The sequence below is a fragment of the Lepidochelys kempii genome, chromosome 1 (assembly GCF_965140265.1).
Source record: "Lepidochelys kempii isolate rLepKem1 chromosome 1, rLepKem1.hap2, whole genome shotgun sequence".
Lineage (NCBI taxonomy): Eukaryota > Metazoa > Chordata > Testudines > Cheloniidae > Lepidochelys > Lepidochelys kempii.
Genome location: NC_133256.1, coordinates 345,544,558 through 345,776,516, shown reverse-complemented (window position 1 = coordinate 345,776,516; position 231,959 = coordinate 345,544,558). Strand labels below are relative to the sequence as shown.

The window sequence follows — 231,959 nt, the reverse complement described above, 5'->3', positions numbered from 1 at the left end:
GAGTTCCATGGGAGTTAAGTGCCTAACAACTTTTGAGGATCTGGGCCTAAGTGAGCTAGCCAAGATTACATAGGAAAGCTGTGGCAGAGGAGGGATTTGAATCCAGATCTCCTAAGTCTTAGGCTACTGTTCTAAACCAATGAACCATCTACCTCAGTTTTCCCATTTCTAAAATGTGTATAAATGTTATCTACTTCACAGGAGGTTTGTGAAGGGTAATTTAGCAATATGGGAAGGGCTGGGTGGTTATGACTTCCAGGCTGAGACACTTGTTCGAAAGTTTTCTCTGTTCTCATTTTATATGGTAACCATCTGTGGCCACCTAGAAACTTCAAAGTTGTCACTATTCTGCACACATTATGGTCATCGTGAACTTCATGATAGCAGTGGAGAGCTAACGGAGATGCTCCTACTCCATACACAGGACCCTCTCTTGGGATAAATGCCAGCACTATAGGGCAGATGACACAATGGAGCAGTTAGGTTCCACTCCATAGTGGGCATACACACACATTCAGTATACTGTAGTCTGGGATGCAAACAGACCTTTAGTATTGGAGAAAAACTGATTAATCTTTTATGCATGTCACAGGATCCAAAGAGTTAATTTTTTCTTCTTCAGATTAATTCCTCAGACAATAAAAATCTCACAGCAGCGTCACCTGACAATACCTCACTCAACACCTGACTGGATTTAAACATGGCCAGTGAAATGCAAGGATTAACAGACAAAGAGACAGACTGCATGGCAGGGTGATATTTACCTCCTTTGAATACAAGTGACTTTTAAATCATGTGTGTTTTTCCATCCAGTTCTTGCTAGACAAGGTTTATTTGTGGATTGTTGTTATAGGAAACAGGTCTGGATATTGGTGTTTTTAAGAACTATTTCAATATCGTTTGAAGGTTTAAATGTCTCCCCCAATATAAAAGACACTATTCAATTGCTGATCTTCCAGTATAACTGACACTGTTATATAACTGATCCTCCAGTGTAACCAACATCACCATACAGTTGATATCTTGTTCCACTATCCTGAGAATCCCCTCATTGGCTGTTGGGTAAATCATAACAAGGCTGCTGCTGTCCTGTGCTGTCACTTCCCCCGGAAATAAAACTGCTTCATACACCAGCAATTTAACTTCCTCAGGGACCCAGCTTCTTTTTCTGTTCTCCGTCTGCCATGGCTGAAGCCCAGATAGAGAAGTCAGCTGCATTTGTAAGCAGAAAGGAAAAAGGGAACCTAACGTTGCTTCCGCAGAGACAGGAGGGGAAGCTGTTTGATATTCTGAAGTCACCATGGGACATAAGGTTAAACACAATTCAGACACTTATGGAATATTGAAGTGTCCTGACATTCTGTGGGAATCAAGATCTCCGCTCTGGTCTCAGGAACCTTTAAGCATGTGAATGGTCTCACTGACTGCAAGGGAATTGTGCCTGTGCCAAAAATGTGGTATTAGCACTGGGAAAACATGCCAATTACTTTTCTTTTTTATTCAAAATTTCCTTCCAAAATGCTTCAGGCAGCTTTTTGGAAGAAGGGGGTGGGGGGAAAAACAACCACCACCACCACCAACAACTCCTCGCCACCCCCGCGCCCCAAACACACACACACTTTCAGTTTCTGAAAGCCATTTTTGGTCAAAGAAAAGTTGGCTTTTGGTTAAAAAACAAAGTTTACGAAACCAGAAACTGAATATTTTTGCGCCCCCCGCCCCCAATTCCGTTTCTTTTTTCATTGAAAAGCCCGAAAAATCCAACCACAATGAAAATTGTCTTTCCAGAAAAGCCATTTTTCATAGCAAAATCGGTTGAACAAAAAATATATTCAACTGGCTCGATCCAGTAAAAGTCTGCTCCTGCTCCCACGCAATTCAATGGGGGAACCTCCACTGACTTCGAAGGGGCAGGACTGACTTCTGTTTTCTTAAGTGCTGGTTAAGGGACTTCAAACAGAAGGCAGACGGGGCTCCTTGGTTCTGTTCGCAGCTCTGCACAGAACTGCTGTGTGACCTCGACTATAAGTAAGGCCATGATTTAGTCACGGGTATTTTTAGTAAAAGTCACAGACAGGTCACAGGCAATAACCAAAAAATCAGGGCCAGTGACCTGTCCGTGACTTTTACTAAAAATACCCGTAACTAAATCTTACCTGCTGGGGGAGGCGGTGGGGGGGCGGTGCTCCAGGGGACGCTGTGTGTGGGGGGGTGGCCTGGGGCCCTGCTGCCGCTGCTGCTTTGGGGGAGGGGGAGCAGCCTGGGGATCCCACCACTGCTGCTCCGGGGGTGGAAGGGTGGCCTGGGGCTCCACCACCGCTGCTCTTCCGGGCAGGGGGTGGCCCCCCTGCCACCACTCCAAGCCGGGGGGGCAGCCCAGGACCCCCCTGCCGCCACTACTCTGGGCGGAGGGCAGCCCGGGGCCCCACTACACCTGCTGCTCCTCCGGGTGGGGGCGGCCTGTGGTGCTGCTTCTTCTCCCAGACTGCTGCTGTGGGGCAGCGCCTGGGACCAGTTGCATGGGGCCGCTGGAGCAGCGGCCGGTGCGGCCGGCCCCAAGGCCGCCCCAGCTGCTCAGGCGGGCAGCCCTGGGGTCAGCTGCACCAGCCGCTGCAGTTGCGGAAGTCACGGAGGCCTGGAAAGTCATGGAGTCCGTGACTTACGTGACGTCCGTGAAAGATTTGCAGCCTTAACTATAAGCATGCAAGTACTCCCATTGACTTAACTGCTATTCACACATGCGTAAAGTTAAGCACGTTTAGGTGCTTTTCTGGATGTTTCAGAGTAACAGCCGTGTTAGTCTGTATTCACAAAAAGAAAAGGAGGACTTGTGGCACCTTAGAGACTAACCAATTTATTTGAGCATAAGCTTTCGTGAGCTACAGCTCACTTCATCGGATGCATACTGTGGAAAGTGTGCATCCGATGAAGTGAGCTGTAGCTCACGAAAGCTTATGCTCAAATAAATTGGTTAGTCTCTAAGGTGCCACAAGTACTCCTTTTCTTTCTGGATGTTGGCCACCATGAGATCATATACTACTAAGAGTTCCCTTTTTTTTTTAACTTTGTTGCAATGCATTTGTTGGGTGAGTGTAGAAATACATATAAGTAAACTAAAGATGTTGTGATGCCATATCCTTGACACTAATTTGCAAATCACTGTAACCTGCAATGAGTTCCCCCAGCGGTCAGTGTCAACTGATGAGGTTCTGTTCCATTATTTTATAGGTGTGTAAATTCCCATAGGAGAACAGAATATGGAAAACAAACGAAGTTGTTGTTTTTTACATATGGGCTTGCTTCGTTTTGCACTTCGGCCCATACCCAGAAATGCAGATCTTTGAAAACTTGGCTTGGAGAGTGTGCGTTGAACCTTGCGTGTCCTTCTCTGAGACCAGTGTTACTGACTGCGTAGAAATAACCTTGTGAACTGGGTGAGCAGGATTAGCCCCATGTTTGATGTTAATGAAGAATAAAGAGGAATGAGTCTTTCTCTGACTCACACTTCCAGCTGCTATACATTTCCTCATGTTTCCTCCTTAATCTCTTGATTCAGTGTCTCTCACCTGTTACTGAATTTTAACTATTCTTACTCGTTTATCCAAACAATACAAGAGGCAGTACAGCAACATCCGATCATAACAGGCTGATACCTGAACATGCAGGAAAAAAGCCAACAAGGCAATGAGACTGGGCTGGGAGTCTGGATCCAGTTCCCACCTCTGTCACGGTCTTCCCATGTGATGCTGGGTATGTCACTTCATGTCTTTGTGCCTTAATTCCCCATCTGCCAAATGTGGTTAGAAATAACAATGCTTCCTTTCTTCTAGCCCTTTATCTGGGTTGGGTATTTAGATTGTAAATTCTTAGAGGCAGAGACTGTCTTTTGTTAAGGCCTGCTCTACACTAGAAAATTAGGTCAGTTTACCTACATAGGACGGGGCTGTGAAAAATCCACAGCCTGGAACAGCATAGTTAAGCCAACCTAAGGGCTTGTCTACACTACAAAATTAAGTTGACTTTATCTCATTCGACTTCGAGCCTCCAAATTAATTGATTCGATTGTGTGTGGCCACTCCATGCTCATTGGATGGTGTGCGTCCTCACTAGCAGTGCCTGCATTGATGCACAAAGCAGTGCATCGTGGGTAGCTATCTCAAAGTGAAGCTTGCCACCGTGTGTTTTGGGAAGTTTGTGCAATGCCTCATGGGACCAAAACATTGTCGCAGGGGAGAATGGGAGCATTGCGTCAGCATCCCATGATGCACTGTGTTCAACGGCAAACAACCCAGTGGTTTTTCTGCTTAAAACTGCTGCGTGTACATAACCCCAGAAGCATGGAGCCTGCTCAGTTGTGCACTCTTGCTGTGAGCATCTCAAACACCTCGCGTCTTCTCCTGCAGTATTTCCAGAGCCGAAGTAGGGCCCGCCGCGAGGAACACAGTGATGTCCTGCAAGCAGCCTGGCTGCAAGCCATTGAAAAAAACAATTCACAGTTGCTGCTGGCAGTCACAGAGCAGCTGCACTCTGTTGAGCGCTGTTTCTGGTCCCGGGAAACAAGCACTGACTGGTGGGACTGCATCGTTTTGCAGGTGTGGGATGACGAGCAGTGGCTGCAGAACCTTTGAATGCGGAAGCCACCTTCCGGGAACGTTGTGCAGTGCTTTCCCCTGCACTGCAGTTCAGCAACGCAAAAAGAAGAGCTGCTCTGACAGCGGAGAAGCGAGTGGCGATCGCTATTTGGAAGCTTGCAATGCCAGACAGTTACCGGTCAGTGGGAAATCAATTTGGAGTAGGTAAATAAACCGCTGGAGCTGCTGTGCTCTGAGTGTGCAGGGCCATTAATCGACTTCCGCTATGAAGGGAAGTGAGTCTGGGAAATGTGCAGGACATAGTGGATGGTTTTGCCGCAATAGGGGTTCCTAATTGCAGTAAGGCAATAGATGGCATGCATATCCCCATCTTGGCACCAGACCACCTTGCCAAAGAGTACATAACCAAAAGGGATACTTTTCAATGGTGTTGCAAGTGCTGGTGGATCACAGGGGGCGTTTCACCGACATCAATGTAGGATGGCTGGGAAAGGTTCATGACACGCGCATCTTTAGGAACTCAGGTCTGTTCAAAAAGCTGCAATACAGGACTTTCTTTCCAAACCACAGAATGAACATTGAGGACATTAAGAGGCCTATCGTTATCCTGGGGGACTCAGCCTACCCCTTGCTCCCATAGCTCATGAAGCCATATACCGACCATCTGGATAGCAGTATGGAACAGTTCAACTATAGGCTCAGCAAGTGCAGAATGGTGGTTGAATGTGCCTTTGGCTGTTTGAAAGGGCGCTGGAGAAGTTTACTAACAAGGTTGGACCTTAGTGAAGAGAACATCCCCATGGTTATAGCAGCCTGCTGTGTGCTCCATAATATCTGTGAAAAAAGGGGGGAAATTTTCCGCAAGGCTGGGCAGTTGAGACAGATCACATGGCAGCCATTTTTGAGCAGCCAGAACCAGGGCAATAAGAAGAGCACAGCCAGGGGTGCTGCTTATCTGTGAGGCTTTGAAAAGCTGTTTCAATATTGAGTCACAGTAATGTGAGCTGCTTGTCTACTTTGTGTTTTCCCAAACCTTCACCTGCCCTGTATCACTGTCCCTGTAAAGCCAAGCCCACTGCTTCTACTCAATAAAGAACATTTATTTCTCAAATCCATTTACTTTATTTAACAAACATAAGTAAAGAGGGAGAACAGAAAAAAAAGGTAACCTTAGGGAAAAGGGGCTGTAAAGTTGGAACAGGAGAAACATTTTCAGCTCTGTAACATAATACCGCACTCCAGACCATCAAAGGTCCATGAATAGGCTCCTTCTGTTCCTTATACCCTCCCCCCAAGTTAAGTGAAAGGGATAATGGACTTCTTACCCATGCCTCAGGGAATGCTTGGGGGAGGGTGATTCTGTGCCAGCGATGCTAGATGTCTGTCCTCCAGGGTTTGCATAGGGATTCTACCCTCCTGCTTCTGTTCCTGCAGTTCAACCAGACGCCTCAACATGTCTGTTTGGTCCCTCATAATCTGAAGCATCTCATCCTGCACTGCATGCTCTTGCTCATTGGAAGCTTTCCTGCTCTCCATGTCCATGTCTAACTTCTTGGACAGTAAAATCCTCCACACTCTCCGCTCTGTGTCAGCTGTCCTGGAGCCGTTCATTCTCTCGGTGAACATGTCCTCCCATATTCTCTTTCTCTTCCTTCTAATCAGCGAAAGTCTGCTTTCAGGTGTTGATGACCCACCGAAGGACACATTTCCCGCTGTCAGTCATGGGAAAAAATAAAGGAGCCATTTTACATGAATAAAATGTTTCCATAGCAAGGCCATTTTCATTAAAAAAAAAAACCCTTATTACACTAGGTGCAGCCATAACATCATCAGAATCCATAACTGTTCACTGTGCCATTTTGTTGCTCCAGCCATAGTGAGTAGGCCCCTCCGGGTCACGGGTGACTACACTTCTAATGAAGTTTATGGCCCATGTCAGAAGCAGAGGTAGCTAGTTGAACAATGGCCCTTCCCCATAGCACCATGGGAAGTTGAATTACACAACACTGCACCTGCACTTCCTCACAGCCGACCCATGAAAATCGAATTAAGCGCTATGCCTCTCGCAGAGGTGGATTACAGAAGTCGACATTAGTGGTGACTTAGGTTGGCGTAAAGGACCCGGTAGCGTAGACACGTACATTAACAGGTTGACTTAAGGCGGCTTCCTTCGACCTAACTTTTTAGTGTAGACCAGGCCTAAGTCCCTGTGTAAACTGTGCTAGGTCAATGGAAGAATTCTTCCATCACCCTAGCTGCCGTCTCTTGGGGAGGTGGATTACCTATGCCAATGGGAGAATCCCTCCCGTTGATGTCAGCAGTGTCTATGCTGAAGCATACAGTAGCACAGCGGAGCCGCTGCAGCATGTTAAGTGCAGAAAAGCCCTAAGAGGTTGGAGGGAGAGAGAGTATAGCCTAGTGGTTAAAGTACGTTGGTGAAAATCAAGCGATCTGGATTCTATTTCCAGCTTGCCTCAGCCTCCCTACGTGACTTTAGGCAAATCACTTAGCACCAATTTTTCTAGAGTTTAGGGTCTAATTGTCAGTTTTGCTGAGCAGCTGCATCTCCCGTTGATTTCTACAGGAGTCGGTGGTATGTGGCAGTTGTGAAAAATCAAGCCTTGTCTCGTATTGGACACCCAAAAGGAGTGGGCACTTTGGAAAATGTGGCCATTAACCTCTCCGCGTCTGAGTTCCCCATTGGTCAAATGGGGATAACAACACTTATTAAATACCAGGGACGTTGTGCAGATAAGAGTCACCATTCAACAAAGCCCTGGCACACATGCTGAGCTTTAACTTTTAATTCAGTGGGTCTTCCGCACATGCTTAAAATTAAGCACATGCCACAGTGCTCAAGGAATCCTAGCAAGTGGCTCACAGAAATAGTCTTTTGGGAACAAAGCTTCTTGTAGATCTGTTGGTTTCCAGGCATGGGTATTTTCCATAAATAGCCTTAGCAGATACTTCAGGTTGTTTCATTAGCATAATAACACTAATAGTGGGGTTTTAAAAAACACTCAGCTTTGGCCTCACTCTGTTCCCGTTGAAGTCAGTAAGGCCCGTTGACTTCGGGGGGAGGAGAGTCAGGCCGAAAGCTGAGCACTTTTGAAAAATCCCACCCGTGGCTCTTGTTTATTGCTTTGCATCCACTCTGAAAAAGGATTCCAAAGTGGTTTGCAAAAGCGGGTAAGTGTCATTATCTCCCATTGAGCAGAATGAGAAATTGAGGCACTTGGGAGGAATTAAACTAATAACACAAAGCCAGCCTGTTGCAGAGCCAGAAGTAGAAGTCAGGTCTCCTGCCATATGCTCCTATACTCTATGCATGGGACTTTGTCATTGCATCTAAAGCTGAAAGGTTCTGGTGCTTTTATATAAAGGTAAAACTGTCCGCAAGCCTCTTTAATGGCGGGGAAAGGCTGGGCTTGCCATGGAGGCTACATGCCTAACCCCTAGGGATGTCGGGGGAGACCACGCATTCCCTTGGATGACTGTGGGTATCAGAGGGACTCTGATCTAATCTCTCAGCTGGAAGAATAGCATCTATGACTTGGGGGACCAGTCAGGCTAGGGGAAGGGTTCTTAGAGGTCTGACAGGGATGTGAAAGACTCTTGCTGGGGAAAAGAATTTGAGGCAGTTGCTAAAAGTGGGAATAAAATGTGTACTGGGATGTGCATAGGGACCATTTCCTGATCAGGGCTACCATGCACATATATATGCACTACGTACCCTTTATCTATGGGCCATACCCTGTTATACCCCATCCGTGACTCATGTGGCTTGGAGGTGTAGGCTCCCCACAACTTGTCTAGGAAGCCTGGAGAGGGGTATCTTGCTTCCATCATGCAACTGAATAGTTATCCCGTGGGTTTCCTGGTCCTCTCATCCAAAACGGCTCCAGGAAAATACAAATCTTACAGGGTGTGCAGTTTATCCTCCTCCTCCTCCTTTTTCTTCTATTGTGGTAACACCTAAAGGCCAATTAGGTTAGGCCCCATTATGCTCAGCGTTGTATAAAATATCGAAAATGACAGTCCCTGCCCCAAAGAGCTGACAATCTCAAAGACAAGGTGGATGAGACAAACAAGGGCGTGAGAAGGAGAGCAGGGACAAAAATAATTGAAGGTGCTCAAGTCTTAGCCAGTCAGGAGCTGTAATGGCCACAGAGAGAGAGGTTTAAACTCATTCAATAAAGCAAGGGGGGAGGGAAATTTACATTGCACTATAGTATTATTAGGTAACAATACACCTAGAGGCTCTAACCAAGATCGGACTCCATCATGCTAGGCACTGTACACACATAGTAAGAGACAGCCCCTGCCCTGAAAAGCTTACCAGCTAAATAGACAAAGGAAGCATTTATTACCCCCCTTTAACAGACAGGGAACTCAGAGTGAATAACTTACTGAGAGTCACACTGTGTGATCGACCCTATATCTTCTGAGGGCCAGTCAAGTGCCTTTCACCACAAGACCTTACTGTTGCATGTCTTATAGCAGAAACCTTCTTTTTATTTTAGTGCCAACCTCAACCAATCATCAGAACATTCTCAGAATGATTCCCTAAGAACATATATCACTTTGAAGTGAAAATCCTCTTTGGCTTATTCTGTGGAGAGATCAGTTAATACATCAAACAAAATCCAGGTCCAATATTCCCATTCATTTTCTTTGGTCCAGAATTTGCTTCTCCACTATCCCCGCCTCAGTGAGACATAAAGCAGTGATGAGCCTTGCTGCCATTTTTCATTCTTCTAGGATATTGATTGTTGAATTTATATGGGCTGCCTTTCTGTTGTATTTTCTAGTGTCCGGGTTTGCCACTGTTTATACTGTAAAGTTAAAAAAACGGGGAGTCTTAAATTACAAAAAAACATAAGACTTTCCTGGATCTGCATGGGATGACTCATGATAGTAGAAAGTATTTCTCTAATTTAAGGTCAGTCTTTAGAGGAAACTGTTGCAACAGCTTCTCACAACTGGCTAACTTTTGCAGAACAAAAAGAAAAGAAGGACTTGTGGACCTTACAGACTAACAAATTTATTTGAGCATAAGCTTTTGTAAGCTACAGCTCACTTCATCGGATGCATTCAGTGGAAAATACAGTGGGGAGATTTATAGATAGAGAGACCATGAAACAATGGATGTTACCATACACACTGTAACGAGAGTGATCACTTAAGGTAGATATTACCAGCAGGAGAGCGGGGGGGGCGGGGTGCTGGGTGCTGTCAGGGTGCCAATGCCTGAGATGATGGGGCGTCCAGGATTTCCAGGTTTATGGATCTTGGGTAGCAAAGAATACCCCAGGTCGGGGTTCCAGGGGCGTGTCTGTGCGGATTTGTTCTTGTGCTTTTTCAGGGAGTTTCTTGAGCAAATGGTGTAGTTTCTTTTGGTAACTCTCAGTGGGATCAGAGGGTAATGGCTTGTAGAAAGTGGTGCTGGAGAGCTGGCGAGCAGCCTCTTGTTCATATTCTGACCTATTCACGATGACAACAGCACCTCCTTTGTCAGCCTTTTTGATTATGATATCAGAGTTGTTTCTGAGGCTGTGGATGGCATTGTGTTCCGCACGGCGGAGGTTATGGGGCAAGTGATGCTGCTTTTCCACAATTTCAGCCCGTGCCCGTCGGCAGAACTATAAGCACAATAAACTAACTTTTGCATCATCAATTTTGCAACAGCTAAACCTCTGCTACCTCTGTTTATGCTGCACAGCACAGCCACTCATAACTGCATTGTGACCGTGGGATTGAACCCAGATCCTCTTGCACCAAAGGTTTGAGCCGCTAAAGGAATACCTTTAGCAGGTATTAGTAGTAGAGGGTCTATAACACACACTTAAGTAGATGACTCCATCCAGCAGTGACTAGTGGTGTACACGTACACGACATACTTTCTTTTGAGGACTCCAACATGCTTTACGAACACTAATTAATAAGTTAAGCCCCACAGTACTCCTGTGTGGGAGGTAAGTGTCACTGTTTTCAACCAGGACTTTGTCTACTCTTTTGATCTGAGTATTTTGTATTTCAGAGCTCCCTGTATCTCTGCCATGCCTGATAAATAGTAACCATTATACAGATTAGTATACTGAGGCACCATTGGTAAGACTAACATTTTCTAAAATTGTTAACTGGAGACACCCTGTTTTTTAGCAGTAATGAAAACCCAAAGCTTGTGTTATTGTCATTTGGAGTTGTGAGTGGTCAGCACCCATGACTATCTGGCCCAAGGTGCCTCACTGGACACAGAAACAGAGGCACCAACATTTTGAAAAATTGGGGCTAAGTAACTCCCCCAGAGTCACCCAGAAAGCAGGTAATACAAACAGGGGTCTGGATTCCCAGTCGTGTGCTCTAAACAGTTCTACTCAGTATTAATCACACAGGAAATAAATGTTTGTGCTGTTGACCATGCCAGGAGCTGGAAGCAAGATTTATGATAAGGGAAGTTCTCGGCCAGAGATTTTCATGCCGTGATACAGGCTAGACTTTCTGAGGTGCTGATCTCTTCAACTAAGCACAAGGGGTTGTTTTTTTTGCCTTCTCATACTATAACTTAACACAAGGATAGGCAAATTTGCAAAACTAACTCTCTGACTATTCACCATATGGTTATACTTTTGCCATGTCCTCAGCAGAAATACCCTGACATTGGTCCACCTGCAGCTGCTTCCTGTAGAAAAAAACCCCACTCCACGCAGCACATCTATGTATGCAGAAAACAGACAAAAAAACAAAACCCTGAGCAGATGGGTTCAGACCCAGCAAAACCATGCCGGCTGATAGGAACACAGTCAGATATCAGTCAAGTCTTGCAGTTACCAGTGATGTAAAAATGTGTGAATGGCTAGATAGACTGGTTTGATCTAGATCTGGGCCCTGAATCAGCAAAGGACTTAAGCATGCATTTAATTTTAAGTGCATGCGAAAGTCATATCCAGTTCAATGGAACTTAAGCACATGCTTAAAGTTAAGTATGTGCGAGTGTTTTGTTGATTTGGACCGTAGTTCTGTCTGTCTATCCAACTGTAGAACAAGTGCGAGTAAAACAAAGATGTCAATCACATTGTAATCACTTAACAAATCATAAATAATATCTAGCTAAATAGATCTGTCCGTGTAGCTGTCCGTTTGTGAAATAGAAAATGTGTCTGTCTTTTTAGATCTGTGTGCCTGTCCATCTCAACAAGAGGGATTGTCCCATCTTTTTCTCTTAGAATAGCTGATGGTTGGGGGTATCTCTGAAGCTACAGAAAATATTTTGCAGTATGCACTTAATCTATAATCTGCAGAACTGGTTGACATTTTTTTCTGGTCCAAAATTTCTGAAAATTTCAACCGCTGGTCAAAAACACATATGTTTTTGCAAAAAAATTTCTTTGCAATTTTGAAAAATGTTGACCAACTCTTAAGTATCAGCCTTTACGCTACAGCCAGCGCCGACCATACGCACAAACAAGTGCCTGCATGGGGAGCTGCAGTCAAGAATTGTCTATTATTCCACTTTAATTTCACCAGGTGATGAGTGTTCCTATACTGTACACTCGAAATATACACGTTTTGAGTCCTGATTTCATATTGATTTTAAAAGTCTCAGGATTTAGCTTCCATCATCTCCTTTCGACTTTCAAATACCCAGCCTGTGTTCTTTCAAATACCCAACCCCAGAGGTTGCCCAGTAAAAATTATATAAAGAAAAAATTAAAATGAAATTCTCTGAATTGACTCTTGCACTTTCATTTCCCATTTTTTAAATTTAATTGTATCTGTTTGAGACTTTTTTAAAATGGCTCTTTTCACCATCTTTAGTCTTGATAAAAGAAGCCTGAGGGAAGACCGGATAACAGTCTTCAAATATGTTAAGGGCTGTTATAAAGAGGACTGTGATCGATTGTTCTCCATGTCCACTGAAGGTAGGACCAGAGGTAATGGGCTTAATCTGCAACAAGGGAGATTTAGATTAAATATTAAATAAAACTTTTGAACTATAAGGATAGGTAAGATCTGGAATAGGCTACCAAGGGAGACTGTGGAATCTCCATCACCTGAGGTTTTTAAGAACCGGTTGGACAAACAGGTCAGGGAAGGTCTGAGTTTGCTTGGTTAGGCTTTGTCTACACTATCGCTTTTGTCGGTCAAACTTTTGTCAGTCAGGGGTGTGAAAAAGCCCGCCCCTGTGACCAAGGTAAGTTTCACCAGCAAAAGTGCTGGTGTGGACAGCTACGTCGGCAGGAGAGGCTTTCCTGCCGGCAAAGAGCGGCCACATGGGAGACCTGCCAGCGGCACGGCTGTAGCGGCGCAGCTGCAAGGTCGGCAGAGAGAGCCCCAGCGCAGGGGGCTGGACCGGACGGCTGGACCGGATGGCTGCTTGCGGGTTGCGGTCCCTCCCAGCCCGCCGCCCCAGGCTCTGGCAATGCCAGCCCCTCCGTGGGCCGCGAGCTCCGCGCCCCAGCCGGTATTTCACCCCCATGGAGGGCGTTTGCCGGGCAGGAGATTGCTGCCGCGGGGCCTCGGGAGGGCGACACGCCGTGCAGTGCGTATGCATCGCCAGGCCTCGCTGAAAATGCATTGTGCCCCCCCACCCCCACCATGCCCCCGGTGAGCGCGGCTCTGCCAGGCGGCGGCTCAGCCAGTGCAACCGCCTCCTTGCACCAGCGGCGCCCAGGGCGGCTCGCGCGGCAGCACTCGCGGCGCCCCGGGCTCAGCGCAGCCCCCGCCGCCCTCCGCGCAGGCGCGCCCCCGCCCCAGCACCACGGTGGCATTCCCGTTGGCAAGGCCGGCGTCCCGCCCCTTAGCGACGGGCGGGGGCGGAGCCGCCCGACTGACAGCCGAGCGGCCCAACGGGGGGGAGCCGATCGGGCGCGATTGACAGGGGCTGGTGCTCGGCCCCGCCCCCTCGGTTCGTTGCGGCGGCCCCGCCCACCCCCCTGGCGCGGTCTCTTCACGGCGGCGGCGGCGGCGGCGTCTCCATTTTGCCCTGCTTCTGTCGCCGCGGCCTGCAGCGCCCGACCCGCCCGCGCCCGCGCCCCGGACCCGCCCGCGACCCCGCCGCCATGAACGAGGAGTACGACGTGATCGTGCTGGGCACCGGCCTCACGGTGAGGAGGGGGCGCCCGGCCGGGCCTCGTCCCCGCTTCCCCCGGGGCGGGCAGGGCCGGGCTCCCGCCCCGTCTCCTCTCACCTCCGCAGCCCCGCCCCGCCCCTCACCCCGTTTCCCCCTGCCCCCCCCCCCCCCCTCACCGCTGTCCCCGCCCCTTGCTTCTCCCGTCTCTGCCCCTCCCCCCGCCCCTCGGGCCCCCCCCCCACAGCCCTGCCCCTCGGGCCCCCCCCCCACAGCCCTGCCCCTCGGGCCCCCCCCCCCACAGCCCTGCCCCTCGGCCCCCCCCCCCCAGCCCTGCCCCTCGGCCCCCCCCCCCAGCCCTGCCCCTCGGCCCCCCCCCCCACAGCCCTGCCCCTCGGCCCCCCCCCCCACAGCCCTGCCCCTCGGGCCCCCCCCCCCCAGCCCTGCCCCTCGGGCCCCCCCCCCCCAGCCCTGCCCCTCGGCCCCCCCCCCCAGCCCTGCCCCTCGGCCCCCCCCCCCACAGCCCTGCCCCTCGGGCCCCCCCCCCACAGCCCTGCCCCTCGGGCCCCCCCCCCACAGCCCTGCCCCTCGGGCCCCCCCCCCCACAGCCCTGCCCCTCGGCCCCCCCCCCACAGCCCTGCCCCTCGGCCCCCCCCCCACAGCCCTGCCCTGCCCCCACTCCTGCGCCCGTTCTCCCACCCCAGGCGTCTCCTCCTGCCCCCTGGCTCCCGACCCTGCTCCCCCACTTTGCCCCCTTCCTGTCGCCTCTCTCATCCCCCCCCCCCGGTCTCCGAGGACGGCTGGGTCCCAACGGGGCCTGAGCCGCTCGCTGTTCTCCCGGCTCCGCTTGCGGAAGAGGAGCCCGGCCCGGCCTGTTGGTGCGGGGGGGGGGGATCTCCCGTGTGACTGCGGGGCTAGGGATCGGTAGTGGTGTCTCCCTTCCTTGAGGCGGCTGGAATATTTAGCTGTAAAATCCTGTTTCCTGAAGCTGCCTCTAGGAGGCCTCAGGAAATGCAGTTCTTAGAAAAACAATAAAAACCCTAGTAGGGCTTTTATTGCCTGGTTTGCTGGTGGCTTCTCCTCTTCCCCCCCCACCCCCCCACCCCGAAAAAATGCACGCGCTGGGGTTTAAGGAGTTTCAACTGGGACTCCGATCTTCGTGGGTGGGAGCTGGAAAGGCACAAGCCTAGCTTTAGGGTGGAGGCAGGCCGTCTTTCTCCCCCTCCCTTCCTCAATGCAGCGTTCATGCTCTGTCAATCCCTGACTGCAGTAGGAGGGGGTGGGGAAAAGAACAAGCAATTGCGTGACTGAGTTGTAAACAGGCAGCCAGTCCCTTCAAGGGATTTTCTTCTGCCCACAAATTGTCCCTCTTTTCTCCACTGCTGAAATTTGACCATTAGTAATACTTCTGGTGGTCCAGATGCAACATCCTTTAGTGGTCATCTTATGAACACAAATCTTAAAAAGATCACATTGATCGTAACCTGTTTAAGAGCTACAGGTCCTCAACAGTTTTATTTGAATGGGTATACTTGAGTAAATGGCTGTATTGTTATAAAGTGCTTGCAGTGAAACTTAAAGATAGCTTGTGGTAAAAGGTAGGATTTGACTATTGTTTGTTTGTACTGTAGTGCCTAGGAGCTCCAGTCACGATAGGCATTGGATTTAATTGTGGAAGTTCTTCTAAAAGACTTTCCTCTTCAAAAGAATACTATGAGGAGATAAAATTGAGGTTTTTTTGTAAGGATAGTGGGGAAGTGAATGCATGGGAACAAGAGGAGGAATGGGATAGCTAAGGGATTGGAATCAATAAACATAAACTGCAACTTTGAGAGGGAAATAGGTTACCAGCCAAAAGTAGGGGATAAACGTCAAACCTGGAATCTCATTCAAACTTGACTACAGGATTTCTGCCCCCGCAAATAAATGAGGTGACACACAAGAAGCTTTCAGAGTAACAGCCGTGTTAGTCTGTATTCGCAAAAAGAAAAGGAGGACTTGTGGCACCTTAGAGACTAACCAATTTATATGAGCATAAGCTTTCGTGAGCTACAGCTCACTTCATTGAATACATACTGTGGAAAGTGTAGAAGATCTTTTTATACACACAAAGCATGAAAAAGATCTTTTTATACATGCAAGAAGCTTGAAATTGTTATGCTGTGGTCAATGTGGCAGCATTATCTCTGATAACAGATGCTTTGAGTCCAGTGACGACTATGGGTAGAGGCTTAGGGCCTGTCTACCCTGGCAATTTACAGCACTGCAACTTTCTTGCTCAGGGGTGTGAAAAATACTCCCCTGTGTGCAGCAAGTTTGTGCTGTAAAGCGCCAGTGTAGACAGTGCACAAGCACTGGGAGCCACACTCCTTGTGGAGGTGGGTTTTTTTTAGAGCTCTGCCATGACCACACCTGCCAGGTTAAAGCACTGCTACGGCAGGCTAGCCCTTAGAGAGTAAAGCTACAGCAGAATGACATGAATAACCTCTTTGCCCTGTTGATCCCCAAACCCCTGTTGAAACTTCACATGTCGGCTGGCCACACCCCCTTAGCCTCAAGGAGTCTTCATCTGAGAGAAGCTGGATAGGGTTCCCTTCAGAGGTCCAGGTAGGAAGATGAGTAAGGCATGTTTTCTAAACTTTCTTGAGGGGGGTGCTTTATGGGATGGTTGTGAAGCTCTGTAAGAGTCTCTGGGGGTTCACATTTGGTATGTGTTTTGAGGGGGAATGGAGAGATGTCAAGCTCCTAGAGATGAGGAACCTTAATATATTATACATGGAAATACCCTTAACCTGCTTGTCAGAAGTAAACTGTAGAATAACTTGTATCCCTAGGCACTAGTGAAGAGTGTCAGCATTCAAATGTCTGACTGTACAGTACAGTGTTGCTATGCTGCACCTGTCCTTCGAATTACCATCATATCAGCACAACTTTTGGTGGACATGCCAAATGTTGCTGAACTCTCAACACAGTGATGTCAAGAACTTTGGAATTCCAGTCTATATAAAACACAATATATGAAATCTTCTTCCTTGCGTTAATCCCATCAAATGGGATCTGTGTAATGAGTCCTCCCTCCAAAGTACTCTGTTCAATGTCATATCCTCCATCACGCTACATGCTAGCATGTCTTCCTTTATTACATCCCACCACCTCTTTTTTCTTTTTACTAATTTAAAATAAAAAATTGTTCTAAAAGCACCTGTTGCTTCCCCCTTTTTGTCACTCCCATCAAATGTGAAATAAAATCAATAAGTTGTCAGTGTTAAAATCTCCCAAGCCTTTGTACTGGGGCATAAAAACATGCATTGTCTATTGATCATTCTAGATCCATAGGTTCACTGTTATATAAATGTTGTGGAGAATTAGTAACCTACTGTATTGTCAAATAGTTAGTTTTGATACTTACTCAATTGAGGTCTCATGTCAAATGGGGGAAAACTTGCAGTACAAATTTAAATAAGCCCCTCTCATGAATATCCAAAGGCATCACATCACGAACAACTGAAACATTTAGAAACAGATTAGATCTGCTAGTGAATTAAAACAAGCTAATTCTAGAGTTTGCTTTCCCAAGGAGCCTGGTGGATGTGGTAGCCTACAAAAAGTAAACCAACCCTTATACACTTTTGTAAGTCAAATTGGTAGTTCTTTTATTGTTACTTTGTACCTTTAGTGGGAGATGGATCAATTGCAATGCTAATTAGTCATGGTATCAATTGTTAAAGAGGTGTTGGGATGTTTGTGCAACTTTAAATTACTAGGAAACTTGGTTTTCCTAGAGTTAAAAGTACAGCTGAACACGTGAACTCCTCATTCATGACAGGTTTCACAATCTTTTGTCTGTAGGAATTCAAACTTTGATGCTACTTGTGACCTATCAAATTAAACCTGTATGAGGATGGTGGGGGAGCAATTTTGATCCATCTTAAGAGGTGGTGCCTGTCTGCTTACATGTCTACCAAAAGGACAGTTTGTATTTTCAGAGCTGACTGCTGCAAACTATGATTGCAGTACAACACCAAAGCTAACACAGGCCCTGCAGTTTTCTTACTATGTCCTAGAAATCCTGGGGGTGAATGGCATTTCAAAGTTGCATTTCAGTAGACTCCTAATGAAGTCTTAACCTTCATTGTAGTTAGAAGTTATGTGCTTAAGGTGCATCTTCAGTTGAACCTATGTCTTGGTTACAGCCTGGTGTTGGCTGGCATCAAAGGGACAGATAGCAGTGTCATTCATTCCATGAAATGATTCGGTGATAAATCTTCAGTGTGTGAGAGCATTGGTTGAAGTAGAAGAGAGACTAAAGAATGAGTTTTTGCTGGCCAGGGATCACTGTCAAAAATATTTCCATAGCATGCTTGGTTGAAAAGGCCTAGATAGGCTTACTCTAAACACTGCAAAGAAACATGTGTCAGTAATACCTTTCAAGTATCTGGAAAATATTATTTTAAACAAAATCTCTTGTTACTAATGTGTGTTTCTCATTTTCTTAGTTTAATCAGAAATGAAACTGATTAAAGTAATGGCTTGAGCTCACGTAAGAAAGTGACATGTACTTGTGGCTGGAGGAGTCTGGTTTGACTGCCTGTCAAATCAGTATACATTCAAACAAAGCAATAGTCATAACAGTATCTCTGTAGGAGTCTTCACTTTGTCAAATAGTAATACACTGAATTAGATTTTGTCACCTTGGCAAAAATTATAGAACTAAACTGTATCCACAGATTAAATTGCTATACAAACACATCAGTAGATACTGGTCCTATACAAAACAATTGAGGTAATTCAACTTTTCAGCCTGTCAGCTGATATGCAACTTGGGGTTGATTTGCACTCCATAGGTAACAACTTTGGTTTAGATTCCTTGTCCAACCTAAATCTACCTCTGGGGGAATGTAATTTCCAAAATGGATGGCACGCTGTTTTGTGCACATCATCTCTTCTGGTAGCTGATTATGGAGATGGGATATCCCATTAATCGGAGCTTTAAAATTAGCTGACTAAATTCTCTTCTACCTTGATACCCATTGGTTGGAATATATTAATGATGGTGCTGTGAGTCTCCTAGAGATTTTTTTTGTGGGGGGGGGGGGGAGAGTGGGGGAGCTTTGAATAACATACACTGTATGTAAACTTAAAGATGAGGAGTATTTCCTCTAGTAAGTAAGGATCTCCACCTACTGACATACTACCTGTCAGGTTCTTCTTCGAGTGATTGCTCATGTACATGCTAATAGCCGTATGCACGTATGGGCCACATGCACGATCGCTGGAAGCTTTTCCTTGTGGTACCCATCGGGTCAGCAGTGGTGACCCCTAGAGTGGCACCCTCATGGCGAAGTATATATGACCTGCTGCCCGTTCAGTCCCTTCTTAGCGCCCTTGTTGGAACAGCTTAGTGCTTGCTTGCAAGTTACTTAGCCTAGTGGTTTCCTTTGTCTTCAGTGTAGATAGTTATTCAAGTTGTTAATAGTTGTAGTTATTGTTCTCCCAGGGGGTTCCCCCCCTTAGTTCTACTCTTCCCCAGTGTTGGGGAATGCCTTGGCCGCAGGGGTTTAAACCGTGCAAGAGGTGTGGGAGGCCTATGCCCACAAGTGATCCGCATGCTGATTGTCTCAAGTGTCTCTGCAGGGGCCATCAAACAGATAAGTGCCCTATTTGCAGGGGCTTTAAACCCAGATCAAAGAAAGAGCAGGACTACCTAGGTCCGAAATTCCTTTTGATGGAGTCTGCCCTTCAGCCGCAGATGGAACCAGCGCTGGTCTCCTCTGTACAACATGCGCCGGTCTTGGTACGGGATGTCCCGGTACCGAGGAAGGACCCAGCAAGGAGCCCCTGGCACGCAAGGCCAGTGCCTTGTGTCCACACCGATACCAGTCTCCGGTGCCACATAAGAAAAATAAGCTGGACAGAGGTCGTTCCCCTGTCAGGAAGCCGAAGGGCAATCACAGTGGGGCGCATCCTCCAGTTGGACACCCCTGGCAAGGCCCTCAAGAGCCAATATCATCTTCCTTGGCCCTGGCTGCAGAGCCCTTGAGTCCGGTGGGAACGGAGTCTCCTACCTGTAGGGAATTGGAGGAAGAGCTCAACCTCCCCTCCACTCCAGACACCTCATTGATATGATGTCGCAGTACCCGGCTCCGTACGTGCGAGATCCGGGCCTGCAGTCTCAGCTACCAGCTTAGGTACCGACTGTAGCACCTTGCCTGGCACCGAGGGGCGCCGCTATACCACCAACAACTTCAGCACCAATGATGGGGGGTTCTGATGGCTACGGCACCATTGGGGACAGCAATGCCAGCGCCGATGACGGCATCACCACTAATCCAGCACCGTGCTAAACCCATGATGCTACGGCGCTGGTCTCCGTCCACGCACTACCGTTCTCCGGCACTGTTGGGCTCTGCTCTACCGTGGTCGGCGTCGGAGGCCGAATGTTCATGGTCCCGATGCAGTCATTACCGATCTTGGTCCCGACATTGGTCCCGGCACCAATGGCCGGCGGACCAAGCAGCACCCATAACCACTTGGCCACCCCAGTGGCAGGACCCAGTACAATGGCCCTTTTGGACCCCCGGGCCTACCATCAGGCATAAGGCCAAGGGTGTAGACCTGTGTTGGTGGTATCGGGACCCTGTGCCACTCCATCAGCGTCATTGATGGCAGTCCGTTCCCCTAGGGCACCGGAGGACCCTACACAGGATGTGACTGTTGATCAGCCGCAGTCGGCCACAGCTCCCGCTCCACCGACAGTAGCGGCCACTCAGCTGGTCGTTGTCAGGCCTCCTGAGTTACCATGTCCAGCCTCTAGACAACTGGAGGGGCAGGTTCCGGGAATGTCTTCCTCCTCTTTGCCTGATGAGGCTTTGGCGGGCACATCCACCGCTTTGTCACCAATGGATGTCAAGGGCCACCAGGACCTACTTAGGAGGGTGGCAATTAACCTTAACCTCCAGGCGGAGGAAGTTGCCGAGGATTTAGACCCCACAATAGATATCCTCGCCCTGGAGGGTTCCTCCAGGGTTGCATTGCCCCTCATAAAGTCTTTACAGACCACCACCAATGTGCTTTGGCAGACTCCAGCTTCTATACCACCGACGGCTAAGGGTGTGGAGAGACGCTACTTTGTGCCACAAAAGGGCTGTAAGCACCTTTTCGCACACCCCCAACCGGGTATGTTGGTTGTAGACCATAAGGAAATCATAAGGAGTGGCAGGGTCAACTGGGTTCCGCTCCTAAGTCATGTGACGCAAAGAAGCTGGACCTCTTCGGCCATAAAGTCTGTTCAACTGGGGGTCTCCAGCTTCTAATAGCCAATCAACAGGCAGTGCTAGGCTGATATGCCTTTAATTCCTGGTCAGCATTGGCCAAGTTTCAGGAGTTTATCCCAACTGATTCACTTAGGGAGTTCGGAGTCCTCCTGTAGGAAGGCTGGGTGGTCTCTAGAACTGCTCTTCAAGCAGCCCTTGATGTGACGGATTCAGCAGCTAGAACTGTGGCCACTGCCATCACTGAGACATAGTGCATGGCTCCAGGTCTCTGGTATCTCTCCCGAGGTCCAAAATACAATACAGGACCTTCCCTTTGACCGTGAGGGCCTGTTTGCCCAAAATACGGACTAATGTTTACACAGCCTCAAGGACTGATGGGCTACGCTGAGATCTCTTGGGCTGCACACCCCTGCACCTCAGAGAAGACCTTTCAGGCCTCAGACCCCATCTCGCTTCTACCAAGGACCCCCTAGCTGGGACCCACCTAGAAGGAGGGGCAGAAACAATAGGAGGCACCCACAGTCCTCTTCGGGCCAAGGCCAGGGTTGGACTAAACAGCCCCCTGGCCCTAAGCCTAAGTTTTGAAGTTACGCACGAGTACGGTGCACCAGTTGCCTTACCGGACCCTTCCCGTCCCTTTATGAACTGACTGCAGCTTCTACTGAGCTTGGGCTCAGATCATGTCAGGGTTCTCAGCACAGTAGGGGCAGGATATTCTATCCAATTCTGCTCCCTACCACCTTCTTTCCCTCCCCGCCCCTCTTCAGGGACCCTTCTTATGAGCAACTTCTTTTACAGGAGGTTCAGTCGTTCCTAGCGCTAGGGGCAATAGAGGAAGTCCCTCAGGAATTCAGGGGCAAGGGGTTCTACTCCCGTTCTTTCCTTATCGCCGGGGGTGGGGGGGCCCTTTGGCCTATCCTGGACCTGCGAGACCTCAATTCATACATAAAAAGTGACGTTTTGCATGGTCTCTCTGGCCACCATCATTCCCTCAATGGAACTGGGAGACTGGTATGCTGCCCTCAACTTGAAGGAAGCGTATTGCCATATTTCAATTATCCCTTCCCACAGGCGTTTTCTCAGGTTCGTAGTCGGTGGCCATCACTACCAGTTCAGGGTGCTTCCGTTCAGCCTTTCTGCGGCCCCTCAGGTATTCACCAAGTGTATGGCAGTAGTGGCAGCGTTCCTCCGCAGGTGCCAGGTCCAGGTTTTCCCATACCTGGACGACTGGCTTCAAGGCAGAATCTCAAACAAGGGTAGCGCAGCATGTATCCCTGGTCAGGGACACGTTCCTCAGGCTGGGCCTTATATTGAATGAATCCAAGTCTATCCTGACCCCCACTCAAAGGATAGAGTTCATTGGAGTCCTCCTGGACTCTACGGTCGCGAGGGTGTTCCTCCCAGACCTACGTTCAAAACAATCTCGGACATTATTCATACCCTCCTTTGTTTTCCAACTGCCACAGCCAGAAATTGTATGGGGCTTCTGGGACATGGCGGCCTGCACATACGTGGTGCAACACGCCAGGCTCCGCCTTCGACCTCTACAAGCGTGTCTAGTACAGGTGCACAAGCAGGGCAGGGATCCACTGGACTCAATAGTGACCCTCCCTCCACGAATACTCAGCTCCTCCACTGGTGGCTCTAACCTCAGATGGTCTGTGTGGGAGTACCTTTCGCAAAGCCCCAACTGACTATTGTCCTGGTTACAGACGCTTCGGCACTTGGTTGGGGAGCTCATCTGGGCAGTGTCAGAACCCAAGGACTCTGGTCCCAGGCAGAGCTGTCGCTGCACATCAGTGTCCGAGAGTTGAGAGCAGTTCTCCTGGCATGCCAGACCTTCCAGAGTGGTCTCTGAGATAGATGCGTATCAGTACTCACAGACATTGCAGCAGTGTGTTATATAAACAAACAGGGTGGTGCTCGCTCCTCTTCCCTCTGTTGGGAAACCCTTGCCCTGTGGGATTTTTGCATCATGCACTCCATACACCTGCAGGCGTCCTTAGCTTCCTGGGGTGCAGAATGAGCTGGCAGACCGCCTCAGCCGCTTGTTCCAGGGACACGAGTGGTCCCTCAGATTGGATACCGCCCACTCAATTTTCCAGAAGTGGGGCTTTCCCCACACAGATCTGTTTGTCACACGGGGCAACAGGAAGTGCCAGAGGTTCTGCTCCTTCCTGAACTGCAGCCCGGGCGCTGTTGCGGACGCCTTTCACCTATCTTGGGCAGGGCACCTGATGTATGCATTCCCACCGTTTCCCCCTTATACACAGAGTGCTCCTTAAGGTTTGCCAGGACAGGGCCTCGTTGATCCTGATAGCACCAGTGTGTCCCCACCAGTACCTGATTCACTTAGGGCAGGTCACTTGGTGTCCTTGCTTGTGAAAAGCTGTTACTAGGAAGCTTAACTTAAGCCCCAGTGCCTCTGAGCTATCTTTTTCTGTCCCTGTGTTGATATGGGTTCATATCTTTCCTTACCTGTTACTGTATCAGACTATGCTGAATCACAAACTGGACTCTTGGATGCATCCTTAAGGATGCATCCAAAAGGGAATCTGCTTTCAGCTACCTGACAGCTAGTGAAAGGCCCTCAACCTGTTTTGAAGCCGTGCCCTGGACAAACAGTCTATGCCCTCAAGGAGCTTGTAGTCTAAAAGGACCTATCACTGACTGACTGCATATGCTACAATGGCACATTGTTCACCGTATTGCTGAACCTTTCAGTGATCACATCAATAGCACTGCCCATCCTTAATTTCGTAAGACCACGGCCGGCTGCAGCACCCCAACCTGGAGTCCCTCCACCTCACAGCGTGGAAACTCCATGGTTGAACCCTTTGGAACTTCAGTGCTCAAAGTCGGTCAGGGAAGTCCTGTTGGGATGCAGAGATTCCACGTACCTGGCCAAGTGGAAGCGTTTCTCCGTTTGGTCTCGACAAAGAGGATCTGAACCACAATCGGCCCCAGTTCCCCTTGTCCTAGACTACCTCTTGGACCTCAGTGCCAAGGGTTGGTGATATCCTCCCTAAGGGTACACCTAGCGGCCATTTCGGCCTTCCACCCGGAAACGCTGCAGGGATCAGCATTCAGTAACCCTGTGGTGGGCAGGTTACTTAAGGGCCTTGACAGACTTTACCCACCTGTAAGTTGGCCTGTTCCCCCCGGGACATAAACCTGGTCCTAGCCCCTCTCCCCCGATTTGAGCCTATGGCTACCTGCCCTCTCTCCTATCTGTCCTGGAAGGTGGCCTTTCTTGTAGCTATAACATCTGCGAGGAGGGTGTCCGAGCTCAGAGCCCTGACCTTTGAATCCCTGTACACAGTGTTTTATAAAGACGAGGTGCAGCTACGCCCCCACCCTCCATTTTTTCCCAAAGTGGTCTCCCAGTTTCATGTGAACCAGGATATATTCTTGCCTGTGTCCTTCCCTAAACCCCACGTCACCAGCAGGGAGTGCATGTTTCACACCTTAGATGTTAGGTGGGCCTTAGCCTTTTACATACAAAGCCGTTCCGTAAATTACCACAGCTTTTTATTGCAATTGCAGAAAGGATGGGGGGGGGTTCCTATCATCACAGAGAATGTCATCATGGATCACGTCCCGCATCAGGATGTGCTATGACCCGGCTAAAATTCTAGCTCCACCTATTACAGTGCATTCCACCAGAGTGCAAATGACGTCCGCAGCTTTCCTGGCGCGGGTCCCTATCCTGGACATCTGCAAGGCAGCAACGTGGTCTTCAGTCCACACCTTCACTTCCCATTACCCAGCAGGCGAGAGATGCTGCTGCTTTTGGTTTGGCAGTCCTCCAGTTGACAGTCAGGTGAACTCCAACCCCTCCTCTGGGGTAACCGCTTGGAAGTCACCTATTGGAATGCACATGAGCAATCGCTTGAAGAAGAAAAAAGTTACACACCTCTTGTAACTGTTGTTCTTTGAGATGTGTTGCTCGCGTCCATTCCAAATCCCGCCCACCTCCCCACTGTCGGAGTCTTCCGGCAAGAAGGAACTGAACGGGAGGTGGGTCGGCAGGGTCATATATATGTTGCCATGAGGGCCCCATTCTAGAGGTCTCCACTGCCGACCCGATGGGTACTGCTAGGGAAAAGCTTCCGGCGATCGTGCATGGAGCGTGCGCACACCTCTATTGGAATGGACATGAGCAACAGATCTGGAAGAACAACAGTTACGAGAGGTGAGTAACTGTTTTATCACCTGGGCTTCCAACTTGTTAGGTTAGAACACTTATGCCTCAACGTGTGCTTAGAGGGCCTTAAAATCAATACTTAATCTTCTAAACTAGAGGCTGTGTCACAAGATCACTTGAATACAGAATCTTTTCAGCCAATTGTGTCATTGTGGGGGAGTTTCTAGGATTCTGGCAGTTTGTGGCTGTTTCTGAATTTGTCATACTTGGCATTGAGCTCTAGGAGAAAATCCATACAAACTGAGACTTTTTTTTTCCTCGAAGGTTTTCTGTTTGAGAGTGAGACTTCTGCCATATTGGCACCAGCAGAGAGAAGCAAATCCTGTTCATGTAAACAGGGCAGGTCACTTGGTGTCCTTGCTTGTGAAAAGCTGTTACTAGGAAGCTTAACTTAAGCCCCAGTGCCTCTGAGCTATCTTTTTCTGTCCCTGTGTTGATATGGGTTCATATCTTTCCTTACCTGTTACTGTATCAGACTATGCTGAATCACAAACTGGACTCTTGGATGCATCCTTAAGGATGCATCCAAAAGGGAATCTGCTTTCAGCTACCTGACAGCTAGTGAAAGGCCCTCAACCTGTTTTGAAGCCGTGCCCTGGACAAACAGTCTATGCCCTCAAGGAGCTTGTAGTCTAAAAGGACCTATCACTGACTGACTGCATATGCTACAATGGCACATTGCTGCATGAGTATGGTTAACACGAACTTTCACTTTTCTGATAGTTTGAAAAATCTCTGGGTGTTCATCATGATTTATATGCAAAATGAGCGTGCTAAGCCTCTTATTACTACTTCATTCTTTTCTTACACTTTAAGATTCCCTGGGTTATCTGGGTCCCTTTCCCTTGTAGAAGCTTTGATGCATTTTCAGCAATATTTTGTGTTCCAACAGCCACTCTAACTTATTTTAAAAACTACTTGTGGCAGGCTGAAGGGCCTGATTTGGTTCCACCAATAAAATGGGTGGAGGTCCACAAACTGCTACTGAAAGGGAAGTTTGGCATTAAAAACTATCACTTTCTCCACCTCTTCCTCCCTCCCCAGAGGCTGTTCTTATTCTGTTCTCTGACTAACTTCCCCATCCCAATTTAACATATGGGCATAAAGTTTCAGCAGTGGGGTCCCAGGTGTGAACTGCTGCACCTGGGGCCTGGATGTGACCTCAAAAGCCTGATGAGCCAACAAGTTTGGCTTTGGACAGTCTATATCTGCAACTATCTTATCAGATTTCAGAGTAGCAGTCGTGTTAGTCTGTATTCGCAAAAAGAAAAGGAGGACTTGTGGCACCTTAGAGACTAACAAATTTATTTGAACATAAGCTTTCGTGAGCTACAGCTCACTTCATCGGATGCAACAGACTCCATCAGAGAAAAAGATGACATATCAGCCTGATACAGGACATGACATAAGGCTTGATACGGTTTGTTGCTGCCTCTTTCACATTCTCCATCTGACATAGGCTTGTGGTATTTGGGTACAAACTGCTTAAGTTGAACTCCAGTGCTGTGTGCTAGAACCTGCTTTTGGAGTTCAGTAGCAGGCCATTAGTTGGATGGATTTTAATCTATTACAAATGGATCTTAGATAAAATTGTACTAGTTCTTAAGTCCTGAACTATAAGAAGAACTGAAGGAATGAGGCAACTAGAACACTTCCTATGACTTTTACCAAGCTCCAAATTCATCTTTTGCTGCTTCCTCTTAAGATTGTCCTGATGGAAGTAGCATACACCTGTGAACAGAGAGAGATGAGGCAAAAGATACCCAAAATGTCTGTTTGTGTCACTACTGGGGAGAGGAAGTCCGCTGACATCCGGCTTCAGGAATTTAGTTATTGAAGGCATTAGAGTAACTCAGATATGTTAAGTTGACTTTTTCCTTTTGTTTTGCAATCCTAGTCAGCTTTCTCATGGCTGAACTCAGGCATAGAAGTTATCAGTGCTGTACCACCATCTGCCAGACCTGACAAGCCAGTGTTTTGGCAGATTTTAATTTTTCAAATAAGTCACTGGAGGCACTTGGCTGTTGAAGAGCAGCTGTAAAGACAAGCCATTCAGTTAATGAGGACCTGTCAAGCCAAATCCACAAAACTACAAATGAAGACTTTGCAGGTTAATTTAGTGAACTGAGTCCAGGGTTTCAAATTAGCCAGAGCATTAATTGCACTTGATAAAAATCCTGTTGTTCGCTGTCAGAATACAGCTTAGTGGCACCCTCTCTCAGGTAGGGATCGCTCTAATCTTTGCCAGCTCTGCTTCTCGATCAGTGTGACTTTTTTCTTTCTGGATTGAGCAGTAGGTAGGCTAACCCTCGTTCAGGACAAAGGCAATCTAGACATGTAGTTATGCATTCCATTTGGGCGGTATGTAACCAACAAGCAATAACCTCACTTTACTCGAAAGAGATTCACGTCTTCCTGAATTCTGGCAATGGTAAGGAATGTTGCTGCTGCTGCAGTGTTCCTGCTCTTGGAGCTCTGATGTTAGCCACATTTGCGGATAGCGCGACATATGAATTGAGCAGACCTTGATCTTACTATAAAGAGAGGCCACAGGCTTGGTTCGGTGACGAAGGCACTCAGCTGGGTTTACTGTTGACAAAGCACGGTACTAGTGCCCTGGCTCCATGGTTACAGATGCAGAAACATGTATGGCCACAACAATGGGACCAGCTCAGTGAGCGTACCAAGATGCTGCCCCCTTGGCTGGCCAGAGATGCCCCTTCTATGACTTCTCCTTTTTATACACTAATACAAACAAATTACTTTTACTCCAGATATTGCTAGTTACCACCTTCTCCTTGTACCTGCTAGTTTGAACAGAACATCCTTATCCCGTATCCTGTCATCCCATCCCTATTTTATAAGGCATTGGTGTGTTCCTGTACCATCTCTTAAGAATGTTTATGTAGGTACTTGAGAACTCTGGGTGTTCTTGTACCTTCCTCTCCTGTCAGGAATATGCTTACTTGGTTAGCCAAAAATTAGTGCATTTTGCCAAGGCTGGGGGGGGGGGGAACCCAACCCTGCCCCAAACCAACCAACACAAGCACCACTTAACTTGATCTTGAGACTCTGTATGGGTGGGAGTCAGGTTAGAGGCAACACTCCAGTTACAGCTTGAGCTAAAAATGCAGTGAAGACAAGCCCTTAATGTATTCTTGTTAAACATATCAGTGTTCTGTCTAAAAGGTTTAAGAGCAAACAAGTGTTGACTGTAGCAGAATATTCTAGTTCTGTAACTTATTTTTTTGAGATCCATACATTAAAATGTAGACCCACAAGGGCAGATGTTTGGACTGTTAACCCATATTGGTTAACAGGTTCACTTAGCATTGTGGTAGACCAGACTCTGTGGGGAAAAAAGAGAGAGCAGTGGACAATGCTGAGAATAGCAAACTAACCACAACATGTGGTGAATGTTGGTGAAAGAGCATGGCTAGATATGATGGCTTTTCGCCAACAGCTGCATGCTGCAGATTTTCAGGAAGTTGGTAGAAGAAGCATTAGTTTCACTAAAGAAGTAAACTAAACCCTTGGCCATTCTAGAGGGCAACTTTTGACATCTGAATGTCTTAAGGATGGATGTTAGCATATCCAGCTCCAGGTCAGATAGGGTGGCAGAGGAACGCTAACAGCTGGTAGCTATTAGGCATGGCCAAAAGACTTACCATCACTATTGATGCCTTTGACAGTGGATGTAGAAGTCAAGGACTGAATGTAGAGAACTACCACCTCACTCTGCAAGCTGTCCTGGGATAAGAGGGAAGGTCCTCTCATGGATTGGTAACTGGTTAAAAGATAGGAAACAAAGGGTAGGAATAAATGGTCAGTCTTCACAATGGAGAGAGGTAAATAGTGGTGTCCCCCAGGGATCTGTACTGGGCCCAGTCCTATTTAACATATTCATAAATTAACTGGAAAAATGGGTAAATGGTGAGGTGGCAAAATTTGCAGATGGTACAAAACTAGATAGTTAAGACGCAGCAAGGCTGCAAAGAGCTACAAAAGGATCTCTTAAAACTGGGTGACTGGGAAACAGATGAAATTCAATGTTGATAAATGCAAAGTAGTGCATGTTGGAAAACATAATCCCAACTATACATATAAAATAATGGGGTCTAAATTAGCTCTTACCACTCAAGAATGAGATCTTGGAGTCATTGTGGATAGTTTTTTGAAAACATCCACTCAATGTGCAGTGGCAGTCAAAAAAGCAAAACAATGTTGGGCCTCATTAAGAAAGGGATAGATAATAAGACACAAAGTATCCTATTGCCTCTGCATAAATCCATGGTACGCCCACATCTTGAATACTTCATGCAAATGTCGTCGCCCATCTCAAAGATATATTGGAATTAGAAAAGGTATGGAAAAGGGCAACAAAAATGATTAGGGGTGTGGAACAGCTTCCATATGAGGAGAGTTTAAGAAGACTGGGACTTTTCAGCTTGGAAAAGAATCCAGTTTCATTTATGTGCTCGGGCTATCACTTCAGCTGTTTCTCTACAGGGCCAATGTAAATGTGTTCTAACTTCAAACATGTGAATGGGGAAAAAGGGCCACAACTGGGTCAGTGTTAAATGACTAGTGGATTCCTAGGTCTAATGTTCAATAACATCTCTATTCTTAAAGGGCGCCAGCAGCAGCAGTATAAAAATTGTGTCAAGTCAAATTCAGAAGAACTGTGGTGTGTGTTCATATGCTCTTCTGCACATCACTCCACTTGAACAGAAACATGGCAAAATAAACCTTCAGTTTTAACTTTTCCACAGTATGCATCCGATGAAGTGAGCTGTAGTTCACGAAAGCTTATGCTCAAATAAATTGGTTAGTCTCTAAGGTGCCACAAGTACTCCTTTTCTTTTTGCGAATATAGACTAACACGGCTGTTACTCTGAAACCAGTTTTAACTGAAGCTTACTAAGGAAATATCAAGGCCTTGAGTCCTTCAAGGCTTGGCTAGCACTTCTAGTGCTGATATAACAGCAGCTGCATCTCCCCATAAGATGGGCATCTTTAAACTGGTTGTAACCTGTAGCCCCACAACAGGCAGCTTTCCTGTCTTGACACACATGCACTTCCCAAAGCTTAATGTGAGAGCCACCATAGCTTCCGTTTTGAACAAAGCTCAGCAAAACGGTAACACAGCTTGGGTCTTCTACAGTCCATGCCAACACTGATGCCAGGCACTGCTTTCCTTCTAACTTGATGGGGAGAGTGGAGACGACTACTACTTGTTCTACCTTCAGTGGATATGCTAATCTGCAGCAGGGAAAATTTGTGTTAGATATTAGGAAAAGATTTCTAACTATAAGGATAGCTAAACTCTGGAATAGACTTCACTGCAGATTTTTAGGAGCCAGTTTAACATCTGTCAGGGATGGTCTAGTAACATTACTTAATCCTGCCTCAGTGCAGAGAACTGGACGAGATCTATTGAGCGCCCTTTCAGCGCTACATTTCTGTGTATGCTCCTAGTCTGCCAAAAGTTACTTGTGTATAACAGGCTGACGAGCTTCACTCTGAAAAAGAAATGTTCACAACGTGGGGTGATACCTCAGACAGAATATCTAGAACTGCTGTTTTGAAACACTTGACATCAATGGCTTTTATCACAAACAAAACTGCTAAAGACTAGCAGGCTTGTATTGACTTGTTAAATCAACATTGGATTTTGAGTTGCTTGCATCTATTCAATTTTTGCTGCTTATAAGTTGTCTTGCAATTAAAAAGTAGTAAAATAACTACTTCAAGCATATCCTCTTTGTAACAGCGTCTTAAAAAGATGCCTATTCCTCATGTCTGCCTGGTGGTCACATTGTCAAAAACTACAGCTTCCTGGCATGTAGTGGCTATATACTCCAAGGACTCTTTCCCTGCATTTAAAACCTCTTATTTGTACAGGAATGCATCCTTTCTGGCATCATGTCAGTGAATGGAAAGAAGGTCCTTCACATGGATCGCAACTCGTACTATGGAGGTGAAAGTGCGTCCATAACACCACTGGAGGATGTAAGTACCTAGAATAATGCACTGTATTGTACTCACTCCTGTACCTACATGATCTTGCTTCTAACTCTTTAAGTATCCTCATCCTGAGTGAAGACTGAATCTTGCCCCTGTTCCTAAAGGGAGGATTAACTGCACATCTTACCAGGAGTGCAGCTAGTACAAGCATGGAAGAGACCAAAAATGTAGCTAACACCTAAAACAAAGAAATGCTGTCTTAGAGCCTTTGGTCCTTATTCCTACACCACTTGGGGAGCTTAACAATAAGGACAGCTCATTCAATGTCACGTGTAATCTTTGTGTTCATGCTCATAGCTAGTATTTTTAAACATGTCTCTAGAAACAAGTTGATCCAAAATAGCTTAGTTTCGACTGTCGTGGATATGACATGGCTGTCTTCTGTATTGCTGTCCTGCTCGCTGAGTGACATGACTGTTGTATTTTTATGCCAATGTGTCAAGGCGTCTAGCACTCAAATAGGATCAAAAGTAAAAGCGCTAATGCATTTTAATCCAAAAGTCACTGATTGGAATAGACTTAATTGCTTACCTCACTTACGCATGATGATTGCAAAGCTCTCTGAACATCCTAGCCTCAAAGCTGCAGTTGCTGCAAATCACTTATTAATATTCTAGTAGGAATCGATCTCAGTAATCTCAACGCATAAATCCTACAATACAAGATGGACAAAACACTAATTCACATGGAAACTTTTGCTTTAAAAATCAGTCTCACAAATATGGATATTTGCTTTTCTGCTCAGTGAGGCAACAGACTTGATCAGTGGAGTGAAATTACTCTTGCAGTATTATACAACTGCAACTTCAGTTCGGCAGGTCACAAACCTGACAAGCTTGTCTCCAGTTTAAGAGCTCTGTATTAGAGGAAAATCAGACACTGAGGAAAGCAGGCCTACCTGATGCTATACCTAAAGTAGCAATAGCTTGATGTGATTTGCACATGTCATCAATTAGTCCAGTTTCCACCAAACTAAATTCTGGCTGGCCACAGGCTTGCAGCGGGAGGGCGGGCTATAGACTAATGCACAAGAAGTTTTGGCATGTTGTGGGAGCATAAGCATGTATTGTGATGACATTATTTGTAACCGTGCAGATTCATTAATGTAATGAATAGTGCATGTTTTCTCCACTGTATAAGAGTATTTATCCTTTTCTAAAGCTTTACAAAAGGTTTAACATACCAGGATCTCCACCAGAATCAATGGGCCGAGGAAGAGACTGGAATGTGGACCTAATTCCAAAATTCCTTATGGCTAATGGTAAGTAACTTAACTTAAATCAAACCAAAGATCCCAAGCTAGTAAACTTTCTATGAATCAGTCACTCTAACAGCTACAATTAAGGACTGGTTTATTGCAGTATCTACTCCAAGGCTTGAAATACTGCTCATCCAAACCAGCCAGATACAAGAGCATGCTCTCATTACTTGTAATACACATCTACCCTCCGATGGCAAGTCACACAGGTGCACAGTTCTAGCTGTCTTTCCAAATGAGATCTTGCACATGAAGATCTGTCTCATAGTAGATGCACTGTAGCGTGCTGGGCTACTCTAAAGGAAGCCTAAAAACACAACTGGAAAATTCTTGTCCTACTGTGTAAGAGAGGAAAGTCTGTAGATGACAAATTAACACCTGTTTTGCACACTAATTAATCAGGGAAAGTTGAGCCATGACTTGTGAGGACTTTATGGAAAAACACACTCTAAAACCCCTGTGCTTACTAAAGCAAGGTTTCTGAATTTTTAGCTAGAGTGGATGCCATTTGGCTGCAGTACTCCTCAAAAAATGTAGGAAGAAACAGGGACTGCAATTGTGTTGGGTGGGAAAATTGAGTTCACTGACACAAGCTGTTGGTCTATGGCTTGCATACTTCTCGACTCCAGTGATCCCTTCCTAACTTTTCCAAAAACTAATTTCTTTATAACCACTGGCAACTTCAGTAGTACTGAGGTTTCCTGCTTCTCAGTGCTTATTGGTGCTGATAAGTGTTCTGGGATGGCTTCCTCTCTTTCATTGGCAGCTGCAGAATTTTTAGGGTGCGGTTGCCTTGTTGACTAGTCAACAACTTGTCCTGTGGTGTGTCCCTGAGAACTTATACTTTCAATCTGACAGTGTATTACTTCTGGTGACTTTGTCACTGAAATGTATGTAAGGGATAAGACACTACTAAGCATAAAACTTGTCTTTGCATAGTGACAATAACTACATAAAACTAGCTGAAGCTTGAATGTAATAGCTCTGGAACAGCTCATTATGTTGAGACTACTTCGTGTGCAGAACTCTAAACTCAACTAACCCACATGAAAACAATTAGGGATGTGACTTTTTCTGTCAGTAGGCTAGGTCAGGGGTCGGCAACCTTTCAGAAATGGTGTGCTGAGTCTTTATTTATTCACTCTAATTTAAGGTTTCGTGTGCCAGTAATACATTTTAACATTTTTGGAAGATATCTTTCTAGAGATCTATAATATTTTCTTTAAATACAACAATAGTTTAGTTTTATATAAGGTTTTTAAAATGTTTAAGAAGCTTCTTTTAAAATTAAATTAAAATGCAGATCATATCAGTTTAGTGTGATCCTTGCCCTTGCTTTTCCTTGTTGAGTTTTCCAATGTCTGGCACATGTTTGGATACTTTAAGCTGCACAGGCTTCTGAGTGATCAGTTGTTAACTGGCTCTGAGAGGGACAGATTTTATATGTGAAAATACCTGTTCACACAGGCACGTGGATCCAAATGCTGAAAGCATTGCAAACACAATTTTCTTCAAACTGTTAAATTTCACTGGCAGGGATGTCCAGCAGGTCAGAATAGAGGCCCTGTGATCTCTCTTGGTAGCTTCAAGTGCACTCCGCAGATCTCCAAACTTTGATGCCCACAATTCTGACCTTTTTAACTGAATGAGCTGCATTTCGGAATCTTCAACACCCATCCACTGAAATACAGACAAATCCAAGTCACTTTAATTGAACTTTTCAGGTTTAATTAGAAAAGAAAGCATTGGGCCAAATTGCTGGAAATCTTGAAATCGGTCAGAAAATTCTGATTCCAGTTCTTGCATGTACATTCTAGTCTCAACATCAAACACAGTGCGCTGTTCCATGTGGCACGATAGTGATGTCAAAGCAACAGACCAGGACTTAAAAATATCCCAGTACAATGGTGCTAGAACAATTTTTAAGGGTGGGGGTGCTGAGCTGTGCCCCCTCGTGCCCTTGTCTGCCCCCCTCACTGCCCCAGGCTGGGGCCAGTGGGCCGGGGGCTGGTATGCCAGCCGGCTGGGGTCCAGGATGTGCCACTGAAAATCAGCTTGTGTTCCGCATTCGGCACACGTGCCATAGGCTGCCTACCACTGAGCTAGATAGTAGTATGTTCTTTCCTGCCAGGGATGTATTCATGGGGTCTGAAGCAGGAGGGACAGGGGCAGGGGACCACCCTACAACTGCATACAACAGCTTCTTTGTTTAACTTGTTTGTATACTTGACTAATACTCTGCTCTTATGGACAAGAGCTCCTGTCCCTGCTACTACAGTCTATTCTATGTAACATTATTTACAAAGTTGAAACTTAAGTCTAAATGTTGCTACGTGTAGCAGGCTCCATGATAAATGACAGGGATACTAATACAGTGGGGACAGTGGTTGTAATATTCTTGTATACTTACCAATGCTTTAGTGTGCGTAATTTGTATCCAAGGAAGTTGTTAAACAGCTGTAAGCTGGCTAAAACTAATAGAATGTCAACATTTTCATAAATCTCTATAATTTGTGCAACCTCTACCTTGTGTGTGCTAATCTGTGGGAATGCTATGGCAGAGCAGTGCTCCTAGCATTGCAGGAGCTCATCCTAAACTGCAAAAGCACACTTCAGTCATAATGGGGGCCCTGCAAAAAGACACAGTCATCTGTCCTTCATACACAGAGTAAATGATCACCTGGCTGCAGACTGCAGGCTGACTTTTCTGTTGAAACTTCTTAATTGCAGGTCAGTTGGTAAAGATGCTGCTTTACACAGAAGTCACTCGCTACCTAGACTTCAAAGTGACTGAAGGAAGCTTTGTCTACAGGGGAGGAAAAATCTACAAAGTTCCTTCCACTGAGTCAGAAGCCCTGGCATCCAGTAAGCTGTTATACTTTGCTGTACTATTGCTTGTGTCCTTCTGAGAGGTCATAGCTGTAAGCTTAATTATTTGACATTTCCTGTGACTTGAGTTGTACCAAGGTCATCGTGGGTCTCGGATGAACTGGGACTCGTTCCTGGATGTGTTCATCTGCAACCACACTATAGAAAAGGGTAACAAGATTTGATTAATGTGTCAAGGTAATGATATGCGTTAGTAATGGTGTTTATAATGTGATCTGTTCCAGTAGCGCATTCTATGCCTGAGTACAGTAATCATCCTCAGCTGCTCACTTTGCAGCAAGAAATAGATTTCTCATTTGGAAACACCAGATGTGGTCAGTGTGGCTGACAGATTCTCAACCTTCTTTGAATTGCACCCCACCTTAGTACTCTTTTTTTTTTTTTTTTTTTGCTTGGAGCTCCTCCCCCTTATAGTAGCTATAAGGATGCTGTCTAGTATGTGGGGTTGCAGTGCCATTCAGATTTGATCCACAGCCCCTCCATGATAGGCAAATGCAGGTGTGTGTAGAAGTGCCTTTCAGCCAGAGGTGGCTGCAGGCAGGTGCAGGACCTAAATTTGAGTTTTGTAACTCATTAACTGTTGAGTTGGCAGTAGGGCCTGTTACCCTCCATCAGGGGCTGCATACCCCCATTCTGCCATAACTGGGGTGGGGGAGGCAAAGCCCCTCTGGGGGGCTGGCACTGCCAGGATCACTGTCCTAGCCCTGCTCCCTGCAGAAAGCACAAGACCTGGCCTCACTGAGCCTATCCCTTGGCACAGCTGGGTAGCTATAGAAGGGGCAGCCCTCAGGGTGCACAAGAGCTGCTGCTGCTCAGCAGGCCTGGCTCACATCCTCTGACAGAGGCAGAAATACATCTGGGGTGAAGTGTGAGGCCAGTGTCAGTAGGGCTAAATGCAGGGGGCGATGCTTTGCACAGAACCCGAGCAAGGTGAGCCTCCTGGGGAACTAGGACCCATGCTCATCTTGTTCTGATCCCTTCTCCCCACCTGATCCTGACTGAAGACTCTCTGGAACAAATTTGAGTGGTGGTGTAATGCACCAAGTCATAATGCCACATATTCAGTCTGGGTCTGCCCCCTATTGGGTCTCTGAGGGATGGTCTCTCTAGAAGGTCTCCTGTAGTACAAGACTAGCAGACCAAACTCTGCCATAGACTTATTACCTTGTAGCTGTAATCTTTCCATCTCCAAGTTTCTTCACAGTGAACAAAGATGCTTGCTTATCTTGTATTGTAGGCAAACTGTTAAAATTCTCCTCCTCATATGAATGTGTTAAATAACTTTTCACCTGGCAAACCTGAACTTTCTCATTCCTTTACTACAAACTAGGAATCCGCTAGCAACAGTTAAGGCTAATGACTGCACAGTTTTGTCTCCAAGTAGTATGCTGGTGATTATTCACAGTCCAGTGCAGCTTTTTAGGATGGCCTAAGACAAAGTCAGGCACTCCCAACACTGCTCCAAATATTAAAATTGGGGTACTAGATAATACCTAGAGCCTGGAAAATCCAAAGATATCCACAGACCATTTTTGCTGACCACAGCTCCAATGCAGATACAAATTTTGTATCCGCGCAGGGCTCTGCAGCACACTCACCAGAACAGAGTGACGGTCACCCAGCCCTGGGGCTGCAGCTTCACTCTCTGAATCACACTGCAGCAATTGCCTGCTGGGCATTCTGGGAGTTGTAGTCTCTCCAGTTTGTTCAGATGGAGGTGATAAAATACTACTCCCAGAAGGGAGTGTGACCATGCGCTCCTGTGCAGTGAGTCAAGCACACTATGTGTTAGAGCTGCTGCTGCCGCATGGCGGTGTCCAAACCCCTCATTGGGAGGGTGGCGCTGCATGTGAGGGCCCAGGATGTAGGCTCCCCCCCCCCCCCCAATAGCGGAGAAGGAAGCATGAGTGTGCTGTGGGAGGTCTCTAGGGAGAAGTGGGCGGTGGTTGGGAGTTTGGCAAAGCCCTGTGTCACTGTTGTGTGGTGACCTGTGGAGCTGTCAGTAGAGCCCTGCAAATCTGCAATATCTGTAGACAATTTATGTGGATCGGATGTGGATACAAATTTTTGTATCCATGCAGGGCTCTAGTAATACCCTCTCCAGAGGAACAAGACAGCCCAGAATCTTTCACAGGTGCAGAAATACCCTTCCTGACGACAAGCTGGGGGAGGCTCTGAATGTGCCACGGAGGACGCTGCATGTGCGCTCCAGATGCACATATCATGCATGATACAGGGGAGACCTCTTTGTCAGTAGCAGACCTGGCTGTTGGGAAACCAGAGAGAACAGGTCCAGAGGCAAAACTGTATCCCTTAGTGACCCTGTCAAATCAGCCCTTTGTGGCTAGTCTCTTGTTCTGATTAATTGGCCTTCTATAAGTTTTCTGTGGCATTCCCCTGCTTCAAGTTCCTATTTAACTTTTTCAGGTTCACTGACATGTAAAATCCTGAGACTCCAGGAAATTGGTGTATTTGACTTCTTGCTCATAGCAATGCCATCTCTCGGCACTTTGGAGTCTTTAGGTGTGTGTACACTAGAAATGGCATAGCTGGAGCACTTTAGTGTAGACACTACAACACTGGGAGTGGTCTTGCACTGCTGTAGTACATGCATCTCTCCAAGAGGCAGTAGCTAGGTCCAGGGAAGAACTCTTCTGTTGACCTGACAGAGTGAACACTGGGGCTTAGGTGGCTTAACTTCATCTCTGAGGAGTGTTTTCTCACCCCCAAGCGAGGTAGCTGGGTTGACCTAACTTTGTAATGTAGACCTGCACTCAGACTCTTAAATGACATTAAGCAGGCAAGATGCATAAACTGAGGAAGAGTTATTTAGGTAGCCCTTTTAGTTCCTTTTGTACCCATTGCAAAAAAAGTGACCGTCTAGTAACTTGTAATCATATACAGGGTCCTTGTGCATTTCTGTTGTGGAACATACCTGAATAATATATCATGGGGCAAGACTCTCCCACTTGCTGTCCTATCCATGTAGTTGCTACAGTTGTTTACACGGACCAGCATTACATAGCCAACTCTGGCAAGTATGGGGAACTAAGCCATTAAGTTCCTTAAAGTTGTTGTAAAGAATTCTCAAACGTGAACTGAAAGCAACCAATGAAATGTCTGCCTAAATCTGCAGCTGCTCAGTCTAGTTCAGCATTGCTATCTGTTGACAGTGATTACCTTTTGCTTTTGCTTAGAACAGCAGTGGAATGATCATGTCTGCTTCATGTCTTCAATTTGAGGAAAGCTGGCAATGACATAGGCAGTTGCTAGCCTTTTGGGGAGGAGCCAAATGCTGTGGAAGAGGGTGCCTGGTTCCCAATGAATTGGATAGGGGGGAGAGCTCCTTCTCCCTTAGCTAGAGTGTAATAGAGCTTAACACAGACTTCTGCTAGTCTGAGGCTGATCCAAAAAAGCTCACTGACCATGGTCAGGGTCAGTTCCCTCCCCTCTTCCAGTGACTGGAAGTAGTGGAAGCCAGGCCACATGTAGGTTGTCTCTGAACTCTCTGGGTGTGGCTGTCATTCTACCTGCCTCTGGGTAGTGTCTGGCACATCTTCCAAGCTCTTAATAGTCAGTTACTATGGCAGTTGCCAGTATTAAGCAAACTGGTTTTCCATGCTTAGCTGGATTTTTGGCCTCTGTAGCCTGAATGGTTACTTCATACTCGGGCACAGTTAACTTAGGGGTATCTTAGGGAAAGATTAAAGTGTAAACTTTTGCTGTCTAGGGTTAAACAAAGCCTTTCATCTCTGTTGTAATACTTCATGGTCTTTGCCATGGAACTGGAGGAAAGCTTACTTTGAAAGGACCTTCAAAGTAACTCATTCCTCACTTCTAACCTCTGATCTGACCCATTCTTTTGGTGTTGTAGGTTTAATGGGCTTGTTTGAGAAACGCCGATTCAGGAAATTCTTAGTGTGTGTTGCCAACTTTGATGAAAATGACCCCCGGACTTTTGAAGGTGTTGATCCCAAGAAGACCACCATGAGAGAGGTGTATAAAAAGTTTGACCTGGGCCAAGATGTCATAGACTTCACAGGCCATGCCCTTGCACTCTACAGAACTGATGAGTAAGTGTTTGCTATTCACTGGCTTTTCCCAAAGTAAGCTAGTGGCCAGTGAGTTGGGAGATAATCCTTCAGAGTAATGGACCATGTCCATTAGCCACAAATGTACCTTTCTTGAAGTAAATCTCATGCAGCATCCTTGAGTGCTGCTTGTTGGAATGGAGCCTTTAAACGCTGGGTCTTCAGTACTGATTGGGTTTCTTTCACAAGCAGAAATATCCTCCAGAGGTACTTAGAGCCTAAATGAGTTCTCCAATTGTACACTGAATAAAGTGTTCTCTTCCCTTTCAGCCTGACTGAGAGCTCTTCTGAAGGATAAGCCTTTAAGGGGAAGCAGTGGAGTCGGGGGAAGCATGGGGAGCATATCTTCATGGGGGGGTGAATGTGAATTCTTAAAGCACAACCTAATCCAAGGCCATCTTGGGTCTGAGTAAATCGCAACTCATTTCACCACATGCATTTTACAGTCTTGATTCTCTTTTTGCAGCTACCTAGATCAGCCATGCCAAGAAACAATCAACAGGATTAAACTTTACAGCGAGTCTCTGGCTAGATATGGTAAAAGCCCATATCTTTATCCCCTCTATGGCCTTGGAGAGCTGCCCCAGGGATTTGCAAGGTGAGGACTGGGTTGTGGTGGTGTGAATAACTTGTCTCAAATGCGTCAAGTGTATTTGAGGATTCTGTTAAAATCTAATGCACAGACTCTGCTGAGAACCTTTTAACTATTAAACAGCATTTTCTTTAGCTTCCCTCTTGTCTCTAGGTAAATCCCACTGTGTGGGATGGGCAGCATCAGCGAAGGAGCTGGGAAGGGCAGTGCTTCTGCAGGAGGGCAGGATGGTACTTGAATAAGCAGTGTGGATGGGGGCCAGGTGTTTCTCAGGGGGTGAAGTGTCTAGTGGGTCACATATTAGTTCTCTGGCCCCAGGTTAACTAAACTGACTTGAAAGGGGAAGGTCTTTCAAACTAAACTTTTCTGCAGAGTTGAGCCATGGTCTATGCTAATTGTTTAGTGTCAGAGGTGAGCTAAAGCAGAGGTTGTTGATATTGGCTTAACTTAGCAGTTAGCAGGGCATCTGAAATACTACAGAAACTGACTAAGCTGCCTTTGGGAGGTGTGGGTCTTGTTTTTTTTTTCTTTTTTAAAAAAAACAAACTGGAAACTACAGTAAAATACAGTGACTAGCATTTCTACTTTAAATGTGCCAGTGTTTTATGTGGAATCACACTCCAGCTTCTTCATAACTGAGGCCTGCTGGCTGGTTTTCAGAATTACTAAACCTTTCTCTGACACAGGGAGATCTGTATAAGCCGAGTAGAATTTGTTCAAAGTCCAAATCTTAAAGCTGAAACAGTATCCAGCTTTTTTTAATAGACTTGGCTTTTCCACCACAGAACAGTTGCCTGAATGCTGCAGATCTTGGAGTTATTAGTGGCTTGAAGCCTATTTGAGTTACTTGGCCATCAAGTAACTAATTTACACCAGTCAGCAGATGTAAATAACGGCTTTGACTAGTCCCAAGTATTGGCTGGTGTCTTGATAGTTCACTCCAGCCTCCTCCTTTGGCCTTAAGCTGACAGTCCTTGACTCTTAATCAAAGTAGTAAGTAGTGACTGGATGTGTTGAGTCTCTGCTTTCAGTAATTCCCATGCAATTTCAAAACTTGTTGCTTAAGTTACCACATATTGGCCTCTCCTCTTAATATTTGAAATGAGCAGTTGCTACAATAAGATGCCTGTCTTGGCTAGAACTGCAACTGCTCTTAAAAGTTAATTGTAAAATGGATATTTGGGAGCAAGTATCTAAGTTACTGAACTATATTCTTAGTGGTATCCTAGGCAGTAAAACTATGACCCCAGATTCTTGAGTTACAGGAATAAGACACTTCTGACTCCAAACTGACTCTAAAGGTTCACGGACCATTTAAATGGCCTACTGAGGAATAGTCCAAGTTACCTAGACTTGGGCAGGGCATGTGTTCACTGGGCGAAGTGGGGTGGGGGTGAAGGGGATTTTTCTTCAAACCCTCCTGGCTCTGACTCTTTCCGGAGACCAGGAAACTGTTACCAGAAGCTCAGTCGCCTCCAGTGTATGCAGCTGCCTGCTAAGGCAGAGTAAATGAACAATGTGCTATAAGAAGGCTGTAGCAAACATGAGGCTTCATTATGCTAAAGCGTCCTTACTCTTTGTAGGCTAAGTGCTATTTACGGAGGCACCTACATGCTGAACAAGCCAATTGAAGAGATTGTGATAGAAAATGGCAAAGTCATTGGTGTGAAATCTGAAGGAGAGGTACAGTAATGCTTTGGATTATTTTCTCAGATATTTGCTGTTCAAGACCTCCTCCTCAATCGGCATTAACACAAAAGCAAGTGTAGAGTCTGAGTAACTCAGGCTTGGTTTGGTACATGCACAAACTAGGTTGAGCCATCAGATTGTAAACTCATTGGGATTTTTGATTCAATCTTAAAATTGCTTTTAAGCTCCCAAAACTGTGCCACCAGAGTGATGTGGTAAAAAGACAGTAAGAAAATCTAAACGGGTGAATGGCCTATGTTTCTTGAAGTAGACTTAGAAAATAACTTCAGAGGGATTTTATCCTAAACCTTAACTCTGGATGTATGTCAGGATTGTTGTTTTCCTTGAAAGCTGAGGAGACCGTTCAATCAAAACGAGACACCTTTCCTTGCAGCTGTCAGTGCATCTAACCTAAACATACAATTGACTCTGCCTGTCCTTGACTTGTCCTTAAGATGCATTAGTTGCTTGTATATTTCTGGCACTGAATTTTCTTACTGTTTCACCAGATACACAATTAAATCAGCCTTGCACAACTATCAGAATTTGCCAGCCCAAGCAGAAAATCTACTTGCCCATATCTGATGGAAGCTCTAAATACACTTTACTCATCTGCCGGTTTGCTTGCAGTTTTACAGGGCGAGTTGAATTTCTCACTTGCTAACCAGCTCTATAATACAGATGCCTCTTCATCTTCAAATCATGAAAAAAAGGCACAGTTGTTCATACCAGGATGAATCCAAATAAAACTCTACAAATGATGGATGCTGTATATAGCAAATATCTAACTTGTGCTCACATTCTGTTTCCAAATCTCCAGATGGCCTCACTGACTGGACACATGCATTTATAACCTTAATCCCTCTGATGCTGATGGGGCAATTCTTGTTCAATGTCCCTACATTCTTACTATTGTTACATCCATAAGATTGCACAATATAAATGCAAAGTTACACTTAATAAACGTCTGGATTAAGGAAACCAAACTTTGCAGCATGTATTAACGTCTAACCTTTCAATAGTTCATGCATATAGCTCAAAAGTGTAGAAAAATATAAGTGTCTGCTTGTAAAGTTGCAGATAATGACTTGTATTGATGACGACATGTACAAAACTATGGTCTTGAGCTGATGGTGGAAAATCCAGATCTGCTGAAGGTGGAATACAAACCTATGACACAAGGAAAATAGCTCCTAAATGGAATGTTTCATAATACTGGAGGCTTCATTGCTCTAAGCATTTACTTCTCTGCTGTGAAAATCTGATACTGCACTAAACTGTCAGGCTAATCTACTAGAAACAACCACCTCACGGAACTAAATCTAAAATAGCTTTGTTTTTGTTGCTGGTCAGCAGCAGTGCATCTCATCAATTCTGACTAGAGATGCTAAGAGGCTACTCTGTGCTTGAGAACATCTGGGAAAACTTTTCTTCCAGTTGAGGAATTTAAGTTTGTACTTTGTCCATCCTTGGCAGGTTGCTCGCTGCAAACAACTCATCTGTGATCCCAGTTACGTCCCAGATCGTGTAACAAAAGTTGGCCTAGTGATTCGAGTAATCTGTATGTTAAACCACCCAATCAAGAACACAAATGATGCCAATTCCTGCCAGATCATCATTCCACAGAATCAGGTCAACCGGAAATCAGGTGTGTGGGCAATAGTGGCTGTTAAATGCTTAGCATGTCAGTGCATAAGTGGGTGTTGCTATAGACTGTCTGCACTTAAGTTGGCATGCTCATTAAATCCATACTAAGTGGACTTGCCTCCACTGGGCCAAATGAAAGTCTTAGGCTTCTGTGAAGTAAAGAACTTTATCAATCATCAAGGAAAACATTTAAACAATTCATAATAAAAACCACTTCAGGAAACCAGCCTCCCAAAGAATATGCTCACCTTCCTTTTTAATGGCTTGCACATGTGCTGCTTCTTGGGGTCCTCAGTGTCTTGGTATAGCTCCCTTCCTGATCCCACACTTGTCAAATATGGTATTTTTTACTGGGGGGAAAAGAATACTAACATGGCTGCACATGTTCAGCTTTAATGAAGTGGGTACATTATGCAGTTGAGATCCCTAACTCGTGTTCAGTTCAGCTTACTCTCTAATTTTGCACTGCTTTGCTGTCTGAGGCAATGTGCACTCTCCACGCTTGTTCCGTGTTGTCTCAGCATCATGTGGCAGTAATTCCTGGACTCCTTCTCCCACACACTAGTTTCTAGTCCTTTCCATTGTGGAAGCAGGATTGGTTCCTGAAGAAAACAGCTGTTGGCTGTTTCTGCAGGTAATGGTATCATTTAGGCATGCAAAGCCCATCACTCTCCCCAGCATGCATAAGATGTCGAAGTGCTTTATGGACCCAAGTTTGAGCTGCTTGCTGCCCTCCCATAATCTAGGCAGGGACCTCTGTATCTGAAGCACCAAGTGCCAGTAGAGCTACATGAGAAACTAAAAGGTTTAGGTGAAGTTTGTATTTCAGACTGATTTAGGCCCCAAACCTAGGGGGCCTTTCGTACTCAAATCCCTTGTCTGAATCCAAAGCATCCAAGTGGTTGCAGTCCAATACTGGGCACGGGCATGAGCCAGAATGTGAAACTTGCTGCTTCTAATTCAGCTTGGATCTGGAAACGCTCTTTTATGCCTGACACTTTCTTGAAGGGTTGTGATGTACTGGCTTATAAATAGCTGCCCGGTACTGGAAGTGGTTGGATCTGCCCAGTTTGCAACTCCGTTGATTGGCCTGATGAGAAGGGCCACCTCTTCTCTTACTGCTGTCAGTTACTGTCTGTCTTTACTCAAGCAGTGGAGGCAGAGGGCTGAATTCTGTTCCTAGTGCAATCAGCTGATGGGGGTTTGTGTGGCCAGAGATCTCAATACTGGGTGTGTAAACTCCTTGAAATTAGGGGTTTTCATATAAAATCCCACTGTATGCTGAGGCCAAGGGCTTGATGTACGTAGAGGTCTGAATTACATGTAAATCCTTGTCCCAACAAACTAAAACTAGATCTCAGACAAGGTTCAAATGCAACAAGTTCTAGGAGGAAAAAGAGGGAAACAGAAATGTGAATGCACATCCCCATGGCCCAGTTATGTGTGCAGCTGGAAGGGTGAGTCAGCTCACATCCAAAGTCACTGCCAGCATCTCCCTAGCTCTTCTCAATTGGCATGTGGTGTAGATGAAATCTCATTCCTGTAATGTTTTTCTAGATATCTACGTTTGCATGATCTCTTCTGCACACAACGTGGCAGCGCAAGGGAAGTACATAGCCATTGTTAGCACTACTGTGGAAACAGGAGATCCAGAGAGAGAAATCAAACCTGCCTTAGATCTCTTGGAGCCCATTGAACAGAAGTAAGCTTTCCACCTTGCATCAGCAGTCTAGCGGCTCATATGCATTCGTGATTACTAAACTAGCCCGGGGACTAGTTAACGATTACTTGCCACACACAGAGACAGATCTGGGTGTCTTTTGGTTGTATTCTGATCTTGAGAGGTCATGGGGCAGATGAGGGAGGCTGGAAGGCCCGTAGATACATCCACTCCATCTGTCATTGGAATACCTACTCGGCCTACTCCTTCACCCCCAAGACAACTGCTCCAATGCTCTGTCCTAGCACCAAAACCTCCTCACATGTGCTTCTTGCCCTAGGGCTTTGGCATTTGATCATATTGCAAATTACCTGGCTCCTGTATTCGTTCACCTTTCATTGAGGCGCTGGGGAACATTTAAGCATTCTGAAAAATGTCTTCTCTCATAGGTTTGTTAGCATCAGCGATCTGTTTGCACCAACTGACTTGGGAACCGAAAGCCAGGTTAGTATGAAATGGCAAACAATCAAACTGGTGTGCCCATGTAAGGGGAGAATCTCCAAACACTAAGCCTGAAAACTTATTTTCCAGATCTTTATTTCTCGTACCTACGATGCTACCACTCACTTTGAGACGACGTGTGATGACATCAAAGATATTTATAAGAGGATGATGGGATCAGAGTTCGATTTTGAAGAGATGAAACGCAAGAAAAATGATATCTATGGGGAGCAGGAGCAGCAGTAATGAAGTAATGTCTAATTAGGAGAAATTAAATCGGCTAATATGAATATAAGGAACTTTAATGAACACTGTATGAAACTCAATATTGTACGGCCTGCTTTTGTAATCACATCTCTGAGAGACTGAAGAGTACTGCACTGGTAAATGCTCCCCTTTTGGGTATCATGTGTTAATTTCATTCTAGCAGGGCTGCTGTCCAGAATCTGGCTAATTACTGACACTGATTTAACTGTTCACTAACCTTATAAGCAAACAGCAGACTACTGAACTTTTTTTTGCAGACCTAGACTTTGGTGCAAACTGAAATAACTCATTGACCGGTTACCTTTGTGTTTTTAATCATTTGTAAACCCATTTCCCAATTATGTGCTTCTGGTGCATCCGTGAATTTGACAGATGCCATTCAGACCTGATACCAAGAAAACGCTAAACTGAGCACTCCATTATTGTGGACAGCATCCCTAAAGTCTTTCCCATCAATCTTAACTTTGTGGCAAGTTGTATTATGGACAAAGCCCACATCTATTGTAGCAGCAAATGTTGGCATAGTTTTAGGCACAGAACCTAACCCACCCTTAAGCTTCTAAAACTGTTTACATCAGTTGGGACAACTGTGCCTAAGGTTCCTTTGTGTGTCAATCTAATAAAATTGAGAGAACAAATTACAAAGCAGGCATGATGTGAAAGTATTTTCTGTACCCCATGTGGCTTTTTGGATGGACCAAACTGCACTGCAGTATTGATATGACAGAGCCTCTGCTTCTGATGTCTCTTGAAAAGGCTCAAATGATTTCTGTACTGCAAAGTAAAGCCAAATTCTGGAAACCAGTCCTTTGCTCTGGTCTGATTCACTCCACTTAGTACAAATAGCGTCTGCTTAAGATCTTAAAAGATGCGTGCCTGCCAGAGTGAAGCTTCTGTGCCTTGGAATTCAACCATCCAAATACAAGGAAAAACCATGGATTTAAACATCCTTGGCTTGACTTTCAAAGCAGCTGTGCACTTACTTTCAGAGCAGTTGATGACCATGTAAGCTGTAAGCCCATCTCATGGACACTCAGTCTGTCCCCGCTAACCAGCAGTAAGGGCATAGCCCAGATGAATCACTATACAAGGAGTGCACTGCAGCACCTGGGCTAAACACTTGAGCCCTTACTTCTAGCATTACTTGGCCCTATCCTCACTCTCTCAGCAGGAAGTTTGACAGCTTGGTGTGCAGCCAAATTCCTAGACTCTATTCAATCTCATCAGAGCTACTTTCATTTGCCCCTCAAGTGCCACTGTTGCGGTTGAAAATAGCACAGCATCACCTTGGTTCTGGACCTCAAACTCCTGTCTAACTTGATGCCCATTAACAAGTCTAACTGTGGCTGTTTTAAAGATTCATGGGTGTCTCCTTTTTGATGGGGGTACTTCAGACTTTAACCAGATCTGTTAGTACTTCTCATTTCAGTGTTCACACAAAGTAATCCTGCATTTACCAGAACAAGCTTTGCAGGGTACAGCTCAACGTGTTGGACTAAAGCTATGCTGCTACTCAACCTGTATGGGAGGTAGTAAAGCAATTGCTGACCTAGGTTTGGTAAATTGCCTCTGAACCATAACACTCAGTGGATGTGTAAGTTAGGAAGTGATAGCTAGCACCACTGTCTCAGTGAAAAGCCTCCTATCAGCCCTAAATGTGAGCCAACATGCTTGTGGGGGTGACACATGGCATTAGTGACTGGCCAACTGAACAACAGAACCAGAAGTACAAGGATGTTACCTTGCTACCCTACTGTTGCATGCTAAATTTGAATAAAATACTCAGTTTTACCAGTACCCCTCAAACGCCTCAGCAGTGCTTTTGGAAAAGCAGAAATGATGATGGTTCCTGACACCACCACCACAATAAAACTGTGTTCAGTTGTAAACCAAGGGACCAGGCTGTCTGTTCCATTCCCAATCTGTTTCCAAGTATTCCAGTAATGTGCTAAAAGTGGGCGTTACTCCATTGATGTGGTGGAGGTGAACGAGGAATAGAATGACTTGCCTTGTTCTTTGAAGACAGGGCTTCTCTGAAGATCTATGTATAGTTGGAAGCCTCTGGTACCTAATAGGTAGTAAGAGTTGTGCTTGGTAGAGCAAGAGCCATGTCCAGATGTACACTCGCAGGAAGTGTCTCTAACTTGAACTAATGCACCTTGAGAACTTGCATGACTGGTTAGTTCTTACTATCCCTTTCATAACTCTCCCGTCAGTTAGTGGTTGCTATCTCCAATAGGCTGGTTTTAGTCTCAGTAGACTGATTTCTTTTTGGATGCATCTGCTAATTGCTGTCAGTACTGGCCACGCTCTTCACCTTTCAGCAGCCAGTGTCTCATCTCTTGTCTGATTCAACTACTTTTGGAGCCAGGTCTTACTCTTGGGTGACAATCAAGCTATGGGAGGAGTAAATCTTGCCTTTCCCTAAATTTGGCCACCTATGCAATAGCAGAGGAGTGTGTAAAGGTAAGCTAACAGAACTAACTTGTCTTCCACTCAAAGCTCATGGTGTAGGTGGTGGAAAAGGAATGTTACTGTAGTAAACTCTTTCCTGTGCTGTTGCTATCCATCCATTGAGTTTGCAGCTTCAAACAGTGAACTGTAGTCTGTTTTCAGAGTTGTTAGAACCCTGAACTCCCTGCTCATGCCTAAGAAGCTTGTTTCCTTCATGCTGTCAGCTAGTGGTTTTGGCATGAAACCTATTTCATAAGTGCTGTCTGGCTGCAGGCTCCTCCTTGGAAGCTTTAAGTGAAGAGGCTTATTTCTTAAACTATATCTGGTTAGCGCTCTCCTCTTCCTCCCTCTCCCCCCCCCCCCCCCAAATGGGGAAGGAGTAGGGGATGTCCCTGGAAGCCTACATCAGTAGTATCCGAGTGTAGTGTTTGCTTTCTCTTCTCCCTACCCTACAATACCATGAATATCTTCCTCATGAAATCCTTCATCTTTTAAGGTATGAAGTGGGGTACCTACCTGGCCAACTACTAGAAAGATGTAGGCTTTGGATTCTGTCTGAACTTAGTCTCCCTTGCTTCTAGCACCCTTTTTAATCATGAAATGTGAGAGGTTCATGGACTTCTGCAAACTATTTGAGCTGTCCAAAACCATAGCCATGTAGGCAGTCACACCCTGACATGACAAAGGACTAGAGGAGTGAACTTGCATTGAAGATGCTAAATACCCCAGGAAGGGTAGGATCACTCCATTGCCCAGTGTAGGGGGAAAAGTCAAGTCTTGCCTAGAATTATTGCCAAACTTTAAGCACTGCTATTTCCGTACAAGCCCACTGAGGGGTGGGGTGGTGGAGGAATCTTTAACCAACCACCAGCCATGGCTTTTAGCTTGTGGCAACCAGTAATGCCCTATTACTGTTATCTCTTCAGCAGCCCCTTGAAACACAGGCCCTGACTACATGCCAGAGAGGCTACTGCTGGTGTACAGTAACTGAGCTTGAAGATGTGGTTTCCCCCATGCTTGTGGCACTATATGTGCAGTAGTGCTCCCTGCAGCTGGGATCGGAGATCTTTAGCCAGTGCCTGCTGGATGCACATGTGCTCTCCCTCACTTGTGCTGTGAGTGGCAGCTCTAGGTAGAGGGCCGGGGGTCCTGTTTTTGTAGACTTAAACTCCCTCTCAAGGAAGTAAAAGCAACAGCACAAGCTGCTTCGTATCCTGCATACCTCTACGACCGCAGAACCTTCCCTATCACCAAGGCCCTTCTAGACCCAGCCAAGGTTCTTTAGCCCACCCCAGCGTTGATCCTGCCAACCTACAAGCCAGCAGATAAACATTACAGCCCTGCTAAGGATGTGGAATTTCTCTTTTCCTGCCCAACTCCCTGTTTGTCAATGCAGTTCACCAGAAGGATTTGTATTCGGGGGTAAGCTACACTAGTTTACAGGGGAGGAAGGTTGAGTGCTTTGGTAAAGTCCTAAACCAACAGCAATGCACGAGACTTTGAATTGTCTTGTTTTATTTGTCAAACATTATACAAAGTCATCTTGTACATGACAGCTTTGTTTTAGTCTGCTTTATTTTAAAAAAATGATTAGTTATAAAACACTTCCCACTAGATACTGTAAGTATCTTACAAATGTCACGTGACTGCTGCAGTTTCCTTTCAAAGTCTATTTTTTTTTTTTTTTTTAGAATACCATAAATATGATTTTTGTTCCAGAAGCCTGACGTTCTGCTATTTACAAGAGTTCCATCTAGTGGAAAACAGAAGTCCCACAAGTCAAATGGAAATGGTACCATCAGAAAACCAGTGAGAACTTAATGTAGTGTTGATTAACCAATTGCAGACTTAGTGAGTTGGAGTAATCTTGAACACGCTGAAAATGTACAAAACTCCTGCTGCTCATAAACCACATGCATGGTGTGGATGTTATTTACATAAACACGCATTTATAAAAAGCACTTCCTAAAATGGACTAACATCTCTCCTAAGCTTCAAGTAAACTGCACTTCCCCTAGTTTCCATATGTAGCTGTACTAACTTCAGAAAACAAATAATTTAAAATACTGTATACATTAAAATAGTTCTCTTCCTATGCAGCTGGAGTAGGGTGCATCTGTTCCTCTAAGACTCATTGGCTATCCTTAAATAATTAACATTCTACTAAAAAAGGGAAATCTACTACCGCTGCCTTCTGTGCCTAGAGCTTTAGGCTGTAACAGCAGAACCCGAACAAGTTACCTTTTATCTAAACTATTTTAACAAAAGCTTCATTCTTTGTTACTGGAACCACCGCTGCTGTCCTTGAATTTCATCACCTGTAACACATGAAGTTTCCCAGATTGTTTTTAGTAGCTGTTTAAATGGCACTGGCTACCCATGCTATGCTGTATGACAGGCAGGATGTTCTGTACATTCACAGGGGATTGCCATGCTGTCAAAATAGGGGCCGAGTCACTGGAAGAACATCCAGGTATCTGGTCGAATGACCGACTACCAGCTGGTGTTACCTCCAGCAGAGTCTCACTAGGGGAAACATTTTCAGGAAGTCTGCTCAATTCTCCCCCCTGCCCAAGGCTCCCTCCTTTCCAACAACAGGCTCTGAGCCCATCCTTTCTTCCCCTTGTGAGCGCAGGAGAAAGGAGAGTGCAGCTTGTGTGTCTGCTTGGCCACCGTAGAGCTGGCTTCATCAACCCCCACTCCCTCCCTCTCCTTCCACTGCTCAGGGGAGGGGGGCGAGGGTGAGCTGGATTGCAGGTCTTCATTCAGTGCAGCACAGCCCCCTCTCACTCAATTCCTGCCAACCTGAACATCACAGCCAGCAAAACGAGACCTGGGCTCAGCAGAGGCTGCTGCCTGCTGTCAAGGGAGAGGCTGTTCCTATTCCACACATGCTGTCCCAGCTGAGCTAGAGGGGAGTAGGCTGCTGACCCCCCCACTGCATAATTACCATAACAACCCTTCATCCCTGGAAAGTCTGTGCCAGCCGTTCTCAACCCACAGACTGCATGTGGCCCAAATAGGGCCCAGCTGTGTGCTAAAAAAAATTCAAAAATTTGCTGCTCTGGTCTGATAAGGGGAGGGCTCCTGCCAGCAGGGGGCTGGTGACTGGTCTATGGGGCAGGGGCTTTGGGCTGTGAGGGGGCAGAGGGTGCTGGGAACCAGAGGTTTGCAGGGTGCCAGCTTTTAGGTGGGGCTCTGTGCCTAGGGACTTGGCTGCTGGCCCTCCTCTGGCCCTCCTGGCTTGGCGCAGGAGTCCCAGCTGCCTGGCCCCATGTGGTGGGATCCTGGGGTCTAGCTGCCTGGGCCCCACACCACAGGGTCCTGGGGTCTGGGTTTGGCTGCTTGCCTCAGTGCAACGGGGTCTGGCTGCCAGCTGCCTGGTCCTGCATGGCATGGTCTCGGTCCCGCTGCCTGGCTCCCCGCAGCGGGGTCTAGCTGCCAGGTGCCTGGCTTCGCACTACAGGGCCCCAGTCCAGGTATCTGGCTCCCCACGGCAGGGTTCCAGCTGTCCAGTCCCCCCTCTCAGGGCTCCCCTTCGGGTCCCCTCTGTGGAGGGTTCTCTGGGGGCTGGGCATAGGGGACTGTAGCTATGGTTCTCACTGATAAACAACTTGAGAATCACTGCTCTGTGCACGAGCAACCTGCATGTTAACACAAGGTGGGCTGTAAGGGCTTATCTATGCTGCAGTGTTAGCTTGAGTTGTTGCCCCTAATCTGCCTCCTGTCCACGCCAATCTCTAGCTCATGCTAAACGGTGCTTTATGCGGGAGCTGGTTGGTCTGTCCAAGGGCAGTGGGCCTTAGTTTAAAGCTCGACTGCTGCTCCTGCCGGAGCAAGTAAGACAGCTGCTCTGCAGAAGGAGCAGGCTCAGCAGAGCTACACGAACTCCAGGAGTTCATTTGCTAGCACAGCAGGGAAGCTAAGCCCTGAGGAGTTACGTGCACACCGAAATCCTCAGGAACTGCAGGGTGAAAGCTAACACGTGCCTGCCTTTTGGCTGCATGGTCTTTCAGACTTCTTTCATCATTAACCCCTTCTGACAGAAAGAAAAGGAGGACTTGGGGCACCTTAGAGACTAACCAATTTATATGAGCATAAGCTTTCATAAGCTACAGCTCATTTCATCAGATGCATACTGTGGAAACTGCAGAAGACATTATATACACAGAGACCATGAAACAATACCTCCTCCCACCCCACTCTCCTGCTGGTAAGAGCTTATCTAAAGTGATCACTCTCCTTACAATGACAGGTTTCAGAGTAGCAACCGTGTTAGTCTGTATTCGCAAAAAGAAAAGGAGTACTTGTGGCACCTTAGAGACTAACCAGTTTATTTGAGCATAAGCTTATAATCAAGTTGGGCCATTTCCAGCACAAATCCAGGTTTTCTCACCCTCCGCCCCCACACAAACTCACTCTCCTGCTGGTAATAGCCCATCCAAAGTGACCACTCTCCTTACAATGTGTATGATAATCAAGGTGGGCCATTTCCAGCATAAATCCAAGTTTAACCAGAACGTCGGGGGGGGGGGAGGGGGAGGAGGAGGAGGGGAGGAAAAACAAGGGGAAATAGGCTACCTTGCATAATGACTTAGCCACTCCCAGTCTCTATTTAAGCCTAAATTAATAGTATCCAATTTGCAAATGAATTCCAATTCAGCAGTTTCTCGCTGGAGTCTGGATTTGAAGTTTTTTTGTTGTAAGATAGCAACCTTCATGTCTGTAATTGCGTGACCAGAGAGATTGAAGTGTTCTCCGACTGGTTTATGAATGTTATAATTCTTGACATCTGATTTGTGTCCACTTATTCTTTTATGTAGAGACTGTCCAGTCTGACCAATGTACATGGCAGAGGGGCATTGCTGGCACATGATGGCATAGATCGCATTGGTGGATGTGCAGGTGAACGAGCCTCTGACAGTGTGGCTGATGTGATTAGGCCCTGTGATGGTGTCCCCTGAATAGATATGTGGGCACAGTTGGCAATGGGCTTTGTTGCAAGGATAGGTTCCTGGGTTAGTGGTTGTGTTGTGTGGTATGTGGTTGTTGGTGAGTATTTGCTTCAGGTTGGGGGACTGTCTGTAGGCAAGGACTGGCCTGTCTCGCAAGATTTGTGAGTGTGTTGGGTCATCCTTCAGGATAGGTTGTAGATCCTTAATAATGCGTTGGAGGGGTTTTAGTTGGGGGCTGAAGGTGACGGCTAGTGGCGTTCTGTTATTTTCTTTGTTAGGCCTGTCCTGTAATAGGTGACTTCTGGGAACTCTTCTGGCTCTATCAATCTGTTTCTTCACTTCCGCAGGTGGGTATTGTAGTTGTAAGAATGCTTGATAGAGATCTTGTAGGTGTTTGTCTCTGTCTGAGGGGTTGGAGCAAATGCGGTTGTATCGCAGAGCTTGGCTGTAGACGATGGATCGTGTGGTGTGGTCAGGGTGAAAGCTGGAGGCATGTGGGTAGGAATAGCGGTCAGTAGGTTTCCGGTATAGGGTGGTGTTTATGTGACCATTGTTTATTAGCACTGTAGTGTCCAGGAAGTGGATCTCTTGTGTGGACTGGACCAGGCTGAGGTTGATGGTGGGATGGAAATTGTTGAAATCATGGTGGAATTCCTCAAGGGCTTCTTTTCCATGGGTCCAGATGATGAAGATGTCATCAATATAGCGCAAGTAGAGTAGGGGCGTTAGGGGACGAGAGCTGAGGAAGCGTTGTTCTAAATCAGCCATAAAAATGTTGGCATACTGTGGGGCCATGCGGGTACCCATAGCAGTGCCGCTGATCTGAAGGTATACATTGTCCCCAAATGTAAAATAGTTATGGGTAAGGACAAAGTCACATAGTTCAGCCACCAGGTTAGCCGTGACATTATCGGGGATAGTGTTCCTGACGGCTTGTAGTCCATCTTTGTGTGGAATGTTGGTGTAGAGGGCTTCTACATCCATAGTGGCCAGGATGGTGTTTTCAGGAAGATCACCGATGGATTGTAGTTTCCTCAGGAAGTCCGTGGTGTCTCGAAGGTAGCTGGGAGTGCTGGTAGCGTAGGGCCTGAGGAGGGAGTCTACATAGCCAGACAATCCTGCTGTCAGGGTGCCAATGCCTGAGATGATGGGGAGCCCAGGATGTCCAGGTTTATGGATCTTGGGTAGTAGATAGAATATCCCAGGTCGGGGTTCCAGGGGTGTGTCTGTGCGGATTTGATCTTGTGCTTTTTCAGGGTGTTTCTTAAGCAAATGCTGGAGTTGCTTTTGGTAACTCTCAGTGGGATCAGAGGGTAATGGCTTGTAGAAAGTGGTGTTGGAGAGCTGCCGAGCAGCCTCTTGTTCATATTCTGACCTATTCATGATGACAACAGCACCTCCTTTGTCAGCCTTTTTGATTATGATGTCAGAGTTGTTTCTGAGGCTGTGGATGGCATTGTGTTCCGCATGGCTGAGGTTATGGGGCAAGTGATGCTGCTTTTCCACAATTTAAGCCCGTGCAGAAGTACTCTATGTAGAAGTCCAGTCTGCTGTTTCGACCTTAAGGAGGAGTCCACCTAGAATCCTTCTTTTTGTAATGTTAGCTGTAGCTCACGAAAGCTTATGCTCAAATAAATTGGTTACTCTTTAAGGTGCCACAAGTCCTCCTTTTCTTTTTACCAGCAGGAGAGTGAGTTTATGTGTGTGGTTTTTGGGGGGGGGTGAGAAAACCTGGATTTGTGCTGGAAATGGCCCACCTTGATTATCATACACATTGTAAAGAGAGTGGTCACTTTGGATGGGCTATTACCAGCAGGAGGGGTGGGAGGAGGTATTGTTTCATATTCTCTGTGTATATATAAAGTCTGCTGCAGTTTCCACAGTATGCATCCGATGAAGTGAGCTGTAGCTCACGAAAGCTTATACTCAAATAAATGGGTTAGTCTCTAAGGTGCCACAAGTCCTCCTTTTCTTTTTGCGAATACAGACTAACACGGCTGTTACTCTGAAACCCTTCTGACAGCTTTTCTTAAACTGGGGGAGGAGTCGGGGGCAATCAGGTAGACAGCGGCCGCAAGACAATTAGGCAGGGAATGCCCTGGTGGTGGGCTGGGGGGGGAGGGGAGGGAGCTGGAGTGGTGGCAAGGGGAGGAACAGATGCAGGAGCAGGAGAGCAGCGGGGTGCAGAAGAGGTGGGAGGCCAGGTGGCTGGTGTGGCAAAGTGTTGCAGAACAAGGGGCGCAGGCTGGGATTCTCAGGAAGACGACAAGAGCGTAGCAGAAGTGTGTGCGGACACAGCTCCACTGTACCCATTTTACTTGTGCGCCGTCCAAGAGACGGCACGGCCCTTTGACATGCTCAACTGTCTGACGGAGGGAAGTAGTTTGAGAGAAGGAAGGCACAGATACCCGGGCGCTGCTGACCACTGGAAACATGCAGGCTGGGTAGGAGGGGCGCGGCCTTTCTGCCTTGACCTCAACGCTTTAAAAAACTGCAATGGATTCAATAGGGAGCACATGCCAAGGCAGGTACGTGAGCGTGTTCCATGTCCTAAAGAGTTCTATTCCGGAGCGCTAGGATTCCTTTATTCGCGTTCTGGACCCTGCTGTTCCCTTTTTCAGCTGCTGGAAGGCAGCTACCACTCTAGGAATACCTGGCGGGTGTCAATTTAATGTATTGGTGGCTGTGGGTCCCTAGCCCTTGATGCAAAGCACTAGTGCAAAAGACAGCAGCACTCAGGAATCCCAGCTCCTGGGTCTTAGACACAACACACACAGGATTTAGCTACAAAGGTAACTCCCTCTCCCAAAAGCACCAGAGGGAGCCATTGAGTAGTCAAGCTCCTGAAGTGACTGGGAGGAAAAGAACAGTGATAAGCTATAATGTTATATAGCCCCCCTGTGGAACAGGCTAGATCAGCCTCATCTGAGTAATTCTAAACTCCAGGACTCCACTCTCTCCCCACAGAGCACTGATAAATTCCCTCTATTATTGAGAAGTCTGTTACTAGATTTGCTGCTTCTGCATTTCTACAATTCCCAGCATGGGCATTAGTGCACTTTCTGATAGAGGGATTCGCATCGTAAGCCCTCGTTTGCTCTTACCAATAGCTGCTTTGAAATGGGACAACCACGTTTTGCACAGTTCCAGTGAAGTTATTTACATCAGTGACTAGGATCCCTTTGCTTTCAAAGACCTCTCTGCTGACACTGGGCTTATCTGCAAATGGAAAAGCAGCAAGAAGAAGAATACCCTTGATGAAATGAAACAGTCCTTTTTGCTTATGGAAACCCTAAAGTAACTGTCAAACTGACACATCTAACCAGCATGTATTCTCTTCCTCGTGTCAGAGTGGAGTGGGTTCATCTCCCTGGGTGAAATGACTGATTCCAATTATTATTTGCTGTTTTGCAAATTTCAGCAGATTAATGGAAAGTGCCTTATAAATATCTATTGAGCAGCCAATAATAAAATGATCAAATATAAAAAAAACAGGAGTGCATTAAATAGCCTTGAAAAATTGGCACAAAAAATTTACTAACGCAGGCAGAAAATTCTCTTGCCCTTTACTGTGGCGAATGATAACGAAACAATCTTTTATTTGCCTGATAAAAAAAATATTACTTGCACTGAGCAACTGGAAGTTTGCAATCCAGTACAATAGTACCGAGGATAGCACTGGAATGGGAGACCCGGATCATATTTCTGCTCTCCTTGTGTGACACTCGTCTGTGCATCAGCTCCCCCAGCTCTAAAGAGCAATTAACACAGTCACTTCACAAGGCTATTCTACGCTTTAATTCCTTAACTGCTTGTAAAGCACTGTGAGATTATCCGAGGGAAGGAACTCTAGAGCATGCAACACCGAGTTATTAGCTATGCCTGTTCCATGGACCCATCTGTTTTCTACCCTCCTAGACTGATGGGTCCATGGAACCACAATGCTCTGTGCTGACAAGTAAACTCTCATCTATGCAAAGCTCACAGAGCACACAGTGAGCCTGCGGGCATGTCGGCAAGGCAGGTAAGCATCTTCACATCAAGCAGCTCCTTTTGAAGAAGGGTGAAGGGAAGCCCAGAGTTCAGGTGCATCCTTCCAGTGAAAAAGCCAGATAGTAACAAAGCTGGGAAGACAACAAGGTGCCTGTGCTTCTAATCCCCTATGCTATAGACACCACCCCTTTATCAGGATCAGAGGACACTGCAGGTGCTTGCCTCACAGCTTTGAGTTAATTAGCATTCAGCTCCCAAAGGAATCTTTTCTTTATTTTCACCAATTATAATTCATGTCAAAATCCGTTTGTCATCAAAAGGGAATGTTTAATAGAATCCATAAGAACGGCCAGACTGGGTCAGACCAAAGGTCCATCTAGCCCAGTGTCCTGTCTTCCAACAGTGGCCAGTGCCAGGTGCCCCCAAGGGAATGAACAGAACAGGGACTCATCAAGTGATCCATCCCCTGTTGCCCATTCCCAGCTTCTGGCAAACAGGCTAGGGACACCAGAACTACGTGCAACCGGATGTCCCTGTTTTGTTACCCTGGCCTCATGCTGCGTTTCACACCCACCTACCGTGTCTGTTTATGTTCTAACGAAGGACAATTTGGGGGCAGACACTGTCTATTTTACGATTGTAAAGCACCCAGCACAATGAAGCCCCAATGCCGACTAGGGCTAAAGGGTGCTACTGTATGACAAATCATTAGTGGTGTCCTGAGCTCAGTTCTCACCTGTGAGATACACAGCAAACCTAGCACTGATGTGCTGAACCTGCAAGTTTAATAAGCACTTCAGATGCTCGGATTTTGTGCATGATTTGGAGTCGCACTGATGGTAATGAAGAACTTCAACAGTATTAGCTTCTTGGCATGATTTCAGTATCCAGTTCTTTTTGTGCGCAGTAGAATCCACCCTGTTGGAACAGAAACAAGTTTTACCCCGTGAATCATGGGGCTGGTTTACGTTCAGACAGAACAATCATGGATAATATTTAAAGCCTTTGTTCTACACACTTGTTTCTTTCCCCTTGACTTTCCTCCCTACATGTGTTTGCTTTTTAACCTGTGCCAATGCAATTACATTAGTAATTATCACTACGGCTCACCCCCACCCCACCACCTTGCAAGAAAGTTTGCCAAGGGAGCTCCCAACGCTGACCACTGCTTAGGTGGTCTCAGGGTGGCTTGTTACCAGCACCAGAACAGGGCTTGAGAAGGGCTGCTTGAGTCTAACTGAAGTAATGGTTCCATCTATGTCGCTAACAGATGTTACGCACTGCAGGAGACTCGTCTGGTAGATTCTGAAGAGCGAGCCGTCGAGGGTACGTCCGCAGTGCAAATAAAATGCTGCAACAGTGAGTCTCCTGCTCCGGCACTCAAAATAGTAGCACAGATGCTCCCACTAGGGCAAGAGCCCAGGCTCTGAAAGCCACCTGGGCCCGAGCGGGAACGTCTACGTGGCTACGGTTAGCACTGGAGCGCAAGCTTGAGTCCGTAAACCTGGACTCGCTGCCCCGGCTTTTGGTTTGGTTTTTTTGCAGTGCAGGTGTCAGAGGCCCAAAGTTTCTGAGACACCAGAGGCCATTCAAAGGGACGTACTGTCCGATGACAAATCGCATTTCCTGACTTGCATCCACGCGTTAGGTTGCTGAAGGTGAAGGAATTTTAAAACTATATTTACTTTTCACCAATTTTCCTTTCAGTACTTCTCTCTGCTCGGGCAGTGAAAACAGACTGCTCAGTTTTCACCTTTGATTCTAGTAAGTTTCACTTTCTGTCTCACTTGCTAGCTGGGGAATGTTCAAACAAATGGTTTTCATTTAAAAAAAACATGGAAACAATACTATTAAATGGACATTGTTAGCTTTAAAAAAAAAAATCACTTTTTTTTAAACTTAGGGGTCTTACAAGTAGCACTTAAAATGACTGACTGACAGAGATGTTTTTTCCAGCATATATAACTTTGTCCATTTGACAGTACTTCCTAATAGTTGGTTTCACGGTTTTCCTGGCACGGTCATTGTTCGTGTGAGTCTTTCACACAGCAACCAGCGGGAAAATGTTTCAAAAAACACAAAGCCACAAACATTATTCTGGAAACTTAGTGGCTGATGTAGGACCACAAAATACTTGGAACTATTTTTCTTTGAAAATTGACTAGAGTTCAGGTTGACAATGTCCCTTTAGCTTTCGCAAAGCTCTGCCTTTACAAAGCTTACACTGAGCCTAATCTGATCTGACAGTTTAATAATAGTACAGCCAAACCCACTTTACCTGAAACTGCTTAATGGAAATTTGTAAAATTAATAATTTCCTTTTTAATATCAATTGGAAAACCCACAACCCACTCCAAACAGCCCTCAATAAACCAAATGTTAAAGTCCTTACACAGATACCACTCCCAATGATTTCAATGGGAGTTTTGCACAGTAAGGACTTCAGGATCTGGCCCCATGCCAACAAGTCCAGTACAACATGAGTAGCTTTTTAATTGCCTATACAACACACCTTTGTTTTCAGTGTAGCTGCACAGTTCGTATATGCACTGAATGAGGCAGGTGTCTGGTGGAAAGATAGTATGTGATCATTTAATTAAAGACTATCATGAATATGCACAAACAACCTTAATTCTGGCATTTTCTAACTCCAGAGGGCTTGACTTGGCAAGCATAATCTCTTTCACCACCGTTGTGTGTGTGGTTTCACTGATTGAGGCCTTTTTTCACACTCCCCAAGGTTAACAGATTAAAGAAGCTTTTTTGCTGACCTGGATCAGATGATTTTTTGTAACTTTTACTTGATTTATAGATCGTCTGGATTTCAGATTTTAATTATAACCTTGCTGGAACTGGTCCTTGTCTAACAAAAAATTGCTCAGGTAAACAAAAAGTAACATGAGCAGAACTTAAAACCCTCTAATCAGTCCAATAAGGGACCAAGACAAAGTTTCAGATGCTTAACTAGCCCGATCAGTCCATACTGGACTTTCTGAAGATTGTGATGTCAGGATGTATTACTCATGCAACTGATGAAGGGCTGGAAGCTAAATGAATCTGATGGGGCCTGGTCTACAAGGGGGTGTGATTTCTGGAGCACTCTAACATATTGTGCTCAGACTTCTCCATAGACCCTGCTGGCGTGGTCTTAAAGGTACTTAATGTGCATTAATGTAGTCCTGTTTGAAACACAAATGAGAGATCTTGTAGTTCGTGCCAGCAGAGGCTACATAGGGCAGAATGCTCTAGAAATCACACCTCTGTAGTCCACACTGCAGCACTGTGTGGATAAGCCCTGGGAAACCAGCCAGCCAATGCTGTCATTACTTTAGAATCACAGAATCGCAGGACTGGAAGGGACCTCGAGAGCTCCAGTCCCCTGAATGCAAGGCAGGACTAAGTATTATCTAGACCATCCCTGGCAGGTGTTTGTCTAACCTGCTCTTAAAAATCTCCAATGATGGAGATTCCACAACCTCCCTGGGCAATTTGTTCCAGTGCTTAACCACCCTGACAGTTAGAAAACCGAGGAGTACCAATTCATTAAGGTGAGCTATTCTTTATTCTTTTGTGTAGAGACTGTCCAGTTTGGCCAATGTACCAAGGTTGCCAACAATGCTTCTCTGCCATGTACATGGGCCAAATTGGACAATCTCTACGCAAAAGAATAAACACAAATCAGACGTCAAGAATTATAACATTCAAAAACCAGTTGGAGAACACTTCAACCTCCCCAGTCACTCAATTTCAGATCTAAAAGTTGCAATTCTCCAGCAAAAAAACTTCAAAAACAGACTCCAACAAGAGACTGCAGAATTGGAATTAATTTGCAAACTGGACACCATTCAATTAGGCTTGAAGAAAGACTGGGTCAGTACGCAAAGTAAAACTATTTCTCCGTGATAATTTTTCCCCCCTACTGTTACTCACACCTTCTTGTCAACAGTTGGAAATGGGCCATCCTGATTATCACTACAAAAGGCTTTTTTTCTCCTGCTGATAATAGCCCACCTTAATTAATTGGTCTCCTTACAGTTGGTATGGCAACACCCATTTTTTCACGTTCTGTGTGTGTGTGTGTGTATATATATATATATATATCTTCCTACTGTATTTTCCACTGCATGCATCCAATGAAGTGGGTTTGGGCCCACGAAAGCTTATGCTCAAATAAATTTGTTAGTCTCTAAGGTGCCACAAGTCCTCCTCGGTTTTTTTGCTGATACAGACTAACATGGCTACCACTCTGAAATCTGACAGGAAGTTTTTCCTAATGTCCAACCTAAACCTCCCTTGCTGCAATTTAAGCCCATTGCTTCTTGTTCTATTCGCAGAGGTTAACAAGAACCATTTACTTCCCTCCTTCTTGTAACAGTCTTCTCTTCTCCAGACTAAACAAACCCAGTTTTTTCAATCTTCCCTCATATGTCATGTTTTCTAGACCTTTAATCATTTGTGTCGCTCTTCTCTGGACTCTCTCCAATTTCTCCACATCTTTCCTGAAATGTGGTGCCCAGAACCGGACACAATACTCCAGCTGAGGCCTAAGCAGTGCAGTGTAGAGCAGAAGAATTACTTCTCGTGTCTTGCTTACAACACTCTTGCTAATACAGCCCAGAATTATGTTTGCTTTTTTTGCAACAGTGTTACACTGTTGACGCATATTTAGCTTGTGATCCACTATGACCCCCAGATCCCTTTCCACAGTCCTCCTTCCTAGGCAGTCATTGCCCATTTTGTATGTGTGCAACTGATTGTTCCTTCCTTAATGGAGTACTGTTCATTTCTCCTTATTGCATTTCATCTTATTTACTTCAGACCATTTCTCCAGATCATTCTGAATTTTAATCCTATCCTCCAAAGCACTTGCAACCCCTCCCAGCTTGGTATTGTCTGCCAACTTTATAAGTGTACTCTCTGTGCCATTATCTAAATCACTGATGAAAAATACTGAACAGAATTGGACCCAGAACTGATCCCTTGCTGCGGGACCCCACTCATTATGACCTTCCAGCTTGACTGTGAACCACACTCTGGGAATGGTTTTCCAACCAGTTTTGCACCCATCTTATAGTAGCTCCATCTAGGTTGTATTTCCCTAGTTTGTTTATGAAAAGGTCATGTAAGACAGTATCAAAACGCTTACTAAAATCAAGATATACCACATCTACCGCTTCCCCCCATCTACAAGGTTTTGTTACCCTGTGAAAGAAAGCTGGTGGTTTGGCACAATTTGTTCTTGACAGATCCGTGCTGACAGTTACCTAATGTCTTCTTTTAGTTTTTTACTTTCTTTGTAGTGAAGCAGCCATTTCCACTTTCCATGACTATTCAGCTTTTCCAGTGTTTTAACTATTTCCTTCAGCTGACCTGTGGGAATAAAATATTTCAGTATCGAGTCTGAGAATCAGGTGGTGTCAGAAAACCAGATGTCCAGGCATTACTACATATAAAAAGCACATCATCATGTTCTTAAAGAGCAATCTGAAGGCCAAAAAGTCAAAGAGTTTTGTATTATTTTCAGTGAGAGTTCAAGGGGTTATTAGAACAGAGGCATCTTTCATCTCCAACTTGCCAGTGGATCCAGAGAAGTTTGATATTGGCCAAAAGATGTTACCCACTAACTACTGTCCTTTGGCCTATGTAAAATCAATTAGTGGGAATCTCTGCCTAGTTTCTAGTGTACAGATGTTCATACCACAAAACACTCCCATTCTCACTGGGATGAACTGACACCACAACTGTCATAAGAACGGCCATACTGGGTCAGACCAAAGGTCCACCTAGCCCAGTATCCTGTCTTCCGACAGTGGCCAGTGCCGAGTGCCCCAGAGGAAATGAACAGAACAGGTCATCATCAAGTGATTCATCTCCTGTCGCCCTTTCCCAGCTTCTGGCAAACAGAGGATAGGGACACCATCCCTGTCCATCCTGGCAAATAGCCATTGATGGACTTATCCTCCATGAACTTATCTAGTTCTTTTTTGAACCCTGTTCTAGTCTTGGCCTTCACAACATCCTCTGGCAAAGAGTTCCACAGGTTGACTGAGCATTGTGTGAAGAAACACTTCCTTTTGTTTTAAGCCCGCTGCCTATTAATTTCATTTGGTGACCCCTAGTTCTTGTATTATGAGAAGGAGTAAATAACGTTTCCTTATTTACTTTCTCCGCAGCAGTCATGATTTTAAAGACCTCTATCATATCCAAGCTGAAAAGTCCCAGTCTTATTAATCTCCCCTCATATGGAAGCTGTTCCATACCCCTAATCATTTTTGTTGCCCTTTTCTGAACCTTTTCCAATTCCAGTATATCTTTTTTGAGATGGGGCGACCACATCTTCACGCAGTATTCAAGAGGTGGGCGTATCATGGATTTATATAGAGGCAACATGATATTTTCTGTTTTATTATCTATCCCTTTCTTAATGCCCATGAAGGGCCATGGACACTGAACTACGCTCTCAGCCCTAGAGATGATCTCGCATTGTTAGGGTTCAGGAAAGCTGGTGATGGTGCCCATTTTGTGGACAGAGGGAAGCCAATCCAATGCCTTTCACAAGCATTATATTCAATACACAGAAAGAAAAAAGTTCTCTCTTCTGGGGGGAAATGCTCCCTCCTGAATGGCTTTGGGAATACTGGCATCTGCTACCAACCAACATCTCTCGAGAGGCTCCTGACAATGCCACAGCCTTCTAGAGCCACGTGTTTCCCTAGATCCATCCTAAACCTGCGCTGTATTTAAGTCACAGTTATTACAGTACTGCAATATCATCCTCTTGCAACAAAGACCAATGATTTTCATGGGTATAAAGAGGGAGGGGGTAATTAGACTCACCTAAAGTTACAGTTTCTAACACTTCATCATCAGAGACCACAAACCCCCCCATGTGAAACAGCTCCTGATAAGTGTGATCAGTTACGTCCTCTGGGCTGTCCACTCCAGCAAAGGTTACATTTGGGCAATGCTTTAATCTCAGCAAGGAAGGGATCTGTTAAAGGCAAAAACATTCTTCATGTACAATATGTACCTTTTAATGGGTCAGACTTCACACACCTAACCAGGAACCTCTCTCATTCTTTCTTCTTCCAGTAGACGGGCGTCCCTGCTGGAGTCCTGAGGATGTTGCCCATTTCCTCCTGTTTTACGCACTCCATCCTCAAGTCTCCACAGCACAGCCCCGCCAAGCTGTAGATGACTCAGTGGGACTCTGCAGGAGCCTCTGAGCCCTCTTTTTATGAATCCAGTGGTGATCGCTGTGAGGCTGTGAGGTACTTCTCTCTCACGCTGAGCCACGGGGCTGAACACATCACACTGCTCCCAGCACACTGGCAGCAATTCAAGGACTATGGGTACGTCTACACTGCATGCTCAGCCCAGGGTCTGACTGGAGCCCGAGACCTCCTTCTGTCCACAGACAAGACACAAAGCCATCTGACTCAGGTCAGCAAGCACTCAGAACCGAGGTCCAAAGAGCCTGCTTAGGGGATGTGTCAGAGCCCAAGTCTTGCTGCGACTCAGGTCCAAGTTGTATTGTCTTGCAGAGCGGACACAGTCCAAGCCACAGATCGGAGTCAGAAAGTCTGCATAGTGCAGTACGGACACGTTAGCTCGGCCATGAGACCCGGGTCCAGCCATTTTAAACCCAGGTTTACAGTGCAGTGTAGCGGCGTAAGCATGGGCTTGAGAACAGTGAGTCCAAAGACCTGGGCTTAGTGTGTAGTGTAGACATGAGACCAGGTAGAGAAATCAAAACTGGGTCACAGGGTACAGTGAACTCTAGTACGTCTTAAAACACGCAAGTTAAAAAAAAGACAAAGCTGGAGCTGGGGACAGAAAGGGGTACTTTGATAAATAGTCTCTGGTCACATCTTAGAATTAGCAACTACTGGGATAGGCTCACAGGTAAAACTGAAGAAATGCAGGATTTACAATTACCACACAGGCTCCAGAGAATTATTCTAAATGACACTCTGCCATAGTGTAATTATAGCATAATTTCAGAAAGTGGCAATTCCTGTGTCTATTCAGTGCCAAGTGAGTTCAATGAAAGCCTCGCCTGGGTTTTATACCTTGTGGACAGCACTTAGACACTGCAGTGATTGGTGCTGCTGGAATGCTGCTGGGGATCTCAACAGGGGCATACGAGCCAGAAATTCCTGCGTTCTAACCCTGGCTCAAACTAGTTTACTGTGCAGACTTGGAAAAGCTAAACCAGACAACCCAGACTGGTGCCTTGCCTGGTTTGTACGGACTTCTGAGGTCGCTAGCTATTTTGTGATCTGAACTGGAGCAACAGCAGTGAAAGAAATGGGCCCTCTGTTCTTGTGGTTTTTACAACTCCTTAGCCATGGACCCTGCGTATGTATTAGGTTAGCTTTAAACTGCGACATCTTTAGGACCTCACCAATAGGTATGCAGATGTGAACACTTAAAGATAAAACTCTGGATAGGTGCAAAATTAGAAACCTGTTTAAAAATGGACTGTCGTATTTAGAAAGGGCATTTCCAGTTTTGACACAAGAAAGATACTTCTGAACCTACTTTATGAATATGCAAAGATATGTCCTCATTTCTAATAATGACAATCAGTCTGTCTGTCTCCAGGTGTTGTGCTTTACAGAAATTCAGAGGTTCAATTTCAGCGTGGCCACCTTTCTTCAATAAGCTCTGAAACACAAATAAATCATCGCAACAAAGTAAGAATGTTTGTATGGCCAACATTTTTACACCTTACCAAAAACAGATAACCAAAAACATTTAATATGATTTCCAGTTGAGTATGAAAGCTATGATTTATCTGCAAATAACCTGGATATTCAGACTCTGGTTATGCTAAAGCCCAACATGAAAAATAAATCTTGTCGTGTTTAGATGGGTTTTTTCCCCAATTCTGCAAACAAATTTATATAAAGTTTGACCTTATATAGTTCAGGCTTGTTTGATGAGAGTACCACTCAGGACTGGAAAGAGTAAGCTATTTTATCAATATGCCTAAGGCAGGGGTTCTGAAACTGGGGGTTGGGACCCCTTCAGGAGGTTGCAAGGTTATTATATGGGTGTCGCGAGCTGTCTGCCTCCACCCCGAACCCCGCTTTGCACTCAGCATTTATAGTGGTGTTAAATATATAAAAAAGTGTTTTTAATTTATAAGGGGGGGGTGTCACACTCAGAGGCTTGCTATGTGAAAGGGGTCACCAGTACAAAAGTCTGAGAACCACTGGCCAAAGGTGTATTTCTGTTATTATTTGGTTTCTAAAATAATCTAATTATCTGAAAATTCAACTTACTCTAAATATCAAACACAAAACTTTAAAAATAAATTGACCACTTACTCAACCACCACACAGGAAAAGAAAGAAGAAAAAAAATGGCAAGCATTTTGAAATGGACTCTCCCGTGCCAACCAGTTTGCAGTGAGGAGAGATTCAGAATGGCCAGCACCTCTCTCATCTCAACTCATCAGCACAGCAAAATCTATTTTCGTACTCTAATATACTCTTGGTTAGATAAACATCTCGATCTATGTATTACATGTGCTCTCGGGAAAGTCCGCTGCAGCCAAAATGCAGAGAGTAGATGACCCAGTACTGAGACAGCATGCTAGCTCATTTAATTTTACATTTTTTAAAGTTCCCTTTACAGACAAACTCTACCGCAGAATTAAGTTGCTGAGGTTAAAAAAAAAAAAAAAATGCACCCAGTCAATCAGCTACATAGAAAAGCATGAGTAAGCAGATGGGCTTTCCACCACGCTCTGGAAGTCAGGCTGGAGTTCAGTCAGACTAAGGCTGTGTCTACTAGAGTTGGCCGGAAAACAGATATACCTTCCTGCATAAAATGTTGCATGTTTGAAATTTTTCTTTTGTCCCACACTGGGACAAAAGGCCAAAAATGCAAAAATTTTCACGGGAAGGGTTTTCAGGAAATCTTTTGTTTCGGGAGCACTGTTTGGCTTCCTGTCTGCCTGCTTGCAAGACACTTGTCAACTACACTTTTGAAATTCACAAGAGCCTTCCAACCTGCCTGCAGGAGCTGGAGAGAGTCTCCAAGTGACACAGCCTGGCAGCCCTCCAGGAAAGCTTTTGTTGATTTCACAGGCAGAAAGTGCGCTTGACCAGAGCCTTGCTGCCAGGCAGCTGGGGAGCCCTTATTTTGATCTTCCCAATGGGAAAAAAAGTCTCCTTTTTTCCCCTGCAAAACTGAAATTTTCTTGTGGAAAACTGTGTTTTTCTGCCCCCCCCCCCCTTTTTTTGTGTGTGTGTCAGAAAAGGCACAACTGGGAGCACAGAGAAGGCATTGACACACACCATTGTTTTTACCACCCTGTTTTCTAGACCAGTTCAGAGCCGGTATAGACAACAACAGTGGTAAAGATGCCAGTGACTGTCTATACTAGCTCTCCAACGCTGCTACTTCCAATGCAGCTGAAACTGAGAGATTTCCCCAAAAAACTCTAGTATAGATATAGCCTAATTGGGGAAACAAATTCCAGTGTCAAAGACCCCCGCTGAAAACCACCTTTCAGTAGCATGCAGATGTTCAAAACACTCGGGACTCTCGGCTAAACTCGGCTGTCACAATCAGGCACGGTGAGAGAGGCCGGTTTCCCAGGTTAAACAGGAATCAAACCATGTACTGTAAGGTTTTTTTAAAAAGCACCATCATCAATGTCTTGAAGTGTGATCAAAAGCAAACAGAAGACACCAGTACAGTCTATGGAACACTGGTACAAGGTGCTCTCGATGGCTAACTGCCCCAAATAGTTGGCAACCATAATTTACACCACCTGAAATGTGTGTGGGGTCTCCAAGAGTGGCCCCATTTGGATGAACTACGTCACCGGAGCAAGTAGGCAAGACCTAAATCAGAAACAGTCATAGTTGTGCCAAATGCAAATGAAAAAACGCATTTCAAGCCAGAGAAGCCACCTGGGACTCCGGGACAATCCAGGAGCCAGGACTATTCCTAAACTGTGCAAAACCATGACAAAGGCTGCCTCACATTCTTCCCAGTATAAACATTTTTAAAAAATTATGAAGCATACACAAACTGCGGCCATGATACAGGCCTGGCAAATGCAAATCGTAGTCATCTGGCACGTGGTTTTGTGTGGTTTGCCAATTTTCTTTGCTATTATGAGCAGAAAAAAATCTGAGGTGCTGGATTAGCCTTTAATGCCTGCAGTCCACCTCTTTTCTTTGCTCACCAGTGAAAATTAATCAGTGATCGCTGATCCTAGTTCCCTCTGTTTATGCATCACTAAACTACCACACACTTTGGCATAATTTGGTTTGAATTATGGCTCCAGAGAGCCAAGGTGAAGTAGCAGAGGGTGTTACTGATCAGGACTGAAATCCCCTAGGACCAACACAGCAGGAAGATACTGCCGGTCAGCATTAAGAAGCATTGGCCAAATCGTGTGAGGAAGCCTGCATAGAGACACCCCCCCCCCCCCCCCCCAGTGCCATACCTGACTCAAGCCACTGGTACCAGTTCAACCTTATAAGCAGCACTAAGTTCACTCACAATTTTAAACAAACTAGGAAGATTTAGAAATTGCCACATTACCTTCATTCTCACAAAGAAAGGGTCATCTTCTGTTTCAACTAGGTAGAACATACACGCATTTTTGCAAGCCTCTTTAACAACACTTTTCAGTCTGTAGTGCAGAGTGTTGCATAAGTCACTAATCATGTTCTCATAGGAGGCTGTTCTTTTGGGGAAATGTGTGCATTTTTTCCTTTTGCCTGCACACTCTTCTGAGGTAGTGCTCTGACCTCTTCCTTTGTTACCCGCATGTATATTGTTCAAGATCACCCTGTTGAACTCAGCATATTCATTTAGAATGACCGAAATATCCCCCCGGGATTCTTTTAGTTTATCATCGTATTTTAACTTGCTGAGATGTAAAGGAATACCATAGTCACGGCCCTGGCTTTTGACTTTTGCCGCATTTCTTTCACTGCTAAATTTATCCTGCCATGGGACAAAGAGAGGTGGTTCAGCAAAATCTGTGTATATATCGTTTCTTGGGTGCCAACTTGAACTACGCTGCCTTGTATCTGAACGCACAACCGTTACCAGAAGGGGGCTCCTACTCCTGCATGGTGAATTTAGACTAGGGGCTTCAGGAGCCTCTCTCAGGGGCAAAGTCTCAGCCATTACCTGGGCAGAAATCTCTTTTGGAAAGATACAATTGGAGGTAGAAAGTCGTGATTTCTGGCTCTTTATTACTTGTTTTAGCTTATAACTGAAACGCAGACATTCCATATCTAAAGTGTTCTGGGTAAGATCATCAATAACCTTCCAGGTCCTAGTCAATGAGCTTATTAAGTCAGATCGTTCCACAAAATGGTCATGTCTCTTTGAAGGCTGTACAGGTCTAGTTTTGTCTTTGTGTTTTTTGGTAACAATAAAGTTTGTATAATCCCTCACGGTGCCCTGATCATCTTTAATATTGACAAAAGGGGGCACATACCTAGCATCTTCCCTAAACCCAACGGGCCAGCCTGACTCAACCACTGAAAATCTTTTGCCTGCTTCCAAGGAGTCCCAGTCATCCCTCTTCCAATTTTCATTCGCTGACCTTATACATGAACAATCATAATTAGTCCTTGTAACGGTTGTTGCGCGGATAGTATCAACGGGGCTTGTGCCACAAGAACCCCTAAATTTAGCTGTGGGGTGTACAGTACCTCCAAAGTCCTCCTGGTCAGAGTCTCCAGAAAAAGACTCATACGATAAACTTTCAAAGGTCAAATGCACACCTCTACCTTTGTTAGGGAATTTTGCACCTTGGTTGGCCAAATGTTTCTCCAAAATATCCTCAGTATCACTAACTTCTAGAGTCTCTCTAGAGTCTGTGTGTGCATATAATGTTGTAGGCATTTGAACAGAGGAAACAGGGATTTCTTCCCTAGTGTCATCTAAGTTGGTTTGATGTAAATCAGCAAACATATTAGATTCTTCCATCATACAATCACTCTGCAGTTCTGTTATTTCACAAACAGAGCTCTGGTCACATGCTTCTGCGAACTGTTCCTCCTCCTCTTCTAAAATAGATGGAGTGCTCGCAGCACGGCTAGTCCTTCCTAGATCAAATTCCTCATGTGATGTGGGTTCTTCTTTGTCATCATTCTCTAGTAAGTCTGCTACTTTGCGGACAGGGATTTTATGGTCTAAAAACATGTCTTTTTTTGCCCATTCTGTGTAACAGGAACCTGAGAAAGCTTCTTCTGCTGTAGAAGACATCTCCATCACATCTATTTGATCAGTGTGGTCAGAATTCATACTTTTGGAAAATACTGGATTCTTCTCACTTTGCTTTAATAAATTAGTGTGCACATCTGTCTCTCGGCTGATGGGGATACTATGCTGCTGAAAAGCAACACCAGTCAACAATTCTGGGTTAGTACAAGTGGGCTTGTCAGCTGGAGAAATCTCTTCCTCACTCCTCAGTAAGTCTGCTATTTTAACTACAGGCGTTTCATGTTCTAGAAATTTGTCTTTCTTTGGTCGTTCAGTATAACAAGAACTTGAGGAGTCATCCCCAGCAGACAAGGGTGTTAGACTCTCAGAGATGGAGCATATTTTCGTAACATCTATTTGATCAGTGTGGTCAGAATTCATATTTTTGCAAAGCACTGGATCATGCTCACTTGGCTCTAATATACTTTTGTGCAGTTCAGTCTCTCTACTAATAGGGCTGCTATGCTGCTGAAAAGGAGTGCCAATCATCAATTCTGGGTCAGTGCGAGTGGACTTGTCAGTTGGACTTGTCTCTTCTTCACTCAAAATAAGACTGTGCGTATACTGATGGTTTACAAAATTAATTTGTTTCAAGTCCAAATGTTCTTTAGCAAAAGATTTTTCGTTATCCACTGATAAGATACAAGCCGATTCTACCAATTTGCAAAGAGAGGTCTCATGTTCTCCATGTGTAATAACCATAGTTACCTGGTTTAATTCATCATTACATGGTGACTTTTTAGTAACAGAACAGACTTCAGTATTCTTAAATTTGTCACAGCTTTTCTTGGCTTCAGAGTCAGCTTCCAAGTGTGTATTTTCAAAGACTAAGCATGGGCTTTCACTTGCTTCTGAAGATTTGTTCAGCAGTTCTGTTGTGTCAGTAGAAGGGCTCTTTTGCTCTCCTTGAGTTGCTGTATTGCTTTGTACTTGATTGGATTCTTTAATACTCAGAGAAGTGTAATCGGCAGAACCAGTTCCGCTGTCTTCCTGAGAAATGCAGCTGTCCTCTACTGAATCACTTTGTGCTGATGACTTGATTTCTTCAGCTGGTTGGACAGTGATTTCTTGGTTCTCAGGAAGTGCATCTGCAGATTGTGTTATTTCATCAGAAGGTACGTCCTGGACAGGACTTGCACCAGGTGATAATGTTAGAGTTAATACACTATCAAAGGGTTCTTCCAAGTCAACTGGACTGATTGCTTTGCTCTCTTCAGGTATGCAAATTTCTTTAGGAAGTACTACATTGATTGGATCCTGGTCCATATCTTCATGTTCCATATCTGCATCATTAATTTCTTCAGCTGGTTTGACAGTGACCTCTTGGTTCTCTGGAAGTGCATCTTCAGATTGTGTTATTTCATCAGAAGGTACGTCCTGGACAGGACTTGCACCAGGTGATAATGTTAGAGTTAATTCACTATCAAAGGGTTCTTCCAAGTCAACTGGACTGATTGCTTTGCTCTCTTCAGGTATGCAAATTTCTTTAGGAAGTACTACATTGATTGGATCCTGGTCCATATCTTCATGTTCCATATCTGCATCATTAATTTCTTCAGCTGGTTTGACAGTGACCTCTTGGTTCTCAGGAAGTGCATCTTCAGATTGTGTTATTTCATCAGAAGGTACGTCCTGGACAGGACTTGCACCAGGTGATAATGTTAGAGTTAATTCACTATCAAAGGGTTCTTCCAAGTCAACTGGACTGATTGCTTTGCTCTCTTCAGGTATGCAAATTTCTTTAGGAAGTACTACATTGATTGGATCCTGGTCCATATCTTCATGTTCCATATCTGCATCATTAATTTCTTCAGCTGGTTTGACAGTGACCTCTTGGTTCTCTGGAAGTGCATCTTCAGATTGTGTTATTTCATCAGAAGGTACGTCCTGGACAGGACTTGCACCAGGTGATAATGTTAGAGTTAATTCACTATCAAAGGGTTCTTCCAAGTCAACTGGACTGATCGCTTTGCTCTCTTCAGGTATGCAAATTTCTTTAGGAAGTACTACATTGATTGGATCCTGGTCCATATCTTCATGTTCCAGATCAGCATCATTACTTTCAGAAAGTGCTAAATCAATTGGTTCTACATTTATACTTTCATAGTCAAAATCTTCCTCCTCCTCCTCTTCTCCCTGGTTTTCTAATAGATCATACGATTCTCTCCCTTTTCCACATGGGCTATCATGTTTTGTGCTCTTCATATTCACTTCTAACTCTATTGCTTCACAGAGACGTAGTGATCCATCACCACCAGCCTGGCAATTGTCATTGTCCTCTGCAGAGAGAGTGATGTTGTCCAGTGTCTGTCTTTCCTCAGAAATGACAGTATCATCACTAATAATCGCTGGCTGTTTATTTTCCTGCTTCTCTGGAAATTCAGTCTGCGAAAATGCAGAGTCACTCTGTGAAACTTTACTTAAATCAAGGGCTTGATGTGCTTCATCTGAGTCATCAGTGGAAAATTCTTCAGGTCTTATGCTTATATTGCTGGGTTTACCAGAAGGGCTGCAGGTAGAGTTACTGATAGAAATTACAGGGTCCAGCAATTCCTCTCTTTCATTCTTCTCTTCATCAACCTGAAATTTCAAAGTTTGAAATTTAACTACCGAGAAAGACAAATGTAGGAAGAGAAAGATCTCTGCAACTGGAGAATGTATCTTTTTAACTCCTCAAGCTTTCATAAGACAATCTTTTTTAAAAAACCCTAGAGAAATTAATTTCAATTCACATCCCAAATATTTTACTGCCAAATTCTGTACTCAAAATGGACAAGTGAGCCCATTCATGTCCCCTATCCTTCCAATTCCTCCTCAAGATCTTCTTCTTCTGTGATACTTATAGGGTATTGGCAGCTAACAACAGCTAGGGAGATGGCAAGTAGGAATTCCTGATTTGCTATTTTGTTTATTTGTATCTTAATATTTATTTTTTTAAACTGCCTTGAAATCATCTCATAGTGCACAGAGCTAATCAAAAAAAAGAAAAGGAGTACTTGTGGCACCTTAGAGACTAACCAATTTATCTGAAGCAAATACTCACCAACAACCACATACCACACAACAGAACCACTAACCCAGGAACCTATCCTTGCAACAAAGCCCGTTGCCAACTGTGCCCACATATCTATTCAGGGGACACCATCACAGGGCCTAATAACATCAGCCACACTATCAGAGGCTCGTGTACCTGCACATCCACCAATGTGATCTATGCCATCATGTGCCAGCAATGCCCCTCTGCCATTTACATTGGTCAAACTGGACAGTCTCTACGTAAAAGAATAAATGGACACAAATCAGATGTCAAGAATTATAACATTCATAAACCAGTCGGAGAACACTTCAATCTCTCTGGTCACGCAATCACAGACATGAAGGTCGCTATCTTACAACAAAAAAACTTCAAATCCAGACTCCAGAGAGAAACTGCTGAATTGGAATTCATTTGCAAATTGGATACTATTAATTTAGGCTTAAATAGAGACTGGGAGTGGCTAAGTCATTATGCAAGGTAGCCTATTTCCCCTTGTTTTTTCCTCCCCCCCCCCCCATCCAGACGTTCTGGTTAAACTTGGATTTAAACTTGGAGAATGGTCAGTTTGGATGAGCTACTGCCAGCAGGAGAGTGAGTTTGTGTGTGTGTGTGTTTCGGAGTGGGGGGTGGGGGTGAGAGAGCCTGGATTTGTGCTGGAAATGGCCCACCTTGATTACCATGCACATTGTAGGGAGAGTGGTCACTTTGGATGAGCTATTACCAGCAGGAGAGTGAGTTTGTGTGTGTATGGGGGTGAGAGAACCTGGATTTGTGCAGGAAATGGCCCACCTTGATTACCATGCACATTGTAAAGAGAGTGGTCACTTTGGATGGGCTATTACCAGCAGGAGAGTGAGTTTGTGTGTGTGGGGGGGGGGTGGGCGGAGGGTGAGAAAACCTGGATTTGTGCTGGAAATGGCCCAACTTGATGATCACTTTAGATAAGCTATTACCAGCAGGAGAGTGAGTTTGTGTGTGGGGGGGGGGGGTGAGAAAACCTGGATTTGTGCTGGAAATGGCCCACCTTGATTATCATGCACATTGTAGGGAGAGTGGTCATTTTGGATAAGCTATTACCAGCAGGAGAGTGAGTTTGTGTGTGTGGGGGGGGGGGGGGGGTGGGCGGAGGGTGAGAAAACCTGGATTTGTGCTGGAAATGGCCCAACTTGATGATCACTTTAGATAAGCTATTACCAGCAGGACAGTGGGGTGGGAGGAGGTATTGTTTCATGGTCTCTGTGTGTATATAATGTCTTCTGCAGTTTCCACGGTATGCATCCGATGAAGTGAGCTGTAGCTCACGAAAGCTCATGCTCAAATAAATTGGTTCGTCTCTAAGGTGCCACAAGTACTCCTTTTCTTTTTGCCAATACAGACTAACACGGCTGCTACTCTGAAACAGAGCTAATCAGACCTCACGCTTTCCAACTTTACTCTCGCTTATTGCGTCTTGTCTTGAATTAGATTGTAAGTTCTTTGGAGCCTGGAACTGCCTCTTACATTTGTACAACACCTAACATAATGGTTTCCCAATGATCCCAATTATGGCCGCTGGGTGCTACTGTAGTACAAGAAATAGTGAAATCAACAGACACTGTTCACACTAATCTGAGGGCTGAATTTGGCTGTAAAAGCTGACTTTTGTCCACATGGGGCTTGTTCACCTGGTGGGCTAGTGGGCTCTCCAGGGGAGTGATTTCTAAAGCACACTAATGTGTGTACATTAATTGGTCTGGGTAGACCCTGCTGGTGCACTTTAATGCAGTACTGTTTCAAACAGCACTATGTTAAAGCACACCAGCAGGGTCTACATGGACCAGTTAATATGCAACATGTTCGTGCTTTAGAAATCACTCCCCTGGAGAGCCTATTACCTTACCATGTAAACAAGCCCAAGTGGACAAAAGTAGTATTATGTAGACTCAGCAGGGTATGTATGGACCAATTACTGTGCAAGACGTTCGTGAGCTGTAGAAATCACACCCCCATAGAACACATTATCCCACCATGTAGACAAGCCCTTGGGTTCCTCCCAAAGTACTTCTAAATTTACAGTACAATACTAAACGTATGTTAAAAACCTTTGGCACATCCTTTAAAATGCAAAACGGGATCCCACTCTATAGTCTTGCAATTTGTTCAAGATGCTCCAGGAGACCCAGTCTAGGGGCTGAGTGCTCTATCCCAAAGCCGAAAAGGCTATCAAAAGGTGGCCCAGAAACGGGTTGGGAACAGGGCCCAGAGGGTGGGCTGAAGAGAAGCCCTGGAAGGCATAAGAATCCTTTGGTTTGTTTGGACCTTTGTAGTTTGGACTTTTGCTACCACAGAACAGGTTATGTTTATTAGTGACTTGCCCAGAGGGCTAAGCCACATCTCCAGCACAGACTGGTGTCTGGAAGGCCGAGGATACCAACCCTGGGGAAGGAAACTGAGGCTGGGAGTGCCATGCTCGGCCAGTAGGGGACATTATAGGGCAGCCATACCCCATGACACACACCCTATAGAGAAAAAAAACCCCAAACATAACAAGCTATCCCAACCTCAACAGTTAAACCACCCTCCCCACCCCCACTCCCCAGCCCAAAATACCCCTGCAAACAGACAGCCTTTGTGGTGGGCCATAAAGGCCAACAAATTCTGGCTATTTTGGACTGAGGGTGAGTGAATTCCAAACACAAAGGACCTTCATGAATGGAGAATGTCTGGCCAGAGTACTTATAAACAGAAGGGGACTCCATTTCAAACCCCTTGGCTGAGCAGAATGTGGCTGCATCCCATGGGGAGATAGGGTGCCTCTCAAGTAGGAAAGTCTCAAGCCACTCACCATTTTGTTTCAGCAACGAATGAATGAATGACTGAAACGCTGGTCAGCTTAAAAGAGGCACTGTAAAGCTTTTTATTTTATTTTTTTTTAAAAGGATGATTTATGATCCTGAAATCAGCATCTATAGACTTAAAAGGGTACAAAAACATCACCAACACCCCTTCTGCCAATCAGTTCCTTCCTCATTTGTCAGCCAGAGCATGAGTTCATCAGGGTCCACAGTGCTTCGTGTGCAATAACAACTTTATTAGGGTCTTAGCAATGAAAATAGGGGCGAACACGCTCCCAGCCTCTGCCTAGGTGTCTGTGATGTCAGGAGACGCTCTAAGAGACACTGAAGCCTGAACGTGGGACTCAACTGTCTGTCAGGTGCTAAGTCCAGCGGATTCCACTTAATCGAATCCTGGCATTAGCAACTTCTGCTTAATGGCAACATATTGCTGGGAACCATGCCCATCCCATGAACATCAATGATAAGGGAGTTTGGATATTGGCAAATATTGGATATTGGATATTTTTTTTTAAAAAAAAAAGGAGCTTAAGAATGGCCCCACTGCAGGCAGGCTTGTGCAGCTGCAGCCAGGGAAGGAAGTTCTGGAACGTGCCTGCCCTGGTCGCCCCTCCCCCCCAAGCAAACCTGCCTGCAGCTGCTGCTTAGCCTGTCACAGCACTTCCTTGTGGGCTGCAACCCGGCAAACCTGCTGGCACGCAGGGACCACACTGGAGGTAAGGGGCCCTGGGCAGGGCTGCAGGCTGGGAGGGGAAACAGTGGGCAGGGCAGTAGTAAGGGGAAGAGTGGAGGGTGCAGCCTGGATACCAGAGTATCTCTCCTTGCACTCTCCAGGCTGCATCCTGCTGGGGGGACTGCACGAAGCGCTGGGAAGGGCTGGGCCCTGAATGCTGAAGAATACAGGATAGGTAGGGTACAGGCTCCTATCACCCCTGCTCTCCGAGGAAAGCCCCAGCATCCAGCCTGCAGCTCCCCTCCTTGCTGCTGCCCTGCCTGTAAGCAGGTTTGCAGGGCTGCAGCCAGGGAAGGCACATCCCTATGCTTCCTTCCCTGCCTGCTGCTGTACAAACCTGCCTGCCACTTATTAGCAACTGCTGGACAATGGCAACTTTTTGCTGGCAACTGAGGGGTTACTAATCAGTGGCATCTACCCTATGATTAGCTCCCACCTGCAGGGCATGGTCAGAGCCTTCAGGACTCCTCACATTCCTCCCCATTCTGTTACCTTCTTCTCCATCAAGAGAGTCACTGTTGTGGCAACATTCCCCTAACAGGGATGGATACAGCTCCTTCCAGCTCCCATGCACACTGGTAGTTATGAACCCAGCAGAAGGAGCAAGTGTCACTGGAGTGGGAAACAAGGCCCTCTTGTGCCCCCTTTTTACATTACTTAGTATGGGTCTTTGAGGCAGGTGTTTGTTACAAACACTCCCTATGTCTTCCCTGTGTTGTATTTCTTACATAACTATAGCAACTGAAATCCACGATCTTACCTTATTGAATGCATGGACAATATCTACGCATCCATCAATAATCACCTCTTGTGGTCCATCTTTCAAAGGTGGGCTGCTAGGATCACTGCAGTCATTGTTTGAAAAGGTCTTTATACAACTCGTGGATGATGGTTCATCACAAGAAAGCAATTGCTCAGAGGAATAGGATACTGTGCTATGGACAGTGCTGGAAACTTGATTGACCTCAGACTGAGAATCTGCAGGACATTTTTCCAAGCCGAAAGCTCCTTCACAGTCATCACTTAATTCCAGAGTAGTGCTGGAAGTCTGATTGGCCTCAGATTGAGAGTCTGCAGGGCACTTTTCTAGATTAAAAGCGCCTTCACAGTCATCACTTAATTCAAAAGCATCCAGACTACTGTTTATGGATACATATTTTTCAGGGTTACTGTGTTCTACCACCTTCCTTGTACTGCTTAGGAATTTGTTTGGTTTGCTATAAAACAGAGCTACCCACATGTGAAGTATAAGCTTCATTTCTTCCACATCATCGGGCATACCAGGGTCCCAGGGCCTGGAGGGAAAAACAAATAAACTTAATTTCTCTAGCTAGTTGTGCAAAACTAATTCACATCAGCTTAATGGATTCAGAAGTCTCAAATGCAGGGAGCTCTTAGCAGAGGTCTAAATTATAAACTAGGCGGTTGTTTGTTTTTGTTTTTCCTTGTCTGAAAAAGGGTGAAATTTGTAGCCATAAATCAGTGGCTACAGTTTTGGATTTGCAATTCACTGGATGGGGACACCAGCCAGGAGCAGGGGGGAATCTGCCCAGAGTCTGGTTGGCTGCCGTGCTCCCTGTGGGGAGCCCGGGTGGCAGCCCGGGCCAGGAGCCTGGGTAGCAGCCTGGCTTGGAGCGGAGACCTACCAGCAGCCCCCCCTCGGGGAACTGGCTTTCTTGTCAATTTCACAGCCCCATCAGAGCCATGAAATTTACAAGATAGCCAGCAGCCAGTGTAAGGAATGCAGTGTCTACAGGACACTGCCTCGCCCTAAGTACACTGACATAAGCCCAAAGCCTCTCGTAGAGGTGGAGTTATTATTAGGGCTGTCAAGCAATTAAAAAACTTAATCATGATTAATCGCACTGTTCAACAATAATAGAATACCATTTATTTAAATATTTTGGATGTTTTCTACATTTTCAAATATATTGTTTTCAATTATAACACAGAATACAAAGTGTACAGTGCTCACTTTATTTTTTATTACCAATATTTGTGCTGTAAAAAACAAAAGAAATAGTATTTTTCAATTCACCTCATACAAGTACTGTAGTGCAATCTCTTTATCATGGAAGTTGAACTTACAAATGTAGAATTATGTACACAAAAAACTGCATTCAAAAATAAAACAAAATGTAAAACTTTAGAGCCTACAAGTCCACTCAGTCCTACTTCTTGTTCAGCCAGTCATTCACACAAACAAATTTGTTTACATTTGCAGGAGATAATACTGCCCGCTTCTTGTTTACACTGTCACCTGAAAGTGAGAACAGGTGTTCTCATGGCACTGTTGTAGCCGGCGTTGCAAGATATTTACATGCCAGATGCACTAAAGATGTCCCTTCATCTTCAACTACCTTTCCAGAGGACACGCTTCCAGGCTGATGAGGGGTTCTGCTCAATAACGGTCCAAAGCAGTGCAGACAAATGCATGTTCATTTTCATCATCTGAGTCAGATGCCACCAGCAGAAGGTTGATTTTCTTTTTTGATGGTTCAGGTTCTGTAGTTTCTGCATCCAAGTGTTGCTCTTTTAAGACTTCTGAAAGCATGCCCCACACCTTGTCCCTCTCAGATTTTGGAAGGCACGTCATATTCTTAAACCTTGGGTTCAGTGCTGTAGCTCTCTTTTGAAATCTCACATTGGTACCTTCTTTGCGTTTTGTGAAATCTGCAGTGAAAGTGTTCTTAAAATGAACAACATGTGCTGGGTCATCATCCAAGGCAGAAATACATGTCAGAAAGCGCGTAAAACAGAGCAGGAGACATACTATTCTCCCACAAGGAGTTCTGTCAAAATTTAATTAACACATTTTTTTAACGAGCGTCGTCAGCATGGAAGCATGTCCCCTGGAATGGTAGCCGAAGCATGAAGGGGCATACGAATGTTTAGCATATCTGGCACCTAAATACTTTGCAATGCCAGCTACAAAAGTGCCATGCGAACACCTGTTCTCACTTTCAGGTAACATCGTAAATAAGAAGCGGGCAGCATTATATCCCAAAAATGTGAACAAACTTGTTTGTCTTAGCGATTGGCTGAACAAGAAGTAGGACTGAGTGGACTTGTAGGCTCTAAAGTTTTACATTGTTTTGTTTTTGAGTGCAGTTATGTAGCAAAAAAAAAAATCTACATTTGTAAGTTGCACTTTCTCGATAAAGAGATTGCATTATGGTACGTGTATGAGATGAACTGAAAATACTATTTCTTTTGTTTATCATTTTTACAGTGCAAATATTCATAATAAAAATAATAATATAAAGTGAGCACTGTACAATTTGTATTCTGTGTTGTAATTTAAATCAATATATTTGAAAATATAGAAAAACACCCAAAACCAGTTAATAAATTTCAATTGATATTCTATTGTTTAACAGTGCAATTAAAACTGCGATTAATTGCGATTAATTTTTTAAATCGCGATTAATATTATTGAGTTAATCGCGTGAGTTAACTGCAATTAATCGACAGCCCTAGTTATTATATTGGTGTAGTAGGGCCCTTACATTGGCAGGAGCAAGGCTGTAGCGTAGACACTGACATAGTTAGGTCGACATAAGCTGCCTTTTGTCAACCTACCTCTGTAGCGTAGACCAGGCCAAAGAAACCCCTTTTTCAACAGTGCTCCAGAAGTACTGTAGAGAAGATAGGGCAAGAAATATCTATAATTTACCCACCACTGAGCCACTTACCCATGCAGAGCACGAATTACAGTTTTCTCTAAAGAATTGTTGGTGTATTTGCTATCTAAATTGAAGAGGTATTCAGCTTCCCATTGACATGTCACCTTAACAGATCCATCACAGCTCTTCACTGTGTGAGACTTGGAGAAGTCTTCCTTCAACCTGGAAGAAAGGGCACCTCTTCTGCGTTTTACCACCAAGTCGTCAAATGGCTTCTGCGCATGAGTATTGTTCTGCTGATGCCGGAAAGGCAGAACTTTCCCAACTAGAGGACCCGATTTAGCACTTTTAGCTCCATTTCTGAAGGCAGCAGGGCCCTGTGCTCCTTTTGGGAGGGCGTTTTTTTTAGAATGTTCTGATATCTGTGAGGCATAAGAGTGCTCAGAGGCAATAGAAGAATGCTTGTTCACATCTGAAGTATCTAGCACCTCCTTGGAAAGCAATGGCCGGGCTTTGGCAGAGTTAGGGCTTGTGCAGTTCTTCTTGCTGGAAATTACTGGGCTTTTATCTCTTGGGATAGCAGCTAAGTCTTTTCTTAAATCAGATTTTGCAGGAGAAGAAAGTTTCTGATTCTCTGTTTGGCTAGAAGAGGATCCTCCCTTTAGATGTTTATCCACCCTGTGGTATTCATGATCTGAAGCAATTCGCGAAGGCTTCCTTTTCCGAAGAGAGCGTCGCTCTTTTGACAGGTCATAAGGAGAGGCAGCTCTACTATCTTTATGATCAAGTGGAGGAATGCAAGAGCTCAGAGCTAGATCAGCCAACAAATTCAACCCATGTGATTCACAGTTACTTCCTTTCAGAGTCAGGTTGACATCTTGAGCAGTAACACTGTGTGTGTAAGTCTCATTTACGCCACTGACTGTCCCTTGACTTTCTGATGGAACTTCATTTGATGACAGTGACAAAGTCTCTTTCTTTACTGCATAAGAAAAACAAAATCAGATAATAAATACTGAACCACATATTTCTATCATGAGAAATACTTAAAGTAGAGTTCTGCTCTTAAAAGTGACGGTCCAAATGGCATCATGGCATTTATTACTTCTCAATTATTTCCACCTCAAATATACCCAGTTTGCAAGTAAAAAGATGGTAAATTTGCAAATTTAAAATAAAGTTCAAGAAATACAAAAGTTAATTTTGCTATTGTTGTTACAGTAGCATTTTAGGATTCGCTTTGTTGTGCAAGGAGCTGTACAGAGAGAGGCTGAGAGTTTACGGTGTAATAGAATCTTAACTTGAACACACTGCACATACTGAATATATTCAAGTATACATTTAAACAATACAGCCAGTAAGGAAAAATACTACATATATACAGTGTAACTGCTCTTTAACCTTACTTTTACATTTCCTCTCTTTTTTCATTTTAATTTGCAATCTTCATGTTGCATGAACAGTGGTTTGCTTTTAGTTCTCCACATAGTTTCTGAAGTCTTTAAAAAGAGGAAATGAACCCCACTGATGCATGCTTCCAAGTAGTGCATAATCAGTTCTTCCAAGTGCATAATACAGATACATGCATCTCAAAGACTGTGCACTTTATACAGATCCAGGCACGATTATGGTGCCTCCTGGAAGTCATCGAGTGACACAAAACTCCAGAGCGTCAGGAATATTTATTTATTTATCCAATGTTTAAAATGCACCCACCACCATGTCTCTGGGCATGTGCATATAAAAACAATACAAAAATTATATAACATTACATAAAGTAGACTCATAATAAAAAACAGTACAAAAATATCCCTTCCCACTCTTCATGCAAAGCCCTGAAAAGATACGCTCTGTATAGTGTCCTGAGGGCTAAACTCTGGCTCTGTAGCAAGGCATTTAAGTTGTGTTTTTCTTCTTCCTAAAAATTTTCCCTTTTTTGGCACATGCTGGGACTCTGCTCCCAGTTTCTTTCCCTAAAATATTATACATCTACGTACGTGTGTAACCAAACCAAAACAGGACGTGCCCTCTGAGGGCATAAACAAGACAATGGAGGGGCTTGGTGCTCAACTTTGAGATTCCACCTCACCTCGGCCACAGCCAGTGCACAGATGGGAGACGAGTGCTAATCTAACAAACGCTGAATGAAGTATACACCACAGACAGCACTGCTTATTTTTTATGGTCTGTAGTAAAAGAATAACGATTCATAATTTGAGTCCAGGGAGTGAGATTACTCTCCAAAACCTTCTCTCCAGTTGGCAAAGGGGCCAGAGAGAAAGAAAGACTGGAGACAGAGAGATCTAGAGAAGGATGTTGTAAAACATGCTGAGTTTAAAAAATGTAAGGGCTTTCCTGTTCCATCGTTTATTCTGGCACTTTAATACTAGTTCTCAGTTGTAGACAGAGAGTCTTTGCAAGCCAACATTTGCACATACTGTATAAACAGGCTTTCCACACTGCTTTTGAAACTCTCTCTAGTTTATTCTTTTGAGTTGTGGCAATTTCACTATTTTTAAAAGCACTGGATTTACAGTATAATAAGCTAAAAACCTGGTCAGATGCCAAATATAAATTGGGCTTATAAGACACGTTACACAATTTGCCTTAAAGCAGTTTAAAAGCATGAGCCATTCTCAGATGTGAAAAGAGCAGTTTGAATGATCAGAGAACTGCACATTTTCCAAGCTTACTATCTGAGTGATTAGGAAGTGTCTCAAAGAGGCTGGAACAATTTACAAATCAAATTGGATATTCATGATATCCCTAATATTTTAGATGAAAAGTTACACAAAGAACAACATTCTTACCAGGTTCCAATTGTTGTATGGCTTTAGGCTTACAGCTCCCTTTAGGTTTGGTTTTTATGGTCTTACTTTTTGTTTGCTTTGCAACTTGCTCAGAAATCTGATCATTTTTTGCATCTGGTTGCTTAAGTTTCCTTGGTTTCTTGGCAGCCAAGCTAGTATCTTCAGGCGAAGACGTTCCTTTAGTTGTAGGCTCAGATTGTGTTCTGTGTACAAATTCTGCAGATAGTACCTCAGCACCTTGGATGAAAAAAGGTCTTTTTAAAGGGGGGTTAGTTAAAAAAAAAACTTTAAAAAGAAACACTAGTTTCAATAGACATAGGAATGTACGAGTTACTGCTGACAAGTAAGCACTGGTGACAACACAGTCCAGATGACAACTGGTTTAAAATATTTGATTTTAGAAAGAGGGGTATATGACTGAAAGTAACCAGCAAGTGCTTATTAAAATTTAAGCTTCAACACACAAGCTTATATTAGTGCACTATTTCTCAACACTTTCACTGTCCAAGAATCAACACTTGATCAGTGTGAACTCGTTTGACAAGTTACTGTACTCCTCTTGCTTGGCACATCTAGATGTAAAGCCTAGATGTATTTATTTAGCATTCCAAGTGGCTTCTGAGCCCTTGTCTCATATTGCTCAGAACTGTAGCCAGGAGCAGAAGCTTTTGGGTAATTTCCAAATGGAAGGCAGCGCAGTGCAGGATGGAGTTTGGCATGTTGGTTGAACAGGTGCAGCCATACTCATAGTTTCCAATCCACATGGAGGAGAAACCATTGTAGACTCCACAAATTCAGCCTAACCTGAACTAAAGACCAGCTCCTGATGTTGCAGCTACTGATACAAACACACACTTCTAAAATGTCTGGAACGACTGCTGTGTGTGGACATATACGACAACAGCTTTGCATGCCCAAGGCATTTTAGCTGCAAGCTTAACACCATGTTTTTTCACCTAGTGTCATCTGGGTCATAGTGAGGAGAGTCCCCTGTAAGGAAGCCAGAAGGAAAACCATGAAAGGAAGTCTTTCAATCAACTAGCAACAAGTGATGACTCCGCAACTGATCTACCTGCCCGAGATATTGGAAACCTGTTTATTATTATTGTTAACATTCTCACCCAAGGCAGGAATTGAGTGGTGTTCCTTAAGTATATCAACACACAAACAAGGTAAGACAATTGTGATCGAGTTTTAAACTTCAGACATGGATTATATATACGATGAGTTTTTTTGAGCGAGTTGGTTTATATGGTGCTTACCTCTTTTCCTTTTATGTGGAAACTGCAAATTTGCTAATTTAAGTGTGGGTTCATTAGAATTTGTTGTGAGTCCTTGTTTTTTGGGAAAAGGAAAAGAAACATTCATCCTTTTCTTTTTGGTCCCTTTTCTGTTGCTGTCCACCACAGAAAGAATTTTCAAAGGGGCCCATTTCTTCTTTGTGCTGCTCACAATGGCTCTGTTGGATTTCCTCTTATTCTGCTGCATCTTCAGATTACCTGCTGGGTTCATTTCCACCTTGGTATCTTCCTGGAACTGGTTCAATTCTGGAATATTCTTAGGTTTTTCAGTTTCAACTCTGATCTCTGCTGCTATGTCAGGAAGCACAGAGTCCGGTGGCAAAACGAAAGCCAAGTCAGCCTCACAGGTTCTGTAAGAAATGCCGCACAGGGACTGAGGATTGCCCGCCAAACAGTCTAAGGCCACGGACATTTCCAAAGAATAGCTGCCGGGGTCAGAAAGGTAAGACTGCAATTGGGAAAATGACTGTTTCGGGCATTTTTCAGAAGGACAAACACTTTCAGACTTATTTGGTGATGGATCACAAGAAAGGGGCAAATTGTCATTTGTGCCAGAAGCTGCAAGTGAATTTTTAGCAAGTTTTGCAAATTTCTGGAAGTACCGCTTCACCAAAATGCTGGAATGGAGTCCCGCCTCAGGTGGACATGCTGTCGCTTCCTGTATGGCATAGTGAAGGCCAGGCAAAACAGAGGTTACTTTTAAAGAGATCTCGTTGAGTTTGTTTTCACAGTTCAATTCCTGTTTTTTTACTGGGGGGGGAAAAAAATAGTACTTCAATAATATAACAATATGATCACGCAAACACACAAACATATCAAAGCTAAAGTAACGTTAAAGGTCTGAAAAACCCACAAAAAGTTATCCCAAAAACAGTCTCCTCACTTTCATGGATGCTTTTAACTCCTGCTAAAGATAAGGAGAGTTCCACATGGATAACAAACATAGACTAGACCCCTCAGAGTCAAGAAAGAAATTCTAAGCTAATTCTCTTTCATTAGCTTGCCCCGTTGTGCAAGTTATTACAGAGGCTTTAGAGAAAAGTGTAACATTACATATCGTACACAGATCAAGTTCAGCTATCTGAATTTCCAAGGAAATCTGAAATGCTGGGATAAACAGTTTTGAATAAATGAATTTTTGGTTCCATACCAATTTAAAATTTGAGATACCTCAAAATTCAGGTAACTGGGGTTGGCGTGTGCTGTTTATCTCCCTGTTTAGATGCTACCTTCAATCGTATTTGCATCTTTACTATGCCGACCGCTGGAGAAAGTAATTGGCTTGGAAACTACAGTTCTACTAAACAAAAGACGTATAGTACGTTGTGCAGAATAGGGAAAAGAGGGTATAAACAGGAGGTGCTAAGGTAATACAAATAAATAATGCCAGAATGCTACTCTCAGCTGGACACATTGCCTTTAATGGGGTCAGGATTTCACCCACTGGGAGTTTTACCATTGACTTCAATGCGGCCAGAATTTTACCACCCATTGTCTTCAACAGACTAGGGACCGAATGGCTAGGCAGCAGTTCTGCGGAAAAGGACCTAGGGGTGACAGTGGACGAGAAGCTGGATACGAGTCAGCAGTGTGCCCTTGTTGCCAAGAAGGCCAATGGCATTTTGGGATGTATAAGTAGGGGCATAGCGAGCAGATCGAGGGACGTGATCGTTCCCCTCTATTTGACATTGGTGAGGCCTCATCTGGAGTACTGTGTCCAGTTTTGGGCCCCACACTACAAGAAGGATGTGGATAAATTGGAGAGAGTCCAGCGAAGGGCAACAAAAATGATTAGGGGACTGGAACACATGAGTTATGAGGAGAGGCTGAGGGAGCTGGGATTGTTTAGCCTGCAGAAGAGAAGAATGAGGGGGGATTTGATAGCTGCTTTCAACTACCTGAAAGGGGGTTCCAAAGAGGATGGCTCTAGACTGTTCTCAATGGTAGCAGATGACAGAATGAGGAGTAATGGTCTCAAGTTGCAGTGGGGGAGGTTTAGATTGGATATTAGGAAAAACTTTTTCACTATGAGGGTGGTGAAACACTGGAATGCATTACCTAGGGAGGTGGTAGAATCTCCTTCCTTAGAGGTTTTTAAGGTCAGGCTTGACAAAGCCCTGGCTGGGATGATTTAACTGGGAATTGGTCCTGCTTCGAGCAGGGGGTTGGACTAGATGACCTTCAGGGGTCCCTTCCAACCCTGATATTCTATGATTCTATGAACATTAGGGAAACAGCCGACTTGCTGAAGGTACGGATCTCCATTTGTTAGATGTCCCTGCTGTTTGAGGGAATTCTTTGAAGGTAGAGTCAGATGCTTTTCAACCACCCATTTCATGAATAACCAATGTGAGACATGGCTTGCTGGGTTTCGCCAGATGCCCAATTTGTGCAACCTGCTTCATTATTTAGCCTACTGCAATCTCACAATTGCAACACAAGCCCTGGTGAGCCCAAGACTTGATTGACATATGTCACTCCTAGCAAGGCTCCCAGCAGTGCTGCTCCGCTGCCCGTTGCTTGTTCAAGAATGCAGCAGCTCATCTGTTCACTGGGTTGAGCAACCCCCATCGTATTACACGTATCCTACACTCTTCACATCGGGTGGGCTTCAGAGCCCAGGCTCCAACCTGAGCTGAAACTTCAAAGTGCTGTTTACACAGCTATTTTTAGAGCACCAGCCCTGCGAGCCCAAGTCTGTTGACCAGGGGTGGGAGGCTTGCTGCCAAATGTTGTGCAGATATACCACGGGTGGGCAAACTTTTTGGCCTGAGGGCTGCACTGGGTTTCCGAAATTGTACAGAGAGCTGCTTAGGGGAGGCTGTGCTTCCCCAAACAGCCAGGCGTGGCCCGGCCCCCGCCCCCCATCCAACCCCCCCTGCTTCTCACCCCCTCCCCCGGACTCCTGCCCCATCCAACCCGCCCTGTTCCCTGACAGTCCCCCCAGGACTCCTGCCCCATCCACCCCCCCTGCTCCCTGTCCCCTGACTGCCCCCCGCCACTCCATCCAACCCCTCCTCTCATTCCTGACTGCCACCCTGGGACCCCTGCCCCATCCAAGCACCCCTTCTCCCTGTCCCCTGACTGCCCCTGGAACCCCTGCCCCCCGCCGCCCCATCCAACCTCCCCCTCCTTCCAGACTGCCCCCTGGGGACCCCTGTTCCCCGCCCTCTGACCGCCCCGACCCCCATCCACACCCCCGCCCCTGACCACCCTCCCCAAACTCTCCTGCCCCTTTACTGCGCTGCCTGGAGCACCGGTGCTGGGGCACCAGAGCGCCAGGACAGACAGAGCATTGTGCCGGCGGCACAGTGAGCTGAGGCTGAGGGGGAGGGGCTGGGGGCTAGTCTCCCGGACCAGGAGCTCAGGGGCCGGGCAGGAGGGTCCCACGGGCCACAGTTTGCCCACCTCTGAGATATACCCTAAGGTAGGCTCACAACAGACACTTAATTTTCAAAGCTTCAAATCTCCAACAGCATAAGAATGGCCATACTGGGTCAGACCAAAGGTCCATCTAGCCCAGTATCCTGTCTACCGACAGTGGTGAATACCAGGTTCCCCAAAAGGAATGAACAGAACAGGGAATCATCAAGTGATCCATCCTCGGTCACCCATTCCCAGCTTCTGGGAGACTAGAAACACCATCCCTGCCAATCCTGGCTAACAGCCATTGATGGACCTATCCTCCATGAACTTATCTAGTTCTTTTTTGAACTCTGTTATAGTCTTGGCCTTCACGACATCCTCTGGCAAAGAATTCCATGGGTTGACTGTGCATTGGGGGAAGAAATACTTCCTTTTGTTTGTTTTAAACCAGCTGCCTATTAATTTCATTGGGTGACTCCTAGTTCTTGTGTTATGAGAAGGAGTAAGTAACACTTCCTTATTTACTTTCTCCACACCAGTCATGATTTTATAGACCTCAATCATATCCCCCCTTAGTCATCTCTTTTCCAAGCTGAAAATGTCCTAGTCTTATTAATCTCTCCTGATATGGAAACCATTTGATACCCCTAACCATTTTTGTTGCCCTTCTCTGCACCTTTTCCAATTCCAATATATCTTTTTTGACATGGGGCGACCACATCTGCATGCAGTATTCAAGAGGTGGGCGTACCATAGATTTATAGAGAGGCAACATGATATTTTCCATCTTATTATCTCTCCCTTTCTTAATGATTCCCAACATTCTGTTCGCTGTTTTGACTGTGGCTGCCCATAGAGTGGCTGTTTTCAGAGAATTATCCACAATGACTCCAAGATGTCTTTCTTGAAGGGTAACAGCTAATTTAGCCCCTGTCGCTGTATGTGCAGAGTTGGCATGACTATTAATTCTTAGAATTCTAAAGTGAAAAACAGCAACTGAGTAAATTCAGCGCCACCTCTCTTCTCCTCTCCCTTTGCCCTCCCTTTTCCATCTTGCCATCTTCACTAATTACTAAGTACTAATTACTATACATTATCCTCTCCTCTTCCCTCTTTTCCTGGCTTGGAACCAGGAAGTAATGGCAAACTCCTTCCCACATCCACACTGTGCTCAAACCTGCCACTTCATTCTCCACAACACATCAAAGCTCTGTCCTTTCTGTCCCATTCACCTGGGCAGCGCTGGGCTCCAATAATTTCCTGCCTTGACTACAGCAAAATCCTCCCCTCTGGCCTCAGTGACACCCACATCATACCCATTCCAGTCTGTCCAAAATGTGGCCATCAAAATTATCTTCCTTCACAGACTGACCATCTCACCCCGCGTTCTGAATCCCCTCCAGTAGCTTCCCTTTGGAGACACATCAAGTTTAAAATTCTCACATTCATCTTCAAAGCTATCCATAACTCTATCCCAGCCTACATCTTGGATCTTGTCTGCTATCACATTTTCCCCTTCTTGCTCTGCCATTTTCTGTGATTTCCTTCTCTCACATTAGTCTCCTTATGTCTCCTCCCACCCCAAGCATGGAATGCCATTCCCAAAGCAGTGTGCCAAGCTACGGTCATCTTTTCATCCAAATTACGTTTAAAAGCCTATTTCTGCCACAGCTGCCTGAAGGAAGAGAGTTTATAGCTTAGTTCAAATTATGAATACAAGCTAAACTCCCCCCACCTCTGGATTTCCAATTGGATCCTGTCTGCTTTCTAAATCGTGAGCTCTTTAAGGCCTGGTTTGTTTTTATTTGTGTGCTGTACGGCACCGAAGCACATTGTCAGCACAGTAATCACTAAAACAAGAACAGAATAAAATACATGATAGTGTGTGTTGATGTAATGTTTTACTGGCTTGAGTTTAGGATGAATCACCAAAAACAAAGCCAAAAGTTACACAGGTCATTTAAAAGGAGAAGCAAATACAACTTTTCTACCAGCATCACGTATTATATTTCATATGTTTAAAATGAAAAGTTGTTTCAGAAACTATTTTAGAATTGTAACATTTTGAGTGCTACAATTTTTTGTATCCTTCCACCTGTACAGTCTAGTTAGTTGCATTACAGTACATCCTCACAGCAAGAAAAAAGCCTATGGCAGCAAGTCTGAGAGCCTGGGTCACCTGACTTGGGCTCACACTGCAATGCTAAAAATAGCAGCTTAAATGCTTGGCCCTGGGCTGGAGTCCGGGCTCTGGAACCCAGGGACAGGGGAGGGTCTTGCAGCCTGGGATCTAGCCCAAGCATCTACCTGGCTATTTTTAGCCCCGCAGAAGGAGTCCTGAGAGCCAGAGTCTTTTTTTGCTCTGTAGACGTACCCTTCGTTACTCTGCGATGAATTCTACAGGTCTCAGGAGGAAAAGAAAAGTTATAATACATGTTTAAACACATGACTTTAAATAGCTTTACTGTTCACTGGGATTACACAGATCTATAGTCCAGTATCTTATGATCCACCAGAGATGATACGGGGTGTGTGTGCGTGTGTCTGTGAGTGATGTGGGGTAATGTGCCCCCCCATTTGCTGCTTGCCTTGTACTGTTCAGAGGTTTGCAATATTAGAAGTATTCCCTGCTGAGGTGAATTAGTGAAAAGTCTGCAGGCAGGGCAGTAAAAAGTGAATAACCATTTTTTCACATGATTAAATAAATAAACTTTACACATTAATACCATCACCCTCTATAAGGCATGGTATAAAATTAATATACAGATATAAAATGTTATGTGACTATAACACTGAAGTTGAAATTGTATTATATTTCGAGATTTGTATGTTTAAATTTGCAACCTTCATTTTCCATTCATTCAATTTTTTTTTACATAAAACAGAGGCAAATCTTAGAGACCACAAACAGCAGTGAACGTAAGTAGTGCTTTACTCAACAAAGCTCCTACACTTAACTTCTAGTTCTTACTGAAAATATCATTCAAAGATTTATAATAGGTAAACCACTGTTTATAATTCCATCAGTATTAGAGTTTTAAAATCTGCTGACCAAGAGGCCTAAAGGGAATCATGTAATCAAAATACAAATGCTGTGTTTTATACCAGTTCAATATTTTCACACACATAATAGATGCAAACAGAACACCCTACCTGTCAAACATACTGATCTAGAGGAAGTGAATAAAAACAACGCTTGGAGACTGATGGGCTCATCTAGGTCAAAACCTGTAAAAAAAAAAGAAAAGAAAATGCAGTTTATTTATAAAAAAGAGAGGGTTCTACAATTTAAAAAAAGGCATACAATGTGAAATATTTATTTAGACCTTAGTAAATTCTTACCTTTGTCACCTGTTAACGCAGAGGATGTAAGTAAAATAAGAAATCCTTGATCTTGTAAATATTTGATGATTGCCTAGAATAAGTGCATATGAAACTATAGTGAGTTTTTTCTTTTCCTTTAAAGCAAATTCATTACTCACTAAAGACACACAGCATAGTCACCAGCACTGCAGGTTTTCTCACCAATGTGTCTCAACAAAATCTTAGCAGCGAAACCTCTAGAGATAAGGCAGCAGTTCAGCCTCTAGACCTCTCGGCCTGTGCTGAGACCATCAACAAGAGTGCCAGCTGGGATGATTTTCTAATGTAACTGTTCTCTAAGAAATAGACCAGCATGATCAACTCACTCATTTCTTATATATGAGGTCAATGAACCACAGTCAGATGGTAAAAACGTTTCAGTCAGTACCAGCCTGTACCAATTTGAGCTAGTGACCCATAGATGAAATGTTCCATATAGTCTATTATCAATCCCGCAAATTATCCACTCCCCCCTTATTTCTTAATAATTATATACAGATACACACGCAAAACTAAGAAAATTTGTCCAAATAAATCCAAGAGCACGAGCAAAATAAAACTCCAGTATCCTACCAGCATACAATAAACATTTACACCCACATCACCAAACTAAAGTGAAAATAAAATGTTACATGTGTTTGACTTATGAATATCAGCAATATAAAATGGGAAAAGTAAAAAAAACAAAACACACATTCACAGTGAAAATACAGTAATTTAGAAACATTAAATATTTTCACTATTTAATATTTAAACAAATAAATGTTAAAACATTTTATAGTTGTTTTGAACCAGTACGTGAAAAGAATAAAAGCCAAGTTCATCACAAAGTTATTACAATGCGCATCCAAATAAATAAAACAATGACATTTCTTATCAGTATGAAGGCTGCAAGCAGGAAGGATGAGGAGAGCCAAACGCTAATTAAACATCAGAGTTTAAAATACAGTTCAAAAATTTATCCTGAACAAAATAGGTGCAGTTTGATTTCAAGCCGCACAACTTACCCCAATATCACTTTCATTTTTAGACTGCAAGAAGACTATGTATGTAGGCACACACAATTGAAAGTGAAACTATGATGCTAGTAATTTTAGTTTCACTTTCAATTAGGTGCCAATGAAGTAAAATTACCAGCAATTAACTAACATAAATAAATGGTAAATAATAATAATATAATAAAAAGCCACAAAACAGAATGGGGCAATGCTTGCTGCCTCCTCCTTGAAACACAGAAGAGGCTTTTCAGCCTAATTTGACTATTTTTTGATACTTTAAATACAACTATGAAATGTTCTTATTTGCACTCAATTCCCAATTCCCATTCACCACCACTGTGAAACCTTGACTTCATAGGCTCCTCTGAGATTCCATTCCACCAGTGCTTAATTTATAATGAAAGAGGTGCCGGGGCTCAAGCAATTTTTTTACATTCAAAACTCACGCAGCAAGCCCAGAGGTGCCAGGGCTCAGCCCTGAGGCAAGCCCTGGCACAAATTAAGCACTGATTCTGCCCATGTCACACAAGATCGAAATCCAGCCATCAACCTCTTCAGCCTTTCTGAACAATGAGAAGCTGTAGAAGGCTGCAGACCTTGGGCCAGTCCTCAGCTGGTATACATCAGCATACCATACCTGAAGTCAACAGAACCTTGCCAGTTTACATCAGGTGAGGGTTTGGCCCCCTAGCTCTGAGTCAGGAGGAGAAATTCTTTTTCAGATCACAGCATAGCGTCCACAATTTCAGAACTCAGGAAGCCTATGAAGCTTCTAGGGGACAGCTGCCAAATATCTGGTTGGATTGGGGCTCCTTATCAGCCATAAAGGAGAACTCTGAGAGTGGGGCACCTGGTATCCTTTGCTCAGTAACTGGTCATTCTGCATGCACTGCAGCAATCAGTCTCCACCAGCTTAACAGATATAATGCACTAAGAGCCCTTTAACTATATGATTTAGTGTGCAATAGTAAAAAAACCCAACCCATCTTGGCAAGACATAAAGGAAGACTCAAAGGCCTTGAAAAATGCATTGTATTCAGTGCTGTGTTTAATTCATGCTCGAAATCAGGTCACAAACTTGTACCCTGTGATCTTCTGTCAACACTCCATAAATTACAGTCCCCCACCTAAAAATATACAACATGCCACTTTTCAAAGTTAAGTAACTCAGATGCCAATTTGCATTATTTAGGAAAAGGCCTGTACACCCCTTTTAAAGGCTAAGAATCTTCACATAAAAATTAAATATGACCATTTTTCCCTGGACTACAATCACTTAAAATAATTCTTACCAACTCCTTTTCCTTTAGGTTTTCTAATAATGGATCCATTTTATGTTGGTCTTTATTTGAAATTTCCACTTCATACAAACTGAAGTAAATATCTTGATAACAGACTGGGAAGAAAACAAAGAGCACTTTATATTTAAATAACTGACTTAAATGAACCTCTGACATACAAAACAGAAAAAAAAACCAAAAATGTTTTTGACCAGCATGATTAGACCAGCATGATTAGTTTTCAGAGAATGAAAATCCTGGGTTTTAAAAGAGTAAATACTGCAGAGATTTTCTAAACAGTTGCATGAATTCACATCACAGGAACAATCTACTGCAATGGTTCCCAAACTTGTTCCGCCACTTATGCAGGGAAAGCCCCTGGCAGGCCGGGCGGTTTGTTTACCTGCTGCATCTGCAGGTTCGGCCGATCGCGACTCCCAGTGGCTGTGGTTTGCTGCTCCAGGCCCATGGGAGCTGCTGGAAGCGGTGTGGGCCGAGGGACGTACTGGCCGCCGCTTCCAGCAGCTCCCATGGGCCTGCAGCAGCGAACCGCGGCCACTGGGAGCCACGATCGGCCGAACCTGCGGACGTGGCAGGTAAACAAACCGGCCCAGCCCGCCCGGGGCTTTCCCTGCACAAGTGGCAGAACAAGTTTGGGAACCACTGATCTACTGCTATCACCAGTTTAAGAGGAAGTTCACAGCTGAAACACTGCAGCAGACAAAAGCAACTTAATGTATTTTCACTGATTTTGCAGAGCTTTGCGGCGTTGTCCAGAGGAATGTACCATGCAATATAAAATACAACAAGTTGTCATAAAATGCTCATGAATGCTATCCACACCACCTATTTTATATCCTGGATTCTACAGGCGGTGTAGTGGAACACAGACACTGGGCCCTATCTAACAGCTACTGAGGTCAATAGCAGAATTCTCCGTTACAAATTAATGTTTAAATCCATCATTCGGCATGGTAAAAATTGGTTGTAAGAGTCCATAAACCATATCCTAATGGTCAAAATCCCATGCCAAAAGAAATATAAACTGACAGACCCAAACTTGAAAACAGGAACACATTTCTTCTTCATATTTGTTCTCCCTCCACCCACCCCATTGACTAGGGCAGAGGGAGAGAGAAAAGAAGAAATCCCTATGTGAATACTTTATACCACAGTGACAAGGGCAGTATAAAATTACTAACTTAGTAAATCTCTTTTCTCTCCCCTCCCTAAATTTGCTCTGATATGAGAATTTCTCACACTTGACTTCAAATGGTATCTTCCGAGCCTCTCCCAGAGCCCTGTGGATCTTCCCATTTAATTTCTCCCACTCACAGACACTCAAAGTTACAATAGCTCTCCCTCTAGTAGACAGCTGGATGCTGCTCCCTGCAGACTGTTCTTTGGGCTTATCAAAGGTTGCTAGATAGCGCCATGAGGCCTACACATTGGCTGCTGAATGCCTCCTGCTGGCTTAGGAGTGAGTGACTATGGGTTTGATCAGGCAGGATGTAAAGTACCCCGAGATCAATGATAGATGAGGATACCCAACACCGTGCAGATTCAGGCTCCGAGTGTGGATAGGCAACAGCAAAAGTATCTTGCGCTACCCTCTGTCACCTTATAAAAAGGGCTGCTTTAAAAGCAAACAAGCCACATATGAAAAATTATGAAATAAATACTCATTCATACTGTGAGTGATTTCACACATACCTTCATTTTCAGTGTAATTACTTTTTCCAAATGCAGCTTCCGGCAGCTTTTTTTTCAAATCAGACACGCCTATGATGTATTTCATTTCCAGTTTGGCTGGCCTATCAAAAGAAGAGCAAAAGTGGTCAAGGTATAGTTCTAACTCAAATGATGAATCTAAGGTTATTATACTATTGAAAAGCGGACAACTTCTCATTCCACTGAGCAGAGCTCTGACATGTGGCTTATTGTTTGCAGCGTTGTAGCTGTACTGGTCCCAGGATTCGAGAGAGACAAGGTGGATGAGGTAGTATCGTTTACTGGACCGACTTCTCTCTCTTTCACCAACAGAAGCTGGTCCAATAAAATAATATTACATCACCCACTTTGTCTCTCTCATACTGATTACAGGCTTCCAGAGAAAGGATTCTGAAGTGGACCTAACAGACTTAATTAGTTTCAGTTGACAAAATAGAATAGTCTTCCCAAAAATTACTTCTTAAAAATAATACCAATTTATGGCTTCTTTGACTAGCTTCACAATGACGCCAAATGGGTAATAGTCACCACAGACCAAAGCAGACATCAGAAAGAATTATCAATCATAGATATAGGTGATGCCACCTAATAGTGAAGTGTCCAATCAGATGTCTCAAAAATAAAAGCATGGTCCCGCATGAGGTAGAAATGGTTAGGATACAAAGCCACGTGGATACCTACTGCAGCAACAGAAAGGTGGCATTGTGTATTCTGTACCAGACTTTGGCCTAGACCAGCATCAAGTGGTCTCTACTGACCCAGCATCAAGTGGTCTCTACTTAAACAGTGGCATGTTACTGAAAGTCAGGGGGCATATGTTGAAGAAAACAGCTTTTGACCTGAAGAGTTATAACCAGTATCCTTCCTGTCTGACACTACTTGCTAAGAACCTACGTAAAGCAGAAGACAATATATTCTACTCTCTCCCACTTTAAAACTTTTTATAAATATGTTTTTAGCTTCGATGCCAACACACACTCCCTGTGAAATTTTATAAAAACCACAGCAAACCTGGGAGGAAAGCATGATCAGAAGAAAATGAGTGACTAACAAATCCCTAGCACCAAACAGACTACAAACCCTTTAACTTGTTAAATTCTTCACTGTTATCTAATTCTGACTAAATATTTTAAACACTTACTTTAATATCTTATTCACCATTTCCCCAAGCTACAGTTCAGCAGTTTGACTTTATTAGTATAATAACAAAGTCTATTTGCCATAGAAAAAAGAAAAGGAAAAACTGGGAATAATGTATTAGACTCAATACTCAGCACTAGACACCTCATGTAGCACAAGGAAAATATGCCCTTTCTTGGTGCAGCTCACTTTCCTCTCGGTGCCAGCTCATCTGGCAGCATGGGGGTGGGGGAGGGGGCAGAAGAGCCAGGGGAGGGGAAGGGAGGGGCAAGAGCAGCCACTGCTACCTCTGTGCCTGGGAAGGAAGGAGGAGGAGCGGGAGCTCAGAAATGCTAGTGGCTGGCCTCCCCTAACACACCCCCTGTGAAAGTTCAAAGAGATAAGGGTAGCCCATGTAGGGTGACCGGATAGCAAGTGTGAAAAATCAGGACACTTTTTTGGGGTGGGGGTTTATAGTTGCCAAAATAAAACAAAGCCCCTAATATTGGGATGATTCCAATAATATCAGGACGTCTGGTCACCCTAAGCCGATGTAAGGGAGTAAGGGGGCTCCTTACCCCACTAATCAGGGGTGCAGCTGAGCTTATGACTGAGCCTTTAGCTTTTAGATCTGCTTGAAGCTGGAAACTGCCTTTCTAGCTAAGGTGCCAAAGGATACATCTGTGATTCCCAGCATCAGTATCAATAAAGCCTCAAATTGTGGTTTTTTCCATTTCACTCTGCGGCTACCCAAGCATACAGAAAAAGGGAAAAAATACTTATACTTACAGTAGTGCTGGAATCACAGCACTATATGGGGACCTAAGGGCTATATCACACAATAGGTGCCCCTGGATAGAAAGCTGCCCTCTCCACGGGCAATAATATACTAAAAATAAAATTAGAAAAATAATTGTTATGCGTAAATGAAAACAGTGCCAATAAAGCTACATTTAAATACCACATATCAAACCAACAAGAGGCTCTCTTACCTTTATTTTCAAGTTCAATTCTAGAGAAAAAAGGGCGGGGGAGGGAGGGAGAAAAGAAGAATGCTTAAAAATGGTCAAGGAAAAGCGGCACATGACTGAATGTTGTATAATAATGTAAAGTTGCTTACATTCTTTTATGATTTAATGTTGACATTATTTTAGGTTCAGTGTACTGAAAGGCTATTATTACATAGGGACAGATCTGTCTAGGGCGTTCAACAACAGTGTCACTGGAAAATTCATACACGTAATACTGGAAAGAAAAAAAAAGGAAAAACAGATGAAAGAGAATGACTTCATTCAGCAGTGCCTTAATGCAGTCCTTCATCCCACACCCATCTCACATTCAGTTCAGAAATATTTCTTCAAGCCGTCTGTTTGTTGCTAGCCACTGTACCTGACTCAATTCGAAGGCCCGAAAATGACTAGTCTCCAAGGAAATATTGTTTATATTCACAGAGATGTGGCAGTCATAGCCAGGAGTCGGATTGGTGTAATTTGCCGTGTAATTCTCTGGCACGAACTTGACCTTTCCCTGTGACAAACACATTTGCAAAAAAACAACGCTGGTAAAAATGCTTTAAACAGCAGCAAACCACCCTTGAATTTGAAGATAACTTTGCCATCCCTCCCAGAATCTCAAAGCTCTCTATAAAAGGGGCTGCTCGCACATCCTCCACAACTCCCTAAAAGAGGGAAGGAGACAGATCGATCTCTCCATCGGGGTCCTGCTGAGCAAGGGAAGCCGGTGGCGGGGAGACAGGGAGCCTATGTCCCCCACCGCACACTCCTTGTGGGGAGTGCAGGGGAGAAGACCCAGAACCAGAGCCCTGATGGGTGTCTGGGGCTGTGAGGGGTGAAGAGGGGCTGGGGGGTGGGGGGGGGAGCCTGGCACAAAGCTTGGGTGGGTTGCTGGGAGCCTGGGGAGTGGCAAGGAACGTGGAGATGCCTTTCCCACTCTGCTCTCCCATTTCCGCCCCCGCTTCACCGCTCTGCCCCCACCACCCGCCTCCCTGCTGCCAGGAGGGCTCAGAGAACGCTGGCCAAGCACCACCTGGAGACCCACAGAGAGGGGAGGCAAGAGAGGATGCCTGAAATCCAGCACCACAGCAGCGCCCAGGGGCCAGGAGGACAAACTTGCAGATGGATATGGGACACCGTAACAGGGCTGTGGGATGGATCGGCGTCACGCCAGATACGTAACACTTGGAAGTGCTGTAATTCTGCCTTTGGATAGGAGTATGTGCGCCGCTCCAATCAGCTTCCATGGGAGCCCCATCTTTGCACGCAAAAGCTGAGTTTCTCATTTAAGTCTAGCAGGGTAGTGAATAGGGTGACCAGGTGTCCGGTTTTCGACCAGAACACCCGGTTGAAAAGGGACCCTGGCGGCTCCAGTCAGCACTGCTGACCAGGGCCATTAAAAGTCCGGTCGGCGGTGATGCAGAGCCAAGGCAGGCTAGGCCCTTCCTGTCCTGGGGCACCGTGCTGTGCCCCGGAAGTGGCCAGCAGGTCCAGCTCCTAGGCGGGGGGGGGGCACGGGGCTCTGCATGCTGCCCCCACCCTGAGCATTGGCTCCACACTCCCACTGGCTGGGAACCAGCCAATGGGAATTGGCGGGGGCGGTGCTTATGGGCGAGAGCAGCACGCCCCACGGAGCCTCCTGCCCCCCACTCCCCACCTAGGAGCAGGACCTGCTGGCCGCTTCCGGGGTGCAGCACAGTGCCCCAGGACAGGCAGGCAGCCTGGCTTAGTTCCGCTGCACCGCTGACCTGGAGCTGCCCGAGGTAAGCTCGCACCCCAACCCCGAACTCCCTGCCCCAGCCCTGAGCCCCCCCAAAGCCCCCTCCTGCATCCAAAACCCCTCATCCCCGGCCCCATCCCAAAGACTGCACCCCCACCCTGAGCTCCTCCCCAAACCCGGAGCCTCCTCTTGCACCCCAGACCCCTCATCCCTGGGCCCACCCCAGAGCCCGCACCCCCAGCCCAGAGCCCTCACCCCCCTTCACCTCAACCCCCTACCCCAGCCCAGAGCCCCCTCCCACACCCTGAACCCCTCATCCCTGGCCCCGCCTCAGAGCCCTCACCCACTCCTGTATCCCAGCCCCCTGCCTCAACCTGCAGCCTCCTCCCACACTCCGAATCCCTCAGCCCCAGCCTGGAGCCCCCTCCTGCACCGAAACCCCTAATCCCTGGCTGCATCCCAGAGCCCACACCCCCAGCTGGAGCCCTCACCCCCTCCTGCACCCCAACTCCCTGCCTCAACCTGCAGCCCCCTCCCACATTCCAAATCCCTTGGCCCCAAACCCCAGCCTGGAGCCCCCTCCTACACTCCAAATCCCTCATCCCCAGCCCAAGCCCTCACCACCCCCACACCCCAGCTACCTGCCCCAGCCTGGAGCCCGCTCCCACACCCTGAACCCCTCATTTCTGGCCCCACCCCGAAGCCCACACCTGCATTTAGAGCCCTCATCCCCTCCCGCACCTCAACCCCTACCCCAGCCCAGTGAAAGTGAGTGAGGGTGGGGGAAAGCAAGCCACCAAGGGAGGGGGAAATGTAGTGAGTGGGGGCGGGACCTTGGGGAATGGGCAGGGCTACGGTGTTCAATTTTGTGCCAACAGAAAGTTGACAAGCCTAGTAGTAAATAATGCATCGTGGAACAAATACTGAAAGACTTTCTCAGATGAAACTCTCAGAGATATCCACGCTTCTGGAGTAATACCAAGGCACCCTTTGATCTCATACTTCACGGTGCACCGTGCCCCTAATCAATATGTACTAAATACCCCAGATTCCAAAAAAGGTATCAATATAGTATTGATTTTATAGCATATCAATATTAGGACAACACACCAACATTAACATTTTTGTCTTGCCTGCTGCTCTATGGGAACTTTCATTAACCAGTCTGTGGGGGGACAAAAAGATTGAGTTTTACCTTAATTAGTTTAAAAATTACAATACAGCCAGATTTTCCATGATACCAGGGCCTTGGATGAAGGTAGTCTGAGTACTTGGAAACATAAGCCCCTTTAAAAAAAAATAAAATATAAATATATTTAATACTCTTTTTGGAATTCTGGATTATAAATAATGACTAAATAAGAAAACCCCAATGAAAAATATTTTAGCTATTATACTGTATGATTTGTTCTTTGAGTAAAACCTTAATTTTGAGCCCAAGCTACCTGAAAGTGTCCCTTTGTACCCTGAAAAGGGTTCTTAAAGAACTGAAACTGTGACAGCTCAGTGTTGTTCGCTATTGTAGATTGTGGGCCCCGCATTATATTGTTTGTATGATACCCAAGCATATCATGTAAGACCGCACGATTACTTTGCACCCCTCCCGAGACCCTCAAGTCTCACAGGAGATGTGTATGTTATAAGATTTTCCCAGTCAGAAGTGTTTAAATACATTTCAAAGTTAAAACTAGGGCTATGGATTTATTTTAGATATGACTGGCTACAATACATCTCATTCACTGCCAAACTTAGGGACTACTCCTGTGAGTAGTCCTACTGATTTAGTAGGAGTACTTACAGTATGCGTTTGCAGGATCAAGGCCCTCTATGGTGAAACCTGATGAAAGGTCATAAAGAGCTGCGTATGTTGGCCTAGCATTGAGGGGGTTAATACATGCTGAGGTTATCAATTTGGAATTTACATAAGTAGGAGAGCTCAGACCAGATGTAGTACTGTGGTGTTTGCTGAGGGCTTGTTTTTATTCAGCTTTCACCTGGGTTAATTAAAGATGGATAGTCTGTGGTTCAGGCCAGATGACAACCACGCCTTCCGACTCCTTCTCTGTAACCTCTACATGCCCCTCAACTTCCAGATAAAATAACTCTAAACTATTTCATGACACAAGGGAGCTTTATGTGAAAGTCAGCATCTCCTATCCCCTTTCTCTGTGGGGAAAATCCAACAGTGCTTACAACCAAAAATACAGATAGCTACCAGCAACAGTCAAAAACAATAACTTCCAGTTCATTGGCTGCATTTATCCCTTGATTTCCATATACAAAAGGGTGGCAAGGGAAGGGAGTGAGATTATGTGTTTGAATTCATAGAGGCAACAATTTCTTGGCAGCTGCTAGTGTACAAAACATCAGGAAAAAATGAAACCGCAACAGATCTTGAATTACTTTCAAAAGAAGGAGCTATGTACAAAAATATTAGGTCAAGCAGGAGAAAAAACCCTAAGAAATTAAAATATTTCAGACACTTTCTGTTTTAGCATTGCTTTCATGTAGCCCCCTTCCCCAAAAAAACACAAATGCATGTCTAAATTCTCAGAAATGTAGTGTGTGATTCACTGCCACACTACTTCAGTTTTACTCCTGTTTGATTCCACTGATTCCAGAATGTACGATTCCTGAGCAAGGAGGTGTAGTTACAATATTACTTTCAGTGGAACCAAAAACCTATTTCAGCTTCCTGATACCAATAATAAAATAGTTTAAAAGAAAAGATATAATGCTGACAAACATGTCGCCTTAGTTTCAAATCTTAAGTCAACTTCACAGGGTGGTTTTTTTGTTTGTTTGAACTTTAAAATGTAAAATTGATGTAAACCTCTGAATTATGCATTGATCAGCTATACGTTGGGTGTGTAAATCAAGTTACGAATATCAGTAGCCCTAATCATCTAGATTTGCTTGTACTATTTTAATTTATATTGAACAAAATGTGCCAAAGTGTCAGGTTATAACATTTGGGGCATTCAATTAAATATCTAAAACAAAAACGACAAACAAACGTCTGTTTGTTTTTTTAATACGAAAATCCACCCTCAAGAACATTAAATTAAAAGAGTGAAAATCCACAGGGCCTTTTCATCAGCTTCCTGAAATGAATACGACTTTATGTAATTTATTTAAAAGTTCTTGTTGTCATAGTACTCTTCATAATCCAGTGGGATTAAGATGCAGACATAGATGAAGCAATTCTAACCTTCCCCCTGTCTGTTATTGTCTAAATTGTTTCTAAATTTGGGGCTCAATCCTGCAAACATTTCTCTGAGCCTAGCATTTACTATCATGAGTGGTCCTACTGATTATCAATGGGATTACTCATGATGGTTAACCCTATACCAAGTATCTTTTACAGGATCAGGTCCTTAGACTTTTGGGTCAGGGAACGGGTCTTTTCTATGTTTTGTAAAGTGTGCAGCACTGTATTATTTTGGCACGATATTATTATTAAAAGTAGTAATAACAAGAACTGGCAAAATGCAATGGATCAGCAAGAGGCTCTGGACAAGTATGATGGTCAATGTAGAGGAAGATGTTTTAAATTTTGGCATCTTTGCTAAATTGTGACTCTGACTGAAAAAACTGAGATGGAGAAGAAAGGTGGTAAAACCATCATCATTTCAATAGCTAACTACATTACAGGAGGAAAACAACACTGATTGCTTGATCCATTGAACAACTGAATCTAATTTTAAAAAAATAAGAAATAACAGATTGTTAATTTTATTTATTTGAAAGATTAAAAAAGTAAGTCATAAAAGTTCATTTGTATGTTCTTTTCAAGAAACTGCTTGCAGTTTATTATAACAAATCAGATTTTTCCCCTCTGTACTTAAACCTTACCTTTTGCTGGATCACCTAGCGTGGTAAGGGATCGGGTGTTTATACGAAGTCCACTCTGACACACCGCTTTTGCCTTCAAAATAAGTTATAGCCTCATTTATTTATTTTAAAGATAAGATGTTTAGCTATCCTGTCACTATTACAACACTTAGCAAACATACTTTCAGTTAATAAATGTATTTAAGTATTGCCAAAAAGTTAATTATTTTCACATTCACAAAACACTTATGATCTGAATATAATTACGGACAGATCCAATGTTCATTGAAGTCAGTGGAAAGATGGCTCTAAATGTTGAGAGCCATTTATCAGGTCTGGCTATGACATTGAATGAACATTTTATATTCATTCAACACACAGTGCTTTGGAAGTTTTTGGAAAATTCCACCCCCTCAGAAAAGTCTTGGCAGACAGAAGGCTGATGTCTTGCACTTCCTTAATATTCTAGCACTTTACTTCCACAACCTACAGAGTTTCTTCAAAAGGATGCTTGTAAACTGCTGTCTTCTGTCACAGAGGTTCTTTTTCATTATAAACATATCTGAGCTGTTTTGCTCATGTCTGCACTGGACTGTAAATTCACTAGGGGAGGGAAAATGCCTTTCCCTCTGTTTGCACAGTCTGTCAGCACTCAGACAACAACAATAGACTTTTTAAAAAAGATCAGAGTCACTGTCAGATCCTTTTTATCAGATAAATTCTCCTCTGGCTTATTTATACAGCAATGATCACAATGAAGAGGCAGTGCAGATTACAAAGAGAAACTAAACCATTTAAGAATAATTCTGATGGACTTCCTTGGGGAGGAGCCTCATTGAAAATGAAAGTATTCAAAGATGCAGCATCTCAATATCTTATGCTGAACAACTTTTCCACTTTACCTCGCTTTCACTATCAAACAGAAGAAATGCATAGGTCTCATCAAGTTCCTCCTTGGTATAGCCACTCGCTTCCTTTTCCTGGGTAAAAGTTTTGTACTGCAGAAGACACAAAAAGGCTGCTTCTTTTATATATTCCAAGTACTAGACCCACATTAATATTGTGATACAGGGATTATTATGCAGTTATATAGCACACTTCATTTAAAGATCTTAAAGTGCTCTACAAACATTAACTAAAGGTAACTAAAATGCTTTTTTCTTCATTTCAAAAAGCATTTAAGGTCTTACGGTCTTGAATACATACATACTTAATATGTATTAATAATTATATTTTATAAATCAAAATATGGTAGTTAATAATTAGTTCCTCCTTTATTTATGTGGCAAGACCCAAGTTCAGGGTCTGTGATTTCCCTACAAATATCAGTGACCTTACTAACTCCCAAAGCAACCTAAGGAAACATCTACCTGCACTGTTTAGATGCTAGTAAGATAAACAACTGCTGGTGCAGGAGAAACACGGATCATGGAATGCCTAAAAAGCCTTTCAACACAAGTATTTATAGAATCATAGACTTTAAAGCCGGAAGGGCCCATCATGATCATCTAGTCTGACCTCCTGTTCTTGCACACTGAAGGCCACAGAACTTTTCCCACCATCCCTTTAATAGACCCATAACCTCTGGCTGAGTTACTGAAGTCATCAAATCATGATTTAAAGACATAAAGTTAAAGAGAATCCACCATTTACACTAGTTTAAACCTGCAAGTGACCCGAGCCCCATGCTGCAGAGGAAGGCAAAAAGCCCCCTCGGTTTCTGCCAATCTGACCTAGGGGAAAATTCCTTCCCAACCCCAAATATGATGATCAGTTAGACGCTGAGCATGTGAGCAAGAACCAGCAGCAGTGTATTTGTATTATTTGTTCATCTGTTCACCATAGTCTGTTAATTGCTTGAGGCCATTTTTATTATTATTAAAAGAATTGCAGCAGTACACTTTTTACCCTCGCAACTTCCATGTGATGTCGGCATATGTTATATCCATTTCACGGAAGGGGAAACCGATGCACAGGGAAGTTGGAATTCTGTATAGCCTAGGAGTTTTGGTTCCAGTCCTCTGCTCTAAACACACTCCCTTTCTAGGGCATAAAATATATTTAAAATGGTGACAGAATTCAAACTGACCTGCTTAAACTAAAACATTCACCGGGTCTAAACAAACCACACACAAAAAGAATTCTTCATTCTTGCCCCTCTTTACAGAAACGATGTGAAGGTTTTGTATCCAGTATTAAAATTTCTTTCATGACTTGCTCCCTGGACATGCAATCATTGACGAATCATGCAGCAGGCCAGCTGATCTATCCCACTTGTTAGTGCTCGAAGTGTGCACAGGGTTTGAAGGGAAATCCAGGGGATTGTTGAAGTGCCCCTGATGTTCCAGGCTGACAGTGCTTTGAAAGGGTGAAACTATGAGACAGTGGCTTTGACAGACAAGCATGACTGTGCCTACTTCAGCAATTTTCTCCCAATCTCCTGCGGGTGCACTACCATTGATGGTATCAGTAGGAGGAGGAAAGGAACAGTTGTTTTTACCACTGTCTCATCTGTTTACATTTGGAAGGATTTCTTCACTGGTGTATGAGCTAAAACTTCATTTGAAAGCGTAGTTTGACTCCCCCACTAGAAAGCAGGGGAGTGTGTTTGTCAAGGCTTGCGAGAACCTCGGTCCAGATGCACAAAGGGACTTGCTCGGCATTCCATTCTGCCGGCCAAATGCAGTTATGGGGGTTTATAGTTTGATTCTTTTAAAACTTTTTTCCAGGGATTTAGTACTTGTATAACTCCAGCATGGGATGCTTTTAACTGAGCTCCATGCTACAGAAAATGTAACAAGAGCCTAAGTGAGCAGGCAGGGAGCTAATTTTTTCAAATTGCTTTTCTTATCTCATGGAATTGATTTATGAAATCTCCTTAAAAATTGTGGGAGGACAGAAAAGATTTAAGATGAGACTGCAAGTTAGAAAAGCAGTAGGCTGAATATCACACTTTCGTTTTTTGTACTTACGCCCAAGTGTGACTGCAGCATTGAAGACGGTCTGATCGGATTTTAAAACAAACGTACATGTTTGCTAAACTATTGTTAAATAGCAAATGAACTGATTTCTAGTTTAGGAGTCCATGACTGGGATTCCTGGGCTACAATAATATAATCTAAAAAAATAAACCGTTATTAGGTTGACAAAAGAATTCTGCCGGCGACCTACCTGCGCCTACAGTGGGGTTAGGTTGATCTAACTATCTCACAGAGGGCATAAGAACATAAGAATGGCCCTACTGGGTCAGTCCAAAGGTCCATCTAGCCCAGTATCCTGTCTTCCGTCAGTGGCCAATGCCAGGTGCCCCAGAATAGAACAGGTAATCATCAAGTGATCCATCCCCTGTCGCTCATTCCCAGCTTCGGGCAAACAGAAATTTTTCACAACCCTGAGCCACGTGGCCAGGTTGACCTAAGATTTAGGTGTAGAGCAGGCCTCTCAGAGCCTTGGATTACCTACATCAATGGAAAACCCCTTCCACAGATATAGGAAATCTCTACACTCTACAGTTTTCAGAGTAACAGCCGTGTTAGTCTGTATTCGCAAAAAGAAAAGGAGTACTTGTGGCACCTTAGAGACTAACCAATTTATTAGAGCATAAGCTTTCGTGAGCTACAGCTCACTTCATCAGATGCAAGTGAGCTGTAGCTCACGAAAGCTTATGCTCTAATAAATTGGTTAGTCTCTAAGGTGCCACAAGTACTCCTTTTCTCTACAGTGTAACTGTGCCACTGTAATGCAGTGTGAAAGAGTCAGAGTGGCCTAAGGCTGATTTGGCAATCGTCCCCATGCAAGTCCAATTGAGGAGATAATTGGCTAAGGACTGGATGTTTAACCAGTTAACAAGGCGAGTCAGCTCCTCAGCTGAGGACCCTTAAAAGAGAGACAGGAAGAGGAAAGAGCAGGGAGGGATACACAGGAAGGAAGGGCCAGTGAAGCCCAGGATCTCAGGGAGGTGAGATCTCTTCCCTCCACCTCCCACCCCCCTGCCTAGAGGAAATGTAAAAGTTTTATGTTGTTGGAGGGACAAGGACTTGTCTACTGTAAATAAAGCACTGGGTGTTGAACTTGCCACTGGCATACATGAGGATTGCTTGCAGAGAGGAATCCAGGGTGAGGTGAACCCTGCCCTGTGACATGTTGACTACGATTTCAGCTCTATTTTTAGTTAATGACAACAGAAGCACTGGTTCCTGGGGGCTTGAAGAGTCATTTGCAATCTTCAAAGAATACAGCCTCGAGCACAATACAAATGAAGAAGGTACCGGAAAGCCCTCTTTAAATAAATATTTTTAAAATGGTTTCACCCCTGCTGTAGAAAGGGCATGATGTGGTTCAGTCTTGTGCATGTGTAACCCACACACCTCCTGGGTGTGGTGTTCTGTCCCATCTAGTGGCACCAAGACCACTTAGAGAGAAAGTTAAATGAGTCTGCTCTACAGCCTTCAGCCGTGTTAGTCTGTATTCGCAAAAAGAAAAGGAGTACTTGTGGCACCTTAGAGACTAACCAATTTATTTGAGCATGAGCTTTCGTGAGCTACAGCTCACTTCATCGGATGCATGCCGTGGAAACTGCAGCAGACTTTATTTATTTATGAGCTATTACCAGCAGGAGAGTGAGTTTGTGTGTGTATGGGGGTGGGGGGGATGTGAGAAAACCTGGATTTGTGCTGGAAATGGCCCACCTTAATTATGCACATTGTAGGGAGAATGGTCACTTTGGATGAGCTATTACCAGCAGGATAGTGAGTTTGTGTGTGCGGTTTTTGGGAGGGGGGTGAGGGGGTGAGAGAACCTGGATTTGTGCAGGAAATGGCCCAACTTTATTATCATGCACATTGTGTAAAGAGTTGTCACTTTGGATGGGCTATTACCAGCAGGAGAGTGAATTTGTGTGGGGGGGGTGGAGGGTGAGAAAACCTGGATTTGTGCTGGAAATGGCCCACCTGATGACCACTTTAGATAAGCTATTACCAGCAGGACAGTGGGGTGGGAGGAGGTATTTTTTCATATTCTCTGTGTATAAATAAAGTCTGCTGCAGTTTCCACGGCATGCATCCGATGAAGTGAGCTGTAGCTCACGAAAGCTCATGCTCAAATAAATTGGTTAGTCTCTAAGGTGCCACAAGTACTCCTTTTCTTTTTGCTCTACAGCCTTAGCTAAGAAGTCAGTTGGCTTTTAGCTCATGCGGTAGAAGCTCATGCACTAAGCTCCAGAGATCCCCTGGTTTGATCCCGCCCGCTGACAACTGGGGTCTGTCGGCATTACACATGAATGTTTGCAAGAGGAGTTAAGGGAAGAGCATAGGGAGCTATCCTGGTCACAGGTAGATGGAGGACCTGACATATCCCAGCCAGGGCCACGATAAAAGGAGAGACATCCTGATTTAACTTGGGGCTCAAATCAGCATGAAGCAGCTCATGCTCCACGCGAAAAGCCCTCGAGCATAAGCATCGCATTAGCATTTCAACCGGGCCTGAGGGCCCCCCATGACTTGAAGAGGAGGCCCTGCAGCTGCAGATTTTGCAGCCTTTATTCCACAGTCAAAGGAAGGAGTGGGGTAGGGAGCAGAAGGGTCAAGAAGAAAAAAGAAAGAAAATGCTCGACTCATTCAGGAATTGTAAATTGGGCAAAGGTCACAATGGGACGTATAAATTAACTGAACTCTGGAAACGAAAGAATCAAAACATCTGCCACAAATGGCAGGCAAAAAAAACAATGGAACATAACAGAACCCTGGAAGACACGGAAGAAATTCCCTCCTTTGCAAAACCTTTAACTAAACCCCTCGCCCACGAAACATACCTCCTTTAAAAATACATCATTATTCACCAAAGTCACTCGACTGTACTGAAAGCCATTCCGAGATGTGGAATCCAAATATGAGTTATGCAGCACCGAAACTGCTGACTGGTAAAGGGAACTTGAATCCACTGGCATTTGGTGAAAAGCTGTAAGTAAAACAATAAAGAAGTGAAAATATTCAAGAAGACAGTGTGTGTACACAGATCACCACGAGGGTCTCTTCTGATTTTGGTAGCAGCTGAGCAAAAACAACAACAAAAATTGCTAAACTTATTGATAATTCAACAAACCCTGACATTAAATTACAATTAAAAATGTAAAATAAAATTGAGGACATAGGGAAGGGAGGTCTCACCTCATTTCCCTGGTGCCTGTAACTCAGTTCTACGTAGGACTTGTATATCAATCTCTCTGTTTGAATTGGGAAGGCTCTTGGTAGCAACTACCCTCAAATTCATGTAACCTACAATACTTTATAGCTGCAGTTTAAACTACTATCAAACAGGAAGAATAAGCGTTCACTGTTCTCCTCTAGCTTCATTAATAACCTCTAACAACTACTGAGTTCAGTCCCCACACTTTTCTCACAGGACCCCTTCTCTCAACCCCCTCTAAAGAGACATGATGCTGAGGAAGCCTTATTTTATTCCGAGCAAGCACACCTTCAAATTCCTTTTCACAGCCCTGTTTTGGTTTGTTTGCAAATGATATAAATGTAATACCAAAGAGAATAACATTTAAATAATAGGGACAAATGAGACCCTACAGCAAATTATGTTTGTGATTCCTAATAATGCCAGATTTGATCATAATATTACAAATATCATTTTAGATCTGTTGTCTCTCTGCTGAGCAGTAGCAGAGGTTGGGACCTTGGGAGTTGGCTTTGTCTTGGAGGAGAAATCAATGATGTGGAGTCAAGGTATTTTCTCTGTGTAACTTGTTTATTTACACTATATACACCAGTCATTGAACAAAGGTCACTAACCACATGCAGGCAATCCCAATCCCTTGTTAAGAAATGTCAGGCCAAACACCAATGCCCATTCCCAGGAAGCCACTCTTCAGCAGTAAGAATAGTTAGAGAGAATGATTAAAGCAGAAAAACTCATGGTTTACCACAGCTCCCTCAAAAGAGCGGTGGTAAACAGCCAGTCAGTCACAAAACTAACACAAATACAGACTAACACGGCTGCTACTCTGAAACCTGACATCAATACAGTGTTCAGACCGCATACTGCTCACATGCTAAGAAAAGGCATTTGCAAACCCCCGTGTAACAGTAGCAACTGGTGATTCATGCCATAACAGATCCCAAACTATATGTAAATATATTTGACTAGGGAAAAACAAACAGTGTGTTACTATAGAGCTATAGTTGCTAAAATCCATTCAGAGAAAACACAAACACTTAAAATACAGGAAATCCTGAATTAAGGTTCTTAGACTTCACAAATCTTTACTACAGGTGAGGGTGCACAAGCCGGAAGCTTCAGTTCACAGGTTTAGTTTTCAGTACAGACAAATTACAAAAGACATTTTTGTAACTTGTGAACTTAAAATAGAACATGAGCCTGAAGTCACTGAAAGACAATAAATATGGAAGCTCACAATGCCATTTAGAGAGTAATTTTTCAGTGGATAGTGGTGCTTTAAGAAAGATACCAGGAGACCTGTAAAGGCAAGGGGTTAGATCTCACGTCAAAAGTATTATCTTCATCATAGCTATGACTAAGTAAGAGATCATTAATCTCTCTCACACCACATTTTTCACTTTTATGATCTCAGGTTTTTTTAAAGTGAGTTTGAAGGTTTTTCTTTTTTGCTTCTTTACAATAAAAAACGTCCCTAGTCCTCAAATCCCATTATCCCTGTCAATTACTCAGATCCAAAAAGATCTAACATAAGGAAAATAATAGGCCAACACTCCCAAACTTGCAAGCTTTTAATTTATTTAACATAGGCAATGTTGCCTATAACCTCAGAGTTATCTGATTTTGCATTTCTGCAGCATATGATTTGCAACAATAAAGGGAGATAAATTCTAGTTTTATATGGGTCAAATGAAACATATGAAGAAAGGCAATTATATCAGTGGAAAAACAGATTTAAATAATTGTTGTAATAAATGCATTTAGAGGACAGACAAGAATGGATATCAAGTTATAATTATGGAAATTAATTATTCGAAAGTGCCTTTTTCTCTTTTAACCTTCCTGTGGAAAAGTTACCTCTTTTTTCCCTGTTCACATTTGCCCTTTATCTATCCTGTATTGTACTAATCACTCTGTTGGGATTATTATTTAAAAAGCAGAAGTAAAAAAGTAAGAAGCAGAACTATTTTTCCTAAACACACAAAGATGAAAAATATAAACAGCTTAAAGAAAAACATCTGAAAGATATTAATCTATTTTCTCTTATTGAACCTAATGATGATTAAACGGAATATATTAGTTTGCTTTTTTCTGACCCCTCTTTTGTTTTTCTTTGTCTATAACTTTCCCGCTCACATCTTGAAGATATTAAAAAGATAACATGGGAGGTCAGACTTGTTCCTGTAAATCAGATGAGGAATTTTATAAAGGTAGAATAAAATTACCTCAACGGTTTCAATTGAAATACACTAGCTTTCTTCCCTTCCTGTCACAAATTTTATGAGAGTGCTGCTGTACGCTTTTACATTCCACCTCAGTGATGGCTGAATTTCATTGGTGAAGGAAGTAATAAAGGCCCGGTTCTTCAGATACGTAAGCTCATAAATCACTTTACTCACACAGGTAGTCCCTGTGATTTGAATGGGGCCAAGGCACAAAAGAAGATTAAACCAGCTAGAGACACAAAGAGTAACAAGAAAACATTCTACAAATACATTACAAGCAAGAGGAAGACCAAGGACAGGGTAGGCCCATTACTCAATGAGAGGGGGAAAACAATAACAGAAAATGTAGAAATGGCAGAAGTGCTAAATTACGTTTTTGTTTCAATTTTCACCAACAAATTTAGTAGCAATTGAACATCTAGCTTAATGAATGCCAGTGAACAGAAGATAGGATCAGAGGCTAAAATATGGAAAGAACAAGTTAAAAATTACTTAGACAAGTTAGATGTTTTCAAATCACCAGGGCCTGATGAAATACATCCTAGAATACTCAAGGAGGTGACTGAGGAGACATCTGAGCCATTAGCGATTATCTTCAAAAAGTCATGGAAGATAGGTGAGATTCCAGAGGATGGGAAAAGGGCAAATATAGTGCCTATCTATAAAAATGGGAATAAAGACAACCTGGGGAATTACAGATCAGTCATCTTAACTTCAGTGCCTGAAAGATAATGGAGCAAATAATTAAGCAATCAATGTGAAGAAACCTAGAAGATAATAATGTGATAAGTAACAGTTAGCACGGATTTGTCAAGAGCAAATCATGTCAAACCAACCTAATAGCTTTCTTTGACAGGGTAACAAGCCTGGGGCGAGGGGAAGTGGTAGATGTGGTATATCTTGACTTTAGTAAGGGTTTTGATACTGTCTGACAGTTTATGACTGTCTCATAAACTAGGGAAATACAGCCTAGATGGAGCTACTGTAAGATGGGTATGTAACTGGTTGGAAAACCATTCCCAGAGAATAGTTATCAGTGATTCACAGTCAACCTGGAAAGGCATAATGAGTGGGGTCCTGTAGGGATCAGTTCTGGGTCCGGTTCTGTTCAATATCTTCATCAATGATTTAGATCAGAGGTCAGCAACCTTTGGCACCCAGACAGTCAAGATAAAGCCACTGACTAAAGCAGTGGCTAGCACTTCCTTCAGCCCGTGCCTCTTCCCGCAGCTCCCATTGGCCAGGAATGGCGAACTGCAGCCAGTGGGAGCTGCGGGGCTCCATGCCTCTGGACCCTCCAGATAAACAAACTGGCCCGGCCTACCAGTGGCTTTACCCTGACAGGCTGCGTGCCAAAGGTTGCCAACCGCTGATTTAGATAATGGCATAGGAAGTACACTTATAAAGTATGCTGGGAGGGGTTGCAAGCGCTTTGAAGAACAGAATTAAAATTCAAAATGATCTGGTCAAACTGAAGAAATGGTCTGAAGTAAACAGGAAGAAATTCAATTAGGACAAATGCAAAGAACTCCACTTAGGAAAGAACAATCAATTCTACTCACGCAAAATGGGAAATGACTGCCTAAGAGGGAGAACTGAGGAAAGGGATTGGGGGGTCATAGTAGATCACAAGCTAAATATGCGTCAATAGTGTAACACTGTTGCAAAAAAAAGCAAACATCTTTCTGGGATGTATGAGCAGGAGTATTGTAAGCAAGACATGAGAAGTAATTCTTCTGCTCTACTCCGCGCTGATTAAGCCTCAACCGGAGTATTGTGTCCAGTTCTGGGCACCACATTTGAGGAAAGATGTGGACAAATTGGAGAAAGTCCAGAGGAGAGCAACGCAAATGATTCAAGTTCTAGAGAACATGGCCTATGAGGGAAGATTAAACAAACCCAGTTTTTTCAGTCTGGAGAAGAGAAGACTGAGGGGGGACATGATAACAGTTTTCAAGTCCATAAAAAGTTGTTACAAGGAGGAGGGAGACAAATTGTTCTCCTTAACCTCTGAGGATAGGATAAGAAGCAGTGGGCTTAACTTGCAGCAAGGGCAGTTCAGGTTGGACATTAGGGAAAGCTTCCTAACTGTCAGGGTGGTTAAGCACTGGAATAAATTGCCCAGGGAGATTGTGGAATCTCTGTCACTGGAGATTTTTAAGAGCAGGTTAGACAAACACCTGTCAGGGATAGTCCAGTTAATATTTAGTCCAGCCACAAGTGCGGGGACTGGCCTAGATGACCTCTCGAGGTCCCTTCCAGTCCTACGATTCTTACAAACACATAGGTGAGTAAGATTGGGGTGTTGGAGCGCTTCAGTGAGACTCCACACGCGTCTAAGAGTCTGCTTGCATGGATCCAATTACAGTATTGGGACCTGTGTTTGTCTAATGCCTTGGGATCCTTTGGAATAGAAAGCACTATTAAAGTGTCAGATACTCATGTATTATTGGCTGAGGGAAGGTAGGCCTTACACTCAACTCGATGGCATTTCTCTGTCTGCCTGTAAAGCAATCACTTTTGAATGCCACATTTGTAATTATATTTCTCGCTTTTTCTCTAATTCTCATTTAAACACTTCTGATTTACACCTGGTTTCAGGACCAGCGGTAGCCACTTACAGGAAGCTCCTATAATTCTCAGAACCTAATCAACAGAGGTGGTGGGCATGAAAGAGGGGGTTGTTGGCATAAGCCTACGGGACTCAATACTGAAATTCACAGGGGGAAATGCAGCCATTTGTATTTCACCACAAGTCTAGTGAAGATAAGCCCATTGGGGTGAGAAGTCCTGGGGCTCAACTGGGCCCAGAGACCCCATAAAGAGCTTGGGGGGCGGTGGAAGAGAATCTGAGGGGCAACAATCAACTGAGGGGTTAATCTCCAGGAATGTAGCTTACTAAATGGTCTCCCACAATGCTCAACCCCAGACTCCCCTGGGACTCTGTGCTTCCCCGTGTTGGATCTGTGGGGTAGGAGTGTGTGTGCACTCTCTGCTACTCCCGACTGGACTTTCTCTCTGATGTGTGCGTGTGTGAATCCTGAAAGAGCGGTGGGCAAATGGCAAGAGGAGAAGGGGGCAAGTGGGGGAGGTTTAGCTCTATTCTCTGAGCACCTGCATAGGTCCAGCTCTCTCAAACTAAACAAGGCACAGAAATGCCACAAAGCCATAAAAGTTCTAGCTGCAGAGAACATTTGTGCTCTTCCTTCCGATAGGAAGGTCCCCAGCTCTGCCACAACCTTCCGGAGTGACATTGGCCAAGCAAAAGTCAACCTGGGCCTCAGTTTCCCATCTGTAAAATGGGGCAGAGGCGGGATTGGGACTGTGTGTGAAAGAAGACTGGGAAGATGGCTTCCAATGCCAATGAATTGGGATCTGTTTGGGGCTGGGGACTGGACGTAGGGGTTCATTGGACGAGGTGGGGACGGGGGAAAGAAATTGAGGGAACGAGGTCTGAAAGAGGGTTGGGAAGATAGGTATGTGGGGCTGGGTGGGCAAAAGAAGAAGGGTGTGAGAGGTAGTTGGGGTGTGGGGGGGGGAGATGGGGTCCTTGGGCGGGGGAGGCTATGGTTGCGGGGGGCCTGGAGACTGGGAGTGGGGCACATGGGGGGGCTAAGTGGTTTGGGTGTGGAGGCATGGGGACTAAGGGGGTTGGGGTAGGGTTGAAAGGTGTGGGTGAGGGAAGATAGGATGGATAAGGTAGGGTTGGGGGCACAAGGGGGCTGAGTTTGGGGGAGATGGGAGCCAGGGGGGTTGGGAGTAGGGCCGAGGGGCTCAGGACTGAGAGTGTGGGTGGAGCCTGGGATTTGGGGGTAGGGCTGAGGGGGCAGGGGACATTGAGGGAGGCTGGTTGTGAGAGCACTGAAGGAAGGAGAAGGGTGAGACTGGAGGAGATGAGGCAGCATTGGGGGGCTTCCCCTTCCCCTCAACTGCGGGCCTGGCTCACTCCCCGGAGGCCGCTCCCCCTCCCACTCAAGCCCACCCGAGGGTGGTTACCTCTCTCCAAGTAGCCTGGCCTGTCTGTGGGCAGCAATCCCGGGTGAGCAGCTGACACCGGCGAAGCTAAGCACTGGGAGAGGGGCCAGCGGCGCATGCCCCTAGTGACAGAGACTGGCGGGAGTGGGGCCACTTGCAGGGGGGAGGGTGATCTGGGGAGCAGTTTGGGGAGGAAGGGGGAACATTTTACAGGGGGGCAGGATTCGGGGGCAGTTTTCAGGAGGTGGAGGCAGTTTTCAAAGGGAAGGGATCTGGGGGGCTGGGAGCCATGCCAGCATCACCCCACAACCTACACCAATGGAAGAGGTTTTCCGTTGCTATAGGAACACCCTCTCCCTGAGTGACGGTACCGTTCTTCTGTTGACGTAGCTGCATCTACTGGAGGGCGGGTCAGGTCAGCTCAGTTACAGCCCTCACACCCCTGACCGACGTACCTATGTCAATCTAAATATTAAGCGAAGACCAGAGCGAATAGTGTAAAACCCACTTATATATAACTGCAGCCACACTGAGCGGTTGTACTGCTTTAACTGTACCAGCAAACAAGATTCACCCTGCTAACTGACAGTGATGATGATACAAAAGCAGTCCTCAGACTCCTAGCAATGACAGCAGGAGACTATTGAGCGTGCCCAGCAAGTCCTTCAGTGCCCTACGGTCTGCGCCAACTCCCACTGAAATCAGTGGCCGTCTTTCTACTTCTTTCAAAGGGGGCTGGATTGGGCCCTGCAAGTGGCTACAGCCTGATGTTTTGGCTTTTCTTTGCATAACAGATCTTCTCCGAAGGTTCACCAGAGAGCAACTGGGCCTTGTGTACGGTCATGTCTTCGGTTGGAGAAGGGGCTGATGGTAAGAGGATGGAACTGCAGGCTTTACCCATGTCTGGCCTCGCCGCATTACACGACTGATGACAGCATCTGCCATGAATGACTTTTCCCGGCTAACTTCAGAAATGTAATTGGGTTAATCTGCTAAAAAACATCATGGGCCCCTTCATGGCTTGAAGATTCAATCCCCTCTTTCTTGCCCTACTTCCAAATAAAACCCCACACAATTATTGGGACCCTCCCACCATTCCTCTGCAACATGATCTGTCTTTTAAGTAAAATAAGAGCCAGAGGAATGCTGAACTTCAGCCCAGGGGTGGGCAAGTTTTTTGGCCCGAGGGCCACATCTGGGTATGGAAATTGTATGGTGGCCCATGAACGTTCACGAAATTGGGGGTTGGGGTGCGGGAGGGGGTGAGGGCTCTGGGGTGGGGCCAGAAATGAGGAGCTCAGGGTGCAGGAGGGGGCTCCGGACTGAGGCAGGGAGTTGGGGTACAGAGGGGGTGAGGGCTCCGGCTGGGGATGAGGGGTTGTAGGTGCAGGAGGGGGCTCCGGGCTGGGACTGAGGGGTTTGGAGGACGGGAGGGGGATCAGGGCTGGGGCATGGGGTTGGAGTGTGGGAGGGGGATCAGGGGTGCAGGCTCAGGGCGGCGCTTACCTCAAGCAGCTTGCCGAAGCACTGGCATGTCACCCCTCCAGCTCCTACACGGAGGTGCAGCCAGGTGGCTCTGCACACAGCTCTGTCCATAGGCACCGCCCCGCAGCTCCCACTGGCCGCAGTTCCTGGCCAATGGGAGCTGCAGGGGCAGCGCTTGGGGCGGGGGCAAGGGGGACATGCTGCTGCTTCCAGGAGCTGCGCAGAGTGGGGCAAGCCCCTGGCTGGAGCACCAGAGCTGGGCAAGCCCCGGACCCTGCTCCCTGGTGGGAGCTCAAGGGACGGATTAAAACATCTGGATGGCTGTAGTTTGTCCACCCCTGCCTCATCCTTTGTCTCTCATCACCCAGGTTTGCAGAATTATTAACATATTCCGTCAGTAGTACGTTTTTCCTGGTGTCCAAAACTAGCTCCACAGTCTGCCTGGGGGAAAGGCAGCAGCATGCAGCTAATTCTAGCCATTTAGTTACTTTTCCTTTTTGTGGCCAAATGCCACATCCAGTGTGGACTATTTGTGACTTGGAACACACAATTTGGCAGACAGCAGAACTCAAGTGAACAGTGAAGACTCTGATTTCAGACTCCTCTGGCTTGTTTGAGCTGCAGAGTTAGCTCAGGTGATCAGCACCCAGGTTAGCTTAGCCCTGGTGTGAGCAGCCGCCCTGTAATGCCCTACCCGAGTGACTGTGTCCGCACTGGTGCTGCGCTCCCCTAGCCTTCTGGGGGCACATCCCACGGTTCTTTGTGCAACAGTACGCTGAGCTGCTGTTTCCCAGTGAATTGTGGGAGAACACGTCCGTCCCTCTGGGCACACGGGGGGGAATTATGGGATGGCACTGGAGGACTGAGAACTCAAGTGGTTTAACTTGTGTCCATACTGCAAAGTGGGCGGGTTACCTGCCTAAGTGAAAGCAGAATTCAGGCTCTAATCCACCCCCTCTCTGAACAAGCTAGCCCTGGCTGAAAGCACCACTAAACTCAGGTGAGAGGCTTTTATGGGTTGAGAGGGAGGTGGCAACACCCAGGTAAATGCCTCATGTGGCCTAATGAACCACAAAAACCAGAGTGAAACGGATGGCAGATCTTGTCCTTAAACACAAGAATGTTTAAATGATATGCTGCCATCACTACAAGCCTGTTGGTGGATTTACTCTTGAGTCACTATTGCTTTGATAATTGTTTAAGGAATTTTGAATGATAATTTTCATTATTAAAAACCCTACGCTACAAGTTTGCCACTGGGCCTTGTGCGTCCTTCTTATAAGTCTCAGTCCTGCAAATATTACCAGGCATGGTGCTTACTACTGAGAGTAGCACCACTGAATTTGAACACACTGGCTGCATTAGTAAAGTTACTTGTATGTGTTAGTATTTGCAGCATTGAGAACCTTAGACCACATCTAGCTGGTTGTCCTTCTATATTAGCTAAGCTGCAGGTGAACACCACACTGAGCCTAAAGAAAGAGAATATAGGGTCATAAACCTGTACAAGCAGGAGAATGCATTTTAAGGGCCCGATGGACTGAAATCAATGAGAATTTTAAGTGCTTGGTATCTTTCAGGATCAGGTTCAACAAGGCGACCTCACAAGAGCCTGAGAAGCTTTCTGAAATGTGACAGAAACAGAACATTTATAGTTAACTAGAAACAAGGAGTTGTGCTACCTAAGGCATACGCTATTCAGTAAAAACTGGAGAAAATTTTAAAAGTTAGTATGTAGATATGTATCAGAGGAAACAATTACAGAAAATGCAACAAATCTGGAAATTCAGTAAAATTCTCAGGTTCTCTTTAAGGCTAAAGGGGCCCTTTCAACTATATTTAGGCCCAAATTTAGATTCTGCATTGAAAAAAAGTTGTAAAACTTAAAAAAATTGAAAGCTTTTTTAATTTTAATGGAAACAGCTGTTTCCGTTTTAAACATTCTCCTGTTGTGTCTGCACTGTACCGAGAAGCTGAAAGTGAAACATAGAAGAACAGAAACAAAAGTGAAACTGCCTATTTCCCCCACTATCTTAGCTGAGTATCATAAGAGAAAGAAAAGTAATAGCTTAAATGGTGAAAAGGAAATTAGATTTGTAATGCTGATTTAATAATCCCAGGCATTCAGTTATTATACAAGTTGTACTGAGAGTCCCTTGAATTCTGCAGCGTAAAATGAGTAGTCTTACATACTTGATTAAATCTTTTTAACTTTGAGTCTTTAACTATATTCTGTAATCATTCTTTGCTATTTAAGTGCCAATCCTGGAAACACCTATGCAGGTGAGTAACTTTACTCACCCACCTACTCCTCTGGATATCTGTGGGGTTATTCACATGTGTAAAGTTACTCTTAGGCATCAAAGTTTGCAGGACCAGCGCCTCCATTTATAAATATATTAAGTCTGTAAGGCATTGAGACATGTTAATATGAAATATACTTTTTTATCATCTGACTACGACAAACTATTCCTAATTAGTAAGATAATGTAAAATTCATTTAGGTCATTGCTCCAAGAGTAACAATACACATAGAATTAACAGACTGTTCCACGGTTAAGTATTATTATGGGTACTTGGAAACTGGCCACCAGAGGCCAACCCAGGACGTAGTCTACCAATCATTTCATGGATCAAGTGACTATATAAAGCATATAGTGCAGTGTTTCGGAACAAACACATACTGCATTGCAATGAACAGATGCTTAGAAGTTAATTCCTTTGCTGTATGTCAGAATCTTTACCTGTAGAACAAAACACTATAATTACAGGGAAGGCAAATGATTTCAGCCTAGATTCATATCAATATTGACTGTCTACTTCTAAGTACAGTTCTGCACGGTTAGATTCTTGCCAGGGAATCGGCAAATCATAGTATAGGAAAGACAATTAGAATTTTCTTTGACAAATCTCTATATGCAGCTAGGTGGCACCAGAATGTTTCAGAGAGCAAGATGGATAAAGCTGCAAGCATCTCTGATAGTTAGGGGACTTGCCATGCCATATTCAGTCCCCCTTTTTTTTTTTTACTTAATGTTTTCTTTTATTTAAAAGATCACCACAAAATATCATATTCATAAATTTACTTTCTGGAATGAAGCAGAATGTGTTAAGTGTTCGGAATTCCTTTTTTACATTTAAAAGTCAATTTTATGGAGTAGAAGTGAGTTTATATGGGAGTTTTTTGTTCTTAAAATCTTTTCCACATTGAAGATGCAAATAAGTCGTGGGCTATTATTGGTTTGGAATACACCCACACAAATGCATGTCTTTGTCTTAAATTAAGTATTAGTGTTAGACAAATGGTTCTTATCTCAGAAGCAGATTAGGCAGGCAGGATTCATTTCAAGAAATTTGCTTGAATAGTACAGAGTGAGACCCTTACAAGAGCGAGACAGATTTTTGCGAGCAAAACTATTACAACCTTGTTCCTTCCTACAAATTGGACAATCCCACTGTCTCTCTTCTTTTCTCTACTGTTCCCCTTCATCATCTCCTCCATTGTTCCCTGACCTATTCTCTCTCCCTTGGCCATTACCCCTTCCCCCCCTTTCTCTCCATGAGCTCGCCACTATGAGACACTGGCAACAGTTATAGTATTGTATCAGAGGCACAGGTAGCATTGAGAAGGGTTTAAAGTACCACGTGCTTCTAGTGATCCGAGTTGTAGGGCCAGGGGGATAAACATGACATAATAGATCAAGGGTATGCCTAGGAGACAGTCATGCAGCTTGAGGTGAATCCTGGGGATGGGAGTACTTGCAAGGCTGTATGTTCAGATCCCGGAGCAAGGGAGTGCCTGAGTAATCACCTTTGCCCGTGAGATCAGCATTAATAATTTCTGGAAAAAGCCAGGCTAGTTGCAGCCACCTGGATGTTCTGAAGAAAAAGAAGAGGATTCCAACATCTTTTTGTATTTCACATTTTCCTAGGCCTATGTGGCCTGATCCAACCTCCATTAAAGCAACAGGAGTCTTTCTATTTACCTCAGTGTACCCTGAGTCAGGCCCCTGGGAGGCGAATTTTAAAAGAATATGTAATTATCACATTGGAGTGATTGTGGCATGAAGGCATCTCCTATGCTACGATGGAAAAAAGCCTTAACGAGTCGGACCACTGGTCCAGTATCCCATCTGACGACAGCTGATAGCATTAGCGATTTCCTATAACTGACAATTACAGACTAACCTGTCCATAGGGGAAGTTTCTTTATAACCCCAGGAAGCTATTTTTACCGAGATGTATGAGCACTCATAGTGCCCAAATCGAGGGGAGCTGCAGGTCTTTACCACTTGGGAAGATCAGACAGAAAGGTGTTTCAAGTTAGGCACCCAAAATCAGTAAACATTCCTGGAAAATTTTAGTTTCTTATTCTCAAATACCTCCCTGGGTGGCTTCACTTATTCTTTTGTAGTTGGAATAGGGAGATCATCTCCTTTGATGGTCCAGTAATTGGTTGCCATCCTGTTGTGGATTCACTTAACTGCAAATACTTATCCGATTGAGTATTCCCAAACCTACCACACTTTCACTATGACTTAAAGACCTTTTAGCACTTAGGAAATTAGTGATACTTTTCCTTGCAGCCTACACACCTAGAAGAGTATGCTCACAATCTTCTGATCCTCAAACAACATGCCACATTTCTTATTTCTATCTTTTTTCAGGCCTCGGTTTTCTCTTTTGCTCTGGTTCACCTGATTCACTTTAAATGTTTCCCTGTTCCTTGCTCTCTGTATTGGATGTCTTTGGGCATGATTTAGCTTTCTCCCTTCTGGTTCCTCTACGATCTTCCTCCAACAAAACTGATTCATATCGCTCTCCTGATTTTTCTGAATCACACCAATGTAGATTTAGGTTAGATATTAGGAAAAACTTTCTAAATATAAGGATAGTTAAGCACTGGAACAAGTTGGAGGTTTTTAAGAACAGGTTAGATAAACATCTGTCAGGGATGGTCTAGGTATACTTGGTCCTGTCTCAGGGAAGGCGGATGTACTAGCCCTACATTTCTAAGATTATGGCTCACCAAAATCCACTCACCACTTTTAACAACCTTCAGTTTTCTGTCCCCCAAAGCATGCGTGTACAGTGTTAAACAAGTTAGAGTGCAGTAGAACCTCAGAGTTACGAACATCTAGGAAATGGAGGTTGTGCGTAACTCTGAAACGTTCGTAACACTGAACAAAAACATGATGGTGGTTCTTTCAAAAGTTGACAACTGAACATTGACTTAACACAGCTTTGAAACTTTACTATGCAGAAGACAAATGCTGCTTTTAACCATTTTAATTTAAATGAAACAAGCACAGAAACAGGTTCCTTACCTTGTCAAGTATTTTTTGTAACTTCCCCTTTATTTTTTTTAGTAGTTTTATATTTAAACACAGCACTATCCTGTATTTGCTTTTTTTTTTTTTTTTTGGTCTGTGCTGCGGCCTGATTGCGTACTTCCGGTTCCAAATGAGATGTGCGGTTAACCGGTCAGTTCATAACTCCAGTGTTCATAACTCTGAGGTTCTATTGTATTCCCTTTCATTTTTGTGTCTAATCAGTTTCACTTTCTGATTCACGGGTAGAAGCACAATGATGACAAATTTGGGTATCCAGGGAAGCCTGGGGAAGTTTAAATCCACTAGAAGGATATTTTAAAGAAATATTTTGAATAGGTTTTGCATTAAAAAAAAACAAAACAACACAACAAAACCCAAACTTGGATTTTGGGCCTATATTTCCTATTAATGTAAGAGGGGCATCGATACTATGGAAAAAATGCAATATTTATACCTGAATTAAACATAAAACAGCATTTTCTTGTGGTAAGAGCAGAGGATAGGGAGTCAAAAGTCCTGGATTCTAGTCCAGGCTCAGAAACTGACATCTTTTGTGACCTTAGGCAAGTCTTTACACCAGATTTTTCAAACTTGGATGCCTAAAGTTAGGCATTGACATACGGGCGGATACTCAGGCATTCCGAGTACCCAGGCTGCCCTATCAATTTAAATAGGAGCTAGGGTGCTTAGCACCCCCAAAGATCAGTCCACTGATTTAGGCACCCACATTTGAACATGTTGAGTGAGGCTCACAAAGAACCTTAGGTGTCTCAGTCTGCGGTTTAGGCACCTAAGCCCAGTTTTAGGCCTCACTGCGACGCATAAAATTCCTGCCGAACCCCGTAGGCGCCTAAATGCACTCGCTCCCTAAATTTTCAGAATAGCAGTTGCCTCAGTGTCTGGTTTCTGCCTCTGGGCATGTGCACTCCTGCCTCCTTCTGGACACCTATTTCCCTCCTAAACCCTAGTGATTCACGAACCAGGGGATGAGAGGTCTAGCTCACCTGTGAGGCCCAATCCAGCCTAGGGGCCACCTATTAGAACGGGTCCCGTTTATAATCTGGCAGAGGGAGGTTGTAGTGGAGGTGCCCACCTTATAGCTTTTATCTCAGTGGTTAGAGCACTCACCAGGGATGTGAGAGACCGAGGTTCAGTTCCCCTGAGGGGCGGGTGGAGGAAAGGATTCGCACAGAAATCTCCCACTTCTCAGGACAGTGCTCTAATCACCGAGCTGTGGGATATTCTGGTGTGTGGGCTCCCCCACTCTCTCCTCTTGAAGCTGTTCCACTGTGAGCACCATGGATTAGGCTGACCTAACTATGGAGCTCAGGGTGTGAAATTTTTCACAGGGCTGAGCGATGACGCGGCTGGCTTGATCTAATTTTTAAGCATAGACCAGGCCAAGTGTTTCTCCCACACAGCCCAGCGTCTCCTCCTACTTGACTCAACCGTGAAGATATAATCATGTGCTTAAGTCCTCAGAGGAAATTACGTTGCTATCGTTGAGTCATGCTTACAGCTTCAAGTAGGCAGAAAAACAAAGCTGTGAAGTAGCAGAAAACCCTGCCTAAGTGCAGTGTCCTGACCAAATTGCAGTGGAGGTAATTTATTCCACCGATCACATACAGTGTATATTGGATAAAATATTCTTCACCTTCCCGCCAAACCTGCTGTTAGCTGACTAATCAGTTGCTGTGTTTCAACCCAGATGTGGTATTCCGGTGGTAGCGGAAGTAATCCTTATGTGTTGTGCCTACCTGCAGAAAACCATACCCTTTGGATGTGTGAGGAACTCTGTTTCCTCTTTAATTTTTTTTTTCCAATTGAATATATTAGATGTGCCTGAGCATTGAGAGAAGTCCTAAGGGTAATGGGAATCTCATGCCTAACTGAAGAGCAAAACAGACCAAACATTACATAACATTGCAGGATCAGGGTCAGAGAATGTGGACTCTAAAAAGATACGTCTACCCAGGAGCTGGGCGGTGCATTTCCCAAATTGGGTAGGTGTACAAGGTGTTAGGGCTGTTTGAGCTAGCACACTAAAATAGGGAGTGCGGCCACGGTGGCAAGGACTAGCCCCCCGAGTACAAACTCGCTTAACCCCTGTATAACAAATTACACACTCTTTAGGGCCGCAACAGTCGCCTTTGACTGTCCTGTACCTTTACAGCACTAAACAAATAATCTATCGCTAAGCAGAACACGGAAGCGACAAATGATAAATAAAGAACGGATTTTTCAGTCTTCAGTTGTGTGTAAATTGGACCCTTTACCATTTTTTCTGTCAATTTATAAGCACCTCTTATGAAATGCTGGCCGATTTTTACTGCCTCTGCTGATTTTCACTGCACTGGCAATAATAAAAGAATCTGAAGCATTGTGCAAAATTAATAAATAACTCAGGCCTTTGTCCTGCAACATGATCCACACAAGCAGGCCTCTCCAGGCGGAGAATCAGTGCAGGAGGGTCAGCTAATGCACATTGCAGACCCGGGACCTAAATAATAAGGGTCCAATACATAAATAAGCTGACCTCCTAGCTCTCTCCCCAAAACCCACTCACTTATCGCAACCAGGTAATTTTCTTCACACAAAAACCTTCCTGAGGCAGCAAGGCGATACAGAGATTTTGCTGTTCATCTCCAGATGCAGAAACGTTTGTTTGGAAATGCTACACATTACAATATTTCACGTACGGTCGCAATTCATCCATGGAAAAAGCGAAGAGACACTGTTTCTTTCTCGCCTGTGTATTTTTCAAGAGATCGCACCGACATGCAGGGTTTGCACAGATTTTTCTGTGGTGTTTATATTTGCCCTTTTCTTGCATTGCATTATCAACAGGTAAACTCTTTCTTTCTTCAGTGACCGCGTTGTTTGCCTGTTTAAATGATAACCCCCCCCGGGAGCAGGCTCCATGTCTCCCTTGGCCTGGTTAGTACAGCATCAACGCCCACAGCCCTCGCTTTATATAGATACACACTTATAAAAATCATCTCTTCCCTCGCCCACCACTGGACAAGCCACAACTCTGCACCTGGGGCAGGCTCCTCAATACCCCCACGCACAAGGAAGGCTGAAACCACCACTGCAAGGAGGACGGCGCGTCCCCAGGGCTGAGGCTGCCCGCGACCCGCACAAACTCTCCCCGCAGCAGGAGAATCGCCTCCGGAGGGAAACGCACATCGACGTGCCCACCCGACTGCCCCTCCTGGGCGCCCCCATAAGGGTTAAACATTCAAGCCGAGCTGGGGACGGGGGGGGGGGAGACGGTGTCGTCGGATAGTTAAAAAACAAAACACAAAATCGCCCCCCCCCCCCGTCTGAGCCCCTTTGCAGAGACGTGCCCTGCCAAGAGCAAACGCTGCCCAGAAGCCGCCCCCCCACCCCGGAGCCATCAGCCCCCGCTCACCTGCGGCTGCGGCGTCCTGCGGCTCCCCCATGGCGGCGGGCGTCTCCTCTCTGCCCCGCCGCCCCCCACCCGCTCCCTCAGCGGGGCAGCGCCGGACCCCGCCGCCCGTCCCCGCCGCCCCGCATGGCCGCGGCTGGCCTCCGCGTCCTCCCTGGGGGGGGGGGGGCTTTCCCGGCGCCTCCCCCGCCAGTCACAGACCCAGGGGGGCCTTTGCTGCCCCTGGGGCTCCGATCCAGGGGGGCAGAGAGGACGATGCTGCGGGGGGGCGGGCCGGGCAACCGCTCATTCAACTGCGGGGCAGCGGGGCGTTTGGGATCGTCCCTTCTCTCAAGCTCGCTCTAGGACGGCAACCCGCGGCCGGAGCAAAGGGGGGAGAAATGGCCAGGGATGCCGGGGAGGGTTTTTTTCCGCCCCCTCCTCTCTGGCAAGGCGGCCCGGTCTTCTCTCCCCTCTGCTCCCCTGGCCAGGGAAAGCGACATGGCTAAGCCAAGGGAAACATGTCCGACGCGGGCTCCGCTTTCGCAGGGGAGGCTGCACCCACCATCCGCCAGCCCCAGGAAGTAAAAAGGGAGCTGGGGAGGAAAAGGAGGGAGGAAGAAGGAGAGAAAGAAAGTGAAAACTGAACCGGAAAGCTAACGCGTTGTACTTCCCGCAAGGTCACCGTGCAGTCAACCCAGCAGCGGCGTTTGCAAACCAGCCACTGCCCTGCCAGAGAGGGAGCTGAGTCCCCTGAGTGCCACGAAGCTTTTAGTTTATTCCCGTGGCCATCGCCTATGCTGAGGGATTGTTGCCCCCACCCCCCGCAGGGCTGAGCTGAAAAACAATTGCGCCACAAAAGCTGATCCTCCGAAAGGGGTGTTACCGTGTGAACGGGGGTTTCAGTGGCGCACGCTCCGAATACACACTCGAATCCCCACTTCTCCTTCCCACCACGGCTTGGCAGCCTGGAGGGGATTTGGAAGGAAGAGCGAGATCTTGCATGTGTCAGTGAGACGTTTCCGTAAAAGCCTTCCTCGTTAGAGGGGGAGGCTTTAAACATGGGGCATCCAGCTCTGTAAACCCACACAGCCCGTGGCATGGGTGAGCACAGGGAATCTAATCCAGTAAAATTAATCCGAAATCTAGGAGTCCCCTCTCTAAAAGAAAGTCACAGCCTGTCGGCCTGCGCGCCAGGATTAACATTTAAAGAGAACAGGAGAGTTTAAAGGGGAAAGGCAGGAAACATGCCTGTTAAAAAGGTGTATTTTGAAAATCAGTGCTGTAGATTTGGTCAAGGTATAGTAGGGAATCACTTAACTTTACATGTCCCTGTTGAAAACATGCATATATGTAGGCATGGACAGATTAGATTTGTATAAATGTCAGTAAACATGGATTTCAGTGCACGCCCACCAACCAACCAAAATATATTTCCACTGATAATCATTGAAATTACAAATAGGCAAACTAAGAAAACCGCTGTTGGAGAACTTACTAGACTTTTGAATTAGGCTTGTTACAAATAGTCTAGTGAATGGATACCAAAACCAGGTCTGATTTGTTAATTTAAGCATATTTACTTTGTATATTTTGCCCTGTGGTGTTGATACGTTGTGCTTGAACGGTTTATAAAGCTTTATCTTGTTTGAATCTCAGCGTCTCCTGTAGTTAAATAATTGTCCGACCCCCCACAACTTCCTGCAAGTGTGAACATTTAAATAGATAAAAATTTAAAAAAAAATACGTACAAATAAACATTGATATTATCAGTCTAAATCATAAAAAAATAAAAATCAAATTCTGCCAACCCTACATATACTGCTATTAAATGTTAGGATCAAAGGCCCGGATCCTCAAAGGTATATAGATGCCTAACTCCCTTGAAATCAATGGAAGTTACGATCTTTGAAGATCTAGGCCGAATTGAAGACTGAAATCAAGCACACAATGGCTCACAATTATTTTTTCCCCTGGTTCAAAAGAAAATTATTATCAACCCCTCACCCTGGCTTTCAGCTCCCCTTCTTCAAGGAAAGTATATTTAAGTGAAGAACTATAGATAAATAATGTCATTCACCTCTCTCAAACCAAATTCTATCCCAGTAAAACTGCTGAGTGAAAATGAAAAAACAGTAAATAAATAATACGTGTATTTCCCTCAACCACCAAAGAGCTGGCTTGTATCAGTCCACGTTGTAGCCCAGTGGTTACTTTTGTAGCTTGCTTATCTTATGAAAAGTGAGTGGAGTGAAGTAGGACCAGTTACCGATTCTTTTGTGCCTGACCCCTGCTTTCTCCACCCCTTTAAATTTAATTAGCTGATTTCGTTGCTTTTCTGTGCCTGGAATGGGCCTGGCAAAATACACTGGGCCGGGAGGTCTTGCTTGACTGAGCCGTTCATGGTACCTGTGGATGCCTACCTTGTGTTTGCTCCAGTGAATGACTGCAGTTGGGGTAGGGTTCATTATTACTTACTGAAATGCTATCTATCTATCTGGGGAGTACATTTGAAGACTGAGGTAACACAGCCCCTTTACGGTGTTGCAATAGATAGCCTAATCTAGATGGTACTGATATAGGACTTGCTGTACCTGTAATGGACTTCATTATCATTCACCACATTATTATTGCCTGGAATCTTCAAATTCATGGCCTCTTTGTGCTGGGCACCATACAAACATGTAGTAAACACAATCTCATTGATTTGAATTACAGCAGTGTGTAGAGACCCCAGCTGAGAGCAGGGCCCTAATGTGCTTGGCGCTATATACAGTCATAGTAAGAGAGCTAACAAGAATAGACAAGATATACAAAGGGTGGGAGAGGAAACACGGGCATGGACAGATGAAATGACTTGCCTGAGATCACACACAGGTCAATGGCAGAGTCAAAGACGCAAGAGTACAAATAATTCTTTCATCTAAGGATCTCAAAGCAGCTTACAATTAATTAAACCACATGGCCTCTGAGAGGTAGATAAGTGTTATATTATCCCCATATCATTACAGAAAGCAAAACGAAGGCACATAGGGGCTAAGTAACTTGCCTAGGGTCACTTGATGAGTCAGTTGCAGAGTTGGGAGTATGACAGAGGAGTTGTGACTTCTAGTATGTTGCTTTCTCCACTGAACAACACAGCTCAGGCTTGTCAGCCTTTCTAGATCCCATTGCTTTACTAGAAATCTACCCATTGGCATTCATGGCCCTAAATCCACCAAGAAAGATTAATTCTAGAAATCTTTTCACATCCTAGATTGCTTGGGAGTAAAAATAGTTTTCCAGGTTCCATTGTTCTCATTCTAGGGTCAGATGATTTAAAAAAAAACCTTCTCCAGGCCAGAGTGCCAACCTGCCCCTTCAAGGGCATATAAAGTAAAGTCCATGTCTGTGGACCCTGCCACTGGGACACATCAAAAGGGCCAGGAACTTCACTGCTTTTATTATAAAATGTAGAATCATAGACTATCAGGGTTGTAAGGGACCTTAGGAGGTCATCTAGTCCAACCCCCTGCTCAAAGCAGGACCAATCCCTAACTAAATCATCCGAGCCAGGGCTTTGTCAAGCCTGACCTTAAACACCTCTAAGGATGGAGATTCCACCACCTTTAGGTTTAGGTTGGATATTAGGAAAAACTTTTTCACTAGGCGAGTGGTGAAACACTGGAATGCATTACCTAGGGAGGTGGTGGAATCTCCTTCCTTAGAAGTTTTTAAGGTCAGGCTTGACAAAGCCCTGGCTGGGATGATTTAGTTGGGGATTGGTCCTGCTTTGAGTAGGGGGTTGGACTAGATGACCTCCTGAGGTCCCTTCCAACCCTGATATTCTATTCTATGACCTCCCTAGGTAACACATTCCAGTGCTTCACCACCCTCCTAGTGAAAAAGTTTTTCCTAATATCCAACCTAAACCTCCCCCACAGCAACCTGAGACCATTAGAACTTGAGAACGAAATTGCGAGTCCATGTGTTTCTTTCGCAAGCTGTAAAGTACTCAGGCATTACAGCAGGGAGTGTGCTAAAAACACAGGTCGTATTAGAATCAATTGTGGATTTCTAATGCCAGCTTCTGTTCTCAGTGCTCTGTTACAGTTTCTCTCGGTGGGAAGGGCATTAGCAACTCCTCCAGCTTATTGTTTTCTGTAATTTTATGTAGAGATGGCACCCTGATTAGAGCGACTGTAGCTTTTCTATAGGTTTGTTCGTGCCCTTTTGTAGGTGCATTTGTGCGACTTGAAATAACAGAAGTGGCTATCATCTAACTTTGACGAGGTCCTTATTACTGGCAGTACTATATTTTTGGCTTCCCTGAAGCCGTGACTCATCTTGGGTTTTGGCGTTAAGTACAGCGAGCAAACCTAAAATAAAGACTTCGTCATTTGTAGACCTAGTTCCTCTTTTGTTTAGCCAGAAAACCTGAATGACAGAATCAGACACTTTCAGCCATTCTGGAAAAAAAAAAAGGTTATGTTAAAATGTTCTGAACTGGAGGGGGAAAAGGGGATATCTTGAAATCTGAAACTGACTTTGCTGAAAGGTGACAAGGATAAAAAAAATCGGGATGGCAATAGTATTGTGGTAGTGTACAGTCATGGACCAGCATCCCATTGCTCTAGGTGCTGTGCAAACACAGAAGAAAAATACAGTCCCTGTCCCAAAGAACTCTCTAATATCAGGCTTGGTCCTTGGACCTAAAAATTAGGTCAAATAGAGCTACGTTAGTTAGTTAGTGTAAAAAATCCACCTCCCTCAATGGCATAGCTACACTGACCTACCCCCTAGTTTGGAAGCAGCTAGGTCAACGGAAGAATGCTTCCATTGATGGAGATACTGTCGTTCAGGGAGCTGTTGTTCCTCGACTGGCCTGGTCTACACTACAGAGTTAGATCGACCTGTTTGTGCATGTGTCTGTGCTCAAATTTGTCTCTGGCCGATGTAAGCACCCAGTTCCGGTGACTCAGTAAAACCACCTCTCTGAACAACACTGGGCCCTGGTTGACCTCCTGAGGTCGACGCAGCGCTAATGTAGAGACTGTGTGACTTAGCCGTGCCAACCCTAGCAGTCCTCTGGTGGCTGTCCCACAATGCCGCACGCCCTGCGACAGTGACTGCTCTGATCTCAGTTGTGAACTCCACTGCCCAGGGATCATGGAGACTGGAAGCCACGTCCCCCTCCTTAATACCCCCTACGTATTCTTGACATGCTTTTTCCAGATTTCCCACATTGGCAAGCAGCGCGGGCAGCTCTCCCTGCTTCCATGCAGCTGCCCAGCTGACCATGCTGGTTTCATGCACTACATGCTATTCCTGGCTGGAGAAGACAGGACGTTTTGGATCTCCTGGGCCTATGAGGAGGCTGCACACGCACAGCTAAGGACCAGCCACAGAAACATGGACGTCCATGAAAAGTTTGCACAGGGGATGCAGGCAATGGGGTAGGACAGGGACCAGCACCAGTGCTGTGTGAAAGTGACCGCACTCTGGAAGGCAGCCACAAGGCCAGGGAGGCCGACAATCAATCATGGATACCTTCGAGGTGCCTGAGACACAGAACTTTGTTGTGAACAGTGAGGCGAGGAAGAGAAGGGGTGGGGGGAGATGTGGCAGGGTGGCGGGGTCCAGCTATGTCACAAGCCTGTTCAATAAATGATTTTGGATCTGTTCAATAAATGATTTAGATAATGGCATGGAGAGTACACTTATAAAGTTGGTAGGCGATACCAAGCTGGGAGGGGTTGCAAGTGCTTTGAAGGATAGGATTAAAATTCAGAATGATCTGGACAAGCTGGAGAAATGGTCTGAAGTAAATAAGATGAAACTCAATAAGGACAAATGAAAAGTACTCCATTAAGGAAGGAACAATCAGTTGCATGCATACAAAAGGGGAAATGACTGCCTAGGAAGGAGTACTGCGGAAAGGGATCTGGGGGTCATAGTGCATCATAAGCTAAATATGGGTCAACAGTGTAACATTGTTGCAAAAAAAGCAAACATCATCCTGGAATGTATTAGCAGGATTGTTGTAAGCAAGACACAAGAAGTAATTCTTCCGCTCATACTGCACTGATAAGGCCTCAGCTGGAGTATTGTGTCCAGTTCTGGGTGCCACATTTGAGAAAAAATGTGGACAAATTGGAGAAAGTTTAGAGGAGAGCAACACAAATGATTAAAGATCTAGAAAACATGACCTATGAGGAACGGTTGAAAAAAAAAAAGTTTGTTCAGTCCAGAGAAGGGAAGACTGAGAGGGGACATGATAACAATTTTCAAGTATATAAAAGGTTGTTACAAGGAGGAGGGAGAAAAATTGTTCTCCTTAATCTCTGAGGATAGGACAAGAAGCCATGGGCTTAAATTGCAGCACTAAAGGTGTAGGTTGGACATTATGAAAAACTTCCTGTCAGAGTAGTTAAGCACTGGAATAAATTGCCTAGAGAGGTTGTGGAATCTCTGTCATTGGAGGTTTTTAAGAACAGGTTGGAGAAACACCTGTTCAGGAATGGTCTAGACAACACCTAGTCCTGCCATGAGTGCAGGGGACTGGACTTGATGACCTCTTGAGATCCCTTCCAGTCCTTCGATTCTGTGATTCTAAGACTCCACCACAGTGTAGCCAGCGAGTACAGATGAGCCTGAAGAAGGGGAAGAGACCTCAGGTAAGAGTATGCATGCATTTTTCCTTACAATGTTTAAATGTAAAGATGGTTCCCAGCCCAGCCCCAAGTTAAAAGACCCAGGTCTCGACTTTCAGTTGTTTTACTCATATGAGAAGTACTATTGGTACAACAAGCCGTGGTAGAGTTGACATCTGCTGTTCATTTTTCTGAGGGTCAGGCTGGGGGTTGGGGGCATGCAGGACAGTTTGTTTAGGTCACTCCTGAGGGCATTCTGCACCAAAAAAATACAAATGCTGAGCACAACATTTTAAAATTCTGCAAAATTCTGTGACCTTTGTCAAATAAATGCGGAGGCTCCAGCATGGCAGTGGGGAGCACAGGCCCCTGGCTGCACAGATGTAGGAGATCACTGTGCAGCTCCCCCGGGACATGGACTCAGCAGTGAGGCTGTCCCAGCCCTGACACCGCGCAAGGACCAGGCCTGCCCCAGAAACACCCCAGGGCCCTGCCCCTCCTTGCCAGGTGCACCAGGTGTGGGCAGGCAGGCTCAGGCAGGCAGGATCCAAGTGTGGAGGGGCTTAGTGTGTGGGGATCCAGGTGTGGATTGAGAGGGTTCTTTGTGGGGCAATCTGGGTGTGAGTGGCTCAGTGGGGGATCCGGGTGTGGAGGGGATGCACAGGTGCTTGTTGGGGGGTTCTGGGTGCAACGGTAATGGGACTCTGCAGGGGGATCCAAGTGAAGGTGGTTGGAGCTTAGCGGGGGGAGGGTCTGGGTGTGTAAGGGATAGAGCTTGGGAGGGGGGCATGGATGTGGGGGCTCAGTGGGGGGATCCAGATGCAGCTGGTTGGGGCTCAGTGGGGTGGGGATCCAAGTTCAGGTGGCTCACTGGAGTGGTTCAGGTGTAGGGGGAGTGGGGCTCATCGGAGGGGGAGGTTCTGAGAGTGTGTGGGGGTGATGCTTGGTGGAAGGGTCTGGGTATGAGGGGGTCTGGATGCCCAGGGGTTGGGCGGATGGGGGAGAAGCTCCCTGTAAAGGGATCCCTCCCCCTTCAGCTGAGGAGTGATGGGTGCAGGAAGTGTGTGTGTGTGTGCGTGGGGGGGGGGAAGAGGGGAGTTTGCAGAGCTTCATTCAGCTAGGGGAGAAAGCTGAGGGTGGGTCTGATCTGGCCCCAGATGCCATGCAGGGGAAGAGGAAGTCCTGTCCTCCCCAGCCCAGCTGGGACTAGCAGCTGAGCCTGGCACAGGATAGAAGCCACCAGCTGGGTCTTCCTCAGTCCCACCTCCTGCCCCACAGTGATTTACCTCTCTGCCAGCTGCCCTAGGCCCCCGAAACATACTTCCGGGGTGGGTTGCATGGCTGCACTTGTGGATTGCCTTTGCTTCCCCGTCAGAAAGTCATTTTTCTGTGGGGAAGCAAAGAAATCTGCTGGGGACATAAATTCTGCACATGCGCAGTGGTGCAGAATTCCCCCTTGAGTAATATTATGTACATAGGGATGTCTCTTATATCCTGAGAGATCTCAATGAAACTTTCTTGGTGATACTCTGCAATCCTCTCCTGAAGGTTTCTAGGGATGGCTGCCTTATTTCTTCCTCTGTGGAAGGACACTTTCCCATGCCAATCCACAATGACTTTGGCTGGTGCCATTGCAGTCAACAGGCTAGTGGCATATGGGTCTTTGCAGCTTCGGGACACCAGCAGAAGCTGTGCTGTCTGTGCCTTTGTTACCCTCACAAGTGTGATATCCGCTACAGTCACCCCCACCAGTCAAGAATAGCGCCAGTATTTGGTGCCATAGCCCTATACTCGTGCCCCTGGAAATAGAAGATGAAATCTTATTGTTTCATGCAGACGAGAATCTTAATGTCTTCCTCCTTTCCCCCTCACTTGCCCCTGGTGGGCCACTCTCACCCTGGCTGGGACACAGTGGTGCTGTGCGGAGGCACTCCAATGCTGAAGTGTCAATAAGCAAGTCTTACTAAAACATTTTCGGGAATAGGGGAAGGGACTTATCTTTCCCTTTCCATTGTGGCTGCAAATCCAATGATACATCTTCCTGTTTTATCTGTAGCTGCTGCCGTTGTGGCCTTGAGAGCCCCTTCACAGCCCTAGAATTGCCTGGCCCTGATAAGGCGGAGAAAGACGAGAACTAGGGAGGATATGTTCACCAAGATCTTGCAAGTCAGTCCAACAATCAGTGGTCTCATTTCCCTATGCTGTTTCTGAAGAACTCCACTGTAGTAGCCAACATTCCACATTGCATCATGGGTCATGTCCCTTCCCTACCACTCTGTGTCGGGGGACAGTGAGGACAACCACGGCTTCACATACACTGAGCCGTGATAGCCACGGTTCATGTACGTGCAGCCAAAATGGGCTGCATTTGTGCACTGAAATGGACAGAAATATTTGCTTCCTTTTTAATTTTAAAGTTCTGTTAACTTATGTTAGAAGTTTGTATTGTCTTATCTTTTTTATTTGCACACTGTTTCTTTGCATTGTTTTTGCCATTCAATAAATTTCTCTCTTTTTTTAAATAAATTCCTCTTTATTAGTTCTCAACACATATCGCAGGATGCATAGCAGTTACTCAAAGCACCCAGTACTTGTAAGTGTCCAGCACCACCAAACTCATGGGTTCAAGAAAACACCCAGGCATATGTGCACAGGTACAGCCCACACTGCAGAATCCATAGGTTCTGTGCAACACACAGTGTAACATTTATGAATGTATACTGAGCACTACACATCTTAACAACCCAAACACCTTCAAGGCCTGTGCGCAGTCCAACACAGCGCATTAATGTGACTGACTGTTAAAGAGCTCTGTCAAAGACTCCCGCAACTGCATGGCTCCACGATGAACTCTTGTAACGGCTCCTGTGCCTGGCTGCTCAAACGTAGCAGACAGCTGCTCCACCTCCACTCTGGCAGCAACTTTTCCCTCTTTGCCTCACAGATATTACAAAGCAAGCAGCTATAACCATTGGGATATTTTTCTGACTGCAATCCAGTCTTGTGAGTAAACATCGCCAGTGACCCTTCAATCTTCCAAAAGCACATTCAACTGTCATTCTGCACCTGCTGGGTTGGTTGTTGAATCTTTCCTTGGTGCTGTCGAGGTGGCCAGTGTACGGCTTCATGAGCCAGGAGTCCCAGAATCACTATGGGCATTTCAATGTCACCAGTGGTAATCCACTGGTCAGGACACAACGTCCTTGCTTGCAGCTTTCAGAACAGTCCTGTATTCTTAAACACATGAGCATAATGCACTTTCCTTGACCAGCCCATGCTCATATCAGTGAAGTGTCCCCAGTCATCCACCAATGTTTGTGTAACCCTAGAAAAGCAGCCCTTTCTGTTGATGTACGGCATAGCAGGAGACAATTAATGGCCCTGCGCACTTGCATGGCCCCCACTGTGGATTTTCCAACTCCAGAATGATTCCCATTGACTGGTAGCCATTTAGCGTTGCCAGCTTGCAGAGAGCAATCACCACTAGATTCTCAACTGTCAGTGCAGTTCTCATCCTGGTCTCCCTGCGCTGGAGGGCTGGGGTGAGCTCAGCACACAGATCCAGCAATGTCCCCTTTCACATCCAAAAGTTATACATCCACTGCTCATCGTCCAAAACCTGCATCATAATGTGATCTCGCCAGTCAGCGTTTGTTTCTTCAGCCCACAAGTGGCTCATCACCATCTGCAGCTGCTCCATGAATGCCACCAATAACTGTGAATGGTTTTTCACGATGTCTGTCTCCATGAAGAAATCAACATGTCCTCCATTGTTGGGGTACTTCCTGTGGATCTACGGATACCAGGAGAGCATGCCTGCCGTATTAACAATGCTCACGAGAACAGTGCAGAACTCTGTGAGCTCCAGGCTTCGGTCCAAGATGGCAGACAGCGAAGAGTGCCAAGCGGATTTGCGCTGCTTGAAAATGATGGGATATGGATGGCATTATGGGATGGAGAAAATTCAACAATGGGAACTTGGCCCTCCAGCTCCCAGGGATCCCTGCGTGACTCATTTCTACCTCAGAACACATTGTGAAAATTTCCGAAAAGGCCTTGCGCCGGACGGTGGCACGTGGCACTTCTGGTGCACCTCACTTTGCACTGATGCACGCAGTCCAGGTAAAGTCAGGGCAGAGCCAACGCCAGCAGCTAAGTATACATGCGCACGAGCGATCTAATCTTTGGCAGCTGCACACTGACATAACTTGAATCAACCAATGTTTGTAGTGTAGACACGGCCAGAGATGGAAAAACCCTTCTGTCGGGTGTAGGCTTTGCCTATGTTATCGGGTTATGCCAGCGTACCTACGGGGACATCGCTAGGCTGGTATAGTCCCCTAAGACAAAAAACACCAGATGATACAGACAGATGGGCGAGCATAAAGTTTGTACCTCTCTTCCCCTTTTCCTTTGTGCTGTATGAACATGGCCTGAAAGATTTTGTGGGTGTTTTTAAAAGGTTCTCTCTGCTCTTTTTTTAAATTAGAAATTCAGGTTCTGTCTCACCTGGGAGTGCCTGTGGGTAGGTCTACACTGCAGCTGGGAGGTGTGATTCTCAGCCCGGGTAGACAGATGGGCTAGTTAGCATGCTAAAAATCACAGTCTGGATGTTGTGGCACAGGCTGCAGAAACATCCACCCTCCTGGATTGACCCTTTAGTGTGACCCTTTCTACGCATGCTGGGGCCATGTCTACTCTACAAAACTGCATTGACTTAGTTTACATCGCCATGCAGACACCGCAGTTATGAAATCGCTTTTCTGTGTGCCCACTTGGATCCTCATGTCGGCGATGCATATCCTCGCCAGGAGCACTTGTCTCAGTTGCATTGTCAGTGTGGGGCATTGTGGGACGGCTCCTGAAATCCAGTAACAGTCGATGTAAGTAACGCAGTGTCTACACGGACACTGCGACAACCTCACCACGTGGACCGTGACTCTGCACCGCACAGGGAGACAGTGTTATTAAGTCAGCACAGAGAGGCACTTATGCCGGCAGGATTCAAATTTAAGTGAAGACACTTCCACAGCTCGGTTGACGCAGTGTAGACATAACCTGTAAGTATTCCAGGAGTGAAAGTTGAGCAATTTAGAGAGGAAGGAATTTTTAGTCAGCCTGTTTGAAACTTTGTCTTTTGTTTGTTTAACTCATATTTAGCTTTAATAAGGGGAGAAAGGAAACCTTTGATAACCATTCGTCTTACCCCCGCCCCCTTTCAGTTAAGGTGAGAGAACTAAAAAGGAGCAGCCTCTGAGTCATCCACAGATCCTTCTGCAACAGCTGGGATAGCCAGATCTTTCCAAGTTACAAGAACAAGCAGAGGAAATCACATCTCTTTCAGGCCCACTTTGCACAATCCTAATGACGCAAGAAAGATCACAAGCCCTAGTACAGCCATTCTCAAATAGTGGGTTGGGACCCCAAAGTGGGTCGTGACCAATGTTCCCTCTAATTTTTTCCCATGCCTGTGCAGAATGAATTTTGTTATGTGCATGAATACGGAGGTGATGTGTGGCAGGGTTGGGGTCAAGAGGTTTGGAGTGTGGGAGGGGGCTCAAAGCTGGGGCAGAGGGTTGGAGTGCAGGGGTGAGGGCTCCGGCTGCATGTGCAGGCTCTGGGGTGGAGCCGAGGATGAGGGGTTTGGGGTGTGGGCTCTGGGGTGAGGCCGGGGCTGGGGGGAGAGGCGCCTCTCCCAGCCACAGCAGTTATGGGACTGGGAGAGTTCTCCTCTCTCCCTGTCGCAGCCCCAGAGCTGGGAGGGAGAGGTGTCTCTCCCTGTCGTAGCCCCGGGGCTGGGGGGGTTAAGTGTGTGGCCTTTGGTGGTGTCCTGCACAGCGTGCAGGCCCAGACCTTAGCGGGAACTTAGGTTGCGACCCTGTTTTAATGGTTTTAATGGTTTTAAAGGGCTGGCATTAGACTGGCTAGGGTCCAGAGCCAAAGCCAAATCCTGAAGCCCATCACCTGGATCTCAGGCTTCAGCTTTAGCCCTGGGCAGTTGGGTTCAGGTCATAGGCCCCCTGCCCAGGGATGAAACCCTTGAGCTTTGGCTTTGGCCTCCCCACTGGGGGTGGTGGGGCTAGGGCTTTGGCTTTGGCCATCCCCTCCCGTGGCGGCAGGGCTCAGGGGGCCTCAGGCTTCAGTCCCCCACTCCTGGACTCATATAGTACTTTTTGTTGTCAGAAGGTGGCGATGCAATGAAATTTGAGAATCCCTGCCCTAGTATTTTAAAATACACTGCTGGACACCTTTGTGGAGCATTGTCAGCTTAGAACAGATAGGATTTCCCTGTGGACAGGGTTTGGCCTATGATCCTTGAAGACAATGGCCACAAAAGAAAATCCTCATTGGTGGGTCATTGTAATCTGACAGTCTCCAGATGACAAAGAGACCCATCAAAGCAACTGGCAGATGGGGAACCATGAGGAATTGAGATGCACATTTCCAACAGCCTTTGAAAAATACACCTGTCATGTCTGTGAAAAATTCACCTGTTTGCATAGAATCATAGAATCGTAGGACGGGAAGGGACCTCAAGAGGTCATCTAGTCCAGTCCCCTGCACTCATGGCAGGACTAAATATTACCTAGACCATCCCTGACAGGTGTCTGTCTAACCTGCTCTTAAAAATCTCCAATGATGGAGATTCCACAACCTGCCTGGGGAATTTATCGTGTGTGTGTGTAACCCACGTCAGTTGGGTGTGGTGCTCCGTCCCCTCCGATGAAGTGAGCTGTAGCTCACGAAAGCTTATGCTCAAATAAATTTGTTAGTCTCTAACGTGCCACAAGTCCTCCTTTTCCTTTAGACCACCTAGAGATTGATGAATCTGCTACAGCCTTAGCTAAGAGCCACATGGCTTTTAGCTCATGCAGTAGAGGCTCATAACACTGAGCTTTAGAGGTCCCAGGTTTGATGCTGACGAATGTACACAAAGGGCATTTCATTCCCCTAATCAACTGACTGTGTATCTCTAGCATGTACTCATTTGTGGGCAAAGTTATCTGGACTGCATATGAGTTTATTAGAAAGAAAACCCCATGTGCCTGGAAATGCTGTGGACTTGTTTGTAGGAGCCTCTAGCAATGGGATTGTGGCCCCAGGTCTGCTATGCACACCTGTTACACCTAATTGTCCTTCCCACCTGGAAGTTTGATCATCTGCTTCCAGGCCCCCTCAGAGGCCCAGAGAGACCCGGGCCACTTCCAGCTTTTGAGGCCCCTAGCCATAATAAAAATAAAAAATGACGACACATGAAAACAAAATAAGGCACTAAAATGTAACAATTCTCTACCTTTCAACACACACTTGATCCAGCACCAGCCACTAGTAGTGGTTTGTTTATAGAATCCGCTGATCTGAGAGGACACGTTTATCACGGTCTAATCTTGTGCCATCAGAACCGATATATTTTTATTAATATTTATGAATATTTTAAACTCTTTAATATGACAAAATCTATATCAGTTAACAAAAAAATTATGTCTTTTACCAAACCACATCTCTTATTTGCTTAAATTTGCAGCTCTAAACTGAGTGTGTCACATTTTGGTCCGATAGGGATGAGCATAAAAACAAGTTGCAAAACTTATCAAATGCCAAAAAATTAACAAGTGTTTAAATCTGAGGCCCCCTTTGAGCTTGAGACCCAGGCCAAATGGCCCTCCTGGCCCCCCCTCTGATTGGCCCTGTCTGCTTCCTAGTCCATGGGGGGTAGTGGTGGGATGGTCTTTAGAGGCTGCAGAGCCTCACAAAGAAGTGGGGGGATTGGAAAAGAGGAGAGGCATTTGCAGATAAGAGGCAGCAGCCAGGAGAGAAAGGTAGATGGGAGTTGTGAGACCCTGTTATAGCTGGAAAAGAGTTGGAGGGAACCGATCACATTTTATTTCACAAAGGGCTCCATTAAACCTCGGGCCAGCCCTAGCTAGCGTATTTCTATAGCGTCCATCACTGAAGCTTGTGAGCCCTGCCTAGAAATGCTTCTCATGCAGGGTGTGGTCTTCCTTATTGGTTCAGCATAGTGCTAGGTTTTGAGCAGAGATGGGCTGACTCAATCAAATCCCCAGATCCAGCCTTCCAACACCAGATCTAGGTTTCCAGGCTAAACCTATCTCTATAATCTCAGATCCAAACACCGAATGAACCAAAACACCTCCTCAGGTGGGGAAGTTCAGAATTGCATTTACAAAGCCCCCAGGTCAGGACTGTTTGGATCTGGGGTTTTAGTTCAGGCTCCATCACTCATTTAAAAAAAAAAAAAGCAAAATAATATAGAGCTCATTTGCATTTCTCATTCAGCCACTCACAACCGGTCCTGTTCTAATGCAGCGCACGGATCCCTTGATACTGTTCCCCCAGTGTTTCAAATGAGGCGTAGATTCCTGAGGTTCTTTATAGGAGTCACTGTGAGAACCAACAAGTGGCTTGTATGGAGCTTCTGGGCATCAGACGAGGATCGGGAGCTGGTAGCTAACTCAGAACTGATGCTACAGTTGCTGGTGATCACTTTGTGGGTAGCGACCTACGGACTGAGACCCTCTGGTTTAGTACAAGACAGAGCTGTGTATAAAGAGTGACATTCCCACTCACCTCTAGCTTATTGTTATGTGCATAGGGAAAGAAACAAGTCCTCTACCCAAGACACACAATGAAAAGCAGAGGACTTAGTTTGTCTAGCATGTCCCCTTCCCCAAAGATCCACTATCTATCTCGTGGACAGGAAATACCAACTGGCCACTGCTACCTCTCCCCACTTTCTCCATAAAGCCATCCAATTTCCCTGTACGATTCTGATCCTGCAGGCCTCAGAATTCACTTGGAATTTTGCCAGACTACAATCTAAATTTGGCCCAAGTAAGACCTGTAGGTTTATTGGTGTGGGAGGGTGGGGAGAGGTTGGGGCGGGGCGGGGGGTACTGTTTTGTTTTTACCTATTCAGAGCAAGCCCCTCTGAAATAAAGCTGGTAAATAAAACATTCAAGAATCTTCTCCAGCAAGGGCATTTAGACCAGTGGTTCTCAAACTTTTGCACTGGTGATCACTTTCACATAGCAAGCCTTTGAGTGCGACCCCCCCACCTTATAAATTAAAAACACTTTTTTACATATTTAACACCAAGATAAATGCTGGAGGCAAGCGGGGTTTCGGGTGGAGGCTGACAGCTCGCGACCCCCCATGTAATAACCTCACGACCCCCTCAGGGGTCCCAACCCGCAGTTTGAGAACCTCTGATTTAGCCTGTGCTGAGTGTTTACCACCTGTTTTCTGAGTATCCAGATCAGCTACAGATTTATTGCAAAGGACGGAGTCCAGATGAGTATTCCTTCTTGAGGAATAGTTTATTCCTTCCTCCCCCAAGCATCCTGCTTATCACATGCTCACTGTGCGCCTAGCTAGTTATGCACACCATATTTTAAATGCATAAATACTTGTTTGTCAAGATTCCTTCTTTCCTCTGCTCCTTGAGAAAGGCCCTGAAGCCCTGCCTGTTCCATGCAGTATCCATTACAGCTGCCTGGAACACACCTCACTTTGGGTTTGCTGTAAATAGTATTGTACTTTGATTGCCATTTTGCCGTTTGCTCCACTCAAAGTGCCACATATGTGTCCAATGCTATATAACAGTTAAGACTTCCAGTTCTCAGTTTCTAGTCTTATTCATTTCTAGCGTCTATTTCTGGCTGCTTGGTCACTTCCTTGGCAAATCAGCTTTTTGTTTGTTGTGAAAACACAGATTTCAACAGAAATCATTTGTTTCAGCAGCAGAGAAATAAGCCCCAAAGTTAAAAAAAAACTCGTAAGAGCTCTTTTAAAACAGTGTTGTTATCTGGGTTCTCACACTGCCAAAAATCACGCACCACTTCTTGTTGCCACCAAGAAGTGAGCCAAAGAGGACATGAATATGATGTGACACAGGTTGCCTTTTACAGTGGCCAGCATGTGAATTCTGCTTTGCCGTTTTCTGTGTTTTTTTCAGTACTTATTGTTTAAAAGTAGATTCTTGAAAAGTTTCAATCTGGGTTGGTTAACCAATTGTTTTCAGTTTGAAGCAAAACCCAGCGTCTCTAACAACACAGTATGTAGTGTTTACTTAACACTTTCTAAACATTAACTTAGCACTCCTTCTCAGGCATGAGATCAGAATAAGAGGTGACTCAAATTCCTTCCAAAACACAAGCCCCATCCACTGATGAAGCCACAATGAAATGCTGCCCAAATTAGATTGTTCAAATGTTAATTTGCTTGTCCCACTTCTTTCTTGTGTACTTTGATCAACAGTGAAATAGTTAATAAAGTTAACATTTAAATTGCCATCATTAAGCTTCAGTGTTAATGTAAAATTGAGGTAAATGAGAGCAATTCACACTCCCCTCTGAGCTCATTCAGGCTGCCTGCAGACTCAGGCAGACAATGCTGCACCAGTGTCTATTATGAAAGGCTAGAGCAGTGGTTCTCAACCTTTACCATTGTGGGCCACATATGCGTTATCTGGGCCCCATCCACACAATATATATACTACAGTAACTCCCCACTTAACTTCCTCTCGCTTAACGTTGTTTCGATTTTACGTCCCTGCTCCATTACAGAACATGCTTGTTTAAAGTTGTGCAACACTCCCTTACAACGCTGTTTGGCCGCCTGCTTTGTCCACGGCTGGCAGCCCCACTATCAGCTCCCCTACGCCCCCCCCCCCCCCCAGTGCCTCCCGCCCACTAGCAGACCCCGTGGCAATCAGCTGTCTTGCGGCGATCAGGAGGGAGGGGGGAGGAGCGAGGACAAGGTGTGTGGAGCCACGGGGGAGGAGGTGGAGTGGGGGGGGGAGAAGAGGTGGGTTAAGGGTGGGGGCTTGGGGGAAAGGGTGGAGTGGGCAGGCCGAGGGTTGACCCCTCCGCCCCCAGCAAAGTCGGTGCCTGTGCTTGCAAGAACAGCAAGAGGAGCAGGGGGACAATACACCCTCTTCCACTCTCTGACTCCACCACCTCAGCCAAGCTTCATAGTCAGCGTTGATGACTGTAGTGTTAAATTGTTTCTTTAAAATTGTTTAAAACTTATACCTTATCAACTTGCTTGTTTAAAATTGTTTAAAATGTACCTAATGCCTTTTGTCTGGCAAAAAAAAAATTTTCCCTGGAACCTAAACTCTCCCCCCTCCACCCATTTACATTAATTCTTATGGGGAAATTGGATTCGCTTCACATCGTTTCACTTACAGTTGATTTTTCAGGAACAGAACGACCACGTTAAATGAGGAGTTACTGTACCTGTATGGCCCTGAGGATGTCACATGGGCCGCAGCTGTGGGTTGATTGGGCCACAGGTGGCCTGCGGGCCATGGGTTGAGAACCACTGGGCTAGAGATTATTTTTTTTAAATGAAAGTTTCGACTGTGGCCCACAACATGGAAGCCTTCAATGAGAAATGCTTGTGCTTGAAGGACTCAATCCAAAGCTGCTCAGCACCTTGGAGGATCTAGTCCCCAGTTGCCATGAAGGAACCCAACCCGTCCACTGATTTTCAAATACCTCCATGAGGAAGGTACCATAAGTAGGTAATATCCTCATTTTACTGAGGAGGCCCCCATGGGGTCAGACTAATGGTCCATCTAGTCCAGTACCCTGGCTTTGGACCATTGGTCTGACCCATTTTGATGGATAATACTGATGTTTATTTTTAAGTTATTGGGTTTTTTTTAAAGATTTTTATTTCTTTAAATTTTCATAATTGTGGGAACTTATGGGAGGGCCAGAAAATAGAGGGGGTGGGGTTTAGACACTATCTATTTAATGACAGTAGATATTGATGTCCAAAAAGTTAAAGTTTTATAACTGTGAAACCATAAACTGTGAATTTCACAGGTCAAAAATATACCAAGTAAATATCCTTAAATCAAACTAGGCTTGAATAAAGACTGGGAGTGGATGTGTCATTACACAAAGTAAAACTATTTCCCCATGTTTATTCCCCCTCTCCTCCCTCCCCCGTTCCTCACACGTTCTTGTCTACTGCTGGAAATGGCCCACCTTGACTATCACTACAAAAGGTTTTTTTTCTTTCCTGCTGGTAACAGCCTTACCTGATCACTCTCGTTACGTGGTATGGTGTGTATGGTAACCACCCATTGTTTCATGTTCTCTGTGTATATAAAATCTCCCCACTGTATTTTCCACTGCATGCATCCGATGAAGTGGGCTGTAGCTCATGAAAGCTTATGCTCAAATAAATTGGTTAGTCTCTATTGGAGCCACTCACTCTCCTGCTGAAAATTGAGAGTGAGTTTGTGTGTGTGGGGGGGGGGGCGGAGGGTGAGAAAACCTGGATTTGTGCTGGAAATGGCCCAACTTGATTATCATACACATTGTAAGGAGAGTGACCACTTTAGATAAGCTATTACCAGCAGGAGAGTGGGGTGGGAGGAGGTATTGTTTCATGGTCTCTGTGTATATAATGTCTTCTGCAGTTTCCACTGCATGCATCCGATGAAGTGAGCTGTAGCTCACGAAAGCTTATGCTCAAATAAATTGGTTAGTCTCTAAGGTGCCACAAGTCCTCCTTTTCTTCATGTTCCTATAGAGACACCAACCAACCATGGGCCTGATTTGCCACTGCCAGCCACATAGTGTACTGTATTCAGAGTAGCAGCCGTGTTAGTCTGTATTGGCAAAAAGAAAAGGGGGACTTGTGGCACCTTAGAGACTAACCAATTTATTTGAGCATGAGCTTTCGTGAGCTACAGCTCACTTCATCGGATGCATACTGTGGAAAATACAGTGGGGAGATTTATATACACAGAGAACATGAAACAATCATGCCAGTGCAAATTGAGTATCAAACAGGGAGCTCTTCGAAGAGATTTAGGCATGTAACTCCCATTGGTTTCAGTGGGAAGTAGGGCCTGTGGCTCTCTCTAACTCTGGGCCCGCAGCACCTTCCATGCTGGGACCCTGACTGCAGCTGGGGCTTCCCGCTGTCACCCTGACACAAATCAGGGATAAGGACAATAATGATTTAAATAATAATAATAATTAAAGAGAACCCAGGAGTCCTGGCTTCCGGCTCTGTGCTGCAGGCAGGGCTCGGTGAGTGTTTTGGATTGGTTCCCCGGCAGGGACCTATGCCCTCACGCCCGTGCATGGTGCATTACTCCGAAAGCCGCCGCAGGGAGGGTTGCAGCTGGGCCCGGGGCCGGCACCGCATCCCGTGCAAAGCGCCCGGCCGGCGGCAGGGGGCAGCACCAGAAAACTACAAGTCCCAGAGGCCTTTGCGCCGGCCCTTTGGCCCCGCCCCCGGCTCTGACGCAGCTCGGCTGAGCGGTGGTCACCCAGCGCCGGAGCCACACGCGCGGTGGTCGGGGTCGGGGTCCGGGTCCGCGAGCCGGGGGGGGAGGGATCAGCCCCCGCCCCTCAGTGAGCAGGGGCTGCTGGGACTTGTAGTTCGGGGCCAGGCCAGCCGCGGGCCATGGAAGGGTCGCTAGCCAGCGGCTCCAGGCTGGGGGAGGTCGGTGAGTGAGTCCTGCACCCTGCGAGGGGGGAGATTCTGGGGGGGCTCTTCTCCCAGTGGAGGGGAAAAGGGTGATTTGGGGGGCAGGGGGCTTGTCCCCCAGGAGGATGGTGGGAGCGCCTGTTTCCATTCGGGGTGGCCCCTGCTACCTAGGAGTGGGGGTGCCAGCTTCTGGGGGGGAAGGGGGGAGTGATGTGGGGAGGCCCTGCTCCCTGGGGAAGGAGGGAGGGGAGCCATTGGGGGCCAGGGGCTCTGCTCCCTAGGGAGGGCCGGGGGTGCCTCGGGAGGAATTTGCAGAGCCCCAAGAAGACCTGTGGGGGTAGGGGGGAGAGCCCCTGCCCCCGTGACACGCTCTCCTGCAGGGCAGGACGATTCCGAGCAGAATGAGGGACGTTGTACGCCCGGGTGCTGGGGCGTGTCCCCACGCTGCAGCGGACGCAATGCACCTGCTCCGGGGTGCCATGGTGGGTTAGGAGCAGCGATCTGCAGGGACTCGGGTGGGCTGGCAGCCACAGGTCGGGTCCCGCTGGTGCCAGATGCCTTGAGCGGCTGCACCGCACCATTCGGAGCGTCCGCGCTGCCGTGTAGTTGTGCACACAAGGCTACAATGAGCAGGCTCGGTTTTCCGGGAGCTGAACGGCCCTATCTGTGTCGCGAGAATAATGGCCTTCAGCCACGGGCAGCGTGCTTTTCTTCTTTGGCTCCGGAATGGCCCATCTCACCTCCAGCCCTGCTGCTAGCCGGGGAGGGCTGCTCCTTAGCAAACAGCCTGCCCTCTCCTGGGCCAGGTTCCCCTCTCGCTTACAGCAATGTAAATCAGGATTATTGCCATTAAACACAAAATATCTTTCCTCCGAGTGGGGTGAGGAAATGGAGGTCCCAAAAGACTACAGCGTATAGGTGTGCTGTGAAAACACCAAAACCCTTAATAACAGAAAAGAAGAACTAAGGATTAGGGCAACAATGCACCCACGGTGTAAATGCATCATATTTGCTGCTTTTTGCGGCAACGTTCATGACTCTGCAGCTTTGCATTGAGCAGCGGAGCTTCAATCCAGTAGCAGATACAGCTGGACAGTTTATAGGGAGGGTCCAGCCTTTTCCATGATGTGGGCACCTCCATGGGCAACATGCAGACCAGACATCATCTGTGTGGCATGACCTCACGTGTACGGGGTGTGCAAGGTCAGGCTGCGCGGTGGGTGCCGTTTTGTGGCCGGCCGAGGTGCCGTGCAACTGTGCTCGAGGCCCATGTCCCTGAAAAGGTTGGAGCACCCTGATACACGCTCATTAAAACCCCCTGCGAGGCAGGCTTGTCACCACCTCACCTTAAATCTCTTCACCCTGCCTGCCCACCCCTGGCACCTTGGAGTGCTTGCTTCTCAGGGGCTGTGTGGAAGGGCATTTCAGCATGGGGCTTATGGCATGTTGTTCTTCTTGGTGCCCTGGTAGTGGCTTTTATGCACACAGCTCCACCACGCAGGTTACTTCTGCCCTTAGCACCAGTAATCTGTGGAGGGGCCATATGTGGCGATGCTTGGAGAGGAGGAAGAATTGCATGAAAACACAGCAGCAGCTGACTGAAGACAAAATGCAAATTAATGCTACTGGCTTCTTTTCCGAGGATTTGGGGTGTGTCGTCCCCATTCGAATAGAGGCAGAATGCATCCTGTTAAAAGGCATCACATCTAGATTGAAAGAGCCCAGGGCTGTTCTGCGTTTGTCACTAACTCTATAAGCAAAATACACTTAGGCAGAGACACTGCTGCCTTTGTTTCATACAGCAACCATTTTAATAACCGTAATAGTCAGAGAGCACATTCACACAAGGATTGCAACACATTTGACAAATAGTAATGAAACCCCCCAGTATTCCAGCTTTTATACATGGGGTCCTGGTAGCACACAGAAGTGAAAGTGACTTACCCAGGGCTATGCACTGAGTCATTAGCAGAGGTGGGACTAGAACCCCCAAACGCTTAGTTTCTTATTCAAGCCACTGGCCCATGCTCATTCTCCTCCCAATAAAGTGAGTTGTCTCCAGCCCACAGTCTATCATTCACATTCTCTCCTTTCTCCCCAGGCTTCTGGGCTGATAGGACACCTGTTCATGAAGCGGCCAGGAGGGGAGAGATCCTGCAGCTGCAGCAGCTGATAGCAAATGGTGCCTGCGTAAACCTGGTCACTTACGACTCTATCACCCCCTTGCATGAGGCGAGCCTGCGTGGTCAGACGCAGTGTGTGAAACTCTTGCTTGCTGCAGGGGCCCAGGTTTGTAATAAATTCGAGGGTTCCTTCCCTGTCCCCCCGGCCTTTTGCTCTTGATTACCCTTCTACAAATCCAATTCAATAAGTGACATTATGTCCCCTGAAGGGGAAAATTTTTAGCTGTGCTGTCCTTGCTATGGGCCAAGCCTTCGCTGAAATCAGTGGGACATGAGGTTCTTATAGAGTCACAGTTGAGTCTTGCCCTTCTGGATCAGTGCACGTCAGCCGTGCTATCCAAAGTGATCACTAAGTGACCTAGGGAGCAGCAGGAAAAGCAACTGGAGTGGATTCTCTGGCAAGTTTTGCATTTTATTGCTATGTTCCTTTTAGTACTTCCCTTAGCTCTGTTCTAGGAACAAAAGATCTGGCTCACTTTAGAGTGATGGGACCATACTCAAGCTAGGTTGGTGACAATATCCACCGGCTGGTTCCTGCCTTTTCCAGGGTTAGAGAGTGTGTGTTAAAGACCTAGGCAAGCGAGCAATGGCATACAGCTGCCTCTGAGTCAATACTATCTTTCGGCCTTCTAGGTAGATGCCAGGAACATAGATGGCAGCACTCCGCTCTGTGACGCTTGTGCGTCGGGCAGTATTGAATGTGTGAAAGTGCTCCTGTCCCATGGAGCGAAGGTGAATCCTCCGCTCTACACGGCGTCCCCTCTCCATGAAGCCTGCATGAATGGTGAGCCCGCAAGATCCACACTCACACCCATGGCAGCCGCAAAGGGCCTGAAATAACCGTAAGATTCTGTTGTTCATCAGACTGTAACAGCTGGAAAGTATCTCCTGTCGTCTCTTTTTGTTAAGATTAGTTGTGTGGTTTTAAGGCCCATTGTGTCAGGAGAGATCCTGCTGAAGTCGGAATGAAAAACTCTGCGGGACTGGGCAAATAAAGAAATTGTAGGTATAAGGCAGTTGGACACCATGTGATGGACACAATAGAAAATCCTAGCTAGGTAGGACAACAACTTCCATTATTTGTTAATGTAGCCTGGAAGAAGTCCCTACGTTGGGCCCACCCCATGACCTCTCCGTTTGTTACACACCCATCAAAATCAGATTTGAGTCGAGGGAAGGTTGATCTTCCAGTGAAGGTACTGGACTGGAACTCAAGACCAGCGATCAGTTCCCAGATCTGGCATAGACTCCCTGTGTGACCTTGGCCAAGTCTCTTATTTCCTCTGTGCTTCACTTTCCCCCTCTGTACATTGGGTGTGATAACACTTCCTTCACCCACCCTTTGCCTGTCCCGTTGGATTGTATGATGTTAGAGGCAGGGGTTGTCTCCCACTGTGAGGTCACTGGGAGCTGTCAGGTGCTTAGCACTTTTGAAAGTCTGACGTGCTTAAATAGCTAATGTTAGGCTCCTAATTTTTGAAATCCTTGGCATGAGCACTCTTATGAAGGTTCAGCCCGGTTAGATGACTCAGTCCATCCCCCTTGGAGCATAGTCTGCCCAAGTTTAGCTGAGTCTAGCTTCAAAGGACTCGAGCAACAGGGCTTCTACCTCTTCCTATGGATGACCGTGTCACTGTCCGTTAGATTTAGCCCAACAGGGAAAAATACACCCAAGCCTTTGCGCTTAATGTCCCAAATGTTAATGGCACTCTTAGGGTAGGTCTACACAGCATGGGCTAGCCTGCCCGGGTTAGCTTAGATCCAGCCAGCATGGATAACAGTACCAGTGAAGACAGCGCAACGCGGGCTTCAGCACCGGTAGTACAAGCTTGGTGTAGACCCTGGGTACATACTTGGGTTACAATCCACTGCGGGGTCTTCAGTGCTGTTACTGTGCTAGCTGGATTCAAGCGCGCTTCTGCAGCATACAACATACTCTTAGGCCAAGCTGATACAAAGCACGTGGAAGTTCCCCTCAAAGCCAGGCTGTTTCCCACTGATCAGTTCTTTTTTCAAAGGGAGTTCGGCCTGCGTGCAGCTCCTGATAGACGTCGGTGCGAACCTGGAGGCCCACGATTGCCACTTCGGAACCCCTCTGCATGTAGCCTGTGCCCGGGAGCATCTGGATTGTGTGAAGTTACTGCTCAATGCCGGTACGGCACACCAGAGGTGTTGGTTTCAGTGTACGCAGTACCTAGTCCCTGGAAAAATCATGGAGCAGGTCCTCAAAGAATCAATCCTGAAGCACTTGCATGAGAGGAAAGTGATCAGGAACAGCCAGCATGGATTCACCAAGGGAAGGTCATGCCTGACTAATCTAATCGCCTTTTATGATGAGATTATTGGTTCTGTGGATGAAGGGAAAGCAGTGGATGTATTGTTTCTTGACTTTAGCAAAGCTTTTGACACGGTCTCCCACAGTAATCTTGTCAGCAAGTTAAGGAAGTATGGGCTGGATGAATGCACTATAAGGTGGGTAGAAAGCTGGCTAGATTGTCGGGCTCAACGGGTAGTGATCAATGGCTCCATGTCTAGTTGGCAGCCGGTATCAAGTGGAGTGCCCCACGGGTCGATCCTGGGGCCGGTTTTGTTCAATATCTTCATAAATGATCTGGAGGACGGTGTGGATTGCACTCTCAGCAAATTTGCGGATGATACTAAACTGGGAGGAGTGGTAGATACGCTGGAGGGGAGGGATAGGATACAGAAGGACCTAGACAAATTGGAGGATTGGGCCAAAAGAAATCTGATGAGGTTCAATAAGGATAAGTGCAGGGTCCTGCACTTAGGATGGAAGAACCCAATGCACCGCTACAGACTAGGGACCGAATGGCTAGGCAGCAGTTCTGCGGAAAAGGACCTAGGGGTGACAGTGGACGAGAAGCTGGATATGAGTCAGCAGTGTGCCCTTGTTGCCAAGAAGGCCAATGGCATTTTGGGATGTATAAGTAGGGGCATAGTGAGCAGATCGAGGGACGTGATCGTTCCCCTCTATTCGACATTGGTGAGGCCTCATCTGGAGTACTGTGTCCAGTTTTGGGCCCCACACTACAAGAAGGATGTGGATAAATTGGAGAGAGTCCAGCGAAGGGCAACAAAAATGATTAGGGGTCTGGAACACATGACTTATGAGGAGAGGCTGAGGGAGCTGGGATTGTTTAGCCTGCAGAAGAGAAGAATGAGGGGGGATTTGATAGCTGCTTTCAACTACCTGAAAGGGGGTTCCAAAGAGGATGGCTCTAGACTGTTCTCAATGGTAGCAGATGACAGAACGAGGAGTAATGGTCTCAAGTTGCAGTGGGGGAGGTTTAGATTGGATATTAGGAAAACTTTTTCACTAAGAGGGTGGTGAAACACTGGAATGCGTTACCTAGGGAGGTGGTAGAATCTCCTTCCTTAGAGGTTTTTAAGGTCAGGCTTGACAAAGCCCTGGCTGGGATGATTTAACTGGGAATTGGTCCTGCTTCGAGCAGGGGGTTGGACTAGATGACCTTCTGGGGTCCCTTCCAACCCTGATATTCTATGATTCTATGATTCTATAGTGGCGATGTTTGTGCAATGCTCACCTCTTGTATCTGTTCTTGGGCTCAGAAGAGAAAAGTTATTTTAGAAGAAGTTTATTAATTCACGGAGCCCTTGAAATGGACATGATTATGTCCTCAGAGTGTCTGCCAGACAAAATAAATATATACAGAATGGCTTTTCTTCTGGGCAAAGCAATGCACCTATTTAGCCATTTTTGGAAGGCTTCCAGCTTAGGCAGATTAATATCCGTGTCATAAGCTCTCCTGTTTAGTTCAGTGGCATTTAGCTGTTCCTATTTTGTTAATAACCAAACCATTCCAGCATCCTAGAATAATGTCTCAACGCAACTCTTAATAATGGTGTTGGATCAATATTGGTAATTTTTTTGTTAAGGTTGAAGATAGAGGAGAGCTGGAAAGAGAGACATATTGGGGTTTGATGTACAACAAAACATTAGGTCCCTGGTGTGATTTGATTGGAGTTACACCAGAGATGGATTCGGCCAGGGGATATTCAAGTAACATTGCATGCTCCAAGTTTCACATCCAGGGTCCCTGGCCATAGGAACCAGAGCTAGTTCTGAGTCAAATCACCAGAGCCAAGCACCTCTGAACTTTGTTGACGTTTTGGTATGGATTTGGACTTTGTGTCTTGGGTCCGTCCTTGTCAGGAACTCATGTGACCCACAGTATCCACCTATCAGTTCAACAGAAAGGGTAGCAGGAAGAGATGGGGGAGTGAGGATACCCTTCTGGCTTGAGTTTACCTGTTCACACTTTCTTAGCAGAAATGAGAACGAACAAGATTTGGTAAACGGTTGATGCATGCTGAAGGGCATCTAGATCTCCAGATCTCAAAATCCCAGCGTAACGAGATGTTTCTGTTAAAATGACCAGCACTTAAATAGTTAACAACGCTGACATCAGTAAGTTTCAGATTGAACAACCCATTGAGAAGAACTGGGCAGTTCCTAGCTGGTTTCAGACTGTGTAGACTCAGGACAGCAGCACTGCATAGGTTACATTCTGAAGCTTGTTTTCATAGCTATATCAGCTAACAATCTCGATGTAAGGAAAACATACGCCTGCTAAAATACATGAGGTGCTAACTCTAACTACTGGCTCAAGCCTGGTCTATACTTAAACGTAGGTCAAAATAGCTACGGTGCTCAGAGGTGTGAAAAATCCATGTCCCTGAGTGCCGTAGCTATCTCTGACCTAACCCCCAGCTAGGTTGACAGATCTACCATCACTTGGGGAAATGGAATTCCTACAGCGATGGAAAAATCCCTTCTGTCACCACAGGATATACACTGCAGGGTTATGCCACTGTAGCTTCGGCGCCGTAGCTATGCCGCTATAGTGTAGACAGTCCCTTGGTCTTTCAACTGATTGGTGGAACCTCATTTAGAGGCTTTACACCAATTGAGTGGTAATTTGGTCAGGTAAGAGACGACTTAACCAGAGTAAAGGTGGCTATATCGGGGCCTTAATAAACTCATTTTGTTTATGCTCCCAGGGGCAAATGTGAATGCAGCTAAACTTCACGAGACAGCCCTTCACCATGCAGCCAAGGTGAAAAATGTGGATCTGGTACAGATGCTGGTTGAATTTGGAGGAAACATTTATGCCCAGGACAACCGAGGGAAGAAACCATCCGACTACACGTGTAGGAGCAGCCAGACTGCTAAGTGCTTGGAATACTATGAAAGTAAGTGGGGCTCGGTCCCATCTCCCACAGCTGTGCTAGAATTCATTCCCTCTTCCGCAGGCTGGGTCATCATAATGGTCCTTTCCTGCCTTAAAATCTATACATCTTAGGGCTGCCATTTTCTCCCCATCTCATAATCTGCTTGTTCCTCATGGAACTGGAAAAGGTTAAGAAAAGGGCAACAAAAATGACTAGGGGTATGGAACAGTTTCCGTATGAGGAGAGATTACTAAGACTGGGACTTTTCAGCTTGGAAAAGAGACGACTAAGGGGGGATATGATTGAGGTCTATAAAATCATGACTGCTGTGGAGAAAGTAAATAAGGAAGTGTTATTGACTCCTTCTCATAACACAAGAACTAGGGGTCACCAAATGAAATGAATAGGCAGCAGGCTTAAAACAAGCAAAAGGAAGTATTTCTTCACACAGTGCACAGTCAACCTGTGGAACTCCTTGCCAGAGGATGTTGTGAAGGCGAAGCTTATAACAGGGTTAAAAAAAGAACTAAATAAGTTCATGGAGGATAGGTCCATCAATGGCTATTAGCCAGGATGGGCAGGGAGGGTGTCCCTAGCCTCTGTTTGCCAGAAGCTGGGAATGGGCGACAGGGGATGGATCACTTGATGATGATCTGTTCTGTTCATTCCCTCTGGGACACCTGGCACTGGCCTCTGTCGGAAGACAGGATACTGGGCTAGGTGGACCTTTGGTCTGACCCAGTATGGCTGTTCCTATGTTCTTATTCTGTTCTCCTGCGTAATAGTCTTTCCTCTAGCTGGGAGACAAGGTGGGTGAGGTAATATCTTTTATTGGACCAATTTCTGTTGGTGGAAGGGAGACACTTTTGAGCTTTGCTTAGCTCTTCCTCTGGCCTGTGAACCTACTGCGTTCCTTTGGTGCTCAGCTCACACTAAGTGGGGGAGTTCACACCTCTTCATTGCTGTGGCCGTCACATGTCAATTCCGTGACCCCTCTGGACCAGGAGTCTGGTGACCCGTCTCAAACTGTTCATCTCTGCATGGGAACCTGGTGCTGTCCCACACCGAGCTTCCCATAAGAATAGGTTAAAGCGTGTAAGAGTGTGCACCATGAAGGGTGGAAGAAGAGGAAGTGTGTGCGTTTGTGTTTGTTTCAGTTTGAAACACCTGGATTGGGGCCTGGGAGGCACCTCCTCTAACATCAAAAATTAGAGACCTAAATGGAAAAATTGTGATTTATTTAAAATCCAGCATCTGATTCTTTGTTTGTTTGAATTCTCTCTCCACATGCAATTCTCTCATGCCCACCTTTAAAGGGAACAGATTAGCCTCTCTCTCATTCATATTATTCTCTCTCTTGCTTGTGACCCTAAGCAAGAGGGAATCGGCATTTTGCTGATTATCCCCAACCTTCCCACAAGATTACAAAGAAGTGGTACGGCCTGCTAGGGAGCGAGCACCTCAAGGTTCTTTCCCTGGAATCCAGTCTCAAAGAACAGGGTAAAGGTTCCTCCCACTTCTCCCGGCTGAGCTGTGCCTCTGAGAGCCAGCCCCACGCAGTACTGTCTTGCAGTCAACGAAGAGAAGAGCCTCTGGTCTGGTACCCGCCCGCTGAATGATCCCGGAGTGCTGCAGTAGGGAATGATGTTGCATTGTTTGTGGGTGCGGTGAGCAGGAACTGCTGGCTGGGAGTGTGGGCGTGGTAGTGAGTGAGATTTGAAATTGAGCTGTTACCACCGCTTTTCCATGCACTGCAAAGCCCATCTGGAATCCTGTGAACTCTGCGGATCCTGTCGAGGCCTGGTGTAAGCGGAAACAGCCTCGTGACTTTGATGGGAGCTGTGCCGACTGAGTTTGGCCTCCATCCATAGGCACCGACTTTTACTTTTCCCCGGGGGTGCTGTGCCCTGAGGCTCCGCCCTCACCCCGCCCCTTCTCCCAGGCCCCGCCCTCACCCTGCCCCCTCACACAATGCTCCACCCTCACTCCGCCACTTCCCACTCCCCCCTCCCCCCAAGACCCCCTCCCACCCGCTGCTCACTGGTTTCCACTCTCCCGCAAGCCGCTCCCTGAGCCGCCAAACAACTATTTGGCAGTGCAGCCTATCAGGTGATCGGCAGCACCGCCAAACAGCTGTGGCTGGTGGATGCTGAGCGTCTGCTATTTTTTTTCCCATGGGTGCTCCAGCCCCAGAGCACCCACACAATCCGCACCTTTGTCGGTCTGTGAAGAGTTCTGCGCTTGGCAGAATTAAGAGCCTTCTGCCGAGCTGGCACAGTGACGCTGCTGATCTTTTTTTATCGTTTCAGAAACGCCCCTGAGTTTGTCGCAGCTCTGCAGAGTTAGCCTGCGGAAAGCCACCGGCCAGCAAGGGCTGGCGAAGATTGCCAAGTTAAATATTCCTCTGCCATTAATTAAATATCTCTCGTACAACTGACCGAAAGAAGGTGACCTTGCAGGACGATATCGTTAGACCCCACAAGATGAAGTATCTTGAATCTTTCTCTCTCTCTCTCTGTCTCCCTCCCTTCCCCTCCCCATAAGAAGTCCCTTTAATTTAAGTTAATTTATGTAAATACTGTTTCTGAGGCAGCACATCCCCCGGCATCCCATCATGTGACTGAGAGTTTTGACAAAGACAATAACTTAGATCTTGTGTAGATCCAGGCTTTTAGCTAGTAATTAGGGCTGTCAAGCGTTTAAAAAAAATTAATTGCGATTAATCGTGCGATTATTTTTTTTAATTAATCGCGCTGTTAAACAGTAATAGAATACTATTTATTTAAATATTTTTGGATGTTTTCTACATTTTCAAATATATTGATTTCAGTTACAACACAGAATACAAAGTGTACAGCGCTCACTTTATATTTATTTTTGATTACAAATATTTGCACTGTAAAAAACAAAATAAATAGTATTTTTTCAATTCACCTCATACAGGTACTGTAGGTGCAGTCTCTTTATCATGAAAGTTGAACTTACAAATGTAGAATTATGTACAAAAAACCTCTGCATTCAAAAATAAAACAACATCAAACTTTAGAGCCTACAAGTCCACTCAGTCCTACTTCACCCAATCGCTCAGACAAACAACTTTGGTTCCAATTTGCAGGATATAATGCTGCCCTCTTCTTATTTACAAGATCACCTGAAAGTGAGAACAGGCATTCGCATGGCACTGTTGTAGCCGTCGTCGCAAGATATTTATATGCCAGATACGCTAAAGATTCGTATGTTCCTTAATGCTTCAACCACCATTCCAGAAGACGTGTCCATGCTGATGACGGGTTCTGCTCGATAACGATCCAAAGCAGAACAGTCTGACGCATGTTCATTTTCATCATCTGAGTCAGATGCCACCAGCAGAAGGTTGATTTTCTTTTTTGGTGGTTCTTGTTCTGTAGTTTCCGCATCGGAGTGTTGCTCTTTAAGACTTTTGAAAGCATGCTCTACACCCTGTCCCTCTCAGATTTTGGACGGTACTTCAGATTCTTAAACCTTAAGTCGAGTGCTGTACCTATCCTTAGAAATCTCACATTGGTACCTTCTTTGCATTTTGTCAGATCTGCAGCGAAAGTGTTCTTAAAACAAACATGTGCTGGGTCATCATCTGAGACTGCTATGACATGAAACATAGAGCAGAATGCGAGTAAAACAGAGCAGGAGATATACAATTTTCCCCCAAGGAGTTCAGTCACAAATTTAATTAACACTTTTTTTTAACGAGTGTCATCAGCAGGGAAGCATGTCCTCTGGAATGGTGGCCGAAGCATGAAGGGGCATACGAATGTTTAGCATATCTGGCAAGTAAATACCTTGCAACGCCGGCTACAAAAGTGCCATGCAAATGCCTGTTCTCACTTTCAGGTGACATTGTAAATAAAAAGCAGACGGCATTATCTCCTGTAAATGTAAACAAACTTGTTTGCCTTAGCAATTGATTGAACAAGAAGTAGGACTGAGTGGACTTGTAGGCTCTAAAGTGTTACATTGTTTTATTTTTGAGTGCAGTTATGTAACAAAAAACATCTACATTTGGAAATTACACTTTCATGATAGAGATTGCACTATAGTACTTGTATGGGGTGAATTGAAAAATGCTATTTATTTTTTATAGTGCAAATATTTGTAATAAAAAATAAATATAAAGTGAGCACTCTACACTTTGTAATCTGTTGTAGTAGAAATCAATATATTTGAAAATGTAGAAAAACATCCAAAATATTTAATAAACTTCAGTTTGTATTCTATTGTTTTAACAGTGCGATTAATCACGATTAATTTTTTTAATCACAGTTAATTTTTTTGAGTTAACCGTGTGAGTTAACTGCGATTAATCGACAGCCCTACTAGTAATCTTTTTACACTAGAGATTCTGCCAGACCGCTACCCCCATTGGAGTCTACTCTACAATGCCTTTTGTTTCTGAAGGGGTAATGGCTAATCACAAAGGTAGTAGGGGATAATTATCTGGGTGCCCTAATTAGACACAAATTCCACTTTTAGGCCAGAGGCTGTCAGCAGGCCTCCCAAGTCATGCAATGCAACTCTCGGCAGGCCTCATCCAGAGCCCATCACCATCTCTGGGTGTCTTTCCAGTGACTTCATTGTATCTGCCTTCATAGTTTTGGAGGTGCGGCCTACTGAGATAACAACCAATCCCAGCATGCAGTGCTCCATCTGGATCTGAGCGACCAGCCTGATGGGAGCTGCAGCCATTTCAATTTGATGTAAAAGTAGTTTCAGCTCACCGATTCTGGCAGGTGACCAGTGCAGCAACGGTCTTGGGCAATATTTGGGCACCCCGTCTACAGGCCAGATTTTATCCTCCAAGGAACGATTTGCAGCACAGCTATACAATCTGATAACAAATCCATTCATGCACCAGTGACCAGAGGCACCGACTTTGAGAGGTCCTGGGGGGTGCTTGACCCCCAGGCCTTGCCCCCACTCCACCCCTTCCTCCAAGCCCCCACCCCCACCCTGTCTCTTCCCACCCTGTTTTCCTCCTTCTCCACCCCTGCTCCTCCCCTTCCCCCCCCAGCGCCCCCTGCACGCCACTGAACAGCTGATCACCGGCAGGCAGGAGGTGCTGGGGGGAGGGGGGGTAGGTGGCTGCCAGTGGGTGCTGAGCACCCATTAATTTTTTCCATGGGTGCTCCAGCCCCGGAGCACCCACGGAGTCGGCACCTATGCCAGAGACAGGGATGTACCGATGAGCTCTGACTAGGCTTTTAAGATTTTTCACTCTGAGGTTGCCTCTTGTTTCAGCTACTCCTTTAGATGTTTGCCCTGGCACAGGGTCTGGTCCCCTGCCATATAGCTGCATATTGTCAATGTTGATTTCCTCTGTTCTTTACAAACTGTCACAGCGTCCTTTTGATATTTAATCCTTCTGGATGAGGTTAGATTAGAAGCAGAGCAAAAGTCTTAGTCTCCCTTAACATGTGCGATTTCATTGACCTGAAATCTGAAGGCAGCTGGCCACTTTAGTGAGTACCGCATTAGCAGGGTCTAGTCTTCTTGATGCATGTCTGGTAAGTGTTAGCACATTGAGATGAGAATAAAACCCATCCTCTTAATGATCCTGGGCTCGTGGAACCCTCTAAGGGTGTCTAACATGGCATAAAACTAGATCAGTTTTCAGAGTTGCAGCCGTGTTAGTCTGTATCCACAAGAAGAACAGTACTCCTGTTCTTTTAACTAGACCAGTGGTTCTCAAACGCTGTCACATGGTGGACTGCTACTTAAAATCTTATAGCTTACTCCTCCCCCCCAGCCATCAATCTTAATCTTACACTTTCCCTGTTGCAACTGCAGTGCTATGCTACATGGGGAAAATAGTATGAGGGCAGTATTAGGAAGATGAGATGAAAATATTTTCAATTTAAAGGTGACCTGCAAATGATTTTTTAAACATTGGCTTCATGCCCCCCCTCCCCCTACACACACTTTTCTTTTTTCTGCTGCATGGTATATAAAGAAAACCTGAAGGGTTTTTCATAGCTATATAAAATTCTGCTTGGATTTTTACATGGGAAATATCAAGTTTGCCGGGTTTTGCTGGAGAAGCTCTGGGAGGTCTTAGAGATGTGTAGTGTGGGCTCTTTTGCCTTAACTGGAGGGACAAGGCAGTTGAATCTTTAACAAAAGCTTCCTGTATCCAAAATGTGAATTAGTCATTGGAATCGGACAGGTGTCCAGAACGCTAAACGAGAACCAAACTGCTTTCATCAGTCTGGCTCAGAATCCCTCCCCATCTCAGCAGCTCAGTCTTCACTATCTTGTCCCATTTCACTAGGTCTCCAGTCACCACAGGGTCTTCCAGCTCCGACAGGATCTGAGTTTCCGATATAAAAAAATCAAGCAGAAACAAACAAATCCCTTTCATGTCATCTTTATTTTCCCCTTTGCAGATCACCTCCAGTGTGAGCGCCTCTGTTTGGTTATGTCTCTCTTCCATTTTATCTGCGCTGTTCATTTCCTCTCCCTGGGCTTCTGGGAATTTATCCTCGGCCTCTCTCATCCCATGTGATCATAGTTGAATGTATGCCAAAAAGGAGCCAATAAAGACTTATCAGTAGACCCAAGCTCCTTTGCAGAAACCCAGCTGGGCACAGGGCACCAAAGGAGATCTGGCAGGGATTCCCAAGCGTGCACAAAACACACTTCTTAGGGGAAGACGGGACTGCTGCTTGTTCCAGCCGTGCATGCTGCAGCACTGTGATGCAAAGCAGCTCCCTGGACTGTCTGGAAGTGCTTTGAGAACCAGGGAGCTAGGAGACAATCTGTAGTTGTTGACCTGTTTGTAATGGGGCTGAGTCAGGCAAGATGGGCTCAGGGCGATAACCGGTGATGACCTAGCTGTTTGAGATAGCATTGACCTGAAGAGGAAGGTGATTGTACTCAGGAATTGCTGGGCGAGATTCTCTGGCCTGGGGTATGCAGAGGTCAGACTAGAGATGGTCATAATAATGGTTCCTTCTGGCCTTGGAATCTATAAATCTACCTCCAGTTAGCAAGTGGCAGTAGGGCAAGCTAATTGACCCAATCCCAGGTAAACAAGAAGTTGCAGAGGATGTCTTTTTATTCCCCCCGCTCAAGATGGCCCTAAAACAAGGGGAAGTGGACTCAGTATTCCATCGTCTGTCACAGTCCGGTCCCTTCGCTAACTATCCGCTAGCAAGAGCACGCTTGTCAGCTGTCTAAGCAGAGGCAGCACCAGGCGTAAAGAACAAGATAGAGACTACCCGACAGGTGTCTGAGCTGGTCACCCTGAGCTTGGAAGCTCTCGCTCAGTGCCTGATACCTAGCCTGGCTGCCTGCATGTGATGGCAGCCTGCGATAATAGTACCTAGCTCTTTATATAGGACTTTTCAGCAGTAGGTCTCAAAGTGCTTTAGCATTATCCCCATTTTACAGATGGGGAAACTGAGGCACAGAGGGGTTAAGGGACTTGCCCGACATCACCCAGCAGCCTAGTGGCAGTGCCAGGAACACAACCCAAGTCTTCTGCATATTCTACTTGCTCTTCTGCATGTTCTACCCATTTCAACAATGGGTGAAGTGACTCCTGATTTGTAAAGAGCTTTAGGGCAAAAGACGCAACCTAAATCTCCAATATTAAGTCTTTTCCGAGTCTCCTGGGCTGGGTCTGTTTAGGTTACACCCGTAGCTTTGTCTTCATGCAGGGTTTGATCATTTACCTTCCTTTGCTTTTGTTTGTGATTAGGAATGTGTAATCAAAGCGCACATCCAGTGCAAATAAAATCAACCCCCCCCCCCCACACACACACCAGCTCGTGCTCCATATGTTCCTTTCAACCCGTGCCAGGGAAGGAAGAGATGAATCTGCAAATGCAGCTTGGCTTTCCACTTCTCCTCCTCCCTACTTCCATGCCCCCCTCCACTCCACACTGCCTTGCAGAGCCGTCTTCGCAGGGAGAGGCCTGAAGAAAACCCCTCCAATCCAGCCACAGCTTGCGGTTTGGGGAAAGTCCAGCTCCAGATGTGGCTCGGCTCTGTCTCGTCTCTTTTACAGTTAGCACCGCTCGAGAATCCTCAGGATTGTGTTGCTGGCTGCTGCCAGCAGAGTGCATTTGCGTTGGCTTGCAGGGCAGGCATTTGATCACAGCAGCTTCATTCTAACTATGTCAAGTTGATCCAATGAAAACAAGGTGTTGCTAGAATTTTGTGCCTGTAAAAACCTTGCAGGACTGAGGGATTAACTGTTTGTAGCCCAGCCCTGTTGTTTTTCCAGCCTTGCGGGCTTGCATGGGAAGGAGACTCAATCCCTGAATCTCATTGCTAGTTGTATTAAGACACGGAGAGCTTGGGTGGGAGAGGAGGTGTCAAATACAAACAAGAATAATTGACACCTTAGAATTCAGATTGCTGTGTACAGCCAGCTTCAACCAGCATGTCCCCTTGCAGGCTTTGGGTGAGCATTGGATCTTAAAATCTGCCCTTGCCTAGAAGTGCAAGATAAAGATGGAGGAGCCTTTCTGAGGGAGGGACAGTTACTCATGGGAGCATGATGGGGGATGGTGTTGGGCGAGGGGGGGTGGGGAAGGTGTTGGGCGGGGGGGGGGAACCGAAGGAACAGCCTCGTGGCTAGGGAAGTGTGGTTTGCACGTTCCTTCTCTATGGTAGCGAGCCAAGGTGTGTGTGGGGTGTAATATCTTCTATTGAACCAATTTCTGTGGGTGAGAGAGAGACGCATTCGAGCCACACGCAGCTCTTCTTCAGGTCTCTGCTGTAGTGAATAGGGCCCTTAAATAAGCCTGAAGGGACGCAGCAGTGCTAACCACTGCAGGACCAGGTGGCTGCCGGAGGACAGGGAGAATGTGATTGGAGCATACTTTGCTCTTAGACCCACAGGAACCATGGGGGCTTGGCCCGCTGCCCCAAACCTGCTGCAGAGGCGTATGAGCACCCGCCCTGCTGGAACACACTGCTCAGCGTTCAGCGAGGGGGGTGTGTATTGACAGAGACAAGCCAGGGCCCGATCAAAGCCAGCTGGCGTCAATGGGAGTGTTGCTGGCACTTGCAGTGGGCTTTGGAAAACCTCCGTGACGCGTACAGCGGGGGGGACCCATGGCAGAATGGAACCTTCCCCTCTCGCGGGCTGCTTCGGTAACCCTCAGCGTCTCAAAGCATGAATGGACTCGGCCCTTGCGACCCCCCTGGGAAGCATTCTCCCCATTTTAGCTGGGGAGCTGAGGCACAATGAGACTAAGGCTCAGCTCCTCAGAGGCATTTCGGCTCCTGCCTCAGTGTCAGTGAGAGCTAGGTGCCTGGGTACCTTTGAGGCGCAGGGCCCACGTGACTCGTCCAAGGTCACAGAGTGGCTGAGGCAGGAATCGAACTCGAGCCCCAGTCTAGTGGCCCGCCCGCTAGGCCACCCTTCCTGCCTCCCAGCCCTCTAGGATGCTGAGCCTACCCGGGGCTCGGTATTCTGGGGATCGAGGGTGCTCGTCATGTTGCAGAATTGAACTCACAGCCTTTTACATGTGGGTTTCACCGTAGCCTGAATTGTCTTGGAACAAGGCGGGACGCCTCCCGCGATCCCCTGACGCCTCCCCCCATCCCCGCCCCTGTCGGTGGAGTTTGGCCGTCTCTCCCCCAAGGGGCTGGGGTGTAGGCTCCGCTCTCCCACCGGTATTTGTGGCACATACTCCCAGGGGAAACACGCGACCCTGTCCCGTCTGTCCGGTGCCTCCTCGAGGGCCTGGTTCTGGAGCTTACACCAAATGTCCCCGTCAGACAGGCTCCGAAGCAGTAACGAGTCTGCCCCACAGCCAGACCTACTGGGCAAAGATGATTCCCAGCGGGTGCCGGGCTTGGATCAGACGTGTGCAGGCCCTTATGTTCTTAACCCTTTGCATGCCCCTGCAGTAACCAAGGCAGCATAATGCTCCCACTACAAGGCTGCCTTTCCCCTGGCAGAGCTTGCTCGGCTCTGCAGCGCTGCTTCCTTTCCCCGGCCTCTCCTCCTTCCCCCCCCGCCTCTTTTCGCCTCCTCGCCCCCGGCCCCCCCAGATGGTCTGAGAGCTCCTTGCTGCACAGGGCAGGAACATTGCCAAGACTCCCCTCGTTGCCCCTCCTCCCACCAGCCTGTCCAAAACTCTCCCACCCCCCGCTTCCCAAATTTCCTGTGCCCCTGCTCTGGGCCTCACGGGCCTCTTGCTCAGTAGGCCCCTGCCAGGCACACAAGCAATGAGTGTTTGCTGGGTCTGTGGCAGCACCTCCTCGGTGGGATTTGGGGCGGGGGGGTTGTAACTTCCAGCCCAGCAGTTTGCCGATGGCCGCGGTCTCTCTGGCAGGGGGTCTCTGTGTAGCCCTCAGCCTGGGTTCAGTAAGTTGTGTGTGGCACATCTCAGGCTCTGCGTTATTATTTTGTTGCCTTGGTCCGTGGGGAATCTCCCGTCCCTCACTGCCCCATGTCACCGAGTGATAATCAAACAGAATCAACACACGTTAACAAATGCTAGCTCTCTGGACCGACTCAGCAGCCATTTCCAAAGCCTCGGCTAATTGGTTCCAGGGCTCCGTCTGTCCTGTGGATTGGCCCCTTGGCTCAAGGAGCTTTTATTTTTCCGGTGCTCGCCCTTAACTCAATCCAGCTGTCAAAGCTTTTCTTTCTGAGTGTGTCCTGACGTTTGCTGCTTCACCCCCTTAAACCAGTCTTCCGGTAAAAGAAATGTAGCTGTACCCTTACTGGGCTGGGTTATACACCTCATATGAGTTGCTGGGAGCTGCTTGATAGCAGTGATGCATGCTCCTGAAATGTCCTGGCTGTTCATAGGTGAGCAATTTGTGCAGTACCCCATAGCACTCTTCCAACTTGTCTTTAAAGCTTCCCTTCTGTTTGAGGTGCTCATTAATAGCACAGTGTACACAGAGTGGCCACTGCGACTGAAACATGTTCGTACAACTCTGGCACTGTATCCTGCAGGAGAGGAAATCTTCACCTTTGCCACTGGCTTGCTGGGTTATTTTACTGCTCTGTGCCTCAGTTTCCCCAGCTGAGGAAGGATGTTATGATGCCTTGTTACTGCAGTGGCATCCCATTGGGGATAATTCTGAATTTCTTTGTAAAGTGCTTTGAGATCTATGGAGAAAAGCACTGCGTAAGAGCTAGGTATTATCATGCAGAGTCAAGAAAGCTGGAGAATGGAGACAGACAGTATCTAGCCAACATGAGGGTGGGACACCTGGGTGTACTGGGCCTCTCCCTCGGCAGGTTAAAACCAGAAACACTTCCACGGATGCTTTTAACTGTTTGCGCTTTGCACCTGATTTGTTTCAATCAAATATACAAAATAAAGAAGAAAAAAGGCCACCTGACCTGGACAAACTTTCCTAGCTCCAGGCTGAGCAATCTCCGTTGAAGGAAGCTTTTCAAGTTGTCGAGATAGGTATGTAATAAAACATCCTCTGATGTCAGGGCCGAAGAAGAAGGTGTGGTGTGTTTTTCTGTAGAAAAGAAGTGAATTCATGATCTGCACGTTCAGGCAATGCGTGCACGGAGAGACATACGTTAGTCTGGGCAAACAGCCGGAGGAAAATGTGTAACAATGCTACTCCCAGCTGGCTAGGCTTGGAGCTTTCAATGTATCTCGCTGTAACAGAGCGGGGTCTAAACTAAACTCCCGAACTCAAACGCTCCCCAAAACTTCGGGGAAGTTTGGACACAGTTGCCTAGGAGCAACCTCTGCTCACAACGAATGGGGCTTGACTACATGGGAGTCCCATTGAGGTCGATGCATGAGAGTCAGTTTTTCTCAGTATGAGGTGAGATGGTTGACTATGACCCTGAGGTTGGACCAGGCTGTATTAAATAGACATCTGGAAAGGTGGTTTTTAAGAGCCGCTGCCAGGTTTTGTAGACATCACAGTGGAAAAAACGTGTGGTTCTCAAAGGCCCCGGTGTCCTGTTTCCTAGACCCTTGCGGGTGCTTTATTATCGGAACAAAGAGACAGTCTGCAGCCCGTGGCACGAGGTTACGAGGGACCACTCCCCTAAGTGCTGCGCATTGTACAGCTGCCGGCCCTCTTAGTGCCAAGGCCACCCCTTGAGCAAAGCAGAGACAGACACAGCTCCTGAAACAAGAGATTTGGGGGCTTGGGCTCTGCGGTTTTAACTCTTAGCAGAAAAGCCTGTGTGTGTGTGTGTGTGTGTGTGTATGGATGAGTGTGTACATGTCTCCTCACCCCACGAGGGGGTCGTTGCCCAGCCCCGCCCCCCAGGACTCCTGCCCCATCCAACCCGCCGTGTTCCTTGATGCCCCTCCCCCCCCAGGACCCCTGTCCCATCCACCCCATCCCCTGACTGCCCCCAGAACCGGGCAGGAGGGTCTCATGGGCCACCGTAGTGGGTGCCCAGCCCACCCCTAAGAACCAGAGGGACCTGCTGGGGGGGGCGAGGTGGGGAGTCCCGGCGGTCCTTACCTGGGGCAGCTCCCAGGAAGCATCCGGCAGGTCCCTCTGGCTCCTAGGGGCGGGGGAGCATAGCTAGGGGGAGGGGGAGCGGCTGCTGCCCCCACTGATCCCATCAAAAGTGGCGTCTTAGGTGCCGACTCCGTGGGTGCTCTGGGGCTGGAGCACCCAAGGGGAAAATTTGGTGGGTGCAAAGCACCCACCGGCAGCTCCCCGCCCACGCCCAGCCCCAGCTCACATCACCTCCGCTCCGCCACCGCCTCCTCCCCTGAACGTGCTGCCCCGCCCTGCTTCTCCGCGCCCCCCCCCCCCCCGGCTCCCCATGAATCAGCTGTTCGGCCGGAAGCTGGGGTGGGCTGAGAAGCAGGTGGTGGCTTCGTGCTCAGGCCGAGGGTGGCGGAGGTGAGCTGGGGCGGGGAGCGGTTCCTCTGCGCTCCCCCCCCCCAGGTTACCTGCTGTGGCGCGGACGGCCCTCCTCGTGCCCCCCACCCCTTGCCCCAGCTCCCCTCCGCCTCCCTGGGCCTGAGCGGGAAGCTGCAGCCTGCGTCTCAGCCCGCCCCAGCTTCCCGTGCGAACAGCTGATTCGCGGGAAGCCTGCGGGGTGGAGAAGCAGGGCGGGGCGGCGCGTTCAGGGGAGGAGGCGGAGCGGAGGTGGGCTGGGGGTGGGGCGGGGAGTTGCTGATGGGTGCTCTGCATCCACCAGATTTTCCCCTTGGGTGATCCAGGGCTGGAGCACCCGTGGAGTCGGCGCCTAAGGCACCCCTTTTGGCCGGTTAAATTTAGACGCCCTTTTAGGACCGGTTCTCCCCCACGGAACAACCGATTCCAAAAGGGCTTCTAAATTTAAGAACCGGTTCTAGCGAAGCGGTGCGAACCGGCTCCAGCTCGCCACTGTGTGTATGTGTGTGTGCATGCATGAGTGTGGATGAGTGTGTGCATGCAGGTGTGTGTGTGCATGAGTGTGCATAGGAATGTGTGTGCGGGTATGTGTGTGCGCAGATTAGTGTATGCATAGGTGTGTGGGTGAGCGTGCATGCACATGTGTGTGTGTGCGTGCATGAGTGTGTGCATGCGTGTGCATGTGTGTGGATGAGTGTGTGCATGCAGGTGTGTGTGTGCATGAGTGTGCATAGGAATGTGTGCGCGGGTATGTGTGTGCATGCATGAGTGTGTGCATGCATGTGCGTGTGTGTGGATGAGTGTGTGCGTGCAGCTGGGTGTGTGCATGAGTGTGCATAGGAATGTGTGCACGGGTGTGTGTGTGTGCATATGAGTGAGTGAGTGTGTGTATGTGTACGAGTGTATGCATGTGTGTCTGTGAGTGCCTGCGTGTATATGCGTGCGTGTGTGTGTGTGTGTTGGGGGATCAGGAGGAAAATTCAGCCTAGGCTGGCTGGTCCCTTTCACCAGCCCCCTGCAGCTCTTCCTCCTCTCTCTCTCCCCTCAGTCTCCCACTTCCTAAGTCGTCCTCCCCTTACAGGCAGGGTTTGGCCCCTGCCCTACAATCCTGCCCCCACTCACTCCTGCCCCACACCCCTCTGGAACAGCCTCCCTTCCACCCCCATTTCCCACCCTGAAGGGGGGTCGTCCATGGAGCTCCCCCATTGCACCGTAGAGGCCGGTGAGGCTGCTGCTGCCTAGCTGTAGGGAGCACTGGGCCCTCGAGGGGGCTCTGCCATGTTCAGTTGAGCATTGAGCTGCCTGCACAGTGGATGGGCCAGCAGCTGCTTGTGGGCTGCACGGAAACTGCCAGCCACTCTGCCCAGTTCCCTGTCCGACATGCAGCTTTGGTGTCTGTGTCCCCAAATCACAGCTGCCAAGGTAGTGCTGGGTGTGCTGCCAATGCTGGTACCACCCCAGAGCTGGCTGCATTTGGGTAGTGGGTGAGTGAGCTCTGTGTACAGTCTGAGGAGCACTTGGGGATCCGCTGGTACCACCCCAGAGCTGGCTGCATTTGGGTAGTGGGTGAGTGAGCTCTGTGTACAGTCTGAGGAGCACTTGGGGATCCTCTTGGCCAAAAAGCCCTCTCTAAATTGGTCACCTCAGCATGTTCGCTAAAAGAGCCTCTGGCTGCCTTCTATATCCGGCCCCCATCAAGGCAGTAGTTGAACCAGTGCAACAGTGAGACTGGAGCGCCTCTGCGACTTGGAAAGATTCTCTGTCTAGGTATACCGGTCTATGGTCCCATGCCTAGTGTCTGAGCACCTCCGGCAGGAACTGTCAACATTTCCTGTCAAAACTGGCTCTTGACAGAAAATGGGGTTTTGCCATTTCTTTGCATGGAGTGTCTACTTTTCACAGAAAGTTTTGATTTTTCATCCAGAAAACCAAATGCCTGAAAAATGAAGTATAGCAATTGGGTTAGTCTGCCATGGTGCCTCATGGGAGCTCTTGTGTGGATTCCTCATGTCCCCATTCTCCACTACGGGCCAGGCACCCCAGCTGGACTACGTCTCCTATGATGCACCATGGCCAAGGACTCTAGTGATGCAACGGCCTCCACTCAACAAGTGAGCAAACTGAGGTGCACCATGGGAAAAGCAGTCCAGCCAACCTCCTAGGTTTTAAGGCAAAGCTTGATAAATTTATGAATGGGATTGTATGACAGTGGTTAAAGAACATAAGAATGGCCAGACTGGGTCAGACCAAAGGTCCATCTAGCCCAGTGTCCTGTCTTCCAACAATGGCCAGTGCCAGGTGCCCCAGAGGGAATGAACAGAACAGGTAATCATCAAGTGATCCATTCCCTGTCGCTCATTCCCAGCTTCTGGCAAACAGAGGCCAGGGACACCATCCCTGCCCATCCTGGCTAATAGACATTGATGGGCCCATCCTCCAATAATTTATCTAGTTCTTTTTTGAACCCTGTGATAGTCTTGGCCTTCACAACATCCTCTGGCAAAGAGTTCCACAGGTGGACTGTGCATTGTGTGAAGAAATACTTCCTTTTGTTTGTTTTAAACCTGCTGGCTATTAATTTCATTGGGTGACCCCTAGTTCTTGTGTTATGGTTCAGGGTTCAGGAGCCCTGGGGGTCGCTTCTGATTCAGAATCATAGTAATGTCAGGCTGGAAGGGACCTTGAGAAGTCATCAAGTCCAGCCCCCTGCACTGCGGCAGATCCAAATAAACCTAGCCACCCCTGACAGGTGCTTGTCCAGCCTGTTCGTAAAAACCTCCAACGTTGGGGATTCCACAACCTCCCTTGGAAGCCTGTTCCAGAGCGTAACTACCCTTAGAGTTAGGAAGTTTTTCCAAATATCGAACCTAAATCATCCGTGCTGCAGATTAAGCCCATTACAGCTTGCCCTTATGTCTTATTTTCCTAAAACCTCATGCTTCAGGGCTTCAACCAGGCACCTGTAGAAGTCAGGAAAGGAACTTTCTCCTCACAATGTGGTCTGGCTTTTGTGAGGAGAAAATTTTCTCCTTGTAGTGTATTCGGACTTTTATTTTTCTTCTTCTGAACCAACAGAGATGGAGAGGAGACACTGGACATGGTGGGCCGGTGCTCTGAGGAGGCACCAAGCATTCTCTTTCTCAGGTGTCTGGCTGATGGGTCCCTCTCATGTGCTCACAATCTAACTGATCATCGTATTCAGGGTCAGGAAGGAATTTTCCCCTGGGTCAGATTGGCTGGGACCTTGGGGACGTTTTCACCTTCCTATGCGAGTCACTTGTTTATTTCATTTAATCAGTTCCCTGCCATTGCAGGGCCCTCTGGCATGTGCACCTTGGTGCTGCCTGTTCTCTGCCTTTGGCACAGACTATCTCTGTCCTTTGAGGCAAGGGCGGAAGAAGCTCACTTGAATTGCAAGGGTGGGGCAGCGGTATGCCCCTCGAGCCCCAGCATTCCCACGGCGCATTCCACACCCGACGGTGCGTTCCTCAGCCCTGCGCCCCCTGTTCATTGCTGCCACTGAGGGTGACGGGCTGTGTGGGTGAAACCATGATCAGTGCAGCCCTGTGAACTTGTGAAAGGCCGGGGTGTGGCGGGACTGAAAGAGCAACGTTTGCTGCTTCTGGTTTATTAAAAAACATGTGAGATAGCAAAGAAGCAGCTGTTTCCTCTTCATGTCTCTGCATGGGGAGCAGGGGGCATCAGGGCAGCGAGGCAGGAGGGGAGACGGGGGGTCAGGGATAGGAGGGGATGGGGCGGGTGATCGGCCTGGGGAGTGGAGGTGTTGGGGTGTCAGGGATAGGAGGGGGAGGGCTGGATGCTCTGCATGGGGAGTTGGGGGAGGTCAGGGTGTCAGGGATAGGAGGCAGAGGGGGTGGGTGCTTTGCCTGGGGAGTGGGGGAGTTGGGATGGGGGATCTCAGTGGTTCATGTCTCTCTCGCTGAGGCTCCTGGTCCCAGCCTGATTTCCCCACACCCCAGTTCCTGCCTGCTCCCGGGTCAAGAATGGCCACTCTAGCCCTTCCATGTCCTATTGTCACCCAAGAACCAAATATCGGGGTGGAAACATGGATCAATTCCCACACTATTTCCCTTATGGGGATGCCGTGCCCCATCCCCTGTCCCAGTCCTGCTGCCCCTGCTCCGAGGGCTGTAATACCTTGGTCCAATCAGGCTTGTCTGAGCTCTGCATTAGTCCCATTTCAAACAGTCCTACATTAAGGTGAACAAGGACCTTTCAGTGTGCACCAGCATGGTCCATGTAGGCCAGTGAGCATGTGACGCCCTCATGCATGCTAGAATTGACCCCCGCTAGTGCGGCCTAATGCACAGTGTAGACAAGCCCTAATTCTGGTTGTTGGGATGGGTGAGCAGGTGCTGCGTGGCGGTGGTGGCCTGTGAGATATAGGAGGTCAGATTAGCTGATCTAATGGTCCCTTCTGGCCTTTGACTCCAGGGAACCCAGCCTGTCCTGGAGAACGAGCCCATGACGTGCCCACTCTACTGCTCCCATGCGGTACCACCTCAGCATTTCTGAATCAAAATATTTCAGGGTTTGATTTTTGGGGTGGGGGGGTTTGAAAAGTCAAAATTTTCTATTGCTTCAACCTCCAGCAGCCCTGAGGAGGCCAAATGCAGCTGCCTCCAACTTTTTAACAAAACAAACATAAGCGCAGCATTCATGTCCATTGCAGATTTTTTTTCTCCCCGCAGAATAATAGATTCTGCTGGGAAGGTGCTACAATTACACCTTTTGCCCACCAGGGGCTGCTCTGGCACCAGAAGAGTGGGCAGCTGGCTCACCACTGAAGCAGCCAGCCATGGACAGGGAGGGGGGTACTTTGGCCTTGTCCCCCCACATCTATAAAGGTTCCGGGGCCCTTGATCGGAGGGCCAATGTCCTTGATAGTGGAGGATGTTATAAGGGAGGCAAGTTCTGCAGCGTAGCTTTCTCTTCCTACCAGCAACACCTCTGCTTTGCTGGGGTTCACCTTTAAGCGCCTTCTATTCAGCCACGTGCTGATCTCAGCCGAGCACTGGGCAAGCTGGGAAACTAAACTTTGTACAGGGTTTTCTTGGGTTGGAAAAATTCTTCACAGTTTTTGAATTGTGTCTGCTCCAAGGTAACTTGCTGCGTGCTTCATAATAAAGCAAGAGCCACCATAATGATATGGAGACTGGCCCGGAAATTTTACACAGTTTGTTTATTTCCTAAGTGGATGATTTAACATACCTAAGATGCTAAGATTTAGCATACCTAAGAAGTGTTCCTTCCACTCCATAACAAAACAAAAGGCAGGCACAGTGCAGGGTCATTTCAGTCAACTTTTATAGCTAATGTTAGGCAGAATTCAAGGAGCGGTTTTGATGATCATAAGTTAAAGAAATGCACCACAAAAATCTTTAGCTAACAGTTGCTGCAATGACTAGTAAATAGAACCATTATATACATCGCCTCTGGTATTAACAGGACTACAATAATTTACAACAGTTGAGGGTCTGGCCCAATATATACAAGAACAACAATTCAAAAAACCCCTAAGCATGACAAAGACAAGGACTGCCCATGTAAGATAGCTTGTGTAATTGTTCCCGTCCAGTTATATTTTCCAGTAATGACAATACCCACGTGCAAATTTACCTTACAAACTGGAAAGAAGATGCAGGTTAGCAAGGTGGGTAATTAACCAGTGGAACAATTTACCAAGGGCTCTGGTGGATTTGCATCACTTAAAGATTTTAACTCAAGTCTTTCTAACAGATGCACACTGAGTCTAATTCAACCACAAGTTGTAGAGCTTGATGCAGAAATCACTGGGTAAAAATCTATGGCCTGTTACACAGGAGGTCAGACTAGATGATCACAACAGTCCCTTCTGGGCTTAGACTCTATGAATCTTACATGTTCTGACAGAAACCCTGATTTGTAACGTACGCTGATCACAACCTTATCTTGAACGCTCTTTGGGCCACCATCACGAAGGAATTAAGCCTGGATGTGACTTTCTCCTGAGAAATTCCAGATCAGAGAGCCCAAAGCCGAGAGCGTTAGCCAGGGGCCACGTGAGCTCCATAGTGGCGGCATGGGCAGCGGGTATAATAGGCATAGAATCATAGAATCATAGAATATCAGGGTTGGAAGGGACCCCTGAAGGTCATCTAGTCCAACCCCCTGCTCGAAGCAGGACCAATTCCCAGTTAAATCATCCCAGCCAGGGCTTTGTCAAGCCTGACCTTAAAAACCTCTAAGGAAGGAGATTCTACCACCTCCCTAGGTAACGCATTCCAGTGTTTCACCACCCTCATAGTGAAAAAGTTTTCCTAATATCCAATCTAAACCTCCCCCACTGCAACTTGAGACCATTACTCCTCGTTCTGTCATCTGCTACCATTGAGAACAGTCTAGAGCCATCCTCTTTGGAACCCCCTTTCAGGTAGTTGAAAGCAGCTATCAAATCCCCCCTCATTCTTCTCTTCTGCAGGCTAAACAATCCCAGCTCCCTCAGCCTCTCCTCATAAGTCATGTGTTCTAGACCCCTAATCATTTTTGTTGCCCTTCGCTGGACTCTCTCCAATTTATCCACATCCTTCTTGTAGTGTGGGGCCCAAAACTGGACACAGTACTCCAGATGAGGCCTCACCAATGTCGAATAGAGGGGAACGATCACGTCCCTCGATCTGCTCGCTATGCCCCTACTTATACATCCCAAAATGCCATTGGCCTTCTTGGCAACAAGGGCACACTGCTGACTCATATCCAGCTTCTCGTCCACTGTCACCCCTAGGTCCTTTTCTGCAGAACTGCTGCCTAGCCATTCGGTCCCTAGTCTGTAGCGGTGCATTGGATTCTTCCGTCCTAAGTGCAGGACCCTGCACTTATCCTTATTGAACCTCATCAGATTTCTTTTGGCCCAATCCTCCAATTTGTCTAGGTCCTTCTGTATCCTATCCCTCCCCTCCACTCCTATCCCTCTACCACTCCTCCCAGTTTAGTATCATCCGCAAATTTGCTGAGAGTTCAATCCACACCATCCTCCAGATCATTTATGAAGATATTGAACAAAACCGGCCCCAGGACCGACCCTTGGGGCACTCCACTTGATACCGGCTGCCAACTAGACATGGAGCCATTGATCACTACCCGTTGAGCCCGACAATCTAGCCAGCTTTCTACCCACCTTATAGTGCATTCATCCAGCCCATACTTCCTTAACTTGCTGACAAGAATACTGTGGGAGACCGTGTCAAAAGCTTTGCTAAAGTCAAGAAACAATACATCCACTGCTTTCCCTTCATCCACAGAACCAAAAATCTCATCATAAAAGGCGATTAGATTAGTCAGGCATGACCTTCCCTTGGTGAATCCATGCTGGCTGGTCCTGATCACTTTCCTCTCATGCAAGTGCTTCAGGATTGATTCTTTGAGGACCTGCTCCATGATTTTTCCAGGGACTGAGGTGAGGCTGTCTGGCCTGTAGTTCCCAGGATCCTCCTTCTTTCCTTTTTTAAAGATTGGCACTACATTAGCCTTTTTCCAGTCATCCGGGACTTCCCCGGTTCGCCACGAGTTTTCAAAGATAATGGCCAATGGCTCTGCAATCACAGCCGCCAATTCCTTCAGCACTCTCGGATGCAACTTGTCCGGCCCCATGGACTTGTGCATGTCCAGCTTTTCTAAATAGTCCCTAACCACCTCTATCTCCACAGAGGGCTGGCCACCTCTTCCCCATTTTGTGATGCCCAGTGCAGCAGTCTGGGAGCTGACCTTGTTAGTGAAAACAGAGGCAAAAAAAGCATTGAGACGTTGCCTCCCCTAGCACAGCAGTCCCTGCCGCCCGACACCAGGGACATGGTGCCTCCTCGCCTCTTCCCCTCCCTGCTCTGATCCTTCCCCGAGGCTCCCACGGGTTGCTGCTGCTGCCTGGAGTCTTCCTCCCCTCCTCTCCTCTCCTCTCCGCTCCTCCACCCCATCCCCTTCCCCCCTCGGAGGTCTCTGCAGCTGCTGACAGTGTCTTTCCTCACCTCCCTCCCCGCAGGGCGCGGGGTGGTGTGCCTGTGAGAATGCGAGTGGGGAGTCACTGGCAGACAGGGGGAGTGAGGAGGCGAGTGGAGGGGATCCCTGAGTAACTTTACACAGTGAAAAAGCCTTCCAGAGACCTAGTAGCAGAGAGCCCTGACACTGTTAAAGAGCCACTAAAGTGGTAATGAAGCCATGTACTGTACCAGGCATTTGCCAACACCCAGAAGGCCTTTGGCCACATTCAGCTGGCTTTTATAGTGTAGGAAAATGTGTTATTGGGGCTAAACACAGGTTCCAAATGACCCGTCAGGTATTCTCTGTAACCAGCAGAAGTAACTGCGGACCTGGCTCAAGGAAGAGCTGACATAGCCAGGGAGTTTATTTCTTGATCTAGTTGTTTTATTCAAACCCCAGTTTAAGTAAACGAGTCTGGCAGGGAATTCTGTGTAAGGAAGGTGATTAAATGCAGAATGCAGGCTGTCACTGACAAGGACAGATTAGGAGAGATTAGGAGTCAGGTTGGCGCAGGTAGCCTGGGGTTTCGTCTCCCTCTGCACAGCAAACACCGCACTCCCTATCTGGCAGTCGAGCTATACCTGTTGGGGGATGTTATTAGTACTTTAAGGTGAAAAGGGGAGAGCGTGTCACGGGGGCGGGGGGGCAGCAGCAGGGTGAGGACCCAAGCGGCAAGCCAGCTGCACAGCAGGTGGGGGTGGGGGTCTCGTGGCAGGCGGGGACAGGGCCCGGTGCGGGGGTGAGGAGGCAAGCGGCAGGGGGGCGAGCGGCAGGCGGGCGAGGGAGGAGGTGATCGTCGGGGGATCTCGGGGGGGGGTGTGTGTGTGAAGAGGTGAGTGGCGAGTCAGCGGCGGGTGGGGGCCTGGGGCAGAGCAGGGGTGGAGTGTGGGCGGGGGCTGTGGGTGGAAGAGGCACGACAAGGAACTCGCCTCCCCCAGGGGAAGTTTCACCCTCGGGGGGGTGGCCATTTGGTTTTTTCCCACAGTTCCGCTGGCGAGCGCCAAAGGCCTCTGTTGGGCTCCCGCAGGCAGAGTGGGAAATGCCAGCCGACAAAAAGGAAAACGCGGATTTTAGCAGGCCGCAGATGCTGGCCCGGCTGGAGAGAATGGACTGGGCGCTAGGTGCCTCAGCCGCGCCCCTTCCCAGCCCAACTCCTTGTGCGTTGGGGCGCGAGGGGGCGTTCTTCAGACTCACCTACCACTTTCCACGCAGGGGACCACACCTAGCGCTGACCTTCCCTGCGCCCGCAGGGAGCCTCTCCTCACACCCGTGCTGGCGCTCAGCACCCTTGCCAGGCCCAGGGGGAGAGAGTAACTAGTGCAAGGAGGATTGCTCACGCCGGAGTAGGATTTAAGGATAGCCGGTGTGCCACCACTAAGGGTCTGGGACGCGATTGTACTTGGGGCAGCTTGGTCCCTCCCGCTGCTGTGGCTACACTTCTGTTTTCCAATCCGGTCTCCTCGAGCTGGAAATTACACCTTCCAGCTCCAGCGTAGACATCCCCTAAGCACCACGGGCCGGGTCTCCTCAGCCTGGGAGATAGAGAGCCAGAGAGAACCAGAGGGTCCGTCCATGTCTGGCGGCCCCGGTAAAGAATCGCCTTTATGTTCATCACACCAGAATCCGTCTCTGCTGCGAGACACACAGCAATGTTTAGCTGACTGCAAAGGAGAAGTTTGCTGCTTCCTGCTAACCAGGAGCTGTACAAGTTAGGCTGGCTCTGTGGTGATATGCCCTTCATTGCATGACCTTAGTCTTCTTGGTCCTGAGGCAATTGTGGGGGTGTCTTCATGGCAGAGTTAGCTCAGGCTTTTACCTAGGCGTTTTTCCAGCCCTCCACCTTCCAGCCACATCCACAACGCACTCACCAGAGTTGAGTGGTGCTGTCAACCTGGGCTAGCTGGCCCAGTGGGGATAGAGGCTGGAGCTTAGGTGCTGCTTGCTTGGACTGGTAATCCACCCCTTTGGATGCAGGCTAAATCACTACAGTGCTGGGAGGCCTGCAATGCCTTCCCACCATCCCCCTGGGTGCCCAGAAGGACACACAAGTTCTCCCACTGGGAAAGAATCACAGAGCAGCGCGGCTCACTGTGGCACAAAGGACTATGGGATGTGCCCCCAGAAGCCGTAGCAACACACACAGGTGAGTGCAGCCCTAGAGGGGACCCAGGAACCCTGGTAGGGCTTTGCAGTGTGGCTGCTGCTACCCAGACTAGGCTAACCTGTGTGCTAATGGCTGGGGCTAATTTTAGTGAAGACATACCCATGGAGGAAGACACAGGTGCTGCCCTGAGAGAGCTTCCAGACAATATAGCTCAGATGCAGATCCCTTCTCTGCCCAAAGCGTTGAAATGTTGCCTCAGAGCTGACCTAAGGTAATGTAGCATGACTAGGGTCAGAACCCAGCACCTTTAGCTCCACAGTGCGGACTAGGAGTAACTCCATTAGCAGGCAGCAGTAGTAGGCTGTTGTACTCTAGTGGACCTGCTTCTAGTGAGGGAGACAAGACACATACGGTGAATTATCTAAACAATGAAAAGCAGGGGACAGCTTTTGCTTTTAAGTATAAATGACATCCTTGAAAATTCCTTCAGAGGAGGGTCCTTAAAAATTATTCTCCTTCATCAAACAGGTGCTGCCACATTCAAGTCGATCGACGGATGCTTTTCAGTAGAGAGACCTAAGAATGGGCCATATGCTTATGTACCTACACGGGGAACTTCAATCTAGCCGATAAAGATATAACCAGATCTAGCAGTTGGAAGCTGAAGCCAGAAAGATTCAGACCGGAAATAAGACTGGAAATAAGTGATGATAGTTAACCATTGGAACCATTTATCAAGGATCATGATGGATTCTCATCACTGGCCAGTTTAAAATCAAGACTGGATTTAAAAAAAAAAAAAGGTATCCCCTATTTCAGAAGGAATTATTGTGGTGCAGTTCTCTGGCCTGTGCTATACAGGAGGTCAGACTAGGTGATCACAGTGATCCCTTCTGGCTGTAGAATTTATGAATCTAAGAATAAAAAGATCCTTTCCAAACCTACTGAAACAGGGAAGCCGTTAAAAAGGATGAAGGATTGTGGCCACTAGGGGGCAGAGGTGCACCAAGCTGCCTGCAAGGCTGAGCCTCAAGCCCTGGCAGATCCGGTAGGGTGGCTGACTCAGGTCTGAGTTGGTTTGGCAGATTAGCTCAGGCAGGCTTGTTTCCAGTAGCCGGGCCTCACTCCCCCAGCCCTGTCCCAGGCCTTGCCCATACTGAGCTGGTTATTGGGACAGGCAACCGCGGAATTTAAGCCTGCGGAGGTGACGAGCTTTGCAGACTGGATGGGCTGGGAGTCCTGTGTAGCGTGGAATTTATACCTTGATTCCTTGATTTCTGAGAGGCCCTTTCCACCCTGTAGCTGACTCTATGCAGAGGCTTTCCCAGTTCATTTACTCGGATGACAAATTCCCAGAAGGAAATCACTGGCCAGAAAACAATTTGCATTGTGCAGCCCCAGGCATCTGCCCAGCCTGCTCAGGTCTCTGACTCTGTAGCCCCAGGCATCTGCTCAGGTCTCTGACTCTGCTCAGGATAGCCAGTGAGGAGCCACAGATCCCCCCAGCAGTGTTACCAAGTTAACCTCAGCCTGTCTGTTGTAATAACCGATTTTCTGGATCCACCCTAGTTTTTAGTTTCTGGCCCTGGGCTGTTTGTTCCAAGCAGGGGGAAGGGCAGGAAGGCACGCACTCAGAGCAGAAAGAAAAGGAGGACTTGTGGCACCTTAGAGACTAACCAATTGATTTGAGCATAAGCTTTCGTGAGCTACAGCTCACTTCATCGGATGCATTCAGTGGAAAATACAGTGAATGGTTGTAAACTGCTGTTTATTCCAAACCACGCAGGATGAGGGGTACGAGGCTTCAGTCGCCCATCCCAGGTTACACTGACTTCAGTGAGATTACGCCTGATTTATTCGTAATATTTGTAACAATCATACTTACATCAGTGTATTGCAGTAGCAACGTGCTGCCTAAGGCAAAGTGGGTTTGGGCTACACTGTGATAAGACCTAGAAAAGGCTGCCTGCCCCAGTGATCCTGGGCTTTGTTTAGCTGAACGCTTCCAGCTGTCTTTGCCTCGCACCCCGCTTTCCAATGAAACAACGAAGGCCACTGAGATCAGTGGGCTCAGGCCATGGCGCAGCATGGTGGTACTTCATACCGTTGACATGCATTAGGCCAGTGGGTTGGGTGCTCAGGGCACATGGGCTCTGCCCCAGACCCTAGGTGTGACTTTGGGTCCGTCACTACAGCTCTTTGTGCCTCGGTTCCCCATCTGGCACATGCGGAGAGCGCTTGCTTGCACCCACCCTTTGTCTTGGCGATATAGTCTAGGAGCTCTTCAAGGCAGGCGCGGTCTCTCCTTATGCGTTTGTAGAGCACCTAGCACCACGGGGGTCTCGGTCTCAGCTGGGGGTCTCTGGGCGCTACCGTCACAAACAATGATAAGGAAGAAGAAGATGGTGCCAGAGAGAGGCGCGGCTCTTGGACTCACAGAGGTGGCGTTGTGCGGCAGGACAGAGGGAAGTCAGGTGGCAGAGACATTAGAAGATTCTACAGCTCCCTCTTGTGGCCACCACGGCACTGTTTGCCCTGCCTCAGTTTCCCTCCATGTCTTCAGTGCTCTGCAGCCACTGATATGTTCCGGTGCTGTAGCCCTCTGCCAGAGTCCCACCCCTGCCAGAGTATCAAGGTTCCAAAACAAATATTCCAAATTCAAAGAAGGCGGGGGCGGCATTCATCCATCCCAAGCCTGGACTGGGCCCAGCCCTTCCACTCAGGCACTTCCCTGGGCTCCCTCTCCTCCCTACAGCTGCACGAGGCCCTGACAGGCAGCACTCCTGCATATGGCCACCAAGCATGGCCCTGGCACAGAACTCAAATCTTCCCTGTGGGAGGCTCTGTTGGCCAGCCGTCCAGCTCCCTGGAGCCCCCTGGTCTTCATTCACTGAGGGAGCGCCAGGGGTCTGCTCTCCTTCCCCATCAGCCTCCAACTGGGCTGGGTTCAGCCCTATCCGCTCCTGCCTCCAGGCCTGACACAGTATAGCAGGGTGGGGCTGTTTGGACCCACAGGCTCCCATTGTCCCCTTCTTAGCTAGTGTGGGGTTTGTACACTCCTCCCCCCGTGCTCTGTGAAACATCTCCGAGCTGTTCATTAGCCGCCATGGTTCCCATTCATATAGCACCCAATGGAAAGGCTGGTGTGTAGGCCCCACAAAGAACATGCCGGAATATTTATTAAGGAAGAAGTGGATCCGCCATTTACAGTGATGGCCAAGCTTTATCTGCTCTTCCTCTCTCTTGTCCCACCCTGGCTCTCTGCCTGGCACTTGACCCCAGCGTTTCTCACGTAGCTGCCTTGGGAACACTCCGAAACATTGCCAAATTTCCACTGATTTGCCCTTTGGTCTTTTAATATATTTCAGTTTCTTCCCAAGGTGACCAGATGAATGTCTGGGTAGCATATGAGCCAAGTGTAGCTGCTAGCGATTGAAAACCAGGGGGGAACTGTTATTTAAAGCCCTGTTGTGAGCTATGAAATGGCTTGAAAGCTTTGAAGGTTCCTGGTACTGCAGGGCTGGGGGGTGGCGTATGGCTCCTTGTGGATGGCCGTTGGAGATGTTTGGCTGAGAAGCCGCCATAGGGACGGATGAAACTGGCATCAATAGTTGAGCAGAGGTGGGGATGGCGACACAGTATCAGGCTGGGAGGGCCTTGATGCGGAAGAAAAGATGCTTGATCTTAATGTGGTGAAACAGGGGTAGCCAGAGGGAAGCATGAAAATGGAGGGGTGCTGTGGCTAGAGCGATGGATGTTGGCATCTGTGTCCTGTGTGGAGCAGAGGGGAGTGATGGGGGATTTAGGGGGTGAAAGAGGAGATGGTTACAGTCTTGTCCAAATGCCACCGCCTACCTGCATGCCCTCTGCAATTTCAGTTCAATACATTAACCCTGTCGGGTAGTCTATTGTTAAACAGCCATCGCCTGCCACCCCAGAGCTGGCTGCATTTCTGTGCTGGGTGAAAAGATTCCTGTGTGCAGTCTATAGAGCACTCTTGGATCCTTCTGAGTGAGAGGTGCTACATACAGTAACTAAGTCACTGTTGCCATTCTCTTCTCTCTGTGTTCTTTGTACTCAGCTATGGGAGATGGAATCACAGTCTGTCTTGAACAGGAGGCATTTATTAAAGAAAATAACTGTAGCTAGAGCCACACAAACAAGCTTCCACACAGCTCGAACTCCAGCTTTGTCTCCCGTATTTACCAGTGACCACCTGCTGCCTGGAACTCTGCACAACTCACAGAGCCATCTAGTGGCTATATCATGTAACTTCAAGCATATGGGTCAAGTGAGATCTGCTCAGTTCCCCCAAGCAATGACATACCTGCAGGCCGTTATCCTGTGGTGACAACAGAACTAACACAGATCACAAAGAATTAATGTGGCTCTCAGACTTTTACTAGGGAAATCATTGAATGATGTGTCAAAGCCTGAGCCTTAGAGGTGGTAACTAATGCCCACAATCAATGCCAGGGCTCAGAAAGAAGGTGAAGTGAGAGTGTGCTGAGCACTTATTATTCGTGTATATATCACAATAAATGTACACAGCGCTGTACAAAGGGACAGCAGTGCCAGAGAAGGTGCTTAAATGCAACAGCAGGATGGACATCAGCTGTGGAAGGAGGTAGAAACCTTTGCTAGGCCAGAATGTCACTGGAATATGAACCAGGCAATCTTATTTGGAAGGCCAGATAGATGAATGCCTAACAAAGTTGCGTACTGGGCAGCCTCTTTGCGGCTCCGTTTCCTGACCCCTCTGCAGCAATGACTCCTCCTTCTGCTCTTCGTATACTGCTCATCTGATCGGTTTGATGGTGGCTTCTTTCCAGATCTGTTAATGCTCCTCTTAGCAGAGCGCTGCCAATGTCGAAGGAGCGGGCGTGCGGCCACACCTCAGGCTTATTTTAGACATCTGGGAGGTTTGCACCCTCTGCAGCAGCTCTGCCCCTTTGTTACCCCATGCCCGCACAGAGCCTTTTATAGTGAGAATAAGCCCCTCATTTATCACTTGTCTTCTTATGCCTTGTGGTGTGGGTTGCCTTCCCCAGAAGGTGGGGGTGGTCTAGTGATGTTAGTACAGGGGCTTGGAGACGGAGTCTGTGGGTTCTGCTCCTGGCTTGACTTCTGATTTGTTGCGTCTCTGTGCCTCAGTTTCCCCATATGTAAAATGGGGATAACAATATCCACCTTTGTAAAGCTTTTGGCTGAAAGGCAGTCTAAGCGAGAGTGCTGGTACAGACCCAGTGCACCTAGAATGAGCTACATTGGTGAGCTACAGCTAAAAGAAGGGGGCTTACCAGGGAAGACTTTTCTGCCGGTTTTCGTTTCATTTCTTTTTTTTCTTTATTAGGTGATCTCTGGGGAGCAATGGCCCTCTCTGTTCAACTGGGGCCTTTTCCTAACTAGGGGATTCCGCCACAGGTGCAGCTGCACCAGAGCAAACCTCTAGTGTAGATGGGTTAAGCTGCAATTGCCACTAATGCAGTTTAGCGCTGCTTGAATTAGCCTGCGGAACTCTCTGCTACTGGAAGTCATTAAGACCAAGAATTTAGCAAGATTCAAAGAGGGACTGGACATTTATATGGCTAGCAAGAATATCCAGAATTGACATAATGAGAAGAAAAATATTGGTAGGGATATTAAAACTCATGCTTCGGGGCTTATGCCAAACACTAATTATTAGAGACCAGGATGAGATTTAATGTGGTTGGCAGATTATTCCACATGCGCTAAGGTTCTTACACCTTCCTCTGAAGCATCTGGTGTGGGCCTGTCGGAGACAGCAGACTAAGCTAGACGGGCTGAGCCAGTCTGGCAATACCTGTGCTGACCAGGGTAAATTGTCGCTTGCCCTGTCTCCTCAGAACTATTCTTTAGTGGCTGTCACCATTGCAAATTCCCAGAGTGCACAAGGCCTCAGCCTGTCATGGAAACCCACATCCGGCTAGCAGGCTCCTCCGATGAGGCGGTGAAAGGGTGCCAGGAAATCCAGTTTGGGGGGCAAGACCCCCCTCAGCGTGTTGACAGCCACGACCACAGAAAAATGAAATGATGTCAGCCAGCCAGGCAGTGCCAAAGTGCCGACGAGACAGGCGGCATGGCTAGGGTGACCAGATGAAACGGACAAAATATTGGGACACATGGGGGAAGCAAAAAAACAGAAACAAAAGCCGCAATATCGGGACAACTGGCATCAGTCGGGACGTGGGACAAAGAACTAAAAATCGGGACAGTCCCGATTTTATCGGGACGTCTGGTCACCCTCGACACGGCTTGCTTGCTGGTGGTGGAATTGCTTGCCTCACCCTCTCTAATGTCTAAGGCTGGCTCCCTGGGCAACGCCTCCCTCTCTGGTGTCACCTTTACCGGGTGCTGGAAGCTCCCTCTGAAGACATCTGGGTTTGCCTTCCCCCTGCTACTTGCGGTTTACATCAGAAAGCTTGGGGGAGTGATTGTCCCCCTCTCCTGCATCCGTCCTCCTCCCTATGTTGCTTGGGTTGGAAGCTCCTTGAGGCAGGGACTGGGTCTTTGTAGAGGGCAGGACAAAGGCATTTCAGGGCTGGCCTGGGAATTGGAAGGCGCAGGCTGGAGGAGGGAAGGAGCCTAGCTGGGATGTTCTGTGCTCAGGCCGCTTGGACCATGGGTGAGAGTCAGTGCTCTAATCTACACCTAGAACCAAGCTGGCATGCAGGCTCCCGGCCTTTTTAAATAACTCTCTCCTTTATTAGGCTCAGCACCCGCACAGGGCTGAACTGGGGCCTCTGTGTCTTGGTTTCACTGTCTGTAAAACGGGGCAATGATTTGAACTTTTTTTTGCCATGAGCAAAAGCCAAAAATTAACAATATTTAACATGCTGCATGCTCACTTCCTGGCCTTTTCTGTGGTGTTCCAGTGTGCTGGTAAAGCAGCTGCCGCATGTCACCCCAGTACCAGCTGCATTTTGGTAGCAGATCCCTGTGTCCGTTTGGCTCATGCCTTGGGCTCCTTCTAGCCGAACGGCGTTATAGAAATGTAAGAGGAGAATGATTGGTTGGTGACGGCCTGAAAATAAGTTTCTACTCTGATGACATAGGGCCAAATCCCCAGCTGGAGTAAACCAGCTGTCGCTCCATTGACACCAATGGGCCAGATCCCCACATGGTGTAAATAAGTTGTCGCTCCATTGACACCAATGGGCCAGATCCCCATGGTGTAAATCAGCATAGTTTAATTGAAACCAATGAGCTAGATCCCCACATGGTGTAAATCAGCCTAGCTCAATTGAAATCAATGGACCAGATCCCTACATGGTGTAAATCAGGTGTCACTCCCTTGAAACCAAATGGCCAGATACCCACATGGTGTAAATCAGCTGTTGCTCCATTGAAACAAACAGGCCAGACCCTCACATGGTGTAAATCAGCTGTCGCTCTATTGAACTAATTGGACCAATCCCAGATGGTGTAAATTGGCATAGCTCCATTGAAGTCAATGTGCCAGATCCCCAGATGGTATAAGTCACTGTACTGCCATTGAAGTTTTAGGGCCAGATCCACAGCTGTATAAATCAGTACAGATCCAGTGCAGGCCTTGGGCCAGATGCCCGGGTGGGATACACTTGCATAGTTCAACTGGTGCCAACAAAGCTACCCCAGCTGACTGTCTGGCCCCAGTTTTTTCACAAGGCCCAGCGTAGCTATAAACCCTTGGAGTGCAGAAGGTGTTGACAGGAGGCACATCTGGTATGTGCTTTTTGTAGCTCCATGTCCTGATGAATTTGGCAGGAACTCCTCAGTTCCAGACAGCCGTGGCTGGTCGGAGGAGTTCTCATGGATTTGTGACTCCCCCTAGAACCGTATGTTCCATTAGAACACTGGCCTCTTTTTCCTCGCTCAGGTTATAAATCCTGCTCAGATTAAGCGGGATTCTTGGGAAAAAATACTCCAAGGCAATAAAACCTTCTGGTAGCTGCTTTTATTCTCAGCAGTGTTCGGTTCCATTTCATTGAAAAAGAAAAATTGCCTGGATGCCTTATTTGGCTTCCTTGTGTCAAAGGCATAAAGGCTACGCAAATGTCAGATTATAAAGGAGATCATTATAGGAGTGACAGATGTAACCTTTCCATTCTCCCTTCCGCCCTAATATTTACCTGGCATTGTTGAACCCGTCTCTCTGGGGAAATGGGGCTTTCAGAGGAATGGATACATTGGGACATCCCATGGGGGAAACCAGAATTTAGCAGTATCAGTGCAGGGTGGGTCGCATATCCTGAGGGTACAAACTCTCTGGCCTGCTCCACAGACCCACAAGCGGGAATTTCCTCTCCGCATGATTGCCTGAAAAACCTTCCCCTCCTCCCAAGCGAGGAACCGTTTCAGCGCGTCCGATGATAACGTCGCTCCGAACAACAAATCGGGTTTCCAGGAAAGCGATCGGTGCTCTCGAAGTGGACACACGTGGAAAGAACAGCCCCAGCCCGTAGGGGGTGGGATCCGATTGTTCTGGAGGAGGATTGAGTGTATGGGTTGTAAACAGCACTCCGGGCTGGCGTCTCTGTAAAGCCACGGGTCATAGGGGGTAGAATGAGTGCAACAAGGGGAGATGCCGAGGCGTTCTGGCTGACGGGGCCAGAATTCTCCCAAGCGGAGCGGGAGCTCAGCACCCTTTTACACGGAGCAGGCCATTCTCTGGTGGCTGGCGCAGACGGAAGTGGAGTCATAATCTTACCCTGGCCCCAGCCCCACTGAAGAATCTCATGCTAGCACGAGGTTAGCACAGTCCCTTGTCCTCCCTGATGGGACAGTGGCCAGACCCTGCTTGGGGTGTAAGGAGAAGAAAGGTGTTTGGCACTCATTTCTGACCCAGATCAGCAGGTCCCATTGCAGGACCCAATGCGTTCCGAAGGGATTGCAGCAAATGTGTAGAATTCTGTAATGACCTGGGTGGTGCCTACCGCTGCCTTCTACTGGAGAGAATCAGAACTGTACTGCAAGCAGCTAAGAAGTGATTCTTCATTAGCTCAAGAGGCAAAGACCTCTGCTTTCAAAGGATGCGCATCTGCGGTCTAGTCCTGCTGGTGCTCTGAGGAGCTGTCGCGCACTCAGAGAAGTTTCTGGACAAAGGTGGGCTTCTTAAAACGCTCTATGGTCAAGCCCAGACTGCTTTGCAAAACTTGGCGCGCGCCTGCTCTTTAGTGGTGTTAAGGAACAGTTACAAGAAACAAACCCCCTTTGTTGTAACCTTTTCAAACAGACTGTTGTTTGTGGCCCTGAGCTCTGGTAAATTTACTGCCGCGACAGAAAGAAAAATGGAACTGATGTTTGCTTTCATATCAGGCTGATACAGCTGGTGAGCTTTTCCAGACCTGGGAAATTAAAAACCATTACAAATGAAATGCTTTCATAACTCCAGCAGTCTACTCTGTGCAGCCTCAAAATGCTGTAATGCCTTTGGAGGTGTAATAGACACACTGCTAATTCTGAACTGGCTATTAATAGAAACTGGAGGGTCTGGGTACTCCTGGTTTTTAACCAAGTTTAAAAATGTATTTAATGAACCCTGCTTTAAAACCGGTTCTGGCTAAAAGGGTTTCTTGCAGAATCTGGTGCAGTCAAAGGCCCAACTGTTCATTACAACTGACCAAAATTTTCAAAAGCGGCCAGTGACATGGGCGGTGGGTATCACAGGCCAGGGGAGGCTAAGCCTCCCCAAATAGCCAGATGTGGCCCCACCCATGCTCTGCTCCGAGGCCCCCACCTGCTTTCTGCTCTTCCCCCATGGCCCTAGCCCAGGCTGCTCCTCTTCCCTGAAGCAGGTGGGGGTAGGTGCTGGTGCTTGGACTGGCCAGCACTGAGGCCGCTGGTGCTCTAGGGCTAGGGCACTGGGGCTGCCCACCTGGCGCTCTGGGGCTGGGGGCACTCAGGCGGGCCAGCTGGGACAGCCCAGGGCTGGAGTTTTTGGGGCTGGTGGCTGGGGCCAGCCGGCAGTCAGGGACTCGGGGCAGCTGGGGCGTGGCACCTCCAGCCGTGGTGGGGGGCTTGGGGCTCCGGAAGGGGTCGGGGGTGTAAAGGGGGTGGAATGGAGGGAGGGGCAGCAGAAGGGGCTGGGCCCGGGGATAGCCTCCCTGGGTGGTTCACACTTTGGCTGCCTCAACTCTAGACACTGGAAAGGGGCTTGATTTGCCAGGTGGGATGCTCAGCACTTTCTGAAACGTGGATCCTGTTAAAGCGTCACAGGTCAGGTGTCCAAAAATCACTAGGCAAAGTGTTTGCCTGCACTGCACACAAAAGTGTCTCTCGACGGGAAAGCCAGGTAGTTTTTAACCTCGACGTAGCTAGTCAAAGTCAACCCTGATTCCCCCCCCCCCCCACACACACACATGGGCTTTATCTGACTAGCTGCGATCACTAAAAACCACCGTGGTTTGTCTCTGGGAGGATCTTACCCTGGGGTCACTATCTCGCTGTGCAGCACCCTTTTTAATACAGTGAAGACGTAGCCGAGATTTAGGCCCTGTTGCGATGGAGCCGCATGCTGCAGAAAATCATAGAATATCAGGGTTGGAAGGGACCTCAGGAGGTCATCTAGTCCAACCCCCTGCTCAAAGCAGGACCCATCCCCAATTTTTGCCCCAGATCCCTAAATGGCCCCCTCAAGGATTGAACTCACAACTTTGGGTTTAGCAGGCCAATCGCTCACTGAGCGATGCCTCCCCTCAATGGACACAATCAGCAGCTGAACGTTTCACTCGCATGCTGGTGCTTGGGGAAGTTAGATGAGAACCCTGGGCTGTCTGCTCCAAAACCACAGACCTGACTCACTTGCTGGAAAGGAGATTTACTGCTGCCTACTCCTGGAAAGGAGATTTACTGCTACAGATTTACTGGTGTCGTAGTATGTGGGGGGCATGGACAGAAGCTCCCTGCAAATGGGGATAGGAGGGGGGTAGTGAGGGGAGGTAACTGAGACTTAGGGGCAGCTGGCTCCAGGCTGGGAAGGAAGGTTCTGAGGGTTCCGACCTGCTTCCCAGATCAATCCTGAGCCCTGCGACAGCCCCTCCAGATCCTGCTCTCGCCTCTGCCCCCCGGGTATATGTGAGCCCCCATAATATTTCCATTGTGGGCTGCTAGCCCTCCCTGCTCTCCCCTGTGGTTCTACCATCCCTGTAGTCGGAAGGCCCCATCCACTCTGGTGGCAATGTGACACAAACACAGCACGTTGTGTTGTTTGCTGTGAACCAATTCTTGCGGCAGGGCTGCAGTCCCACGGCGGCCGCTCCTCCTCCCGACACAGCTAATCAGGTCACAGTCTTGCAGTGCATTTTGGGTGGAGCTGGGTTTTTAACCACGATCCTGAGCTGTGCTCAAATCCAGCATCGCAGCGTGGTCTGAGAAGAGGGTTGTGGCCGGGTGTGGGCTGTGTCTGCCTCTTTCCAAACAAACTGTTTGGAGACCTTCTGCAGGTAAAACACCCAGTGATTTCTTTACAAAGTTCATGCCCACCAGATTGTGCAGCAACTTTAACAGACTCAGCAGGGGAGAGACCTCCTTTGGCTTGGGCTCAACCAGCCTACAGGTCTTTCACATTCTCGTCCCCCTTTCGCACTTCCCTTCTAGAATCATAGAATATCAGGGTTGGAAGGGACCCCAGAAGATCATCTAGTCCAACCCCCTGCTCAAAAGCAGGACCAATCCCCAATTAAATCATCCCAGCCAGGGCTTTGTCAAGCCTGACCTTAAAAACTTCTAAGGAAGGAGATTCCATCACCTCCCTAGGCAACGCATTCCAGTGTTTCACCACCCTCCTAGTGAAAAAGTTTTTCCTAATATCCAACCTAAACCTCCCCCACTGCAACTTGAGATGATTACTCCTTGTCCTGCCCTCTTCTACCACTGAGAATAGTCTTGAACCATCCTCTCTGGAACCACCTCTCAGGTAGTTGAAAGCAGCTATCAAATCCTCCCTCATTCTTCTCTTCTGCAGACTAAACAATCCCAGTTCCCTCAGCCTCTCCTCATAACTCATGTGTTCCAGACCCCTACTTCCAGACCCCTCACATTTGTTGCCCTTCGCTGGACTCTTTCCAATTTATCCACATCCTTCTTGTAGTGTGGGGCCCAAAACTGGACACAGTACTCCAGATGAGGCCTCACCAATGTCGAATAGAGGGGGACGATCACGTCCCTCGATCTGCTCGTTATGCCCCTACTTATACATCCCAAAATGCCATTGGCCTTCTTGGCAACAAGGGCACACTGCTGACTCATATCCAGCTTCTCGTCCACTGTCACCCCTAGGTCCTTTTCCGCAGAACTGCTGCCTAGCCATTTGGTCCCTAGTCTGTAGCTGTGCATTGGGTTCTTCCGTCCTAAGTGCAGGACCCTGCACTTATCCTTATTGAACCTCATCAGATTTCTTTTGTCTCAATCCTCCAATTTGTCCAGGTCCCTCTGTATCCTATCCCTGCCCTCCAGCGTATCTACCACTCCTCCCAGTTTAGTATCATCCGCAAATTTGCTGAGAGTGCAATCCACACCATCCTCCAGATCATTTATGAAGATATTGAACAAAACCGGCCCCAGGACCGACCCCTGGGGCACTCCACTTGACACCGGCTGCCAACTAGACATGGAGCCATTGATCACTACCCGTTGAGCCCGACAATCTAGCCAACTTTTCTACTTTCTGTGCCTTTGTACTTTCTAAATTAATGAGGCAATTAGCTTTGACCTCCCTCCAGCCTATCCTCAATCTCTCAGTTTGGCGCAGTTCCCATATTCAGGCACGTGGGGGACAACTAACTGAAGTTTCAGTGATCAGAGAGCTGGATCAGCTGCTGTTGCCCAGATCTCTGTCCATGCTGATTTGGCCTCAGCTGGAGTGTTGTGTCCAGTCTGGGTGTCACATTCCAGGAAAGATGTGGACAAATTGGAGAAAGTCCAGAGAAGAGCAACGAAAATGATTAAAGGTTTAGAAAATATGACCTCTGAGGGAAGAGTGAAAAATTTGGGTTTGTTTAGTCTGGAGAAGAGAAGACTGAGAGGGGACATGATAACAGTTTTCAAGTACATAGAAGGTTGTTACAAGGAGGAGGGAGAAAAATGGTTCTCGTTAACCTCTGAGGATAGGACAAGAAGCAATGGACTTAAATTGCAGCAAGGGAGGTTTAGGTTGGACATCAGGAAAAAATTCCTAACTGTCAGGGTGGTTAAGCACTGGGATAAATTGCCTAGGGAGGTTGTGGAATCTCCATCATTGGAGATTTTTAAGAGCAGGTTAGACAAACACCTGTCAGGGATGGTCTAGATAATACTTAGTCCTGCCATGAGTGCAGGGGACTGGACTAGATGACCTCTTGAGGTCCCTTCCAAGCCTACGATTCTCTGATTTAGGCCGTTGGAACAGGTTTACAAACTGTTGCCATGTAAATATCAGAGACAAAACCCATCATCATTCCAACAGTGAGCTTTTGTTTGGAGAAATGTTATATTGTAATGCCATCAGCTCTCTCTCTTTAACAGTGTTACCCTATTGCAGAGAGACTGAGAGCCTCCTTGCGCTGCCCAGAATGTGTCATTTCTCGTGATTTTATTGAATGGAATGAAACTTCCTGAGACATAGTTAAGCCTGGTCCCTTAAATCAGCTTGATGCAGTTGGGGGCCTAGTGCCTGAGATGCTCAAGCAATGCACAGAAGAGGAGTTCGCCTTTCATTCCTAGCCAGCTCTCTCTGTGCAAAGGGCACGCGACCATGTGTTTATAATCACCACCGCTGTTCCTGTGCAAAGTCTCAAAGCCCTGGAGACCACTGGAGGAATCTGTGGAGGTAGCATGAGCAATAGCAATGTTCCTCTGAGCCTCACCTATGGGAGCTGAAACTCAGTCAGGACTAGCAGAGAACAACTGTGATCCAACGGGATTTGGAGACGAGCCCCCTCACCACTACTCCGGGGGGGGGGGGCTGAAACCTGACACCCACTGAAGTCAGTGCAAGGATCAGGGAAAGGTTATGGGCGGCGGGTGGAGCCCCCCTTTAGGGAGGCTAGCCCCCCGGCCCTACCCCATCCACCCGAAACCCCGCCCCCCACACCTGGAGGAAACCTAAGTCCCACCCCCCCCCCCCACGGCCGGAGGAGTTCAGGGCAAACCGGAGCCCTGAGGGCCCCCCCTCCTTGGCCAGAGGAGCCCTGGGCCAGCCGGAGCCAACCCAGCTGCCTTTTGCCGCCCCTCCTGAGACCCCAAGCCACCCGGTGGGAAAAGCTCTTGTCTCTTCCCAAAGAACCTGCACTTTTTCTATGCGTCATGCAAACAAGAGGAAGTATTTCTTTACACAACACACAGTCAACCTGTGGAATTCTTTGCCAGAGGATGTTGTGAAGGCCAAGACTATGGGCTTGTGTACACTACCATGCGGGGTCGATCTAAGATACGCAACTTCAGCTACGTGAATAGCGTAGCTGATGTCGCCATACTTAGATCTACTTACCGTGGTGTCTTCACTGTGGTAAGTCGACAGCTGACGCTCTCCCGTCGACTCCACTTGTGCTTCTCGTTCTGGTGGAGTACCGGAGTCGACGGGAGAGCACTCGGCGGTAGATTTAAATCGACCCCTGCTGGATCGATCGCTGCCTGCCGATCCGGCGGGTAGTGTAGGCAAGCCCTATAACAGGGTTCAAAAAAGAACTAGATAAGTTCCAGGAGGATAGGTCCATCAATGACTATTAGCCAGGATGGGCAGGGATGGTGTCCCTAACCTCTGTTTGCCAGAAGCTGGGAATGGTCAACAGGTGATGGCTCACCTGTTCTGTTCCTTCCTTCTGGGGCACCTGGCGTTGGTCACTGTCGGAAGACAGCATGCTGGGCTAGATGGACCTTTGGTCTGACCCAGTCTGGCCATTCTTATGTTCTTATGCTGATGGGATAGCTTCTCCCGTTGACATTGCTACCATCTCTCAGGGGGGTGGATTAACTTCGCTGATAGGAGACGCTCTCCCGTTGAGACGAAGGGGCGCTGTGACGAGGCATGGAGCTCCATTTGGCCTATTGCAGGATAATTCATCCATCCCCATACTAGACCAGCTCATGTCAGTTCAATGGAAAAAAGGAGCAAGCTTTTGGTTACATGGATTTGTAGCATTTTGGGCTAGGGAGAGCTCTTGGAAATAGAGCCCTGGCTTGATATTGGTGCGACTATCAGTGTTGTTGATTGCGACTGCACTGCGTGGGTGTTGGTACTGTCCCAAGTGCTTCCAAAGTCCTGTCGCATCAGGACGGGATGGGTCTGGTGGGATTTAGGTCTTGCGGGACAGAATGTGGCTGATGGCTGGGGATGAACCCCGGGGGCTGTAGTTGCCTCTCATCCCCCATATTGGTGATTAAATCCCTCAGACTGCCCTCTGCTGGTTTTGTTACTGTTAGTTTAGTTCCCTCATGTTGCTCCCCCCACTCCGCCCCAGTATGGTGTCGCATCCAGGAATCCTTGGATTAGATGAGCCCAAATGATGCTGCTTCTCTGGCTTTGTTAGAGTTATCCCGCACTGAGGACAACAATCAAACCCCTGGGGGAAAATCCTGGCCCCATTGAAGTCAATGGCCAGCTACCACTGACATCAGTATTTCACCCAACCTCCAAGTACTCTTTCCACTCAGGAACATAGGACTAGATCAGACCAGGGCTCCATCTGACAATCATCCTTAGCTTTTACATCGCGCTCTCCACCAGTAGACCTCAAAGCGCTCTACAAAGACGGTCAGCATCATTATTCCCATTTTTCAGACGGGGAAAGTGAGGCACAAAGAGGGGCTGTGTCAGGAATCAGGGCCTGCAGCAGAGCCAGCCTCTGGGCAAACTGACAAGCACAGCTGGCCTGTAATAGGCTGCCTGATTGGCTGGAAGAGAGACCAGGCCGGCTCTTAAGCCCAGCAGCAGCAGCAGTCCAGCGACTGCCCAAAGCATTTGCCAACGGCTGCATTAGCTCCTGTGCCTGCTTGTTCCTAGCCCTGCTCCCACCTTGTGCCAGCCCTGCTCCTGCCTGGTAACCTGGTTCTGACCCTTGCCTCTGATTCCTCATTTGTGATTGGAGCTCTGACCCTGATTCTGGCCCTGGGCTTCTATTCCTGGCTATCGACTCCTGCTCCAACCACTAGGTACAGCCTCCCACAATCTGGTCTCTGACAGGAAGTGTGACTTGCCCAAGGTCATAGGAATAAAACCATGTCTCCTGAGTGACACTGCTCTGCCCACTAGGCCACAGAGCCTCTCCTAGCAGTTAAGCCAATATGCTTTCTCCGGCACTGGCCACTCCAAGATGCCTCAGAAGAAGGTGAAAGAAATGCTGCAGTGGGGGCAGTTTTGGGATAGCCTGTTTCCAGAAAGAGTTCTTCTTTGGAGCTGGAGAGTGGTTTATGCCCTGGAGCATGCGGGTTTATATCCCTTCCAAAGCTCTTGTTTTTCTCCTCAATTCTGACTATTGTAATTGTACATATCCGTGATAGTCATATAAATATCCAAGCCTTTTTTGAATCCTCCTAAACTCTCGGTCCCAGCAATGTCTTGTGGCAATGAGTTCCACAGGCCAACTGCACCTGCCATGAAAAAGCATTTCCTCATATCTCTTTGCTGCCCTCCCCTCCCAAAGCTACAGTCGTCTGCAGTGTCATTATTCCTGGAGATCAGAGTCAGTTGGGGTGTGACACCTTGTGCGAGCATTGGAAGTCACTGTATCAACAGAGGCTTTATCACGAATTACAATGCTCCATTGCAGTTGAAACATACTCTGTGCTGCTCTCACATCGGTGACTCACACAGCTTCACTGTAATGTAAACAGTGTCAAAGCTGAAATGGAGTGAGCAAATATTAGACATGGCTGGGCCCTGTTCCAGCTGTGCTAGGATTAGGTGCACATTTCTGTTGTTCCATCTGTTTTCACCAGATCTGGATTTGACTTAGATTTTAAATTTGGTTTTAAAGTTGAAAGAAACTCTGTCTGATGGGTTGCATGAAAAGCCAGACCAGATCAAATCCATGATCCAGTAACTTGTCGTTGACAGTAGCCAGTTCCAGTTACTTCAGAGGAAGGTGCAAAAACTCTTACAACTGGCAGATATGGAATAATCTGTCCATAGAGAAAGTTGCTTCCTAGTCCCCAGCAGACAGAGATCAGATTATGCCCTGGTGCAAGAGGGCTTATATCCCTTCCAAACTTTAAAACTATGTATTGATGTAACTCAGGATGTTCTCCTCATTCAAACCTTTTGTGAATGCTGCTAAGTGGTTGGCCTTAATCTTGTGGTAATGAGTTCTGCAGGTTGTCTGTGAACGCTCTGTGGCTATGTCTACATTGCAGGTGATTGGCGCTTGTCAGTGACGGGGACGTGGGCAATTGTGCCAAGTGGCTAGAGCAGGAGCTGGTAGTCAGGAATCGGAGCCCAGGTCAGGTGCCAGGGTCAAGGGTCAGAATTGAAGTCAGAAGTCAGAAATTGGCGCTGGTATTTGGTTTCATGTGATTTTCCAATCTGACTTAAAGTGGAGCCCGAGCTTAACTCATCTCCAGACTTGGGCCAGAGGTTTTTCTGTGTGGATGGTAGAGATGAGTAAGGCTCAAACTCACGTAAGAGCCATTGTAAGGAGAGTGATCACTTTAGATAAGCTATTACCAGCGGGAGAGTGGGGTGGGGGGAGGTATTTTTTCATGCTTTGTGTGTATAAAAAGATCTTCTACACTTTCCACAGTATGCATCCGATGAAGTGAGCTGTAGCTCATGAAAGCTTATGCTCAAATAAATTGGTTAGTCTCTAAGGTGCCACAAGTCCTCCTTTTCTTTTTGCGAATACAGACTAACACGGCTGTTACTCTGAAACCTGTAAAAGCCCTGGTTACCTGTGCAGCATAGACATACCCTTTGGCCTATCTTCAGTAGGATAAAGAAGGTGTTTTTTAACCTTTGTGTGGGCGAATGCCTGGTACCCAACGTGGGGTAAAACCCTAGTGTGGACGAGGCAGTTGTAGCTTTCATCGGTGTTAGCAGGTTGAGTTCACTCCAATCTCCCTGCTACAAGTTCACCATGTGTGAAAGCTACACCCTGCCTTGTCATTACCGGGATCGTACCATGGGTTAGTTACCGCGTGTTGACACCTTTTCTTCCTCCTCTGTGCCTGTCCCACCCTACAGCTTTCCCAGATCCTGTCAGAGGGAACAACATTGAGGCTGAAAGGTGCTGGTGGTGTTTTGGATGCAAAGACAATCCCAGGCCTCATTATAGTGAACGACTCACTGATTTCTCAACCAAAGGGAAACCACCCGGCCAGGCCCAGGATGTTGGCTGCTGCTCTGCCAAAGAGGCAACTCTGCTGTTCAGTGGCTGGGGGGGCGGGGGGGGGGGCAGGCAGTAGCCGGTGCATTGGGATGCCAGGAAGGAGAAGCCTCTCCTGGCTAAATCTGGTTCTTCACCTCAACCCTTGAGTGCTGCACCTACACCCACCACCAGGTATAGGGACCTCCCGGGTACTAGCCCCAGATCTGACACTGATGCCTCTTGGGGCTCAAGTCACTTCAGTTCCCCATGCCAGTTTCCCTGGCTGTGCAACCAGGAGGATAAGCCTTACCATACATAACTATCTCCCGGGGATGCTTTGAGGACCCCCCCGTTAATGTGTGTACCTCACTCAGGGTCAAGTTCAGACCTGGTGGAACACTACCGGAACCAGGGGAGTTGCACTGAGAACGATTTGGCTTGTAAAGCACCGTGTAAGTGTTATTATTTAGCTGATGCTGGCAAATCATGGTGAAGATAATGGCTAAGTATTCTGATTTGACTGCTGTGGAACAAGGCTGAACTCGCTGTGGAGCTATAATTATCATGCCTCTTTATTATTTGTCTTAAGGTACAAAGAGGCCCTGATCAGAGCTCCTGTGTGCTGGGTGCTGTCTATCCATAATAAAGTCAGTCCCTGCCCCAAAGGGCTCGCAGTCTGTACATGTGATGAGACAATCGCAGAGGGGTGAAACAGGTAAATGGGGTAAGGATATCAGAAGAACAACCCTAGTTAGCTTAATAAGGAACAGGGACAACATCACCACTGTTTCTTAACAAACCTTGGGAACTATTACTAGTTCACATCCTGCAAAATGAAACCTAAACCTCATGACCAGACTAATGTGCCTTGCTTTTCTCCATCTTGGGCTAAATCTTAGAAGACGGGAGAGTTCCTGCCATCTGGAAATAAGCCACATGCTCAGTTCCCGGCCCAGCGAGACACACCAAGCACCCTGAAATGAAAAACATACTCTAACAGGAAAGAATGAGATGTGATAGGGCCCAATCCTGCATCCCTAGCGCCCTCAAAGCCAAAGTCACTGGGAAGTCTGGGGGCACAAAGAATACAGAGCCGGATCCATGAGAGCCAGGCAGTGGAAAAAGAAATGAAACTCGGTTCTATTTTTTCCATGGTCAAAAATATGTGACCTTTGCTCCTCCTTTCTATTCTTGGGGTGTATTTTAGGAATAACTTTATTCCTGTCAATGTATCATTAAAGTCAGTAAGGGTCTGATCGTACGAAGCATTGAGAGCCCCTCAACTCTCTCTTACATCAGCAGGAGCTGAGAACACGCTGGACCTCATTGGAGGAATTGAGTATCATGAAGGATCAAAGTCTGTAACTGCGGTTTCAGATAATGAGATGAAATTCTCAAGCAAGAGGACAGCGCAATCACTCAGTGTCCTTTCCGAAGGCACGTCAGAGCTGGCTAGTTCTGAGATTTTCCTCTTCACTTCACTGCTGGGCTCCTTCACCATCCTCCAATCATTTCTGGGAACTGCTCCTGTAACCCCGGCATTTCTTGTATGCAAAGGCATCCTTAGTTGGCTGCTTTTGCAGCAATGCACACCCATGGGGCATTGTGCTCTAAGGCTGGAGCTTTCCCCAGAAAGGACATCAAGGCACCAATCAGATTATCTTCCCCTTGAATCAGCACAGGACAATGCAAGCGGAAGGACGAGCTCCGTTAAAGTAAACAGTGACCTTTTGAAAACAACAAAACAATCCAGATTCCATCCCCCCCCTTCACCTACCCGATGCCGGGAAGGCCAGAAATGCAGGAAGTGTGTTCAGCAAATCCTTGCACTGACATCATAGCTTTGGCCTTTGCTATTTTAGGGGATTGCCGACCCCTCGGCCTCATGCTGCCCTTTTCAGCTGTCTTGGTTTGTTGTGTGGCACATGGGGGCGACGCTTGGAACAAAGGGATGACATTAACAAAAGGGAAAATATAGGCTTAATGTCAGAAACCACTTCCTGACGGCAAGACGTAGGAGGCTGGGGAATCGTCTCCAACCAGCAAGTGGCAGACCCTCTGTTGCTTTGGGACATTCAAAGCTAGACTGGCCCAAGCTTTAGAAAGGGAGGGCACAACCTTGCCCCGGCCAGCAGGGGATGGGCTGGATGATCTAATAGGTTTCTTCCATCGCTCACTGCTTTGATTGACAAGAAATTCACAAGAGCAGCAGGACAAGGACACGGCATTTCCTGATGGGTGGATGGGGATTGCAATGAAAGGGCAAATAAATGCCAGGTGCCATCAGCTTATTAAATGATCTAAGGAGGAAGAACATCTCCTCCTCTGGAGCAGCTCTGCTGATGGCCTAAAGAGGGCTAGTGATAGCAGACCAGCAGGGGTATAACCATAGATGACACAAGGCCACCAGCAAGGTGTGGCTGTATGGCTGGTTACCGAAGCATGCTCCTCCTCTGCAGCATACCTCTGTGCCGGGTTGCCTGCTGCAGCACCTGTACCCTGAGGGGGTCGGTCAGAGATCTGGGCACTAGACAGCATGATCTGAAGCTGCCTGGTGCTGCTTGCATGTGCCCACTGACGTACAATGAACTTCTATGGCAGGGAGGGGACCATCCAGGGCAGGCTGGTTTGCCCTGGCCCCGCCTGTATGGCTCACTTCCTTCCAGCTACACCTGCCAGCAAGGATGAGCAGAGCCAGGCCTGCTGCTGGAAGAAATGCTTGCACTTGTCACACCGAACACGGATAGAAATATGCTTGTGTGGTGTGGCACAGCCAGCCTGGGTCGAGGGGGGAACCTCGGTGGCCAGTGGTCAATTCAGTCTCTTAGTCCGGGGTACCAAGATAATGCTATTCACATCCCTCCACCTACCCTCCTGAGTCACCGCCAGCGAGCCCAGGTGGCAGCAGACACAGGGTCATCATCCCACCGTCTCAGCCAGGTTCAGCTGAGACGTGGGGTCAATCCATGACAATGGCATAATCTTCACTTCACCAACCCCAAACCCCAGCCCAACTGCTAGAGCCACAGTGGTCAGCTACGTGGACTGAGCCAGAAGACACCTGAGCAAGCCCCAGGGTTGCCATGGCAGCCATGAATTTCCGAGTCAGTCCAGAGAAGCACCAGCCAGGTAGACACTGAAGTTCCTGAGCATGGTCAGCCTTCATGTATCAGAGTGGTAGCCGTGTTAGTCTGTACCCACAAAAACAACGGAGAGTCTGGTGGTATTTTAAAGACTAACAGATTTATTTGGGCATAAGCTTTGGTGGGTAAAAAACCCACTTCTTCAGATGCATTTCATGATGCATCTGAAGAAGTGGGTTTTTTACCCACAAAAGCTTATGCCCAAATAAATAGATCAGTCTTCATGCTTCCTGTGCCACCATGGTGAGGGACCTGAGGAAGGCAGCCTGGACCTCTGCGGGGCAGCAGGGAAATCTGGACACCACCGTTGGGCTCTTTTCATGCCTCTCTGGGATCTGAACCCTAGAAAGAGACATTGAAGAAGATCCAGGATTCGGTGGTGGTGGTGAGTACCCCACACTGGAAATCAGGTGCCTCAAGGGCAGCCACTTCTCTCCAACTGCTCTTGGTTCAGGAGGAAGTGAGTACCCAACCAGAACCCGCCGTGGTACTCTGCAGCTTCTCCAGCTGGGTCTTGGCTGATCATTCTACAGCTGGCCGGCTTCCCCTGAACCACGTCACGGGCCATAGCTATTCTCTTAGCTACTGACCCGGCATTTAACAACATGGCGCAAAGACCTGGCTGTAACTATCTGCCATCAACATGCAGACAATACATCGTATAACTGCAGTGGGTAGCATCGCACCGTAAAAGGCAAGGCTTGTAATTTTCAAGGTTATACCCATGTCGCCTATTAAAAAATAACCACATGCTAGGACTCAATATAAACAAACGTTGCATTTCTGGCGCCGGTTTCTGCTTGACGTTGGGAGGAGTACATGGCTTCGGCTCCCAGCCCTACCATTTCTGGAGGCAGTTTATCCTGAGCACATGTGGCGCGCAGATATTTTGAAGGCTCAGCTCACTGAGCTGGCACTGGTGAAAGGACAACAGCAAGAGAGGCTGGATGTGTGATCGCTGAGGTAATGCAGCTATTAATTTCATGTTGTTAAAACCCTAATGGCTCCAGCAGCGTGAGGATAGACTTTCAGGGAAGCAAAACAACAAGTGAGTTCCTATTCCAGCAGCTTTTGGGACCACTCAATTACATCACCCTGCTGGAGTTAACCCATTCGTCTGACCTGGCCAGGAGACTTATTAAAAACACTCACACAAGGACTCCATTCAGATCCAGTTTCGAGTTTGCTGCTTCCCGCAGTGTGTCTTGAGGCAGGGTGAGAAGGAAGGAGCCATAGATTGGGCTAAGGGACAGGCTGATATGTGGCAGGATCAGAGAGAACCCAAAGCAGAGGGACGTCGCACACACAGAGGAATAAGCACCCGTGTGCACAGAGAAAACACACTCCCAGAAACAAACACATGCACACAATCAAAGAGGCAACACACACCAAAACGAACATACATACACACAAGTGGAAAAATCACACCATCACACCTGCGCGCTCTCAAGAGAGAATACACACACGCTATTTCAGAAAACACACACCGACAACCGAATGTGCTCCCAATCAAAGAGAAAAAGCACTCACAGAAATGCCCTGAAAACGACCTACGTCCCTTATGCATGCCGAAGTTACCACACAGAAAAACACTGCAACCACACCAAGCCATACAAACGCACAGCCATATGGAAACACGTGACTAGAAGCATATGGAGAAAAAACACCAGACAGGTACACAAACACACTTGTGTGAGCTCGCACACACACACACACTCAGAAACACACTAAAGCGCTTGCACGTCTACACGCAGAAATAGCACACGCTCACAGGCACACGCATGCAGCAAAACAAACACATCCATGCCCATGCACGTAAACAAAGAAGGCTCTAGCTCCACCAGAAATGATGGCTGATGCAGGGACCTCGGGGCGAAAGATTCTTCCCTGTGCTATACAGCAGTTCAGACTGTGACGGTCAGAGTGGCCCATTGTGGACTCAGGATCTGGGAGTCTATGAAAGGCCGCCCTGACATTGGCAGTGTTTGGAACGTTTGATACACTCGGCGGGAATCCGAAGCCCAGCGTAGACTACAAGAACGAGAGGCTCAGAGATGTCCGAGCCCAACAGCCTTTGGGAAAGTTCAGTTCTGGATCTGAACAGGGTGATTCCAGAACAGGGCTGCACCCAGGCATCCGGGCCAAACCTTTGCTCTGACACTCGGGACTTTCAGCTCCGGCCTTGCATTTCGTGACGGGGGCCATCTGTGATTTGGACATGAGCAGGGACCCAGAAGCTGCCCATAGTAAGCTTCTGAGGGAAGGAATTGCTGGGCAAGGCTCAGTGGCCTGGGGTATGCCAGAGGTCAGACTAGATGACAGGAGCTTTAAATTCTCTGGCTTGCTGAGTGTGGTTTGCCTTCTGCTGGGCAGAGAGTGGTGCACGGTATGCCTGGGAAAGTCTGCAAAGTCGACCTGATGCTCCTAGCAGCTCATCCACTTTAATCCTTTCCAGCCATTTGGGCAGGTGGACTTGACCTGTGTCTGCTCGTCCTTTGAACCCTTTTGCTCTGCCTGTCCCATCGACCCGCCATAATTTACTTCTTCACAGGCACCCGGCTCATTGCATTTCATGCTAGAAAGCCCCTAGGCCGGAGCCCAAAGGAATTTGGGTAATCTTAACCTCCTCCCGCCTCATGAAAGACTCATTTGTGCGGGCGCAGGAAAAAGACGAGCACCGTGAAATGCGGCAGCAGGTGCTGGCAGGGTTTAGAGTTCAGCTTCTGGAGCCCCGGCTGCCCAGGGAGTCCAGCTGGTGCATTCCAGCGTCTCAGCCCCTGGTCCCTTGCTATTACATGTCACACTGGGGCCTGTAAATACCCGGCATTGAGTGTCCTGGGTGGCTCCGGGCAAAGGGATTGAGGCTGCTGCTTGAGAGACAGGCAGGAAAGTCACTGGGGCATTCCCGAATCAGGGCCTGAAAGCCTATTGCTTTGTGGACTTCATTTTTAAACACAGCCTGAATCCAACCCCCAGACTGACTTGTGAAAAGCCTAGAACCCAGGTCAGCTAAATCCTAACTCAGCTGCTGGCCCATATCGCCTCTGCTTTGCCTTCGTGTTCCTATCTTGTGCAGCTGGGTCTGCTCTGCAAGGGCCTGGCTTTACGCCGTGATGCAGCCACAAGAGTGGCTCTGGTGAGGGAGGAGGGGATTGGCGCATACTCAGAGGACGTAGCGAGTGCGTCAATGCGTTGCTCCTTCCCCAGTCGGAGACAGCTGCGGGATTTGGGATGGCACGGCAAGCTTTCTGCCCTGCATTCAGCGGGCCGTTACAGATCCAAGGGACCACCACACAGGGAAAAGGGGGCTCGTAGAGGCACAGAGGATGGCGAAAGGCCTGGAGGGGCAGATGGGAGAAGGGGACAAAGGGACGAGTGTGGAGCCGGGTGGTTGAATGGGGAGGAAAGCGCAGGAGGAAATGAAGGCTAAGATTCAGGCTGGCAAGGATCAATGTGTTCTGTGCAGAGCTGGGTGGTCCAGTTGTTAGGGCATAGCCTAGCCATTAGGAGACTTCCTTTGTGACCTTGGGCAAGTCACTTAGCCTCTCTGTGACTCAGTTTCCCACCTGTGCAATGGGGACAATAGCACTGCCCTATCTCCCAGGGGTGTTGTTGAGGGTTATTACATCAAAGGCTGTGAAACACTGTGAGATCTAGTGATAAAAAGTGTGACACAAGAGCCAGATATTATCACGCACGTACATATTACACACACCCGTGGCCGTATACACACACATGCAGGTTCCTATAGGTACCCTTCAGACGTGCACGTATAGTTACAAACGCCCGTCAGCTGTGCACATCGATTGTTCTCCATGCAGCTGGCAGATCTTGGGGGCCTGTCTGGAACGGGGGAGCAGGCAGACACCATCTGTTCTTCTCTGCCAGGCCTTTGGCTGAGAACACGGGAACCCATAGCCACCCCTGCTGTAACGCCACTGACTGGCTTGAGTGGCATAGCACCAGGGATGAATCTGGCCCAGGGAGTTATTATTAACCCCACGTGTCTCCACTGTGGCTGGCTTAGCGCTCACGGCTGTGTCTCCTGGAATAGCTAAAATCTCCTGCTTCGAATGCCACAGTCCCTCTCTCTGTCACGTGCTGTCCATTCTGACTTGGTTTCCCCCCCACCTTCCCCTTCTTCCTATTGCTTTTGCCTCTTTTCCCATGATCCATTTTCGAGCCCCCTCCCCGTATGCCTCCCTTAGGTAACAATCTATCAGGCTGGAAATAGCTGAATGTCCGCGATGCCCCGATAAACACGCTCTAAAATAGCTCTGGTTTAAAGCCCTACGGGACGCGGTGTCTCCAAGCCCCGCTTGTCTGGCTACACAGCTCTGCCCCATCTGCGCAGCTCACAAGCCGTCCTGCTGGGAAGCTGTATTTACAACATGCCTGGGCTATATTTGAACTGTCCCGGGGCACCTCATGTATCCATCTGGCAGCCACGCGTGCTATGTCAGCACAGCACGCTTGCTTTCCGATGAAGCTGGCTGCCCCTGGAGCTGTCGGTTTCCCAAAAACCTCTCATCATCTTTGTCCGAGCTTCCCGGCCGATGATGTTTTTGCCAACGGTGCATACAGGATGGGAAGGCGACTTGCCAGGTGACTTGTATTCAGTGGCATTAGGCAGTTTCTTTGCCCAGTTCATGGCCATGCAAGGCAATGGTTTATAAAGGTTGTCACTAGAGGCAGACAATGCCGGTAACTGCTGCTAAACTTTCCTGGGCTTTGTCTCTGGCTGATTAGCGGCTCTCTGGTGAAGTCAGCAGCTTCAGAAGAGCATTCAGGGCTCAGCACGGAGACGGGCGTGCAGCTATGCAGCCACCGCATTGCTGTCTCCTAGTTACCAGGAGCCTGGAATGAATAGACTAAGGATTAGCAGCATTTATTGAATGCATCCAGTTTGGCTGCAGCTCTGCGTCGTGGTGAGCAAAACACTCCCACGTATCCCGTCCCACCATGCTCTGCACCGTATGGCCAGCCCAGGCTGACCGCCGCCAGATCAGCATTCCGGAGCGCCGGGCACGGGGCAGGAGAGGATCTTGCCTGGGCATTACACGTAACACTCTAATCCACACTGGCTAGAGTCCTTAAACCCAGATTTATTGCACTCTCATGCTCTGGGCTGGACTCCGATCTCATTCACACCATTCTAAATCTGGAGTCACTCCACTGAATTCAGTGGAGACACTCCGGATTTAGAGTGATGAGCGGAGTCTCTCCAGAGGTACAGCCGTGAAAAGGGGTGAAACCGGGATCAGAATCTGGAATCAGTGCAGCAGAGGGCCCATGCTGACAATTTACGGGTTGGTGCAGGCAGCTTCGAGCCAACAGGAATCAAATCCTTTCCCTGATCAACTGGGAGCAGGAACAGCTCAGTGCTTGCTGCCTTTGGAGAGCAAATCCATGGAATGGGGTTGGGGTGATGGGGCCATAGCCCCACGACTGCCCACACCAGCCCGTGCTGCAGGGATAGGCCATCGGGAGGGAGGAATCTGCACCGTTCAAATAGATGAGGTCAAGTGAAAGCCGCTTCTGTGACTCAGCAGCGCCCCCTCGCAGGCTGGCGTGCTGCTGCACAATCGAACCCCAAATTGATACGCATAAGAGTGTTACATTTGTACGGCACCTCCCATCCAGAAGGGTCCCAAAACACTTTGCAAATTGGACAAGGATCGGAGCATCCACCGTCAGGGGGCGAAATGCAGTCACTGTCTCTCTACACACAACAGCAATCCATGGAGAACACCTTTCCCAAAGGCGCCTACCGAGGGAATTTCAGGCCTGAATTAGAATCCAGCCACCCTGATTCCTGTAAAGAATGTCACAGGATCTTTAACGGGCCCCAGCAGCCAGGACCCCAGCGTGGCATCTCATGGGAGCGACAGGCCCGCCGCAACCCCTGGAACATCACGCTGACTCAGTGGGGCTGGCTCTCCCTAGAGAATTACCAGCACCATCTCCTTCAGCACACAGGTGCTCCTCAGAGGTCTCCTGAAGCCAGTACTGACCCGGCCCACCCTGCTAATCTCGTGGGATCTGAGGGGCCCAAGATAGCACGTCTGCTGGCACAGAGTGAGTATGTGAGTCACCATGCTATTTAAATATCCCGTTTTTTAAAAATAGCACTGCCCTGCTCTCTGCGTGGGACGCCTGCTAACTTTCCATTCTCGCGGAGACCTTGCCAATTTGGGCCAAGCCAAAACAGGACTCAGAGGCAAATATTTAGTGTCCAGCACATCACCGGTGGCTCTGCTGTCACTGAGACTGAACAGCGAATGAACATTAATATCACAGGAACATCTGGAGGCCCCTTTGTACACACAGCGAGAGACAGACCCTGCCCACGAGACCTGACAGGCTAACTAGACGAGAGGTGGGGAGGGAAACCAGGGAAATGACTTGCCCAGGATTGTGCAGCAGGTCTGTGGCAAAGCCTGGGACAGAGCCCAGATCTCTTTAGGCCCCATTTGATACTCCTTCCACTGTATCATACTGTCTTTCCTTTTCCCCCAAACATGTCTGTCTATCGGAGTTCCTTGTCTGTCCATCTGATCTCCGCAGCGATCAGTGTACTCCGAGCCTGGAGAGTCTCGACCATACATAAGAACAGCAACAAAGTTTGAAGTTAACTTGCAAACTACTGACTAAACTAAAGAATAGCCCAGCTCCCAGCTGGGAGGACCCTGTAATCCTTTCTCAGAGCTGGCCCGGGGTTTGGCCACGCCACCAGCCTTCTGCTAGGCTAATGATAAATCCATTTAGCTTTTCTTCTCCTCCTCATGTCAAGGGATTGGGAACCAGGGGCTTGTCAGTGCTGGCTGTAGCAGAGCAGACTGAGCTGTACTGCAAGCTCCTGAATGTTAATTGCACTTCGTTCGGGAGGGGCACAGGCTGGAAAGCAATCGACTTGGCTTTCCTACGGCCTGGTGCTTCCACCTGCCCTTCAGCCAATCCGGCGGAGCAGCTCTTCATTTGAGCCCTTGAGCCCAAAGTTATGTATGTTGCCAGCAGCGACTCTTTGGACTGCCCCGTGACCTGCTAAAGTGACTTGCTGGAACAGCAAACTGCTGGCCTTGCGCGGTCCTTTAATGAACAGTGCATTCACCTCCTGTTGTTCTCTCTGCCACATTGATGGGCTCAGAGCAGCACAGCTGGGAAAAACCGCCAGGAAGAGAGGCAATAGCAAAACCAGTTCCTTAGCAGGCCTCGCCAGGACAGCCTGGACAAAGTTCAGCCTGTTCCAGAGCCAGGCCACCTCGCGGCAGCTCCTTCCACTCCTGGGCCTGCTGTCTCATCTGGGAGCAGCTCTCTGCACAGAGTTTTGCATCTTCTACCAAGTCACTCAAAGGAGATTGAGTCTAAAAGTCCTCTGGAGGGATTGCTGATGAGAAGGCCCCCAGGGAGCGGAGCCCGTCTGTGCGCTCCACCCCCAGGACGGCACTAGCGTCCCTGATGTCATCCCACCAATGGCCTCAGCTGGAGGGAGACGCACGAGCGTGGGTGCATAGACATAGAGTGAGTGTGGGTGGGTGTAACCCTCGGCGCTTCAGAGGAGCTCTGACCTGCTCATGTTCTGTCAAACTGAATACCCTCAGTGGCTGTTCTCAGCCCCTTCATCCATCGTCAAACACGTGTTAGAGTTCCCTGTTCTCCCTGGTTGCAGCCTACGCCCATCACAGGGTTCTCCTCTCATTGACTCAGGAGACTAATGGATCCGTGTCCTTCCCCTCACCTCCTTTACATATCTGTGAGCCATCACATCATGTCTCCTTGGCTTCTCTCCAGACGGCAGTCCCCTTAACCTTTCCTCTGAGGCCTCATTTCCTCTCCACCGGCACTGAAATTTGAGGCACCTTCTAACGTTCCACCGACTGGCCACGAAGCCAACAAAGCAGAACAGGCTGGAGCTGATATTCTCATTATGCTGAGTGCTCCAGTGGAGAAAAGTGCCCTAGGGAACATTCTCTTTTTTTGGCCTGAGCTGGCTTTTTTGGCTAGTTGCGCTGGGGCGTGCTGAGCTTCCAAGCTGCTCAGAAGCCGGGGGTTCTGGGTGACTGAAATGCTGCAGGGTGGGGTGGGGTGTGCCAGAGGGATGCTGCCCTGCACGCCGTGCAAAGAGCAAGCCACAGTTCCAAAGGAAGTGGGGGGTAGAAGAACCCTAAAAGCTAGAGGTGGAAAAGTCAGATCAGCCCAGGGTTCATTTATTAGCGTTCTGCTCAGCTCTTGGGCTTCCCCTGGGAACTGATTCCACAGCCCCAGACAGCTCACTGGCAGGACTGTTTTTTGGATTTAAAACTTCCCTTTCTTCGTGTCACTCCATCGCTCCTGTTACTCTCCTATGTATTTCATTAAATAATTGGTGTGAACGCCCCTTAGGGGTAACACACTGGCACCGTTAAGCTGTGTCCTCCTCCCACTAATGGCTGGTTCACATAAGAGACTCATCACCTGCTACTGCTGCTAGCTCAGGGAGCGCCTCCTTTAGATCAAGCAGTAGAGGTGCGTGCTAAAGATCATGGGTTCAAACCCCCCTGGTAACTCAGCCCAGGGATTGTTACATTATATCTCCTCCATTTGGTCATTGCTTTGCCAGGTTATATGTAGTTAGCTGTTCATCATTTTCTGTAAGTCAAGCCCTCCAGCCTTCTGGGTCACTTTCATTGTTCTTCTCATCCAGACTGATTTTGGTGACGAGATGCCCAGTGTCACAGCATGAGCTGGCCCTTTAAGGGGTTGGGAGCTCAGCCTCACCTGTGCCAGGCTTAGCCACCTCCCTAGGTGATGGGAATGAGGGCAGGAGTCATGTGAGAAAGGGGGGGGGGGTGGCAGAGCAGACCTAGAGGGAGATGGTCCATTAATGAATGGGAGAACAGCCTGGAAAGAGTCTGAGCACCCAGGAAGAAAAGCCGGGGCAGTTGTGTTACAGGGATGGACAGCCCAGTTGTTTAGGGTCCAGGGTAGGAGAGGGTGGCTGTGGGTTCTCCCTCTGCTGTTTCACCAGGAGGAGGTGCAGCAAGCTCAGTCCACAAGCGGGCGAAGGGTTAATTGGAGCCCAGGGGGACTGGTCGCTGAGCCCAAGAGAAGTGCTACGGACTGCGGTGGAGTAGGGTGGACCCTGGGGGGATGGGCTGGGGCAAAGGATTGGGTTGTGTTTGCTTTTGGGCTTCAGTTAACTCTGCAAGGGGTGAACTCCTGTGACTTAACTGGAGGGTTCATTCATCTCAGCTACCTGAAGCTGCAGGCTGGCCAGCTCAGATGGGAAACTCAAGCCAGACCAGGTCAGTCCCTGTCGCACCCTGAAGGTACTGTTTCAGAGGTAAGTGCAGAGGTGAGCAGGGAGGTGAAAGTGTCTCTTTATACCACTCCAGTGAGATTGCAATGGCAACACGCCATGAATTGCTGGGGACCTCGCTACCAGCAAGGTGGAGGGACTTCAGAGAAGGTCAGCTGGAAGGACTGACTTAAGGAGAAAGATGAAAAGATTTCATAGATTCACAGACTTTAAGGCCAGAAGGGACCATCATGATCATCACATGGCAGGCCACAGAACCTCACCCACCCACTCTATAACCTCTGGCTGAGTGACCGAAGTTCTCGAATCTTGAGTTAGAGACTTTAAGTTATAGAGAATCCAGCATTTACTCTAGTTCAAACCAGCAAGTGACCTGTGCCCCCACACTGCAGGGGAAGGTGAACCCCCCCCAGGATCTCTGCCAATCTGATCTGGGGGGAAATTCTTTCCTGAATCACAAATCCCAGACAGACCCCTGGGAAAGAATTCTCTGTAGTAAATCAGAGCCCTCCCCATATAGTGTCCCATCTCTGGCTGCTGGAGATATTTGCTAACAGCGGATGTGGCTGGGCCATATGCCATTGTAGGCAACGTCTTCATACCATCCCCTCCATAAACTTATCAAGCTCAATCTTGAAACAAGTTAGGTTTTTTGCCCCCCACTGCTCCCCATGGAAGGCTGTTCCAGAACATCGCTCCTCTGATGGTTAGAAACCTCCATCTAATTTCAAGCCTAAACTTGTTAATGGTCAATTTATATCTATTTGTTCTTGTGCCAGCATTGGCCCTTAACTTAACTCCTCTGCCCCCCTGATATTTATCCCTATGATATATTTACAGACAGCAATCATATCAAGCCAAGCTCCTTAAATCTCATCTTGTAAGGTAGGTTTTCCATTCTTTTGATAATTCCAGTGGCGCTTCTATGCACTTGCTCTAGTTTGGATTCTTAAACTTGGGAGACCAGAACCGCACACAGTACTCTAGATGAGGTCTCACATGTGCCTGGTACAATGATGATAACACTTCCCTATCTCTACTGGAAATAGCTTGCACAGTGCACCCTAGGTTCACCTTTCTTCCCATTAACCAGTTCCTTACCCATCTTTTGATTCTCATATGAATCCCCATCTTCTCCAATTTAACTAATAATTTCCCATGTGGAACTGCATCAAACGCTTAACTGAAATCCAGGTAGATTAGATCTACTGCATGTCCTTTGCCTAGAAAGCTGGCTGTCTTCTCAAAGAAAGAGACCAGGCTGGCTGGCACACAATCTACCTCTTGCAGAACCATGTTGTATTTTATCCCAATTACTGTTCATCTCTATGTCTTTAATTACTCTGTCTTTCAAAATTTGTTCTAAGACCTTGCATTCAGTTCAAGTCAAACTAATGGCCCCCCCCACTTTCTTAAATAGAGGTACAATATTAGCAATTCTCCAGTCATAAGATGTGACCCCTGAGTTTAGGGATTCATTAAAAAATCCTTGCTATTGGGCTTGCAATTTCAAGTGCCAGATCTAAATTTGTCCAAAGAACTGACCCCTCCCAATGATCATCTTCTGCTAGTCATTCGCAAGCCCAAGACAGGTGGCTTTCAGATGTACATATCTTCATGAGGCTAAGTCAGTTGTGACTGAGAGCCAACCATCGCCACACGGTGTAGATGTGTTCTTGTGAGATGCTCACTGCCTTGGATTTGCAGAGCGAACACTTTCAGGTACTTTTATGAGGCTTTCTAGGATCTTCTATATGTTGTAACCTATGAAGGTCTCTCTGTTTTAATGTTTGCCATGTCTAGCAAGCTAGACTGCATGCATCACCATGATATCTGAGCAGCTTGCATGGGACTTCCATAACACCTAGGTTTAGATCCTCCAACTTGTCTAGGTACCTAACTCCTATTGATTTCAACGAGAGTTCAGTGCCTAAATATCTTTGAGGGTCTGGGACCCAGTGCTTTCTCTGATCTTGAAAGCCAGTTTGGAGCCAAGTCCTGTCTGGATGATTGAAGGCCTGATCCCAAGCCAACGGGGGGATTATGAGAGTCTATCCATTGACTCCAATGGAAGATGGAGGATCAGACCCTGCGCAACATGAAGAAAGTCTGAGAGCTGCTCATGCTGCAATTTTGCCAGGTGGTACTTTGGCCAAACAAGACATACTCCTAGGGGGCATGTTCGCTCAAGGGGGGAGGAGGAGGGAGAGAGAGGGGGACATAAACTGCATCTCTAATTGTACTGTTACAGTCACTCCAACAGACATGACCGTTCGTGTTCTTTTCTGGTTCCAACTCCCTGGACTACTTGATTTATCCCAAGCTATGCAATTGCTGGGGACCTCGGCAGGCAACCGGATCACGTGGTGCTGTCACTTTAGTTTGTTGATGGATAAATGGTGCTGAATCTAGTTTTGAAGCATGGCTAAGAGCCCAGCTTTTTCCAAAGTACTCTGTTCGCAGATGTAAAACACACACACTTCAGGCTGTGCACGGGGTGCTGTGCTTTCTCAGGTCCACAAAGATAAGGCCAAAAGAACATGTCCATCAAGGACGTTAACGGCGGTCTAATGAAAACACAGACAGCTCTTGCTTGTGTTTGTAACGCCTTGGAAATCTGCAGTAAATGTTCCCCAACCAGGATTCTTGAACAACAAGCAAACAAAGCAGAGACTGTCCCCTGGAACTCCAGCCCTGGCTTTATGCTAAGCTCAGTGTGTGATGCTGGCAGGCCAGATGCCAGTTCTTGCCCAGACTGTGGGCATTAGCTAAGAACTGACAACCTCATAGCTGTAGCCCAGACCAGGTCACCTGCATGTTAGTTTTGCTCAAAATAGGCATTAGTCTTATAAGAATGTATTTAGTGTTTAGACTCTGAAATGTTCGTATGTTGCTGCCTGCATTAATCTCACTGATAATAACTGTAGCGCATGTTATAAAGTAATATTTAAGTGTTTACTCTGGGACTGTAAAAGGGTTTGCTCTGAACCTGTAAACTCCCGCAGTCAGGAGAGAAGCATTAGCGAGTGGGAAATACTAGGTTGCCACAGGAGATATTGTCTCCTGCCCCACTAAAGAAGGCCCATAGACACCAGACAAACCATAGCTGAACTTTGTTGATGTCTCCTCCCACACCCGTGAAGAGGAGACGTGCATGAGAATTCGTCCCATCATCTTGAACTCTGGGGAAAGGGAATAAATAGCCCTGACGAGAAGAAATTGCATCTTGTTGGCTGCTTGAACTCTGACGGACAGGCAGATAGGTTCAATAAACCTCAAATTTCTTTGAAATCCCAGTTCCTTTTATTGTACTTAGGCAGGGCCCATAACTGGGAGGCCCACACCTGCGTAAGTGGGGACAGGTATACTTTCCTTAGAACTGTATAGTCTCTGAACAGACTGGTCAGTGACAGCATTTTCCTCTCCAGAGGGACTCAGTGGATCTGAAATGGCCCCGCCTGCTTGCTGTCCTGAATATGAACCACAGACTGACCCTGTTGCTGCCGCAGCTACCTTGACTCTCTCCCCCGCCAATAACTGATCATGAGTGCTGGCGGTGCTGATAACAAGTGAACTCACGGACTCCGTCACACGTACCCCGTGCTGCAGAAAGTGCCAGGCGAACGCTGTGAAGAACGGCCAGTGAGTGCAGAACATGGATCCAGAGCTTACATCCACTCTGGGTTGGCTGTCTGTCCGACCCACCGGCCAGGCAGTTCAGCATGCCAACAGTCTATGTGGCAATGCTTGACTCGGTTAAGCCCACATACACCATGGCTTGGTCCTCTCTAAGAACTTCAGGACCTGGAACTCCATGCACGTGAACTCCACCCTGAACCGACGTGCTCGCCTCTGTGTGTGCTTAGGGGACCCCAGCCAGGTTTGGCCAGCTTGTTCCATCAGGGAGTTATCTGATCCAGCCAAAGGCTCGGCGATTTCCACCAGTGACATGGTGCAGAATAGCAAGCGGAGGGGGCTCTAAAATCCCATGTCTTGCACCCGCTGCAGGGCAGAACAGCTGTAATAATGTGGCACCTTCTCAGACCGAACACCTTTCTCCTTAGGCTCCGTTGCAAAGCCTGGCATAGGGCCCACGTCTGAGCTGTTGAACAGGACACATGCTGGGTCGAGAGCTGAAGATTCGCTGGCCTGCGGCGCGCAGTGCGAGCCAAAAACGTTTCGGCCCAGCATTCGGCCTTGTCGTCCGGCTCTCCCACGCCAAGCTCAGGCTCTAGCTGGGGCGTGTATTTTCCCCTCCCCTCCCCACATTTTGTGTGTTAGGCGGCTGACGCCATGTCTACACTACAAAACGAAGCCGACGTCACTTAGGTCGGCATGCAGCCGCCGCCGTAATTACATCGCGTGTGCGTGTCGACGCCGTGCTCCTTGTGTCGGTGGCACGTCAGCATGGGGCATTGTGGGACGGCTTCGGAAAGCCAGCAGCAGTCGGTGTAGGCAACGTGGTGCCTAGGCCTAGGGCAGCAAATTTGCAGGGGCGGCAAATTTATAATAGCAGCCAGAGGCGGCTGCTTCCCCCGGTGCCGGTTTGCCCGCCCTGCCCCCGGCCCCGCCCCAACTCCACCGCTTCCCTACCCCCTCCCTGCCCCTATTAGTCCCCTTCCCCAAATCCCTGCCCCGGCCCCGCCTCCTCTCCTGAGCGCGCCGGTTCCCCCTTTTCCCCCCTCCTTCGCGAAGCTGTTTCGCGCACAAGCGCTGGCAGGGAGCGGGGAGAAGCAGGACCCGGCGGCGCGCTCAGGGGAGGAGGCGGAGGAGGAGCGGAGGTGAGCTTGGGGGGTGGGGGGGGAGCAGCAATTATTTCCGGGCCTAGGGGTGGCAAAATCATTAATCCACCACTGACTCTGACGCTACGCCTCTCACGGAGGGGGAGTGAAGTCGGCGTAGCAGGCGAGTTACGTCGGCGGGAGCGAATTTTTAGTGTAGACACTTCTCTAGTTAGGGCGATGTAAGCTGCCTTGCATCCACCCAACTCTGTAATGTGGACCAGGCCTCAGAGGGGTTTCGCCCCTAGAGTGAGCAATAGTCGTCGAGGATTCACTGTTTAGGTGAGGAAAGCACTGAGGCTATAGCAATGCCTGCAGAACACATTCGTTACCCGGACTCGTCACTGAAATGCGGCCAGCTCTGGGCTAGAGACCGCACGTGCAGGTTTAGCGGGAGGAGCGGTGTCTACGGGCCTCCAGAATAATTCGGGAACAAGCCGTGAGGAGTAGCGTATCCAAATGTCAGTCTTCTTAGACCTTTCTCCTCCCCTTGTTCCCAGAAATAAAGCTTTGAACCCGCACAGGACTTCAAAGTCGCTCTAAGGAGTTAATCCTCACAATTATCCAGTGAGAGTAAGTAGTGTTATCCCCAGTGATGAGCTGCCAAAGTCTTAAAAACCGGTTCCCGCCTCACCCCACGAGGCGGTCGTTGCCCAGCCCCGCCCCCCAGACTCCTGCCCCATCCAACCCCCCATGTTCCTTGATGCCCCACCCCCAGGACCCCTGCCCCATCCACCCCCCTCCCCTGTCCCCTGACTGCCCCCAGAACCGGGCAGGAGGGTCTCGTGGGCCACGGCAGTGGGTGCCCACCCCACCCCTAAGAGCCAGAGGGACCTGCTGGGGGGCGAGGTGGGGAGTCCCGGTGGTGCTTACCTGGGGCAGTTCCCAGGAAGGTCTCTCCGGCAGGTCCCTCTGGCTCCTAGGGGTGGGGGAGCGTAGCTGGGGGGGAGTGTAGCTAGGGGGAGGGGGAGCAGCTGCTCCCCCTCCCTCCACTGATCCCATCAAAAGTGGCGCCTTAGGCGCCAACTCCCTGGGTGCTCCGGGGCTGGAGCCCCCACGGGGAAAATTTGGTGGGTGCAGAGCCCCCACTGGCAGCTCCCTGCCCCACGGCTGGCCCCAGCTCACCTCTGCTCTGCCACCGCCTCCTCCCCTGAACGCGCTGCCCCGCCCTGCTTCTCCGCGCCCCCCCACCCCCCCCCCGGCTCCCCACGAATCAGCTGTTCGGCGGGAAGCCGGGGGGGGCTGAGAAGCAGGCGGCGGCTTCGCGCTCAGGCCGAGGCTGGCGGAGGTGAGCTGGGGCGGGGAGCGATTTCCCCTGCGCCCCTCCCGCCCCGGTTACCTGCTGCGGCGTGGACGGCCCTCCTCGCGCCCCCCCTGCCCACCCCAGCTCACCTCCGCCTCCCTGGGCCTGAGCGGGAAGCCGCGGCCTGCATCTCAGCCCACCCCAGTTTCCCACCGAACAGCTGATTCGTGGGGAGCCGGTGGGGGGGGGGCACGGAGAAGCAGGGCGGGGCAGCGCATTCAGGGGAGGAGGCGGAGCAGAGGTGAGGTGATCTGGGGCCAGCCGTGGGGCGGGGAGCTGCCAGTGGGAGCGCCCCTGGAGTCGGCGACTAAGGCACCGCTCTTGGCAGGTTAAATTTAGAAGCCCTTTTAGAACCAGTTCTCCCTCGCGGAACAACTGATTCTAAAAGGGCTTCTAAATTTAACAACCGGTTCTAGCGAACCGGTGCGAACTGGCTCCAGCTCACCACTGGTTATCCCTATTTTACAGGTGGGGAGACTGAGGCAGGGAGCAGTTCAGGTCTCTGCTTGCGACTGCACCGAGATGACCTGCAGCTCTTAGGGACTAGACTGGAGACTGTGGGTGCTCAGCCCCTGGGCCTGGGTTTAATGGGGAGCCAGGCTGGGAAAACAGCCCAGATCTCTGGATGACCAGTTCTGTGTTGTAACCACTAGACCCTGCCCCGTCCCTTTGTTAACAAATAGAGGAAATGGGTGTGGAGGGGGATGGATCTTTTTTTCCCCTATATACATTTTCCTGTATTCAGCCTTCTCCAGAGGCCGTGCTCCCCCTGGCTCTTTGTGGGCTGCTGTTAATCAGGGCCGGACAGGTTTGGGAAGGGCTGCTTGCTTGTTCTGACCTAGTCACCTGCTCTTCTGTACAGAAGCGCTAATGAGCGTGCCACGCCTTTGGAGCGTTTCATCTCATTTATAATTTCCTGGCCTGCTCTGGATGATTGTCCTCAGCTCCTGGCCAAGAAAAGCAACACGTTGAGTGAATAAATGTTATCTCAAGAGCCCAGGCCACGGACGTCTCTGGCAAAGCTATCTGGGCCTCGGCTCCTTCCTTCCAGCATTTGGGACACGGCCGCGGAGAGTCAAAGATGCTTCCCCTATTCTGGGGATGTGCAGAGCCCCAAATGGCCCATGGTATAAATTAGAGCTGCCTCAGGATGGCTCTGATTTGCCCTCCATTTCCCATGACCCTTGGGAAGCACAGAATAGCCATAGAGCAGTGTACTCCATTTCCCCCTCCAACCCCCTGGCCCAATCTGCTCTCTACGCCAGATTTTAGGAGCAGGGCTGGCTGGTGTAGAGCCCTCATGAAAAATCTACACCAACAAGGCCCCAGTGTAAAGTGAGAATAAAGCCCTTTCTGTGTGTGTTTCTCTGGATCCCACTGCACACACCAGCTAGACCCAGTCGCCCATCGTCGGAAAACAGCAGCACGGCAGAGCTAGGAAGGAGCAGGAAACAGAGCTGGTCTCTGCCAAGAGGGGAAAGAAAGTCTCTGTTAGAAATGTTCAGGTCTCTAAGAACATGCAGGAAGCGGGGGGGAGTTCTGTCAGGCTCTGTCTCTCTCCTCACAGGGGAAATGGAAACAAAAGTCTGGCTATTCGCCAAAAGCCAAATGAACCTCTGAGTCACACACTGTGGCCTCATCAGAGCTGAGAGAAGGCAGAAAGCGATGGTAGCATGTCGGTGCCCTCACGCCAGGAGGAGCAGGGGAGGTAGCCCGCGGGCCTGGAGCTAGTTTGCTTTGCTGACTCGATCGTGGGCATGGCACACAAGTGTCCATCCACCAGCACTGCCTAAACTCCCAAAGTCCCGTCCCAGCATGAAACCTGGGCGGGGGGTGTGTGTGTGTTCTCCTGCAGGGATCCTCTCCGGACATTTCACACCCTTGCTGTTTAATTTGTAGGTCACAGACCATGATGGGAATTCTTAAGCATTTGAAATAGAGCTTTTACGGCTGGAAAACTGAGACGGAAAGGCAGAACAACTTGCCCTAGAGCTGATCAGTAGCAGAGGCAGGCCTAGACCTCAGGTTTGCCTGGCTCCCAGACCCACTGCGCATTCCTCTAGCCCACCCTGCTCATCCTTGGGGTGCTTTCATTGCTAGGATCCCATGCATAGCGGTGAAGGGCCCAATCTTGCATGCTGCTGAGCGCCTTCTGCCAAGTGCTGAATGACTCCCACCCCATGCCAGCTAGGGCTTGTGAAGAGCCTCAGGTGAAATGTGCTAGGGAAGGCAAAAGTTACTGCTGGTTTTAGTCATGAGGATCCCGGATGAAACCCCCAGACTCAAGGACCCCTCAACTTTGGGATCATCTTAACTTTCCAGCTAGCTCCTGGAGCTGTAGTGGGCCAGACCACGTCCCTAGATCCAAACATCCCCCCCGACAAAAAAACCCACTGGGGATGCCAGACCCCCACTCCAGGCCCACATCTTGCCCGTGCAATCCATCTCCCGTTACTAATAAAGGCAGCTCCTGGGGCTCTTTTATACAGTAGCTGCCTCTGTCCGTTTTGGTAAGCAGCCGAGACACCGGGTAATTTACAGGCCCTTCAGACCTCCAGGGACCCTTTCTGTACATGCTCCATTATTCCAGAGGGCGGAGTATTTCTGGCAGCTGTATTTCCCCGTACATGGGCGTGTTGAGAGCAGGGAAAGTGATATGGGCCTGAGGTGTAACGAATGGGGCGTGTTTGCCAGCGTGCCCACGTGTGCATGCCACTGGCCCCGACTGGATGGAACAGATATCACTGCCGCTCAGGGATTAATGGGTCCAATTCTGCTCCTCGTACTCCTCGTGAGCCGTGCTTTACTCTGCGAGTCACCTGAAAGGTTGATCGTAACGTGGATCAGCGCTGCATCCCATGGACAGTGCAAGGAAGGGGCTGTGCCTTCTCTGAAGCTCTCTGCTGCATGGTAGTCATTTGTTGCTGGTCTGCATCAGTAGCAAAGGGCAGCACCGTCCCTGCCCTGGCTGAACTCCCCTAGTTGGGTGAGGTGACAGAGTCTAGACCTTGCTCCTGTGGGTGGGGGTAGCACCCATGCAGCTGCATAGCATGGATCGGAGGGGCAGGGAAGTGCTGCAGGACTGTTGCTGGGAAACGTCCTCTTTTAACACTGGACAAGTGCCTGAAGTTTTGGAAAGGTACCAAAAATCCCAGCCACGGATGCTGGGACAATTTGTATAGGAGGGTGCGGAGAGCCATTGGACCAAACTGTAAACCCTGGATACGATGGAAACCATGTCAAGCCAGGGGATGCAGCAGCACCTATGAGGCCAGTTTTGGGTACACGCATCGGCGAGCTGAGACACGGGATCTGGGGCACGTCTCTGAGCGGCACGTGGTATTTCCCCTGAAGTGTGGGAGCAACCAGAGCACAATGCAAACAGTGCCGCACAATCTAGCTGGCCTATCGTCTTCACTTTGCTGCAGCTCATCAAAGTCTTGAGCGGGAAGGCAAGGGCTGATGCATGAGTCGGTACGCGTGCCCACAAGCAAATAGGCAAAGGCTGAGTCCGTGGACTTTGTGACGGGTGATGTAGCAGCGAGGAATGTTAATAATACCGTAAAGCAGCAGGAATGGGGAAGGGCGGGTGCCAACATCTAGAGCGTGAAGCCACAAATGGGCACAGCAGATGCAGGGGGGTGGTTTGCAGGATCCAGCACTTAGCAGCCAAGGCAACGAAAGGATTTGTTGGTACTGTAAATAGCGGGGGTTGGGTGATTATAGCTATCGAGTGAGATTCAAAAGTAGGCACTCGTGGGTCAGCTCCTCTGCTGGTGTATATGAGCCTAGCTCCATGGACTTTGCCCCCGGGGAAGAGCTGACTCGACTTGAGCAAGAGAGAGGAGCCTCTGGAGTTAGAATGGCTCTGACAAGGTTATAAATCTTATCAGTCGTCATGCTTCAGGGACTCACTCGGGTCAGGAGGAAATAAGAAAGTCATTGCTTGGGAGGAAAATGTTGTCCCTCCTGGTGTAGGATGACACATTAGTAATAATAACAAAGGCGGTCAGGAGCACCAGCCTCATCTTACGGAGTGAGAAACTGAAGCTTGGCCAGAGTCCCCAGCAGCAAGGTGAGGCCTGGAACCCAGGTCTCCAGATTAACAGGCTCATGTGTGGGCTACACTTTAAGGGCATCACCCCTCTGAGCTCCCATGGAAGTCATGGGACATTGCAGTTTCTCAGGATTCAAGAACTCAGCACTTCTCAGGGGCCCTTTATGTGGGTTTTACTGCATCTTCTGAAGCATCAGCTACTGGCTGAGGGCCGGAGGCAGGATACTGTGGGTTTACATCTGTACCTGTGCATCCAGGCATAGAATGATAGTGAATGCTGCGGAATTCATGCCAGTCAGCGATGTAATAGCTTAAAAAAGGGGCTGATGTGCAGAGCTAAGTCTCATTCTTCTGCGTCTGTACGGGAGGAGCCGTCCCTTGTACTGCCAGCCATGGGCAGGCCGGCTGAGACTCCCTGTCTGAGAATCATAGAATAGAATATCAGGGTTGGAAGGGACCTCAGGAGGTCATCTTGTCCAACCCCCTGCTCAAAGCAGGACCAATCCCCAATTTTTGCCCCAGATCCCTAAATGGCCCCCTCAAGGATTGAACTCAGAACCCTGGGTTTAGCAGGCCAATGCTCAAACCACTGAGGATCAAGTTCCTTGTTGATCCAATGCCTGGCTGGCCGGTGCCTTGCATGCAGGGAGCGTGTGTGCTGGGGAGCTGACGTCAGAGCTGGTTCTCCAGCGGGCTTGTGTTTCAGGTGAATTGCAAGGTGCATAGTTGTAGGCTGACATTGTGCCCTCCCACCGACTCGGCGCCCCAGCTAATAACCGTCCAGGCAGCTTTGATTTGTATCCTATGGGAGTGCACTCCACTCAGCAGGAGGAGAAGGGGTCTGTGTGTCACAGGCCGCCAACCCCACCCAGCACCTGCACATCAAGCCAACGACCAGAATTAGACCAAAGTATTACAGCCCTCAGGAGAGCAAACTATTGTGAGCCACAGGCAGAGACCAGAGAGCGAGGTGCCACCAATGCCCAAGGTTCTTGCCATGGCAGGGAATTGATTTAATTCTAATGTGAGAGCGACCCAGCATGGTGTACAATGGGCACACACCCTCATATACTCCACACACGCCTTGCTACCAGCACCATGGGGGGAAGGGAGCATGGTCAGTATAGCGCGGATGTTATCCCTGTTCCAAGCTAGGTTTCGAGCCCATTGTGGCTGTTACAAGCTGGCATAACTTAGAGCAGCCCTGAGGCTGTTCTAATGTAGCACGTGGTGGAAGAAAAGCAGAGAGCAGGACCTGTGCAAATGGGAGCTTTGTGCCAGCTTTGCACCCCACCGTGTGACTTGCCCTCTGGCCATTTTGGGCTGTATCCTGTTCCCATTGAAACCAAATGGAAGCTTTGCCATTGACTTCAATAGGAGCAAGAGTCGGCCCTTTGGGAGAACCCAGGGATCTGGCCTATCAAGCTCCATGCAGTTTACTGGGTATGGGCTGATGGGATAAGGCCATAAGGACTGAGATCCCATTTACTCTGCAAGGATATTAAAGCTCCTCTGGTACTGAGATGGGCTTTGGGCTGGTCTTTAGCCAGAAGTATCTACCCTTCCTTGGCTGTCTGCCCTGTGCCAGTTGGCAGCTCCACCCCAGAAGAGGCTGCATTTCCATAGCGCCGTACAGCGATAAAGCTCTTTACCACGTAAATGCCGGCAGCTTTGATCCTATCTTCAATGACCTTTACAGCTATGTAGGGTTTTCACAACACAACAGAGCAACCAGCCTCCAACCTGCAGGGGCTTCCCCCACTGGCCCTGTGATTGTTTCCCTCTTGTCCTCCCGCCAGGCCTGCGTGTGGGAAAGGCCTGGACGCAGTCCCTATCTGCCACCTGCAGAGTGCCCCGGGGTGCAGTGCCAACTGCTTTCAAACCTAAGAAAGTGTTATGGATCCACACAGAGGCTGCAGTCAGCAAGAGGCGGGACGTGGGAAAGACCTGCTACTCCATCCCCTGTAGCCAGCCCAGCATTGTTCTCTGCGGGCTGCAGCACCTTTCCTGCAGTGTAATCCTGTTAACCCAGCTGGCAAAGAATAAAAACCGCAAGCAGCGTGGTGCTGTCCTGGGGCGATCTCTCCCCCGCACATCTCGGGCTGGCCAAAAGTAAAACCGGCAAGGCTTCCAAAGCTCCCATCAGACCTGGATACGCAGAGAGGATAGACTTGTGGACAGGTGGATAGGTAGACTTGTGGACACTGTACAGTAGGAGATGTGAATCCTGTCCCCTGTTCTGCTGCTGGATCCTGGGCAAGGCGCTTAACCTATCCGTGCCTCGGTTTCCCCTTCTAGAGTATTTGTATGGCAGTAATGCTTAGGAGCCCCAGTCATGGCCCAGGACCTCCTTGTGCTAGGTGCTGTACAAACAAGGACCAACAAACGGCCCTTGCCCAGAGAGCTGAGACATGCACTGATGTATTCATTTAGCTGGAAGAAATGGGCCAAAAGTGTTAACATGACCCAGCATTAAACAGTTTTTAACATGGTTTCATGTACAGAGACTTGAGCCTGCTTAGCCCCGTGTCAAGCACGCCGTTAACAATCCTTTTCACTGTTATTAAAGATTAAGAAAAGAAGGAAAAGCAGTTACAGTGTTTGCAAAGTTCAGTAGAAAGGCTTTTACTTTAATGACAGCCCTTGCTCCCGGTCCCTCTAGCTGGAGAGAGTTTTAGAGGGAAACGTTCCCCTGTCTGACAGCCTCTTAGGTGGAATCAGAGCTGGTGATAACCGAGCTTTTGGGGAGAAGAGATGTGATTAGCTGAGAGAGGCTGGGGCTGCTGCTGCTGTTAAAGCCCGATCCTGTTTCATCTCAGGTGGCGGCTGGGATCCAGCTGCAGCCGGCAGAGGCGGTGATGCCATCTGGGTCCCTCTCGCTGGCCTGGTCTGGTCAGGACGTCTCTCAGGATCAGGATGATCACAGGGGCTGACTTTCCAAAGTGCCAAGGGGTGCTCAACCCTGGCTCTGCCCCAGGCCCCACCCCCGCTCCACCCGTCCCGCCTCTTCCCGTCTCAGCTCTGCCCCATCCCGCCACCTCTTCCTGCCCCCTGCTCCACCCCGCCAAACCTCTTCCTGCCCCTGCTCCACCCCGCCCTGCCTCTTCCCGCCCCTGCTCCACCCCGCCCTGCCTCTTCCCGCCCCTGCTCCACCCCGCCAAACCTCTTCCTGCCCCTGCTCCACCCCGCCCTGCCTCTTCCTGCCCCTGCTCCACCCCGCCAAACCTCTTCCTGCCCCTGCTCCACCCCGCCCTGCCTCTTCCCGCCCCCGCTCCACCCCGCCCTGCCTCTTCCCGCCCCTGCTCCACCCCGCCAAACCTCTTCCCGCCCCTGCTCCACTCCACCCCGCCTCTTCCTGCCCCTGCTCCACTCCACCCCGCCTCTTCCCGCCCCTGCTCCACCCCGCCAAACCTCTTCCTGCCCCTGCTCCACCCCGCCCTGCCTCTTCCCGCCCCTGCTCCACCCCGCCCTGCCTCTTCCCGCCCCTGCTCCACCCCGCCAAACCTCTTCCTGCCCCTGCTCCACCCCGCCCTGCCTCTTCCCGCCCCCGCTCCACCCCGCCCTGCCTCTTCCTGCCCCTGCTCCACCCCGCCAAACCTCTTCCTGCCCCTGCTCCACCCCACCCTGCCTCTTCCTGCCCCCGCTCCACCTTGCCCTGCCTCTTCCTGCCCCTGCTCCACCCCCACCCTGCCTCTTCCCGCCCCCACTCCACCCTTTCCCGCCTCTTCCCACCCCTGCTCCACCTTGCCCCGCCTCTTCCCACCCTGCTCCAGCCTGCCCTGCATCTTCCCACCCTCGCTCCACCCCGTCCCACCTCTTCCTGCTTCTGCTCCACCCCCACCCTGCCTCTTCCCGCCCCGCTCCATCCTGCCCTGCCTCTTCCCGCCCCTGCTCCACCCCCACCCCGCCTCTTCCCACCCCCACTCCACCCTGTCCCGCCTCTTCCCACCCCCGCTCCACCCTGCCCCGCCTCTTCCCACCCCCACTCCACCCCACCCTGCCTCTTCCCGCCCTGCTCCATCCTGCCCTGCCTCTTCCCGCCCCTGCTCCACCCCCACCCCGCCTCTTCCCACCCCCACTCCACCCTGTCCCACCTCTTCCTGCCCCCACTCCACCCCCGTCCTGCCTCTTCCCGCCCCCGCTCCACCCCGTCCTGCCTCTTCCCGCCCCATTACGCCCCCTCCCCCAAGCAAGCCGCATCCTCACGCCTCCCCCTTCCCCCCAGAACCTCCGGAATGCCGTGAAACAGCTGATTGTGGCGGGTGGGTGGCGCGGGGAGGGAGCTGATAGCGGGGGCTGCTGGTGGGTGCTTAGCACCCACCGTTTTTTCCCCGTGGGTGCTCCGGGGCTGGAGCACCCATGGAGTCGGCGCCTATGAGGACGGGGAAGGCCCAGGGTCCCAGGGGATGGTGGGGGTGGCAGCCATGATGGTGAAGTCTCCTCCTTTAAGGATCGACAGGTGGAACAGCCCCACCCCCTTATTAATTTGGCCACCAATTAGTTCTAGGTTCCCACACACCAAATTTGGTCCACCGATTCCAGACCGTTCTCATTTACGAAGCACGATCTTCACACAGTCCTTGAGTTATCGCCCACGGCCCTTTCGTCTGGACTCGTTCAGTCCGTCCGTCTTTTCCCATCAACGTCTGTTGTTCTTGTGCCATCTCACCAACTTCCTCATACTCTTGACACTGGAGGGCACCAGGAGGGTAACTCTGTCAGTCCAGTTACTACACCAGCACCCAGGTTTGTCGCAGGCGTCGTGACCTAAGGCTGAAGAGTCCTAAGATGTGTACGAGCAGCCACGTGTAAATTAGTACTCGGTAAGATTTATACAGCCGTAGCTGCTAGATGCACTCGTCAGGATTGGGGCCCATTGCTCTGGGTGCAGCTCACACACGCCGTCCCTGCCCCAAAGAGCTAGGATAAGACAAGGTGCGTAGGGCTGCCAACTGTCTAATCGCACAAACCCAAACCCCCTTGCCCTGCCCCTGCCCCGCCCCCTTCCCTGAGGCCCCGCCCTGCTCACGCCATCACGGCAGGAGGCGGTGCGGGCTCCGGGCTGGGGCAGGGGGTTTGGGTGCGGGAGGGGGTGAGGGCTCTGGCCGGGAGTTTGGGTGCAGGAGGGGGCTCAGGGCTGGGTCAGGGGGTTGGGGTATGGGAGGGGGTGAGGGGTGAAGGCTCTGGGAGGGAGTTTGGGTGTGGGAGAGAGCTCAGGGCTGGGGCAGGGGGTAGGGGTGTGGGAGAGGGTGAGGGGTGCAGACTGGGAGGGAGTTTGGGTGCAGGAGGGGACTCAGGGCTGCGGCAGGGGTTGGGGTGTGGGAGGGGGTGAGGGGTGAAGGCTCTGGGATGGAGTTTTGGTGCAGGATGGGGTTCGGGGCTGGGTCAGGGGGTAGGGGTGTGGGAGGAGGTGAGGGGTGCAGACTGGGAGGGAGTTTGGGTGTGGGAGGGGGCTCAGGGCTGGGTCAGGGGGTTGGGATATGGGAGGGGGTGAGGGGTGAAGACTCTGGGAGGGAGTTTGGGTGCGGGAGGGGGCTCAGAGCTGGGGCAGGGGGTTGGGGTGCAGGAGGGGTGCAGGGTGCAGGCTCTGGAAGGGAGTTTGGGTGCGGGAGGGGGCTCAGGGCTGGGTCAGGGGGCTGGAGTATGGGAGGGGGTGAGGGGTGCAGGCTCTGGGAGGGAGTTTGGGTGCGGGAGGGGGCTCAGGGCTGGGTCAGGGGGTTGGGATATGGGAGGGGGTGAGGGGTGAAGGCTCTGGGAGGGAGTTTGGGTGTGGGAGGGGACTCAGGGCTGGGACGGCGGTTGGGATGTGGGAGGGGTGCAGGGTGCATTCTCTGGAAGGGAGTTTGGGTGTGGGAGGGGGCTCAGGGCCGGGTCAGGGGGTTGGGATATGGGAGGGGGTGAGGGGTGCATTCTCTGGAAGGGAGTTTGGGTGTGGGAGGGGGCTCAGAGCTGGGGCAGGGGGCTGGAGTATGGGAGGGGGTGAGGGGTGCAGGCTCTGGGAGGGAGTTTGGGTGTGGGAGGGGGCTCAGGGCTGGGTCAGGGGGCTGGAGTATGGGAGGGGGTGAGGGGTGCAGGCTCTGGGAGGGAGTTTGGGTGTGGGAGGGGGCTCAGGGCTGGGTCAGGGGGTTGGGATGTGGGAGGGGTTGAGCGGTGAAGGCCCTGGGAGGGAGTTTGGGTGCGGGACGGGGCTCAGAGCTGGGGCAGGGGGTTGGGGTGTGGGAGGGGTGCAGGGTGCATTCTCTGGAAGGGAGTTTGGGTGCAGGAGGGGGCTCAGGGCTGGGGCAGGGGTGCAGGAGGGGGCTCAGGGCTGGGGCAGGGGGTTGGGGTGTGGGAAGGGGCAGGGGTGCAGGCTCTAGGAGGGAGTTTGGATGCAGGAGGGGACTCAGGACTGGGGCGGCAGTTGGGATGTGGGAGGGGTTGAGGGGTGAAGGCTCTGGGAGGGAGTTTGGGTGCAGGAGGGGGCTCAGGGCTGGGGCAGGGGGTTGGGGTGTGGGAAGGGGCAGGGGTGCAGGCTCTAGGAGGGAGTTTGGGTGCAGGAGGGGGCTCAGGGCTGGGGCGGCAGTTGGGATGTGGGAGGGGTTGAGGGGTGAAGGCTCTGGAAGGGAGTTTGGGTGTGGGAGGGGGCTCAGAGCTGGGGCAGGGGGCTGGAGTATGGGAGGGGGTGAGGGGTGCAGGCTCTGGGAGGGAGTTTGGGTGCGGGAGGGGGCTCAGGGCTGGGTCAGGGGGCTGGAGTATGGGAGGGGGTGAGGGGTGCAGGCTCTGGGAGGGAGTTTGGGTGTGGGAGGGGGCTCAGGGCCGGGTCAGGGGGTTGGGATATGGGAGGGGGTGAGGGGTGAAGGCTCTGGGAGGGAGTTTGGGTGTGGGAGGGGACTCAGGGCTGGGAAGGTTGGGATGTGGGAGGGGTTGAGGGGTGAAGGCTCTGGGAGGGAGTTTGGGTGCAGGAGGGGGCTCAGGGCTGGGGCGGCAGTTGGGATGTGGGAGGGGTTGAGGGGTGAAGGCTCTGGGAGGGAGTTTGGGTGCAGGAGGGGGCTCAGGGCTGGGGCGGCAGTTGGGATGTGGGAGGGGTTGAGGGGTGAAGGCTCTGGGAGGGAGTTTGGGTGCGGGAGGGGGCTCAGGGCTGGGGCAGGGGGTTGGGATGTGGGAGGGGTTGAGGGGTGAAGGCTCTAGGAGGGAGTTTGGATGCAGGAGGGGGCTCAGGGCTGGGGCAGGGGGTTGGGGTGTGGGAAGGGGCAGGGGTGAAGGCTCTGGGAGGGAGTTTGGGTGCAGGAGGGGGCTCAGGACTGGGACGGCAGTTGGGATGTGGGAGGGGTTGAGGGGTGAAGGCTCTGGGAGGGAGTTTGGGTGCAGGAGGGGGCTCAGGGCTGGGGCAGGGGGTTGGGGTGTGGGAAGGGGCAGGGGTGCAGGCTCTGGGAGGGAGTTTGGGTGCAGGAGGGGGCTCAGGGCTGGGGCAGGGGGTTGGGATATGGGAGGGGGTGAGGGGTGAAGGCTCTGGGAGGGAGTTTGGGTGCAGGAGGGGACTCAGGACTGGGGCGGCAGTTGGGATGTGGGAGGGGTTGAGGGGTGAAGGCTCTGGGAGGGAGTTTGGATGCAGGAGGGGGCTCAGGGCTGGGGCAGGGGGTTGGGGTGTGGGAAGGGGCAGGGGTGAAGGCTCTGGGAGGGAGTTTGGGTGCAGGAGGGGGCTCAGGACTGGGACGGCAGTTGGGATGTGGGAGGGGTTGAGGGGTGAAGGCTCTGGGAGGGAGTTTGGGTGCAGGAGGGGGCTCAGGGCTGGGGCAGGGGGTTGGGGTGTGGGAAGGGGCAGGGGTGCAGGCTCTGGGAGGGAGTTTGGGTGCAGGAGGGGGCTCAGGGCTGGGGCAGGGGGTTGGGATATGGGAGGGGGTGAGGGGTGAAGGCTCTGGGAGGGAGTTTGGGTGCAGGAGGGGACTCAGGACTGGGGCGGCAGTTGGGATGTGGGAGGGGTTGAGGGGTGCAGGCTCTGGGAGGGAGTTTGGGTGTGGGAGGGGGCTCAGGGCTGGGGCAGGGGGTTGGGATGTGGGAAGGGGCAGGGGTGCAGGCTCTAGGAGGGAGTTTGGATGCAGGAGGGGGCTCAGGGCTGGGGCGGCAGTTGGGATGTGGGAGGGGTTGAGGGGTGCAGGCTCTGGGAGGGAGTTTGGATGCAGGAGGGGGCTCAGGGCTGGGGCGGCAGTTGGGATGTGGGAGGGGTTGAGGGGTGAAGGCTCTGGGAGGGAGTTTGGGTGCAGGAGGGGACTCAGGACTGGGGCGGCAGTTGGGATGTGGGAGGGGTTGAGGGGTGAAGGCTCTGGGAGGGAGTTTGGATGCAGGAGGGGGCTCAGGGCTGGGGCAGGGGGTTGGGGTGTGGGAAGGGGCAGGGGTGCAGGCTCTAGGAGGGAGTTTGGATGCAGGAGGGGGCTCAGGACTGGGGCGGCAGTTGGGATGTGGGAGGGGTTGAGGGGTGAAGGCTCTGGGAGGGAGTTTGGGTGCAGGAGGGGGCTCAGGGCTGGGGCGGCAGTTGGGATGTGGGAGGGGTTGAGGGGTGCAGGCTCTAGGAGGGAGTTTGGATGCAGGAGGGGACTCAGGACTGGGGCGGCAGTTGGGATGTGGGAGGGGTTGAGGGGTGCAGGCTCTGGGAGGGAGTTTGGGTGCAGGAGGGGGCTCAGGGCTGGGGCGGCAGTTGGGATGTGGGAGGGGTTGAGGGGTGAAGGCTCTGGGAGGGAGTTTGGATGCAGGAGGGGACTCAGGACTGGGGCGGCAGTTGGGATGTGGGAGGGGTTGAGGGGTGAAGGCTCTGGGAGGGAGTTTGGGTGCAGGAGGGGGCTCAGGGCTGGGGCGGCAGTTGGGATGTGGGAGGGGTTGAGGGGTGAAGGCTCTGGGAGGGAGTTTGGATGCAGGAGGGGGCTCAGGACTGGGGCGGCAGTTGGGATGTGGGAGGGGTTGAGGGGTGCAGGCTCTGGGAGGGAGTTTGGGTGCAGGAGGGGGCTCAGGGCTGGGGCGGCAGTTGGGATGTGGGAGGGGTTGAGGGGTGAAGGCTCTGGGAGGGAGTTTGGGTGCAGGAGGGGGCTCAGGGCTGGGGCGGCAGTTGGGATGTGGGAGGGGTTGAGGGGTGCAGGCTCTGGGAGGGAGTTTGGGTGTGGGAGGGGGCTCAGGGCTGGGGCAGGGGGTTGGGATGTGGGAAGGGGCAGGGGTGCAGGCTCTAGGAGGGAGTTTGGATGCAGGAGGGGGCTCAGGGCTGGGGCGGCAGTTGGGATGTGGGAGGGGTTGAGGGGTGCAGGCTCTGGGAGGGAGTTTGGATGCAGGAGGGGGCTCAGGGCTGGGGCGGCAGTTGGGATGTGGGAGGGGTTGAGGGGTGAAGGCTCTGGGAGGGAGTTTGGGTGCAGGAGGGGACTCAGGACTGGGGCGGCAGTTGGGATGTGGGAGGGGTTGAGGGGTGAAGGCTCTGGGAGGGAGTTTGGATGCAGGAGGGGGCTCAGGGCTGGGGCAGGGGGTTGGGGTGTGGGAAGGGGCAGGGGTGCAGGCTCTAGGAGGGAGTTTGGATGCAGGAGGGGGCTCAGGACTGGGGCGGCAGTTGGGATGTGGGAGGGGTTGAGGGGTGAAGGCTCTGGGAGGGAGTTTGGGTGCAGGAGGGGGCTCAGGGCTGGGGCGGCAGTTGGGATGTGGGAGGGGTTGAGGGGTGCAGGCTCTAGGAGGGAGTTTGGATGCAGGAGGGGACTCAGGACTGGGGCGGCAGTTGGGATGTGGGAGGGGTTGAGGGGTGCAGGCTCTGGGAGGGAGTTTGGGTGCAGGAGGGGGCTCAGGGCTGGGGCGGCAGTTGGGATGTGGGAGGGGTTGAGGGGTGAAGGCTCTGGGAGGGAGTTTGGATGCAGGAGGGGACTCAGGACTGGGGCGGCAGTTGGGATGTGGGAGGGGTTGAGGGGTGAAGGCTCTGGGAGGGAGTTTGGGTGCAGGAGGGGGCTCAGGGCTGGGGCGGCAGTTGGGATGTGGGAGGGGTTGAGGGGTGAAGGCTCTGGGAGGGAGTTTGGATGCAGGAGGGGGCTCAGGACTGGGGCGGCAGTTGGGATGTGGGAGGGGTTGAGGGGTGCAGGCTCTGGGAGGGAGTTTGGGTGCAGGAGGGGGCTCAGGGCTGGGGCGGCAGTTGGGATGTGGGAGGGGTTGAGGGGTGAAGGCTCTGGGAGGGAGTTTGGGTGCAGGAGGGGGCTCAGGGCTGGGGCGGCAGTTGGGATGTGGGAGGGGTTGAGGGGTGCAGGCTCTGGGAGGGAGTTTGGGTGCAGGAGGGGGCTCAGGACTGGGGCGGCAGTTGGGATGTGGGAGGGGGTGAGGGGTGCAGGCTCTGGGAGGGAGTTTGGGTGCAGGAGGGGGCTCAGGACTGGGGCGGCAGTTGGGATGTGGGAGGGGTTGAGGGGTGAAGGCTCTGGGAGGGAGTTTGGGTGCAGGAGGGGGCTCAGGGCTGGGGCAGGGGTGCAGGAGGGGGTGAGGGGTTGAGGGGTGAAGGCTCTGGGAGGGAGTTTGGGTGCAGGAGGGGGCTCAGGGCTGGGGCGGCAGTTGGGATGTGGGAGGGGTTGAGGGGTGAAGGCTCTGGGAGGGAGTTTGGGTGCAGGAGGGGGCTCAGGACTGGGGCGGCAGTTGGGATGTGGGAGGGGTTGAGGGGTGAAGGCTCTGGGAGGGAGTTTGGGTGCAGGAGGGGGCTCAGGACTGGGGCGGCAGTTGGGATGTGGGAGGGGTTGAGGGGTGAAGGCTCTGGGAGGGAGTTTGGGTGCAGGAGGGGGCTCAGGGCTGGGGCAGGGGTGCAGGAGGGGGTGAGGGGTGTGGGTTCTAACCAGGAGGTGCTTACCTCAGGCGAAACCGGGCAGGTTGGCAACCCTAAAGATGCACCATGGGAGTGTAACAAAAGTACAGGGAGCCAGGACCAGAGTACCAGAGCTAGGAGTATGTGATTGTGTAGACCCACGTGCAGGTTGGTTCGCTTTTGAAAGGTCTGAACAGCCTCAGCGACCGGCTGGCTCACGCAGTCAGGAGGGGGTTAAACTGATAACAAAAGGGGATGATAAAAAGAGGGAAGATCTGAGCACTCAGCACAAAATCGAGAGGGTGAGAGCAAAATTAATCCAGGAAGCAGAGGACACAGAGAAGAAATTCTTGACTTGCCTCTACACCAATGCTAGGAGGCTGGTAACAATCGAGAGGCTTTGGAATTGCTCATTTATGAGCATTAATTTGATCTAGTTGGTGATACTGAAACCTGGGGGGATGATTCACACGGCTGGAATGGTTAAAATCAATGGTTACTGCCTATTTAGGGTAATGGATGGAGTGGGCAAAACGGAAAGGGGAGCGGCACTCTATGTCAAAAATGGCAATTACCTGTTTCTGAATCACTGATAACTCAGAAGAAAATGATCTGGAATGCTTACAGATCAATGTCCTGACAGATAAAGCACAAGATTGTGTATTAGTTGGTATCTGCTACAAACCACCAAATCGCATCAGGGAACAGGATGAATCTATCTACAATGTATAGGGGGAAATACACCTGTGTGATCATGGAGGACTTCAGTTTGAGTGACATACACTGGAGGTCTCCCGCTGCCAGTGCTAAACCATCCTCAGAATTTCTAAACATTAGAGATGACAATTTCCTAACTCAAAAAAATAGCCAACAAGGGAGAAATCGATATTAGACCTCATCTGGACAGATAAAGAGGAACTGATCACAGAACTAAAAATTAATGGATGCTTAGGTACAAGTGATCATGACTTGATGTGCAAACAGAAGAAAGTCCAAACCATTGATCTATATACCTGGTGCTTTCAAAGGGCCAGTTTTGCAAAACTGAAAACAGATATGAGCCACGTCAGCTGGGGCTGATATGGGACTCCTTTAATAAAGAATAATAAAGGAGGGTAAATATATCTATTTTTCACAAACCTGTGTTGATTGGCATTAATTATATTACCCTCCGTCAACATATGTTTAGGGAAAACAGACCCTGTCAAACTGACGTGATATATTTTTTTGATGAGATCATGTTTGGTTGATAAAGGTAACAGCGTTGATGTCATATACATAGATGTCTGTAAGCCATTTAATGTGGTACCACGCAACATTTTGATTAAAAAGCTAGAAAGATATAAATTTAACATAGCACACATTACATGGATTAAAAACTGGCTAACTGATAGGTCTCAAAATGTAACTGTAAATGGGGAATCGTCCTTGAGTGGGTGTGTTTCTACTGGGGTCCTTCAGGGATTGGTTCTTGGCCCTACACTTTTTAACCAATGACCTGGAAGAAAACCTGTCATAAATATAAAGGGAAGGGTAAACCCCTTTGAAATCCCTCCTGGCCAGAGGAAAACTCCTCTCACCTGTAAAGGGTTAAGAAGCTAAAGGTAACCTCGCTGGCACCTGACCAAAATGACCAATGAGGAGACAAGATACTTTCAAAAGCTGGGAGGAGGGAGAGAAACAAAGGGTCTGTGTGTCTGTCTATATTCTGTCTTTGTTGGAGATAGACCAGGAATGGAGTCTTAGAACTTTTAGTAAGTAATCTAGCTAGGTACGTGTTAGATTATGATTTCTTTAAATGGCTGAGAAAAGAATTGTGCTGAATAGAATAACTATTTCTGTCTGTGTATCTTTTTTGTAACTTAAGGTTTTGCCTAGACAGGTTCTCTATGTTTTTGAATCTAATTACCCTGTAAGGTATCTACCATCCTGATTTTACAGGGGGGATTTCTTTATTTCTATTTACTACTGTTTTTATTAAAAGTCTTCTTGTAAGAAAACTGAATGCTTTTTCATTGTTCTCAGATCCAAGGGTTTGGGTCTGTGGTCACCTATGCAAATTGGTGAGGCTTTTTATCCAACATTTCCCAGGAAAGGGGGGGTGCAAGTGTTGGGAGGATTGTTCATTGTTCTTAAGATCCAAGGGTCTGGGTCTGTAGTCACCTAGGCAAATTGGTGAGGCTTTTTACCAAACGTTGTCCAGGAAGTGGGGTGGAAGGTTTTGGGAAGTATTTTGGGGGGAAAGACGCGTCCAAACAGCTCTTCTCCAGTAACCAGTATTAGTTTGGTGGTGGTAGCGGCCAATCCAAGGACAAAGGGTGGAATATTTTGTACCTTGGGGAAGTTTTGACCTAAGCTGGTAAAGATAAACTTAGGAGGTTTTTCATGCACGTCCCCACATCTGTACCCTAGAGTTCAGAGTGGGGGAGGAACCTTGACAAAACCCAAAACCATAATTGAGAAAGTTTGCAGATGACACAAAAATTGGGGGCATGGTAAACAATGAAGAGGACTGGTCACTGATACAGAGCAATCTGGATAGCTTGGTAGAGTGGGTGCAAGCAAACAATGTGTGGTTTAATACTGCTAAATGTAAATGTGTACACCTAGGAACAAAAAATGTAGGTCATACTTACCTGACGGGGACTCTGTCTGAGGAAGCAGTGATTGTGAAAAAGATTCGGGGGTGACGGTGGATAATCAGCTGAACATGAGCTCCCAGTGTGAAGCTGCTGCCAAAAGTGCTAATATGATCCTTGGATGCATGAACAGGGGAAACTCAAGTAGGAGTAGAGAGGTTATTTTACATCTGTATTTGTCACTGGTGTGACTCCTGCTGGGTTACTGTGTCCAGTTTTGGTGTCCACAATTCAAGAAGGATGTTGATAAACTGGAGAGGGTTCAGAGAAGAGCCACAAGAATGATTAAAGGATTAGAAAACACCCCTTATAGTGATAGATTGAAGGAGGTCACTCTGTTTAGCTTAACAAAGAGAACGTTGAGGAGTGCCTTGATTACAGTCGATAACTACCTATGTGGGGAACAAACAATAAAATCATAGAAGATCAGGGTTGGAAGAGACCTCAGGAGGTCATCTAGTCCAACCCCCGGCTCAAAGCAGGACCACACCAACTAAATCATCCCAGCCAGGGCTTTGTCAAGCGAGGCCTTAAAAACCTCGAAGGATGGAGATTCCATCACCTCCCTAGGTAACCCATTCCAGTGCTTCACCACCCTCCTAGTGAAATAGTGTTTCCTAATATCCAGCCTAAACCTCCCCCACTGCAACTTGAGACCATTACTCCTTGTTCTGTCATCTGCCACCACTAAGAACAGCTGAGCTCCATCCTCTTTGGAACCCCCTTTCAGGTAGTTGAAGGCTGCTATCAAATCCCCTCTCAGTCTTCTCTTCTGTAGACTAAACAAGCCCAGTTCTCCCAGCCTCTCCTCATAAATCATGTGCCCCAGCCCCCTGATCATTTTCATTGCCCTCTGTTGGACTCCCTCCAATTTGTCCACATCCTTTCTGTAGTGAGGGGCCCAAAACTGGACGCAGTACTCCAGATGTCAAATAGAGGGGAACGATCACGTCCCTCGATCTGCTGGCAATGCCCCTACTAATGCAGCCCAATATGCCGTTAGCCTTCTTGGCAACAAGGGCACACTGCTGACTCATATCCAGCTTCTCGTCCACTGTAATCCCCAAGTCCTTTTCTGCAGAACTGCTGCCTAGCCAACATTTAATAATGGCCTCTCCAGTCTAGCAGAGAAAGGCCTAACATGACCCAATGGCTGGAAGTTGACGCTAGACAGAAACAGACTGGAAATAAGGTGTAGATTTTTAATGGTGAGAGTAATTAACCATCAGCACATTTCACCAAGGGTCATGGTGGAGTCTCTGTAACTGACAATTTTAAAGTCAAAATTGGATGTTCTTCTGAAAGGTGTGATGCTCTAGGAATGATCTTGGGGAAGTTCTCCGGCCTGTGTTATCCAGGCGGTCAGACCAGATGATCCCAATGGTCCCTTCTGGCCTTCAAATCTATCAATAGACAA

At 47.9% G+C, this 231,959-nt stretch overlaps 3 protein-coding genes and 2 long non-coding RNA genes across 13 annotated transcripts; 3 read left to right on the top strand and 2 right to left on the bottom strand.

The window, feature by feature from the left end:
• Window positions 1-13,446: 13,446 nt before the first annotated feature.
• GDI2 (GDP dissociation inhibitor 2) lies at window positions 13,447-46,568 on the top strand. Its single transcript, XM_073328887.1, has 11 exons — window positions 13,447-13,699; window positions 31,048-31,155; window positions 32,332-32,431; window positions 35,159-35,293; window positions 39,192-39,390; window positions 39,875-40,006; window positions 41,584-41,683; window positions 43,166-43,337; window positions 44,894-45,038; window positions 45,446-45,500; window positions 45,588-46,568. Exons 1-11 carry the CDS (start codon window positions 13,655-13,657, stop codon window positions 45,741-45,743), a joined length of 1,347 nt encoding a protein of 448 aa, XP_073184988.1. The 5' UTR covers window positions 13,447-13,654; the 3' UTR covers window positions 45,744-46,568.
• LOC140905476 (uncharacterized) lies at window positions 15,664-37,193 on the bottom strand. 2 transcript variants are annotated; one of them, XR_012156863.1, is made up of 6 exons: window positions 34,839-37,193; window positions 33,884-34,108; window positions 31,702-31,822; window positions 28,812-28,930; window positions 17,072-17,166; window positions 15,664-16,407 (listed from the first exon to the last, which is right to left on the bottom strand). It is a non-coding gene; the product is annotated as an uncharacterized lncRNA (long non-coding RNA). The 2 variants fall into 2 exon arrangements; XR_012156862.1 differs by having other exon boundaries at window positions 15,664-17,166.
• Window positions 46,569-49,716: 3,148 nt separating the features above from the next.
• On the bottom strand, window positions 49,717-147,970 carry TASOR2 (transcription activation suppressor family member 2). Of its 7 annotated transcripts, XM_073328885.1 has the most exons (25): window positions 125,799-125,903; window positions 108,992-109,137; window positions 104,085-104,180; window positions 103,204-103,276; window positions 100,544-100,635; window positions 98,005-98,142; window positions 97,736-97,860; window positions 97,608-97,627; window positions 97,405-97,504; window positions 95,479-95,579; window positions 93,778-93,881; window positions 91,467-91,539; window positions 91,278-91,352; window positions 84,720-85,508; window positions 83,458-83,694; window positions 80,717-81,629; window positions 77,782-78,316; window positions 71,126-72,997; window positions 68,738-69,145; window positions 65,711-65,836; window positions 64,004-64,157; window positions 62,431-62,536; window positions 57,903-58,084; window positions 56,278-56,392; window positions 49,717-50,536 (listed from the first exon to the last, which is right to left on the bottom strand). In XM_073328885.1, exons 1-25 carry the CDS (start codon window positions 125,827-125,829, stop codon window positions 50,533-50,535), a joined length of 6,615 nt encoding a protein of 2,204 aa, XP_073184986.1. In that variant the 5' UTR covers window positions 125,830-125,903; the 3' UTR covers window positions 49,717-50,532. The 7 variants fall into 7 exon arrangements, with proteins under 7 accessions (XP_073184986.1, XP_073184983.1, XP_073184985.1 ...); XM_073328882.1 differs by lacking the exon at window positions 125,799-125,903 and adding an exon at window positions 147,830-147,970 and having other exon boundaries at window positions 68,738-72,997; XM_073328884.1 differs by lacking the exon at window positions 125,799-125,903 and adding an exon at window positions 126,661-126,747 and having other exon boundaries at window positions 68,738-72,997.
• Window positions 62,349-116,676, top strand: LOC140905474 (uncharacterized). Its single transcript, XR_012156861.1, has 4 exons — window positions 62,349-65,865; window positions 84,418-84,629; window positions 109,824-109,913; window positions 116,360-116,676. It is a non-coding gene; the product is annotated as an uncharacterized lncRNA (long non-coding RNA).
• Window positions 145,680-177,165, top strand: ASB13 (ankyrin repeat and SOCS box containing 13). Of its 2 annotated transcripts, none has more exons than XM_073328889.1 (6): window positions 145,680-145,904; window positions 147,987-148,174; window positions 148,702-148,852; window positions 150,087-150,221; window positions 153,112-153,303; window positions 176,792-177,165. In XM_073328889.1, the coding sequence occupies exons 1-6, from the start codon at window positions 145,862-145,864 to the stop codon at window positions 176,887-176,889; spliced, it is 807 nt and encodes a 268-aa protein (XP_073184990.1). In that variant the 5' UTR covers window positions 145,680-145,861; the 3' UTR covers window positions 176,890-177,165. The 2 variants fall into 2 exon arrangements, with proteins under 2 accessions (XP_073184990.1, XP_073184989.1); XM_073328888.1 differs by lacking the exon at window positions 176,792-177,165 and adding an exon at window positions 155,592-156,136 and having other exon boundaries at window positions 145,682-145,904.
• The last annotated feature ends 54,794 nt before the right edge of the window (window positions 177,166-231,959 follow it).

What these genes read in the sequence shown, in the direction of transcription:
- GDI2 (XM_073328887.1), top strand. Translation starts at nt 13,655, where the DNA reads ATGAACGAGGAGTACGACGTGATCGTGCTGGGCACCGGCCTCACG. An exon ending in GTGTGAAATCTGAAGGAGAG is followed by an intron (nt 41,684 to 43,165) that starts GTACAGTAATGC and finishes CATCCTTGGCAG; the next exon opens with GTTGCTCGCTGCAAACAACT. An exon ending in ACTTGGGAACCGAAAGCCAG is followed by an intron (nt 45,501 to 45,587) that starts GTTAGTATGAAA and finishes CTTATTTTCCAG; the next exon opens with ATCTTTATTTCTCGTACCTA.
- TASOR2 (XM_073328880.1), bottom strand. Translation starts at nt 125,829, where the DNA reads ATGGGGGAGCCGCAGGACGCCGCAGCCGCAG. An exon ending in TAATTACACTGAAAATGAAG is followed by an intron (nt 93,882 to 95,478) that starts GTATGTGTGAAA and finishes TTTTCTTCCCAG; the next exon opens with TCTGTTATCAAGATATTTAC. An exon ending in AAACTAAAAGAAGACATTAG is followed by an intron (nt 58,085 to 62,430) that starts GTAACTGTCAGC and finishes CTGTTCCAACAG; the next exon opens with GGTGGATTCTACTGCGCACA.
- ASB13 (XM_073328888.1), top strand. Translation starts at nt 145,862, where the DNA reads ATGGAAGGGTCGCTAGCCAGCGGCTCCAGGCTGGGGGAGGTCG. An exon ending in CTCCAGGCTGGGGGAGGTCG is followed by an intron (nt 145,905 to 147,986) that starts GTGAGTGAGTCC and finishes CTTTCTCCCCAG; the next exon opens with GCTTCTGGGCTGATAGGACA. An exon ending in GAAGTTACTGCTCAATGCCG is followed by an intron (nt 150,222 to 153,111) that starts GTACGGCACACC and finishes TTATGCTCCCAG; the next exon opens with GGGCAAATGTGAATGCAGCT.